This window comes from Cygnus atratus, chromosome 21, assembly GCF_013377495.2.
Source record: "Cygnus atratus isolate AKBS03 ecotype Queensland, Australia chromosome 21, CAtr_DNAZoo_HiC_assembly, whole genome shotgun sequence".
Classification (NCBI taxonomy): domain Eukaryota; kingdom Metazoa; phylum Chordata; class Aves; order Anseriformes; family Anatidae; genus Cygnus; species Cygnus atratus.
In genome coordinates, this window is record NC_066382.1 from 3,599,866 (window position 1) to 3,843,658 (window position 243,793).

General features: G+C 54.7%; 5 protein-coding genes and 1 long non-coding RNA gene across 15 annotated transcripts; 3 read left to right on the forward strand and 3 right to left on the reverse strand.

Annotated features, from left to right (window-relative positions):
- Nucleotides 1–14,952: 14,952 nt before the first annotated feature.
- On the forward strand, nt 14,953–19,831 carry PERM1 (PPARGC1 and ESRR induced regulator, muscle 1). Its single transcript, XM_035557380.2, has 3 exons — nt 14,953–16,846; nt 17,640–17,756; nt 19,752–19,831. The coding sequence occupies exons 1-3, from the start codon at nt 14,953–14,955 to the stop codon at nt 19,829–19,831; spliced, it is 2,091 nt and encodes a 696-aa protein (XP_035413273.1).
- A 6,338-nt stretch (nt 19,832–26,169) lies between these two features.
- Nucleotides 26,170–45,107, reverse strand: PLEKHN1 (pleckstrin homology domain containing N1). Its single transcript, XM_035557611.2, has 15 exons — nt 45,028–45,107; nt 43,654–43,753; nt 39,165–39,311; nt 38,924–39,004; nt 37,997–38,084; nt 35,094–35,218; nt 34,181–34,330; nt 32,978–33,058; nt 30,085–30,154; nt 29,620–29,774; nt 28,689–28,883; nt 28,077–28,313; nt 26,910–27,020; nt 26,747–26,795; nt 26,170–26,558 (listed from the first exon to the last, which is right to left on the reverse strand). The coding sequence occupies exons 1-15, from the start codon at nt 45,105–45,107 to the stop codon at nt 26,368–26,370; spliced, it is 1,860 nt and encodes a 619-aa protein (XP_035413504.1). The 3' UTR covers nt 26,170–26,367.
- A 5,925-nt stretch (nt 45,108–51,032) lies between these two features.
- On the reverse strand, nt 51,033–65,077 carry KLHL17 (kelch like family member 17). The gene is made up of 12 exons (XM_035557422.2): nt 64,831–65,077; nt 58,571–58,823; nt 58,081–58,202; nt 57,403–57,624; nt 56,477–56,593; nt 55,704–55,917; nt 55,447–55,591; nt 55,077–55,244; nt 54,645–54,733; nt 53,522–53,595; nt 51,843–52,024; nt 51,033–51,274 (listed from the first exon to the last, which is right to left on the reverse strand). The coding sequence occupies exons 2-12, from the start codon at nt 58,779–58,781 to the stop codon at nt 51,046–51,048; spliced, it is 1,773 nt and encodes a 590-aa protein (XP_035413315.1). The 5' UTR covers nt 58,782–58,823; nt 64,831–65,077; the 3' UTR covers nt 51,033–51,045.
- A 2,928-nt stretch (nt 65,078–68,005) lies between these two features.
- On the forward strand, nt 68,006–111,592 carry NOC2L (NOC2 like nucleolar associated transcriptional repressor). The gene is made up of 19 exons (XM_035557411.2): nt 68,006–68,059; nt 68,154–68,291; nt 68,840–69,011; nt 69,582–69,710; nt 70,325–70,445; nt 71,276–71,366; nt 72,647–72,725; nt 74,237–74,347; nt 74,864–74,977; nt 75,636–75,824; nt 78,031–78,170; nt 82,993–83,104; nt 89,095–89,208; nt 89,388–89,489; nt 93,953–94,096; nt 100,105–100,218; nt 104,341–104,476; nt 109,154–109,297; nt 111,228–111,592. The coding sequence occupies exons 1-19, from the start codon at nt 68,040–68,042 to the stop codon at nt 111,356–111,358; spliced, it is 2,301 nt and encodes a 766-aa protein (XP_035413304.1). The 5' UTR covers nt 68,006–68,039; the 3' UTR covers nt 111,359–111,592.
- Nucleotides 111,593–113,587: 1,995 nt separating this feature from the next.
- SAMD11 (sterile alpha motif domain containing 11) lies at nt 113,588–229,099 on the reverse strand. Of its 10 annotated transcripts, XM_050714851.1 has the most exons (15): nt 229,058–229,099; nt 226,943–227,751; nt 225,193–225,284; nt 189,128–189,306; nt 179,602–179,652; nt 160,214–160,338; nt 146,058–146,150; nt 140,466–140,630; nt 135,736–135,883; nt 128,295–128,410; nt 127,900–127,978; nt 126,960–127,666; nt 121,804–121,928; nt 117,890–118,000; nt 113,588–115,233 (listed from the first exon to the last, which is right to left on the reverse strand). In XM_050714851.1, the coding sequence occupies exons 2-15, from the start codon at nt 227,733–227,735 to the stop codon at nt 114,985–114,987; spliced, it is 3,033 nt and encodes a 1,010-aa protein (XP_050570808.1). In that variant the 5' UTR covers nt 227,736–227,751; nt 229,058–229,099; the 3' UTR covers nt 113,588–114,984. The 10 variants fall into 10 exon arrangements, with proteins under 10 accessions (XP_050570808.1, XP_035413314.1, XP_035413306.1 ...); XM_035557421.2 differs by lacking the exon at nt 229,058–229,099 and having other exon boundaries at nt 226,943–227,888; XM_035557413.2 differs by lacking the exons at nt 226,943–227,751; nt 229,058–229,099 and adding an exon at nt 226,111–226,165.
- A 3,045-nt stretch (nt 229,100–232,144) lies between these two features.
- Nucleotides 232,145–234,861, forward strand: LOC118253257 (uncharacterized). Its single transcript, XR_004780369.1, has 2 exons — nt 232,145–232,405; nt 234,497–234,861. It is a non-coding gene; the product is annotated as an uncharacterized LOC118253257 (long non-coding RNA).
- Nucleotides 234,862–243,793: the final 8,932 nt, after the last annotated feature.

Sequence of the window (243,793 nt, forward strand, 5' to 3'; positions counted from 1 at the left end):
ATTGTAATTGGCGTGCCACGAGGCAGGTCGGCAGGGGATTAGTGGGAGGAAGGCAAGCGGAGCAGCCAGGGCGCGGGGCAGGCAGCGAGGCGGCCGTGGGGAGCTGCAGCTCCGGGCTGCTCCCTGCTTTGTTTTGCTTCACTTTGTGTTGCGTTGCATTGCATTGCATTGCTGCATTTGTTCCTTTCCTTTCCTTTCCTTTCCTTTCCTTTCCTTTCCTTTCCTTTCCTTTCCTTTCCTTTCCTTTCCTTTCCTTTCCTTTCCTTTCCTTTCCTTTCCTTTCCTTTCCTTTTTCTTTTCGCTTTGCTGCTGTGATGTCAAGCTGTGGCCAGGGATGCTCAAGAGGGGATGCAAAATATCGGCGTCTTTCCTTCATTCTTTTATAAAAGTGGAACCTGAGCATGTAGCCCAGCCCTCAGCTCTTTTCTTGAAGTCCAGATTAACGCTGTGACCACGCAGGCTGATGTCTCACCCACCCAGGAACACACTGGTTAATCCCAACTGCCCCGCAGCCTCCCTCCTTAGGCTTCAGAGCCAACAACCCCGGTGCACTCGTGCAGCCCGGAGCAGCTCGGTGCCTCACCGCCCCGTGATCCGCAGGGGATGGGGAAGTGGGCAGGGAAGAGGAGAGCTGCAGGACAGGGTTTCCGTGTCGGGGAGTTCATGTCCGGAGCAGAGGGAAGCCGGGGTGCACATTCCTGCCGCACGCAGGCTCTGCCCTATTTCCTCGTGTGCGTGCCTGTGCGCCTGTGCGCTGCTGCCTCTGGCACCCGGGGCCGGTGTTTACACTTCGCATGCAGAATAACACAACTCGATCTGGACCCCTTTTTGAAAAAAAAAAAAAAAAGGCAAAAAAAAAAAAAAAGGAAGAAAGGAAGAAAGAGCAAACCCCGAACCCTGCAGCTGGAAAAACACCGTCAGCCCCCGCGGCAGCCAAGATCAACAGCGAGGACAGGCTGCTGCTCTCCGAGGGGGACACGGCTGGGTTTTGCTAACCCACTTCTAATTTGTGATGAAAATAATCAGAGAGGCAGGGCGGACCGGTGCCTGCCCACCGGGGTGGCTCGCCGGGAGGGTGTCCAGCAGCTGGGCTCCTGCAGGGAAAACTGGGAAGCTTGGAAGCGCTGGCTTAAATAGGGGTTAAAATAAGGGGTGAAATAGCAGCTGGTTTCTGTTCCCCGGAGCATCCCCATGGGGCTGTCCCCTGCCTGTCCCCACCGCTGGCAGGCAGCTGGGCCCCAAACCCAAGCTGCCGATGCCCGACCCTGCTGGCACGAGGGTCTTTTACAGCCCGTGTGGTTTTCTGCAGGATTTCTCAGGGCACTGGTGTTTGAAGACGGGGAAGAGTGGTTTTTTTTTTCTTTTTTTTCTTTTTTTTTTTTCTGGCTGTCAGCTTTCCTTAAGCCCTAAAGTGGTGTTGGCTGGATGGAGTGAGGGATCGCCCCTACCTTCGCCCCTGCCCTGTCTCTGTCAATTCTCTCCAGGACTTGCCACTCTCGCCCACCTTTCCAGTTCAGCTCTTTTTCAATCTCAATAGCCTTATTGGCATGACACGGTTTGCAAGTATTGCCAAAGTTAATTCATCAAACGTCCGTCCCTAGGAGCAGGCATTTCTCAGCACAATTACTCCCCAAAGACTCATCCAATGCACAGAGCAGGGCCGAACACCACGGTTTAATGTCCTCATTAAATAACAATGAATAACACCCCCCCCATCAATGTCATCCTATTTCGGAGTGCCGCAGCCTCTTGGAAACTCAGGGCCACAGGGACAGAGCTTTGGGAGCTCGTCCCAACATTTATTTGGATGACAGGCACCCACCCAACACCGTCGTGCCTGGCTCTGCTCGTCCCCGTCCCGAGGAGCTCGGACAATGCAGACACACAAATGATCATTTTTTTTTCATTTTACTGTGAGGTGCTGAGGAACTTGCCCGGGGGCGTGCAGTGAGTCAGCATCAGGGCTGGGAATTAAACCCAGGCCTCTGGGGGGCTGCATACAAAACCAGCTCTGCCCCCAGGATGGGGTTTGCACCAGGGACCACCGCGGGCGCTCCGGCAGCTCCGTCTCCAGCCAGCTCCTGCTCTGATCCCAAACTGATGAAATTGGTGCATCCCAGCCCCAAAGCCTGCATTTCTACGAGGGCTGGAGCGATGCCCACGTGCTTCCCTCTGCGTAGCCTGGGATCCTGGAAGAAGAAAGCCTTGTGCATGTCATCAGCACCTCAATTTTGGAGTCCTGCTCAGCAGAGCCCCGTACCCGGCGTGTGCGTGCTCCTCCTCGGCACCCAAGGCAGGCTGATGGGGCTGAGCTCGGGGCAGGCAGCTGGCAAGGCTCGGCTGTGTTAACACGGAGAATCAGGAGCTTGCTGGAGCCTTGCAGCCCTTCAGGCCGGCTCGCTGTGCCAGGCCAGAGCTGATGGATAGCCCTGGAGTTGTTCAGGAGGCTCGGGAAGAAACCTCTCCCCGCAGCAGCTGCTGGCAGAGGTTTGCCTGCACCCTTCTTGCAGCCTGATCCTGCTCGTGGTGGCTGGGTCCTGCGCCAGCTGAGCCACGGGGCTGTTATACCCAGGAGAAAAGCAGCCACGCCAGGAGTGACCGAGTTTCGTGCGTGTCATGACAATTCCCTGACCTCTCTCCCTCCTCCGCTCCGATGGAAGCAATTACCAGCTACCAGACGTTTGCTCTGTTAATTTTGGCTGGGAGATGGACGCGCCAGGCTCATCTGTGCGCAGCTCTGCACACGCAGGTCACATCCAAATCAAATTTCTCCTGCCAGACACCTCGCTGTGTCCCAGGCGGGGTTAGCGGTGGCGGACCCCTGGCCTTGCACCCTCCCTGCTCTGCTTTTTGCTCCCTCCCAGACCTGGGGATGCTCAACGTGCTGGAAGACCCCGCCCACCACCACCACCAAACAAAGCAGCAGCCCCATAAAGAAAAAAAGCTCCTATAGAGGCATTCCAGCAAAGATTTCCCCATACCCAGGCGGGGAGACAATGGTGGGAAGGAAGTCGCAGCCATTACCGTCATTGTCTCAAGGTTTAATCGGGCGCTTGGGGATTAGCACCTCAGCACCGAGGGCACAGCTGGATGGAAAAAGGGCTCGGCCCATCCCGTGGAGAAAGGATGGGTCCTATAAGAGGACTTTCTGGGTGCTGTGTGGGTGAGGGATGGAGATTGCAGCCGAGGAGGGCTGGGGATCACCGGGGGGCTGCGCACCGCAGCCGGTGCCCCTCCAGCTCCTGCTCCTTGCCCAGGGCAGGGGGAACGGGCAGGAGCCTGCATTTCCCTCGAACCTGTTTTCCAGATCCCCTGGCATCCTTCCACGGCTGGCGGTGCGTGCGTCATCGCTTTACGAGGCTGCCTCATTCCCCGGGAGCCCCCTTCCCCTCCCCTTTCCCCCCGCGCGCGCACACATTTTATTTATTTGTTTATAACACTTCGCCTATCCCCAGGACGCCTTTCATCTGCGGGGGCTTAACCGTTTCGGGGACGGGCAGAGGGCAGGATCTTGTTGGGGGGGGGGGGCAGGCAGAGAAATCGCCCCCCGTTCATGGCACGGGTGGACCAGGATGGTGGTGGTGGTCCCCGAGGATGCTCCGCTCGCCCGACCCCGCTGCCTCTCACCTCCGTGCTGCTCCTTGCCCACCACCAGCCCCCAGGGACCACGGCCTCAAGGCACCTCCGTGCCCAGCAGACGAGGAGGGCACGCATCCCTCGGGGCCGCTCCGATGTCCCCTCCCGGGACCGCAGCAGGGGACAATGTCTGGGAAGGAGACAATGAGCACGGCCACCCTCACGCTGCGGTTGCTGCCTCCAGACACCCTTGGCGGCTCTTTAAAGGGCTGGGGAAGGCTTTTTTGTCTGGGGACTGTGGGGTACTCCATGCTGCCAGAGGAGGAGGAATCTCCCCGGGGAAGGCTCAGCTTGGGAGATGTTTGGGCAGGGAAAAGCCCGGCCGAAGCTCCACGTGCTGTGCAGAGAAAAAGGTCCAGGAGGTGCAAGGGGGTCCAGGAGGGCAGGCTCTGCCCTGAGCTCAGCAGGGAGCACTCAGCACCCAACACCTGCGTGTTCGGGTGTAAATACCCCAGCTGGGAGGGTGTCAACAGCAATTAGGGTTTCACACCCTGCCTGAGAGGGCCCAGCAGCGCGGGGCTGGGAGTGCCAGACAGGGAGGAGAGGAGGGCGCAGGATAACGCCGCGTGCCACCACCACTGTGTGTACAAGTGATGCTGGCAGCCTGGTGGGAACGATGCTCTTCGATCCTTGCATTTTTCCTGCCTCCACCTCATCGCTTTGAGGTTACTGACGTCCACAGACCACAGAGGACCTGCTCCTGCTCGCGTGCTGGGAAGAAGCGTGGTGCTCAGCCCCTTCCCTCCACAGCAGCAGCGCACAAAGGCGCTTTGTGGAGACGAGCCCGGGGCAGACGCTCTCCTCCCCCGGAGGCACATGGATCCCATTAGCCTAGCGTGAAACAGGACCAAGCACAGCCCTGGCACTGTCAAGAGGCCAAAAATGCCTTCATAAATGAGGCCAGAGCGCTCTGTGCCTGCCTGCAGAGCCCGTAGCAGGAGGGCACGGGGATGGGGGCACGTGGAAAATGTTGTATGGGGTGGGGAAGTCCACCCGGGGCTGCTCGCTGCTGTCAAATGCTGGATTTTTGCTGCCTGGGCTGAAGGTCCCTGTGCTCGGGGCACCACGCCAGCCCCCGGGGTCATTGGCAGCGCTCCCGTGGTTGTGCTAATACCCAAAGGAGCACCGGGCAAGGCACCGGGTGCTGCTTCGCCCCACCACACCCCTCCTCGCGCACGTCCAGGTGAGCACAAAAGCCTCCGAGCTCCCACAGCTGAGCTGCGAGGAGCAGGATTGCAAAATCCGGGCGGTTGCACCAGCGAGAGCGGGCATGGAGGGGTCAGCAGCACCCAGGGGTGCCTCCTGGGATCAGCACCCACCGTGCCATGGGGACAGGGAACAGTGCCACCGCCCTGGGGTGGCTGAGCCCTGCCACCGAACCTTAGCGCCTTGCTGCTGCGGTCTCAGGGTGATTAACTCGAGTGTCAGGCAATTAACTTCTTCACACTCGCAGCCTCTAAACTCCCCCCATAACTCAGCAGCGACAGCCTGGCTGTTTATTTTCTGCTTCGGGAGAAATCGGGCCGAGGCTCCAAAGGAAGACACCTGATTTATGGCCGGGACAAAGGAGCCAGGAGGCTTTAAAAGCCGGAGGCCGGCTCCTGGCATGCACGAAGTGACATCAGAGAAGCAGCTCCTTGTGCTTGAGATATTTTCTTTGCCCTGGATGGGGCAGGAGCTGGGGGTGAAGAGCAGCAGTGCCAGTTGCAAGGTGGCGGTCGCAAGGCATGGTTAAAACCAGCCCGATGGAGCTGGGCAATGTTCCCTGAGGACAGCAGAAAGCCCCGTGGTAGCCAAAAGAGGGGGCTGAGGATGGATTTGCATGCAGGTGGTGCTCATCTTCACAGCTATCTATGTGCTTTTTTTTATAGCTGGGAAATATTTTGCGTGCCGCAAAGGGCTGGTTTTTTGCATAAAAGTGGTGCGTGGTGGCAGCCTCTATTTGCATTAAGGCCGAGGAGGGATGCGTGAGGCCAGAAGACTTGAACCAAAAATGGGGCCGCGGGTCACTGGTCGGGATCCCGATGCTAACGGATGGTTAAAGGAATTTGCTCAGAACATCTTTATTTTGGTTGGAACCAAGAGCGTCTTCCCAGCCGGCTGCAACACCCTCGGTTGCTACCCGGCGGTTGTTTTTTTTATAGCTCCATCTCCAAGGTCTCAGGCTCATTATCCTCATTTTAGAAATGAAGAAGTAAGCAAAGGGAGGTGCTGTGTTTTGAATAAGGTCTCCGGGGAGGCCAGCAGCACATCTCAGCCTTCCCGAAGCTCCCAGCCCCGTGGCCTTCTCACCAGAGCCCTCAGGATCCATCCCGGGAGCGAGCCGGGGCTCCTGACGACTTCACAGCTCCCCTGCAGCTCCCTGACCCACGAGCTGCCAGCAAAACCCGTCTGCTGCTGAGGTTAAAAACGTTGCCCACAGGGAGAGCAAAGTCTGCCATCGCCTGCAGCATGCCTCTTGCTCGGAGTTATTGCCTGTGGATTAGCAAAGGTCAGGGATTACTGCTCCAGCCCTTCCCAGCCTCTTCCTCTGCTGCAGGTTAGGGCCACGCTAGAAAAAAATTGTGTTGATTTAGCCCGATCTGCGAGCGCATGGAAAAATCCCACCCAGCCTGGGGGAGCCATGGGAGCAGAATTCCTGGAGCAGATGTAATCGTGCTGGCGAACGGAAAATACCCCACCCCTTGGCCACCGCAGCGAGCTGGGGGAATTAATGGGATCCCTATGGGCGAGGAAGCTCCTTATCAGCGAGCGCCGTGTTTTCTCGGCCCTGGCACCCTCTCTGCAGCAAGCGTTGGTCCCAGCCTACCCCCTGCTCCTCCTTTCTCTGCCGTTAGTCTTTTCATCTCTTTTCTCTCGCCCGCCCATTTCCATTTTGCCCTGACAACTTTTTTTTTTTTTTTTTTCTCCTCCTTGCAGAATGTGGGAGGGATGAAAGCTGCAGATAATTAATAACCCCAGCACTTTTCAGCTCTGCCTTCCTGGGAGAACTCAGAGATCCCTGCTCCCTCCACCTCTGCCTCCCCCTGCAAACGCTCCCTCACTTCCAGTCATGTGCTGTCTCTTCCCATCGCCTGATAAATTGCAGCTGGCAGCTCCCACTCCAGCAGACTTGGCTTGTTTCGTGCGTGTGTGCATGTGGGTAAGGATCCGGCTGGAGCTGGGGACAGGGGATGGATGTCAGCCCCTCTGGAGGTGGCTGTTGTCACGGTTTCTCAGCAGCAAGCCCTCGTTTCGAGCTCCTCGGTGTGGGTCGGGCTGCGATCTGCCCTGCAGGGCACGGTGAAACAGCAGACATCCGACGGTGCCAGCCCTAAGGGTGGCCGGAGCCTCTCCTCCTCCCTCTCCTCTCCCCTTCCAGGTGGTGCCCAGCAGCTCTGCAGCTCCTTCATGCTTAGGGCAAGATCAACCCTTTTTCTGACAGCTAGCTCTTGGCCTTTCCTGCTGGAAATTGGAAATAAGTGCGTTGAAAGAGAGATTGGGAAGGCAAAAGGCAGGGCCTAAAGGAAGAGGCTCGGGACATGCTTCAGGCAGGGCACAAATCAGTGCTGCTGCAGCGGCTGCTTCAGCAAATAAACAGCGGGAGACACAACAGGGAGAGGCCAAGGAGAAGCTGCTGATAACCCCAGCTCGCCTCTCGGGGGCTGCGCGGTGGCTCCAGCTCTGTCCTCTTGTGCTGGCGAGGCAGCGGGTGTCCAGGCGTGCTGCCACCCAGCAGGAGCAGGATTAGTCCCAGGCATCGCCCCCGCAGCAGCCTGGCCACCCGCACACGGGAAGGGGCAAAGCACCGCGAGCAGCAGCAGCCCCCAGGGATGCTGCAGGGCTGGCTCCGCACCCATCCTGCTCGGCTGGGACCTACCAAGCCCTGCTCGGGGCACAGCACTGCAGGGGCACGACCCTGAGGTCTCCCCGCTTCCCCTGCTCCATCAGTTTTGAAGCGTTGGGTGGAAAACGACCAGCTTCAGATGTGAGCATTGCTTTATTTTTGGTGCTTCTTCGCTCCCTCTCTCTCCTTCCCTCCTCCAAATCAGGGAACTCAGGACCCCGTGGCTTTTATTTTATTTTTTTATTTATTTATTTTTATTGTTATTTTTATTTTTTATCATTTTGGGGCTTACTTTAATCCCTGTTACAGCATTTTGTCCCCTTACCTCCTGCCCGGTGCCTGAGCCCTAAGACCAAGAGGTGTTTACACTGTGGGCCTGCCCAGGCGTTGGGACTGCAGACAAACAGCAGAGGGTGGATGGAAATTAACATTTTAACATTAATTTCTGCCTGTCCCCAAACCCACACTGACCCAGGACCCCTCCACCAGTCAGGGTTTTACCCTGGGACCTGGGGGTTGTCCCCAGGACGGGACCACGTCCCCCCGCCCCAGGGAGCTCCATCTCCCCTGGCACGTTGGGAGGCAGATTTTTCGCTTCAAATTACGCTCAATTAAGGAGCGCTAATGGGGCTGGATTTGGTCTGAGCGAGGCAGGGAGCAGGGTCAGGGCCGAACAATATCCTGTTGACATCACTCCCGAGGAGCAATTCACGGCGCAGGGGAGAATGGGCCTCGCCGGGACTTCTCCTGGGCACAAAAACCTCAAAGAGGGGCTTGGCCTCTCCTCCTTTCTCCCCTGGCTCCTTTATGGGCAGGGGCGCCGGGAGGCACCTTATTAAGGGGGAGGCGGAGGGGTACGGGGTTGGGGGGTGGGGGGGGATGAGTGGCCGTGTTCGCCCCGCTGGTGCCGGCACATCCTCTGGGGAGGGGGCGCTGGGGTTTGGTTAACCTGCCTCATTAGTGGCCGTATGACATCATTATCTCACATTAGCGACACTCTTCCAGAGGTAATTGGGAAGCCTCTGGAATGGCCCCGTGACCTTTAATTAATGCAGCGGGGCCTTTTCCTTGTGCCATTCCTCGCTCTGCCTCCAGCAGCTGCTTCTTGTTAAGATGCCGGAGCGAAGGGAGCCCTGCTCCCATGCCGAGCCCCCCCGGGGGGGAGAAATCAGAAGGTGCACGAGCAGTCGGCTGCTGCTGGCTCATCCCAGCCCCTGGGGTCAGCAGCCCCTCGCCCATCCCATCCTCTTGGTGCTGCTCATCGCAGGGGGAAGACGATCCCACAGTCGTCTCGGCAGCCCAGAGGAGCCCTGCGCGCTGCGGTAAGGGAGGAGGGGGAGACCGCGCTCCTCCCCAGCCTTTCATCTCCTTCCAGCTGCGGTTCTGCTGTCTGCTCCTGCCTTTGCCGCTGCTGTTGTCTCTCCGGCTTGGTCTCAGCTGCTTAAATCAATGGGCAGAGATTAGTCACCGCCAGGTAGCGCGGAGGTTTCCGTCAGCATCTGGGCTGTCGTCGTTATTATTAGCAGCGTTATTGCAGCAGCGCCTGGAGGCTCCAGCACGGGGTGGCACGGGGCTGTGCTTGGCACAGGAGGGGAGCAGGAGCTGATGTGCTGAGCTCTTGCATCCTGATGTACGGCCAGGGCACTGAAACATGAGGAGAGCCCCAAACACGGTGACACCACGAGGCTGGGGTGACCTAAAACACATCCAAGACCCTATCAGTGTGCAACCCCGCAGCCTTCTCTGTGCCCTTGCCAGGAAAAAGCCCGACTGGAGCTGAAAAACCGAGCCGTCCTTACCAACCCCGGGCCAGGATTTGCTGCCTCGAGTTCTTTTCAAAAGGAGCACAAGAATTTTTTTGCAGCATGCAAAGGAACGCAATCACTCAGAAATAACCCAAATAGCTGGTATGCAAATACAAATGCAAGCCACACATCCACCCCCCTCCTCACGAGGAAAAGGGGGAAGAAATACTTTACTTTCGTTAAGGAAGGGAGGAAAAAATGTGCGCTTCAAATAGGATTCCCAGATGTGGCGCAGGGAGACAGGAAGATGGGAAGAAATCACTGCGGTGGAAGGGCTTTGCTGAAGAGTTATTCCAAAGACAGGAACAATACCATTTCCTCAAAAGACTTCTTTTTTTTTTGTTTGTTTGTAGGAGAGGTGGGTTTGTTGGGTCCTGCTGGGAGCACTGTGTGTGCGCCGAGGGACCCTGATTTCTGATTTCTCCACCAAAACCAGGGCACGAGTGGTGCTGGAACATCGCATCCCAGCCCCATCCTTTTGCATCTCCTCTTTGCCTGCCCTCTCCCCCAGAGATGCTGGCAGGCAGGCTCACTGGGTGGTACTGGGTGGCACTGGGAGGTACTGGGATGGCAGCGCCGCCCCGTGCTTTGTCCCAGCTCAGCTCTGCTCTTGCTGCCCTCCCTCCGAGCACGCACAGCGCCCGAGGCACTCGAATCAATAATCGAGGGCTGTTGTTGGCCCAGCTCTAATCCCGATTTTCTCTCGGAAACCTCTCTAATAATCTTCAAGCCGAGGAGATGAGGACTGCCGGCTGTCATTCTCCCGGCCATGATTCTCCGTGGGGCTTTTGTATTCAAAACGGGGAAACAAATGAACTCCCTGCAAGGAGCTGGTCAGAGGAGGGGGGTTTAATTCGCTGGGGACCGGAGGCAGCGTATTTAAAACACAGGTGGAGGATGTGCTCAGGTCCTTGGGAGCCTTCAGCTCGTGGAGAGCTTTACCTATTTTGATATTTAGACTCTCAGGTTTTGGGGATCAGCTTGTGCAGAGCAATGCGTGTCCACCACCACCCACCAGCCGGCCCCAGTGCCATGTCAGGGAGCACCAGAGGCTTTGCAGGCACCCCGAGCACAGCTCCCCGTAGCAAAGGAGGCTTTGGGGATTCCCATCCTGCAGCCGTCAGGGGGTTAATGCCACCAGGCTGATTTAATTCAAGCCAGACTGCACCGAGGCAGCCTCCCCTGCTCTGCCCTGGTGGAGCAGCTCCGTGCAAGGAGCTACCGGTGTCTGCAGCCGACCTCTCCTTCGCCCTTTGGAGCTGCTGCCAGTGGGTGGGCTGGGGTCAGTGGTGCTGCCGATCTGCTGGGAATTGGGGTAACTGGAATCTGCTGGGAATTGGGGTAACTGGAATCTGCTGGGAGCTGGAGTAACTGGAATCTGCTGGGAGTTGGGATAACTCGGCTCCCCTGCCCTGGCCGGAGCTCCTGGCCAGGGGGTGGCCAGCGCGGGGCTGGAGGCAGCGGGGCCTCGAGGGAGCCCTGTGGATGTGGAGCAGCTTGCATTTGGGGCTGGGGTGGGAGGGGAGGCCCTTTCAACCCCAAACATAATTAATCAGCGGCTTGGACAGAAAGGGAGCTGCAGCTGCAGTTCCAGCTACTGTTGCCCTTTCCCTCACACCACGATGGAAGAAAAACCACACAGGTCCAAGGACCACCTAACCCCAGCTGGGATTCCCCAAAATATCTTTTATTTTTTTTTGCTGAACGCAGACAATATAACTGGTTAATCTTTTAGGGGCCCGCTGGAAGCAGCTGACACAGTGACATCTTGCAGGGAGCCTGATCCCAAAAGGAGATGTTGGCTTCCCCCACACACCTCCCCTTCCTTACCCGCCTGCCCTAACACCATCCCGACCCCAATGTCCTGGGCATCTAAGCCCCCATTTTGGGATTAGCATAAACCTGTGCATCAGGAGCTTAAAAACCTAGGGAAACCCTTAACTTTCTGGCTGTAAGTGACATCTAGTGGAAACGGCAGGGAAAAAAAAAAAAAAAAAAGGGTTCCCCAGGTGAAATACAGCTCCTGGGGGTTCAGCAATGAAACTCGGATTCCCGAGGGCTGCAGCTCCAGCCCCGCAGCTTCTCGTGCAACAGGACACAGGGGCTCTGTCTGTCTGGGTGTGACAGGGAGCGTGGTTCAGCTCAGCACAACCCCGTGAGTTACGGGGTGGCCGTGCCGTGCCGGTGGCCACCTGGCTTGTGGCTGCTGATCCCGAGCCAAAAACCCTACGAGCACCACAAGCCACGCATGGGTCTGGCTTTACCACGCCGTAATTCAGATTTAAGTGCTGCGATGGGCTCGGTAAGCTTTGTGGCCGTCCAGGTCTCGCTGTCCTCCGACTGCTGCTGCGGTTTCGTGCTCGTCCCCTCCTGGTTTTGGCGTGGGGACCCGTCCTCCTGCTGCCCCCCTGCCCCGGCCAGCCGGGAGCTGTGTCCTGAGGCTGCTCCGGTGGCGAGCAGAGCCAAGGCTTGCAAGGAAACCTGAAACCCAGCGAGACTTGGATTAGCAACCCGAAACTCAGGCCAGGATACAAGCCTTTCGGAAGAGCTTGGCAGGGTTTCAGGCAAGCGCGGGCTGAGTTTCAAGGCAGCGGAGGCTGACCTTTGAGTGAGCCCGCTGCTGGCTTCCCGGGAAGCATGGGCTTGAATTTTAAGAGAGCCTGGGGACAGAGTTTCAGGCAAAAAAAAAAAATAAAATAAAAAAATAAAATAAAAATAACACCGTTAAAGGGCTTAGGCAAAAACAATGCAGACCTCCTATGGTTCGGGGGTGATAATTCCTAGCGTTCACCTGTCCCCAAACCAGCAAAACCAGCCTGGTGGTTGCAGCTCCGCTGCGCTCCAAGTTTCAGTGCAGGCTTAACCCCTTCCTCGGCGCGAGTGGCTGCAACCTCCGGGCTTTCTGGGGGGGCTGAATTCAGGGTTTGCCCGCTCCCCATCCCGAGGGAAGGCTCACGGCGCTCCCCACTCCCTGCCACCATCTGCACGGCCCACAGGGAGCTCCTGGAAGGGGAGAAACGCATCGAGGGGCGGGCATCACAAGCTGGAAAGCCTGCTGCTGCCAGGGCAGAAGACCGGGGCGCAGGGATCAGCTGGAGATGGGCAGAGAAAGCCATGAGCAGTGGCCGAGGCTGAAGGATGCTGATCCAGCTAAAGCAGAAGGCATAACCAAGTGGGCACAAGTCTGCCCCAGGCAGTGGGAGGCAGCACGGGACGACGTAGCCTTGCCCCCGAAGCTGTAAATGTATTTCTCTTTCCACTGTGCTTTTTTTATTCCCCAGCCCTCTTCCTGCAAACTCATCGCTCTCTTCCTCCCCGTGCAGACACCATGTGATGGGTCTCGATCTGGGCAGGGAGGGCTTGTTTGTAATCAAACCCACATTTCTCAGCTGCATTGTCTCTGAAACGCATGCTGCCAAAAACCTGATACTCGTGACTTGTTAGTGCTGATTTTAAGAGCCCTGTGAAGGTAGAATTTTCCCAAATGGAGTTTGCTGGATAGGAAATTGCTTATCTTTGACTATTATTCTGTACAGCTCCGATATCTCCTTTCCCCCTGCCAGTTTTCCCTTTATGCTGGGAATAACGAACGTGGGGGCCATGAAGGGGGGCTTTATATGCTCCCACTTTCTTTGCCCAGCTCCCTTTTCCATGCCCTTGATCCTGGCTCCTTCTCCTACGCTATGTCCTGTGCCGCCAGGCAGAGAGGGGCCTCATCTGCTGCTTTATTTCAGTCCCGTCTCTAATTACAGGTTGACATTAGTTATTTATATAACGTCCTCAGTGCCCAAGCAGGCTGGGAGCGCCGGGGCAGCCGTGCCCGCGGCTCGGCAGGTGGCATCCGCCACGCGCCTTGCTCCGGAGGTGCAAGCATCCCCTGCAGCATCCCCGCATCTCATGGAGACCCGGAGCCAGGCGTCCCCGAGCGGCACGGGGCCGGGCACGCGGCGCCAGGAGGAAATTGGAGACGGTCCCGCTGGACGTCCTTTGTGCACGGCCCCTGCCTTGCCCTTGAGGTCCCCGCTGCGCCTTTAGGGTCGCCCCAGAGGAAGCCGGGGAAGTGCTAGCAGATGTGCAATTCCCCTAAGGAGGGTGTGTGGGCTTCGCCCGGCCAGCTAAATAAATACTTGGATGCCTCTCGCGCTGAGGCTTGTTTGTGTCTCCCAGGCCGGGGCGGAACATGTGGCGGGGTGTGTGCTGTTCCTGTTGGGTTTGGTGTGCGGCCGCCCCGGCGCTGGGTTTCAATGTGACACCGATAACGCGGGCCGCCAGCCCGCTGCTGGCTTCCAGTTCCGTCTCGCTGCGTCTGCCGCTTTCATGTTCGCTGCTGCGGTTTGCGAGGCAGAGTTTAAAGGTTTCTCTGACTAACCCCCGGCTGCTGGGCTCAAAGGGAAGGAAGCGGCTGCAGCCAAGAAAAGGAAGCCAGTTGGTTTCCCTCCTGCGTCTGCGAGCGCGTGTGAGGGGGAGCGGGAGAAGGGTGTAGCCAGATCCGAAACGAGATAGGACGGGAAGACAGCAGAGCTCTTCCCTTCCATATTTTCTCGGCTTGACAAGCTCCCCGCGTGCGTCAGCCCGCAGGATAAGGAAAGGAAGCGTGGCCCGGTCGAGGCTCCCCCGGCGCGCTCCAGCTGGGAACGCCGCAGGGCTGCGCGCCGCCGGCACGCCGCGGGGCCGTGCAGTGCGTGACGGCAGCCACGAAGGGGAGCTTCCTCCCCGTGGGACGGGCAGCTGGGGCAGGGCAGATATTTCTGGCCCCCCGGGACCAGGGGCTGGCAGGAGCTGGGGGCTATTTCTGGCTCCGGGAGCTATTTCTGGCTCTGGTTGCTGACCCACGGGTGGCTTTTCCCCCGTGCCGTGCTCGCCCCCAGGATCCCACCGAGGCTCCCGTGCCCCTGCTGGGATGCCCAGCCCACGGAACACCCCCAGGAAGATGTGGTGCGGGTATCAGGAGTGGTCCTGGGGACCTCAGGGGGTGCAGGGTGGAAATGAGCCGGCTGCCACCCTCGCCTCTGCCCCATCAGCTTCTAAATATGGGTCTGCCCTCCCCAAACCCATCACACTCGGGGCTCAGGTGACACTCGGGGCTATTTTTAGCGGGTGAATGGAGCTGTGCTGAAGCCCAGCTCTCTGCCCCCGTCAAGGGTACAGCATCATGTTGTGCCAGGAGGAGGCTCCGCCACCGGCTGAGGTTGTGGCACAGGTAGGATGCGGCTTTGGGGGCTTTCTGCTTCTCCTCCTGCTGCCGGGTTCCCCCCTGCTGGCTTTGGGCTCTGCTGCAGCTCCCTCCCCAAAACCCAGGGGTAAGGAAGGGCTTGCTGAAATCTTGCGTGGGCTTCGCTGCCTGCCACCTTCATGCATGACACCGGGTCAGCAGGAAGGAGAATAAATCCTCCACTTTTCACCTGGGTTACAGGAAAAGGGTGTGCGAGATGCAACGCTGCTGTGGTGCTGAGCAGAGGCAATCCCCAAAACAGCTCTGAGTGGGGTGGTCATGGCAATACCCAGCCCAGCAATACCTGTCCCACTGGGTCTGCCATGAGCCACCCTCATCTTCTACTGATTTCACCCAAAAAAACATGGATGGCAGGGGCAAGGGGCAGGGGGCATGCACCACCACGGATGCTGGTGCCCCCTCCTCACGCCCCGCTCTCTCCGGCCCCCTCCCCTTGCTTTGCCGCTGCAGGCATGGATAACTTCGAGTACAGCATCCAGCTGAACGACAGGGACTGGGCTGAATTCTTGCAGGCGGCCGAGGAATGCGACCTAGCGCCGGCCTCCCTGGCCACGGCGGAGGAGCAGTGTCTCAGTGACATTGAGCAAGGGGACGGCGTGCCCGCTCCGCGCAGCGCCAGCGTGGACGGGGAGCTGGCAGCGAGGCCGGGCAGCGGGCCAGGGGCTGGCAGGGCGAGCTGCTCCCCACGTGGGCTGCCCGGGGCGGACGAGGACGAAGCGGACCCGTGCTCGGCCAGCAGCTTTCTGCGTGGGAGCGACCAGCCCGGCTGTCTGCTGCCCGCTCCCATGCCCAGCGCGCAGGGGACGCAGCCGCCTAGTCCCCCCGTGGCCGAGAGCATCCCAGGGCAGGACGCGGCATGCGAGGTGGCAGCGCCGCAGATGGCATCGGGGGAAGGAGCCACGACCACCAGCAGCAGCAGCAGTGGGGCCATGGAGCCTGCTGGCCACCCCGCTGCACCCCGTGCCCCTGCGCACGGAGGGGATGCCGGGGGGGAGCAGCCCCGTGGAAGCCCGGTGGCGGCACAAGCGGGTGCCCCAGATGTTTCGGCAAGAAAAAGTCTTAGCGCAGCTGCCTGCATGGAGCCTGGGGTGCAGGGACCCCCTCCCAACCTCCCCCCCAGCCCTGCCCCGGAGGCTGCTCCCAGCTGCCCGGCACGGCCCCCAGACCCTGGGCAGAAAGCGGGGCCGGAGCCCAGCTCCCCGGAGGTGGTGAGACCCAAGGTGCCAGCGCAGATGAGGAAGAGCCGTAAGCAGCGCGGAGCCGGTGCTGCCGAGGTGACCCCGGTGGACAGGGAGCCAGCGGGGACCCCGGCACAGGGCAGCGGGGCACCCACCAGGGCACCATCGTCCTCCCCGCTGGCCTCGAGGAAGAGCAAAGGGAAGGAGAAGGCGGCCAAGCCGGCACCCATGCGGCTGGGGAGCGAGGAGGCAGCGGAGAGCAAACGGCCGGCAGCCAGCCCTGGAACAGATGAGGGAGATGTGCCCACAAGCATCCCCCCAAAGCAGAAGGCGAAGGAGCCGGGGGCACAGTCCCCGGGGAAGACGAGGGCCCCCAAGCTCCCCAAAGCAGGACAGGCAGGGGGATCGGGCGTGCGCGACGACGTGCCGGTGATTCTTACCACCGCAGCCCCAGACCCTCCAGGAGAGGCGTGCCGGGAGGGGAAGGCTCTCCGTCCCCAAAGCGTGGCTGTCCCTGCAGGGAATGCTGCCAGGGGGAGCCCTGGGGAGCCTGCAGCTGAGCCCCCCGTGGAGGTGAGCCCCCCAGGCTCTGCAGCCGGGGGCTGCGCAAGGGCAAACTCGCTGGATGTGACTTGGCCCGAGATGTACGACTATTTGTTCTGTGACTCCCAAGGGGAAGAAGAAGCAATGGGGAACTCGGTGGAGGGCGAGAAAACACCCTTGGAAAGGGAAATATCCTTGCCTGAACTGTATGAATATTTTTTCAATGAACCTGAAGGAAACAGGAAAAAAGTCAAGGGTAAAGAGAGGAAGCGAAAGAAGTTGAGCAGCTTGGACCGCGATCAGCAGAAAGAGGAACCCGACCTGGCGCTGGTCAAAGAGCCCCAGGCTGCCACGGTCCCGGAGCTGTACGAACACTTCTTTCCTGACAGGCCTTGGAACAGGGGGGGCTGGCGGGGGCTTTTCTTCACCACGCCAGCCTCTGAGGTGAAGAAAGCCGTGGGGGCTTTGAGGTCCTTCCTGCAGAGGCCGATGCACCTTGGCAGAGGCCAAGTGCCGGTGCCGCCGGCTCTGGCGCGGAGAGGATCCGGAGAGCCGCTCGCCCTCGTGCCGCTGGGAAGAGGCCAGGCACAGCCCCAAGCTTTGGACATGGCCCTTGCCCTGAGAGGTAAAGCACCGCGACCCCGTGCCCAGCACCCCTGGCTCTGCTCGCGATGCTCATGGTGCTGCTGGCCCTGCGGGAAGGACGGGGACCCGGGGGAGGTCTGGGCATGGCCGGCTTTGCTCTGAGTGTGCTTGCAATGGGGTGACGGGCTGGCCACAAGTCCCTGTCCTACCCGGTGTGGCTGTCCCTGCAGTCGTGCCATCCCACCGAACCATGTACTTGTGTTTCTGGTGAGGGGATGGGAGAGTAAAGAGCAAAATCAAAGCACTCAGGCCCCTGAGATAAGGCAGCGGCTGCCGAGCTGCAGGCTGATGAGGTTGGGTTGCTGATTGATCTTGAATTGGTGGGGGAAAAAAGTGTGCATGGGGGGGGAACACATCCAGCTGAAGGAGAGGGGGGGGCTTAAAAACACGTGCTGAGATTTGCAAAGCGCCATCCAGAGACCCCAAAGGCTTCCTGAGCACGGGGGCAGGTCAGAGGGATGGGGGGAAAGGCAAAGCGGGTCTGACTGCCAGGACAGCCGGCGTATTTGTCTTAGAGCTTACGCGGGGCTTAGAGCCGCAGTGCCTCCCGTTAATATTAAAACCAAACACCGAGTGACTCATCCCAAGGGGCGCCTCAAAACAGAGCTCCCAGTCTGTTTGCACAGAGAAAAAAAAAAAACAAAAAAAAAAACTTTGCCACGGTGGAAGCTAATTAATAAGCCGGCTTTAATTAAACGCCTGGTCAAATAAACACGGGAGCAAAAATAACCTACTTCTGCGAGGCGTCCTGAAGCTTGCTCTCGTCCCCACAGGGATACCCGAGGCCCCGTTGCCGCTGACCCACAAGGACATGTGTCTCGTCTTCTGCGCCTTCGCCTCCTGGGCGGTGAAAACCTCCGACCTGCAGGCTCCGGATGCCTGGAAAACCAGTGCGTGCGGCGCAGGGCTGGGGGAGAGGGGCGGGCAGGGGCTGGGGGAGGACCCGGCGGGGAGGGAGGCAGGGATGCTAACGGACCCCATGGTGCCGGCAGGGAAATGCAGACATTTTCCTGTTTTTGTAGAGTCCTGCTGCTTTTTAACATGTCCCGTAGGAGTGTCAGTCCTGAGTCCTGCTTGCTTAGGGTCTTTCTCTTTGCACAGTGTCTGCTGCCTTCAGCTGAGCCTGGCTTTATCCCCGCTCCATCCAGCCTCAGTTAGGGACCAGTATGGGGTTTGGGGGATAGGAGAGGCTTTTTTAAGGTCCCTGCTTTCAAGGAGCATCGCCACGACTTCAAGTGTGCACATTTATCCTCCCTCAGCTCAGATGGAACAAGTACATGCATTTTTATAATGTGCCATAAAGGGATAATCTTTTTCCTAAATACCACCCCGGTGGTGCATTGACCCTGCCAGCTCCTCCTTCATCCCCACGCGTGCCCCAAAACACGCGTGCCCCAAAACACAGCCTGCACAAAGCACAACCCTCGGTCCCCCTCCCCAGCCACAGCCAAGCTGGTGGCAAGGCAAGAAGTGGCAGCACACAGGAGGTGGCACCGAGGAGCAGGGCACAGGGCCAGCGCCGCCCATGGGCTCTCCGGGGAGGAATGTTCCCCACGAAGGTCACGCAGGAAGCTGACACCCCGGGGCTGAGAATAGCCCGTTAGCTAAGGTTGCTCCGCGCAGCAATCACAAGGAGCTCTTGGCCTGCTCTTCGTTGCCTTCTTAGTACGAGGCAGAGGCGGCGGAGGGGGTGCGGGAAGCAGGACGCGGCCTCGTGCCATGGGGTTGCGTAAGGCAGCGTGCAAGGGGCTTTGCCTGGGCAGAGAGCTGGGCAGGCTGACCTCTCCTATGAACCAAGCTGAAAACCTGCACCAGAGGCTCAGAGAAGGGCCTCATTCTGTGTACATTCTCCCTGAGGTCTTGTTTGTAGCTCTGCATTTTCTGATTCAAAGCTTGGGGTATTTTCTGCTTTGGGCTGGGATCAGAATATCAGCAGACAGCCCACAAGAAAAAAAGATTTCTTGGCATCTTCCTGGTCTGAGCAGTAGAAAAGGAAGGGAATGTCCTGAAAATCTGGTCAGGTTCCCTACTGTGACCTTCTCATCAGAGATCAGACATCTCCACGCTAGCCTGTAGACCACCACCCAGCCAGGCAAGCGTAGATGTTTCATCACCATTTCCACTGGTCTTTCCCAAAATATCCTTCCTTTCCAAAAGGTCCTTCCTTCCCAAAACATCCTTCACTTCCCAAAACGTCCTCCCTTCCCAAAAGGTCCTTCCCTTCCAAAAGGTCCTTCCCTTCCCAAAATGTCCTCCCTTCCCAAAGGGTCCTTCCCTCCAGCGACCCGGCAGCTGGCCTCTCTCGGGGCACACAAAGCTGCTCGGGAGGGATGGGAGTCCTGCGTGAGCAACAACTCCCACAGCAGGACCAGCACCGTGCAGACACCAAGGTAAGGCTGCCACCTTGAACACCTCGGCAGAGCTGGCCCCAGGAGATGGGATTTTCTTCCAAAAGTGCTTTTTTATTGATAATCCCATCCATAAATGGCCACAAGCCACTCCAGGCGCGACCACCAGCACTGGATCCATGCCTTGTGTGATTCCCTAGCGCTCACTCCCCCCACGTCTCAGCCAGCCCATGAAGTCTGTGTGCACCTCTGCCAAGGTGCATCGGCCTCTGCAGGAAGGACCTCAAAGCCCCCACCTCCAAACCAGCCATTTTTGGGGAAAACGGTGTGCCCAAACTGCAGGAATAAATGTGGTCTGCCGAGCTGTGGGCAGTGTGGGGCTGAATGTGCTGGGAACAACTCGGCGTAGTGGGGACAAGGAGTGAGGGCAGGAGGGTCTTGGTGCATGGTCAGTGGCTTGTGACCCTCACGTTGAGAGAAGGATGTTTTGGGTTGGGAAGAAAGCTCACCATGGGACCACGATGGTTTTTTTTGCAGTGTTCCTGGCGAGCTTTGGCACGCTGTCCGCCATCCGCTACTTCCGACGGCAGGCCAGAGAAGGACGCCCGCGGACCTAGCCCCGGCGCACGCAGGAGGTGCTCCCCCGAGACGGGCGAGGACGGAGGAGGCAGGGGCCAGGCACCTCGTCCTTGGGCAGCGTGGGAAGCCTGGATCCCAGCACCGAGACTTCTCTGGACCCATCCCCAAAAGGGACGGGGTGTCACAGGAAGCAGGATCCTTCCCGTGGCGGTCGTTGGCAATACGGTAGGCGGTTTGTACCTGTACTGGACACAAGAGGAGCCCGGCGTGGGCTGGCTCGGTTCTTTCTTTGCACACTTCTTGCATCCTCGTGCCATCTGCTAGGAGTAGTCACGGTGTCTGACCCAGGGCGCTGCTCGCCCGTCCTCCCTGCTGAGCTCAGCTGGGGGCAAAGGAAGGCGCTGGAGGGAGCAGCAGAGGGAGGAGGGAGCCAAAGAAGCCAGGAAAAGGGCTTCGTGTCCTACTAAAGTGTTGGGGGGAAGAGAGGAGAGAGCTGGGGAAGAGCTGTCTCTGCCCCAGCACGGCACTTTGCTAAGAAGATGCCACAGCAAGGAGACGGAGGAGAGCAGGGAGAGGGGCTGAGTGCAGGGAAGAGCCCTGGCAAGGACAGGAGCTTGTTGGAGAGGACACGGGATGCAGGCATTTGGCCAGCCAAGGGTCTAGGTGTACCACTTGGGGCCTCTGCTGCCTCCCGTCCTAGGAACATGAAATGGGAGGGGATGGAGGGTGAGTGTGGGGCTTTGTGGGGCAGGGGGTGAGACCCGGCACAGAAGGGGGTGGAAAACACCAAGGAGGTGGTTCGGTTTCTTCCCTGTCTCGAGTGCCGTCCTGGGACCCAAGGGCATTATTCATGACGGTTTTCTGCACTCCCAAGTCTGGCGACAGCACAAACGTGAGATTTGTTAAGCACTTAGGGACCAGATTCACAAAGGTACCGGGGGGAAATGTGCCCCAAATGCCTGTGTGGGTCTGCCTATGAGCTTTGTAGGAGCAGTAAGGGTTTGTCTTCTGGAACAGAAGGAGAGGTTCGGCTCTTTCCTTGAAATGCAGAGTGCCATGTAATTTTAATGTGTGTGGGGTTGCACTTAAGACCGTGTATTATTGCAGATAAGAGAGCACACTGGTTGCACAGTGAGACACGTAGCAGTAGGTGGTAAGAGGGATGTGCAGGCTCTATATGGACTATAGTAGCTGTATGTTCAGTAGGAAGAGTTTTTGTGGAGGAAGAGAACATATTTAATATGCTGAAAGCTTCTAATAAAGATCTATCCCATTTAACACTTCTGCGTGCCTTCCTCTGTCTGCATCGTCCACGCGTGGAACTGTTGAACGAGTGTTGGGTTTTAAAGGATGAGAAATCAATTTATACTGGGTCTGTCGGTATAAAAGAGTAGAAGAGGATGGGGAGCCCTGGAGGACGGAGCACCCAGGGTGCTGGGCTGCTTCTCCTCCCCTTTGGCTGCATCCCCAGGGCCTGTCCCTGAGCATGCACCGTGCCCACGAGCACAGCGGTGAGCACGGGGGGGCGTGGAGCAGCAGCCCCCAGGTCTGCTCCATCCTTCCCTGCACAGCCTGGCACTGCAGCCCTGGAAGTCCTGCCGAGCAGACCGTGCTCGCAGGAGCACGGCAGGCAGAGGGGAGGTGGAAAGGCTCACATATGCTCAGTTTTACTGTTTATCCAGCCATAATCCATTAAGCGCTCCCCGCGAGCTCAGCGGCAGGTGGAAATGCAGCAGCCTTGGCGTGGCGGGTGGGTAATGGGGGAACAGCTGGAGGAAGCGGGCGATTTCATTCTGCAGGGCTTTCCTGGGAGACCAAGTGACACGGAGCTGAGCAAAGCAGAAAAAGGGCAGAGGAGGGCAGCAGACAGGCTTGCTGAAAGGAAGGGGGCCCTGGGACCGCCAGCCCTCCTCTCATCCTGCACAGCTCCTCCTGCAGACTGAAGATCCCAGCGGAAGCTGAACCACAAACAAGCATTGCTGGCTTCTTCCTCGCTTTGAATTTTTCAGATTTTTGTGTTTTCTAGCCTTGCCACACAAGCCTGGAAGAAATAACCTTTTCCCTTCGCTTTGCAGGTGCAGGAACAGTTAGTTTCCCTCCCAGCTTGTGCAGCGCTCCCAGGTGCAGTGCTGGCAGCTAATAAAGGCTCGTGCCAGAAATCACCAAATTTAATCCTGGGCAAAATGGCTGGGAAAGCTGCCCTGGTTTGTCTCAGTGGTGCAAAGTTGGCCTGGCGATCTCAGTGGATCTGGGAACCTTCCTGGCCAGAAGCCATGGTGTTGAGGACACCTTTGAGGACATCAGCTCCTCCAGGAGTTCTGGGATGGGGGCACGCACCTGATCCTTTCTAACACCCTTGGTTTGTGTCTTCCTGAACTCCCACCCCAGCTCCTGCCAACCCTAACCACTCTGATTCCAGGAGTCCATCTCGCTGCCTCAGTGTCTCCATCCCAGAGTGTGAAACCTGCGCCAGCTTTCTTCCCAGAAGAGCTCAGGACCACGTTACACCACGGGCAGCGTGAGGTGCCCATCACCTCTGCGGTGAGAGCACTTTGCCTGTCTGGGACCGTCGGGATCTGGTCCTTCAGAGCTTGGGCTTGGAGAAACAAATGTGTTTCGGCACCTCCCCCTGCACAAGTCACCAAAGACGCCAGGTTATCCACCAGGTCACAGGTACATTTCACACTCTTTTGTTCTCCGCTGGCAGAAGCGGATGAAATAAATATTTCAGAAGATGGATGTTTTCAGTCCACTGCAGATGCAACGGGAAATACTGCAAGAAGCTCGTTGGTAGCAGCTCTGGGAGCATCTGCTGTGCTCGTTCAAGCAGCAGCGTCTCCGGTGTCCTTCAAGGAAACCAGCACGGGCTTGCCTGCAGTTTTAATGCTTGGTTTGTTCTCTGACCTTTTAAGCTCTCGCCTCTCTCCACGGCCAGGTCAGCCTGCTTGTATCTGTCCGCGGAGGGAGCAGCCAGAAGCTCACCATCTTTTGCAACAGCACCGGCCACCACAATAGAAACGACCTTTTCGGAGCATCCTCGCGGCAGCGGCGAGGCCGTTTGCACTTCGCTGAAGAAAACGTCAGGGCCGGCAGCGGGAGCCGTGCCATCCCGCCCCACTTCCTCGCCTCGCACGTAGCTCCCACATCTGACACCTCGTCGTGCCAAGCAGATGAAAAAGTCAGGCAGGTGCACGCTCCTGAGCCGCCGGGGCATGCCATGCGCTGCCCTGCCATGCGCACCGGAGCCGGGGCGGGCACAGCTCTGTGCCTCTCCCCCTCTCCTGCAGCAATCCGCTTCGCCAGAGCAGCTCCTGTTATTTATTTATTTATTTTTTGCTTCGCCTTCTCAGTAATGAAATCAGAGCAAAGCTTCCTGCGGGCATTTCTGCTGGGTCATTTCTGCGTCATTGCCGTCTTCTCGCGGGACATCAGAGGGATGTCTGAGGGCTGCTGGTGCCAGCCCTGGATGGCTGCAGCGGGGCTGGCGTTGCCTTTTGCCCCCTCCTTGCTCACAGGGACAGCAAGGCCAGGACGAGGCACTGGGGTGGGCTCCCAGCGAGGATCCCCGGGGGAGCTGCGCATCGCCGAGCCGCTGCATCCTGTGCATCGCCAGGTCCCTGCTTGGGGGCAGCGCGCTCTTCCCAGGGGTTCCCACACCTCGAGGGGGCACAACACCCAATTCACGGCTTTTAGCACTAGCGAAGGAGTCGAGATTATCTGTCACAGGGGGAACTGTTGGCAGTGAATGTCACCTTGTGTCGTGCACCTGCTCTGCGAATAGAGGCGGGTGTCCTGTGACCGCGCGGAGCCGCGGGATGCGCCCCCCAGCCTCACTCAGGCTGTGCTGCTGCTGCTGGGGTGGATGAAGGCATTTTCCAGGAAAAGTGAGGTATTTTGTGCGTTCACAGGTACTACAGTTTCCATTTTCAGTTTCCATTTTCTACCTGTACCAAGACACCTGGTGCCACATTAAGCAAACCATCTATTTCTAAACCCTTTGTCTGCTGAGAAGTGTCAGAGAAAAAGCATGAGAAAGTTTTCCCGGCCACCAGGCAGGTGTATGCGGACACAGCTCCCGGGTCAGCATCCCGATGGGAAACCTTCAGGAAAACCCAAGGCCACCAAACCCAATGACTCGGCAGGGAAGGTGGGCTGTGGAGCTCAGGTGGGAGTCCTGACCTGTCTGATGCTCGTGGGGGCTGGTTTGGAAACACTTTAGGGCTTGTATATGCACATAAATTGTTGTGTATTAATGGTGCCAGCCTGGGAAAGCCGTACAACCTTCCGAGCAGGGATAAATAGAGGGGGACCAGGGAGAAGAGCTGCTTATAGGGGACCCAACCCCAGCTGGGAAGGGGAATAAGCCAAACTCCTTTAGCTGCTTGTAGGCAGGGGCTGTACAAGCATTTCAGTGGCAGTTTGGCACCATAATCCTTAGTTGCTATGGGGTAGCGGGGAAGAAAGAGCAGGGAGCAGGTCTTCCTGAGCAGCTGGGCAAAGGTGGGACACTTGGGTCGTGCCCACACCCCCAGCCCAGCTCTCCATCGGTGCAAACCCCGATGGTGCCCGTGTGCTAAGGGCAGGCTCGCCTGTCACCCCAAAACGCTGCCCAGCAGCACGGCGGGGACAGGGCCAGGCCATACCTCAGGTGCCGAGGCATGAACACCGTCCAGGACCCGAAATAGGAGCCGCGCACACCCCGGCAGCCGTGCACGGAGGCGGCGCTGGAGGCGTGAGAAATGAGCAGCCTGCACGTCCAAAGGGCAGCGCTTGGAAGGGACAAATTTAGCCCCGATGTAGCTGGGGCGAGCTCTGCGAGCTCTGGCAGGCGCTTTGGGTGCTGTGCAGCAGGATCCTGCTGTCGGGGGCCCCTTGCATCTGTGTCCTCCCATGGCTGATCGATAGGGGTGCAGGAGGCAGCTTGGAGAGCTCCTTTCCAAGACCCCCAGGACTCCGGGGGAAAGCAAAGGCCGGTGAGCTTTGGCATTAATCCGCCATGCGGTGGAGACTTTGCTCTGGGATTACGTGCTTGCACGTGCCTGCCCTGATCCAGGGAGTCAACAGTCCGGGGATCCTCCCCGACCCGGGGACACAAGGTCCTCAGGGGAGGAAGGGCTCCGTTGCAGCAGCAAGGGGCGAAAATTCACCGCCACCAAGCCAGGTGCTGGAAAAAGAGAGAACAAAAGTCTTCCAGAAGAAGGTTTGTTGTATTTGCACGGGCTCACAGTGATCCACCGGGGAACTTTTACAGTAACAGGGAGGGCTTTTCCCCCTTTGGTACAATGCAGACATTGCTGTTAAAACACAATTAAAAGGATCGTGGTGACAGCTTTAATGCCAACGTGCATTAAAAGCTCACGAGCACGGCCCCCGTCCTGAATAAATAGGTCCTTGGGGGTTAAGTTATTAGGGACAAATCTTCCTAACATGAAAGTGAACCTGAAACAGAACAATAACAGCTAGAAGACCCAAACCAACACATACACACACGGAGGAGCACAGAGCTGCCCGTTCTACAGTACTGAAGGTCATCCACGGCTACAAAATTAAATAGGCCTACAACTCAGCTACAAAATTAAATAGATCTACAACTCAGACACATTTACACATTAAATACATAAAATACAATCAAACCTTACATGTAAACTTGGCTGGTTACCTTCCGAAAAACAAACCATCACAAAACACTACGATACAAGGCATAGATATTCAAGTACAAAGAGCTCCTGGATTGTTTTGTTTGCACCAGTGAAAGAATGAAAATGCAGATTTTTGCTACTATGCTCGGCTTGCAGCCTCCTTAGGGAACAAAGGTTAAGAATTCGGAGCCTCAGGTAAAAAAACATTCGGGTTTGCTGCTGCCCTGTATGTGCTAAAGGATCTGGCTGAAGAGGCTGCAAAGAGATAGCACCGAGACTCTGTCCCCTGTTGTTTGTGTCCTGAATCCTGCTGCTGCTGTGGTGGGGGGCAGAGCGAGCTGCAGGTCTCTGCAGAGGATTTTTTTCCTTCCCTCCCTGCCCAAGTATCCCCAGGCAGCTTCTGGTGTGGGCCCAGCAATGGGCGGAGAGGTGGGAGGAGAGGACGCGGTCCCGTAGGGGGAACCTAGGGCATCCTTTCTGGGAAGTCCTGGGTAAACACGAGCCTTATTTTGTGGCTTATTTTGTGGCAGCACCTTGCTTTATTCCACCTCCGAGGTGTCAGGCTCTCAGTATTGCAGGTCGTGCTATGGTTTGGAGCCAGCACCGTCAGGAAAGGATTTTTTTTTTTGCATAAAATGGAAAGAACTTCCCCAAAGACCCTGGCTTTCTTTCTCCATCTCTGCCAGACAGCTCCAATCTTGCAGGAGGGCAATCCTACGAGAACAGCTATTGCTACCGATCTCACGCGCTGTGCCGGGCACGTCCCCTACATCTTCCCAGACCTCAGAGTTCAAGGGGGAAGGTTTGGCTTAACAGCAATTCTTAGGATTCATCACAGATCCCCTCCCTTTGCTCCCTGCACCCCGCCGGGATGGGAAGCCCAGGGGGGGAAAAGAGCCCGGGGGCTGTTGTGTGCCTGGCCGTGGGACCCCTCCTCAGGCCTGGTAGAACTGCGGGCTGGGCGTTGGGGAGCCCCGCGGGGTGCTGGGCGCCCTCCCCTCGGCCTCCCACAGGTTGTCGTAGCTGAAGTCGCTCTGGAAGCTCTGCAGCTCGGCGTAGTCGTGGTAGGCTGCGGAGCCGCGGCGCGAGCAGCCCTCCGGCAGGTCGTAAGCGCCGCTGCTGTCACCTGCAGGAAAGCAAAGAGGAGCTCGGAGAGCTGCTGAGCGCCCCGTGGCTGCCTGCTCCATCACCGGCAGGGTTAGAAAAGAGGGAGGCCGTGCACGAGTCCCCCCGTGTGCCCTCCCAGCCCTGCTCCGAGTGACGCTGGGGGAGCAGAGGGGGCTGCGGCACCCCAGCAGCTCCCGAGGGTCTCACCTGGTGGCTGCAGCAAGGGGCCCAGATGTTCCTCTGGCAGGGATGAGCCCTGGAAAGGAAAAAATGTGCTGATGGGGACAGCGTAGCCTTGCAGTCCCGGAGCGCTTCACACCACCCCTGCACCCCAGCACCAGGCTGAGCCAGGGCTGCTCTCACAACTCACACTGGAAAGGTAAGAAGCATCAGCAGGAGGCTGGGGAGGTCTCTGCGCCCCGGGCATCTCCCTCCAGTGTCTGCTGGGCAGGGGCTGGGAGGTCTTCGGGCACTGCAGGACCTTAAAGAGAACAAATTGCAGAGCTGATGCCTGCCGTGGAGACTGGCTGCTCCCCCACACTGTGAACCAGCCCTGCTGTGAGCAGATTGTTGCTGCAGACTTAGGCAAAACAAGGTTTTTCTCTCCGCCTTGCAAGTTCTGCTACATTCCGGTGCCAAAAGCCCTCGCTGTGAAAGAAAGAACGGGTGCAGGTCGCGCACAGCACCCCGCTAGGGGTGATGGAGGGTGGCCAGCTGTGAAGGGCGGAGGGCGAAACCCACGGGCAGCTCAGGGTCAGGGTCAGGAGGGGCCCTCCAGCGGGAGAGGGGGCTCAGCGATATGGGGGGCACCAGCCAAGGCTGCTAAGGGATGCACAGAACTAGAAATATCGCCTCCAACAGGCCCCCGGTTATTCGGGGGGTGTGGATCAGGCGCTCTCTGCCTCTGACTCATCTCCAGTTTCTGGAGGCTGGGCGACATCTCAGTCTGGGCCTTTGTTTCGTGGTTTCTGGCTTTTCCCGGGGCTGTTGTGATACTGGCATCGAGCGATAAGGCAAGGGGAAACCTGTTCCCTCTGCCTCTGTCCCGGCTGGAGGAGAACTGAACTGTGCCATGCCCTGCCCCAGCCCGCCGCGCCGGTCCTGCAGTGCCACATCTGCTCGGGCTCAGGCAGGCAGCAGGAAAAGAAATGGCCGGGGGCACAATTTCGGGAGCCCAAAAGCTGTGAGCCGAGGCAGGGAGGCGACCAGCAGCAGCACGGGGTGCCTCTCGCAGGCAGCCGGATCTGGCCACGCTGCGTGTGCCGGGGGAGCCGGGTGTGCAGGGGGGGGGCAGCACCCACCAGGCTCCATCCAGGTGGGGAAACTGAGGCAGGAACAGGGCACGAGCAGGGGGTGATGACCCCAAATGTTTCTCAGACAAAGGGGACGGGGGCCGGCCCCTGTGGAAATGATTTCCCCGCTGCCTTACAGCACCGGTGAGGAAAGCACAAGGCACCGGAGAGAAACGGGCACCAGTTCCCTGCAGTTGCACCCACCCCAGGCAAGAGGGCAGCCCCCATACCCCACAGCCCCTTACATTGCTCAGCTCCGGGTGCGACGGGGGGGCCGTGGGGCGATGCCATGAGTTAATTGCTGAGTAGGGCTCGCTGTACGCCGCGGGCACGAGCTCGCCGCCGGGGTGCTCGGGGATGAGGCCGCGCGCCGTCCTCTCCGCGTCCTGGCCGCTTCTGCCTTTGGATTTCCTGGCGCTGCCACCCCTCCGCAGCTCCTGCGTGGGCAGCCCCGTGCTCGGCCAGTTGGCGTGGGGCAGGCACTGCGAGGAGAAGGTGAAACGGGCTCTTTCCAACAGCCTGGGCATGCATGCACGCAGCCGATGCACCATCACTGCCCTGCTCAGGGTGCCACGGGCATCACGCCGTGCTTGGACACCCCCATGGTCGTGCGGCCGCCTCCAGCCTTTTGCAACCCGTACCTACAACCCTTATGCAAAAAAAAATTAAGAACTGGGGGTGTTTATCAGCCTTTCCCTTACCAGCAGTGACAGAGCTGAGCCAGGACAAACACAGGCTCCGAGCACGGATTTGCAACGCCGCGCCGTGAATATAGACCGCGCGAGCTCAGCCCACCCGGGCACCTGGATGGATCGCTCTGACCCCACAAATGTCCCGGGTTTTGGGGGTTCACTTACGTGGAGAGGCTGGGAGTAGCCGGAGCTGAACGAGTCCTCCAGCACCCTGCCCTCCGACAGCAGCACGAAGGACTGTGCGTCGTGGAAGGAGCCGCTGTTCTGGGAGAGGTGCGTCAAGGTGGCCCCTTTCCCTCCGGATGCCCAGGAGTTTGTGCGGCCATCGGAGGCCAGCGAGCCTCTCCCGCTGCCACCAAGCTGTTGGGGGAGAGAAGAGGTGTGTGTCAAAGCACCCCGAGCATCCCCACACCCTGCCCTCTGTGCTGCTCCCTGGGGCTGAGCCTGGGCAGGATGGAGCCGTGGCTCCGTGGTCCAGCCCACCCAGGGGTGCTTGCAGCAGGGAGGTGGGTGCCCGGGCACCCCGACCCCATCCCCCTGCAATGCCACCGGGGGGGGATTTTCCTTGTAGGACCCTGGTGGTGTCCTGCTGGGAGCTCCTCACTGCGTGGCACTGCTGTGAGCTGCAGCCAGGGATCTGCTTTTGTGGGAATTCGGTGTAATATCAGCCTATATGGTACAATGTAGGGCTTCAAAGGTAATTTGCAGGGATCAACAACTTCATGACAGTCTTAGAAGCATAGAATCATGGAGCCATTGAGGCTGGAGAAGACCTTCAAGACCACCAAGTCCAGCCATCAGCCTGACCGACGGTGTCCCATCACCGAGCCACGTCCCTTAGTGCCGCGTCCCCACCTCTCTGAAATGCCTCCAGGGCTGGGAGCTCCAACACCAGCCTGTCCCAGTGCCCAACTGCCCTCTCCAGAAAGAAATCCTTCACAAAACCTCCCCTGGCACACCTCGAGCCTTCAAGTGGGGCACTTGAAGCAAAGCCTGCTGTGTCACAAGAGTATTCTGTTCACACATGGCCAAAGGCAGGACAGGCAGAGCCCCCAGACATCCATCGGGAGCCATGCGAACCCGCAGCGCCTGTTACCTGGCCGAGGTGTGGCTGCTTTGATCCCGAAAAGCTCTCTGATCCGGACAGGGAGGAGTCGGCGTTTCGAAACTGGGCTGTTTTCAGGCAGTCGAGCCACTCCCGGTAATCGTCATAGCTGTGGCAGATCACCCGGATCGAATTGATCAGCCGGCCTGTAAAACAGCACCGTGCCCCGCTGGCACTGGAGGCGAGCGCAGCCCGCGGCGATTCCTCCAAAAACCCGTGGGCACCCCCCTGCCCCATCCCTCCCCATGCCCTGCGGGCATCCAGAGCAGCACGGGACCTGCAGGAGGATGCTCTGCCTTCGTGGGACAGGGACAAAGGCAGCCCAGATCCAAAGGATGGCACCCACGTGGCTCGGTTCACCAGGTCTGGGTGCCAGGATGCTCGCAGCAGCCCGGCGAAACCAGCCCGAGCTCCGCAGCCGCTGCCGGCACAGCCCTCGGCACGGCGGACACGCACCTTCTATCAAAAAGGAGGTTTTCTCGTTCTCTTCAAAAAACACCTGGATGGCGTTGAGCGGCAGCTCGCCCTGGCGGAGAGAGAAGCAGGCTGAGCACACGCGGGCTGCGCCGGGGGCTGTGCGCCCGCCCGAGCAGGCACCGCTGGCTCCGCTCCCTTGCACCAGATTTTTGCCCCCCAGGGAAGCCAAGAGGCTTCAGGAGCTGATAGCGAGGTTCTGCCAGCACAGCTGGGAGCAGGAGAAGAGCCGTGAAGCAGTGCTGGCAGCGAGGACTGGGCTGAGCTGGAGGGAGCTGGGGGATCTTCACGGGGTATGGGGAGAAGCCTGGGAAGGCAGCGTGGCTGCACGAGCTGTGGGTGTCCTTACAAAGCCCTCCCTGAGAAGTGAGCTCAGAAAAATGCCTTTTCCTGCTTTCATTTCCCACGCTTTAACAGCTAGACTTCTCCAGAAAATTGTGCAAACGTGGTCCTGAAGAAGGTTGGACGTGCCGGGCTGGGATTTCCAGCCTCGCAGCCAGGAATCCCCAGCACCCGTACCCTGCGAAGCCTCACAAAGGCAGGGCTGAGCCCTGTAAATGCCAGCGGGGGAAACGTGAGCTCCGGGGCTATGGGGCTCAGATGTGGATGCCACGCCGGTGGCCTGTGAGGGTTTCACTGCACCAAGTGCCACCGGTGACAGTTTGGTTCCCTGTGCAGCCTGGCAGAAGGGCCCAGGGTTTGGCAACGCTGAATTAGCATCGGGATCTCTTTTTTTGGGGCTCCCCAGATGAGCAAGAAGCACCCTGGGCGAGCAGCTGAAGCAGATTTTGCACTGGACACCACTCGCCGATGAGCTCCCTGCTTTATTTTTAATTTCTCTCCCTTTCTGTGAGCTGAGTGGGACATCGTCCCTTGGTCCCTGCAGCCCCTGCTCCCCTACCCTGGTCACCGTACCCCTGCTGCCGGCAGTGGCCCCGGGACAATTTTGGCCGGGATGGCACACGTGGGACCTGCACAGTGCCCAAAACCTGAGTGCCCACCTCACCATGCCCCCCACCAAGCACCGAAAGCACGAGCAAAGCCCTGTCACCGATCCTAAGGTGCAGTCGCTTGGGATCCATTTCCCTGAGCTCTCCAGCTGCAAAAATCAGGTTTCAGGCAAAAAAAACCCACAACTCATCACGCCCTCACTGTCCCCGCCGCACAGGCTGCAGGTGTCAGGGACCTGTGCGGGCGGCTGCCTCGCCGCAGTCCCCCAGGGGCACACACAGCTCCCTTTAAAAAAAAAAACAACATTTTTTTCTAAAAAAACAGTGCTTCTCCTGCACAGCCAAGCAATTTGCTGGCCGAGCAGCGCCAGGAGGATGAAGGTGGGAGGGAAAGCTCCGCGCCGTGACTCAGTTTCCCCTGCTGCTGTCAGAGGTGGACTTTGATGCTTCGGCTCACACAGGTGCCGTGCATGGGTGGGGGCAGGGCAGGAGCAGAGCATCCCTTGCAAACAGCATGCACGCTGCCCGTGCAGCCCCTCCAGCCTTTTGGGGGCACGGCCCCCCTCCTAGAAGCCCCCCTGCGCCCCTCGACACCTTGCCCGGGGCATTTTCCCACCAGCAGTTCACCAGAACCGGCTGCTTCGGGTCAGCCCCGTGCGCACCAGCTCCTGCCCAAAACCGGAGAACAAAAGGGCCAGGCTCTTCCCTCGCACAACAGAGGCAGGGCTCGGCGTCTGCTGGCGGGGAAGGAAGGGAAGCCGGCTCGCAGAAGCCCTGGGAGAAGGCTGCTGTGCCCCGGCACGCCCGTGGAAAAGCCGGTCGGTGCTGCAGGGAGCCGGCCGTGAGTCAGCCGCGCAGCCCTGCCCTCGGCACCGCTAGCGAGGCGCCCGCGGACCCACGCTCCGGCACCGTGGGAAGGCAGCGTTGCGTGGCCGGGGAAGACAAATCCGGTTTAAGGTTTCAAAAGGGATGAGTTAATCCGGGAACCCAGCCCAGGGCCCCCTTGCGCGATGCCCCGTTCCCAGGAGCTGCAAACTACGCGTTCCCGAAAGCAGGCGCAGTCGGAGGCGTGTCGCAGGAGCCACCAGCTGCTGGAAAACACCCAGGTGGCTGAGAGAGGAGAGCTTTTAATGGTGTGCATCCCTCCTCGTGCCCCTTCCCACTGCGGGCACAGCCTCCTGCAGCCAGTGAGATGCTCCGTGCAGGTCTTCCCGCTTGAATTACAAGCAGCCTGCAGCACTCAGGGCGGTGACATGGGCATGGGGAAATAGCACAAAGGACCCCGGCGGGTTCATGCTGAAATTCACAAGCCCTCCACCTCCACAGGGCTTCCCCATCCCTGGTCCCTGGCTCCTGTCGCAGCAGCTGACAAGGACACCGCTCAGCTCAGCACCACCACGTCCCGGTGCCGCTGCACCTGCCGGCTGGGCAGTGCGCAGCTTGTCTCGGCACACTCGTTGTAGCACGAGAAAACAGGGTCGGGGAGCACCGGGCTGGTTAACAGCCATCACAGCCGTGTCTAGGACGGATGCTGGCAAGGGGGCTCAAGGGCTCACACTGCAGGCCATGCAGATGCAGCTCCCGTGCTCCTTGCTCGCAAGCAGTGCCGCAGAAAGGGGCTCGGGAAGCCGCCGGCACGGCCGCCCGGGAGCACGCCAACCTCCTCCTCCCAGAGCCTTGGCAGCCACCTCCTTCCCCCCGGGGCTTTAGTAGGAGGGCAAGGTGTTTCTCATGGGAAGATGGCTCGCAACATCCCTCTGCCTGCTCGCCTGCCAGCTGGCAAGGGAGCAGCGTGGAGGGAGAGCCCTTGCCAAGATGGGGAGCGCAGGGAAAGCTGGGTGGAGGGGAACAAAGAGCTGGGGCCGCGCTGAAATCGCCGCGGTGGGTTGGGGAGGGAGGGAGAAGAGGCTTGCGAATGAACTTACCTTGAAGTAGAAAGTGTTGTGCTCTTCAGACACTATCACCAGGGTGGAAGGGTAAAGCACCAGCAGCCGGTCGTGCTGCTCCTTGGAAAAGCAAAGAGGAGGAAGGCTCAGCCCCGGGGACAGAGCCCAGCTGCTGCCAGAGCACAGCCTCCCGGCGAGGCTCCTGCAGCTCCAGCTGCCAGCCCCGACCTCCGAAAGCTCATTGCGCACACGTGCCACCCCCTGGCACCGCAGCTGGGCTGGAGGAACGGTGACAAACCTTGTCCCATTTACAGGGACGTGGGTTAAAGGAGCCCTCGGGGACCCCCTGGCTGGTTGGCAGCGGTTGGGCAGGGCTCTGCACCATCAGCCTTGCTGATGATCTGGATAGGCTGGAGCGATGGGCTGAGGCCAACTGTATGAAGTTCAACAAGGCCAAGTGCCGGGTCCTGCACCTGGGGCGCAACAACCCCAAGCAGAGCTATAGGCTGGGAGATGAGTGGTTGGAAAGCTGCCTGGCCGAGAAGGACCTGGGAGTATTGGTTGATAGTCGGCTGAATATGAGCCAGCAGTGTGCTCAGGTGGCCAAGAAGGCCAACAGCATCCTGGCCTGTATAAGAAGCAGTGTGGCCAGCAGGTCTAGGGAAGTGATTGTCCCCCTGTACTCGGCTCTGGTGAGGCCGCACCTCGAGTACTGTGTTCAGTTTTGGGCCCCTCGCTACAGGAAGGACATGGACGTGCTCGAGCGAGTCCAGAGAAGGGCGACCAAGCTGGTGAGGGGTCTGGAGAACAAGTCTTACGAGGAGCGGCTGAGGGAGCTGGGCTTGTTCAGCCTGGAGAAGAGGAGGCTCAGGGGCGACCTTATCGCTCTCTACAGTTACCTTAAAGGAGGCTGTAGAGAGGTGGGGGTTGGTCTGTTCTCCCACGTGCCTGGTGACAGGACGAGGGGGAATGGGCGAAAGTTGCGCCAGGGGAGTTTTAGGTTGGATGTTAGGAAGAACTTCTTTACCGAAAGGGTTATTAAGCATTGGAACGGGCTGCCCAGGGAGGTGGTGGAGTCACCATCCCTGGAGGTCTTTAAAAGACGTTTAGATGTAGAGCTTAGCGATATGGTTTAGTGGAGTACTTAGTGTTAGGTTGGAGGTTGGACTCGATGATCTTGAGGTCTCTTCCAACCTAGAAATCTGTGTCTGTGTGTCTGTGTGACCCGAGGCTGTCCCCTACCTGGAAAGGCAAGTGCTGAAGCTTCACTTTGGAAGCACAGAGGACGTTGCCGAGGGATTCCCGCTGGGTCCCTCTCCACTCCTGGACGGGCATGTTCTGCACGGACCACCGCAGCTCCTCCTTCCCCATGGAGCTCTGCTGCCAGTCATCCTGGGGACAGGAGCAGGGCTGAGGAGCAGGGAAGCTGTGTCCTCCCCTAAGCGTTAAGCCAGCACAGGGCCCACGGCAGGACGCTTCTCAAGCGGGGCAGAGGCAGGAAAGAGCAAATAAACCTGTGCAGGAGCCAGCTTTCCAGCCTAGCATCATCTGCACGTTTTGGGAATTCAGAGGGGAATATCCACGTTTCATACGTGGGCAGACAGAGGCAGGAGGGGAGGAGAACACCCCCTAAAGCTTGGAAGAGAAGGCAGATCTCTTGAATCTGGTCCTGTTTGCTAGACCCCGCTCCCAGCCTCCTCCTCCAAAATGTTTTGCAAGCTCGGGACATTTGCACCAGCAGCCAGCTGGGTGAGAATTTCTCCGAAGCAGCCCCAAACCTCGTGGTGCGGCACCCCTGGGTGGCAGGGCTCCCTTTTGGCACCCACACCCTGCCAGACCCCTGCACGCCAACCAGAGGGGCAGCTCCTGGCTGCTGCAGGGAAGCAGCCAGCCTGGAGAAGAGGGGATCGGGCCAGGATTAAACCCCACGTCTCCGCCCAGCATTTGGAAATAGCAGCGAGCACAGCAGGGAGCACTTGGAAGTGGACCCAGAGCTCCGCTGCCTTTCCACCCCCTGCCCTCTGCTCACGCTCTGCAGGCTGGAGGAGCCCCGAGCCCCAAAGGAGGATGGCAAAAGGTGCTGGAAAATGCTGAGAGCAGCTGGCTGGAGGGGTTGCCCCCCTCTAACACAGCTTCACCGGCCCAAGACGCTCACCTGAGAGAGGAAGGGCAAGCCCAGGCTCCCTCCGTTCAGGTGGATCTGTTTCTCCAGGTGGTAAAGCCACTGCTTCAGCTCTGACTCAGTCGGGCAGAACACGATAAGGGGATTCAGCAAAGGACCTGGGAGAAACGAGATGAGACGAGCAGATAAGGGCACGAGCATCACAGGGCAATCAGCTGGCCGGGGCTGTCGTGGCTCAGCACATCGCACCCTGGGCTGCCTGGGACATTGCTCTCTGGCCACCGAGCTCCAGCCCACGCCGCCGCCACCTCCGTCACGTTTCCTGGCATGGGACGGGCTGCTGGGAAGCTCTCGGGAGGCAACCTCACTGGCACCTTCAGCTCCTGCAGTCACCTCTAGCTCTGACCGCCCTTTTTCAGTCCAAAACCAAGTCAGGAGCAAAAGTCCAAGAGTCCAAAAGTCACGCCTGAGAACGGCAGGCAGCTTTTGACCCCGCAAGCCCCCGTCGGCTTGCAGAAAGCATCCATGACGCCACGCCAAACCATCGTGGTGCTCTTGGTTTCACTTTGGCTGCAAACACATGGAGCAACAGCAACTTCCCAATACTGCTTATTTATTGCCTCGCCAGATAGGGCCTGTGCCGGACGAGCTGAAGCTGCTCTCAGACGTGGCCCGGGAGGGAGGAACAGCCCTACATCTTGTTGGGTTTAACGTCTCCGGCTTTCGTTCCCTTCGTAGCACAAGCCCCAGTCTCACACAGCCCCTGCTACTCACTGCAGAGACAACCTAATGACGTTAATGATATTTCTGGCACGCTGCAGAATGGACGTTGTGATTAATAATTTACCCGTGATCTCACATTAAAGCCATATTTGGTGCATGCTTCATAAGACCTGGATTCATGGGACTTGGAGGTACTCAGATAACGAGCGCACGGCATAAACACGGTACTTTGCCCTCCTGTGGAGCGCCTGTCATCTCGTAATTCCCGCATTATCTGTGACTATCACTTAATTAAGACTTTGAGACACCTCCGTCTGTCCAGAAATGCACTAACACAAACACAGAGGTGGGGAAACCGAGGCAGCTGAATGGCAGCCCGTGAGTCACGGCGCTCAGACCCGTCGCAGCACTTCGGTGGCACGCAGCCCTGGGTTCCCGTGTGCCCATCGACCCGCGTGGCTCTGAGCTCTCTCCTCTTCCCCTGCCTTGATTTCCCTGCCCTTGCAGCGGAGATAAAGAGGTTCCCTGCCCTGTGCAGGGCAGCCGGGAGGGTGTATACGTGACAACGTTATCCAGATGTTCGGGAAGCTCCGAGCCCTTTCGGAGCACCCAGACCATCGCAGAGGCAGCAGGAATCTTTCCCAGCACGGCTCTGCGTGCCCTGCCACCCCTCACCGCCACATCCAACGGGGTGCTAAGGGGGGGAAAAAGGAGAAGAGGAACTCCAGCAGCACAGCCTGCGGCAGCGCCGTGACGCAGCGGGGCTGAGCAACCTGTGCCGGCCCTCGTGCGCCCTTCGTCTGCCCCGCGCTTCCCCTTTCCGTGGGAAGGCTCCCAGGGGAAGGTCGGGGCCAACGAAGGCACTTCCCTGCACGGCTGCAGCCCATTCCCACCCAGAGCTCTGCCTGGAGCCAGCAAAGAGCTGCGGCAGCATCCGCAGCTGGGGCAGGGGCACCAGGATGCTCCGGAGGCTGGGGCAGCCAAGGTGCCAGCATCAGCAGCGACGGTGCTGGCATCTTCCAAGGCACCGAGCTGCCCAGAAAGCACAGTTCCTGGGGAAAATCCGCAGGATTTCACAAGAGGATGGGCTCGTGTCTTCTGTCTCCAAGTCATGAGACAAAAGACTCCCACCCTGAGGCCACACACCAGGCTCTGCTCCTGCTGCGCCTTGGTTTCTCCCTCTCCAGCGGAGAAATAAAACTGCTGTGCTGATCTCACGGGATTCCTAAACACCGCTGCCTCCCCGGCCTCTCCTTGTCACTATTTCCTAACCACCTCCCTCTGCCAGAAGAGCCTCGGTTTGTTCTTCCCCTGAGCAGGACCCAAACCCAGCACAGCTCGGGGCGATTTTCCACCCAGCCGCGCTCGCCCGCGTTTCAGCGCGATCAGAGCGCGTCTGCCCAGCCCTGCGCGGAGATTTCCTTCGTCTTTTTGGCTGCCAAAAAGGGTTTGAGAGCCCTGCCCCACGCAGCTCAATGGTGCAACAACCTGGCAGTCCTTAAAATTAGTGGGTCATTTTTCCCAGCTCCTTTTTATATGTTATTTTTTTTTGTTTGAGTGGCCATCGTACGGCTTTCTAGCAGTGGGCACAGGACCCGAATGAGCTTCCTTGGCTCTGTCTTTACAGGGTTAACCACTTATTTCTGTGCACTTCAAGCTGTAACTGCCCCTCCTGGGGGCTTGGGGCTGCTGCAGCTCTGTAATGACTTTGCCCAAAGAAGCCTCCGGCCATGCTGCAGCGGGTTATGATCCCGGGAAACGTTTTATAAAGGAAGATCTCACCGAGAAAAGTCTAAAAGGCTCATGGAGGCAGGAGTGCTGCTGGGGGAGAGTCAAAGAAGTGATGCTGTGCTATGACGGCACCCAGCTGGTGTTACTGGTGGGGCCGTTCACCTCTCAGCACTGCTGCAATTTGCGTTCAAATCTACATCGGCATGCACAGCTCCTGCAGGAACCACCACCAGGTGCCCCATCGGCCCATCCTCTGCGCTCCCCCCCAAGCCCCTTCCCTGCCTGCAGCCCTGGGCATCCGTGGCCAGGAATTTCGGAGCCTCGGAGCGAAGGATGCAAACGGTGGGAGGATGAGCATCACCTCCCTGTCTCCTCTCTCAGTGTGTTTTCCTCTGGGACTAGGTCAGAGGGGGACAAAGAGCAGGCAGCTGTGACTAACGCACCCTTTGCTCCCCTCCCGAAGCGAGCGCAGAGGCACCGACCTATGATGCGGAAGGCGTGATCCTCCTGCCCCGGGCTCTTCCCAGTCTCGATTTCACACACGTTCAGCTCTTTCAAAGGCAGCAGTCCCTGCGCGAGAAGGATGCACCATTACCTCGGGGGACAGGCGACGAGCACCCCTTTATCGTGGGGGACTGGGAGCCCAGCCCCGGCCCCAGCAGGTTGGACTGCAGAAATCTGGAAATATTCGGGATGTCCACTGCCCTGCTGGCCAGAACGCTTTCTGTACGCTTCAAATCTTTTGGTTTTAAGAGAAAGCTCAACAAAACAATGCTGATTTAGCAAAGAAAACCAGATGGAAATGCCCATAAAGCAAAACTGGGCTGCCGGGTTCCTGCAACGAGGCACGGGGACAGATGACAAGTTTGTGCTCCCTGTCGTGGGCTCTCTGAACAAGGGCTGTAAAGGATGCAAATTGCCGTAATGTCTAGGGGCCACTGCTGGCACATTAATTTCTTTTTAATTCCTTTAGAATTAATAATCCGAGGGGCTGTTTATAAGGCAGACAGGGGATTTTGTGATATTGTTTATATTCTGACGTGTCTTTTCGGCTGAAGGCTGGCTTGCCGGCTGACTTAAGAGACTGCATTGTCACATTGCATTAACCTCAAGTGACCTAGAAGACAATAAATCATTTCTAAAAGGGACAAATTTTCCGAACATCCCCAAAATAGCAATGCTCAGCTGCAGATACTCACTCCCGTGGAGGAAGAGTGCATTCAGGCTTTGCTCGGCTGTGATTTTTTGGCAAAACAGCCTTTGCCTGTAATTAACCAGCATCACCAGGTTAAAAGATTGCTCAGCGGCGGCCAGCACAGCCCCAGGAGCAGGGTTTGCCTGTCCTGTCCTGTCCCGTTCTGTCCTCCCAGTGCCCCCAGTTTGTCCGTGCTGCCCAGGAGATGCCCTACCTGGTAGGCGAGCCCGTTGAAGCCCATGGACTGGAAGTACAGGTAAGACTGGAACAGCTCCAGGTAGCAGTCATTCACCTCCTGCAGAAAATAAAAAAAAATAAAATACATTTTTGGGGGGCTCTGACGGACACCAGCCATAGCTGGAGGAGGTCCCCATGGGTCCCGTTGCCCAAAAGTGCTCATCACTTCCCAGCCCTGCAGGGCCACTCCGAGCCCGCAGGCACGTGCCGTGACTTACCTGGCAGTGCTGAAGCTTTAGCTTGACCTTGGAGTAATAGATGATTTTCCCCAGGTTCCTGACAACTGTTTTCCTCCTTCCCTTCTTGAATAGGCTGGGGAACCTCTGGTCCAGGTTTTCTTTCTGGTTTTCTTGGTTCTGAATGTGCTGCAGAAAGGATTCAGGAGAAACAAATCAGTGGTGGGAGGGCTGGATGGCGGAGATGTTCCCAGCGTGACCCGTCCTCCAAAAGGTGCCCTGGGAGGGTGCCCAGCCCCTGCTGTTTGTTGCTGGGTCTCCATGCCAGCGTGCTGTCTTCGGGTGCTGCTGGCAGGCCTGGGGAGATACGGAGCTAAAAGGAGGCTTTATGGGGTGGGAAAGAGGGGGCGCAGAAGCACATCCTACATTTAGGGTCGCCCAGCTCCACAGCTGACCCCCGGCCGTCCTAATTAAATTCACTGGAGCAAGGATCAACCCAGGCTCAGCACAGTCTGCCTTCCAGGCAGGGAGTCTCTTATTTCCTGAGCCCTGGTTATATGGAAATCCCTCCCTTGTGCAATGACACCAACCCACACCCCAATTGCACTGCGCTGCCGAAAGCCCGTGGGGTATTGCACCAAGCCTGGGGGTGAAAAGTTCTCCCTGCAGTTTCTCTGGGAAGAATGTTCTTTTCGGTTTTGATTTTTCCTGGAGGCTGGTTGACTGTTTGGGGTGAAGGAGGGGCTGTATCCCGGCAAGACCACAGAATCCCCCCAGGCCCACACCCTGCGTGCACATCCGAGACCTAAATATCAGTCTCAGGCATGCCACGGACTCCGGGGCATTAATTCCAGAGAAAAAGAGAAAGGCAGGTGGGAGATGCAAGCTTTCCCTGGCTGCGAAGCCACCCTGGGGGGACCCCGCTCTGCCCGTTGCAGGCTGGGTTTTGTCCCGTGCCAGAGGGCTTGGCGGTGGCATGTGGCTCCCCGCTTGTCGCAGCAGCATTTCCAGGAACTAGCAGGGAGCCAGGGCGCACGGGGATGGGGTGACAGCTCTCGCCCTGCGCAGCCCTCGCTCCCCCGCCGCCGCCGGCCAGCGAGACAGCTGCCTGAGCCCCGTGATGGATGGCGAGCCAGCAGCGCGCACCAGATCCGTGCTGGGGCCCCCGTGACTCAGCCCTGCGGAATGGCATTAACCCCTCTCCTCACCCATCACCCTGCCCACCTCCGGCGCTCATCCCCTCCCAGGAGCCCTTCCACCCGCGAGGACTGGAGCTCCCGCCGCACCCTCGTGGATTTAGGCGGCTTTTTGGGATGCGGGCTGCGCCTTTCTCTGCTCCACGTCTCCCTCCAGCCGGTTCCACGCGGTACCCGTGCACATGCACCCAGATCCTCCCCTGGAGGTAGGAACCTGCCGGCTGCCAATTAACGCTCTCACCGAGAGGCAATTAAGCTCAGGAAACGATTGCGTTGGTGCTACAAGCTGCTGCCAGAACACAGAGCGGCCGATCGGCTGGCGGCGGGGGCACCGATAACAGAACCTGGCAGCGGGGTGAGGCGGGGTGCAGGAATGAGAGCAGGGATGCAGAGAGGAGCAGCGAGGCTGCCCCAGCTGCCCCAGCAACGCTGCTGGCCGGATCTTGGCCTGAAATTGCCCTCTAATAAGTGAGGCCCTGGGATGCAAAAGCAGCTTGGACGCTGGGAAGCCAGCAGTGATTTTGGCAAAGAGCCCCGCAGGGGGTGAGGCGCCCCCGACGCCCCGTCCCTTCCTTCAAGCTCAGGGCAGGGCAGCAGCATCTCCAGATCCCATCTTTAGGGGGGATGCGATGCCCCGATGGGGACAAGACCACCACACTAGGGCACAGACAGTGAAACATTAACAAGAACAGTCTGCTGAGGAGTTTGGGGCCAGCTTCAGCTCTCCAGCTCTCAGCTTCGGAGCTGCGGCGAGGCACACGGCGCAGGTTGGGCACAGCCCAGCTGCTCACCCGGCCAGGGTCAAAGGGGGGGGAGCAGGATTTTTCTCTCTTGAGAAAGATGTAATTGAGAAGCCTTTCAAGCGCCAGCCGTCTTATCATTCCTCATCAGGCATTGCAGGAAGAAGTGGGACTGCTCTGGTCAATTTTTTACCAGGCAGGGCTCTCCTGGACTTTTCTAAGCCGTTTGTTTTTCACTGTTAAACCCAAACCGAACACAGCCTTTGAGTAGGCACCGGGGGAGCTGCCCCCAGCTTTCCACAGGTCCCTGCCCGCATCTCAGGAGGGCGGTGCTGGGAGCTGGACACCTCCAAACCCAGCAGCTGGACCAGGTCCTCAGCCAAGATCCCTGGAGAACAGGTCCCCACCAGGCGCAGCGGTGACCCGCAGCGCTTTGGGTGCGTTGGCCATGCGAACAAGACATCCCAAGCATGGGCTCTGCTGCTCCTGCCAGGGCCCCGTGGCCTGGCCAGCACCTGGGCTGGGCTCAGCCCCTGTTCCATGCCCTTTCCCACAAGCTCCCGATGCTCTGCCTGGGTACAAAGGCAGTTTCCAGGCTGCGTGAACCCAAGCCCTGCAGAAGGCAGGCACCTCGGATGTCCCTGGGGCAGCCCACTGGGGGTCAGGTTTACAGCCCACACCCAGCCGTCCCCCAAAAAGCAGCACTGGCAACCCCACAATGACCTTGCGCAGCCAAAAATAAAGGAAAATAACAATTGGAAGCCCTCCCCTGGCCGGGTTGTGGTGGGGGCAAACCCTCTCCCTGCCCAATGAGCGCATTTTGGGGCATCTCAGCTGTCCCCTTGCGCTGCGGGCAGCACAGATCCCTGGAAATCTTATTTTTCTCGGGGTTTGGCGACGCAGCAGGTCAGCAGCAGCGTGACCACCCCGACACATCCTCGCTCCCCGCCTCCGTCCCCGCTGCCTCATCCCGCAGGTAGAGCCAGTTGCTGATTAACCCGCCCCAGCCCCTGCAGCCCCCGGTGACTCCCCGCTGAATCACCAGCCCAGGAAGGGCTCAGCCTCGCAGGGTTGCTGCTGCTGCCCCGGGGCGCCGAAAGCTGCTGCCGGATGATAAAACATCCGATAAAACAAGAGCGCTGCTCTTCTGCCCCATCCTCCCCCCCCCCCCAAGTTTTAAGTGTGGGAAAGTGGGAATAAAGGCGCTGGGTGGGAGCAGGGGGGGCTGGCTTGGCGTGCCAGGGACACTGTCCACGGTGGGGTCACGGGGACAGGTTTTCAGGGATGTTTCTTGCCCTCATCCCAAGCTGTCTGCCATGGGCACAGCGTGGATGACCCCATCACCTCTGAGATGAGGATGTCTGGGTTCCTCCAAAGCCCCGCAGCACCCGGTCACCTCCTGCTGTTTTTTTTTCCTTGAAAAACGAGGGTGGGGAAAGGACTAAGTCGTGGCTTTCTCCTGGCCGCACAAGATGCTCGCGGCTGGGCAGGGAGCGTGGATCCCAGCTGCCCCCGGCGGGGGTAACATCCACCCCACTGCTCCACCCTCCTTCCTGCCCCGAGGGGATCCCACACTTCTGCTCCCCTGTGCATCATCCTCGGCCACCTTTCTCCCGGCAGCCCGCGGGGTTCCTTTTGCAGGACCTGCTGTCACCACAGCTCTCCTGGGGGGACGTAGGCAGCATCTGGTCCCCCGAGGCGCTGCGCAGCCCTTCTGGGGGGCAGGCAGGGAGCCGTGCCCACCCCACTGCCCTCAGCCAGAAGTCACGGGCAGCCAAACAGCTTCCCCCTGCACCGACCAGGGTGCCCCCAAATAGAGGGGACAGCACCCACCCCTCCGAGCTGGAGGACTGCCTAGAGCCTGGACACCGAGCCCTCGACAAGCATCTCAGCACCAGCTGAGGAACCCAAGGGACAAGGTCCCGCCACCATCCTGCGGCCCCTGCCTCAGTTTCCCCTTCCCCAAACCCACACGGGGGGGGGGCACATGCCCAGGACTGCTCCATCCGTGGCCCTGGGCAACCCCAAAAGCCAGGCAGACGCATCGGGGCTCGTCGGTGCGCCCCAGCGTGCCCCGAGCGGGGCTGGGAAGCGGGCCATATGGCCACAGGGCTGCTACGTGCCCGGGGCAGACCTGCCCTTCCTGATTATCTTCCCAAGGCTCCCCGCGAGCGCGCTGCCTGCTCCGTCTCATTCCAGCGTGGGAATGAATCACCTTGGAGCGCTCGCTCTCATTTTCCCTTCCTCCACGGGGCGACCCAGAAACAAAGAACCACGAGCAGAGGAACGGGGCTGGGGGCGGGGGGGGGGGGGGGGGGGGGTTGGGATCCCACCGTGCTGCCTGCCTTGCCCTCAGCACCCCACAACCATCAGACAAATTTTGGGACACGGCAGGTCCCCTCAACCCCTCTTTAGGGACCTCGAGCTGTCGGTGATGCTGCCAGGAGAGGCAGGGGGCTCAGCCCCTGGGTGGTGGGTGGGAGACAAACCTGCTGCCACCCCATTCGGGGCCCTTTTTGCACACATCTGGCCTTGGGATGGGTGGGAATAAACCCTGGGAAGGCTGGGGAGGGGGCAGGATGCGTTGGTACTTGCCTTTCCTGGGATGTACTGCAGGATTTTGTCTGTGGTTGTATCTCTCTCCCCACCTCCGTCTATACCGAAAAAGCTGGGCAGTTTTTTCTTGCCATTTTGCCTACAGAGGGGAGGGAAAAAAAAAAAAAGAAAAGAAAAGAAAAACTGAAACAAAACGCATGTAAACACAGAGCTAGGCTGATGCGTAGCGAATTCTTATTTCTTTCCAGAAATAAGGAAGTCGGAACGCTAAGTAAGCAATTTGTCATGGGCTTTCTAATCATCCCAGCCCTTTAATGGGCTGATAAACAGCCTGGGACGGTTGTAATGGGTTTTGTGCTGCACCTGTCGGTGTTTGGGTTTTGTTTCGGTTTGTTGTTTTGTTTTTGTCATTTCTTCCCATAGCCAGACGATCAGCTGGGCTCAGCCGAGTAGGGAAGGATGTTCTGCTCAGAAGGCAGAGGCCCCATCCAGCCCCGACGGCTGCTGTCAGCCCCCCGGCGCGGAGATGTGTGCACTTACACACACACACAGCCAGGTTTTACTGGGAGCTCTGTGGTTTTCCTCTCCCTTTCCTTCCGCTCCCAGCAGAGCCCCCAGCTCCTCCTGATGCGCACACCAGTAAGGAGCAGGCACCGGTTTGGAAGCACTGGGACTGCTTTGCTGGGATTTCCCAGCACCTTTCCTCGCCTCTCATCTCCCCGGGGAGCCGGGACCGGTGTCAGCCCTCGGGGTCCCAATTCCCCAACCCTTCTCCCATGGACTCCCACAGCCTTGCTCCTGGTTTAGGGCAGCCCCGAGACCCGGGACCGGTGGCAGCGTCTCCTCCCGCGCTCTATTTTGGGACCGTGGTACCCGAGTGCTGTCCCAGGCACCCGACACCAAAGCCCCGAGAGGATTTCACAGGTATTTTCTTCCTCCGGGGGTACAAGCAGGGATCGGCCTGAAGGGGCAGGGTGCTGGGATTTGGGGCCACCTGAAATTAAAGGGATGTGGAGGTTGCTTTGCCACCCCACGGCACCACAGCTCTGGGCGTCACGTATAAAAGGCTGTGGGTGAAGAGGAGGAACGTCAGGCATTTCGCCCTGCGCCCCATCTGCTCCACGGGGGGGGGGAGTTTCCATTTTTCAACCCAAAATGACCTAAATCAGGTTTTTCCTCAGGGCAGCCTCGCTGGGATACCCCAGCACAGCCCCGCAATAACTTCCCAGGTGCTGGCAGCCAGTCGATCACGTTTGGCACTGCCAGCACCACTCAAAACCCCCCAGGAGCCCTCCTTCACCGAGCCTGCCAACAACTCCTGGGCTCCCCGAGCGGGGCTCAGCCCCGTCCCGCGTGGAGACAGTCAGCAGGGCAGCTTGAAAAACTGTCCCGAACAAAAACGAGCGTACTCACTCTTTCTTCAGCGAAGGTTTCCTTCTGAACGAGTGCCTGAACCTCCCAGGTGCCTGGGGGACGCAAGTTATGTTCCCCATGCCGGCGGCAGCGGGAGCAGCTGGGAGCAGCGAGCGGGCGCGCGGAGCCGGGGCGGTCGGTGTGTCACGCAGCCATTCCCCGCTTCCGTCTGCAGTGACTCTTGTGGGTGTGAGCAGCGAGCAAACAGACTTTTGGCCAAGGTTTCTCAGCTGCTCCGCTTCTCCTCCCTCCCCGCGTGGGGCCGGGACGCGCTGCGTGCCGCGGGGAGGGGCTGGGTGCCGGCTCCAGCGCCAGGGCCCCGTGCGCACCGCAGCACCCGCAGGGATGGATGCCCTGGCACGCACGGGCACTGCTCCCGGGAGGCATGGGGCGACCAAAGCTCGGCGGACAGGACGAGGCTGGAGCCCCGAAGGAGCTCCTCGGGAGCGTTTTTCCTAGAGGAAATAAATCACCGCTCGGTTCGGCTGGAAAAAAAAAAGGAAAAAAGGAGCAGGAAGAAAATATCGATGGTTATTGCTTAGGGTGTTCAGAAGGCTGCGGCTCGGGACGGTTGTATGAGCTGGAAAGGAGCAGCCTGGATTAGATTTGACGTGAAACACATGGTAGAAAAATACAATAATAGATTCGAAGTATAACTAACAGCAGAAAAATAAATAAACGTGGGAAAGCTAATATATATATTGAAGTTACACACACGTTAAAATCTAGGAATTACGGAAAATTGGCAAAGGAAGCGAATCCCAAACGGAGACGTGTATGATAAGCAAAACTACAGGGTTACTTATAGAAGAAACACTTCAAAAGGATCCAGACAGAGCTTCCTGACTGTGGTGTGAGCCCCTTGCTGCGTGGAAGTGGTCATGCTAATAGCGAGCCGTCAATGGGAATGCAGAAAGTAGCTGCAGAATAAATATTTCTGTTTTAGGGATTGAAGAAAGCCAGGCAGCGTAGTCAGAGCAAGCGACGAAACTCTTTTCCTCCCCTGGTGCTGCAGGTGGGTGTGAAAAGGCAAGCACAAAACACGCAGGGAATTCACATGTGAGTTTTGCAAGCCCTGAGCAGGAAAGGTTTGGGATCGCCGCTGTCTGCTTGCAGGGAGTCTCGCAGGACCGCGGCATCGGCCAGGAGTGGAAGAAGCCGATGGGGACAGCAACGTCTCAGGGGGTAAAGGTGCCCGATCCCGTAATTAGGGGACAAAGTCGGGGGCAGATTTGTCACCCCGCTGCTCCGAGGGACAGCCCAGCAGCTCCGTCTTGTTGTGGGGAGCAGCCCCGCAGCAAGCAGCTGGCAAGGAGGCGAAAAGAAACGATGCTGGGACAGAGGAGCTGGACAAGGTTAACCCAAAGCGTGCGAATTTTAAACAGGAAAGGTCGTTTCTCGCTGGAGCAGCTCCCAGACTGGGAGACCCTTGGACAAGAGGTTTTAAAAACTGGCCGAGGATGTTTTCCTAGACCTGCCTGAGTCCTGTGGGGTTTGCTAGGTGAAACCCTGCAGACACACCGGGCTTGTTGGGCTCTGCATCTGCCCCGTCTGGGAGCCGGAGGAGCCCCGCGGGGACAAACGCAGCGCAGCCCCACGGAGCCGGTCGTACAGCCAGGCGACGGCAGCCCGCGGAGGCTGCTGATAACAGACATGCCATAAAACCTGTCAAAGGCCTCCACACGGCTGACTTTCAAAACAGCCTCTTCCTTGCAGAGTTCATTAACCCTTCACGGCTGGGCAGAGCAGCCGGGCATCCTTGCGGGGACACCTGCCGGAAAACCCCAATGTTTTATGCGGGGGCACTTCTGCAGGTTCCCTTCCCTCTCCAACAGCAAAGCCATGTCCCAGTGACTGCTGGCAGCCCCCCAGAATCACAGCCAACAGCAACAACTGGTGTTTTTTTCAGGAAAAACTAGGATTCCTCGTAAGAGCCGTGCCTAACGCGATTGGCGCTGTGACCAGCAACGTGCTGTTCCCCCCGGCGTGTTTGCTCTAAATAAAACCTTACAGCTCAAAACCTTACAGCTCAAAACCTTACAGCTCTAAACCTTACAGCTCTAAACCCTACAGCTCTAAACCCTACAGCTCTAAACCCTACAGCTGCCCCCCTCCTGCTGCCACCAGTCCTGCTGGGCGCACGGGGCCGGCGGCTCCCCAAACCCCCGGGGCTCTGCTCCCAGGAGGGGCAGAAGCAGCCGGGCTCCAGCCTTTTGCAGCACCGCAGTCATTTATAGAAGCCCAGGACTGAGCCTAGGGAGCGGTGAGGAGGAGGGCAGGGCAGCAGCCAGGCGTGCTGCGGCTGCTGTGCACCATCGGGGCTTTGCTGCAGGGGTAGGCTCACGCACGCATGGGAAAATTCCCCTCCGGGCCCCCACGGGATGTGGTTACCCCTTGCCACGCAGCTTCTCCTTGCCCTTTTCACCCCCCCCCCCACCACCACCCTCTCCTCAGACTGCCATGAAATGGGTTTGGCATTTGCCCCCCTAGCCAGCAGTGAGTGGCAGCAGCTCGTGGAGGCAGATCTGAGCCTTCCCTGCCGCCGCATGGGGCCAGGCAGCAGCTCCTGCCCCCGGGCAGGAGGCGTGTGACAGCTGGAGGTAAGGGAGGATGGCTCTCGGGCTGGTTTTCATTTCCACTGCAGGGGAAAGCTGTCAGCAGCGCTGGAGATCGGGACTCCCGGGGAGCCCCAAGTGGAATTTGAAGGCAGAGAGGGGTGTAAATCAGTCTGTCTTAAAGCCCCCGTGCCTCGGGCTGGGCTTTTCCCAGCGGGCTCCAGCACCACCGGCATCTTTGCCTTGGTTTTGCTGTGGGGAGGACAGCCCCAGCCCAGCACCCTCTGCACGGGGCAGTGCTACCTGTCTCCGTGCTCGTGGGGCCAGGGAAGGGAGAAGAAAGGATGCAGAAGACGGGATCCTGTATTCAAGAAAACATCTTTATTGTACATGTTGGCTCGTATTGCTTGTGTCCCCTCCCCAGTCCCACGTAGTGCAAAAAATTCAGAGAAACAGAGTTCCACATAAATAAGTCAGAGAACTTACAGAGAAATCAAAGTGACGACGGGTTGACATGGCTAGACGGGGTCTGCCCACCGGGATGGCCAAGCAAACCCCTGCCCCGTGTGGGGTCGGGGCTCCGACCACCCCGGCCGTCCCCCTGCAACCCCCAGGGGGGTCGGTGGGCGAAGCACATCAACACAGCCAGCCCGGAGCCGCCCCTCAGCCGGGGGAAATTCACGTGGGAAACGGCACGAGGGACGTTTGGGGCGAGACACCACTGAACCAAAACCGGCAGAGGGTCGGGACGGTTCTCCTCCCCGCTCGGACAGGGTACTACGCACAGACGGACACACACACAGACGCACATCCCCGCCGAGGCAAGGGGTGTGCAGCACCAATTCCAGCCCCGGGATCGCCCTGGGGCAGATGCTGACACCTCGTGTCCACACAGTGTGGGTTGGGGTGCTCTGGACCCCCGCAAGCTGCTGGGGAACGATTTCGCCCTTTCTTTCCTCCGTTTCCCGTTAGGGGAAAGCCGTGAGCACCTGCATAGTTAGGACGTCAGACACAAAAGGCTCCCTCCTCCCCAGGGTTCTGCACAGCAGGCTCCGTGGCGGTATTGCTCAGGACCCAACCGGAGGGTGACGGGAGTCACGCTGCCCCTTTCCCTGACCCTCAGGAGGCAGGGCAGCATTGCACACCTTTTCTAGCGTAAATTGCAAGGGATTGCAGCTCTCCTTACCCCATTCCTTACGCTGGCCTCAGCGTCCCAGCACCAGCCCCTTTCTGAGACTACCGTGAGGCTTTCGGGCTGATCCTCCTGTATAGGGGACCCTAAAGCCCAGGGCACCTTGAACGTGCTGGCTGAAACGAGCCCAGCAGAAGACTAAAATCCTGATGTTGCTTACAGGAACGGGAAGAAAAGGATCGAGACCTCTCTCACGCACACTCGCACGCACACCAATGCAGATTTCACTAATTCATCAGTACTGCACACAAAGCAGATTAATGCCACCACTTCTGGCAGCCCTACAGCCGTGCTGCCCAAGAGGCAACCTGCGAGAGCCTCCTGGCCACTTACGTAAATCTCCAGGAAGGGGAGAGCTGCTGAGCTGGGGCTGGCTCCAGCAGAGTCTTGGGAAGTGGCAGGGGAACAAAAGGCGGATTTCAAGTCTGTTCTGAGAAACAAAACGTCCTCCTCAGCCCGAGAAGCCCAGACTGTCTTGTGGGAGAGGCCAGGGGGAGAAGCAGTCTAGATTTTCAGGAGCAGCTGGTAATTTCAGGTGTCCAACTTTAGGCACTGTAAATGGGCTTGTAAAACATGCAGGCACCTGTCCAGGAGAAATCAGATCGCGGGACAAATCGCCTTAAGTTGGGGAGTCTCAAGCTCTCTTTCCACCCCAAGGAGAAGAGAAAGCAGGAAATCCCACGCCACTTGAAAACTTAGGCCAGATACCATCACAAGTGAGATGTGAACTCTGTAAACGGGGAACAAGAAGGAGCGGGGGGCACACGGCTGAAGGCATTAAGTCTAAAACAAACAAACAGTCAGAGCATGTTCCAATGCCCCATGCGAACACCGCTGAGGTACCAGGGGTTGAGTCTCTCCCCTGTAACGCGCACACCCTGCAGCACACGCATCGAAATCGCATCCTAAGCAACCGCCCAGGAGGTCCCACAGCACAGGCGGGTCTGGAAGGACAGGCTTGTGATTTACAGTGCTAATTTATTCAACCTTTAGTTAAAGTGGCTGCTTAATTGCCAGGGAGTTGCTAATTGCACACGGTCCCTTCCATGCTGCTTTCGCTGTACATATGGTATCTCACACATGCACACACACCCACACATCTTTAGAGAACGTCTTCCAGGACACAGTCATCATCTCATCAACAATTAAGAAAAGTAATTGCATCCCTTCTGCTGCCTTAAAAGCAGATGGGATGGGGAATACCGGGAGAGGCGTAAAAATAAAAGGATATGAAGTAATTAAAATTAAAATACTGGCACTCAAATTAAAAAAGGTGAAAAATTAACACCCAAAAAAAGTAACACCAGGCAACCCTCCTCGTTCAGAAGGCCGGACCGTTCTCCTTCAAGAACCGAGACCCTCCCCATGAACCCAGAACCTGCTTTGCAGAGAGGGGAGCAGCAGCCAGGCCGATCTGTTCCCACCAGACCGTGCACCAGGAGCACGCGCGGGGAGCAGGCAGCCACACGGCCACTTGAACCTGGGACATCGACCTGGGCACGATGCAAACAAGTCCAATCCACCCGTCTGGGGCCGCCCCAAAGGGACGGGCAGTTGGGATCCTTGGGAATGAGGTTGGGCCAGCTGAGCCTGGAAACCCCGAGGGATCTGGATGCTGCATCCAGCTTTGTCTCCAAACTTCGCCTCCTCCAGGCCCTGTCCCTTCGCTGGGCTTCAGTCGTTTGTTTATTTTAAGGCATCAATTAGACACCATTGAGAACCATGCGGTGGCCTCAGAGTCTTTAACAGTGCACGATAGGCTTGGTAAAGAGTTTGGCTACAGTGACATTCAGAGGAGCGCTTGCACACTCGGCCGTGTCCCTGGGAGGAGCGCCGCCCACCTCTGCCACCCAACGGGACTCCGGGGAGCCTCCACGGCTGGCTGTGCTCGCCCGTGCGGCACCGGCCGGATCGTCTGAATCCGAGAAGCAGCAATGATTTCGAGATTCCCCTCCCCAAAGGAAAATACGCACCCCTCGGGAGGGCGGTGAGATGAGTCTGTGGATGGGGCGGAGAGCACTGCCTCTCCTCGCCCCCTGGAAGGAGGGTGCTCCCCCGGGAAGCACATTTCCGACCGCCGTGAGGGTCCCCTGCGTGCACCGAGAGCGGGGACGGCTCTGGGGTCCCTGGGGGTGCCGGGGCTGGAGGTGGCACCCGGTGCCTTCGCTCTCCTCCTATAACGACCGGCTGCCCCGCGGGGCGGGCCACGGCGGCCGGGTGCTCCGCCAGGCGCCCCTGTCCCCTTGAGGTAGGGCAGGTCCTGATCCTTTGTCAAAGGCTCGTCGAAGACACCGAGAGGGTGGGCGAGGAAGGGGGTGGGAAGTTGAGCAGTTCCAGCACCGCCACCCCCACGCTGCTCCGGCGGGTGAACATGCAGGAGGCTGCCACCCACTTGTTGGTGCGCGGGTTGTACTTCTCGATGGAGTTCAGGCTGGAGCTCCCGTCGTTGCCACCCACGGCGTACAGCCAGCCGTCCATGGCCACCAGGTCGTGGGTGCTCCTGGAAGGACCGTGCAGAGACCACAGGGGTGTGAGGCTCCAGCGCAGCACACGCGGGGTGCGGGGGAGCTCTGCCACCCCACAAAAGGGGGTGCCCAGCCTCACAAATGCCCCATGAAAAGAAACTGTGCGTTCATGGCAGAGGGAAGTGCAGAGCTTTGAGTCTTTCCCCTCACTCCGATATCCAATTCCCACCGCAGAAGTGCCATTCCTAAGTAACAGGAGCCTAAAATTCTTGGACCTGCAAGCCTAAAATCCTCCCGCAGCCAAGCGACATCTACGTGGCCTCAGCCAGCTGCACCACCTGAATCTGTACAGCCATGCAGAGAGCCGGGAATAAATCCCTCAGCAGACAATGCCTGCTGCAGAATGTCCCTCCTGGCACACACGCACACCCCTAAATCCCCCGCAGAGCAGCAGGACGTGTGGGTTGCCTTTGTGCAGCAAGCACGGAGCCAGCCAGCTGCAGGGCCGGCCAGCCCCTGGGGCACGCTCTGCGGCGCGCCGCTCGCCGTGCCAAGTGCGGCAACGCTCTCGGAGGGACGAGCTCCTGGCCCCGAGCTCCTTACCTGCGGATGTTCATGGGCGCCACGCTCTCCCACGTGTTGGTTTTGGGGTTGTAGCGCTCCACGGAGTTCAGGCAGCTGGTCCCGTCGTTGCCGCCGGCCACGTAGAGCATCCCCTCCAGCACGGCCACCCCTGCGCTGCTCCGGCGGCTCAGCATGTTGGCAATGGGCGTCCAGGTGTTGATCTGGGAGGGGGAAATGTTTGCTCGTGAGCCACCAGTACAAGTCATCTTCCCCTCACCCCTGCTCTAGCCACGCTGAGTTAACAGCCCTCCCCCCAGAAAACGCTTTTGGCAGGACCCCAGCTCTTCCCCCTTCATCCAAAGAGCTCAGGGCAACGGGCGAGCGAGGAGCAGCCCTCCCACTATCGCTATTTGGAGCAGAGGCCACGAGCTGCTTGCAGAGCCCCGGCAGCAGCGAGCTGGATTGCAGCACTGCTGGCTGCCATCTCAGCCCCAGCCCCACGGGGCCAAGCCGGCTCTCCAGCTCGGCTGCAGGCAGACAACAGCACGCTGCCCGCACCAGCTGCAAGCTAACTGTGAGCCTCCCCTCGTCCCTTGCAAAAACCATTCTGGGGGCATCGCAGAGATGCCGTGGGACGATGGAGGGTGGAGATCTCCGCTGCACGGGTTTGGTTCGCTCCTGCTGAAGGAGAGAGGCAAATTATCGCTATCCACAGCTCCCACGGGGAAGGTTTTTCTCCCCCCTCTCCCAGCTAAGCACCTGGGAGGACTGTGAACGCAGGGTTCTGGGACATTCCTGCGGCTCCAGAGGAGCTATCAAACAAACCCAAAGTTTGCAAATGAAACAAATCTCCAGCTGGAAGAAGTGCGAGGCCCCAGGAGAGACCTCTGCCGACAGGCTCGGGAAAGCACAGCCCCAGCTGGCAGGAGCCCTGCCACCCCCTGAGCAGAGCTCTGTGCCAGGCCACCAGGCATGTCACAGCCGAACCAGGCATGGGGACGGAGCTGTGGCTATTTCAAACCTCTACGAGGCACGGCTGTGGCTTTACGGCTCACAGAAAACCTCCAGGACCTCCTCTTTGATCTTTTTGCAGCTCTGCAGCCTGCTGTAACGGAGCTGTGAGCCCCCAGCCCCAACACGTGTCCCCAGCCCCAACACGTGTCCCCAGCCGACTGCTATCCCTGCTAAGTGCCCTGGGTGAGCACGCAGCAAAAACCTCGGGCTGGAAGCTGGGAGACGTGAATGAGAACCGTTCTTCCTAGAGAAGCTGAGCTGGCCTAGGGGCACTGAGGATATGGAGGGATCTGGTGGTTAAAAACCTCAAAGAGAGATCTCGGAGGTGGGTGCAGGCTCATTTGCTCTGGGCTGCCCCCACGGATGCTCTGCCCCTGCAGAGGAGCTGGACAAGGGGTTGCTATTGCCCCATTTCACGGCTGTGCACGGGGACGTGCCACCAAGGAGGCGGGCAGGTCTGTGCTGCCCACGTTCAGCTGGGCACCCCTTCTGCTCCCCTCTCACTGCAATACTTCGCTAGGACGTGGTCACATCTTAAACTACAGCAACTCTCTGCTCCAAAACCACGCACAGCAGATCTCTCGCCTTCTACTACACCCTTCAGCAGCTCGTGTGGCCCTTCTCTTTCTGCGGGGCCCCGTCAGACACCCGCCAGGAGGGGAGAAAGAAAACAGGTTACCAGGCACGCTTTCTCTCGGATTTACCTGGGGCTCATACTTTTCTACCGTGGCTAAGTGGGACGAGCTGTCATATCCCCCAACAGCATAGAGGTTGCCTTCTGCAAAGACAGTCAGACACACGCAGGAATCAGCTGAAGCCCCCCAGTCCCCGCATAATCCCCCATAAACGTCACATGGGGTGGCCCCATGGGTGCCCCCCGCTCCCCAGGGGGCTCGCACGGCTCCCCCCTGCCTTGCAGCACGGAGCCCTGTGAAATATTCATCGGGCAACCTCTCAGCCCCGCCGCAAGCTTCCCAAAGAGCTCGTCCGCCTGCTGCTTCCCGAGCTCCTCGTTACGGGAGCTGCAAGTGCTCCCCGCCAGAGCCACGGGATATTTTTAGCAGCGGAGGCTGGAGCAGGGGAAAGCCAATAAAGGCCGTGGCCGGCGGCGTGCGAGCTGGTGATGGAGGGGAGGGAGCCTCTTGAGTCAGCACCGAGAGCTGGAAGCAGAGAACGAGGCAGGGGAGAGGTGCCGGAGGACGTCTTGCAGCAGATGCCCGGATAAAGGGGAGCAGAGTGCTGCCCTGGCATCCCCACGGGGGTCCAGCTCAGGGGGGGAGTGGTATTTGCATTAACCCCAGAGCTGCACTAAGTAATGAGGGGGCCGCTTCTCCCACTACATCCTCCTTAAGGACAGAAGTCACTCGGCGGAGCCGTGAGACATCGTGGCACGGCACCCCCAGCAGAGACAGGTTTGACCCCACGCTACTGCTTGGATCGTCAGTAAGGGAACTGCCCCCTTGTCAAAAGGGAAAACTCATAAGGTGTCCTCTTCCCCTCTAGGGATGGGTGATCGTCCGCAGCCAGCCCTCGTGCTCCAAGCTAGAAGTGAGCACAAAGGAGCTGAGGAACAAGTCGTGGGGGCACTGGGTCCCCTGGGGAGCTGCCAGAATGTGCTGGAACCCAGCTACGAGGGAGACTGAGGAGGAAGGCAAAGGCAGGGAGCACGTCAGGACATAGCAGAGGGACGGCTGGGTTACCCGCACCCGCAGCCAGGGAACCTGCGGAAGGCGAGGCAGCGACTAGAACAGAAGAACATCAAAAGGAACCACCCAGAAACGCAAGAGACGGTCTGCACAGAAGCCAGGTCCTCGTGCCATCACCCACCTAGCGTTGCCACCCGGACGTAGCGTCTCCTGGTGCTCATGGCAGCGATGGATGTCCAGGTGCCTGTCAGAGGGTCGTACCGCTCTGCGCTGCAGCAGGCAGGGACACAGGAACACAAGGTGTGACGCTGGCAAAGCCCAGGTCAAAGCCCCTTGACGCAGCCTCGTGGGCAGCTCCCCAGAAAGCTTGGGAAAAAGGGAGGGGAAAAACGGAGGGGAGAACTAACAAAGGTCACGGGCTGTGGTGGCAGAGGGCTACGGGGTGCTTTTCCCCTGGGCCGAAGACACTGGAAGGCAGAGCTGGATTGCAAGAAATCTACGCCAGGGCCAGGCTTTCTGTCAGGAGCAGACAGTGGGGGCTCCCCAGGCACCCAGCGCCACGGACAGTGCATGCAAGAGCAACGGAGGAGCCCGCAGCAGGGCGATCCCCTACCTGTTCAGGCACGAGGCCCCATCGTACCCCCCAGCAGCATAGAGAAGCCCGTGAAGCGCCGCTACGCCCAGGCAGCTCCTCCTGGTGCCCATGGACACCTCGGGCTGCCAGGAATTGGTGACGGGGTCGTAGGACTCCACCGTGGCCAGATCAGAGGTCCCGTCGTAACTGTAGGGGGAAAAAAAAAAAAACAGAGGACGTGTGAGAGGCTGGGAAGCCTGGGTGTGCGCTGGAGAAACCCAGGGCCTGGATCCCCGGCACCACCCCAGCTTCCTCCAAAGCTGAGAGCACCAAAGCACCTGCTGAGAGCACAGACGGCTCTGCGCAGAGGTGGTGACAGCCCCCTCCTTGATCCCCCCGCCCTCCTTACCCGCCCACGGCGTACAGCTTGTTCCCGATGGCAGCCACGCCGACCCTGGCCCTGCGCGTCGACATGGAGGCCACCATGTGCCACCGGTCCGTCCGCGTGTCGTAGGCCTCGCAGTCCCCGTGGATGGCGAACAGGCTCCCCCCACCTGCGCACGGGACGGCAAAGCAGAGCACACAACAGTCCCAAGGCCCTGGGAAGTGGGTTTGCACGGCTATCCGCGCGCGGAAGGGGCAATCCCCTCCCTGGTGGTGCCTTACCCACAGCGAACAGCACGGTGCTGGCCCCCTCGCAGCGCCGTGGCCTCGTCCTGCTGTTGCTGAGGACCCCTCGCTGCTCCGGCATGAGGTGGTACTTGAGGGCTTCGATCAGCAGGTCCTTGCACTCCGAGTGGTGCCGCACCAGCAGCTCCGTGTCCACGTTGCTCATCAGGAAGTCCCGGCTCAGCAAGGGCAGCCGCACGCACTTCATGAGCTGAAGGGAGAGGGGTCGTATCCCATCAGTGGGGTGGGAAGGATTTGGCTACTGTAGCCCCCATGCCACCCCCACAAACCCTGGCACACCGACAAGGCTGTTCCTGCGTGGAGGTGGCATCCTGCTCGCTTGGCAGCTGGTGGCAAAGGGCAGCACAGCCAGCAATTCTGCCTTAATGCCCCTGCAGGGCTAGGAGCCCTCAGCCCCGTGGGACACGTCCCTCATCCTCTTCCAGCACTCATCCTATGAGCAGTGACGCTCGCCATGGGGCTGCAGAGCCCTCCCGCACCCAGCGTGCCCATGGCAGGAGGCTCCAAGGTGCGGAGACACAGGCACGAGTTGAAAGAAGTCTCTGATTACGTTTGCCTGAGATTCTTGTTTGAGAACGCAGGGGAAAGCTCACAAAGTCTGCAGGCGGGGCTGATCCCCCTCTGCTGCCCACACCCTGCCCGGTGCCGGGGCCACCCTGCCCCCTGGCCACCCCGCAGCTTCCTCCAGCCCCGTTCCCACCCCGAACGACGCTGGGAGCTGGCGGGTTGAACCCAGCCGACTCCCTCACCCTGGGGACATGCTGCCTTCTGCTGTCCACATCGTGCTTGACCCAGCTGAGCACAGCCCGGTACACCTCCTCCTCCGACGGCACGTTGAGGCTGTCACTGGAAATGAGGTCCAGCACCTGCAGAGAGGGATGGAAAAGGCGGGTGTCAGCTGGCACAGCGCAGGAGCAAGGGGTTCATTCCCACAGGCAGGTGAGTGGCCAGCGGAACAGCGCTGGCAGAGGCAGAGAGCAGCCTCCTGCAGATGCTGGTGGCCGAGGGGTGCACAGCCACTGGATGACGGATCCGCAGGGCAGCTGGGTCCCCGCTGGCAGGCAGGTGCAGCTCCCCCTCCTTGCAGCACGGGTGCGGAGCCAGCTCTGCCCTCGGCCACCCTCCTTGGCTCGTTCCCCCCCTTCCGTGTCTGAAGCTGCTGCAGTGCCTGACACTTCCAATAAGCATCAATGAGCTCAGGCAGACGGCTCTGCCCGCACGCGTCCCTTCAATATTTCATGGGAGGGAGCCAGGTGCCCTGGCTGTTCCCAGCAGGCTCGCTTCGCCTGCCAAAGGATGACAGAGCTGGAGCAGGTGGAGAAATGCTCCCTCCCCTCTGCCCCGAGGACGGACAGAGGGAGATGTGTCCCTTGTGCTCCCGGGCAGAGGGCAGCGCACCCAGAGCTCACGTGGCGAGCACCAGCACCAGCAATTATCCCCCCTGCTAGCCTCCCGTCCCTATTTCACAGGGGATTAAGCTCGCTCTCTGACAGCACTCCTCCACGTATCGTTTCCCCGTCAAACAGAAAGGACCAAAGCACGGATTCTGGCTACATTTCCCTGCCAAACCCTGTCCCCTCTCTGTGGGCCCCTTGGGCTCCTGGCTGTGCCTTCCAGGACAGAGCAAGAAAAGCCTCGCCAGGCCCACACCTTCACGTCTCCAGCAGGACCTCACCTGTTTGAGGGGCAGCAACATGAACTCCTCTGTCTTGGACACCTCCACGAAGTGCTGGAGGACGTACTTGTGGGCAGACTTGAGGAGGTCGCTGCAGGAGTGCGTGTCGGCAAAGCCCCGGATCCCCAGGCAGTTGGATGGGTCGAGCTGGCTCAGGAGGAACTTGCAGCACGCATCCCGCACGCCGTTGAGCTGAAGCAGGCTGGCAGCGGGAAGAAGTGTCTGGCAGTGGAAAAGAATGGGGAAAAAGGGAGTTTCCAGGGCAAGGAAACACCATTTTCACCCTTGTCCCACTGCAGGTCAATGGCAGAACAGGTTTACTGAGCGGCTTCATGCACAAAAGCACACAGCGGACAGAGTATTCTCTGTTTCCAACAGGACTGAGTTTAAGAAGAGCCAAGAAGGACACCCACGATACCCCAGAGGGCTAGGAAATGGCAGGAGAATGGCAGATGCTCGGGGCTAGAGCTGCCCATTGCCATATTGCTTTAAGGAAGCAGCTGCAGAAACCACATCTCCGGGCTCAGGAGGGCAGAGGAACTCCCTGACCACTGCTAAACGCGGGTGGCATCACAGAACAACAGCTGAAAGTCCCGAGCAGAGGGCGAGAAGATCCCCAGGAGGTAAGCCTCATACAGAATGGCTTTGTGGAGAGGGTGGATTTGGGGAGGCTCCTACCTGCACGTTGCCCTCGCCCACCACGATCTCAGCCGTGTAAGCGTACTGCACCAGCTGCTCCAGGGCCTGCGGGTCGATGTCGTGCAGCGTGACGTGGGTCTGGCGGCTCTCACTCATCTCATCTGGGGCAACACACGAACAAAGTCCCTCAGCGGGAGGGAGCAGACTTGGCTGTATATGGAACAAGCCACATCCACAGCCCGGCATCACGGCCACGGAAGGTCTCCTGCCCACTTCTCCGCGGGGAGAAGCAGCAGGGAATGGGGTCCACGTCTGCAGGACGGGCATCAAGACACCTGGGAAGGGGATTACGGGCAAACTGCCGCACGGAAGGGAGCCAAATGAGGAATGCACTTGCTCACCGAGATGATACACAGGCATCATCCTTCCACAAGGCAGGAGCAGGGCAGAAAGGGAAGGGGATTGTGGAAAACAGATGGTTTGAAGAGCTGGGATACCATGCCACGGAGAAGAGAGGAAGACTACTTGCTTGTGAACATGGCGTGGAAGTACGGGCTGCAGGACGCCAGCACCACCTTGTGGGCCTTGATCTCCTTGGTGCCCACGTGCAGCACGATGTCGCAGAGCAGCCCGCGCTGCCGCATGCGGTTCATGCACACGAAGGCGTCGTGGTAGTGCCGCTTGGAGTTGTGCGAGATGCTGTGGCCGTCGCGGTTGAGGAGCTGCACGCCGCCTTCCATGGCTGCGGGTGGTGGAGGGTGGGATCTCCCTTCTCGGCGTCACTGATGGGGGGAGAAACAAAGCATTACCCAGAACAGCTCTAGACCCTGACGATTCCCATGGCTCCCTCCTCACAGACCCCAAGCAAGACCAGCCCCTGCCAGGGAAACAGCACCCTGCTCCTAAGCAATGGGGAGGGGACGGTCCCTGGAGGGACACGAGTCGTGCAAGGTGATGCTGAGGCTCTTCGCTGCTCTGTGGCAGCGCTGACACCCACTGCTTCCCTGCCGTGCTCATCTCTGGATCCATATCCTCCTCCCCGCCTTCAGAAGGGCACTGCTCTGTGTATGTGATCCCGCTGGGTTTCCGCGAAGTTACACCGCCTCCAAATCAGCCTGACCGTGTGCATCTCCGTCCCATCATCAGCACTGATCTCAGAAGTCCCACCAGGGCTTGCCGGCCTTGCATTGGTCAAGCACATTTTTAAATAAACCACTCGAGACAGCGAACACGACAACCTGGATCAGACCGAACAAGTAACAACCAGGGAATGCCGTGTTCCCAGATGCAAGGGGGGGCGTTAAGGACCACAGCCCTCTGAGCGGTGCTTGATCTCTTCCTGCTTCCAGAAGATGCCAGGAGGTTTGCAATGCACCTGCCTTCAGAAGGTAAGCCCAAAGAGCTGCCCAAAAACAATTCGGGAGGACGAGGCAGAGGGCAAAGGCAATCGTAGCACAGAGCTGCACAGCCCCAGCACAGAACCCTGCAGATTTGGGGATCGGTTCTCTCTTTTTTTTTATATATTTCAAGCCTCTTTTTGGACAAAGACTGAGCTTTCCTTTACGGGAACAGGGGACACACGCTTTAACGTGCTGGTCTCACTCCCCCCACGTGTCCTCTAACCAGGCACATCCAACCCCAAGGCTGCCCCGGACCATCCTGCCGCAGCTCCGGTCCCAATGGGCAGCGGGGGCAAAGCAGAGCCCCGAGCCCCCCTGCGCCATCCCCGGCTGATGTTGTCCTTCCAGCAGTTGGCCCTGGGCTTCAGGCAGTGCTCGTTTGACGAGGAGGATGGGACGGACAGACAGCAAAGGACAGAGACACCGACCGAGTGGCCAGGACCCGATGCAGAGCTCAGCCTGTGCGCACGCCTCTGGGCACGCGGGGAGCAGCAGCGCGAGCTTGCTGAGCTCTCAGAAAACAAAAAAAATGCCTAAACAAGGGCATTTATTTGTGCAAAGATTTTTTTTTTTTTTTTCTCCTTTCCGTGCCGTGAGCATCTAGGCTCCTGCCTGCGTTTCGAAAGGCATTTGGCTGCCTCCCTGCCAGCGGCACCCAAAGGCAAGCTGGGGGAGTGGGGAGGGAAGAAGAGAGCAGCAGGAGGGAGCCGGGGGAGGCAGCAGGAGAAAAAAGGCAGCTGGGAGGAAGAAAGCCAGCGTGCTGCGCTCGTCGCCTGCCCCCGCATCCCTGCGGCGAGAGAATCCCCTCCGCCTCCCTGCTCCTCGCGACACCTCCACGTCGCCAGCCGCGCTCAGCCTAAATATAGAAGCCCACCACGCTGTGCCTGCTCAGCCACGAAAGCAGCCATCTATTCATTTTTAAATAGCAGTTGTATCACGTACTAGAGTCTGGGGGAGGGAAAAAGATGAATAAACAGCTTTTCTGAGCAGGAGGGAGGCCTGCGATGCCCTCTTCTCCTCGCATCACCAGTGCGATATGAGATTCCCCATCGCAGTGACAGTGAGGAGGATTCATGGGCACACAGCGAATGCTTCCCAGCAGTGAGAGCAGGATGCTGCTGTGCCCTTGAAAGGGAAGAAGATCCCAAGCGTTAACCGGCCTTCCCCTCCCGAGCCCCTCAGCTGAGCTTTCAGAAAGCTGCGACGTCCCCGGGGCACCCCATTTGCGCCAGGTAACACGCGCGGGCACCGCGCCGAGAGGTGCCTGCACGAAGGCCCCTCGGCATCTCTCCGGGCCCGGCAGCTCCCTTCCCAGACCTGGTTTAGTGGCAGAGAACAGACACTGCTTCTCCTTTATTCGCCTTCCCAGCCGCAAGCCTGATCCTCTGTGCGACACCCCACCGAGCACACTGCTCCCCATCGCTACGGCAGCGGTGCCGCAGCTGTAACCGAGAGCCCCCCCGAGCACTGCTAGGGCACAGGGCAGGAGGGGAGAGGCGAGCGGGGAGCTGGGATTGCTGCTCGGCGTGCTGGCAGGCTCGTGAGGACGCTGTGCCTCCCCAGGCAGGCTGGAGGGCAGCGCACGAGGCGGCTCCAGCAGCGGGGAGAGAGGGCGCGGCGGGCTGAAGGTTACCGCGATGCCGCTGCATCTCCAGCTCCGGCCATCAGACGCATTTCCAAGGAGGGTCGGGAGTCCTGGGCTCTCTTCCCAGCCCTGCCACTGAGTCATTGCGTGACTTTGGGCAAGTACAAACGCAGGCAGCGACAAGGGGGACGTTATCTCTCCCTGCAGTGAGCCTCCGAAGAGCTCAGTGAAGCCCCACCGGTGCCCCCCTCGCCCCTGCTGCCCCGTGCAGCGCCAGCTACGAAGCGGCCGAGCAGGGAGCAGCGCCCGAGGGAGATCCCATCCCAGCCACCCCAGTGCCACCGGGATCCCAAGAGCATCCCCAGCCCACGGGACGGTCCCTCCCTTAGGGTCTGCACAGGGAAACAGCTCCTGCAGAGCCTCCCCGCCTCCTGGCTGCGTGCATCAGCGCACGCAGAGGTGAATCACGACAAACCCTAGGAGGCTGATTTGCTGTGCCAGGGGGCCCTCGAGCAAGGTGCCTTGCCTAGGAGCACCGCAGAGGCTCACACTCGCATTTAAAATGCCAGAAAATCACCAGCCAGGACCACCTTAAATGATAAAAACGCCGAGCTCTGCAGGGTTACCGAAGCAGGCAGGCTGGCAGCTGATGCCCTGCTCCACGGGTTGTGCCCCGCAGGCACCGTGGGGAAGGGTCCGCATCCCAAAACGTGGACACCACCGGCATGGGTCTGGCTTAAGGCTTGCAGTGGGTACAGAGCCCCTGTCCTCCTCCTGCTCTGAAATGACTCGCTCCCGTCAGAGCTCTTCCGCTTCAACCAGCCAGGATAAAATCAGTGGGGGGAAAAAGGGAGAGGACGCCCCACCGCTGCTCCCGCTGCTCGCCGAGCTCCCAGCCTCGCCGGCAGCACTAACGATTCCTCATTTCCTTGTGAAACCTCGTTCCCAGGAAATGAAGGGCTGCGAGCCCGGCGAAGATATAATTAACGGGGAACGGCGCCTGGGCCACGAGAGACAGTGAGGCAGTGTCCAGGGCTCCGGCGGGGGGGAAGGAAACACAAGCCCACTTTTGTGGAGCACGCGGCAGCCTGGGCGCACGTGTTCCGCAGCGGCTGTAACGGATGCGGTGGCCGACTTGTAATAACTCCTAGGTTATGGCAGAATTAAAAAAAATAAAAAATAAAATAAAATAAAATAAAAAAGAAGGCGTTTGTTTGGCTCCTATGCGACAGAGCGCGGCCGTGCATAACGGCTCCGCTAATTAATGCAAATGATCCCTGCCCAAAGGGAGGCCTGTTCTCCCCGCACAAAAAAAAAAAAAAAAAAAAAAAATAACGTGTTTTGCCGCGAGTGAAAAGAGGCGTGCTGAGCAATAAACAGGGAACTGAGCATCCCCCCGGGAGAAGCTCGGAGGCTGCCCTTTCCCCAGGAAGGCCCTGCAGAAAGGCTTCTTGTTGGCGGCCCTGGATGGAGATTTTATGCCCGCCGGGCCAGCGAGGAGACATCCTGTGCAGCTGGCCGGGTGCTGGGGACAAGGTGCCGTACCCTCCTCTTAAGGCATGATATTCCCTAAGGCCTGACGCACTTTATGCCCAAATCCATCCCTCCTCCGTGTGCCCTGTCCCTCATATCCCCGTGCCCCTTCTCTGGGAAACCAGCCCCACAGCCCTGGGGAGGAAGGAGCTGGCGGCGGGGTCAAAAGGAAAGAATTGCTGCTTCCGAGTGCATGCTCCTCTCCCCTACACCATCCCTCGGAATTTTTATTTGTAGCCCCTCCGAGAGGGCTCCCAGGCTGTTCCCAGCAGCAGCCTCCTGCATGCAGCACTCAGCAAGGAGCCCGGACACCCAGCACGTGGTAAAACTCAGGGAAAGGGATCAGGGACCCCCCAAAAGGGGGCACGGGGAACCCCTGGGTGTGCACAGCATCGCGAGCAGCTTCTTCTTCCCCCTCCTGGAGCAGGGAGAGGATGTGCTCCTGTGCTCCCGGGGACTGCTCCTTCCCTTCAGCAGTCATAAGACACGACCAGCTGAGCCGGCAGTAACAATAGCTGCCGTTGTGCTGCCGCAAAGTGAGAGCACCACGGGGGCACGGACCAGCACCCAGACACCCAGCTGGGAACGCTGCCGGCCCGCCCGCAAATTTTCCCCTTCCTCGGGGCTTTGTGGAGGTCCCGTCAGGCGCAGGGCTCCTCCGTGCTGAGCCAGCCCTTTTGGAGAATCCCCTCCGTGGCTCTGAAGCCTCTGAAGAGAAGCTTTAGGATGACTAGCGGTATTTTTGCATCAGTAATCCTCTTGCAGCAGGCACCTCTGAGACGCCGGGGCTGTTTTCACAAGCTACAGCACACGGACTCCCCCTGCCCTTCCTGCCCCAACTCGGGTATCCCAAATTTCCTGCTCCTTTCCGAGGTCCTGGCGCCGCTGATTACAGAATATAACCGCATGCCCGCCTCCCCCGCTCCCTTCTCTGCAACAAACACAACCGAAGCGGGTTGGAAATCCTCCAGTCGTTAAATACCCGGGGCTGAGACGCAAAGCAGGCACTAAACCTGGGCGCTTGTCCCCAAAAAGGGCCGTCCCATCACAGACAGAAACCCCCGTGCCCTCGGTTAGAAATTCACTCCGTCCTCCCTCCGCCTGCGTCCCGGGAGCCTGAGCAGACACCGAGAGCACGCAGCAGCTCGTGTTCAGTCCTTTTACCCAAGGTTAATCGGGTGCTCAGCCCAGCAGAGCCCACGTTACGATGGTGAGGAAGCAGAGGGCCCTGACGGCTCAGCACCAGCTGCTCCGAGCTGCGGATCCAGCCACCACGATTGATTTACGGCAGTAAATACCTATAAAATAAACCCATGCAGAGGTCAGGACTGCAACTACCGACGGAAATACAACCTAACGGGGCAAGGAGCTGGCATCCTGGCACCAGCTCTGCCTCGGGAAGGACCAGCGATGGGGAAGCTGGAGGGTTCAGGCAGCCAGACCGAGGGCTCGGATACCTCGTGCCCCTCTCCCAGCTCCCGATGAGCGCCGTGGAGGGCAGGAGCGCGGCCAGAACACAGGGCTGTGATAAACTGCAAGGACAGACAGCTGCTATGAGCATGCATATCAATCCCAATCCCTTCACCCTCCCCTCCCCTCCCTCCGGGGCTGGCTGTGGCACCCGCTGTCGGCACACACACACACGTCCACCTCCTGTCCCCGAAACCCTCACGCCGTGGATCCTGCGACCGGTGGAATAAATCTGCCGAGAGCCAGCCTGCAGGGGCACCACAGGCAGCGCTGAGTCTGCAGGGCTGAGAATCCCCGGCTCTCAGTAGGGTGGTTTTTTTCTTTTTTTCTTTTTTTACTGAATTAGGCATAACTGACACGCACTGAATCCTCCTGTCTAGACATCTGCAGAGAAGTGACAAGCTGCCAGAGAGGATGTGGAGCCTTGGCAAGGGGGTGGGGAGGGCAGGGGAGAATCGCACACGATTGCCAGCTCTCCAGCACAGGCAGAGCGCTGGCTTCAGGCAAAGAAGGGCATTCAGCACATTGACCTAGTCAGTGCCTTTCAGCAGCTCAGCGGGCTGTAATCAATAGGTTCTGGTGCACACGGAAGGCTGGAGGTCTCCTCTAATTGAAGCTTCTCTTCCCATTTCTCCCGGGGTGTTTTGTCTGGGAACCCAGCACAAAGTTGCTCCCAGTTACCCCAGTCCATCATCAGAAGCAAATTTGCTCAGAGAAGGGGGTGCAAGGCAGAACCTCAGCGCCAGGATATTCCCATAACTGAAAGAGAAAGGTTTTTAGCCCAGCTCGCCTGGTGCCTACCTGGGCAAACACCCTTCTCATGCACCCTCTTCAACTCTTCCTGCAGACAGCTCCCACTGCAGCCTTCGCCTTCAGCGCCTTGCAGAGAGGGGATGGCAGCAGCTCCAAGCAGGACCGCGCGGTTGAGGGACGTAGGGGCGTCTGTGCTAACATTTGGGTCACACCAAGCGATTGGGTGTGAGGGCCAGGACCTGAAGAGTTTTGGCTTCCCATACTGGGAAGAAACAAGAAATGGAAAGTCAATTGTAAAGATGCCTCGAGATGCTCAGCAAAATGTGCAGGTCTCCAGCTGCAGCGAGGCCAGGCAGCAGTTCCTACAGCCCAGCACAAAGTACCCCAAAATCCAAACAAAATCTAAGCCCTCTGCTTCCACCAAGGGCTGGAAACGTCCTAATTGCCCCTTCCTAGCATCCCTCCGCAGAAAAGGGAGAGAAGCTGGTGTCAGACCAGGTGCTAGTTCATGGCCCAAGCAGTGTCACACCTCCACACGTGGGCATGGAGCAAGTCTCCAGGCAGCAAAGAGCGCTAATTAACAGCTGCTTAAGCACTGCCCATCAGTGTGGTACTGCTGACCTCCTCTGTGAGGCACATCTCCGTCCCCACCTCGTTTTTCAGGCAGGTGAGCAGAGACGAGACCAGAGCTCGGGGCACCCGGAGGCAGCCCTCCGGAGCCCTCGTGTCCTTGCCACTTGTGGGAGAGGGATGCAAAATGGTTCCTCCTGGGCAGGTGTTTGTGGGACAGAGCATGTTCGGCCTAAAGCAGGGCCGGGGAGAGATGGAAGCAAGGTGGGGATGCAGGAGAGGCCAGGAGACCGGCCATCATGGGCGAGGAGCCATCTCTGACTGAACCAGGTCAGGTCTGAGGTAGAGACCAGGGAAAACTCCCCAAAACCACTCGCTGGGGAAGCTTTGAAGGACCAGCCATCACGCAGGGTCCCAGAAGCTGGGAACTGGAGCCGAAGAAGCTCAAATTCCTGCCCGTGACGGGTTGCATCCTGCACGGCAGGCAGTGGGGCCTGCGGGCCGGACACTCAGGGGGAGGCCTCCCCTGCCTCTGGGGCTGGAGACAAAGCGACGGGACCTGAGGAAATACAGGAGCCAGAGCTCAGACTTGAGCCAGGCTGTGTGATTTTTGGGCTGCTGGGCCTGCAATGGACCGAAGCAAGCCCAGAAGAGGCCCCCCAGCAGACCTGCGGCCTTCAGGGCACGCCTCCTCGAGCCCCAGGCTGGTGCTGAGGACAGCAAGGATGGAGGGCACGAGGTGGGCTGGGAAGAGAGGTTTCTTCGCCCACCAAGCTGCCCTTGGCCGACAGAAGGGACGACCAGGGACCTTCCTTGTAACCCCAGGCACGAAGGAGCGACTCCATTCGGATCCTGGACTACCAAGCCAAGAGGCTGGGCTACTGCCACCCCTGCTGGCTCCCGCTTTGCTCTGATTTGGATGCTGCTTGCTTGGTGAGCTCTCAGGAAGGAAATTCACATCTTTACACCCAAGACACCCACGATACTGCCTCGTTGAAGACATCTCCACCAGACGCTCCCGGATCAGGAGGGAAACTTCCACGGAGGTGATCGCTTGGCTGTAGCGCCCCTAACCACGAGGCCTTCGTGCCACAGCAGCACACCGGGGCCGGGGTGCCTGCAGCACCTCCATGTCCCCGTCCTTGTCCAGCAGCACAAGTTCTCCTCCGAACATCCTTCCTGTCTGCCAGCAGAAGCGATGCCCGGGATTACTTTTAAGAAAACCCTACCTGAGCTCAAAAAAATTAAGATAGCAGATAACCTTCCCACGTGGGGTCCGTGCAGCATGGAGGAACCAGAGTCCGAAGGCACATGAGCTTGCCTACAACATCTCGCCTTCCTTACAGCCATCGTTCCTAAAACCAGCGCTGCGATACCCGCTGGGGCCCGAGCCCCTTCTAATTGGGATCGTAACGGACCCGAACGCTGCCACAAACCTGTCGGGGGGTCCCCATCCTTCCTCCCCCCCCCCCCCCCCCGAGGCTCCCTCCAGCCGACGGTTCTGCTCACCTCCACCAGCCGCCGGCACCCTCCCGGTGCTCCCGGGATGCCCGCGGTGCTGAATCACCCCGGGAGCACCCTGCCTCCTCTCGGGGACTCCCCCGGGATACCGAGACCCCCCAAAAGCCGGGCCACCGTTTGTGCCCCTTCCTGACCCCGCACGGCACCGTGGCCATGCGGGGAGCGGGGCAGCCCCCGGACGCTACCGGGGGGCTGCCGAACCCCCCCCATCCCCGGTACCGAGCGGCGGTTGCCCCAGGCCCGGGGATGCCGTAGCAGGGAGGACGGCTCCCGCCGCTCACCGCAGAGGCCAAGAGGGAAAAAAAATAAATAAATCCCCAAACCCGACGCCTCCCCCCCGTTCCCCCGAGGTACCGGGCTTCTCCCGGTGCCCTTCACCCCCCACCCCCCCTACCCCCGGTGATGAGAGGCCGGTGGGTTACCGGGAGCACAGCCGGGATGGCTGCACACGGCGGGGGCACACCGGATTGCCCCCAGCTCCCAGCCCCGCCGCCACCGCCGGTTCCCCGGGGCCGCTGCGGGCTGGGCACGGAGCCGCCGCCGCCGCCGCCAGGCCCCGGGGGGGGGGCTCCCCCCACACCCCTCCCGGTCCCGGTGCGGGGGAGCAGGGCCGGTCCCGGTGCTCCCCGCGGCCCCCGGTGCTACTCACGGCTCCCGGTCCGGCCCCGCCGCGCTCCCGGTGCCGGCGCCCGGTGCTGCGGGCTCCGCTCTGCCCGCGCCGGCCCCGCGCCGGGGCGGGGCTGGGGGCGGGGCTGGGGGCGGGGCTCGGCGCCGGGCTGCGGAGGGACCGGGAGGGGGCTCCGCCCGCGGGGGGGCGTGGCTCCGTGTCGGTGGGCGTGGCCAAGACGCCAGCGGGCGTGGCCTATGCGTTAGTGGGCGTGGTTAAGGCATTAGCGGGCGTGGCCCCGCGCTTAGTTCGGCACGTCCGCGCGTAGTGGGCGTGGCTAAGTTTATGGCGGACGTGGCTCCGCCCGTAGTGGGCGTGGCTCCGCCTGCGGCGGGCGTGGCTCCGCGCGCAGCGGGGCGGCTCCGCTCTTAGTGGGCGTGGCTCCTCCGCCAGTGGGCGTGGCTCCGTTCTCAGTGGGCGTGGCTCCGCCTTCTTCAGGGTGGCTCCGCCCCTCCCCGCCCCGCGGCATTCTGGGAGCGGAAGCGGCGCGGGCGGCAGCATGGCGGGCACCGGGCGGAGGTGAGCGGCGGCGGCGGGGGGGGGGAACCGGGACGGGCCGGGCCCGGTCCGGGGCCTCCCCCCCCCCTTTAACCCCTTCCCTCCCGGCCCGCAGGAGCCTGGCGGAGCTGAGCGTGGACGAGTTCCTCACGGCCGGCTTCGAGTCGGAGCCCGACGGCGACGAGGAGGAGCAGGAGGAGGCGAGGCCGAAGCCGAAGCAGCGGGAGCGGCCCCGGCCTCAGGCGGCCGCCAGGTGAGGGCCGGGCTGCGGGGCCCAGCTCGGGCCTTGTTGGCCGAGAAGCTGAAATAAGTGGAAAATGAGTGATTTTGCGTCAGGTGGGGCTGTACTGAGCGTCTGTCATCAGGTTTCTCACGTGGGATAGGTTTCTGCGTTCTTCAGTATTAAATGTTAACGTTTCAATGCTTTTTACTTAAAAAGCTTGCAAAAATAACCTTGAGAAACTGAAAAAAAAAAAACCTGACTTTTTCCTTCGTAGGCTGCTCTTCAGGACCTCTGGCCAGTACCTCCATCTGCCCAGCACAACCTCACGGTCTGCCATGGGGTTCAGCTGTTCTTAGTCCTCCATTAAACTTCAACTTTCTCTAATCCCCCATTAAAACACTCTCTGGCAAGCCCTCCAGAAATGGTGTTAAAAGGGTTCCAGGAGGGGAGCCCAGCCCTGGTAAACCCCTCACTGTTCCCATTAGTCCCAGGTGCACCTCGTTGCCCCCAGGCCGCCTGCTTTCCTTCCAGCCCCAGCTGGAGCGGTGAATTAACGCCTGTTAATTCCCTCCGAACAGGAAGAAGGGGAAGGCGTCTGAGCACAAAGACCAGCTCTCCCGGCTGAAGGAAAAGGATCCTGACTTTTACAAGTTTTTGGAAGAAAACGACCGCACTCTGCTGAACTTTGATGCTTCAGACAGCTCTGATGAGGAGGACGAGAGGTTGCACGTACCCCCTCATACACTGGAGGTACCAGGTGTTAATTTGGATGGCTGGAATCAGTTATTTCAGCTGAAATCAATCCAAGTACATGTTAAGTGTTTGAGTTTCAGTGCAGGGGCAAAGTATAGTGGGGCCTGTGGTGGCACAGGTGGCCAGGGAGGAGGTTCCCCAAAGATCAGCTGCAGCTGTACAGGTTTGTAATCAGAAGTCAGCTGTGGGTTTGAACCGAGCACGAGGAGTTTGTGAAAGCAGAGCCTTAAAGCGTATCTTCCCTGTGGCTTTGGATTTGTGTTTGCTTTCCAACTGGGAGTTTGTTTTACTGCAAGCAGCCTGCTTTCTCCTTGATGACTTTAATTACTGCACGTTGTACTTTTGTAGCAAAGCTGTAAAACTTAAGTAGTTTTTTTTTGGATTAAGTAGCATTTTTGGAATTTGTAGTAACCTTAATTTTGTTACTGTGTTACACAAAGTGCTGATAACAGCATTAATAACAATTGCTGCTGCCTGCTTTCCTCTTCAGCAGATGCTAAGCGAAAGAGGCAGGGCCAGAAAATAAGTTTGTAAGCATTTACTCGCTCTTCATAAAAACTTTTCCAGGAAGCAAGTGATGAAGATGAAGAAGATGAAGACGAAGATGAAGAAGAACGTAAAACAGCCAAATGTAAGAAAGCCGATACCATTCCTGTGAGCTTGAAGATGGTTGAAGAATGGAAGAAAGCTGCAGAGGTGAGCAGGGAGTTACAATGCAAGGCACTGGAGTGTTCTCCTTTAATATTCTTCCACATGTCACCACCTCTAAAAGACCACCTTTTGTTTGTTTTTCACAAGTACGGAGAAGATGGTGACAGTCCTACTCATAGATTTCTTATTTCAATATGATTTGTCTTCGCAATTTTTGCGTGGGCTGCAAGATTACTCTGACCCCTTCATGGGGGGGAAGCTAGAGAAACTGGAATGGTTCAGAAGTAGGTAGAGTGATTAATTCTTGTTCGTTGCCTTGCTAACCATTGTGTCTGTGACAGTTCCAAGAACTTTTTTTGAAGTCCCATTTTGAGCAGTGATAAAATAGCTTGCTGCCTCCAAGAGGGGGAGGGAAAGGTCAGACTGGATAATTGCTTGCAGCTAAGTCTCTGTTCCTCAACCCCCAACCAATTAAATGTCCTAGAAACCTATTTTAGAGCAAGCGAAGGCCACTAGCATTTGTTAACTGTCTTCACGCTTTTCTTCATGTGAAAGGATGGAGCTATTTTTGCAACCAAACTTCCAGTAAATTCCAATACTTCTGTCCTGGTAGAGTGCTTCAGAGTTTGATTACTGCTTGTCTTTTGTCCTTTCCCCAGAGACGGCTAACACCAAGACTTTTCCATGAAATCACTCAAGCATTCAAAGCAGCTGTAGCAACTACCAAAGGAGATAATGGTGGGGCTGACCCTAGCAAGTATCAAGTCGTTGATGCTGCAGGTGAGTTGATTGCCATGCTCCTGTGCCAAGCATACCCGTACCTCATTCTGGGAGGGAAAGTTTAGCTATTAGAAAAGAATAAGTACTGGCAGGAGTAAAGGAAGCCTGTGGAAGGGTAAGTTTCACTTAAATAGCTTATCTTCATATTAGTGAGTGTGGAGTGGTATCACTTCTGGTGTTCCGGTCAGCATGAAACACCAGGGTTGCAGACTGCTGAGGAAACTACTTGTATATTTTCGCGTAGTAACATTGGACAGAATTGTTTGGCTGCCAGACTTCTCAGTGTTACTGCTGTATTCCAAACCAAGCAGGGGCACTGAGCCGCCTATCATTCGTCAGACTTCGTAGAAATTCGAGCAAAGTACTGTTTAAATCCTCGCGTTGAAGTTCTCTGGACAACTTTTGCTGCTGCTTCTTGCTGTTGCCTCTTAGAACTAATTCTGCTGAGCTGTTTTTGTCTTTTTACCCCATAGCATTCTGTAACCTATGCGACCCTTTAAAAAGTACCTTTGAATCCCTGTTATGTTTTGGGGCAGAGTGGTGGTAGCATAGACCACTAGTGGTGGGTCAGGCTGCTTTTGTGCTTGGTGCTCTGCACGTGGAGGGCAGAGAAGGCTCCTGTGCTGTAAGGCTGTCAGTTCCAGCCTTGCTATTTGAGTAGGAATTCTAGGACGAGGCAAACTGATGTTTTCTAGAGGCTTGTGGAAACTCCGTAGTTCTGCTGTTCTGTTGGCTTCAGCTCCTTAGAGAGCTCTTTTCAGGTTTGCCGAGAATCCAGGAATACGTGGAAAGTCACTTACAAATGCTGTTTTGACTTTTTTTCTAAACAGTGTTCAATGCCCTTGTGTCCTTCTGTGTCCGGGACCTCTTCAACTGCCTGCAAGAGCTGCTGCTTATAAAAGCCCCGAAGAACAAACAAAAGTAAGTCTGAGGAGATCTGAGAACTGCAGGTGAGAGAGAGCTGGCAGGGCTTTTTCCGAACTGCATCCTGGCTTTGAGGCTGGAAAAAGATGGTAATTCTTTCCAAACAATTTTAAAGTTGCCTGAGTGTATTCAGAGACTTCTTAGCCAGGTTCTTCCTTTCTTCACCAGGAAGTGTCCTCTCTAACGTTAGATTCCAGCTGTTTACAGAGAACGCGGTTTAACAGAAAGGTATCTGGAATTGCATGTGCTTGTATTCAAGAAGGCCTTTTGATGAGAAAGGGGCCAACCCTTCTACATTCAGTGTAGGCAGAGTATTGCAGGTATGTGACTTAATCCAGTGCTTGCAGTTGTATTAACCCTAGTCAGGTGGCTTGAGAGTTGGATTGTTCACTGTTAGGACATGGAATGGAAAAGAGCACGCAGTGGGGCGAAGAGTTGTACAATTCATCCGTTTTCCCAGAATGGCAACGTGTGTTCCATGCCTCTGTCATACTTGATATAAGTACGTGTCCCAGATAAGTCCCAGTATGGAACTTCAAGCTGGAGCAGCCTTACTTAGCTGTGACTCCCAGCTGCGGTTTCATCTGGACGCTGTTTTATTACTGGTTTCATAACCTGAGCCCTTCTGTTTTCCCAGCGTTGAGCAGAGTGAGATTTGAATCTGTCAGAAATGTTTCGGCTCCAGGGTAATTTCTGTGGCAGTCGCTTTCCCTTCTGTATTGTGGATGATGGGAAGGGTGAGCTAAAAATCTGTATTTCCTCCTGTCAGCAGTGCCCAGTCTGAGAATTAAGCTCCAGTTCTTTCCACTGCACAGGCCTGACTGGTGTAGGCTGTGTTTGAATTTTGGGGTGGCTTAAGGCTGCTACTTCATAAGTGCAATGCCAAAAGCTTGGAAGAGACTGATCCCAGAAATAACCTTTCTTGCTACAAGACAGCCTGCTCCGTGTTTCAGGCAGTGGCTGCAGAATGATCAGAAGATGATGTCGTGAGGGATTCAGGGAGACTCCACCAGATTTCCTGGTTATCATTAGTTTCCCTGAGTCAGTTTGAGACCTGGGTACCAGGCTGGGAAGCTGAACCCTGCCTTGAATCAAATTTTGTAATGGCGTGAGAAGTACTTCTCTGCGTCTGTGACGAAATCGTTGCTTTTTATTTTTGCTTTACAGGCAGTTGCTTTTACTCATTGGCAATACTAAGAAAGTGAACTCACTATTCTGCTACTGAAGCATTAATTTGTGTTTTTTTAAAGCTAAACTCAACTCTTGTTCGCTTCCAGAATGGTCCTCCCTTCCAGCAGCCCAATCTGGAGCAAGCTGCGACTGGACGTAAGAATGTACCTGACCTGTACAATCCAAGTGAGAAATTCCGGCATGTTCGTCTTCTCAGGGTTAATCTGTGCATCAGTGGGCTTATTACTTACTAATTTATTTGCTGAGATTATTTCTGCCCACTGCAGTCTCAGTGGGTCTTGGAGCTTTGGGCACTTGTGACCTGTGAGTCTGCACGTCTCTTTTTTGGAAGCTTTTGGTCTAACAAATAGCATGGAGCTCCATAGAATAACTGGTTGAAAATAGGTAGCCTGTAAAGAAGGGCTAGTTAAACATTCTGGCAGTTCTTTGCTTTAATTTGTCTGCCAAAATAATTAACGTCTGTGTAGTTTGCGGCGCTGTTCTGAATTTCTAATGCATTTTTTTTGGTATTATGATGTTGCCATTTCTTGTAGTAAATACGAAGGTGAAAAGCTCTGCTCGGCACATACGACATCCCCAAGTATGGAATGTAAAAATACAAAACTAACAGTGTCACTGAAATATTTTTCAGAAGCTGAGGGAAGGGAACATAAGGTGCTGATGCCTTTTTGCTGTGAGGTGATGATGGCAGGATGACTTAGCAGAAACAGCATTTTGATGGGTAGAGCTTTTTCCTGAAGCTGTGGTGCTTCTCACCAGCAGCAGAACTGAAGACTGCAGGAGAAAAGGAAAAGCTGGCAGTCCAGTCATGGAAGTAATTCCTGGTCCTGTGCTTGCTTCTGGGCGTCCTCATGCTTCATGACAGGGTTTTTTCAGCATAATAGGTTCTGAGAAGTGCTTTCTTTTTGTTGAGTGAGGGACTTTGCAGGAGACTTGTTCGCTGCAGAGTCCTTGCAGTGCGAGGAGGAGAAAGAAAATGAAGTTAGAAAAATGTCTCTGCTTACAGCAATTGGGATTTCAGGCAAGAGTGGATATTGCATCGTGCAGAACTTCTTTGAAATTGAAATGACTTCGAGCTTAACAAATTAGAAAGTACAAAATTCTGTACTTGGGTTTGGCTGCAGGTGAACTGAGCTGAACAACCCAGAAACACCAGGATGATGCTCTAACCTATTTCTTGAGCTCGAGTTAACCTCTAAATACCCGGTAGCATTCCTGCTTCCCATTTTAAAAAAAAAAAAATCTGGTGAAGCAGCATCAGGCAGCTCAGATGGTCTGTTTCCAAGCAAGCTGTGTGTAGACTGGGAGCGTCTTCATCACGCCTCGGCCATCTGTGGTGAGGTGACAATGGCATCGGTGTCGTGCTGTCTGTAGGAAGCTGTAAGCTTTATGTAGATGGAGTTGTTGCAATATATCCAAGCGAGGCTTTAAGTGATGAAGGCAGGTGCCGGTAGCCTGAGCTCCTGTTTGCTGAGATGTTCTTTCAGGGGAATTATTTAATCTGCCGTGGACATGCTCCATTCCTAATACAGCTTGGGTTTTTTGGGCTTCCTGCTAGGCTGTTCTTCCAGTCCTTTGGAACGCAGAATTACTTGGGAGCAGCAAAATACAAATGCTAAATGGTAAAGGAAGAGGTGATGAGGACTGTGTACTAACTAGGACTTTTTTTTCTGTAGCTCCTGTCTTGTTTAACAGAAGCCTCTGTTGGAGCAGCAGTCCTTCAGCATGTCAGTGCCATAGTGCCTTATTATCTGAGCTTCCCAAAGCAGTGCCGCATGCTTCTCAAGGTAAGGCTATGTGCTGTGGTGCTTCATTTAGCTCTCAAGTACTTTCTTTACCCCTCCAAATGAGCCTCTCATGGTATTTGGACCGGATCCCATGATAGTCCAGTCTCTTGGACTCTTCCTTGCTTTTCTTCTGGTCCCGGAGGGGACTCGTGCTTCTCCCCCAGGCTTTGTGAGTGCCGTGAAGCTCTTTCAGGGAGAGATGGGTGAGCACAATGCTGTGTGTGCACTGAGTGCGAGTCCCTACGCAAAGCGATGTGGGGGTGTTCTGGGGAAGCTGTTTCCGTGCCGCAGATGGAGTGCTTGCTGCCTGTGTGCCGAGTCTGTGTGTGTCTGCGATAGCGTTTCACTCGAGAGCTGTGGGTGGAATATTTTTGCAGAAACTTAGTCACAACTGCTGAGTGCTTAAGAACAACAATGGAGGCGGAAAAGAGCGAAAGAGGGCAATAGGGTGATGTTTAAATGAAAAGCTGTAGCAGGGCGAGGCTGGGATGCTTATCTGTGTGTTTTCCTTCCCAGCGAGCAGTTCATTTGTGGAGCACGGGCGAGGAAACCGTGAGAGTACTGGCCTTCCTCGTGCTGAACAAGATCTGCCGCCAGAAGAAAGACGTGTACCTGCATACCTTGCTGAAGGTAAGCCTGGTGGTTCCTCTACTTTGCAGCTTTTCCGAAGTCAAATGCAAAGAACGTAGGGCATACGCTGCAGCCTCTGAGGCAGGGCAAGGTGCTGGCTCCCCATCAACATTAAATGGGAGGAATTCTGCAGGTCGAGGAGTGGCGTCCTGCTCACTGCTGCTGCTGTTCCTGCTAGAGGCACGTGGGCCTGGTCTTAGCAGAGAATGCCTCTGGTACTTGTCTGTCTGCTGGATGAATACCCATCCTCCAGCCTCTCAAGGGCTTTCTTCAAGTGCTGACACACTACTCGGTGCTGCTCTCAGCTAATAGCTGAGGCTCCCAAGTGCAGTTTGCTTCGCTACCAGAGAGCTGCATTAACCACTGTGACCAGCCTTAAGCTTGTATGGCTCAAAGCCATCCCGCAGCTCCTTCCTCCTCCTGTGGAGGAGCGGTGGCAGGGACGTTTCTAAGCTCTGTGCTGAACACTGTATGGGTGAGAAAAGGTTTTTGACTCTTCCCTTGGAGGAGTAGGCTGAATTACCTTTTCAAATATTTTTTTGAAGTGGCTGTTCTTAAAGGAACACTTCACAGGTGGTTGGCAACACCTGGGTGGGGAAGGTTAGTAAAACACTGGTTTTGTTCTGACAACCGGTATGTTGTCCTCTTTCCCCAACAGCAAATGTACATCTCCTTCGTGAAGAACTCAAGATTTACTTCTCCCAACGTGCTGCCCATGATCAACTTCATGCAGCGGACGCTGACGGAGATGTATGCCCTGGACACCCAGATCTCCTACCAGCATGCCTTCATCTATATCCGGCAGCTCGCCATTCACTTGCGCAGTGCTATGACCATAAAGAAGAAGGTAGGTGCCCATCGGCGTGGGAGGAGAACCCTCCTGTGGGGAGGGAAAGGTACTGTAGCCACTTCAGGCTTTTGGTGATGTCTCTGAAATGTCAGTAGTTGTCTGATCCGTTTCATAACGTGCCAAGGAATTATTTGCTGGGGCTGGGAGCTTGAAGATCTTCAAAGCTGTCTGTGAGTTGCTCTTTTCTGTGTTAGTTTTCAGCAGCGAAGGAGAGAAGAGGCCACTGCAGAGTGGGAGTCACTTTTCTCTCCTCACCTTGCAAAAATTTGCACTCTCCTTCTGCATTTATAGTTTGCAGCCTCTGTTGCAGAAGCCCAGGGTAAAGAAGAGCAGGAGTGACCCTGGTGTGTGCCCAATTTATCAGCAGCTGGTGCTGCCCGTCCAATATAGGCTTTATGGAACAAAGCAGCTCAGACCTTTAGGGAGCAGCCCTGATTTGGGCCACCTCCAGTCTGACCTAGCAAATCTGAGTCAGCTTGTTAATCCTGGCTTTGTTCACGTTTAGCAAAACGGATCCCTGCGGATTAATGCTTGAGCTGCTCCCAAACATTGCAGGACTGGTGACCGGTTAAATCTCCTGGCTGTTCAGACATGGGGATAAACGAAGTCTGGGATGTATATGCACGCCCTAATTGGATTGTGTTGGCTTCTTACATGCTCAGTGTAAGACTGAGTCTGGCCCAGACAAGACCTAAATCCACTTGTTTTCCCAGCTGGGGAGGGTTGCGGGAACTTTAAATGACATCAGCACAACCAAAAGGTATAAATCCTAGCAGTAAGCCAATTAACTTAAATTGAGCAGTGGGTGGCTGCGGAAGGTGGTTACAGGAGCAGGTCGCTGTTTACAAGAGAAGCTGAGAACAGACCTTGGTACATCTCTGACCTGGTGAGAGCTCTGCCGTTTCCAGCTAAGTTCCTGTCACAAGGTTTGGGCCAGTGGTTGCAGTTCAGGGCTTCTGTCCTTTTTCTGGGACTTGCACATCTTGCTTTCACCGTACAAAAGAGGCGACCTGAGCCTCGAAAGTCTGTGTGAAGCAGGTCGGAGCTGAGGAACATTTTAAATGTTATCTCCGAAGGTCTTGGCGCAATGCTGTGCGTTCTGGGGAGTACGTGGGCCTGCAGAACTCATTGGAAAGAGTGTCCTTAAGGGACTTCGGCGCTCTTTCTGGGCTTCTGTTTACTCTGGCATTAGGGGCTGCTCCAGCACATGGCAGGAAAGAGTAGGGGCTTGCCCAAATGTTCTTGGAAAACCACGTGTCTTGGATTTGTGCAAGACTTGGTCTGAGCCAGCCTGAAACCACCGGTTCGGTGTCACGGCCTGTCAGACACACTGGCCTCTTGCGTTGTTTTTGCTGGTAACCATAAAGGCTGGCTTAGAGCTGAAAGTTGGTTCCCAGCTCTGTCGTTTTCACTCTGCAGTCAAAAACTTCAACTGGCCTGGACTGTGTCTTCTCCAAAAGCAGGGAGGAGGGCTGAGTTCTGCAAGTGGTGCTGGGTTGGTGACTTGGTGCTCGCTCTGACAGTGAACGCTCACAGAAATGTCTTTAAAATCATCACTGGCATTATGCTTCAGAGATGGTGGGGTGGTGGGTAGGGGGGTTTAGTTAAGCCAGCTGAGGGGAGGGAGGCCTTGAGTGCGAAGGATAAGCTGCTACATCACAGCCAGGGGAGTCTGAGTACAAAGAGGGGAAATCCAGAGGAATTTCCTACTACAGTAGTTTACATGCTTTTTTTTTCCTCTTTCTGGTCTGCAGAGGCCAGAAGGCAACTCACAAGGCTGTCAGAGCAGTACTGCTTTCCAGCCTCCCTACCTGCGGGTTCCTGGGGACTGTCCCCGGGACTGTGAGTGAAGGGAACGGTTAAAGGCTTCCTAATGCTTGGCCGCATCCCGCCATCTGCTGTGAGCTGAGTCATTAAATCATCCCTCTCAAATGAGCCGTACTTGTGAAGAAAAGCGGGCTGTGCTGCGCATTATTTCCTCCGAGGCACTAACCAGCACTAAATTATGGTGTGAGGCATCTGAATCTGCTGGGTGGTGGATGGGCCACCGGCGTCAAAGCCACAGCTAGAATGCGAGTTATCCTCTGGACAGTGCACGGTGTCCTGGAGGAGAAAGAAATAAAATGAATTGTGGAGAGAAATTAGAGCGAGCCCCTCTCAGATGCCCCGTTTTCATGTCTTTGTGTTCATCCCTCTTCTGCAGGAGAACTTCCAGTCTGTCTACAACTGGCAGTACGTCCACTGCCTCTATTTCTGGTGTCGGGTTCTCAGCACGATCTACCCCAGCGAGGTGATGGAGCCCTTGATCTATCCTCTGACCCAGGTCATCATTGGCTGTATAAAGTAAGTAGTTTTTGTCTCTTCTGGCAATACTTCTCTTGTTCGATGTGGTAAAACAATTACTAAGGGGTGTTAGTGTTACGTGATTTGGATTTAACCTGAGAGCTGCTTTTGGTTGAGGTATTACAGCCACAGGCGTGTTGCGAGCACGTTGTGTGAAGGAATTAAAGGATTGCTCAGGAGGAAGTCAGCACCTCTGCTTCACCAGCTGAGATCATGGGCTCAGTGGGTGTGAAATCAGACACTGTGCATGAAGGATTGGGCTCGAGTTTGGCACCCGTGTGTTCAGCTGATGAGAGCCTAGGGGAGAATCACCTGCACCACAACCAGCTTCAGTGTGTAAGGGCTCAGAGTTCTTCTGTCTGACTTGGGAGCTCATGAAAGGACCTGAGCTGGACACCATCTTTAAAGAAGGCCCCAGAGTTGGTGATTAACTGTCAAAATGCAGCCGCTTCTTCACTAAACTCAAAAGTAGCTGTGTGGTGCACAGCAGTGAGGACAGAAAATAGCATGAGCTTCCTTGTCGCCGTGCTCCAGAATATTTGTGGAGTTTGTGCAGTCTGGGCACGTTTCTGAACGACTTGAACCCCTTTTTGCTATCATCTGGTGAGGAGCTGGGGAGACCCAGAGCAATGCAATTAGTTTTGGTGCCTAGTCCAATTCTGCTTTGCTAAAAAGTGTGATACCTTAACTGCTGGAGCATTATATCCCTGAGAATTCCTTAAGAAAGAGGACGCTATCTAGAAGGTAAGCGTAAAATAACCGAGTAGTCGCAAGCATTCCTGTGGAGTACTGACCCAGATGGGACAGTTTTGCCTCTTTAATATCTGTTGGAATGTTGTCACGAGCAGAGCAGTGGCAGCACCAGGCAGAATTCCGTTCTTGAGAGCTCTTTCCAAGAAGTTATATCTGTCTGGGTATTTCTGTGGAGCTGTCCAAGTGCAAGCACGCCGTGCTCGGCAGTTTCTGATAGTCTCGGAGCTGAGCTACTTGGGGGGGTGGAAAGAATGGAGGAGATGAGGACTTGGCTTTGAAATCACAAGTGTGCTTAAGCCTCTTATTTTTTTTTAGTTGTGCACCCCAATACAAAAGCCTGCTTGCTTATTTTGAGCAATATGAAAGCTTTTCTTGTGTTTTTTTGTTTTTTTTTTTTACTTCCAGGGTATACCCAGGTCAAGTGGTCAGAGCTGAAGGTTCTTCTAGCTCCGTTAGCGAAGTTGAACTGTGTTGGAGTTTCTGCCAGGGGTTATCGTGGGGTGCCAGTGTTGCGTGTGATGGGGAAATCGAGGGAGATGGGCTTCCGAACAGTCAGCGCTCGTACGGTGTGCGGCAGTAAGGCTCTTCTTTGAGGTGGTGTGCAGGGTAGATGGTGGCTCTGCTCCACAGGAGTTGCAATGTGAATAACCTGGGCAGATGATCCTTCCAGTTGCACAAAGTGGCAAGGGAAAGAATGTACTGACTGGCATCAGGGCCTAACAGGAGACGGTGCCAAAGCACGGAGTCAAGTGCTCATCTCCTGCTCTGTAAATACAGTTAGGAGATGGTTTTTGTGTATTTGTTACAATTGGAAGGACTAAGGGCACCTTCACTGCTCCTCATATGTCTCTGCTAAGAATTTTTTTTCCCTATCAGTTTGTGTTTGAATTTTTCCTGCTTTGAGGCTGTTGTTAATGGGCGTTGAGGGAATTTCTGAATCTCTGGTGATCTCTGAAATCCTGTTAGCTCTGTAACCAGATTCTCAGCTTTAAAACCCCACCCGCCTAGTCTTGAAAAACTCCCAAGTGGTGATGAAGATAAGCAGATTTAAACGCTCGTTAGTGTGCATACATCCTTCTCCCCATCCCCCGTGTGCACAGGCTGCTTCCCGCTGCTGTTGCGGAGCTCCAGGTGTCCTGCAGACAAGTCGAGGCAGTTTTCTACCTGTCCAGGCAGATAAATCAGCGAGCTGGGGCCAAGGGAAGGTGAACTGGGTGAGTCTCAGCAAGAGCAGCAAATAAAACTTGTTCGCATCTGCGATGCTGCGCAGAGGTACTTGGCACAGGGTACAGCCACCATCTGACAAGGTGTCAAAGGCTCGGGAGCCTGAGAGATGAATTTTAGCACGGGGAAAATAGAAATAGATCCCAGGTGCGTGTGATGGGGTGGTAGGGAAGGATGCCGTGCAGCCTTTTCATCTGCAGAGCCTTTCGCTTGCCCTCCTGGGAGCATCCGGAGGGGGATAAACAGCCCTTGGAGGAGATTCTCCTTCCCCAAGTGCCTTCAGCACCAGGAGGTGGCGCCTGGCTCCAGCGAAAGGGCAGCGAGCGGGGTGTCTGTCTGTCTGCAGGACCAGCTCCTTGTGCCACGCTGGTGGCTTGCGGGAGGGGATTGCGGAGAAACCACCGCTCCTCGGTTTGTTTTCGCTCTAGGCAGGGGCCGAGGCAGAATTGGAAACGTGATTAAATAGGGTAACTAGGAGCGGAGGGTTGCTGCCAAAATTAAAATCGGCTCCCTCATTTTCTTGCTCCCTCTCCCTGCTCTCCAGCACATAAAACACACTGAAACTACTTTTAATAATACATGGGGTCCGTTCCTGAAACGTGTCCAAGCTGCACATGCTCAGATGTGATCTGGGGAAGGCAGACTGCTGAATGGAAAAAATGTTGGAATCGATCGCTTCTGACTTCAGTGCTGCTGGAAAAAGCCTCGTTGCTGAGTTTGCTAATGGCATTGCTTTGTAAAAATCAGCGGTGTTGATCTTGCAAACAGCTGAAAGGTTGCAGTTGCTTTGACCGCTGGGGTATTGCTGTAGGTATTCCAGAGACAGAACACGGAGGAGATGTTATCTGCTTTTCTTTCTCTGCTTCTGCGCTCCATAAAGTTCTCAGTCTGGTCCGCTCGCTTGCGTTTCTTTCGTGCCTTTTTATTTTTTTGTGGCAGAGTTGTTGCAGGAGCTCCTGTTGTCCCTTTTTCCAGGATGAAGGGAAGTGTTTTTCTGACCTTGCCTGCTTGGCTTCCTACCTTGCTCTTACTCCAGGCTGTAAATATGAGGTTCTTCCCTGGCTTGTAGTTAAATGAGGATTTGTGATGCCCCTTAAGGGTTGGTCTCCAGCCTCCCAGCACGTATAGGGAGAAGGCGGGTACAGATGCAAGCACAGCTTTGGTGTCCTTGCACTCCTTCCCATGGCTGCCCCCTCTTGGTGGGGCAGAGGCTGGTGCTGTAAGAAGCTTTCTTTGTTCTCCCCAGTCAGACAAAAGACTGCGACCAGACAGGAGTAGAACAGAAGGAACTGTATCTAGTAAAAATAAGCCTCGAAGTGCCTTGGGGCTGTTCCCTGCACCACAGCCTGCCGCACGGGAGGAGCAGGGCAGGTGTTGCAGGAGATGGTGACGGTAAGACAACAGAGAGCACTCTCCTCTGAGCTGAAATGCCTGAGCTGTAAACCCAGGCAAGTGGATTTGAACTTGCTGGTGTGACCTCTGGTCAGATCTTCAGCAGAGCCAAGGCCCAGCTGTGTTTTGTATTCCCTGTGCATCCAGCCATCGGGAAGTTAAACGGATTGTTGTATTGCAGAGCCCTCTAAAATTAATGGTCTTGGTTTACAGTAAATCTATACATTTAACAGGTTTATCCCTCGATCAATTAATTCCTGAGAATGGCTTTCGTCATCTCCAGTGGTGCCAGATCAGGAGTGTGAAGTAGATTTATTTCTATAATGGATCCAGTGATAATTATTTCACTATTTAGTGTGTGGGGAAGGTGGAGGTGATTTACGGTGCCAGGTCAGGTGTGTTCTCCCCCGGATCGCTCAGCAAGCTCTCTTTGGGTGGGGAGGGAGGTAATTATTGGACGTGGGGCTGTTGTCCGAGAATTCCATGGAAAAACACCTTGTTAATGCTGGAGGCATCTGTCTTCAAGTATAGTCGTGCGTAGCAAGAGGTCTGTGGAGTGGTAAGGTAATGAGCTTTGGTGTCTTTTAGGGGTAGCCATGGGATTGATGATGGGCTCTGTGTTCTCTGCTGCTGGCTTAGGTGGCACGGGGGGAGCTGACCCTGCTGTGCCCCACCTTACAAAGGCAGCCGACTGTACTCACTTAATATCCAAGGGCATAATAGCTTCAAGCATGGTCAAAGGTGGCCTCTTTCCCTCCCTGCTCATCCGTAGCAGTTCAATTGTGTTTCCTCTCTGAAAGAGGAGCACCTGAGCGATTCCTCCCTCTGTTGGAGAGGGCTGAGCAGATCTGTTGAGGCCCGTCTCGTTCCTGCTCTGTCCTTTCTGACACGCTGGTCGCTGCTAGCCCAGCTCCTTCTGCCTTGGTGACATTCCACGTGACAAGCGTTGCTATTGAGGTGACAGCATGAGCTCTGGGGGCACACAGGGGGTATGTAGCCTGAAATTGGTTAACACCTGCTCCTTGTAGTCCCTCTTGTATGCTGGGGGAGCCCGTTTCTGTCAAATTTCCTGCTCCAGCTGAGCATTTCACTGCTGGTTCCTGCCACTTCTCCTCGTATACCTACCTGCGTTGGCGGCACGAGCGCTGAAAGTGTTGAACGTGATGAAAGAGCATCAGTGATGAGCTTCGTCTGCAAAGCTTGTAGCGCTTTCCCTCCCCTGTCCCAGAAGAACCTGGTGCTCGGGTTGCAGGAACCTGGTTGTTGGTGTTACAGCTTTAGCACACGTGAAGTTTTCCCCACTATGGGACAGCTTCAGCAGCCCAGTTTGCTGTGCGATACTAAAGCTCCCTTCCTTTTGTAGAGTAGGAAGGGCTCTGAAACGTTGCTGGAAGCTGCGAGTGCAGCTCCTGTATTAACCTGGCCTAATATACTTTCTTTTTTTCCGCCGTAGGCTGGTACCCACTGCTCGGTTCTACCCGCTGCGCATGCACTGCATCCGTGCCCTTACGCTGCTGTCCGAGAACACCAGGACCTTCATCCCGGTGCTGCCATTTATCCTGGAGGTTAGTTGGGTCCTGCTGATTTAGCAACAGCTGTCTGCTACCAAACGAACACGTTCATATTTACCATAACCCACCAACAGCTCCCCCGGGATCTGCTATCGCCCTAAACTCCCTGGCAAATGCCATCAGACTGTATTGCGCGGTTAGCAAATAGGATTAAATTTATATTCTCCGGTGTCTGAGATCAGCTGGGTGCAAAAAGACATTCCTAGGTGGTTTGGCTGATGCAATTGGAATAGGCGAAGGATTTCCAAAGAGGAGCTTTGACTCAACTGGCTGCAGTAAGTCCCCACGCTGTTACTTGATCCCGTTGATGTTTGTGTCTTAGCAAGTGGAGGAGTTTGTCATAACCGCAGGCAAAGGGGAGATGGAAGGAAAAAGGCGCTTCAAGAATTAAGAATTAATTTGGTCAAAAGATCCCCATGAAGGCAGCCTGGCGAAGCACGGGGTGTTTGGTGAGGTACTGGTGCCTTGCGTTTTCCTTAGGATAAGGCTCAGAGACTATCCAGCTTTCCATATACCAGATTCCTCTCCACGTAGGGCTTCGCAGCCTTGCTGCTGTAAGAGGGTAGTACAGAAGTGGTACAGCCCTGTTTCTTTGAAGAAGCGCTGTTGTGGGAGAATGGGGCAAGGTGAGGAATGCAAAGCCCCCGAAGGTCAGCGTGAGGCTGGATGTTGGAGAAGAATGAGGGAGGCTTCTGTAACAAATGACCTGAGTCAGCTGGGCTCGTTCCTAATCAAGTTCTGTTGCAGCAAAGGCTTTTGTGGTTTTGTGTTGTTGTAAACGTCCTCTGCAAACCACATCCTCTGAGCCTGTGGAAGCCAGCGATGTTTATAAATCTCCTCCTGCTCTCCCGCCCCCCTCTGCTGTGCCCTGGCCCTGGCCTGTGCGGCTTTGCCATTTGCCTGCTTCCTTCCTCTTGTTCACACACGCTTGAAATTCTGCCAGCCAGATTTAGCGGTAGAGGCATCTCCGCTCCGCAGTAGTGGAGCCTGGGGGGAGGACGGTTCCTCTGCTTTTTATTTTTAATAACTCTGAGAGAGAACCTTCCCTCCCCGCGGGGCTGCCTCCCCCTCGTCGCGTTCTGGCCCCGACACCTCGGCTGCAATTCGTGTGTCGGGCCCCAGCCAGACGTTACCGCACCGCACGCTGAGCTTCCTCCCGGCTTCCGCGCGCCCCCAACCACATCCGAGCCCACTGCGTGCGAGGCGCTGCTCGGCCTGCCTTGTCCAGGTGCTGGTGACAAAGGAGAGGTGGGGGCAGGGTAAATGCCTGCGTGCGTGTTGCTCACATGCTTCCGCATTCCTTTAATTTCCAATTTTAACCCAAGGTGGCAGGGATAAACTCAAATCTCCAAGCAGCTGCCAGCATTTCGCTTCGTCCTTCCCACCTCCTGCAAGGGATCCCTCTGGAGTTCCCAGGAGCTGTTCCCTCTGCCCGTCCATCTCTCCCGAACTCCCTCCTGCTCTCTTAGAAGTCTCCGAGTGCTCCCACAGCTCGGTGCAGCACCACGAGCTGTCTTCAGGCCAGGATACGTGCGGCAGGTGAGATGGCAGGAAGCCCCAGCGCGCAGAGGACAGGCCACCCGCCCGTAGTCCCAAGGTGTCTGGTGCCGCTGGGAGGAGGAGATGCGTTTAACAACGAGCCGGTCCTACCAGCTCACAAATCAGGCGGTGACTCTGCCGGTAGACAGCAGGCCTGCGTCACGAAACAATACATTTTAAACCCGGTATCCAAACCGTCGTGGGGTAGAAGGGTCTGAGCAGTGTGCTGGGACTAAGCGCTAGGTTTAAGGGGCACGGCTGGGGTCAGGGAGCAGATCGAAACCTTCCCATGCTCCATTTGCCATGAAGGATGACAGGCTGCCCCTGTCAGTCACTGATGCAGCTGAGGTAAGGCTCTGGAATTAGTGACACCAGGTGTGCACAAAGCTCAGCCACTTTTTTTTTGAGGGCTTTGTATTGCCTCGGTGTAGATTTTTGAAAACCTTCTGGAAGAAGGGACCACGATTGTTTCCCTTCCCCCTCACCATCAAGACGACCAGCCCTGGCTACCTCTTGTCTCAGCCCTGTCGCTGCCGTGCTTTCAGGAGACAGCAGATCGAATGTTTGGGCAATTCCCACAGGCACGGGAATTCCCCAAGCCCCTGCCAGTCGAAGTGAGAGCTGGCTGCCTGATGCAGCCTGACAGGGGCTGATGCTCCCCAGCACAGGCACCCAGGGCTGTCTCCACTTTTGACCCTGCTTTTTCAGGGTGGAGCGAAAGAAGCTTGCTGAAATTACCTCTCAGATGAGAGGAGATGGCTTGAGAGAAAGCGTAAAGCAGGCAGGCTTTTAGTTTTGTATTGTTGCCACCCTTGGAGGGCCTGTGAGATCCCAGGCTATTTTTTTTTTCCAGCACTTCAATGATTTTGTGACAGGCACTAGTTTCTGCAGCAGGCGAATCGGTGGCTCATCTGCTGGAAGGCAGGTGTGGATAAACACGGTGGAAATCTCCCCCCAGGCAGGCTTGGCACGCCAATTTAAAACTAGCTTCCCTGGGAGGAATGGGGAAAGAGGTTAACCCTGACGTGCTTAGGGAGGCATGAGTTTTTCGCTTTGGCACTTAAACGGTTTGAGTTTTGTTTTGGATGTGCAGCTTGCTTTGGAGAAGGTCCCCAGGGGGTCTGAAGCCCAGCAATGTACGTGGGTGGTGGCTTGTTTGAGGAAATCACCTGCTGCAAAGGTTGGGGACTGATAATGCTGGACCTTGTCATACATTTAAGCATGGGTCTGGAGTTAGTTTTCTACAAGCTGTGGGTTCTTTGCATTATTACGCAGAGGAAGAAGTACAACTTTAGACTCGCTAAGCTGAACCTCTGCACCAACTGAAGACGTGTCCCTTACCCTGGTCATTCCCCTCCCTCCAAATACTACGCTGCAGCTTTTAAGTTGCACAACGCTGCATGTGCCAGGGTTTGTCTGAGTGAAATGACGCTTGACCCATCTAATAGACTCCTACGAAGAGATGACTGGCTCAGTGGATGAGGGGAGAGCCAAGCATGTTTATCTTCCCTTTATCAAGGCTTTGGATGCCATCTCCCACACCTTCCTCCCAGGCAAGCTGATGAATTGGGGGCTAGAGAAGCAGGCTGTGGGGTGCGGTGCTGGGCTCGTGCTCGTCGGGGGTGTGAGATGTTATCATTAAGGGTTTGAACGGAGGGACAAGGACATCAAGAAGCGTGCAGAAGATGCAAAGTTGGGAGGAATTATTATACCAGCAGGGTCCTGCTGTTCAGAGGGACCTTGGCAGGTTGAAGAAACCTCACGTAGTTCAACCAAGGGAGGTGCACTGTCCTGTATGGGGGGAGGAATAACCCCATAATAAGAACACCCTGGGGGCTGGGAAAGCAGCTTTGCAGAAAAGGACCTGGAGAACAACTTGGCCCCAAGTGAGCAGTACCTCCTTGCAGTGGCTCTTGGTGGCCCTGGGTGAGTTGGGGGGTTGGACCAGGTGCCCTCCTGGGGGACCCTTCCAACCTCGAGAATCAAAAAATTAAACTTCTCCCAGCGGTGCCTAGTGACAGGGTGAGAGCCGGTCTGTGCGAGATGCAAACCAGGAACGTAATCTATTAAAAAAGAACTTGAGCGGCTTTTCTCAAGTTGCCGGTAGCTGGGCTCTGAGCAGCCTAGCCGGGGGCCCTGGGGGAGGTGGAGGGTGCTGGAGCAGCCGCGGGGAAGCTGCGGGCAGGTCCTGCAGAGCTCTGCCTCCTTGCTGGGGGCTGGCCTGGGGCAGCCAGCCTCGGGCTGATCAAAGCAGCTGCCAGGAGGCTTTGTTGGAGCCTGAGAGAAAAGTGGGGATGGGGTGGGGGTAATAAAGTAAGGGTGCTGGGGCTGTGGACTTGTTTTTTTGCTGGTGTAAGCTGTACACCGGAGCACCCTTCACCCTACCAGTGTAGGAACGGTGAGCTAGAGCTTGCTGGAAATCCCTTTCTTTCCTGTCCTTTTTTCTGTCTGCTGGTGGTTATCACTTGAGCCAAGTCATTGGCTTCGGCCATTTCCTGGCCCTCTAGTCCCTCATTATCACCTTTCTGCCTTGCCACAGGATTCCTAGACGTAGTCATCCTCTCTCTCAGCCTGGCTGCTGTCTGAGCTGTCCTGCACAATCTAGGGCTGGGAACCACATTTTTCCCCTTGCCGCGTGTCCCGACAGCTTCCCCAGCACATCTGGGAGGGTTTCAAGACCTCTGCTTGTATTTTCCCATTTGCCTAGTGGCGTGTTAGGATCCCACAGAGCCTGATGCCTTTTTCTTTAATGCGTCTGACCTCGGGGATCAATACTGCTGTTTTGGCCAAAGAAATAACCGTGCATAACGAGGTTTATAGCATCGATTCCCTAGGCTAGGGCTCTTTGTTTTCACAAGCCACCAAGCTTGTCCCTCCCTTCCAAATAACCTGGATTGACAAATAAAATGTAAAAAAAATCAATAGTCGTCTCCATGCTTTTCTGGCCCCGGGGGCACCAATGTGACCCGAGCGCCCTCCCTTTCCCCCACGTCACCCTCTAGCAATCAGCGTGCTGCATCGCCGGGCCGCTTGGGGTCTGATGATGAATGCGTCGCTGCATAGAGGGAATAGAAATTATTTCCTGCTCGAAAGTAATATTTAGAAGTGTTGCGGGCTCTAGGGTCTGAGCGCCTTGGAGGCAGGGACCTCAGGCTGCTTGTAGATGCTCAGGGGCAGGCAGGATGTCAGACCCCTCAAAGGTTGTCATCTGATGTGCAAACGGTTACCAGTTGGTAATTTGGGGCTGGCTTTTAGGAATGAAGCTCCGTTACTAGTGAACGCCTCCCTTGGTCGCCCCTTGTTACCCCCCGATGGGAGTCTCTGGGAACGCGCCCTGGTTCGGGTGGTCTGTGCGGCTCTTTTCAGCTTTCTCCTGAGCTCTGCCTCTGCCAGGCTGGGAAAGGGCAGGTTTGTGCTGCTGATCGTTCCAGAAACCTTGTCCTCCTCCGTGTGTCACAGCTTCAGAGGACGAAGCAGCACGGTGCACAGGCCTTTTTGGATAGCCTACCCTCTTGCCTGATACCTACCCAGGGTAGGGACCGAGGCAGATCCTGGCTGCAGCCGATTTCAGCTGAAGGTGGCTTTTGTGGGAAAGAAATATTCTTTTCCCTCAGTGTTATCGTTAAGCGCTATCGTTTTCCATCTCTGGAAGAGTGTAACAGCAAAGGTGCAGGTCTGCCGTTTGACATACGCCGTTGTGTTTGGCATCCAGCTTCACCCTGGGTGTTGTATGTGCCTGTTGTGGTTCTTTTTGAGGAGCTACGTGTGTAGTCTCTGCTCAGACTCTGGAAGGGGGCCAGTTTTTTCCCCATGTCCCTTGCTATAAAGCGAAATGTGTCCGTGGAGGATAATATGCGCTTATTCGAAGTCTGTTCACTTATAATTGGTACAAGGGACACTGGTGGGAAAGGCATTAGACCAGAAACCTTGCCTGGCAAGGGGTGTTTGTGAAAAGGACTTACTGGTCCATCTGCTTCCTAGGACACTTCAGGCGGTTACTTCAATGACAATAAAAGGGTAATAGTTTGGTGTAAGCAGCATTTAGTCTTGCCGTTGAAAAGCATCTCGTCTTCAGGGACAGCTCCAAAGTACACTCGAGCTTTGCAGTACCGCCCTTCTGACTGTCAGAAGCGCAGGTCCAAGGAGCAAACCTCTAGTTCCTTGTGCTGCTGCTTGTGTTGGTTCCCTTTTACATCGCGCTTCTGTGGTATCTTTCATGCTCAGGTCCCTAAAGCCTCGAGTGTGCTTGGTGTTTGCTCCCAAGCTGTCCTTCGCTAGGGCATTTAAAAAAGCTGTTGGACAGTGATCAGAACAAGCAGGCAGGAGCAAGGATTTTTGGATTGGCTTCTCAGCTCTGTCATCAACTGCATGGTCTTGGTTGAGTCATTTGGTGTCTGTCTGTTTCGTGGTGTGATTATCTTTGCAGTCAATTTCTTCTCTTGCAGATTTTCCAGCAAGTGGATTTCAACAAGAGGCCAGGACGCATGAGTGCTAAGCCTATAAACTTCGCGGTGATCCTGAAGCTTTCCAATGCCAACCTGCAGGAGAAAGCCTTCCGAGTAAGTGGAACCCAGCTGCCAATGGTGCACATCTGTGGAAACAGCTTCTCTATAAACAGGACTTGCCCTAGCAGTGCGTTTTGTGACCCCGTCCTGTAGGTTAGAGGCTCATTTCCCAATCTGGGAGCTGAGGAGCTTATTTCCTATCTGATATCCCTGTTTCTGCTTCCTCTGCCCAGGATGGACTCATTGAACAGCTCTATGACCTGATTCTTGAGTATCTCCACTGCCAAGCCCACAGCATTGGGTTCCCAGAGTTGGTTCTCCCCACTGTCATCCAGGTAAGGTATAGGACGCCCCATGGAATGCCCCCAGAGTGGGATAAGGTCCTTTAACCTAGCAGGGAACTTTAGATGGTCCTGATAGTGTGAGGGGAGAGCTGTTCACCTTTTCCTAGTCACAGTTTGTGTTTGCACTTTGAGGGGTTCTGAGGGAGGAACGGAGGCATCACGTCTAACGGGAGGCTGAAGGTAGCTGAGAGTGGCTTTGGTGTGAGCCACTCTTTTGGGAGACAAAGTGGAATAAAGGGCTGTGGAGATGGATTTTTGACCAGTGAATGCAGTTCTTGGCGATTTAGAGTTGTCCAGATTTGCTGTGCTACCTCACCACAGTACCTGTGCTCTCAGAGCTCGTGTTTCTCCTTGCCTTAGGGCCTTTCTCACGTGCTCTCCACAAGACGGCAATCCTCCCTCCCAGCCTGTGTCCCCCCCAGCTGGGGCACTTTCTCCCCAAGTCCAATTCCTCTCTCTGTCCATCTGCCACAACGCACCTCACAGCGTTGCTGCAAAGTGCTCTCCTTTCCCTCTGCCCTGGCATTCCGTGGCAGGCAGTTCTTCCTCGCCACTTCGTGCTTTCTCTGCAATAAGGCAGCCTAGTGGGGCTGTGTCTGGAGCGTAATCCTCCCCTAATACTGGGAGCTGAAGCTGGTGGCTTGTTTCGAATGAGCAGCGACCTCTCTGCTTTGCACAGGAGGATTGCTCAGTGCAAACAAGCTGGAGCTTGTTCCTTCGCATCCTGCCGTTCCTCTCTAACTTTTAACTCACAAGCGGCAGGTGCCGTGCGAGTTTGGCAGAGGGTTGCTCTTGAATCCTCCGTGGGGGGACACACTTCTGCTCTGATGCCACGAGCCGGCGTGCCTGCCCACGTTGCCGCTGCCGTGCCTCTGGTCGATGTGGCAGCAGCGTCTCGCCGGGTCCCCCAGGCTGCTCGGGAGGCAAATCTTCCTCCTCCTGCTGTCCGTGGCGGGCTGGCAGCTGCCGGGCACGTGCCTCTTGGCTGCGCCCCTGCAGCCTGGCAGAGGCATTGCCCAGCTGCCAGCCGGCTGCCCTGGTTAATGCGAGCTGACCCGCAGCCTCCACGCTCGCAGAGCAGCTCCCGTGCCTGCTCTCCTTTTGCTTCTCGCTTATCGGCGGCGGCGGACAAAAGCCCTTTGGTCTCAGCCAGCGGCTGTTGGGAGCAGCGGAGCTGTCGGAGCCGATGTCGTCGCTGGAAGGAGGAGCGGCTGACGGCCCTCTGGCACCGAGAGCCCCGTGGCTTCCAAACACGCCCCGGGACCAGCCCGGCTTTCTGCAGAGAATTCATGCTATCGGATTCCTGTTCGGCTGCCGCTAACCGCAGCCTCGTGGCGTCTGCTGGGCCCGGGATGCTGAATTTAGCTTCCCAAAATCTCGGAGCCTTCGGGAAAGCGCGTGGGGGGAAGGCTTTTCCCCCGGCACCGTTCCAGTTAACTGTAAAAACCCATCTGCCCCGATCCTTCCTCTCTCCCCCGATGAGCTCACGCTTCGCTCGGTGCCGTGCCGCCGGGGGCTGGGTTCCAGCTGGCGAGGCCTGCGCCGCGCTCGGCTTCTGGTCAGCGGCCTTGGGAGAAGCTGGGCTGAACCTGAACGGCCTTCAGGCCGAACGGGGGAAGCCTCCTTGCCTGGAAGGCAGGAAGCAGCCGGGCGGATCAAAGGAAAGCAGAGCCAGCAGGGGAGGGAGGCGGTTCAAAGGCTTCCCTGCTGCCCAGCCACTGGGACGACCCCTGGGTCTGGTCTGTTGCCGCTTCCACAGGCTGGTGAGGAGCTCAGGGCGTGCGTCTGGGCGCCTGGAAGAGAATCCCTCTTCCGTAGGGTCCTTCCGGGCAGCGCGGAGCGGAGGTGGGGGGTTAAAGGGGAAAACTGGAGGGGTTTGGATAGGGGGTGGTGCTGCTGGGAGGGGGCAGGAGGTGGCACGGTCTGGGCAGGGACAGGGCGGGGGGGGGTGCCGGCATCCCTGCCAGCAGCCCTTCCTCCTGCTCGCTCTGCTCCCGGCTGGATATTGCCTCCGCTGGCTGAGAGCGGGGGATCGGGGTTGCTTTGGGTTCCCCTGGAACACGCGAGCCCAGCTGCAGCAGATCGTTTATAGTCGCCTGTGTCGTTTACTGTAAGAGGAGCTGGGCTTTTGCTGTGGTCTCCGCTGGCATAAACCCTTGGTGTTTGAGGCTGGCGGTTGGACAGGATCAACCCCGCTAATCACAGGGCTGCTTAGCTGGGAACCGGCGCGAGATGGTAACGACGCACACGCACACAAACATAGTTTCTGCTCGCTTTTATTCTGGAAAGCTGTGGTTGTTGTGCTTGGCAGAGGGGAAAAAGGCACGCAGAGAGTTCCTTTCTCTCTCTCTCCCCTCTATCTTTCGCTGTCGTGGTTGTTCCCTGCCTCCTAACGCAGGGCTGAGATCTCATTACCTTTCGTTAATATCCGTGGCAGATAGCAGTGGGGCCGTGAGGGATTGCCTGGGTCGGGGAGAGGAGGGGCGAAGGAGAAACGAAGCGTACGGCCCTGAGCGTCAGCACACGCCGCCAAACCGCACAGATAGAGCCCGAGATCTTGCAGGATTTCAGGTGACACCTCTGCAGCGGAAGAAAAATGATAATGTATGTGGCAGCGGATGAAATGGATCTGGGGCTGCAGCCGGGGGGATCAAGGGAGATAAATGGGATGACAAATGCATCTCTCAGCGGAGATAAATATGCAGCACCCATAAAAAATAAATATTTTAGAAAGGAAGGGTGAGAATAGGACGGGCCTGACCAGCGGCAGCAGCGCTTGGTGATGGTTTCTTTGGACGTGTTGGACGGGCTGTTTGCTCTGCGGAAAGGGGGCAAGGCGTTGCTTTTAACTCCCGTTTTTTGAGTTGGCCGAGTGCTGACAGGCGGATAAAGGGACGAGAGCAGCCCCTGCCGCTAGCTAATGGGGGACGTTCCCCCTGCGTGGGGCAGGCAGCGGGTCCTGCGGCAACACACCCACCAGGAGAGCGGCGTGCCGACGGAGAGGGGCTGGGTGGGACTGTCGTCCCTCGGTTAACATTTAATTCCTCCCCGCTCGGCGTGTAAGCTCAAGCCAACCTGCAGGCTTGACAGGCAGGAGACGTCCTCCTCCTTTTCCTTTACCCGTCTCTCTCTTTTGAGGCAGAACTTTTGGAGCTGGAAGGGGAGGAGGCGCTACTGCGTTTGCTGACTTGAAGCCCGTTATCTCCATCGTGATAGCGTCTGCAGGGCCCAGCTGAGATGAAGGCTCCCTCGTGGTTAACCATTTTCTTTTGCCCCGTTGGGTCTCTTTCCCTAAATCAAAGTGTCCGGCTGGTGTGTGCACGGCTCTAGCAAGAAGGTTGAATTTGGAGAGCTGTCTTGGGGCTGGTCTAAACTTCGCAGGCAGTGTGCTGAAATGGAAATTGAAGCCCTGGGTCAATCCGGACGCTCCCACCTCTCCTCCTGTCAAGAGCATCCTCTGCTGCCTCACCGCTGTGTCAGAGCCGCGCGTGGTGGTTTGGACTGGTAGGGGAAATCTTTGCTGGGGAGAAGAGGGGTTTGCTTGAGGACACCGCTGCTGAGATGGAAAAAAAAAAAAAAAAAAAAAAAAGAAAACCCCACAAAAACGTGGCGTTTGCAGTGAGACAGTCTCATTGTCTGGGGGTACTGAAGTGCGTTCCCCGCGCAGAGGGAGGGCAGGGGCCAGTTCCCTGCGAGTAGGATGGACCGTGCCCTTTTGGGCAGCAGCAGGGTTTGTGGTTTCCTGGCAGACTGGCTCTCGTCCCAGCCGTTCCACCTAAGCCCTTGGGTCTTAAAAGGCCGAATTATCTAGGCACATGCGCGTGGGGGTTGTCCGCAGCGAGGGTTGCTCTGCGCATTTTTGTGTGGTGCCTGCGTGGGTTTGTGCCCTTGAAAAATAGGAGGTTCCGGTTGGAGCTGGGCTGGTAGTCAGACGGTAAGCAAACTTCACCCCGTATGACTCTGCACATGGCCAGCTGGCCTGACCCGCGGCCCTGCAGCCCCGACAGCCCCGAGTTTTCCCACTGAGCCACGCAAAGACCTTCAGTCCCGATCCACAGACCCTTTCAGCCCCACGTGCAGTCTTTTCTCAATCTCTGCCTTCAGTCCCAGCCTCCAGTCTCAATCCACAGCCTCGCCGATCTGGGATTCCCATCCCAACATCCGTCGCTGTGCTGCTCGAACCCCAGCGACACATCCTTTCAGAAAGAGCTCGAGTTAAAGGGTGCAGAGAGCTGTTCCTGAGCGAGCCCCGCAGCCGGATTGCGTGCAGATATCTGTATCTCTTTGCATCCTCCCAGCCCGGGGCGGCAGGACGTTGGTCCGGGGTATGAATCGAAGGGAGCAGGCGCCCCGTGCTGTCCCTCACCGAGGGTGGGGAGATGGTTTTTTGCTGATGGGGTCTGTTTATGGAAACTCTTACGTGGCTTTCATTCTTCTTCTTTCCCTCCTCGCAGCTAAAATCGTTCCTGAAGGAATGCAAGATTGCCAACTACTGCAAGCCTATCCGGCAGCTCCTGGAGAAACTGCAGGAAAATTCTGCCTACATCGCCAGCAGGCGTCAGAAAGCTACCTTCGGTGTGGCCAGCAGGGAGTCTGTGGTGAGTCTGCTGCTTCGATTTGGGCTTCCTGGAAAGACAGTCAGGCTCCGGCTGCCGGGGCCGAGCGGGTGGCAGGGGGAGGAGGGAGGACGAGCTCATGGAAACGGGGCTGTGGGGTGCGGCAGACGCTCACAAACAACCGGACTCAGCAGGGCTCTGATGCTGTAGCTGGCAGGGCTCTGCAGCCAAGAGCCTCATGGAAAACACAGGCCATAAATTACACCCTTCTCTTATTTGTAACACGCACATGTATGGAAGCGCCTCGCTTTGCTGAGGCATATCCCCTGCTGGGAAATTTCTTGCTTTTCATCATCCCGCTGCTGATACACCGGTGCCAGTTCATGCCTAAGGTGAAGGGGGGGATTCTGCCTCCCCTATAACCACGTTGTTTCCTCCTGGTCTGCGGAGACAGCTCTCCAGCAGTGTAGAATCAAGCCACCAGCTGACTGCTACGTGACAGTTCAGAATCCTGAGCCAAACCTTTCCCCGTTTTCCTGCTCTCCTGTGTAGACAGAACTGTAGAACAACTAAAGTTACGAGCCCGAAGAACTGTGATCAGGTATCCTGGGCACTGTAGCTGCTCCTCAGGAGAGATGCTGGTGTGTTCTTCGGTCTGCAGCCGAAGTAAACATCCATTCTGCTGAGGAAATGCTGAGCGCATTCAATGCCTAGAAAATTTGCAGTGGCCCTTGGTGGCTCGTAGGGCCCGTAGTGGTGTTGAGCTGAATCTCAGGGCAGTTCTGCCTCACTGATGAGGTGGAGAGCAGCTAGGGTAAAGACCCTTTCCTCTTATATTAGGAACTGAACTGTAGCACAGGTAGAAAACGGTATATTTAAAGGGTGCATCTGACTAACAGACTGAGATGCTGTCTTCCTGGAAAAACCCTGTCATGGCTAGGGGTGTTCCCCTGGCTGGGAAGGGTCCGGAGGTAAGGCACCGTGAAAGGAGCAGGCGGAGACGAGCTGCCTGTCGAGGCGTGCCAAGAGGTGCTGGTCTCCAGGGCCTCTCCGTAAGGAAGCTGCCGCAGCCAGCTGGATTCAGACGGAGGCACTGGAAGCTGCTGGTTTCAGCTCGAAGCTGTTAAAAACGCCCCAGAAGCAACTGTCTGGTCTTAATTCTGTTGTGCTGTTCTCTGCAGGCCTGAGGTAGGAGGGTAACCTGCTCGTGCTCATTTCTTTGCCTCCAAGGGGACAGTGCTCCTGTACTGTTACCTTCCTGTCTTACAAGACACACCATTGATTCCTCACCCTTGTTCTGAGCTTGCTCTGAGCTACGCCCTCCCGGGGATGATGGAGAGCCCGTTCACCATCCCTGCTTGAAGCTTTGTTTTTCCTTTTGCTTTGCTTCCTCCTTATTTGGGACCTGCTGACCTGCTCAGCTCCGAGGTATTTGAAACGCAGGCCCTATGTAAACGAAGCCAAAGGGAAGCCTTGTTAATGAAGCTTTGTTTGCTTTGTCCTTTGGGACGGGGAGCTTTGCGTTTATCCGGCGCAGAAACCTCTGCAGGTGGACTGTGTGTGCACGCCTCTGCGTGAGAGTCAGCGGTGAGTCCGGTAATTCCTTGCCTGGCAGGAGAGAGGAGAAAATACCTGTGTCTGGGAGGTAACTGATGGGATCAAAGTGATGGCTCTGTGGCCACATGGTACCGTTGGGAGGGCTGGAGGTCTGCACCACCGAAAGCTCCACCTGTTAGCATGGAGCTGGGCATGGAGCAGGGGTTGCAGCGCAGACTAATTCATCTTCAGATACCGAGGGGCAGGAACCGCAGGAAAATTACCCTTCGAAATCCTGGCATATCAGTGCCTGGACACGGCACTGCTGTTCCGGGATTAAGGGGTTGAGGGAGCTGGTTTTGAAGAGACTGAGTAGTCCTGGGTTCTGTAAACGCCGTTCTGGCTCGGACTGCTTTGCCAGAGGAATTACGCTTCCCGTCTGGAGCGCAGTGGTTAGGGTTTTGTTGTTCTGTAGCTTTTGCGGACAGACAGCGCTGTGACCACCCACCCACTCCGCAGAGGTAGAGATTTCAGCCCCTAGGGCTCCGCGGAATGATGGGCTGGGGAAGATCGTTGGCTGAAAAGAAGAAAGGGGTTTCCAACAACTCTGCCACTGTCTGCTTTTCCCAGCAACTCTGGCAGCAGCCCCTTTTTTTAAGAACTAAGTAATTTTTTTTTTTTTAACATCTTGCTGCCTGCACAGCTCCTAGCTGATGCCGGTGCACCTGCTTTCTCAGGAGCATTGCACCCGGGTGGCTGCATAGCGTGGGGCGGACGGGGCTGGCTCCCAAGGGGCAGCCTGCTGCAGGTAATGTTGGGGCTGGTCTGGGGAAACAAGCTCTGTTTCGCCCAGCCTGTTTGGGGACAGGTTCTCCTCCTGCCCTTTAAGGGGATCCGGCAACAGCGTGGCGTGCTGCTCGGAGAGGACGCCTAGATTGCCAGTGCCATCTGTATTTTTGCACTTTGTTGCCCTGTGAGAGAAGGGAGCCCTTCTCTTCCAAGGGTTAATGGGCTCCCAGTGCTCCTGGGAGCGAGGGAAGCAGCCAGCTCGGGAAGCAGCCAGCTCGGTGCTTCTGTGGCGTGGAAGATCCTGGCTTATCTTCTGTGCCTGGGGACGAGTTTGGTGGCTGGTGACCCTGCGCTTTCCCCCTGCTCCTGTGCAAACAGATGGTGTAGATTTCCAAAAAGGGCCAAAGCTCCCACAGAGACCGGGCTTCCCAGAACGGCTTGGAGTGTCCCTCGAAGTCTGGGTTGAGTTTGCCAGGCTGTCTCCAACATACACGGGGCATTGGCACTTGTGCAAAAGCAAATGCTGCCAGAAAAGGGAAGGGAGGGAAAGAAGAGAGGCCAAAAGTATTTGCGTGTCCCCCTTGCCAGCAGGAGCAATTGAAAGCAAATGCTCTCTGGTATTCGCATCCATGCATTTGTGCCTGCCCCACTCCAAGGAGCGGAGCCCAGGTTCGGAGCCAGTTCTTGCGCGCAGCATGCTGAAATGCAGCGTTCATCGCGGGGAGTTGCAGAGCAATAGGTTTAAGGGAGGGGAATAAAGGTTAGGAGTGCCATCGGTTCTGCACCCCTGAGTAGTGGGAGGACTTCAGAAAGCTCGCTGTTTTACCTAAGGGTCTATGTTATTTTTTTTTTCTACATCGTTTGACTTAAGGTGGAGGGGCTGTACGGGGGGCCCCCTGGCATCCCAGGCACTGCGGAGCAGAGGGCTGGCCACACCAGCTGCGTTCAGCCTGATGCTTCCACAGCATTTTCAGGCTGAGAACTTGAATTTCCTTTTGTTTGTTGGGTCCAGATGTGCGATGGGCACCTCTGACCTGAGGTTCTTCAGCACCCGCCCGGGCCCTGGCCTGGCAGGGGACAATGCAGGGGAGGAGAAGAGCTCGCCAGGACCTGCAGCACGCGCCGTGGCACAGCTCGGGGGCTCCACGCGGGGCTCTGGGGGTCCTGCATTTGAGACCAGCCCAGTCCAGGGAGGGAATGAGGTGACGGAAGGCATTGCCTCGTTTCCGTGGGATTTCCAGATCTGCCTCCATCCCCATCTCGGTGATCTTTGTTGGGTTCGTACAGCCCTAGCACCAGGGGCTGAGCCGTGCTGGGTGTCCCCTGGCGGCGCAGTGATGCAGAGGCAGTAATAAAAAGGAGAATTGCAAATGGTTGAGGTGGGTACGGTAGCATCCACTCTGCAAAATTCCCATCGAGGTGTGTTGACTAGAAAGATGGGATTGTTTTATTTTTATTTTTTAACCTCTGGATCCAGCACGCTTTAAAACCAAAAGAGCCGCATCAGAACAAACAGACGTTTGCCTTCCCTAAGAAGAGCCTTTCTCAGAAGCTGTCCGCACCGAGCAGCATCAACAAATTGCCTGCCTGCAGCTGGCAGCCTGATGGGAGCCTGATCCATAAAGGGGGTGACTCTGTGCTCCTCAGGAATTACTCCTCGTGCCGCAGCGGTGGGCCAGACCGCCAGGAGAGCCGCGCTGTCTGCCGGCTGGCGTCTCCTCCAGCCAGCGCTGCCGGAGCCAGAGGTCCATCAGCCCTGCTGCCAGCCCGCCGGGAGGAGGCTGGGGAGCAGCCACGGGCTCCGGTGCAGAGCTGGAGCCGTGTTACAGACGGTCCCACGGGAGCTGTGAGCCTGGGACCCGGGATTACCGGCAAGGGGCCGTTCGGCTGGCTGCGGTATCGATACGCGCCTGGTGCGGGGTGCGCGGGCGGGCTGCGCCATTAGAGGGCGGGTGACGGAGGCTGCTCGCCCCCTAATTGCCCAGGGTCAGCGCCTGGTGCCGGCTGCGGAGGCCACAGATCATCTGCACTTCCCTCCCGGTGACGGGCCAGATCAAGAGCTGGTGTAGACCGATGCATTTCACCGTCTGCACTGCTTGTTTGCCCTGCTCTGCCCGTCACAGGTCCGCTCTCTCCATCTTGTTCCTCTTTACACTCCTCCCCGCGCCTCGGCTCACGGGCTGCAGTGAACACACCATAACCCCTGAGTTTTGAGGCTCAGCTCCCCAGAAGCAGAGCCGATTTGGGCTCAGGGTAAGAGAGTTAGAGCTGCTGCTGTGCTTTGTGCTACGGAGATGGTCTGGCTGCTTGTTCCCCCCCCCCAGCAGCAGCACCATGTACCCTCAGGTACCGACGCAGAGCTCTGGCTTTGTTCTCAGCCCTGGCTTTGGGATACTCTTTTTGGACCTGTGCTAGCCTACGAGTGTATCTAAACTAACCCCTCCTGCTGCTTGTTCCCTTGCTCCTTTGCCTGTTAAATTCCTACTTGTGCGTCATGGCCGTGCTTATATAAAATTGACTTTTCCCTGTGGGATAGCGCAACGCCTCTGGGCGCTGTGGCAATCCAGCTAACAGGTACAATTCTCTGCGGGTTTAAATGTAAGGGACCCTGGCAGGTTAAAAACAACGTGCTTTAATACGACATGCTGCCCCCCACCCCTTTCAGCGCTAACGTGCCCCAAAAAACCCTTGCAACCATCCCGTTCGCTTCCCAGTGTTTACACCTCCGTACTCCCCCTGCTTGGACAGCGGAAGCAGGCGCGGCGTTTCTTCGTGCTCTGCTCTCCCAAGGCTGGGATGAGGCCAAGCCCCCGCGGGGGAATGTTTGTTGCAAAAATAAACACTTGGCCACAGAACAGGGGGAAGAGGCAGTCAAACTCCTTTTGTATTTAGGTCTTGTAAATACTCGCATGAGGTTTTCCTGAATTAAAAAAAGAACTTAGCAGGCGATCAAATGTCTCCGTTGCAAGAGCAGGGGGCAGATTTTGCCCTGACAGATCCTCTGATGTATCCCTGTGATTCCTGCCTTCAGCTTTGAGCTGAAGTAATTTCTTTACCTTCACAGCAGGCTGCGTTTTCTGCCCTGACTGCTGTACCGGTGTCTTCTCACTACAGCTAGAGAGAAGTGAGCATCCGAGGCCAGGATAGTACCAGTGGATCCCAGAAGGCATGGAGCTGACCTAGAAGAGCTGTTGTGAGTTCTCAGCACTTCTGAGAACCAGGCCTCTGCCCCAAGGGAAGAGCAGGGATCTGGGAACCCACATTTCAGGCCAACATGCCTGGAAACCTTGGTGGTCCTCCAGGAGCTAAAGCATCTCACGCGCCACCTCCCTTCGGAGGACTTCACACCCTGCTGTCTGTCAGCTGCGTCTCCGTCGTGGTTAGAAACCTGTGCCGTGGGTGTCCTGGGCTATTGAGTGAGCTGTTGCGTTGGCTAGCCTTCTGATTTCATCCTTCGGTTTCTTTAATCTCCCTGCAGTGCCCAGGCACTGCTCAACCTCACGAGAGTCGTCACTCACACCGCTCCTTACTGAGTGGTTGCTTGGGTGACTGTGCCTACGTTCACATCCACCCTGCTCGCGTTCCTAGTCGTGTTTGCCAGCTTCCTACCCAGAAGCTGCAGAAAGGTGGTTTAACTCTGCTCCTAACTCTCCGCGTTTGCCGGGGTACTGTTGCAGAACTGCTTTGCAAACCTCCCTTAAATTTTCACCCCTCTCTCTCCACAGGAGCAGTGGGAGAAGCAGGTCAAAGAGGAGGGGACGCCTCTGACGAAGTACTACGCTCAGTGGAAGAAGCTGAGAGAGAAGGAGATTCAGCTGGAAATCACTGGCAAAGAAAGAGTAAGAAACGCCTGACTCAGTGCACAGCACCTGTGCCGTGGCAGGAAGGGACAGCCCTGTCCTGGCCGCGGGGGGGTGGCTGATGAAAGCCAGCTCAAGCTGAAAGGGGCTCGAACTTTCTGGCTGTGTGGACCGGGCATTCGGGGGAAGAGCATGGCTGTGGCTGGACAGCAGTGTCTTCAGCCCCCTGGGGATTTGTCTCGCTGGGTTCTCTAGGAGTCTGCGTCCCCTGCCTGTACCCTACTTGCCCGATAGAGCCGTAGGTGAGATGGGTGAAGTAGTGCCAGGGTAGATTTCTCTCTGTCCCTGTTCAGGCTCACGCTGTTCGGGATGGATTGGTCCGGTAGCCTTTGTAATTTGAGGATGGGGAGCTGAAGACAGTAACAATAGAGCAATCGTCTGCAGAAATAGCGTACCGCAGAGGTGGGTTGGGTAACAGATCCCATTGTGCTGGAGCACTCGGGGCACACACACGCACGATGCCCCTTCTGTGTGTTCATCCCCACTTCTCACGTTGCTCTGGGCAGCCCGCATCGTTTCAGAGTGCTCTCCTAACAGGAAAATAAAGGCTTGTGCTCTTTGTCCAGCCCTGCAGAGCGTGGCTGGATCGCTGGAGCCCAGCCTTGCAAGAAATCAGGGAGGGGACGACGACTCTCGTCTTCGCGAGGGGAATATCAGAGATGAGTTCTGGTTTGCATTTTATTTCTCCCACGTGGGTGGCTGGCTGCGAGGTGGGACTTGCTGTCTGGACAGAAGTGCTCAGCCTGCCATTTCCCACGTCTCCTGCCCAAGGGAAGGCTCCCCGGCCGCTCCTCAGGGCACCGCGCTCCGGGATGCAGAAGGGGGAGGGAGCTGTGCTTACGTTAGGAGCCTAAAGGAAAGCTGTCTCGATGCTAATGCAATGAAAGTGGCTGAGCTAGGCTGCTTGGCCAGGGAGCAGGAAATAGATATAATTGGTGTCTCCAGCGTATGGTGGGGAACAATTAAAATAATCGATGGGACGGGAGCCTGACTGGCTCTGAGCCAAGCCCCGGAGCGTGCTACGAGACCTGCGAGACCCTAGAAACGCTCGGCACCGTGCACCAGCCCCGAGATAAGGACAGGGGGAATAAGAAATTCCCCCGGGGCAGCCGTGCAGAGGGAACAAAAAGAACCTCTCGTTTTCTGCGCAGGCCCAGCAGGAGAAGGTGGCCTTTGCAGAAATGAAACTGCGTGCGTGGGGCTGAGAGACAGCAGGAAGTGATTGCTGGGAGCGGGGCTAACCTGGCCCCAACCCGGCCCTGCTGGTGCGAGCCACGACTTCCCTGGTACCGAAGCAGCTGTCGCAAGGGGACAGGAGATAAGCTCTGGGAAGGCAAGCCCCCACCTCGTGTGAAAGGCTGGAGGTGAGCTGGAGCAGTGTGGGGTGGCCAGGGCCAGCTGAAAGGGAGAGGAGCTCCCTTTGAAGGGGGGCTGCTTTGGCAGAGCGAGGCTCAGGAGGATGGCTTCGGAAACCAGGGGAAGTTTGAGGGCAGGGCCGGAGACTTGTTCTCTCCTGGAGGAAGCGGGCTGAACAGATAAACGGTGGAGAGAGATTTCGGAGTTAGCTTTCAGAAGGCTCTGAGGCTGCCTGACATCTCTGCTTGGTGAATGGGGCTCTTGTCTCTCTCGGTGGGGACTGCTAGCTTAATGATGCAGCATTGTGAGCCCCAGCAGGAGAGTGAACACCATGAGGCCCATTAGGGCTGGGAAAATCCATGTCCCATTAGCAGCCATTGGGGGGAAAAATAATAACAGAGGAAAAAATCAGCCTGGCTCTCAGCTGCTCCGAGCTGCAGCTCGCCTTATATAACAACGCTGACCCCATCTGCCCGTTCCCTTTGCTTTTCCCAAAGGTTTTTAATGGGACGCAGACTAATCGGCTTCGTGAGACTCGGTCTGTAGCGACCTTCCAGCTGGGGATTAAAAGACTGGCCCCCAAATTACCTAATTACTGCCCCTGTGCGATGAACACAGGCTGTATCTGCGAGGGGTGGCTCCGTGCAGGTCCTCGCTCCCTTGCTTTGTGGTCGCTGTGCAGCTTGTAGGGAGTTCGGGTGCCTTCGTTTTGAGGTGTCGGAGCTGAAGGCACTCCCGTGGAGCTTCGGACAGTCAGAGGCGGCACAACTTGGCGTGATCCAGCACCAGGTCCTTTATAATACGCTCAGATGGAGTTCAGCCGGTATGCATGCCACCCAAAACCAGTCTGCCTTTGGAAATGGGGGCCCTTGGTTGTGTTTTCGTGCTGCCTGGGAAGTCCCACCTGAGAGTCTCTGCTGCTTGCTGTGCGCGCCCTGCACGGGGTGCTGGAGAAGTTGTTCTCAGTGGGGGCAGAAATCTCTGCCCTTTGCTGCCTTGAACTGGAGCTCGGAGAACCGGAGAAGACTTCCCCATCACGTGCACGAAACATTTGGCTTATTACACAGCTCCAGCCCCACTTCGAAACCTGAGTGACGTGCTGCGGGGAAACGCTCAGGAGGCATTGCAGAGGGCGAATGAGACCCTGAAAGGTTTTTGCATTTCATTTACTGCTGGGGGAGTAGCAGTGACCAGGCTCGCGGAGAACAGGGCTGAGGAACAGGGACCTGGGCAGTCGATGCAAGCAGTTCGTTGTAGGGTTTCTCCTCCTGTTTGTTTGATGTTTAGCGGGATCGTGACACTTTCAACCTCAACTACCTGCTGGTTGGCTCCTGCTGTTAAAAATAGGAGCTGCTAAGGAGAGGGTGCTGCCGGACAAGGACTGCAGCGAGCGTGGCTCGTGGCAGAGGGAGCCCGAAGGTGCTGCCTGTGGCTGCCAGCATCAGGGCAGCGTGGTGGCTGTGTGCCACGGGGTGCAGCCCCCAGCACCCTCGGGCTGTGTTCTTCCTTCACGTGTCCTCCCAGCACCGAGGTCTCTGCAGGGCCAGTGGAAGGAGAAGTCTCCGGTAGCGGAAAAGAGCGGGTGGGAAGATGATTGAAAATTAGGAGCCTGCTTTGCTCCCCTCTCCCCTTCTCCGGGCAGCCTCTGACTCTCCATCCCGGTGCTGCAGGTTACTGCTTGTAAGCGCTCGGCTCCCGGCATCAATATTGCCCAGCTGGGGACCGTAACCATGAAACGGGTTGGGAGAAATTGCTGGGATTGTCTGCAGGAACAAACGCCTGCCTCCTTCGCCCTCCCGAGAGCTGCCTTTCTGCGCGGAGCTCGCTCGCTGCCTCTCCCACCGGGGGAAGCTCCTGGGAGGGGTGGAGAAGCGGCTGTGGTCGGGGAGGAGAGCGTCGAGGGGTGGAGGGACGGGTGGGAGAGAGCAAATGAGTTATTACTCGCAGGGCGAATGTTTCCAAGCAAGCTAATGTGTGCTAATGCATGAGTGCTTCCCAGGAGGTGTGCAGCCAGGCACAGGCAGCGGGCAGCTGATGTTCAGAGAGCACTTGGGATTGAATTTGCATTCTGATTATCTTCGCCCTGCTGGCCTGAGCCCTGGCAAGTAAATCCTCCCCCTAATCCCCCTCTGGAGAGGTGTAAAGAGCAGCGAGGTGGTGTCAATTGCAAGTACTTAATGGCATTGATATTGGCCGTGGCTGCAGCAGCAAGGCTGGGCCCGTTGATCTGCAGAAGGGCTAGCAACAGGGCAAGCCGTGGCGGAGACAGACCTTAAGCACCTTCAGCACCTTGCTACTTAGCCGGGCTGAAGTCTAGGGCCAAGAAGACAGCTTGCCAGAGCTGCCACGGCTTTCGGCACCGGTGGAAAACTGCTTCTTCGGAGGTATCCCTTCCTGTATCCCTCCAGGCTTCCCGTGCAGAGCCCCAGGACGGGCGGCTTGTCAGGGGTGCCGTGCATTCTGAGCCATGCCGAGGTACCAGCAGCCCATTAGCACGCGTGGTTTATTGGGGAAAGATCAAGGGAGCAGCGGTGCTTTGCGCTCACCTTTGTAAGGGACTCTCAGATCTGTCTCCTGGCTGGCAGCAGGCAGACCCAACTGCTCTGGGCAGCGTGGCTTCCACAGACAGGGCAAAGCCAAGTTCCTGCCTTTACGCTCAGCGTTTTGTGTTTAAAAGTACAAATTAAGGTCGTTCTCACTGTTGGTTTTGTGTTTTCTTTTTTTTTTTGTTGTTTTGTTTTCCAGCTCGAAGACTTGAACTTCCCAGAAATCAAACGTAAGAAGCAAGAGGAAAGGAAGGAGGAAGATAAGAAGGAATTCAAGGAGCTGTTTGAGCTGGACACTGACTCCGATGAGGAGAACACTGGGATTGCTGTAAAAGGTACGGCTCCAGGGCTGGGCATGCCTCTCCTGTCCGGGTTTCTCTGTGACGTGGGGCAGTACGGCTCTGCCCTAGGGGAGATGTGTGCTAACCATGTTCAGTTCGAAAGGCAGACTGACGTGGAGAGGGAGCGCAGCACGATGGTGCCTTTTCAGAGTGACAGAAGGTAGCTGGGAGGCTTTTCTCTTCCTCTCCCTCTCCCGCTTTGTCGCTCCAGCTCATTTTAAACCCATGGGTTCTGCATTAGTCCTTTTGTTTCCATACCTGACCCAAAACCTCGGAGAACATCAGAGCGTTTGCTGCCTTTTTTGCACGGTGGGTGGAGATGCAGAAATCCGTCTGTTGTTCCCCACGTGTAAAAGAGGAGTAAGAACATTGTCCTACCTGGCAGCGTGCTTCATTTTCGCTGTATACATCACTGCAAACAGCGGCTGTCCCAGGGGGTGGTTACCAGAACGAGAACCTTCGATGGAAGAGCGGTTGTCCTCTCTTTGCATGTGCTTTGGGTGAGTTTATTTTCTAGCGGGGGACATTGCAAGTATTCTTGGTGAGCCAAGAAAGTCTGGAGCCTCTGGAGAAAATGGAGTGGTGCCACTCACTGGCTCTGACCACGAGGGGGCCATAGTAAATTGTGGAACCTGCCTAAAAAGCTGCCCACATGGCTTGAGGAAAACTTGGACGTTCCGTTTGTGATTTGGGAAGTTTGGGATAGCGCAGGTTTTCGAAATGCATTGCCATTGGGATAGCAGGGAGGCTCGCAGGAACGCAGGGCTTTCTTGTTTGGAGACGGGATCTGCAGACAAAGTCCTAGTCCGTGGCACGTGTTGTGGGGTGTGAGCACAAGTCTTGAGCCTTAGCGCAGAACCAGTGACCACCTCGCAGCTTTCTGTGATACGGGAGGAAGAAACGGTCGGAAAACTCGCGTTGAGGTTGAAGTCGGTGGATTTTTGTAGGTGCCCCAGCAAAGAACGGGCAAGTCTAAGGGATCAGATGACATCAGGGCGGTTTGCTCAGGTACGTCCTTGAGATCTGGCATTGTCCTGCCTGCCAAACAAATGGGTGCCTCCGAAGAATCTGGAGAAGCCTCAGTGGCTTCTAAAAAGGCAGTGCACCGCTGTGACACCTCGGGTGGCAGCGCGGCAGTGCCAGCAGTGCCCAGCGTTCCTGGCCCAGCCGCCTCCCCGCAGCCTTTGCTCGTAGCGGGGAGTTTTCTGCAGGGAGGGAACGGGCCCCGGGGGCATCTTCCGTCTCAAGGAGCCACCGTGCCGGGTCCCCACCACGAGTCCGGAGGCGCTGGGTGGAGAAAGAGCGGAGCAGCGGGGCTGTGCTGCGGCGCAAGGCGACGTCCCCGTCCCCTCCGGGCAGCGGCGTGCCTCCGCGCCGGGAAGGGGGCAGAGGACGGAGAGGTTGGGAAAAGCGCCCGCATCTGGGGAGAAGCGCACAATGAGCTCTTGTTCCTGCTCCGCGTGGGGTGCGGAACAGCCTCCAAGCCTCAAACGAGGCGAAGGGAAAGTCATGGAGAGGGACTTTGGGTTGCCTTGAGTCGGCTTCCAGCTGTACCCAAGAGAGACACGTCGAGCAGCAGGAAGAGAAGGCTGCCCTGGATGGGTCTTCAGGGAGAGGACAAAAGGAATGCAGCTGGGGCTGCCGGCGATGCTGGCCTTGAGAAGTGAGAGGGAGAGATGCTGGGGCTGTGAAACCGCGACACTGGTGTGCTGGGGGCGTCTGGAAAGCTGTGGGAGCAGACCAGCCCTCCTGAGGCAGCACCGCTTCCAGCCGGGGGCAGGAAGAGACGGGGCTGGTGAGCTGCAGCCTCCCTGCCCCGGGGATGGGGAGCAAGGGCACGCTTCGGGGGTCCCAGGGCTGATGGGGAGAAGAACAGGGGGCTCCCTTGACAGGTCAAACATCCCCAGCCGTGTCCACACTCATTATTAGCAAGGCTTGGCAGCAGCACGCGAGGCGCTGGTCAGAGTCCTTGCTGGAAGGAGCCAGTTCCAGAGTCTCGGGGATCTGTAGGTCCCCGCTAAGAAGCGTATGGAGGATTTTTATTGGTTTTCGTCGTGGTTTGAGCTCCTGCTCCATCAGTACCAGCACTCCTACTTATTTCGGGGGCTTCCAAAAGCACGGCGAGGGCGATGGGCAGGCAGAATTCGGCCTGACGTCAGCACGTCCGCGCACCCGCTGCCCTCCGAAGCCGGGCCGAGGGGCGCTGCCTTGCTGCTGCACCTTGGCGTTGTGCTGGGAGCCCTCAGCCGCGACCACGTGCGGGTGCTGAAGGGGTGCTGAGCACCAGGACGGGGAGCGACGCCCGCCGCAGGGGGCTTCGAGCCAGGAATCGGAGTTTGCAGGGTCCCGGGCGATGCCGCCCGCCGGCTCTCCGATTGTGGCTGCTTGCTTTCGCTCCGCGCCGGGCCGGGCAGCGGGTGGCAGTAACTGGCCGGCAGCGAACTGACGCGTGCGGCAGCCGCACGGCGGGGAAGGAAGGAGAGCGATGAATTTGCAATCGTGTTTTAATCTGGCGGGGCTGAGGGGAGATTCCCCCCGCTCTTGCCTCGTGCTCTGTGCAGGCGGAGCTGAAGGACACCCCCAGCACCCCCCCCGAGGGGGCAGGATGGTGGCGAACACAAAACCAAGACAAGCTGCCCTTCGGAAGGGAGAAAGCGTTTGGCAGGCAGGAGAAAAAAACCTTGCTTGGGTCTCTGCAAGGCCCGAGGATGGGGGAGAAAACGGGGTCGCGCGTTTTAGGACCCTCCGAGCGTGCAAGGGTGGGACGAGCCAGGCGACGGGGAGGAAGGAGCGTGGGTTTGCTCCATCTGCGTGGCGTGCCGGGGGGCGGGGAGGTTCCTGCATTGCTCTCATTTACCGGCTGACAGCTCTCCGGGAGGAAAGGCTCGTGGAAATTATTAACGGCTCGGGCAGAGGCGCTGGGCGGCCTCGGCACGAGGCAATTAAAGGCGAGGAGGCGGCGTGGCTGCGGCGTCTCCCCGGGATCTGCCCGCGTTAGGCGTCGGCGTGCCTCTAACGAACTTGGGCAGGTTTCTTCGTTTATTCCGCACGTAATCACGTTGCTTGCATCAATTTCATGCCGGGCTGCTGGGGGCCGGGGCTGTGGAGGGAGAGGTCAGGCGTTCCCACTTGCCGGCAGGAGAACCACTCGGTGGCAAAATTCCTGCTTCGTGCCGTCAGCTGGAGGATCTGGAGGAAGAGGGGAGCTCTGCAGCACCCTAAACATCGCGTCAGAGCGTCTCCTTGATGTGCTCCCGCCTCCAACAACCACACTCTTGACTTCTACCCTGGGACCTGCGCACCTTGGTGGAAAGGGCAGCAGGATCCCAGCTCGCTGGAGGGGCGCAGGAGGCCGCAGCTCAGGAAATCCCCTCGTAGTGACCTCTGCCTGTGTCCTAGCCTTCAGGAACGGCCCGACACCGATTCCCGCCCACCCCTGGTTTCTCTCCGTGCTCCCAGCCGAGCCGGCGGTGCCGTCGCAGGCTCCGGGTGATGGATGAGCGCGCGCTCCCCTCGCCGGAGCTGCTCAGGTGCCCATCAATAAGCCGCGGCGCTGCCGTCCAGCTCCCGGGGGGGCTCCCTCCACGAGCCGCGCCTTCGGCTGCCCCGGGGGGGGGGGGGGGGGGCCGGGGGGCTGCCGGCAGGGCTGACGGATCGGTGGCAGCGCGGCGATGGCAGGGAGCTTATTGATGGCTGCGTACCCGGCTCAGCGAGCAGCACGGGGCAGCTGCTGGAGGAGGGAGGATGGGGCAAAAAAAAAAAACAAACCAGACGCCGAGCAGCGCGGCGGGAGGAGGATGCGCGCCGCTTGCCTGGCAGAGGGGCTGAAACGCGAGCAAGCAGCTGCCCGGGCAGGTTGGTACGCAGGCAGGCAAGCAGGGCTTAGCTCGGGGCTGGCTGGGGGTTCTGCTCCCTGGGGACACGTTTCGGTGTCTGCTGGCGCTGAAACGCGTGGTGAAATCCCCGTGCAGAGGAGGGAGAGAGGGGGAGGAAAGCAGCCCGGTTCCCGAGGCCCCGAGACGCTGCTCCAGGCACCCCGAGGCTCTGCGTGCTCCCTCCCAGCCACCTGCAGAGGGGATTTGCGGGGGTGTCCGGTCCTGCACCTTTTCCTTGTGACCATCAGGGGGAAGAAGGCTAAAAGGGGTGTAAAAGGGTGCCCTGAATCAGGGTCTGCCCATTTGCAGTGGCACATAACCACTGAGGGGTGCAGGTGAAGGAACCAGACCTCCTTCGTGGCTTATTCTTTCTTCTTTTTCAAGTCTCTTCAGTAGGCCCACTTCTCTCTTCATGTTTGTCTGTCCGTCTTCCTCTCCTACCTTTCCCCCCCCCCCCCAGCAGGGCAGAAAGGTGTTTTCATGACCAGCAGTGGGTGCTGCGCCCGCGGTGCTCAATAAATACCAGGCAGCCGCAGAGCCTGGGGCTTCCAAGGTGATTTCTCTGCCTTTTTGTGTCCTGGCCATCCCGACCTCTAGCAGGGGCCTCTGAAGTGCTGTGCATCCTTCCCTGGGCTCCGGTGTAAGCCAAAAAGGCCTTTGGGGAGATATGGCAGGAGAAATCGAGCGGTGAACTTCCCCTTAACACGTGTCGGGGGGGGGGGTGGTGCTTTGCCCTGCCTGCACACACCCCTGTGCTGCCCGTGATTTCCCGTTTACACTGTAAAAATACCTGCAGGGAAATCCAAAGCCAAAGCGGCATCGGATGACAGCTCCGAAGCAAGCAGCAAGGAGGACTTCGGTGAGGACGATGATGATGAAGAGGGAGAGTACGAAGTCGAGGAGGACGAGGAAGATTTGGAAGACGACGGCGACTCCGATGGTGAGTAGGGCTCCTAGGAAAAGGGGAAGGGCGTTACCGACAGCGCTGGCAGCCGCAGGCTCCTTTGCGTCCCCGGGGGCTCTCCTACAAAGGAGCTGCCTCCCCTGTCCTCGCTGCGCCGCCCTTGCGAGCTGCGGGGCGGCAGGAGGGATTTCGGCACGCACACGGGGAGACCTGCCAGCTCCGAGCGCGCACCGAGGGGAGAGCGAAGGGGTTAAGGGCTGCGCGGCCCGTGCCCTCACAAGCCACCAGTCCCTTCCATCTCCTCGCAGGGGCCTCCTGCAGAGAGGCTCAAACAGACTCGGCAAGTACAGCCCAGCCCCACAGGGCGCAGAAACCTTGCTTCAAGGCTCTCCGCAGGCGCCGGGGTGTGGAGGGTGCGCTCCTCCTCGGGGCTGCGCGGGGCTAACGCGGTCCTCCCGGGACAGGACGGGTAGGGGATCCTGTCCCAAATCCTGCGTTCACCTGGGGTTTTTGCGCTGAAGGTGAGCGGTATTCCCAGCATACACATTCTGCTCGATCCACACTGGCTTTGCTCCTTGCCTGGCCGCTTCTACCCAGAGGATCAGCAGGGGTGGGTGTCAGCGTGAGGCCGCCAGCCCAGCACGGTATTTTTAAAGGCTACCGAGCAGCAGCTGTGTCACCAGGGAGGCTGGAGGCTTTGTTGCAGCTGTGTCAGCCCCCCCTGTCCCTCGCACAGAGCCGCAGCCGGCTCGTGAGCCCGCCTGCACCCCGGCAGGGCGCAGGGCCCGCGCTGGGCTCGCTCCTGCCTGCCTCTGCCAAGTCGCTGCCACGCGAGCAGACGGGAACTGGGCCTGCCAGGGCTCCTCTGCCTGCTCTGCTGTTCCTGTGCTGTTTTTTTTTTTCCTTTTTTTTTTTTCCTTTTTTTTTTTTTTTTGCCATTGCCTAGGCCTGGGATGTAGAGGACCAAGCCTCTGCGCCCCTGCCTGCCTTTGGGTGTGATGCGCGGTTGCGGGGAACAGCCACAAAAAGCTCCCGTGTGCAGCCTGGGTTTTTTTTTTTTTTTTTTTTTTTTTTTTAAACCAGTTTGGGGAGCGACGAGAGCAGGAAGGGGGAAAGAGGCCAAGTGAGAGCAAAACCTGCCTGATTTAGCGTGGCAGATGGCTGTGGCTTGGCACGCACAGCCCAGCCGCGTCGCCCGGAATAGATGGGGGCTCGGTGCGTGTTCTGACAGCGCTGGCAAGGAGAACGAGGGAGCGTTCCTCCTCCCTGCCCACCGCTGTACGCAGGAAAAGCACCCTCCCTTGGGGGCTGGGAGACCTGGCGCTTTGGTGCCGCCGGTGGGGTTTTCAACGTGAGCTGTCCTGAGCACCCAGCCCGGTCCGGGTAGCCAGAGGTGGCTTTTTGTCCTTTTTGGAGAGCAAGAGGCTCCGAGGGACCGGCGCTGAGCCAGCACGGTGCTGGCAGGGGCTCAGCAGGATGGTCCGCAGGGCGAGGGGAGCTCCAGCCCCACTTCTGGGAGGCTGCCCCGGGAAGGGGAACGTGTAGAGTCCTGCACAGCCCCCAGAAACCAGCTCTGTTGTGTTTATTAAAAACACCACTCCAAAAGGAGGGAGCTCGGGGCTAGGTTCTCGTCTGGGAGCCTTGCAGGTACCTGTGACAGCTCCTTTCTGTCAGCTCCTCACCCCCCAGAGGGATCTCCGGAGGGGGAAGGCTGCTCAGAGGGCTGGGGGCACTGCCTGCCTCGTCCCCTCCCTTCTCCCTCGTGCCTGGGGCACGGCGCTGTTACCTCCCCGAGCTCCCCGGAGCCGGTGCTGCGCCCTGCAGCGCTCACCTACCGCTATCGGGGAGCTGCAGCGCTGCCAATAAATTAACGAGTGTCTGGGCTTAATTAGCGATGAGTTGCCTCCACCTGCCCCCAGTAAAGCAGGATTTACACCTCTCTCTCTCTCTCTCTTCCCACCCGCAGAGGACGACAGCACGGAGGGCAAGCAGAAGCAGAGGCCCGGCCCCCGGGGGCTGTCACGGGCTGACCTCCAGCAGCTGGCCCAAGGCGACGAGGACGTTGTGGAGGACCTGGCGTTCTCCGATGAGGACTGAGCACCTCTTGGCCCTTACAGCCCCGCTGGACCCCCCCCCCCAGCTGGTCTCCAGGAGGTGGTAAGGGGGGGACCCAGCCCCAGGTGCCACCAAGGACTGTTACGGTGACCCGACAAAGCAGCTGCTTGGACTTTTCAAGCTTTTTCTACTGACTATATATTTTTGGTAACGTTTTTGGGCACTTCAAAGCCGGTAAAACTTCTCAGCGTAGGTAATAAAAAGCCCTCATTAAAATCTCCTGCTTTAAATAACGTAGGGTCCCATTTCAGCTTCTGCTGGCCAGGGGAAGGAGCAGCCCCTATGTCTGAGGGGGCCTCCTGCCTGTTCGGCCCCCCCGTTTTGCTCCGGGCTCTCTCCCCAAACCCTCTCTTTAGCCAAGGGTCCTCAAGGAGTGCGCAGGGCGTTTAGAGCTTTGTGTCCTCGCTGCAAGCAGAAAGCCTTTACCGGCAACGTCAGAGGCAGCTCAGTCAGATCAGGCAGACGCGCAGGCTGTAAGGATGCCGAGTGTGTGGTGACCTGAAATAATAAGCCTTGGGATGTGGGCGGAGAAGGGAGGGTGTGCGAGCAGGGTGGAGTAAGAAGAGGCAAAGCTAATAACGTAGGAAGTAGGCTTTTCACATCAGAAAAAATGTAGGATATGCCCAGGATTTGTTGGATATAGCCAGGATCCACGTGCTTGGTGAGCCAAGGGGCATCCGGGCTGCTCCTGTGCTTTGTGACAGTCCCGCTGTCACCCGTGGTGGCACCGTGGCACAGGGAGGACGCCCGGCTGCTGGCTGTGAGCCCTGCAAACAGCAGTCGGACTGCAGCACGCCTCGGGCAGCCTGCCTCGCTCCCTCCCTCCAAACCAGCCGCCCACGGCGGCGGGGAGCAGCTCAGTCTGGGTCTTCCTGCGGGAGGGGTGCTCGTGGGAGGGCACCGCGCAGCTCCAGCTCGTGTTCTGCTGGGAAAACGGAAACAGCTTCTCTCTCGAGCCCAGAGTTTGCAGGGCCGGCAGCTCAGAAACATTTCTTTGGCAGGTAAACTGGAAATAGGGGCATTTGCTGGGAGAGGTAGGAGAAGTTTAAGTATTCTCAGAGTGTATCTGACAAAAAATCACTCCTGAAAATTAACCGTGCCTTTTAAGAGCATTTTTTCCTTAATGCAGATTTTTTTTTTTTGAAAGGAAGATGGGAGGCAGGACTAAATGCTATCTTCATTCCTCTGTGTCCCCGTTCAGTGAGGCCACTAGCTAGCTGTCAGCGCTGGGGTGGCCAAGCTGCCTGCACGGGCTTGTTCATCGCTGCCTGCTGCACTGCCTACGTGTTCCCCTCCAGGCACACCACAAGAAGACAAGATGTTTTTTTTTTTTTTAAACATTTAAAAAAATATATATATTTTTTTTAAAGTTCTATTTTCATGGCACAGGACAAACCACAGCTCAGAAACGTTCCCTTATTGCAGATAAAAAGGGCCAGTCAAGCCACACGTCTTGTAGCCTGGCTGGTGTTCTCCCTTTCACCCCATCCGTAAGTGGTAACAACTCGGTGTTTGTGAAGCCGTAATTACGCTCTTCCTGCCCTACACCCAGTGCTTCTGCTTTCAAACATCACTGCTATGCAGGTAAACAGGTAAATCACTGCTGTAGTAGCGTTGTGGGGGAACTGGTTCTGTTTCCTTCAGAGTTCATTACGGTTTTTTGGAGCTTAGGGGTAGAAAGGGCGGTGTGGTTTCTTTCTTCCCCCAGCTGTAGTTACAATAATTATTAGTCCTGTCCTCCCTAAACATGCACCCAGATACCCTTTGTCCCATAAGGAGGAGGCAGTATCTTCAGAAATTAATAATTTATTATAATTTATTTATTATTTAGAGCGCCCTGAGGGGGCTGAGCACCTGCTGCTTTAGCAGGGGCCAGGATTGCTCCAGGCTGAGGTTCCCTACCTGGTAACGCAGCCGGCGTCCCCGGGCACTGACAGCTGGGAGCCTGCGATGTGGCTGCAGGGATGAGGCTTGTAGGGCCCGAACTACAAGAAAAAGGTTTAACTTACCTCCTCTTCCAAAAGAAAGAGGTTGTTTCTTCCTCATTTCCCTTAACTTAGCTGGGCAAGGAGTTTTTTTGCCATTTAACGCCGAGTTCCCACCCCCAGCAGTGATGCATACAGCTCAGGTAAGCGTGCACACAACAAAAGAGACTTCTTGGGTAAAGCCGCCAGCCACGAGGGGCTCAGGAAGCCAGGTACCATTTGTAAATTAAGTGTTTTTCTTTTTTATTTAAACTGATTGCTGGAAAGCATTTTTATCGTGATGTGATGGATAATGACAATTTTTTTTTTTTTTTTACAATATAAAGAAGCTAATGTACCACCAAGCTATCTGGTAAGAAAAAAACGGCAGCACGTGCAACGTTTAAACAAAAAAAGAGGAGAGAGAGAGAGAAAAGTACCACATGTGATTGTTGCTCACAACTGTACAAGTCACAGGGGGTCACCCCCAGGAGTTACCATCTCATTCACAGTAGTAAAAACTCTGCCCCTTGGTTTTTAGCCTGACCCCCACCCCCCCCAACATCCCAACATCCCTCCCCCTCCTCTGGGAGCGCACAGGTATCCGTCTCATGGTCCACAGCAGGCCAGAATGTGCAACTACATCCACCTCTGTAACAAGGCTTTAAAAGGAACAAAACCAACCCTACAAACAAACAAAAAAAATAAACCAAATGTAGAAATGAGTCCGTAAGTACACGCGACAGAGGGAGAGGGCCACGCTGGAGTGAGGCCTGTGACCCTTCGTCCCACCTAAGCACACACACACACTCTTTTTTTTTTTTCTTCTTTAAAACAAAACGAAGGAAAAAAAAAGCAGCTCTGCGGGGCTGGAGCGCGGGCAGAGTCCTCCTGGGTGTGTGCTGCAAGGAAAAGGCGCCGGGGAGAGGGCAGCCCCCAGCCGAGGGACGGCAGCGAGCCGCCTGTGCCGTACCATCCACACTGAAGTAAACATGGACCGGAACTTGCCTTTTAGGTTTTTTTTCTATTTTTTTTTTCTTTTTTTGTCTGTCTTTGGTATTGTTTTAAAAGTCGCTAGAGATGCATAGACACCTGAATGAGGAACTGAGTACAGTTTCCAGGGAGGAGGAGCTGCTCGGGAAGGCGGGTGCTTGCCGTTTCCGTGGGTTTCTTTTCGCTCAGGGGGGCCGAGTACCATTGGGAGGAGCAGTGCCCGGTCCCTGGCCCTGCTCGGAGTCACTGCCAGAAGTTCCTGAAAGCCGTGTGGCTCTGAAGGCAAAGAGGAGCGTTCCTCCCCGGCCCCAGCTCTCCGTCAGCCTGGTGAGCGCGAAGGGGTGTGGAAGGGAAGGGGACCGCTGCTGGCCTCCAGCATCGTCTTCCTCTTCACTCGTGTTGTCTCGCTACATCTTTGGATAGTTTTCTTTCCTTCCCTTTTTACAGTTTTTAAAACGTCCGTGGTTTTGTTTTTTTTTTTTTTAAACAAAAAGCAAATGCATCCAAAAAAAAAAAAAAAAAAAAGTAAAACCCTCCCTTCCTCGCTCCCGTGTCTCGCACTGAGGGAGGCTCTCCTGCTCTCGCACCGCGTTCCCTTCGGTCTCCCCAGCTGAAGCTCAGTTCCAGCAGCAGCCCCGAGCTGGCCTGCAGTTAGGAGGGAGGTTTCGTGGTGTCGTTGAGCCCGGCGAGGATGGCGGGGTTGCCGTTCTCCTGCTTTGGTGAGATGCGGCTGGCGGAGGGCAGCCCGCTGCTGAAGGGCGAGGCCACGCTGCCCGTGGAGGACGGCCGCAGGTCGGCGGGGGGCAGGTCCCGCTCCGGAGGCCGCAAACCAGGGGGTTGCAGAGGGAAAGCCATGGGGAAGCCGGCCATGTACAGCACTCTGCCCACTCTCTTGGCGACCTAGCGAAAAACGGAAAGTAAAGGCAGGGGTTAAAGGGCTGAGCGTGTGCAACCCGGCTTCAGGAAGCCGCAGGGGCTGCGCTGCCCTGCGGCGTCCCAGGGTCTGTAATCCAAAGGGACCCAAAGGTAGAAAGGCTAGGTTACACCATTTGAATGAAGAGCTGCTATTCCTGATGCACCAAAAGCCCCCTCGGTGAGTTACTGGAGAAGACCAGGGAAGATTTCTCCCCCCCGCCCTTTTTCTAAAGTCCTCCGTTGTGCCGGCGTGCTCCGTGTTGTGCTGGGCGCTTTGGTGCATGGCTCATAAAGAGCGCCGAAGTGCAGCTGGAGCCCTGCTCACCTCTCACAGGCTAAAGACGTGCTGGGATGGGCAGTGCAGGACCTTCTCCTGCGCTGTGTTTTGCATGTGTCCAACGCTGCAGGCCTTGCTGAGTTCCAGGCTGCAAGCAAGCCTGAACCACCACTGCTGACCCAAATCCAGCCCCTGAAATGCTCAGGTCTCAGAAAGGGGCTGTGGAAAACCTGGAGCGCTTGGAGCCTGTACCTGGCTAGGTAAGGCTGCACGGCCAAGTGATGGTGCTCTGCATGCCCCCCCCCCCCCCCCCCCCCCCCCCCCCCCCCCCCCAGGTGAAACGCAGCGGTGGGAAGCATCCGTCCCCGTGTGCCCTCCTGCGCCAGGCTTTGGGGGCACCCCGTGGGCAGCTGCCTCAAGTAGGGGGTGAAGCCCGCTGGCGCTACCTGCCTCGTCTTTGATCCCATTAGCAGGCACCACTGATTGAACAGAACGCTTCTGCTAGCCCCACACTACTAGTGAGCGGTCCGCAGGCCAACGCATGATGCCCGCTTCTGAAGAGCAGGAATTGCTCTAATGGGAAGAGGGGGAGAGGAAAAAAAAAAAATAAAAAAAAAAAATCTGGCTACAGTGTGGCTTCTGTTAGCAGCGCAGGAAGCTGTAAGCCTGCAGCCTCTCCCTTCTGCAGCTCCGGGGAAAACTCTCCTGCAGCAGTTCTTGCCTCCCAGCAAGGGCCAAAGGCCTCACAACTTTCCAGCACCTACACAGCTGGTTTACATTTAGGCTTAAACAAAAACACAGGCTTGTGTTCAAACCAGACAACCGGGGCATTATTCAGTTAGCAACATCAGGACTCTGCTCCCCCACTTACTCCCCCCCCCCCCAGCCCCTGCCTTATTAGAGACCTTTAAACGCTATTGATTAAATCGAAGCAGGGTTTTTCGAGCTTCAGCCCATATTTCATATTCCCCCCCACCAAAGCCAATCTAAGTATGTCTGTGAGCTATTTGGCATTCTCTGTTTTTTAAGAAACATAAGAGTTTTATTTCCTACTGAATTGACCCACGGGGAACAATTGCCCACAGAACCTTTTTATTAGCCCCCTCATAAACAGTGAGGGCTGTAGGGAAAGTAGTAAAGGTTCTCTTATTGTTTTAACATAATCTAACAAATGCACAGCTCGTGGATCAGGGCAGCTACGCCAGGGCAGTGACGCTCGTGTGCAGCCCAGGGACGTGCACGTGCGTGGTGCTGGCACAACCAGCCGCACGCTGGCATCCCACAGCCCAGCCTGGTCCTGACGTGTGTCAGGAGCTGTTTTCTGGTTGTTGGATGGATGGGGACAAACAAAAAGCAGCTGTAGTAGAGCTGCTCGGCCAGCTTTGTGTCCAAAAGACACTCCAGTTGGAGACAACTGTACTGGGTCGCTGTGACCCGACTTAAGGAAAGCAAACCGCCAGGGTCAGCTGGGAGCCGAGGCAGGGAAAAAAAAAAAAAAAAAAAAAAGGTGTTTTGGGGTGGATTGGCATTTCTTTAAAGTCATAGTGCTACAGGAGCAAAATGCTCTGTTGGGAGGGAAATACAGTTCCCCTAGAAGACAGCGCTTGGCTAAAGCAACAGAGGCAAACTCAGCTTCTACTGCCCATGTGTCACAGTGCAAGTGAACACCACAAGCACGGGCCCTGGCCAGCAGTGAGCCCCGTGAGCTCTGCCTAGCCCGGGACAGAAACGTTCAGCAGGCTCCCGCTAGCACAGCCGAGGAGGGGCAGAGCTGGCTGTTCATTACTCACTGGGGAGGGAAAGCGCTCAACAGCTGATGCTGAGCCTGCTAAATGCCTTGGTGCCTCCAGCTCCCAAAAAGGGAGCTGCCCAGAGCCATTTGGACACAAGGGAAACGAGCCGCAAAAGGCCCTGCAGTCAGTCTAGAACAAAAACACGTTTCCTGAAATGGCTTCACCCGGTTAAGTCCCTGCAGACTATTTTCAGGTGGAGCTGATTTGGCATCCTCTGCCTCCCCTGTCTGGCTGCAGCTGCTCTCCCTCCGAGCCGCGGCTGTGGGGCCAGCCACAAGCACCTCGCCTCGCCGCAGCGGGGCCGATTTAGGCTCCCTCTGCATCCCCGGCCCGAGCTATTTGCAGCACGCTGCCCGTGTTGTCTGCCTCGGAAGAGCTGCGTGACTGATGAGCACAGGCACCATTTCTGGAGGCCAGCACAAGCGCTCCCGAAACCCACATAAAATAACTAAACAATTATTGCTTGGAAAAATGACAGTCACTAAACCAGGGCTCCCGACGGTGCTGCTCCAGCTGGGGACAACCTTAAATTGTGCCATTTGGTACCGCCCGGCAGTGGGACTGGTCCTACCTGTGAGCGGATCTTCAGCGCGGGGCCGAGCTTCAGCCCCATGTTGTTCAGCAAGTGCTCTTCCGTCAGGAGGGGCAGGGTCTCGCCGTCGATCGCTTGCTCGCGGAATACCTGCGGGAAACCAGGGGCCAGGCTCAGCAGCGGCAGGGAGCTGGCTGAGGGGCTCCTCGCCTGCTGCACCACGGCTGGGACAGAAGATCCCTCACCACACCCGTATGAAACATCCTGAATCCACAGCCAGGAGCCAACGCATAAATGGAGACGTGGCAAGGTGCATGAAGGTTGGGTGGGCTAGTTTTAATAAACCAATAACTTATTTTTTTTTTTAAATATTGGGCTGGGAGGTGACGTTTTTTCCCCTTTTCGCTCAGGAGCATTCCCCCAGGTCAGCACCCAGCCATGTCTAAGAGCACTTCCATGAGTAAGCCCAGCTGACCGCGTATGATCCTGGGTGAGAAACAGATGAGACACGTCCCAGGCCCTATCCCAACTCCAAAAGAAGGACAGACGACACCATACGAATCTAAATTTTTGACACATCCTACATCACACACCTTTTTTTCGTGGCTATTTGGAAAAAGCTGACCCAGCAGCCCAACAGTATTGCAGTGAGGTCTATGCAGGTGAGGAGGAGAAACTTCTTGGTCACGCATTTCCTGCTCAAAGCGGCTCATTCCCAAAAAAAAAATCACCAGACAAAACACCACCAGCGCTGTGGGGCACATGCTGATGGATACCCCCCTGCAGTTGGGGTTAGACCCTCCCCTGCAGCGCCGCGGCAGCTGAGCGAAGCAGAGCGGGTGCAGTGCAGCCACATAGCTCACAGCCGCGGCAGCCAGGCTAGGCTAGTCCATAAAAAGGGCAATTTCATACCAAGGCATCCCAATGCACCCGGCCACGCAAAACTGCACCATTTGAACGCAGTCTTACAGCCGGGGGGAGGGAAAAAAGTCCTATTTTGCCTCCATCTGTCTCAAGTGACAGGGTCGTGCTGGAGTTTTCCACCTAGTACGTGCTGTAAAGGTTAAGGGCTGGCTACGTGAGCTTACTGCCCCGGTCCTTGTAGGCAGAGCAGGGCTGTGCTTGCACCCGGCTCCCCCGGGGGCTTGTTCCGGATGCCCGGGCTCCATAGTGCGAGCAGAAGCTGCCAGCATTCGGGGGATGTCAGCTCAGGGCCTGTTTTGTTGTGCTTTTAGGTTTTTTTTAACCCAACCCCACCTCCGCTCCGCAGCATTTCTCACAGCCCGGATCGCTCTGGAGGCTTGCCCAAACGAGCCGCCTGCGGGGCCCGATCCTGCCGCCTCGCCGCGCGGCGGTTTTGCACAGCAGTGCCCTCACTGAGCACAGTGGTGAGGGGAATTTTCATCTTCCTCTAACGGCTTCTTTCTCAGCAGCCCCTAGCCCAGAGCCACCCCTTCAGAGCGGCAGCTGAGCTGCTGCGAACCCTTTTTTTTTTAATTTTTTTTTTATTGCTGGACTCCACCAGCAAAGCCGCTCCTGACTGCAGCGCGTTTGTGCTCCTTGACCTCACGAAACTTAATATACCCATTTCTTCTCCTTCCTGTGAAGCCAGCGTGGCTGGAAGCCAACAGCCTCCCTCCGCTCGGCGCTGAAACCCGGCACGAAAAGCCTCGGTTTGAGAACGGCGTCGCCCTCGGGTGCCCCGCAGGTCCCGACCCGCGGCGGGGACAAAGCCGAAGATCGTCGGGGGCCGGGAGCAGAAACGGCGACTTTTGTTTTTTTCTGCTCAAGTTTTCTTGTTTGCCTGCGCCGCGGCTCTACGCGCACTGCATACCACCACGCTCTCGCTGGCTTTTCCTGGCAGGAGCAGCCTGCGGGCCGGTGCCAGACCTCCCCGGCAGCTGTGGCTTTGGAGACGGGGACAAGCGGCTCTGCAACGCGCAGCCCCGGACCTGGGTCCCCCCCAAACGCCGGCGTTTTCACAGTGAAAAAAAAACCTGCTAAGCGTATAACCGCGGCGCACAAAAACCCACCCCTTTAAACCACGCACCCCCAGCAAAATGCAACGTAGCAAGGGCACGACACGAGGCTGTTTAGAGCCGCCCCCCGTTATCGTGAAACATTTTTGCGACGCGCCGAGCTTGCCGAACCTTTGTCTCGGCGAGCGATTGATTTCTCCCCGCTGGTGCACCAGGGGCTGGCACGCAAGGAGGACGATTGATTTCTCCCCGCTGGTGCACCAGGGGCTGGCACGCAAGGAGGAACTGGATGGATGAGCCTCCTGCGAGGTGGCTGCGTGAAGGATTCCTGCACGCTTCCCACCGGCTCCCAGGCGACTTCACTTCCCATCCCCTATTCCCATCCCCGTGCCGTTGTGGGAACGCGGGCAGGGCACAGTGCCGCCGTGCCGAGGGCGCTCTGTTGGCGCGGGCAGCTGCGTGCCTGGGTTGGGAGCCTTCCTCTGGGCTCGCGTCCCTGCCCAGCAAATAATCAGCACACGGGTACGTGCTGACCCCATCCCTCGCCCTCCTCACCAGCAGCAGCCCCCGAGCTCCCCTCCACGCACAGACCCACTGCCTCTCCCCCTGCAAGCCCGCAGCCAGCCAAAACCTTGAGCCAGACACCTTGAGCCACGGGGAGCCTCTCATTCCTCCTAGGGAACGTTGTGTGTACTGCACCTCCACGAGAAGCGTTCCCTTTCCTAAATCCTGCCTCTGGATGCACGCACAGGTGTTTGCTCCAAAGCAGCCCTGGTTTACTGATGGTGGTAACAAAGCACGTAGTGATGGGATTAACGTCAGGGTTTAGGGGGCGAGGAAAGAGATTTGGGAGTGAAAGCACATTATCCCATCACCTGGGAGTTAAAGGGAGCTGTGGGGCAACTCCAGGTTTCCATACAGAAAATAAAAGGCTGTGTCCCAGCTTCCCCATCCCCTCGGGGCGAGGTGCATGCACCTCTCCACAGGGCACACACCAACATCAGCAGGACCTAAAGGGAATCTCTTGTGTAGAGCCCCATACGCACGCCGCAGCCCTAGCAGGAGCTGCACGCTGGGCCTTACCCTTCTCAAAAGGGCTCGTGGGAGGCACAACTTCTGCCTAACGCACTAAAGAGGCAAGGGTTTTTTTTGGAGGACGGGGTTTTTTGGCAACCAACTTCCAACCAGCCAGGATGCCCAAGGAGAGCTTTGCCCTCCCTTGCTGCCAGTCGGGGAAGCTCCTCTTGGAGCAGCGTGTCCGGAAAGCCCAATCCTGCTCCTTCCTCCCTTCTCAGATCCGTTCTCAGCCTCGGATGCGTCTCTGCTGAAAGGCAGGATTGTCCTCGGCGCTGGCCCTTTGCCTCTCTATCTGCTGCTTTCTCTCCCCCCGCTCCAAGCACACTGGACCCCCTTTACGAGGCTGTCCCAGACAGCTCAGGAATCTGCGCCCTCGCCGTCGGTGCGCTCTCAATGGGGCATTGATAATGGGCTCCAGCAGATGCGGAAGCCAAAAACACGGGGTTGGTTTTTGTACTGCACCTCGCGACCTCACACCGAGCGGGCTTCACGAAGCCCCCCCCAGTGCTGATGGAATAGCAATAGCAATTCTAGGATGAGCTTAAAAATCACCATCAGCATCACTCCGAAGCGTGAGCACGGAGGTTACAGGGATGCTTGTGACACCAGGGTCTGTCCCTGCTCTGCCCCACGGCGCTGTGGGCGCAGGAGGAGAGCTCAAAGCTCCCAGCTTTACCCTGCTCCCACCCTCTCCCTCCTCAGTGTCCCCCTGCTGTCCACCCTCAACGCCCACCGCTGCTTCTGGGGTCGGCACCGGCAGCAAGGAGGTATTTAGCGATCCACCAGAAACACGAGCTACAGGGAGCGCAGGGCTCCGGGATGCACACCCATGGGGACGGACAGTGCGAGGAAAAAGAGGCACGGCCGGGAAGCTGCTGGGGCTGGAGGACGCTTTACCTGAGTGTACTCGGTGCAGCCGGACAAGTTGGACACGAAGCTGCACACGTCCTCCACTGTCCATTTGCTGATGTCTTCCAGCGCGGGGCTCTCCTCGCCATCCAGAAACAGACCTCCCATGGTGCCTGGAGCGTTCGGAGTCGGGGGGTGGGGGGGGGGAAGGAGGGGAGGAGAAAGAAGGAGGAGAAAGAAACATAAATCATTAAAATCCCACACGGACAACAACTAGCCTGCAATCTGAATATTTTTCTCTAGCCGCACATTCATCTTTAATGACCTGTCAATTAAAGCACTGGGCAGGGTCAATTCATAGGCCTCTTCCTCCTGGAGGTCCCCAGCTTGGAAAGGGGGGGGGGGTGCGGGCAGGGGGAAGGAAAAATCCCAGCTAATGTATTTCATGTGCTTAATGCTCTTCAGCTGCAGGGAAGAGATGGGGGGGAGGGCGGCAAAAAGAAGGAAGGAAAAAAAAAAAAAAAAAAACAAACCCCGAGGAGCGTTTCTGCACACGCCGCAAAGCGGAACACTGCCTGCCCCGGGGGCTTCTCTCCCCCAGCCCCGCTCCTGCCTACGTGCTCCGAATGCCAACCAGCCCCGGCCCCACGGCACGGAGACGTCCCCAGCCCCACACGCTGCCGGTGTGTCCGTCTGTCTGTCCGTCCGTCCCACCGGCCCTGGCCGCGGCTGGCCGAGATGGCAGCTCTGCGAACTGTGCTTGGGTCCCAGCCGTGCCAGCGGCACGGGGGCGATGGGAGAAGCGCTGCGGGTGCCCCCGGCTCCTGACACCCCCGGGGGGGGCATCACAACAGAGCCGAGAGAGAGAGGCACAGGAATAAGGAGGGAGGGAGGGAAGAGCCAGCCAGGTTCCTCCCATCTCCCACAGCACACAGAAGGAAGGCCACGCACACAAGCACCGAAGAAACCCATTTCCAGAAAATGCCACTTTTTGGGGGGAAAAAATAGAGCGTTATTAACGTGAGGAACTCGCTGCTGCACGGCGTCATCTGGGTCATTGACAAGGACCTGAGCATCTGTGGCTGTGCTGGGCAGGGTGAAAGTTTACGAGGGACATAAATGCTACACGTCAGGGCACGAAGCAACAAATTACCCCAAAAAGTACTTCTCCCGGGGGTTTACCCTGACAAAATGATCCTTTTTGCAGGTTTGTGTTTGTCCCCCAGGCTTTGGAGCAGCACCAGGAACACGGCCCCTCGCTGTGGCTCCTCGGCTCCCGTCGGCACCACCGGCAGCAGCCCGAGGGGACAGCGGCACCCAGAAAGTCCTGGTGGGGAGCGCAAACGGCAGAGCCACAAACCGGGGAGCCACAAACCGGGGCTCCAGCAGCTGCCTGGCAAAGCCACCGAGGTCCAAGGTGGCGGGGAAGGGGGAGGACTCGCAGAGCGCGCTCCCGTGCCAGGACGATGCTTCCCACCCAGCAGCAGCCCGCACAAGGCGCCGGCAGACGCCACGTCACCACTTCCACCGCCTTTCCGCCCCGAGCTTCCCGCTGCCGGCATCGCCTCCGGCGCACGGGGGGCACCAGCACCCCTCGGCCCCTCTCCTGTCCCCCCACCCAGAGCGTGGAAGGCGCTTGATCCCGCTGTGCCCACAGCTCGGCCGGGACCCCGCCGGTGTCCAGGCAGCTCCGGGTGCTCCTCAAACTGGGAGACGAGCGTTGTTCAAATTCACAAAACACCCAAAGGGCTGCGGGCTTTCCCCCTGCCACTTATTTTGCCGTTACGGGCTGCTCTTTCCCGGGGCAGGGCAATCCTCTTTCTGCTTTTTGGAAGGGCGGCCGCAGCTGGGTGAAGGGAGGGACTGGAACCGCACGCACAGCATCACAGACGCACTCGGTTGTTCCAGGCACAGGCAGCGCTGGGGCGAGACACCTCCAGCCGCAGCCAGAGCGAGCGTCTCCGAGGGGACCTGCCCGTAACAGCCAGCTCCTCCAAAATGCGGCACTTGCGCGCTCCAAAAGCCAGCCAGGGATCGCAGTGCAGCCGCCCGGTGCTCGGGAACGAGCCCTGCAGGCGGCCGGGGAGGGGGCCGGGCAGTGCCCCCGGCCGGGAGCCCCCCCAGGGATGCAGCCACGCACCCGCGGTGCTGGGCACGCACCGGGGCAGGGTGCTTTGCAGGGCCACCGCCGTCACCCGCAGGGCTGGGTTGGCAAGTGCAGCCCCCGCATGAGCCCTCTCCCCTCTGGATTTCCTTCCTTTGCCCCCATTTGCCCTGAGATGAAAGCGAGGGAGAGGTCGAGATGCACACAGATGTACGCACGGTGACAGAGTGAGGGCAAGACAGCCAGGCTGGGTGGGAATAAGATTTTCCACGTACCCACGCAGAGAAATACGATTTATCTCAGCTTGTTTTCCCTTCCCGTTTATACCAGGAAAACACAGGCACCGACCGATGGAAATATTGGTGGGAGGGGAAGGCAAAGAGCCACGCTTCGGGCTCTGCCCTGCGAGCAATTCCTGCACCGTGGAACCTAAAAGCCGGACGGAGGGCGCCTCTTCCCAGTGAAACCAGTGGGAAACCAGCCCCGCTCCCTGCAGCAAAGCCCAGAGGCTCCCCGTGGCTGCAGCAGGCTCCACCGCACCCCAGATACTCAGCACCCCAAGCTGGGGCTCTGGAGCTTGCTGCTCGGGGGTCCCATCCTGCCCCCACCGAGGGCTGCCCCCCGCTCCGGCAGCTCGGAGAACGAGAACAAATCGGTGCCCAGCGGCTCGAGGGGACGCGCCTTCTGGTGCCATCATGACATGTCACCGCGGCCTGCCGGACCGCCAGCACGCAGAAAGGGCAGCAGCTAGTCCCTGCCAGGCCCCCCCCCCCGCCTCGCCCCGTGATAAATGACGGTCTGGGAGGCTGCTAATGGATTGCAGAGCAGCTCTCCAGATGGGGCCCGGCGTGGAGGCACCGGGAAGGATTCATCGGCCCAGGCTCGTGGGCAGGTGTCCACGTCCAAGCCCTCACCGCCTCGGCCGCAATCCATTTGTAATTTTTCTCCCTCCTCCTGACGTCCAGCTGCTTTGGAAGAGAAGCCGAAGGCAGAATGGGTGAGGGAGAGCTGCGGGGATAAGTTTTTTGCCCCTGGCACTGCAGGAGATGATTCAGGTGCAAGCGGGGGACCAGTGCGCAAAGCTGACCCGCTGGGGGGGGCAGCCCCCTTTGGGGGGGGGGGTTATGCTGTTCTATCTGCACTGCTCCCCCTCCAAACTCACCCCTGCACCCCCTTCCTGCACCCCCTGGGTGCGGGTCATGGAGCAGCACCGGCAGCCTCCCGTTAATTGCTCTCCAGCCTCCAGATCGATGCGAGGATTTTAGCCTCCTCCACACTCCATCCTTCACCTCGTCGGAGGACAGGGGCGGCGGGAGGAGGAGGAGGAGGAGGAGGAGGAGGAGGAGGGGAGCAGGGCTGCTGAAACCTCGGCGAGATGAGGTCAGGCGGCAGCCGCCAGGTCCCCAGAAGGCGGCTGCGGGAATCGACCCGGCTCTGCCTGCCGTCAATATTCCTCCCGGCGGGGACGCCGAGCGGCTCCCTGCCTCCGCAGCAGGAGCTCCCTTGCTGCAGGCCCGGAGGAGCCGCCGTGGCTCGGCCGTCATTTCCAGCCAGCTGCTGCTCTCCCCGCTCTGCCTCCCAGCCCACCGCCGCGTTACCTGTCTCGCGCCACAAAGCCGACGCTCTCCGATACCAGCCGGCGCCGTGCGGCGCAACGCCAGGACCAGCCAGGCCACAGGAGCAGAGCAGCCCTCCAAAGTAATCGGGGATTTATTTGGCACAAGGGGGGAGGTTGGTGCAGCTCTGCCTGCCTGCCTGTCTCCGAGAGCCGCTCCTCAAGGGCCAAAACCCTTTCTTTTTTTGTTTTTTTTTTGTTGTTGCTGCCCATTACCCTGGCACAGCCCAGGGCCCCTGCAGTGCTTGGATCAATGCAGCCCTCGGTATTTCAGCGGCTGAGCTCTCCTCCCGGCTCCCCCATCCGCAGGGGATGCGCCCTCATCCCAAACCAGGAGCTTTTCCTGGCATCACACGGCACCTGGCACACGGGAGCCTGAGCCCGGTGCTGCTCTCCTGCAAGCAGGCAAGGTTTTAGCAGCCACGGCCGCGAGCGAAGCTCGCCAAAAGCAAAACCACCCTCAGGAAGAGACCTGGAGCGGGCTCCACAAATCAGGAGCAAAATCAGAAACGCTCATCTCTGCCAAGGCCTCCAGACACGCTCGTGACATAAATTCGAAGTGATAATAATAAATGGGCTATTACAGGAACCCGTGCCTTGCTGGGGGAGGGAGCGAGCTCGTGCACAGCCCGGCCTCCCCGCGCAGCCTCGCGCGGGCGACGCGCACCAGAGCTGTGCTTCTTCCCTTAATGGCCGGGAGAGAAGGGCTCCTGCGAGGACGCCTCGGCAGCCCCCGGCAGCAGGAATATTTATCACGCTGGCCACCTGCCTGTCATCGAAAAATCGCTTCCTCCTTCCTGGCTGGAAGGCAGCTCTAATGAGCGCCGGGCAGCCGCGCTCCCCACCGCCGCGGCTCTCTGCATGGAGAGGAGGCAGGCCCGGCGCCCCGCGTGCCGTGCCCCCCGGTCTCCCTCCTCCGCGTGTTCCTGCCTCCTGCTAATTGCTCTGCTAATTATTATTAGCCGAAGCGGGCTTTGGCTTTTGGCTGGGGATGATGGAGAGCTGGTCGTGGTTTCCCTGCCTGCCTGTCCCATCCGATGGGCAAGTCGCTGCAGGGGAAGGAACGATTTTGGCTAAACACCAGACGAGCGCAGCCCAACGGCCTTTCCTGATTTTCCGGCCTCCCTTCCAAGCACAAAACCTCTGACCCGCCCCTTTGTAGGGCAGCACCTTGCCGCCAGTCATCTGTGTCACCTCTCCCTGAAGCTGCCTTTACATCTGTCCTAACCATGGCTCCTGGAGAAGGTCCACGCAATTGCAAGGTCCCTTAACCCATCACATCGCCCTCGCCTTTTTCACGTGCTTGGGCCTCGCTTCACCCCTGCTGGTGCTCGTTGTCACCCTTGACTTGCTCTGGTGCAAAGAGGGGGGGGGGGGCCTTTCCTCTAATTAAAAGGTGCAGAAGAGCCACCACGAGCACGCTGCAGGACGGCAAGGGGACGAGCCCCGCGTTCAGCGAGCCCCGCGGCCGCTCGGCACACCCACCTGCGTGGAAGTACGGGCTCATCGTGTAGGGGAACCCGAAGGGCAGCGGCTGGGGCGGCGGGATGGAGGCTGGCGGCAGGTACTTCACCTCGCTTTTGTTGATGCCCGGCCCAAGCAAGTGGCTGGGGGACTCGGCGCTCGACGAGCTGCAGGGCGCGGTTGGGCCGGCGGCCCCTTCCCCCAGCTCCTTGGCCCCTTCGCAGCCCTTGCCCGTCTCCTTGCACTCCTTCAGCTCCGCGGCCGAGCCGCTGCTCTCCGCCTTCAGGCTCTCCGGCTTCTCGTCGCTCACGTCCGCGTCGCTCTCCGAGTCCTTCATCTCCTCGTCGTTACAGTCCGGCGCCCCGTCCCGCGCCCCGCGGGGCTCCGCCGGCTCCTTGGCCTCGCTCGGCCCCTGCGGCTCGGCTCGGTGCTGAGCCGCCTTCCTGCTGCCCCGCCGCGGCTGCTCCTTGGGCGGCGTGGCGCTGCTGGGGACGCCGGGGTTGAGGGACAGCAGGGGCGCGTTGTTGTGCCGCAGCACCAGCATGGCGTTGCGCCGGGACAGCTCCTCCCGCAGCGGGTGGCCCTCGGGGATGTCGTGCACGTTGCGCAGGGCCGGGTGGTCCGGGGGCAAGCCCGGGTGGAGGCTCAGAGGGTCGCCGGCCAGCAGCCGCTGCCTGTGGAGGTTCTCCAGCTCCTTCTGGCGGATGATCTCGGCCGACATCTCCAACCTGCACGGGGAGAGGCAGAGGGGGACGGTCGCTGGGGAGGAACTTGCTAACCCGCAGCCCGGCTGAAGCAGAGCCTGGGGGCTCTCCAAGAGTGGTCCCCACACCCTCAGATCCATTGGGATCGTCTGGATGTCGCTCTGCTGCTTGTGCACAGCTCCCCCAGCCCAGCACCCTGCACCCCTCTGCCTGCTAGCAGGGAAAGAAGGGCAGGGCTCGCCCTCCGCGCTCTTTACCTTGCCAGGTTTTGCTTTCGTAGCATCTCTTGCTGCCGTGCAAACATCTCTGCTTGTGCCGGCTGTAGGAACCCGTAACCTGGGGACAGGGAGGGCAGCGATATGGGGTTATTCAGCCCAGCGTTGACTCCCTGCTCACTCGGGGTGAGCTCTCCAAAGGGCTGAGCAGGAGAGCTTCCAAAACCCAACTCATTCCCAACCCTGTGCTGAAACACGGGGCCAGGGAGGGTGGGGGGCAGTAAAAGAGGAAGGCAACCTGCTCCCATCACTGCACGGCAGCCAGAATAGAACAGGGAAACACAGAAAACGTGCCTGTGCTAAGGGACAGCTTGCCACAGCCAGCACCACCACTCTGCCCACCTCCCTGGCTGACCGCAGGCCTTTCCTGCACTCACCTGGTGTCTGGCACAGGGCCGAAGGCACCCCGAGGAAAGGAGGTCTCAAGTGGGGCCCCAGGGCGATATGGGGCGCGTTCTGGGGCGACAGCAGCGGCGGCGGGTGGGATATCTCCCTGGGGGGATCAGAAAAGAAATCCACGTTGAAAAGCTGGAGGCTCCATCCGCAGCGACAGGAGGACCCTGGCTCAGGAAGAGCATCCCTTTTCTGCACCAGGGGCTGGGCTGAGAGAAGAAAGGTGCCCATTTCCCACACGTAAAACTTGAAAAGAGGGAGAAAATACTAAATAAAGAAAAGCAGAACCAGACGGGGAAGAAATCAGCCAAAACTCCGTAGGTCCTACCTGCCTCCCACCCTCCTGCTCCAGTACATTTACTCTCAGCTGGGTGCTTAAAGCCTCCCTGGCTGCCCAGAGCTGGCAAATGCAACGCTGAGGATGCTGTGTTTGCCTTTCATCAAGCCTCTCATCAAGCTTGGGTTTCTGTCTCAGCTCCCTTACAACCAAAAAGTCCTTCTAGAACTGAGGAGCTGGGGCTGTGAAGATCTGAAGGCATCAGGGGGATGCCTCGCAGATATCACTGTCCTGGCTGGGATGAGGGATGATCCCCAGTTCTGGAGAGAAAAGCGGGATGTGAGGCGGAGAGAGGGGAGCTGGGGAGAGGGACGTGAGGTCAAAGTGCCATGGGGTCTGCGGGAAGAAGCATTTTGGGAGCTGGGGAAGGTGGAAAGTGACCAGCAAGCTGGAAGAGGCAGGTTTGAGGGTGGGGAAGAGGACAATGCCCAGAAGCAAGGCAGGTAGAGCCTGCTTGCTTGTTGCAGAAAAAAATAGGAGGGGAAAAAAAAAAATACGCAGGAAGGGAATAGGAGCCAAGGTCTCTTCCATTAGTCAAATCTGTCCTGGGAGCCTGCAAGCAAATCTCTGCTTTCCGGCTGCATGTCTCTTAATTCCTTTTGATGGCCACTTACAACATTATTACCTTCACCAGGGCATCTAGAGGCAAAGCCAAGTGCTGCGCCGTTTATTTTCATTTTACAACGTCTCCCTATAAAGTCTGCTTTGGGAGAGACCGGAGGGCGAGAGAAAGGGAGTGGGGTGGCGTGGGCGACTTCATGGCAAGGAGCGCCCCCCCTTTCAGTGGGGCTGAGGGGTGCTAAGGTGAGCATCCCAGCTGGGGATGGATTGCCCCCAGGGCTCGTGAAAAGCCAGCCGAGAAGAATTTGGGGGTGAGACAGGCAGACGGCTCCCTGCAGCACCAGCTTTCCAACGAGCACCGCAAGGAAACGCTGCCTGCCCTTTCCCTAGGTCTTCCCGTTGTTGTTTCTTCCTCGTTCCGTGCAGCAATCCCTGAAAATCACCACGAAATGCTGCAAGAGGCTGATGGGCAGCACCGGGCGGGCTGCGAGCCCCCTCTGAAATTCCTCCTCCTCCTCCCTGCCTCCCCCCCCTTCTCCTCCGGCTGTCTCCCCGTCTCTCCTTTCCTCCTCCTTCCTCCCCTAGCTCTCCTCTAAACTAATTGCACAGCTCGCTGTGTCTGGAGGAGAGCCACGGATCGATCCGTCGCTGCTGAAATGTTAATGCTAATCGTATAACCGCTCCGCCAGCACCTCGCACTCCGGTGGCAGCTCCAATTAATCTCAGGTAACGCAGCGCGTGACCTTCGGCTCCGAGCCGGGGCAGCAGCCAAGCGATGCTTATGTAATTACACCATGAAGTGTGTAATCACCTGCCCTAATCCCCGAGGCCTCACAATTAGCCGAGGCCTCGGTCGCTGGGCTGCCAAGTGCTTTGCCACCCCGGACAGCCTGCAGATGAATAACGGACAATTAAAGCGGCATGACGGGGGCTAGGAGGTGTCCGCTCGATCGTAATTAGCTGTAATCATGGGGAGACGAGGCTGGCAGACGTGCTGGTCGTTTTATAAGAAGCAATTTAGGAAATCAAGTCGCTTTTAACTGTTCCGCGGCCAGGCAAGCGGTGGATGCGTCCTCCCTGCCTCTGCAAATGCAGGGAAGGGGATTTGGTGCTGGGAGCGGTGCGCAGCGGCCCCAGGCACAGGATCTATAGGGAGATGCTAAAAAATGAGGAGAGGCTCTGGGTTTTAGCTGCGAGGAGACCCAGGAAGCACGCTGTGTGATGGGGATCGGGGCTGGGCACGGGAAAAAAGGCCATTTTCCCCTTTGGTGGCAGCACAGCGTTAATCAGAGGTTGTTCTTACACCTTAATGCTGCGCTCACCACGATCCCGAAGGAATTCACGGCTGCTCACGGCCAGTCCCTCCGGCTCCCAGCAGAGCCCCGCAGCTCCCCAGCACAGCAGGGATCAGCTCGCGGCACGGACTGGAGAGGGAGCGATGCTCCAGCTGGGGAGGGAGGGAGATGGGGGCCTGATCCTGCTGCCACGCACACGGCCAGCACCGGCAGCCCACGCTGGTTCTGGTGGGGCTGCGGGGAATGTATCAGTCCTTACGTTGCACACACACTGCCCGTGCTGGGGATGAGCCCAAAGGTTTGGAAAATTCAGGGGGATGCATCTGCACCTGCCCGACGTGGGTCACCGCAAGCCCCCCGGGCTGTCTGCTCGGCAGGACTGGGGCTCCCCCCAAACGCACGTGGGACAAGCAGGCGACCTCAGAAATCCCCGGGGGACGAGGGACCTGCTCCCTGCTGGCAGATTGATGCTCCCCAGCCACGGTACCACAAGGACAAGGACTGCCTGCCTCCCACCCAGCCTGGGGCCATGCAGATGGGGAAGATGCTGCTGCCCCCCAAACCTGGCCCTTGGCACGGGGACGGGGGCAGGAGGAGGGAGCAGGGCCCTGGTGCGGAGCTGGGGAGCCCGATTCCTTCCTGCACGGGTCCGGCCGACTGCTTCCCAGCAAGCCTGGAAACAGCCAACCCCTGAGAAAAAGGCCCCCGAGACCTGAGCCACGGCTGCCGTGTGCTTTCAGGCAGACCGAAATGCAAATCCTCGCATCGTTTCCCACGCAGGTACCAGCCCCGTTCGTTTCCTTCCTCCTCTTCCTCCTCCTCCCAGAGCAAGGGCTGAGTTACAGCCCCGGACCCCGAGGACGTGAATTTAGCCCTTGGCAATTCCACCTGATGAGCCTGGTCCCTGCCTTGCGGAGAGCAGTTCCTTGGTGCTGCCCAGTCCTCCCCCCAGCCCTTTTTTTCCCCTAATATGCCAGCTGGAGGCTTGGGAGCAGGGTATTAGGGGATTTGCGCTGCATGCTGCTAAATTTGATATGTCCTTTAACAGGAGACAAATGGTTCACGAGGCTTAAAAAGTATTGACTTTTCTTTAACAATAAGCACTAATGGCCTTCAAATAATCAATATTTAAAGTCATTACGGGGTTACACATTATACTGGTAAAGCCAAGCCTCTCGCCTTAACCCCCTCGCAGCCTCCCGAGCTCTCCTGCTCCTCCCGGCAGGCTCTGAGCAGAGGCTGCGGCTGGAGACGTGAGGGGGTCAGGAAATGCAGATTGAAACCGGCAAGGCATGGAAATAAATTTAGAACGGATGGAAGAAGGAGGGGAAAAAAAAAAAAAAGAATGCATGAGAGCCCTGCTTGCTTCTGCTTTGCATTTGATAGGGAGAGACACTTTAAACCTGAGGTAATAGGCAGGCAGCGCACAGCTCCTGGCTCGTTCGCCATCCACAGGCGCTGCCAGTGCCAGGAAGGGAAACCGAATGAAACGAAAAGGCTTCTAAAAAAAAAATGGTGCTTGGGTTTTCCAGGCAGAAAGGGACACGTACCTCTGCTGTCCTAGGCGTGGAGGGGCTGGCTGGGGGGAATCATGCTCTCAAAATGCAAAGCGGTGCTAAAGCCAAATTCCCTAAGCCAGGTCGAGCTCCGTGGCCTTTCGGTGCTGCCCCTCACGCAGGCGAGGAGGTGCAGAAGTGGGAGGAAGGCACATGCAGCGTTCGGAGTGGAGAGGGGGATGCAGGGCAGGCCAAGGTGAGAGCAGGAGGGCAGCAGGGAGCACGGGGGGGAAAAGGGAAACCCCCCAGTGCAGGGGGAAGGACGCAGGTGGTGAAAGAATCAACGGCAGCAGGAAAGAACCCAACCCAGAAATCCTCGCTGTGTATTTCGGGCACAGGGGAAGGCCTCTGAAGGATGCAGAGTGTTTGTAAGGGAAGGGCACGGGGCAGATCCCCCAGCCCTGGGGCTCCTGCACCCACCAAGCTCCAGCCAAAGGGCTCAGCACCCAGCCCCGGCAGATCAGGATGCTGATGGCATCTCATGCAGGCAGCATTTCTCACTCCTTGGCACTCCTCCTGCCCGAATTGTGTCCCTAACACTTCACACGGATGGGACCAGAGGCAGCTGGACACTTACCAAATATCTGCCCTAACACCTGCCCCCCATTCCTGCCTGCCCTCGCCTGTCCTGAGCAGGGCTGGCTCCCCCGGACACCTACCATGGGCACACGAACAGGCTCCTGGCATCTCCAAATGCCCTCCTGCCACGTCGTGTTGAGCCAAGTCCCACCACAGCGACCACAGCTGGCCCAGCCCAGCCTGAGCACCTGCAGGGTCCAGGAGTTTTCCCCTCGAGGAGGTGAGTGCTGGTGCTCAGCACCCTGCCCTGGTGAGAAGCGGGGTCTGCCCAGCTCCAGGTCCGGAGCACAGCCCAGGAGCAGGTCCTGCACCACGTACCCGGAGCCGAGCACCCTGGCTAAGAAGCTGCCAGGCCAAACAAGGCAGCAAAGCCAGCGCGTTGCCAAAAAGTTCAGGAGGTAGCAGGATCCCAGCAGCCCAGTCTCTGCGGGGCGCAGCCACCTGCCGGTTCTGCAGGAGCCGGAGCAGCTTGGAGATGGGAAGTTCTCCAGGCTGGAGCAGTTACAGTGACACCTTTGAGCTGTACCCTTTCCTCTTCCAAGTCTTTTTATAACTCCGAACTAACTCAACAGCCCTTTCAAACAAACCACCGGGTCTTGGCGCTCCGTAAGCCGCGGCTGAACCGATCTCGAGAGGGATTTAGGAAACCGAAACCAAATGGGTTCTCAAGCAGCAGTCCAACTCCAGGTGTGGCCACGGACACTGTGAGAGGCACAGCTTTTACGAACTGCCCCCGATAGCTGGGAGAGCTGGAGAGGTGAAGGGACCACTGCTCTGCTAAAAGGACCTCAGATCTGGTCCCGAAAAATGCCCATTTAGTGTTTTTAGGAGCACACACGGGCGTACCATCCTCTGCAGAGCCAGCACCCATCTTCCCACCTTGTGCTTCGTTACACCTACCCAAAAAGACGGACACACACCTCCCTTCACAGATGTTCCCTGGCTCAGACTCCTCACCTCCCACCCTCCTCACACCTGGGAAGCGGAGCACTGAGTAGGTAGCTCCTGCTAGCAAAGGTCCCCGCATCGCTGCCTCTGCGAGAGCCGCAGCACTGCCCTGCTAAGCAGAACTGGGTCACCTGCGTGGGTTTTCCCCCCTCGCTTCGCCAGACGTAATGCCTGGAGTGGCTAATTATTCCTGCCCACGCTGCTGCCACGCTCGAGAGCTGACCTGATCCCCGCAGACCTCCCGATAGGAAGCTGAAATGGAATTTTAACGCCACGCCAAACTGCTCGCATCCCCCCCCGCATCATGCATTATTACTTCTGCTCCTGGGAAAGGAGATGCCATAAATCTACCTACGGTTTGCCTACGCACATGAGCCCGCTTCCTCCATCACCGCCTCCTTTGTCAGTGCCTACCTGAACCCTTTACAACGTCTACACCTGCACAATAAGGTGCAGAAAGGCTGCCGTGATTTACCTGGTTGACAGAGACCACGGCAGCCAAGAGCAAAACCCAAAGCTAAGATCAACAGGGAGAACAGAAGGCAGGATTTAACCCACGTGGTGCTTTTCTGCTTTGCAATGCATGACCGTGGCTTCTCCTGGCATCCCTAAAACCCCAGGAAAATCCCTAAAACCAGGGCCCCATCACAGCGCATGAAGGGAAACTGAGGCACGGGGCGACCCCCGCAAACTGAACCCCAGGGCCTGCAGGTACTTCTCTCAATATCCACGCCAGGTTGGGGCCCTGGGTGCTCTTCTCCCCTCCTCACCTTGCCGGGATCTCCGTCTCACGTGTGCCAACTTGTAGGGCTACCTGGAGAACGGGATCACGAACAGAAGCAGTGCGGGGAGGAACACAGCTCCTAGCTCCAGCCCCTGCTGAGGCTGCTGGCTGCCTCCCTGCCCTCTTCCCAACCGATTTAACGCTTCCTGGCCCTGCCCAGCTCCATCACAACACCTGCCTGGCAGCAGAGCACCTCTGGGTGCGATACCGATCTCCCTCCTTTGCAGTTTGCCCCTCCTGCGTGCAGCGCCTCCCCGCACGCCGCCTCCACCCTTCCGCGGGGGCTCTTCCAGCCAGCCCTCCGGCTGGCCTGGCGCTTCTCCAGGCCACACATAGCTGGAGAAAATTTCCCCCATGCCTGGCTGCACTGAAGCTCCTCTATCCCTGCATTCCTCGCAGGTCTGCCTACGATCCACGTGGCCTGGACTGGGGTTTCGTGGGGCGGGTTAGCCAAAGTGCACCCTGCAGGAGGAAGGTCTGCGCCCAGCCTCCTTGCTCAGAGAGAGGGAAAAACAGACGGGATCCCCGAGGCTCTAACGAAGGGGGGGACTCTAAACCCAGTGGGTTAATATGCACACTATATAATCCGTATATCCAGCTGCCCCCACCCCGAGATGAAAGCCAGACGAGGCTAGATGCTGGAGCTTTCCACTGCTTGTCCCGTGATACCCAAAGTCTTTGCGTCCCCACCTCTGCGATCCTTGTCAGGAGCTCACGCAGCTTTAATTTAATTTCCCTCTGAAGTTCCTGATTGCGGAGGGAATGGCTTGTGGCACAGAGCAAGATAAATGAGCTAGAATTTCTTGGGAGGGAGGGAAATCAGCTTTCCAGCACTCCTGTCAGTGGAAAAAGGAAGCCTCGCCTCCTTCTTCCTCTAAAAAAAAGGGAAATTTCTTCTCTTTTTATTCCACCCTAGCGCATTCCTTCTCTCTCATTATCTGGGGGAGCTCTAAAACCCCACCTTCAACACCCGAACTTGCTCTGTGCCGAAGGACAGGCTGGGGTAAGGGATCCCAGGCAGGGCTGGGACGGCTCCCAGCAGGCAGGCAGTGCACCAGCCCCCAACGCCCCCCGTCCCCCCCCCAAACCCCAAACCCCCCACACCCGCAGGAGGTGACACAGGGGCAGCCCACCCTCCGTGCCCTCTCATCCAGGGGTGCGCCGCCCCTTGGGGCGGGGAGGAGGGGGAATCCCCCCAGGGCTGCTTGGAGCCCCCCCAAGCCCTTCCCCAAAAAGCGCAGCCCCTTTCCCAAGCCGTGCCCGGAGCTAACCCCGCCCCGGGGCGGGGGGGGGGGGGGGGGGGGTGTGGAACCGCGGCCAGCCCTCCCCAGCGGCCTGGCAGAGCCGTCCCCCCCCCGCGGGTACCTCTCGGGGAAGTGGGTGTCCCTGTGCTGGGGCAGCCCCTGCTTCCTCCGCTGGCTGGACGAGTTGCTGCCCGAGGGGATGTGCGCTTCCATCGCGCCGGGGTTGCGCGCCGCCGCCGCCGCCACCTCTTGCCGAGCCCGGAGCAGATCTGGGGGAGAGAGGGGAAGGGATCAGCCGCGACCCCCCCCCCACCTCCCCCGACCCCCCGCCAAAAAAAAAAAAAAAAAAAACACAACACCACGCCACCCTCCTTTTGCCCGGAGGCCCCCCCCCCTCCCCAACCCGGCTGCTGCCGGCTCCCCAGCTGGGGACAGCGGGTCTCCCCCCCCCCCCACCCCGCTCCCTCCATCCCTCCCTCCCGCAGCCCCCAGCCCCGCGGCCGCCCCCCCCCCCCCCGGGTGCTCACCCTGCAGAGCGGGGGCTCGGAGCCGGAGCCGCCTCCGCCGCCGAGGGAGTTGGGCAGCGGAGGAAATTGTGCAACTCCGGGAGGGGAGGGAGGGAGGGGGGCGGATTGCTGCTTAATTGCCTTCCTGGCGGAGGGAGGGGAGGAGGCAGGCGGGGAGGGGGCACAAGGGAGCGGGAGCTGTTCAGACCCGGTCCGGGGAGGGGGGCTGCTCCCCCAAAATACCCCCCCCCCCCCCCCCCCCAAAAAAAAAATAAAAGCTCCGGGAGCAGCCCCAGCAGCACCCGGAGCCCCCAAAGCCCCGGGGTGCTGCGGGGCCCCTCGCGCAGGTTGGGGCGCGCCCGGCGTGGTTTTGCTGCAGGGAGAGGGGCTGGGGCAAGGCGAGGGGCTCCCCCACCCCCCCCCCCTACCCCTTCCGGGCCCGAGAGCCATCATCAGCCCGAGAGAAATGCAAAATGCGCCCCTCATTCAAGCTCACCCCCACCCCAGGAGCCTCTCCCCATCGCCCAGGCGGTGGCACGTCACACGCTGTCACCCCAGCGCGGGTGGCCCAGCTGCACACCAAGTGCCACGCGATGGGTGACACGGCCACGGCTAGCGGGGACCACGGGCTGCTGGGGAGCACCAGGAGATGCCCAGGCAACAGCTTTCCGCTCTGCTTTCCTCCTCGGGGACCGCCACAGGTGGACAAACCTCCGAGAAGGGCAAGGGACGCGGGCACGGGTACCAGCTGCACCGACCGAGGCTTTTTCTGCAGCTACTCTCACAGCTCAGCACCAGGAGTGCCTCGTTCCTACACACGGCTCGCTTCTAACCCACAACAAAACCTCTGCTGCCATTCACATGACACGCAGGAAACGCACGCACACGGATGCACGCTTACAGGAAACCTCCTTCGCACACTCAGGCGTGCCACTCTGCGAAAGGAAGCCAAAACACAGCTGGGGAGAGGAGGAGAGGAGCATTTATCTTAATGAACACACCCTGCTCGGGAGCAGCCTGCGATTTCCAAGCCCTCCCCACAAAGCAGCGTGCACCAGCCCTCTTCCCACAGCCGATTAATAAAGCAAAGTTAACGCGAGCGTGCTGCACGACCTTGGCCACGCTACCCCTTCCCTCTCCTTGCTCTCCTCCACCAGCACGTTGGTTTTGTTTTGGTCCTGGGGGTTGCAGCATCCACGCATCCTGTGCCCGAGCCCCACCGAGCATTTTTGCCATGGTCAGGGCTCAAAGCCTGTGCAAGCTGGGGCTGGGAACAAGCAGCACGTGGGTACCTGGCCGGTTCTAGCCACGTTCATGCACTCACAGCCCTCCCCAAACGAGGGGACAGACACTCAAACGCCCTACAAACTTCCAGCTGCAGAAACACCTAAGGGAAGAGCGGAGCACCAAAACCCCATCGGATGGCGTTAAAAAAAAAAAAAAAAAAAAAAGCCGAGAGAATTCTCCGAGCCGGGGACAGCGCACCTCCAATGTTTATAAATTAATTATCTGCAAAGCCCAGGTCGCTCCTGATTGCCACAGCGCCTGTAATTTAGAAGGCTGGCGCGTGGCCAGCTCCAGGAGCCGCATTGATCCCGAATGACCGCAACAACCCCCCGCACGCCCGCCCTCCCCTCTCCTCTTGCTCTCCCTCCTCTCCTTCTCCACCCCCCCCATGCCCCTGCCCCTCTCCCGGCCCCCCCGAGGATCTGTTATTTACAATCCTGCACTCTGACAGTTGGGAAATCAGAGTGATTGACAGGGGGACGCCGGCGGATGGAGGAGCCAGGCACGGAGACAGCCTGAATTCAGAATGCCGGATGAATGCCGCTGGGAGAACGGGGGCGGAGGGCGGGGGGAGAAAAGCAATTAAAAAAAAAAAAAGATTTCTAAATTATTAACATTTTTTAAATTATTAATGTTATTGGTGCCTCCGTGCGAGCCCGCAGATAAACTGCGCTTTGTAGTGGCACGAATAATTTATGGCCCGACCAGAGCCCCATGGCGCGGAGCCGATCCAAAATTCACCAAGTTTTGTCTCGGCAGCGGTACCGGAGAGCCCCGCGGTGCCGGCTCCTCTTCTCCCCTGCCCACCCCAAAACCTCAGGGTGATCCCTCGTCCCGCAAAGGCTGAGGAGACGATTTAATCGTAATCATAAAAAAAGTAATAAATAAAGCGTCAGGCTTTTAACGGAATGAGCTACTTTCCTCGTGACATAGGGGGAGAAAGGGGTGGCACCAGCTGCGTGTGGTCTGCGAGTCCAGCACCAGCAGGTGCCCAGGGCAAGGGGGCTCTCCTGTTACATACAGGTGTGCACGCACCCCGTTTGGTGCCAAATATTAGAGCATGTATTCAGCACGGTCAAGGCAGACCTGAGTGTCTGGACGTGCTGTCCCTTTGTGCACAAGCTCTGGTGCTTTTCCACGCTTGTGTTCACAGGGCGACCACTCCAGCCCCACAGCGCGTGGTTCTGCCCCAAAACTATTGTGCTTGCAGGAGCCCTGCACCTCTTGTAAACCCAGGGGACAGCCAAACACCGAGGCACGTGCCGTGTTCACCACCGTTCGTCTAAGCACAGCCTTGTGCCCTGCCTTTGCTGATGAGCAAATTCTTGCTCCGCAGCAAAAGGAATCGCCTTCCTGCCCCCAGAGAAGCCAATCAAATCAAACAGAGTGGAAAAGAAGACAGCCTCTTCATTAACCTAACAAGGAGCCCTGGGGATTTGCACTCCAGACTGGAGATTCTCCTGCTGGATGCTTCACGGACGCTGCTTGCGCTCCCCCAGACCCCCCGGCAGCGCGTGCCAGCCCCCGCGCCCTGGGTCCTCGCACAGCACCAGCACTCAGCTCTGCTCCCCACGCTGGAGCAGAGGCATCTCTTCCATCTCCCTCGTCCTGAGGGATGCAGAGAGCTGGGTCACCCCGCCGGGACACCGCACAGCCTCCGCCTGGGCCAAGGAGGCGGCCGAAGCGCCCCGCGGGCCCAGCACCCTGCAGCGGTGCGGGGATGTCGCGCTCCTGTGCTCTGCCGAGCGCTTCCCAGGGTGGAACCTGCAACTGCCTGGTGCCCCCTTTAGGCACAGCCCGGCATCCCGCAGCCCAGCTGCAGTCAGGCAGCTTCTTCCCCAGCTGAAGGCAAGAGTCTCCAGAGACCCTTCCCTTCCCGCAGCCCCCGTTAGGTGCTGGCACCTGCCCAGGGCAGGGCGGCAGCACACGGCGGTACCTGTTGGTGTGTTTGGAGCCAGGCTTTGGATTTCCCCTCCCGTACCTACAAGCAGCAGCTTGTTTTGAAGAGCAGAGCGGCAGCATCTTCTCTTCAACACAAACGTTGGTGCAGAAATACTCCTGTACTGCTCCAGCCTCGAGCCAGCAGCCAGGCGGGCACCGTACGGCAGCACAACAAGCAGCACACACGGCAGGCAGCAAATAACGAGGGGCTGGGGGGCCCCTCAGCTGTTCCCAGCTCAACCTCAGGGGACCTGGGAAGGTCTGGGGACAATTCCTTCGTGCTGGAAGCTGCAGCCTACGCGGTCCTTACAGCCATGCCCTGATGAAGCCCTCACCAGGTGGGGTATAGAGGAGGTTCTGTCCCTTCAGCACCCCCTCACTTCACATCAGATCTGGTTTCGGCTAGTGAAGGACCAGAATAATCCTTGGTGATGCAAACACGATTGCTTTCAAAAGATGACACCGTGGCTGAACCTGTCCCCCTGACTTCAGCATTTGCCTGCTGAGCTGCCTTCACTGCGACGTAGCTTCATCTGCATATTTTAATTGTCCGTAAAATCATAGGATATCTAATTCTCATTAAGGCAAAAGGTCATTAACACCAATTTATGCTATGTCTGTGGGCAGCAACTACTGCACAAACTTTCTAAGCCTGGCGTTATCAACGCTTAGCTAAATCCTGCAACATCATCTTGCTGCTTCAGACCCCATCATGAAATGCCAGGAGCATCTGGAGCTGCCACAGCCCCCTGCCTCACCCCAGCACTCGTTCCCCTTGCTCTGCACCATGACCACGTGAGACTTGCACCACAAATTCTGAATATACAGCTTGACGCCAACTCTTGAAACAAAGGAACAGAAGGAAATCCCGCACCGCCCTGCAAAATACGCGGCAGCGATGTGGTGGCTCATCTACTCCAGATACAGGTCGCTCCAGAAGGTGTTAGCACTTAGAGATGGCTGAGAGTAGCCACCTCCAGAGAGACGGGGGAAAAAGGGCCCAAAGGATCCTCTTTAGCACCGCCCGTATTCATTGCATGATAGACACGTACCGTAACGTCTTACAAGCCATAACCGTTGGCAAACCCAAGCCCTGGTGTCCCCGCCGTGCCCGTACCTCCGTGGCTGGGCACTGCCATGCTGTTGGCCAGCTGGTAGAGACGCTGCTGCTGCTGCTCCTCGAACGTGCCGTGCTCGTTCAGCGCTGACATCATGCGCCTGTAGTGCTCCTCCGGGGTCATCTGAGTCACCGCGTCCTCCAGCAGAGGCGTGTGGGAGTTTTCTGAAGAGCAGAGAGATTTGGGCTTTTTTTTTTTCTTTTTTTCCATACTAAAACACGGTGGAAAAAATCACATTGAGTACAGGGATGGGGCAAAGGAAAGAGCAAGGTGGGTGAGGGGGTGTTAGGACAATTTCCACGACTCCAGCACACACCAAACTCAACCTAGCAAGCTGTCCTCGTGCCCCGAGACGTAGCACCACGTGCAGTCACTACGGCTTGCTCAGCCTCACACTCAGAAAAGCCTATAAATGGCCCAGCACGCCTACCTCTCCTGCTTCCCGAAACACCTGCGAGCTTTGAGGAGGGCCCTGCCTGCTCCCTGGGCAGCAGGGATCCCAGCCTGACAGCCAGGGAGCTGAAACCACAGAGGCTTTGTGTTTACTGTAAGCACAACTCCAAGTAATTACCGTTCTCTGCCTTGGCGGTGCCTGCTCTCAGGCTGTTTTATCTTGGATCTTCCCCGGGGGCAAAACCTTTTCATTACTCACCGAGGAACTCCCAGCAGCGAGGGGAAGAGGCAGGAGGGACGGGGGCGCGGGCAGGACCCCCACTGCGCTGGGTGAATGATGAGACCACCCTACTGCCTGCCCCAGCTCCTGCCTCCTGCGTCCCACACCGGGTCCCCCAGGGCCCGTGGCAGGCGGCCGTGCTTCCAGATCACCTTCAGGGTGGTGGCTCTGAGAGCAGGATGCTTATTTTACGCCGGTGGTGGTGCCGTAACAGCCACGCAGGCACTGGGCACCTTGCTGGGAAAAGAGCTGTGGATGTCCATCAGGTGAGAGAAAGGCTCCTAAGGCTGCTCTCTGATAAGAAAGCCTGGGGCAAACCGGTGCAGCCCGAGAGAAGAGATGCTTCCAAAAAGGGACCCTGCCGCGGCAGCGGGGGGACTGGTTCACTTGTGCCTGGGGCGCTCAGCACCACAAACCAGGCGGTACGTGCTGCCTGCCACCAAACCACTGCACGGCCGAGCGTGCAGGGGCTCGCACCTGGGGGTGCAGCTTTCAGGTAGCAATGCAACCACCTCCTCCCTCACCACGGCACAGAAGGGGAAATATATACATAAAAATAAACAAATAATAAATAAAAAAAATCAATCTGCGCACAATTTCAATTAAAACGGGTTGTTGCATCCCCAGCTCCCAAAGCACTCTTCGAAAAGGGAAATCTCCAGCCCGCTCCAGCTCGGGTCAGCGCCCCGCTCAGCACGGGTTCTCACCCAGCATTGCAACTTGGGGCCAAATCTGCAACCACCTATCTCCCCCCCAGCAGAGGTACCTGCACCTTGGGGACCACAGGATTCCTGCGCAAAGCATGGGTCTGGGACCCTCTTCGAGCTGGCAGGTACCAGGAGTTCATCCCCACCCTGCACCGCACGCAAAACCCTGCCCCAAAAGAAGAGACATCCACACCTGCAGGGCACCAGTGGAAGGAGCATGGGGTTGGGGACAGGGACCCAATTCCCATCCCCATCTCCCCTGACACCTCCCTGGGGACACACAAGTGCACCAAACTCTTCCTGCTCCCTTCTGATGCTCTTAAGCAAAGGTCTAAGGAGCAAAGCCACGTGCCGCAGACCTGCTTTAGGGAAATCACTGATTTTTTTTTTTTTTTTTACACAGCTGCGTCATTAGAGAAAAAAAAAGGAGGGAGAAGGGGAGTTAATGGCACTTAATTACCATAAACTCCATCCGATCAGCCCCAGAGCAGATTTCAGGTGCAAGGGGGGGGCGGCAAGGAGGAAGGAGGAGCCCAGGGAAAGGCTGGCTTTCCACGCTGAAAACTCCAAGATTTCACATGACTCAGCCAGCGATAATTCCAGCCCTGCTGAAGCTTTGCTGTCTGCTTTTGTCATTACCGGGGGGTAATGTGGGAGAGACTGATCTCGCCAAATCTCCTCCAGCTGCCAAGTGTGAAACGGACTCTGGCACTGCCAACAGGCAGGCAGAGCCAGGCAGGGCCTCCCGAGCATCCCCCCGGCACCCCAGCCATGGGGACCCCCTCTCCCCACCGCCAGCCCCCCCCAAAAACCAGCTCCTGGACGATGTGGGCTAGTGTGGTGGATGTGGAGGTGCTGCACCACCTCGTCACAGCCCCAGGAGTGGGCAGGAGCACCCAGCCTGCCCCTCCTGTGCTACGACAACCGGGCAAGGCCGGAGGCAGATCAGACGACGTGTGGATTTCCCCCCATCCCGCAGAAAAAAAATAAAAAATAAAGGAACAAATTGTCAGAGCTGGATCTGAACTGCGCAGCTGTGATCCAGCTCCCGTCTACTTCCTTAACCAAGGATGCAGTAAGGTTTTGTTCTGAATCACCTCCAAGAGCAAAGGAAAGAGAGTGGCAGAAAGAGCAGCGCGTGAGGCCACCAGCCCGCCCCGGGGGGTGAGCATTAACATTCCTCCTGCTGGATTTTCCAGCACTTGGTCCAGCCTGGTTTGAAACCCTCCCAAATGACGAGACTCACACCAGATTTATTTCACAGCAGTCCGAAGGGGAACCGAAACGTTCCTCCCCATTTCCCCCCTTCCTGCCATCGCCCCGTTTCACCGCACGTCTCGAGGTGTGGGGGAAGCACATCTCCAGCCACGCCGTTGCCTCGGGAGCCAGGGCTTCGCTTGGGGAATTGTCTCCCGGGGAGAAAGCTTCCTCCGTGACCTGCCAGCGCAGCCCTCGCGCCGAGCCTCTGATCCGCTCGCATTTCCATACGAGACGCGAGAACGTTCTGCTCTGTTTGACAGCCGCGCCGCCGCGGCCCCGTTTCCACCGAGATAGGGCTCGCTTTTGATCTCTGGCGTGCGCGTGGCGGCGAGCATCGCCGAGGGGGAAGGGAAGGCTGCTGCTGCCCTGCTGGAAGGGCTTCCAGCCCCACAGGTGGTTTTTCGCTCGGGGAGGGAGAGGCGGTGATATCCCCGCCTGCCCCTGTTCTCCTGGCCTCGTCCCCAAGATGTGTGGCAGGCACGGGGTCACTTCTTCCCAAAAAGCTGGCTGGGAGATGGGGCAGCAGTGCCAGGGCTGCATCAGGGCCGTAAGGCAAGGGGCACCAAGCACTGTGCACCCCCAGGATTGCAGCACCCGCATGGGGCACAAGGGGAAAGGATGGGCGCAGACCGGAGCGCGGTGCAGACCTGGCGAGGATGCTGCAAAATCCCGCCGGTCATCCCCATCTCCCACCCCTAAATCTCAGGCTGAATTCACTTCTTGTCCCCACCAAGCACAGCTGGGATCCACTCTGCAGCAGTGGGTCCCAAATCCCAAATAACCAGCCCCTGGGGCCCACGCACAGCACGCATCCTTCTGACTGCCAGTGGCATGGCAAGTCTGCAAGCTCCCAGCTGCAAGCTGCTCTCACTGTCCGGGGCACTGGAAACAGAAACACCAGCTCTACCCCTCCTTTATCCCCTCTGCCTTGCAGGGAGTGGGCAAATAAAGGCCCTAAAAGCACCAAAGACTCTATTCCTATTCCCCCCAGCTATTCTAACAGTGTGCTAGCATCAGCACAGCTTAGGCTTAAAATGCCTGCGCGGTGCTGGAGAGAGCAGGGGAGTCCCCTGTGATCGGATGCAATAAAAAACAGGTAATGTGGGGGATTAGCAAAAGGCCCAGCTCAGAGTTTCCACTCTGCCTTGCACCTCTGTAAAGGGCAGGGAAGGCTTTCTGAGAAAAAAGTGGGAGTGGAAACTCAAAATTGGCTGGTGTGCGGGGCTTCCTGGGCACCCTGCTCTGAGCGAGCGGGGGGAATCCCAGACTGAGTCACCCGGAGTTAGGGAGCGGGATTTAGCTTAGTGCGCGCTCAGCCCATGCAGGTGAAGAGAAATGGTGGGAAGGCAGAGGAAGGGAACAGCATGGGATGGCCTGACCAGGCTGCTCCAAAGGCCAAAACCTCCATCTCTGCAGGTTCGGGCGCTTTTCTAGGGTGAATCCAAATGGAGCAGCTCGGTTTCAGATGGCTTGATTGAAGTCTAGCCCGTTCTCAGCCCGGCCACAGAGGCTGCTGTTACCTGGGCTCATTTTCTAAGCATCATGGTCCTGGAATTGGGAAGGACACAGCCTCAGCAGACGAGCAAAGCAGAGAGCAGGTCTGTCGGCTGTGGCACAGGAGCCCACGCTCCCATGTAACAAACGCATTTCGGAATCCACAGCAGCATCCTGCTGGAACTTACCTGCACAGCGGCCAGAAACTCCTAGGATAACAGGAGCAGGGCAGACGAACCAATCAGGGAAAACAAGCAAAGAGCAGCAGTGTATCTTTCTGTCTTTCAGAAAAGCCCAGGAAAAAGCTAAGGTGCCTTTAATTGGAATGAGGACTTAGCAGACAGGAGATGCTTATGTGAAAGAAGAGATTTAGGATGTTCTTAGGTAATGCTAGCTTTATTATACGAAGCGACGCTAGCGTTCAGCATCCTCTCAAAATATGCTGCCTCTCGGATCATAATTTGGGGACAAGGAATCAGGAAGAGACAATATATGGGAACGTTATGCAAGATTAGGATGTGGTACAACTCGCTGCGACATATCTTTACATCTCATCATATACAGTACTCGGTTTCAGAAGGCTTCAGGACAAACTGCTGCATACGAGTCCCCTTTGAGATTCCCTGGACTCGTTACTCAGGATGGACACCTTGAGGAGGCTCAGCTGCTGGCCTCCAAACCCACAAAACAGGACCTAGCTTCAGCCAGCCAGCCTGCCTTTTTCTTTTTTAAATAGCCAGAAGAGTGCAGGTTAGGCATAGTGATGGAGGTGGGCATTACTGACAGCTAATTAGTTTGAACTTAACAACAAAGCCTTCAAGTGAACGGCCTGCAAGCCCTCATTTACGCAACCTGGAGACAAACTCATTAACTGCAGGCTCCATTACCCACCCCGCTTCGCCGGTTTAAAGAAAGTTTGAAAATCATGTTTAGAGAAAGGAGCCCTGAAACAAATCGGGAGATTAAAAAAAAATCCCTAAAAAGACAAACCTTCCGCAGATTCCATCTCTATAGGAACAGTGCCATAAATGCATACGAAACAAGCAGGCAGCCCTCTCCTCCCTGCTAGCTCCTCTTTTTTCCCTTTAAAGGAGCAGATGCCAGCACGATAAGCCTCTCCGTATCTTTTATATTAAACGCATAATCAAGGCACGCCGCCTGAAAAGTAGGAACACCCCTAAAATCCGCTGCAGAAGCTGCAGCTTGCTTTTTAAGCCCTAAAATAATTATTCTAATTAAGAGGCAATTCCCTTCTCGCGCCGCAAGCTTCCCTGCGATTAGATAAAGAAAGCAGAGAGCGCTGCTAGCCTTCCCCGGGCACCCTCGGCGCTGGCGACTTCCAGCACCCCGCCGCAGCCTCTCCAGCCCTCCCTCCCTCCCTAATTTCAATTAAGTTCCACACTTAAGCAAGGAGAAGAAAGGGGAAGGGGATGGGGGGAGGGAGAAGCAGCACTTACCCTTTGGGGACTCACTTCGGGCTTTCTTGCTTTCTAAAGGACACTCACTGCTGCTGTTGGGAGAACATACTCTTCTCTTGCCTAAAATCTCATCTAGGAGAGAGAGGAGAGACCTGAGCATCAGATAAGGCTGTACTTTCCTCTTTGCAGAATCAGCCAGCGAGACTTTGGTATTTTCCTCCTCTCGCACACACAAACACACACACACGCATTACAGGCAGAGGAAAAAAAATGAAAGTAAGAAAAATCATCATCTTGAGAGCCTTGATCTGCTTTCCTAATCACGCAGTCCGAAAGCACATAATGACTATTCGCACTCTGATCAATGCAACGTTTTCGAGCTATAAATTCTGAATCCAGTTGATTTCCTTACTGAGTTTCATCATTTGTTCTGTTGCCTTTTGTCCCCCTGGTGTTTCCACTCCTTTCATGCCCTGATGCAAAGCAACTGGGGGAGAGAAAGGGGAGGAAAAAAACAACAACAAAAAAAAAGCACAACAGATCTCTGAATCTTCCTACCACAGTATCTCTCTCTCTCTCTCTCTCTCCCCCCCTCCCTCCCTCCCTCTCTCCTCTTCAAAACCTCAAGGTCCTTAGCAATCTTCCCCCTCTAGATTGTACGGAAACGCTCAAGCCTTTTGCATTAGTGCAGCCCTACAAACCAACACAAAATATCTAATATACAATTACAGCGTCCCCGAACAGATTTAAAATCAATATCCTCCCATAATAATGCTGGGGAAAACTGAAAGCATGATGTTGCATACGGGCAGGAAGGAAGAGACTGTTTGTCACTGCACGCATCAAATTCTCATCTATCAAGGGCTTGTTAAAGATGCAGCATCTTAAAAAATAATAATAAATAAACCTCACAAACAAGCACCACATTTGAGTGAGCACACGCTGCACCTGCCCGTGAGTCAACACGCGTGCAGAGCTTCTGCAATTTGCCCGACGCGTCTGAGTTAAGAAAGGTTACAAAACCCCTCGGTGCTATTTATAAGAGCAGCGAAATGATTTCGGTTGCAGGTGACATTTTGAGCCGAGCGACCGCCCTTCGTACTCAGAATCACTGCACACCACTTCGGGTCCGGCTCTGCAAGCCCGGGGTCCTGCCTCGGCGCTGCATTTACCAGGAGAGCCCGAGCACAGATCTGCACCCTTTATCCCGGGAGCACTCCTGGCACTCGGCACAGCCACAAGTGGCACTGCAAGGCTTTACGCAGCACGGGCTGCCTCCGATCTGATCTCGCCCGACCCTGTCTCCCAGCCTGGTAACAAAGCTGGCACTCAGAGACAATTGCGGAGGCTCGCAGCCAGCCGGAACCGAAGCCCCAAGTAAATGCAACAAAACAGCAGCGACTGGAAAACAGATGGGCAGGGATGGAGGCAGCCAGTGGCAGCGCTCAAGTTTCCCAGGCGCTTCCCTTTCCAGGTGTTGAGTCAGCCTGTCGGCACGATGTGCGTTTCAGCCCTCCTCCTGCCTCAGTTTCCCCTTCCAATAACTTCCCCAAAGCTGCAGCAGCTTGCCAAGGCAGCGTCAGAGCTAGGAAGCGCCTGGCCACAGGGCACAGAGGTGGCCACAAGGATTTCTTCCTTCTTCGTGGTGATTTTCCTGGAGATGCCACCCTGACGCTGCAGCCGCTCAGTGCCGGAGATTTTGCAGCATGTCCTCCCCAGGAGCGCGCTCATCTGGGACCTGTGGCTCTGAAACAACCGAGTCCCAGTGCTCTGCTCACAATTCGCCGTTCCCAGCCTGGCCAGGGGGCAGCAACACCCAGCAGGGCTTGTTCTGGCACACCTCGGGCAGAGGAGGCTCCATGGAAGAGGAGACAGACGCACCAGTTACGTGGCGGAGCAGTTATAACAAGAGCAGCGAAGATGCTTTGAATTCACAACTACCAAGGATCTGAGCCCGATTTTGAGGCATCCCCATGTTCATGTATTACCTTCTTAGATGATCCGCGCCTCAGGTTCACGTTGCACCAAAGCACCCAGGCTGCATTTGGGTTCCTCCCCAGCACTTTTGATGGCAGTCACATCACAGAATGAAAGTTTTCCTTTTTTTTTTTCCATTTAAGGCAAAGTCCCGGGATGTGCCAGAGATGCCTCTGCCCCGAGACGTGGTGGAACTAACCCAACAAGACACATGCTAAGCAAAGAAGAGGGGATCATTTGCAGCCAATATTGAAGCACAAAGATCCAACAACCCGCCCCAGATCTCCCGCATCAGTAGGAGACCACAAGATTAGCCTTTTGCATCCCAGCCCAGCGTTACACAGGTCAGACCCTCCTCATCCTCCTTATCTGCAGAGCAGGGACGAGGCAGGTGCCCACTTAGGTTACCAATTCTGGGGTACAACCTCAATGGCAATGTATCGTAGCACAGCACCAATCCTATCCCTCTCCACGACTCCACGGCCCAGGCCGTGCCCCTGCAAAAGGGAACACCACCCTTGGGTGAAGATGGGGGGGGAGACAAAAGTCGTGTGGGCTTTTATTTTCTGTTGTTTTTCCCAATCCCTGCTTTTGCCTCCGCTCCCCTGCCTTCCGCAAAGCATTTCAACAGCGAGGCGGCCAAATCAGGGCAGTTTTTTAATATTCCAGCTGAAAATGAAAGACATTATCAGCAGAACGGCGTTGTTATGAAGCTCGGCCAGGCGATATGACAAGCGGGGAGTGCCGGAGGAAGCCCCAGGCATACTGATCGCCCGCACAGCCCCGACCACGAACACCCGACAGCACCCCAAGGGCCCCACACCCTGCACCGCCTTCGGAGCTGCTCCTGGCCCAACAAGGCAGCACAGAGGACGATCCAGGGAGCTTTTGGAAACCAAGTCTGGTATTTTCCCTGAAGATCTAGAAATCAAAATGGATTATTACTTGTTTCCCATTGTGGGAAGGGAATTAGAGGCCGCCGATTAGAGGCCATGGGTGGGAACGTCACCTGGCAGGGTCCTGCTAATCCCTGGGCTCCCGGCCCTCCGTGGAGCTGGGTGACTTAACGGCCACGCTCACCAACACATCTGAGGATCCCCAGCCTCATTATCAGCTTTGAGGAGAGGACTCGGGAGCCTAAGTCAGCTGGGCAGATTAGAAAACTTATCTCTAGGTTTCCCCAAAGAGGGGGGAGACGTTACCTCCACCCTTTACAAGTGGGTCTGCAGCACAGAGGACGCACCGAGGGCACACTGCATCAAAGCAAGGTGAGGACCCAACCTGTCCCCATAGCTGACCACAGGTTTCACCTGGAGAAGGCCAAACAAACAATTTCGAGGTGGTCCCAAAATTTTTGCCCTCCCAACACTGTGAAATGGGTGGACTACGGAGGAAGATGCGCTGCACCAAGTGCTGCTGCACCGTGTTGTGCTACAGACACCGCGGGAGGAGATCAAGCCCTATCTCACGCTCCCTATCCATATCACTGGGTTTGCTGTGAAAGCTTTTTGGCCCCAGAAGCCCTGAGTAAACAGAGAAGCGAGCCAAGCTACATGGGAATCCACCCAGGCTCTGATAGCCAACATCCAACAAGGGAAGGGAGCCCTTTTCATCCACCCCCTTCCACACTGTTTTTAGAGGAGGAAAACATCTTCCCTGGCTTTTAAGCCCCCCATCGACCTTAAACCCCAGGGATGACAATTCCCACTGCCCGGCCTGAAATGCCTTGGCAGCATCCCACTCCACTCAGCTCTCCCCTCTCCTTTGGCACTGGCGGAGCTGCTTCGCTCAGGCAGCTCTGGTGCTCCAGTCCTGCTGCTCAGCCTGTTCCCGTGCCCGACGTGACAGGTTTGCAGGGACCCCGGAGACTTTTTTCCCCCCTCGATGGGCTTGTGCCCTGCCGGCGAGAAGCAGCACCAGCTCGCCGAGTCGCAGGGCTGCTGACAACAAAGGCTGGAGGACGAGGGGCCAGGCGGGAGGCTGCGCGGAGCAGCGTGGAGCCTGGCGGCACATCGGCCCCGTCCCTTGCCAGCAGGAATCAATGGAACAAAGGCAGAGCGAAGCACAAGGTCATGGGAATAACGGGCCATAATTTAACTGAGGGCAACGAGAACGGGGAGGGGGGAAATATTGGGGGAGCTGGGGGAAGGGAGGCGGTGGGTTTCTGCAAGTTGGGATGCTCGGACGATGCGGCTGCGTGCCAGCTCACGGGGCAGCGGTGGGTCTGTCAAGGAAGGGGGAAGATGTCACTGCAAAGGGGATGTCAGAGCAGCAGCAAAATAAAGGCAGCAGCCTCCGCCCAGCAGGTCAGCTCGGTGGCTTTAGGGACACGGCAGGCAGCAGGCTTCAAGCCTCAGCTATTGCGTCAGGTTCTCTCCTTACTCCTTCATCTCTCCACATCTGTACCTATTTGTTGGTTGTCATTTAGGTTTAGATCACAAGCCCTCCTGGGCAGAGAGCATCCTTTTGCTAGCTGCTGTACCAGTCTCGACAGCACAAAGGTTTGAAAGAGCAGGGCAAGTAGCACGCTCCTGGCTCAGGACCATCCCGAACCCAGACCAAGGTATCTGCAAACTTCCCCTGAGCATCACACATCAAGATCCCTGGGGCAAAAGCTCTTGGAAACAGGAAGAAAAAAGCAACCAAATGGAGGGAGGAATGGGGCACGCTAACGGTCCCTTACTACAGAGCAAGGAAGATGCAATAGCAAGTAACCAAAGGGTGTTTTTTTCCTCTCCTGCTCACTTTGAGAGAACTTAACTTTGGCAGAGAGGTGTCCGGTCACTCCTGGGAGCAGAGCAGGGCTCCAACAGCCAAGGGTCAGCGGCTGTCACTCACGGATCTCGGCGAAATACAGAGAGCAGCCCCCCCAGAGGCAGACCTGGTGTCACCCACTCCTCCCTGAATGCCAGCTAACAGGCTGCAGGAGCACACAAGAAGAGTGTCGTAGAAGGATTCCCGACATACAACACATCAACCAGCCTTTCCTAGGCTTGAGAAGGAGCCCGCATCCCCCTTCTCAGCTCCAACCGCTGGGCCATCTGCCTTTCCTCCTACCAGGCAAACAGTATCCTGCTTCTTCCCACCTCCTCGTGCTCGCTAGCTGGAGCCAAGCTCCTAAAAGGCCAGCCCAATATTTCAGTTCCCCAGGAACGAGGTGCAGGTCGCGCTGGAGCCGTCCTCCTGCCCGGCTGTAACGAGGCTGTTTATTAGGGAAGGTGCACCAACATCCCCTCGTCGCCCAGCTTCCTACAAAATTCATTTTTACAGCATGCACCGAGCCATAAAGAGGTGGTAAATATTCATAGTATGAAAAACACTCATGGAGAGGATATACTGCACTTAAGAGAGAGATCTGCATTCATTTTATATGCTGCAGAGAGGCTTTTTAGCGATTGCAAACTTGTGAATCCCCACTCTGTTTCAGAAAAGATTGAAGGAGGGAGGCTGGGCTGGAAGTCCAGGATCCTGCCAGCTCTAGGAAGGAGCTGCTCTCGTGGGTAGGACGGGAGGAGGGGGAAGCTTGTTAAATCAAAAGGCTTAAGCCCAGCTCCAATAAGGATCACGCCGCGTCTCCTTGAGGGACCACAAACCTCCCAGGCAGCGGTCGTTTGGCCTCCATTTATCTACCCGTGATAAAAAGCTATGAAACCTGGCACCGGTGCTCTGCCACAGATACCTCTCTGGGTCCTGGGGAATACGACACAACCCCAAAAGGCAGACGGGGCGGTGTGGCACGGCCAGGGCTGGCGTTTCCCCAGGGGCTCCTGGATCTGCTGTGCATGGTCCCCGCCAGCTCCCTGGTGCTGCCTCCACCTCCAGCAGCTCTTTATGAAAGCGAACGCCCAAGATCACAGTTTCCAACAGAGCTGCTGGTGGTGCTGTGCCCTTCGCACCATTTAAATGTCCGATTGCACTCATTCAGCCCCTGGAAAAAAACAGCGCTCCTCCAGCCCGTGACAGCTTTGACAGCCAGACTCCTTAATTCCTTTTTCTTATTCCCTTAATCTGTCATCTTTATCAGGCTGGGGAAGTGCCAGGCAGCGTGCAGGAGCCCCGGCCCCGATCAATCTCCACATTACAGCTGACAGAATGGTGCTAATAACTTATTGATCTAATGTTTGCCAAGCCCCACTGGGGCTGAAAGGCTGCCATTGATTGGCTTGAGGGAAGGAGCCTCTCAGCTGAGAGCAGAGGAAAGCCTTCGAATTGTCTTCTTCCCCAGGAGCTCGGCGATGGAGGGAGGGTGGGGAAGGGCCAACGGGGAGGAGGACCCGGGAACCGAAGGGAGGAAGAGGAATGGGAGGGAGGAAGGGCGCACGCGTGGGATGAGGATTAAGGATGGAGGCAAAAGGAGGGAAAAAAGGGTCTGAGAACCAAGGGAAGGCAAGGAGGAGGGAAAAGAGCAGGAAATGGGAGAGGAGCAAAGAGAAGAAAAGGAATTGGAACAAAAGGCTTGTGCAGAGCTGAAAAATTAATGAGATAGGCAGGCGACCCTCCTCTTGCTCATGGCAAAGGGTTAATAAAATCTTTCCAACCCCCAGGCCTCCACCCTGGGACAGCTGCTCCCAGCTCCATTCGTGTCTGACCTAAAGCACGTGGCACCGCTGGCTGCTCTGACCAGGTCTGATGCCACAAGCTTGCACCTGGGGAGAGGGCATCATCTCATTTCATTTAGGAGCTGGTTCCTCGCACTCACATCCTTGAGAACCCCCTCCCATCTCCTGCTCTTGATTTGCACCGAGGAGGCTCACCTCCATCAGAAGCCCTCGGGCATGCTTTGCCAAAGGGTACGTGTGCTGGAGCAGCGCTGGAAGGCAGGACCTGACCTGGCAGGGCTTCGGCTTCAAGGAAACAAGGAGCGGGGCAGCAGCTCCATGCCTGCTACCCGAGCACCAAATCCCAGGGCAAGCTTTCCAGACAAGCAGGCTGGGGGGAACAGGGTCGCACCTGCCATGCAGCAAGAGCAGGAGGCTCAGGTTTGCAGGACCAAACCCGCAGCATCCAAACCTGATGACAAATTCGTGTGCCGGAGCAGGAGCACTGCCAAAGCCCTGCCTCTGAAGCATCACCCGGACTCGTGGCAGGGGCTCACAGAAGGGGACATGTCAGGTACCGACCACGATCCGTACTGGATTTCTGTATTTAACATCAGGGAAGTGTCACCGTGCCGACGATTCGTTTTCAGCGCTTTGCGAGCAGCCTGTGAGACACCTGGGAAAGGAGGCGGGAGCAGGGAGGAGGTTATTTTTGGAAGCAGGATAATCCTGCTCTTCCTAGAGCTGCAAGGAAAGGAAGAAAGTCGCCGCTGATTTCCGTTTCAAAGCCACCACGCGTGCCAACCTACGTCTGGAGGCTGAGCCAGCGGACAGAGCCACGGATGCTGTGTCCTTGCTGTGTTGGGCTGCACGGAGCACACCGGCCACAGGGGAGGCCCAGCTGCTTGCTCCAAGCACAGGGCACTAAACTACCTTATTTCCTTCTCCTCCTGCAGTGACAAAGCCAGAACCATCACGATGACACCAGCAAAAGGCGCTGCACTGACCTATGCAGGACACAGCAAAAGGGAATGCTGAGCGCTTCCATGTCTGGCTTTCCCATTATTCCGTCACCTCCCAAGACCTCCATCTGGATTACAGAAGGATGCTGCTGGCTGCCTCCAACCAGGCTTCAGAAAAAAATAAAAATTAACTTAAACAGAGCACAAAGAAAGGACAATTCTCCAGATCCGAGCCAAGTGGACAAATGGCACCGACAGAGCCTAGACCCTCACGTTGCCTAGGCGAACAACTGTCCTTCGTGGAAAAACATGCGAACAAGGGTGGCTGGGCTTACAGCTCCCAGATGCCCTCTTGGTGCTGATTTTCTGCTCAATTTAAGGCAGCAATTCAATAAAGGCTGCTGCTTTTTTTTTGTTATTGTTTTGCTTTGTTAAATGAAAACATGCCTGCATCCTACCTCATTATCACACGCTCAGAAAACAGCCGTTCGCTGTGCCTCTGTCTCTAATCATTAGCTACGACATCCCTGATCCCAGTTCCTTCTCAGCCCCCACATTAACTCCTCCCTAGCAGAGGAAAGTCCCGAGACTGATTTTGGACATGGGAAGCTGTCTGCAGTTCACTCCTGAAATTTCTCCTTCTCCTTCTCTTAGTCAACAGAGCATCAAGTGGAAAGATGAGACAGGAGCCTTAATACAGAAGAACAAATAACCTTGGAGAGGGAGAGAGATCTCTTTCAGGATGTTTTTGAGACACAAGAAAAAAAGCACCAGGACTTGCTGTGCCCATGAAGTGCCCTCTCAGACCATGTTCAGACATCAAGCTGACCCCACTAGGGGCAGGAGGAGGAGAGGGAAGATCCAGCTGCCTCCTCCAGCACCAGCGAGCCTGCTGCCTCCACTTCTACCCATGCAAAAGTCCTCCTGCAAATGGAAAGCCATGAAATCTGCAGAACGGAGGGGGTTTGGTGAGAAAGAGGAGAAATTAGGAGAGGAGGAGAAAGAGGAGTTCTGCAGGAGGGAAATGAGGTAGGGCCATGGGACCAGGACTGCAAAACGCGTGTGCACCTCCTCGAGCAGCGTGTGCCCACGCAAGGGAGAGCCACGGGTGCCTGCCCCAGGAGCTCCACGAGGGCTCCTCCACCCTCCCCTGGCAGACTGCATTAGCCAAACGGGATAGAGGGGATTGGACTTGTTTACAGGCACACCGCTAGCTGCTTAAAGGGGCTCTAAATCCGTGTTTGATGTGCAAACCGCCAGCTTTGCCGCCGCGCCTTTGTCAAGCAGCCCCGGCTCTGCTCCTCCTCGTGTGTGCCTCTCTCTCTCAATTAAGATTAAAAGTGCCTTGTGCCATCATCCGCTCTCAAGGTAAGCCCCTCTGTAGTGCCATCGCTGTACCCTGTCTGCTGCCTCGCCTTTATCTGATCCATTTGGAAACGACTTTTATATTCTCATTAGGCTCGCCGCCTGCCCTCCCCTCCCACGCGCGCTCCCCTGGAGGCATTTCAGCACACTTGCTCTACCTTTGCAGATGTTGCTAAGCCTCTTACTGAATCTCACCAATGCAGGCTGTCTCCGTGTGTTCCCAAGGAAGTACAGCCCCCATTATAGGCACTTTTCCTTTCTTCCTCCATTTGGCATATTATATCCCCATCGTGACTGCAATTTAATTAGCACCAAGGAAAGCATCCTCTGGCATTTCCCGCTGCAGAGCACCACCACGAGAGAAGGACCGAACAGAAAATCAGGTCTGCAGGGCCAAGGGAGGAGCGAGCACCGACCTCTCGCAGGTAAACAGCCCCGGGAGCTCTGGGCATGGCCAAAGCCCATTTTTCCAGGCAGGTTCCCTGCGTGTTCCCCTGCCCTCCCGCAGACTGCCAGCCCCAGGAGAGCAGCTCGCCTCTCCTCTCCGCACAGGGGGCACCTCGCTGCCCTCCCCTCTCAGCAGCTGCATCAGCCAGCTCCAATTTTAAATAATAATACTGATCTTTATGAAGTCAGGTTCAGCTCAGAGGAGGAGGAGATTAAACCCAGCAGCTGGGTGGAAGCCCAGCGTAGATATAACCTAGGCTTCAGAAGAAGAGCTGGATATCACTGCGATCAATGGGGAGCACTGGAGCTGGCAGAGGGGCCAACACCCTTCCCTTGCATCACATTCCCCAATCCTCCATGAACATTTACAGTCTGTGCTGGAAGCAATGAATATTTGCACGCTTGAAACTTGCACAGCCGTTTGGTGAGCAGACGTTACCCAGAGACCGTACGAACCAGTGCTCTCAATCTGCAAGCACGAGCTCTTCCACTCCCAGCCACAAAGAGAGGAAGAGAAAGCAGAAGCAGCAGAAAATTTACTGTTCTTAAAAGTGTGAGAACCTCACACTGCCAACAGTCAACCCAGATGAGACGGAAGGAAGGATGGCATGAAAAGCAAAGGATACGACGGTGCAGATGTGTGAATTCCTAACCTAGGACTGAGATGGTTTTCCTTAGCCAGTTAAAAATTCAGAGTTATGAGCAGGGCAGCTCTTCCCCGAAACCTGGCACCCCCTGGGACCTAAGGAAATCCAAGTGCATCAGTGATAATAATTGTAATAAATCTGCAGTGCCGCAGAGCAGGCCCAACACGCGCAGGTTTGCTCCGTGATTAAGAGATCGCTGCAACACCCCTGGGTCCCCAGTGGGCCCCGGGCGGTGAGATACGGCTCCCATGCATCAAACACGTAAGAATATCTCAATCATTCCCGCAGCCGAGCGCGGCTCCGGAGCCGATCGATAGGGCAATTAGATTTTATCAGGACACGCCTCTCGGCCACCTACTTCTGCTGTCCTTGCAAAAGCCTCGCTTACCCCTGCCGGTGCCAGCTCTCTGGGTGCCATAGCGAGAAGCACTGGCTGGAGCAGATTCAGGTGGTTTGGGTTTTTTTTGTTTGTTTCTGTCGGTTTTTGCTCTTGGCGTTCTTTATTTCCTTTGAAGGCCCGGTATCAGGGGATGCTTTGAACATGAGTGAGGCTGCCAGCTATTCCTATCCAGAGCTCTTCCTCCAGCCCACATCCTAGCAAGGGGGAACACCCCCCGCACCCAAAATCTCTCACATGGGGAATCTCTAGGAGCACGCTTTAATCCAAATTGTCCTGTTGTTGCAGTGGAATAACGATAGAAAGGTCTAGCAAAGAAGCCAGGGAGGACAAGCCAGGAAACAGAGCTCTGCTGTTGGCTTTATCACCTTGGGCAGATTTGCCTCTCCATGCCTTGGTTGACCCGTGCATCCCTACAACGTACTCTGAGACTGGTGGAAGGCGTTATGCATCTTGTCCAAAAAAAATTCACTCTCTGGTAACACAACTACCCTCCTTTGCCATTATCTCTGTAGACTAGCAGTAACGGTCTTCTCATTTTTGATGGTCAATGTATTTTCAAAGCACTGGAGCTCTCAGATTTGGTAGCCCAGATTTCTGTAGGTGCTAAACTTGCCAGCATGTGACAGTCACTACACTTGTTTCAGTCGCATGTAAGCGGTGCAATGGGGAGCACAGCCACTTGTCTGTGCTGACTCCACAGTCGTTGTAGCTCTTTGGGCCTCTCATGACCCAAAATTCAGTGACTTCTTTTGTCCCAGCTGCCCCTAGCCTAAGACTGCGCCTCCTCCAGGCTCCTTGCTCCAACCAGTCGGCACCCACCACGAGGGGTTATCAGCCCCCCTTCTGGCCAGGGCCAAACCCTATCCGAGTCTTTCAGGACACAATTATTTTGGAAGTTCTTCTGCTTTCGCAAACTGAGCTGTTCAGTCTCTGTTCCCAAATTTAACCATCACCATTGATATACAGTGACCTGGTTTCACTTAAAAATTATTCACAGACCTTCCAAGGACGTTAATATCAGTGCTGCTCTTCCAACCACGGGCCTTTTATGTTCCAGCAATGTTCTCCTCAGTCCCTTTCGACCTGACCATCAGCCCAGCTCTGGTTTGAACCCGACTCCAGACTCACCTACCCCCCAGAACTCATCCGAGCCCTACATGCCATCCGTTTCCAGTAGTTCCAGCCCCTTCCATCATTTCAAAGACCACTCAAGATCCAGTAATTATTCCAATTTTCCAGTCCACATTCAAAACTATCGCACTGCCTCTAATCTTAGCCTTAACTATAAATCAAGCGACTCTCGCCGAGTTAATCATAAACCAACCAACCCTGCCAACTTCAGCCCTCTTAGCCCCGGGGGCCCTGCAATAAACAAATCTCTTCCAGTCGTGCTATCGCCGTTTCTCACTCCCCTGCTTATAGCCATAGCCACCAAAAAAGCCACAGACACTCACGCCTCGTCCTGAGCATGCACAACCCTCGGTCCGAGCTGCAGCTCAGCCTCCAGAGCGCTCGGCCCCTGCTGGCTGGGACCGTGTGCTCGCTGCACACCATAAATGCTAACCCAGCAGCAGCAAACACTCGAGCATTGGATTCCGACTTACTTTTAGAGCAGCGCAGCTTACGGCCATGAGTGACGCGGGAGTTTTTCAGAGGTCTGCATTAGCATCGTTTATTCAGCGCCGTCCATCTCCAAACGCCGCTCTGTGATATTCTCATAACCCAAACACGCAGTGCTTGTTCTCAGAGGCATACAGTGCAAACGGCAGGCAGCTGCGGGCACATTTCTTTTCCCCTTACTAAGAGGTTTAAACAACAGCCAGTCTTTGAGACTAACTCAACATTAAATCTCTTAAAATTATATACGCAGCAATTAGTTCTAGCGTTCTCCCCTCCCACTCATGCCAGTAAAAACAAACAGAAACCAGGCATAAATTCAGTAATCAGCGGCAGCTACAAACCCCAGCACGTTTTGTTTCTGTTCCCTTGGCTTCCAGTGGTGGTGGTGCAGGTACCAGACCAGCACACCTAGACCCAGACCTGGCAGGTTCTGGGGAGATTTTGGCAAACGAGCCTTCCTTGCATCAAATAGGCATGGAGAGCGAGCTATTGCCTGGCAGCAAGGACAAAGCAAGAGCTGAACCATCCCCGTGGAGATGTGACAAAGCCCCTCTCCCTTCGGATAGCCAACATCCCCACCATGCCCCCAGCTGCTCTTTCGCTCGTCGGCTCTCTTTAGACACACCAGATCTATCATGTCCTGAAAGGCTCTGTCACTCGCTTGGTGGCCTCTCATGTGAACGAGCCCTCTTCTTTTTCTTTGCTCAGCCTTTCCTTGGGATCAGAGCCAAGCACTGCCGTCCCCACTGCTACAACCCCTGTGTGGTGCCTGTGTTTTATATTTCTCGCCGTTTCTTATGGTTAAGAAGCTAACCGGAGAACCTCGAGCACGAATTCTAGCAAGTACAAACGAGGACCTCACCATCTAATCTTTGCTCCTGTTTAACACTGACGGGAATGAAAAGTGCACTTTGCATTTCTGGAATGTTAAGGATCTCGGAGAATTTCAGCAGCACTGATAAAGCCCAGCAGCCTCCCTGTGAAGCAAACATTATTAAAACCCATTGTAACACGCGAGGTCAGCTGAGACATCCAGACACGAGTAACGTCGTACAGAACAACTTATCTCTCTGGCCAGTTTGTCTCTTGGAGCTGTGTAACGAAGAGAAAAAGGAGATTCAGCTGTGCAAGCGAGGAGGGGGGGCTGCTCGTGGCTGCCCTACAGACAGCCCAAATCCCCCAGTTCAGCCCTACACACACGTGGGACCCAACGCTCCTTGCAGAAGCGGTTGCACCAGCTCAGGTGCCACTGCAGGCAGGAGGAAAGGGGTCAAGCCTCAGCAAAAGGCGAACCAGGTGCCTCCAAAGGCATTCCCAAAGAACATTAGATGTGGTGTTCCTCCCTTTGGATCCCAGGTTAAGTTACGTGGTCAACAGAATGACTTACAGGCAAGTATGAACAAAACCACACACACACAGATTTTCAGGGAAGGCCTACATTAACATGCACAGAGAGATCCGGGTCTGATTTGGAAGACCAAAGATTGCTGTTTTCCCTACAGAGAATAGAAAAAACAGCATTACTCCCACTTTTTCCTCAAGTTTTAATTATTCTCAAAAGCAAACCGTAGGCTCTGCAAGCAGCAAGCAGAGCTCTGGTTTATTACCAGTGCCTCACTTGTTGGCTGATGCACATCCACCACCAAAGCATCCTTGCCCAGAGCTCCCTTTCTGACATCCAGACAGGCACAGCACTTCTGCTTTCACCACGTCAAGGAAGTTCAACTTCCAAAAAAAAAAAAAAAAAAAAGAAAAGAAAAAAGAGAAAGAAAAAAAGCCAGGTAGCAGTCCAAAACCAAACAAACACACGCTCACAAAGGAGTTGGCAGGCACAGAGGCAGCATGGGGAACCTCTGATTAATGAAATTACAAATCAAACCGTGCTCTCTGCAAGGCCTTTCTGCTTCACTTGACACTAACCCTGGGGACATTTCACTTCTTTGCTGGCGCAAGCTCCTTTGCCAGTAGTTTAACACAGACCACTAGATTTGAGAATAAAGCAGGGCTGAGATCTCAAAAGACCGCACCACTTTAACACCAAGAAATCCTTCCCATGTTAATCTCCGGCCAGAATATTAAGAGACTTCACGTAGCTCACTCTGAAGTGTAACACGAAGAGCCACAGGAAAAAAAGAAAAAAAAGAAAGGAGCTGCTGAAAAAATGCACAAACGGAGGGGTGAAAGAGAGAGGAGGGAAGCCACTGAGCCCCAGCCAGCAGGACCTGCTCCAGCCCCTTACCTGCTGCTCCTAAGCCAACGTCGATGCTGTTCCTCTTGAATTCACAGCGGCTCTGGGTCTCTGGCATAACGAGCTGACGGCTCTGATGCAGGTTGGAGATGATAGTGGAGAGGTCGTTATCACGGCTGCAACAGAGCAGAAAAGCACCAAGTTAAGGAAATCCTATTTGCCACCACGTAATTGATTTCTGTGTGTATGTGCGTACGCGTGCGCAAGCTGCTTTTGTTTGCCCCTGACATCGCCGCCTTGCAGGAAAGGTTCTCCCCCCCCAACCGCCAGGCTCCAAGGTAACCTCCTCTACTTTTGGGGAGCGGAGAGCGAGCACGAAGCACTTCCCAAGCAGCCCTCTCATTTCCCATAAAGTACTCGGCAGCTGCCAGAGCTCCTGATTTCAGTGCTGCCAGATATAACTTGCGTGGGCCAGAACTTACATCTCAGATGGAAAAACTGAAAGCGCATGAATTGGCAGATCTGTTCCCGAATTAATAGGAAACTTGAATTGAAATAACTGATAGTCTTCTATCAGCTGCCACCCTTCTATTCTCAAAAAAAGTAAGTTTTTCCATTCCATCACTGCTGGAACACAAGCCTACTTTATTTACTTGAATAATTGTTTTTCTTCTTGGAGAGAAACCCACCGTGAACCTGGACATCTGCATCACTCCGAGCCCACAGCTCAGACTTATTTACAAAACTAATTTTCAACTCTTCACTCCTGAAATAACGCTCCCTTCCTTCTGGGACGAGAGCACACATTAGAGTGGTTCAGCATTACTGTGCCTGCTATCCTCGCATCAGGCTGCTGTCAAGTAGGCTACTTCAGTCTTTTTTCTTTTCTCCTTCTATGGAGAGGGAGAGCACAAACACGAAAAGACAGTCGCTGTAGCAGATACTGCAGTTCAGCTGGCAAATGCTTTGGCTTGCAAAGCTCTTGCAAAATATTTCTCAATAAACGATACACAAACACTGAAGAGGAAGAATAAGCAGAAAAAAAAACACAACCCTATACGTGATACTAAATGGAAACGCTGGATCGTCTCCCTTCTCTTTTGGGTTGCATCTACGTTAAACCACCCGACCTTCCAGCACGAGGTGCTTGCTCCGAGCTAGACGTGGCTCTTTTCCTTCCTCTCTCCTTCCTAAAAGGAAGACGACGGGCAGAGGAAGCAGAGACACTTACAAAACCCCGCACACCAGGAGTGGAACCTTGCACCCATTGCCCTCCCGGCCCCCACTCACACAAGGAGCGCGCCCGCCTGGTGCCGCTGCCACAGGCAGCACATGGCCGCAGAAAGCATCCTCACCTGGGACCCGCGGGACAGCACGGAGGGTGCATTATCTGCAGAGCCACCTCGCGATCGTCTTCCCTTAAATATCCCCCTCCTCTCCCCCCCCACCTCCTCCCCACCTGCTGCCCCCCCAGCCAGCGGCTCTGGGCACCAGCCCTGGATCTGCTCAGATGCTCCGGGGAGCCCAGCCCCGGTACAGAAGCAGGGGCTAATCTGTCGTCTAGCTCCCCGCTAATCAGATAAGTTTATGACAGAAAGTCTTTAGACAGAGGTACTTTCAGCGGGCGTCTGGCTCCAGATTTTCACGAGATGCAGCAGACACGACCGGGCTCCCGTTCCAGCAGCCGCTGCCCCGCTCCCTGCTGCTCCCCCCGCGGCCCCAGCGCCGGGGCTGGATGCTCAAATCCCAAAGCCTTTGAGCACCCACTGCATCTTCCTCCGCTAAACCAGTTCAGATTCCTCCTTATGCAAGCAGAAGGCTAATTACTTAAGCAAGCCCACAGGTGAGTGGGAAGCCCGTTTCTCCTGCGCCAAGCAGTTTTGGGTCTTATCCTCTTTTAGCTGCCACCTTTAAGATGCATTATGCAAATATTTGGGTGTCTTAAGTCATTTATGGGATTAATGTGAAGTGATTATCAGTTCTTTTTAATCATGCCAATCAATAACTGGATGTCACGGACAGAGGACAAATGCAGATAAACGCTGCCATCAGCACAACGCTTGGGAAAGGGCGGAGGAGATGAGCCAGAAGTGCAGAGGGAGAAGGCAGGGAGTAGTAAGAGAAAAATGGGATAATTACATCTTTGCATTTGCAGAGTGTCTTGCATCCCAAACGAGCCCAAAGCCCCTCTCATACGTAAACACGTTAAGAGAGCTATGAAAAGGAATTGGGTTTTTATCCACCACTAAAACGCAGCTGCCTCTCTTTCTGGAAAAGGGCACAGCAACTCCTGAACATGGCTCGACCCTCCAAGATGCGATGCAGCCGCTGGAAACCAGAACCAGCAGACAGACACCAGAACGGGTATTTTTCTTCCAAAAAGAAACAGACGTTTTTACATTTTCCATGACCTTAAATTTAAAATCGTCACAATATCAAAAGGTGCATTTGCAAGTCCTAACTCCACGCAGGACCAGGAACCCAAGCGGGCTTTGAACCCGGCTCAGCCCACCCACACAACTACACAGGATCCCAGAAGTCACAACTTTGCTGGAACACCTTTGCAGAAGGCAAAGTGAACACCAAGGTGACATTGAGAGGAAAGGGGAGAAGGACTGCAGCTCGGGCAGCTTTTAACACATCAGCCTGTCCCCAGGAGCTGTTCTGCTGCCTCGGTTCGTGGGAGGCTTGAAGCAGAGGCTGCCTTTTTGTTCTGGGCTTCTTCCACAGCCGGAACAACGGGAGGCAGCTTGGAGCTGGGGCTCAGTCTTAGCAGGAGAAAAGAAACACTGAGGGGTGGCTAGATCAGCTCATGAAAAATTGAAATATCTTGCTACTGAGATCAAGATTTTAAGCATTTTTTTTAATACTGTAGGCCCAGCTGGCTCCTGCAAATACAGCTCCACGCAGCTGCAGTCAGACACCAGTGACCGCGTGGGCTCTCCAACAAGGGACGTACTTGTGGAAGGCTCTGCTTGGACCCCATGGGGCTCTACCACCATGCTGGGGACACAGAATCAAGCCAGCTTTAGCTCTGCAGACAGCTCTGCCACCCTCCACCTCACCCGTGTCTGCTCAAGACAGCAAACCAGCCTCGTTTTTACCAGAGACCCTCCTGAGCCTCCAATGAGTGAAACCCAACTGACTGCTTTTCATCCCAATACCATTAAAAAAAAAAACCAACAACTAGTCAAAGTTTAATTTTTTAACAGAATCTCAGGTCTCCCCCTTAGCCAGGAGGCAGGGCTCTGCCCAGCCACCAGCCAGTTTCAGAAGTCACCCTGCTTTTGCACGCTCACCACCTTGGACTCCAAAATTGCAACTGCCTTTGCACCTTCCCTGAGACCACACTGCCTCACCCCCTGCCTTGTCCGTCTGCCATACAACTCCTAGAAACAGCCTAGCGTGTTTCTCAACAGAAAACAGTTTCTGGAAAAATTCAAGCCAGCACCTACCTTTCCTGAAGGCAAAGCGTGCACTGTGCAGCGTGCTGCAAAACGAGGGGCACCTGGGCAGTCGTTGGCTCCCAGGTGGCCGATGATGGCCCTGCACCAATTCCCTTTGACCACCTGGATCCCAATTCCTCACCCCCACTCCTGCTGGATTTTTGTGCCCACATTCCATGCAAAAAAGCCCCCCTGTCTGAGCCCATCTCATGGACGTGCCCAGGTTTTGGGGCTGCCTCAACAGCTGGCACGGCACAGAACTGATGCTCCCTCCCTCACCCAGGATGCAGGGTGCTCTCTGGTGTTCAGCTGGCTCTCAAGGCACAAGAACGGTGTTTTCAAAAGTCCCTTGGGGAAAAGGCTGGTTGTTCCTCTGTCTTTATGCACCCCCTATATTGCTCACATTAATCCCAGCATACACAGAATGGGAAACAAACTCTTGGGCTCAGGGCTCCAGCAGGCAGAGCCAGCACAGGACTGAAGAGCGCTCCCCCGGAGGGAACGCAACAGGAAAAAGAGTGTCTGGCTTGCGGGATATTAAGATGCAGAATTAAGATGCTTCAGGAATACCAAAACACACATAGAAACCTGGGTGCTTGCACCACAAATTAATGCAGCTGAAGACAAGGATGGAAGCTTCCTGGAAGGAAAAACCAACAGGGGTGCGAGAGCATCGCCTCCGCAGTCCTCAGCAGCAAGAGCACAACTCTTGCCTGACCCCAGAGGGAAGGAGCCTGCACCAGGGGACTGGAGAGAGCAGGTCCTGCCCATGCGGAGGATTTCCCCCTCTGTGTGCTGAAGGCAGTAATTCCTCCCAGGTGCTCACTTGCAGCCCCAGCAGGGCACAGGCACGCTCTGCTTTTCCTTTGTCTCGTCTCCCCGTTGCTGCCGGGTGCCTGTTAATGCAGGCACCCCCCCCCACACGCACAAACACACACGCACACACAATCAGATTAAAGGTCTGATCCCTTCCAGTAGCATAATATTATATTTTAAAAACCGGATTAGAGAAGGGGGCTTGAGCAAGATACAGATCTCCTGAAAGGTCAAGGAGGAGACAAATAGCCTTCTGTAGGGCTGCAGGTTGCCATGGCAATGCTCAGTTTGCATGGGGTTTGGTAATTAATGGTTGGGGGGCCCCCAGTAATTCAGGTGTGTTTCACATGCTCTGAGGGATGGCTGCTTGGGCAGTTCCACCTCCCAGAAGCAAGTTGTGCTCTTGCAGTAAAACAAAGGGTGGCAAACCAAGCACTTAGTGCCAGGGATTCCAGCAGGCTCCAGGTTTGTTTCTGACCGGGAAGCAGCTCAGTGTTACGGACATAACCATCCTTAAGATCTTTCTTCTGGTATCTGGCCCAGGATGACCGGAGCTCTGGTCAGAAGACGTGCTTCTCAGGTATTTCTGCTATTTTGGTGGGCCAAGTTTTACAAAGAACTTGCAGCACAAGCAGACTTGAGTGGCAATTTCGAATCCCGTGCACCTCGATCCAGAACACCAAACCTCGGCCAGACCTGTGTCTGAACAGGGCATCTAAACGTGCCTGGTAAAGCTGAACCCCTTTTGTCGCTCTCAATTACAGCTGACGTGCTGCTGCTCGTTCTCTGAATCCACCAGCCTGGTTTTGTAACATCAAACTTGGCAGCAGCGGAGAGCAGTAAACGTTCAGAAAGGATGAGGATTTTGTGTGGCAAACCAGAGGTGGGTGCTGATGAAGGAGTGAGAGCCTACCTTCACAAAGATGTCCCTCCTGACAAATAAAGGAAAGGTAGCAGCTACCTAACAGCACTGTGGACTTGCCTCAAGGGTAACTCTGAAGCTCTGAGAAGAGCTGCAACTGGCACAGACCCTGTGATGAACCTGGCCTCACAGGCGCAAAGCTGGCAGTGGCAACGTGTGAGTGCTTCTTTATTGCCGTGCTCCAAGAAGCCTCAGAGAGGTAACCATCCCACCACCGTGCCATATGTCTGTCCTGCCTCTGCCTTGCCCAGCCCTCCCCTGAAAAGAACATCTGAGGCTTCTGCAGGCTGCTTGCCGTCCAACAGCATCCCCGCTCTGCCTCGCTGCCAAAAGCAACAGTTGGAGAAGTGGCTGGATATTATTATGGCTTGGGCAATTTTCAAGCCCTAATGACGCCAAGGCACAGGAGCAACAGATCCACTTACCGGGAACACGGGAAAGCTGTGAGAAAGGTTGTGCCTAAGCCACAAGCAGCTGAGCAGCTCACCAGCGCACTGCAACCCAAGTTGTGCGTGGTGCAAGCAGCAGCCACGCAGCTTAAAAGGCCGAGAGCAAATGGCTCCTGGATTTTACCTGGATATGGCATGATATGAAAGCTGCTCTCTAAGAAAGTGGCCACCTGACCTCTAAAGGTGTTTCTAAAAACATTACACCTATGACCTGTTGCACAAAACGAGAGAAGGGCACGGGAGCACACGTGCAGCAAGGGCTGTATGCTGCAGGTTTCATGCTAGGCACGGGAAACAGCAACAAAAATCTTCCTCTCCCCAGGCCTCTCACCAAATCCAGCGAGCAGTGTCGCAGTAAAGTCAGGACAACAAGGATAACTGTACCACCCAGATACACATCAGGGCTGACAATCTAAAATTCCTGTCACTCCCCGGTGCTCTGACACAAGAAGCCCCCCCTGCAAAGCAGCAGAGAGACGTACTAATAACTAATGGCTGCAAAAATTACCACTGGAGGAAAAAAAGCCACGTTGCTAATGGTCTCTCCGAACGCTCTGACTGCTGCACTGTCTGTGTTTAATGGCACCGGCTGCTCCTCTGTCTCCCCAGCGCTGGTTGCTCTGATGAGCCTTTCTGTACCAGCAGCGTAATGGTCCACCAAAGCCATGCGATCGCTGCGCTGCTTGCAGGAAAAAGGCACCCTAGAGGACAGAGAGCCACATCAGCTGGGGGAAATGTCATCCCGACAGGAGCTGTCTGTTTGGGAGAGGATGCCACCGAAACCCGCGGACTCATCTGCATTTTTGGCAGCATCACCCCATCTGGGTAATGAGCCCTAGTGCCTGCCTGAGGAGGAGTCCATCACCAGGACTGCCACCGAACTGGCGAATTTGCTGAGTGTGGCTGTCCCTTGGGACACCCAGATGAATTAGGAGGAGGCTGTGGTGGCCAAACATGCAGCCACCCCGTGTGGCTGACTTCTGGGAACTAGTGGGCTTCTTATGAGCAGCATCTACAGCAGAAGCCCCTGACCAGCAGCATCTGCAGCTCTTGCTCCAAGACCCCTTCTGGTCCTGCCTTTTCCCCTGGTCCCCATTCAGAGCAGCGTTTGGACCCTGCCTTGCACCCTCACCCCAGCCACCTCTCCCCGCTGCATGATGACCCCTTGCATCTTCTGGAGCCAGCCCTGGCAGCACATTCAGTGGGGAGTGAGTCAAGGAGGGAAGCAGACAAGGATGGAGCAGGCACCTCGATCTCTTGTCCTCTCGAGTCAGGCTAAGCAGAGAGCTGCTGACGAACGCCCGGGCTGCCCAGCCCCAGGGGACAGCCGAACGGAGACACCACCACCCCAAGATGCTCACGAGGGTGGTGGCAGCTTCCGCTGATCATTAACCCAAGCCGGATTCAGGCTGGGAGCAATGCCTTTTAAATGTGTTTCATTTACAGACATTAGCAGCGACTGCATCTTTAACAAGGAGAAGGATGAGGAGACTAATGGATGGAGACAATTAACCAAAATATAAATCAGTGTCAGAGTCTCTGCAGCTAGCAGAGGCAGCCAGGCGCCCGCAGGGTCTGGTGATTCTCGCAACACGCTGCTCCAAGTGACTGCAAAGAGTGACTGCACAGAGAGGGAGGGCGAGGGGAAGAGGAAAATCTGGTCGAAATTCAGACCATTTTCAGTAACGGCTGCCTCCTGGTTTGCTGCAGCCCTCTCCAAAATAAGGAGGCAGCAGGAACCTCACTACGAATGCCGTGCCCCGTTCTCCTCGCAGGGTGGGCCAGGATAAGCCCCGTGAGCCTTTTGGAGATCGCCCACCAGCAGCCTGATGTATGTCGGGCTCCGATCACTGACAGCAGCCTTTCTGGGCTGGGTGGCAGGCAAGAGAAAAGCACCGGTGACTGCAGAGAGGGAATTTCTTTCACCTGAGGTTCAGCACCGCGCAGCCCTGCCCCAAAAAGGCTGCTCCAGCGGTTAGGGTATTTAGCACACATTTGAAGCTCAAGCTGTCGTTTCTCTTCTGCTCCAATTTGCTGCTGGGCACGTCGCTTCGCCGCCTCGCGCTGCTGCTGCTCCCCATCTGCACAGGGACGCACGTGGGCACGGAGAGAGTGGGAGGCATCAGACACCAAGAGGCAACCTGGCACTACAGCAACAGGAGCTGCAGATAGAGCTGAGATAAAAAGAGGGAGTGATGCTCTCGGCAGACACAAAATTTCCTAGATCCAAAAGTGGCAAGGCGCTTTGCTGAGGAAATGGCAAACGAACCTAGCCCGGGATCAGCCTGGATCAGTCTTTTGCTAATATTTAATCAACCCAAAGGCAAGCTGTGAAAACCTGGTCAGAAATGTATGGGTGGGTTTGAAGGGATGCAAAGTAGGCGATTGATGCCAGGTTTGGAAGAGAAGAGAGGCTCAGAAAAGTAGCATGGGAGGAAATAAAACTGAAAAATATTTCTTTTTAAATATGTTTCACTGGCTCTCCATCCCCTTAACGATCACTCAGTAACTGCAGGGATTATATTAAATTTTACTGATCAATACCGTTGCCATAAAACTGTCCCGACCCTCTGCCCCTCCCTCCAGTAAAGAAAAAAAAAAATCCAATATGCAAAAGGAGGGATGTCAGGGCCTGCAGAGGGAGAGACACGAGGACATTGATTGAGGCAGGGGGAGCCGGGGTGGAGGAGCCGAGCACCTCCGCGCAGCCCTCCCGGCTCAGCGGGGGCACGCACGGTGTTCCTTCCCCATCCTCGTCTGGATTTGTGTCCGGTTCAGGGACCTATTTCAGAGGTCCCCCTGGCTCGGGTACTGGAGCCACACGCTGCTTGCTCTGCACTGACACCCTCCCTATATCACAGAAACCCACTCGAGCCAGGCCAAGTCCCTCGCCAGCGCGACGCGAGTTTGCAGCTCCGAGGAAAAAACAACATTGCCAGAACATGCAGCAACCAAAGTGATTTTTCTCCTTCTCCACCAACCTCCCCTACTCTCCGTCCCCCCAGAAGACAAGATCCTGGTTCGGGGACGGGACAGGACCGCTGCCAGAGGCGGTCAGCAACCAGCCAAGCCGCCGGGGTGGCCCGAAGCACAGCCCACGCCCAGGGACGGGACGAGCATGTAAATGAGCCTGTGCCTGCGCGAGGGGAATAATGAGCTTTTTATGGAAGCCATTAAAAGGAAAACCCAGATTGGTCTATAAATACTGTTGCATCATTACAGCAGCGAGAAACAACCTTATGTAACAGCACGGCTCTGCAATGTCAGGGCTGGTGGGAAATTACCACGCAGAGGTTCCTGCTTTTTTTGGTTAGTATTTTTTTTTTAAACCCAAAACAAAACTGATTTCCGATTTCCAAAGCAACAAATACACTCCAAAAAAAGAATAAAAAAAAATCACCTTCTACCTCCCTACTGTGTGCAGGTGGACCTGGGGCTCGCTGGAAGCACAGAGGTGACCTGGGACTGCCCGCACCGCACTGCTGCTGGAGAAATACCTGACTGCAGCTCCCCCGTAAAATGCCACCAGCATCACTCCCTTCCCCTTAACATCCAGCCTCTGAGGGCCGTTTCAGCACAGATTCATTGAGTTTAAGCCCCAGAAGGGACCGTTATATCTGGCACATCCAACCTCCTGCACAGAACCTGCCAGGAAGGCCCACCCCATAAGAGGGTAATAAAAAATCAGGTGCCTAGGTAAGAGGTAGTAAAAAATCTCTGCCCCTCAGGAAGCAAAGAGAGCCTCCACCTCCAAACCCCAGGCAGACTCTGGATTCACAAGATAAAATGAATCCTTGCAGCTTCTTCCTCACCAGCACGTCCACTTTCCTAGCGAGAGGGGGGGAAAAAAATAAAGGGCGTTTCGCAGGATGACTGCTGTGACTCCCTGCTACCCGCACAGCACCAGGGCAGTGCAGGCATCACCGTCCTCCCACCCGGCAGAGCTGGGAGTCGCCTCGGGCTGTGAAATTCAGCACGCTGACTTTCTCCTCGGCATCCCTCGCCGTGCCCCGGCATGGCCTTTGAGTGCCAGCGGGCCGCGCGCGGCCAGGCAAGGTCAGTGCCTCCGACAGCGCCGGGCGCTAAGCCCAGGGTGCCTGAGTCAGCAGGAGCAGGGGAGGGCTGGGGATCGGGGAAAGCTGGCGGCTCAGACCCACCGGGGGCTCTTCCCCCCCCCCCCCTCCCCGCTTATCACCTTGTGCACAGCACAAAACACCCGGCAGCAGCCCCCTAATCGCGCGGCGCGCAGCCAATACCTTCCCTCGCGGGTCGACGGCGGACACGACAGCCAGAGCAGGATAAGACCTAAAAGCTGGGCACAGGAGGATTTGGGTCAAGGATTTGAAGGCTGCGATCAGGCGACTAATAAAGAAGTGGCTGGGGCGGGGAGGGGGGGGGAGCAGCGGAGTTTGTTTCTCGGTTGAACAATAGGCAGCGTGACCCGCTGGCAGCCCGTGTCACTTTTCCATCAGAGATAGGCAGATAAGCCCCAGGTGGGGAAGCTGGAGGCAAGCGAGCGTTGTACGGGCAGCCCCGAGGAGCAGAGGGGCTGCCTGCCTCCTGCACACCCCTCCGTGCCACCCCTGCCCCTGTGCAAGGTGCCAAGCGGCTGGGAGGCGAGCTTGTGATGTGCTTTCTGCTTCCCTCTCCTTAATTCTCGAGTTCATCTCCACCTTCTCCATTTGCTGCCAAAGCCTAGACCTGGCGACACGTCGGTAGCCAGCAATGTGTCCAAGGACACCTGCACGTGCAGAACCCAACTGGGCTGTCCACGAACCCAGCCTGGTGCCTGCTGAAGCTAACAGAAAGTCTCCCCCTGCCTCCACGGCCCCGAGAGCACGGCATACCTGGGGAGAATTCTGCACCCTAGGCTGAAGACAGAGGCACGATTTCCAACAAGCAAAGCTCAGGGCACGGTTGCCTTTCTTTCCATGGGCTCCTGGGTTATATCTTTATTGCTCACTCTTCTGGTTGCCTTCTAACACTTCACCATTTGTAAAAAAAAAAACAACTCTCAGTCACTCTCTGTCCTTCTTAGACATCAGTCTTCGTGGACCTTCACACATTTACCAGCAGCCAGCTTCTCGCACACCTCCTTCTGGTGAGATGCCACCCATCGGGCATGGGCACGAAGGGAAGGAAAGGGGAAGAGGCAAGAAGAAAGTGAGCAAGTTTTACAAACTAAAGGGAGCTGAGACACCTGAAAGCCCCAACCCCAAGCGACACAGGCCTAACTCTCCCTGCAGACTTATCTCGGAAAAAAAAAAAAAATCATCTTGCAATGTCCTGAGCAAAATGCTCATAAAATTTCATTAATGTTCATGACAGTTCATAAAAATGATCAGTAGAGCTGGCAACTCCAAAATGAGGTGGAAATAAGTTTAAAGATGTTTTTATTGTAATCCTGCTTCGTCATTCAGCTCTCCGCAAGCCCATAAATAAAAGGAAGATGGAACTACACGCTGATGCTGGACTGGAGATGGTGAAGAGATAAAGCACTGAGATGAGACACAAAGGCAGTCATTAATGGCACCTGACTCTGACAGACGGTTTGACTTGTGCCCGTCTGTGAAGGTGCCACAAAAGCATTTGGCAAGGGGGATTCCCACCCAACATTTTAGCCTTGGATTTCCCTTCCTGCCTGCAGTAACGCAGATAGGGCTCCTGAGTTTGAGAAACTATCCAACAGACCTAAGGCGTCTTGAGTCCTGTATTTCCACCAGAGTTGCAACCTTGGAGCCAAAAAGCTTACTGTGCAGCAGGACAAAGGGGCACGGTGACTTCTGGGAAAGGGAGAGGGCCACAAAGCCTACCAGAAACGAGATCTCTGGGCACTCAAACACACGACTTGTCCCTTGAAAACATCTTTGACCTCTGCCTGCAGTGCACACAGCCGCTGGGCAGCACAGCACCCGTCACAGCCTCCCCAGAGCCCAGGACTTTCCGTAACATCCATCTTCATCGGCCCTGCCACGAGCGTGCGGGTGTCTGTACGTCTTTCCTCTGAGCATCCATCAAGGCCGTGCTATTGATCCCTCCTGACCACAGCCTGCAGCTCACCTTGGCCACTAATAAAAGAAGTTCCACTAGGAGAAGAAGGAAGGCAACCACAGCAATCAGAAAACCAGTTCTGGGGGGCCGGGTCACACACTTCCCAAGTATTCTGAGCCAACTGCATTTCACACATGCTAAAATCTGTCTCCGTGTTGCTCTTCCCTGCCTCTCCACTACACAGACCTTGCGAGACAACCTCCATCACTCCCTGCCTCGCATGGGATCCCTCCCTCCTCCCAGAGCCACACCATCTCTTCATTTCCCAGGGGCTTGCTGTGGTTTATTTATTTAATTTATAAATCCTTCAGTCAGTCCCACAGTTCGTCATTAGCACCAACCTGATCATCCCAAAATTTGCCCTAAAATTTCCTGAGATCCTAAACCTCCCATGCAGGATCTCCAAACGTGTCCCATAAGCAGCACTTCTGAAATCCCAGTTCCTTGTCAGATCCCAGTCCCACCCAGCCTCACCCTCTGAGCCACGCAGCTGCTCCTGCTGCCTGCGTGCAAGTGCAGCGAAGGGCTAAAAGATTCCTTTGCCTGCAGCACCAGATAGCCTGGAGGTCCTGATTTTTCTCCTGACAGGTTTTTTGGCCGGTCTGATTTGCACCGAAATCAATGGGCTCATCCCGCTGACGTGCAGAGCATTCCCTAAAGCCTTGGACTTGTCTGGATGCTGCGTTCCAAAGTTACTGAGTAATGGACAAACAGAAATGTTGTGCTCAGCCAATAAAAAGAACGTGTCACTGACATGCAGCTGGTGTGCCTAATGGATATAAGGTCCCTTAAATATCCCAAATTCTACTCATTCTCTCAATTCATTAAGCCGCTTGCTTCGAACTGATGAAATATTAAAATACTCAGATGAGTGATTTTAAATGGGTGATAAGGTACAGGTTTAGGCAATGAGCAGTGGGAGCTGATGATCCACAGGAATCACTCACATATCCAATGTATTAAGGGCAAGGCAGCCTTAAATAGGAATCCTTTCAATTTCCCAGTAGGGTGTGAGGAGGGCAGTCAGAAAACCTCCTATTCCAGAAACACGCCCTTGGAGTTTTGATCCAACAGGCAATGCAAAAGCAGGAGGACACTGCTGTACGCTGCTGAAATGCATCAAGAACGCTCCCCAAAAGCTGCAGCCAAGGGTACAACACCTCAACACTATCCCGAGGCCTCAGGATGTCTTCATGGGTTTGGTTTATCCAGGATTCTTTCCCTTGCCTTGCAGGTATCTAAGAGCTTTTCTCACCTACCTTATGTGAAATATAATCGTATTCTTCTAGCTTTAAAATGAAGGCTAAAACTGGTTTATCAGAGACCTCTCCACCTTTACCATTTCTCTGAATCTCTGCCAGTACCTAAATGGTCTCCTTTCCCCAACACCAAATGAAGCATTCTGTGGATGAATATAAGGGTAAAGAGTAGCACTAATGAAATAATTATTTCAAATGAAATAATGCTTTTCAGCAAGCCAATATACTAATTTTCTCCTCCCAGCTCATCCATTCTTCCCTACAAGTATGTTCATCCCAGAACCTGCACGAAGGCGGCCACGGATAATTCCAGACCTACAGGAAAGGGAGAAACAAAAGCCACCCGGGGAATTCTGCTCTGCACAGCTCCTTGGAAATCCCAGACCTAACTCACCGCGCACGTGGGCCCTGGGGAGCATCCTGCCAGCAGCCTCCGCGGAGTGCAGGGCACACCACCACAAGCCAATTCCAGAGCTAATTTTCACCAGTGCCTTCCAGCGAGGTGGTGTCCAGGAATGGCTTTGTTCCCTGCCAGCCTTTTGCAGGTTTTAGGTTCGCAAAAAAGGGAAAGCAAATATTTTATAGTGCACAGCCTGAAGTCTGCAACGTTGCCGTCTGAAGCCCTCACAAAGCAGCCGATGGAAGATCAGGCTCCGAATAAAAACTTGGCAGCTCCTCCCATTTCATCTCAGTATCTCAGTGCTCACACGGACGCTTTGTGGGGGCTCAGGCAAGCAAAGCAAAAGTTGCTCGTACCTTCCTACAGACCTGGAGGCTTAGCTCCTTGGCCGAACCTTCCCACGTGCTCTTCATTCTGACACAGCATGTTCTGCTAATGTCCGTCAATTACACGGATCTGGTAGGGATTTATTTGATTTCTTGTCTTCTAGTTAAACAAAAGAGCACGTCCATTTACTTGGGCAGCTATTGTCTAAAACCAAACAGGTATGTCCCTGTTTGATGAACAAACCGCGCTCACCCACCTGGAAAGCCTTTTCCTTCCAACATATTGTGTCCGCACAGCCAGGCCTTGCCTGCCAGCAGCAGCATTAGTCAGGAGCTTCCTTGTATTTATTGGCTCTGCCTTCAGGAAGCACGTCCTGGTGCAGAGCTTTAACTTAAACAGCCACAAAGGTGAGAGCTCTTTGTATATTCCGCCAGGATGAGGATTAAAACATTTCCGTAGGCAGTCTACGTCCCACAGATGCAGCAGAACTAAGCTGCAAGGGCCAAATTCAGCATCATGATGCATAAACGTCCTCCCCACACCGACCCAGAAGCCACAGTTAATGCATTCAGTGGTCTTTCTTTGGGATCTTTTTAAGCTTTCTGCAGCATGCAGTCAAGAGTCAGCTTCAAAGCTGTCCTCCAAAGTCAGCACGAGTTGTGGAAGCAGCTCCGTACGTGCTGTGGAAGATACCAGGGACCACCAAGGAAGGTGCAGGCAGGTCCCCATTTGAAGGCACTCCTGTTCCTCTGAAGCTGCTTGTTTTTTCTGCTGTAACTTCATTTACGAATAAACATTTCTGACCAGTATCAGCTCTTTTGGCAGCAGATGCTACAGACTGCAGGGCACTAAAGGCTCACATCTACCTCCCAGCTGCTAAAAGGTTCTTGTGACCTTTCAGTCCCTACTTCAGGTCTTCTAGATTAGAAGGCAAAAGCTTATGAGGAAACGTAAAAAAGCAAATAAATAAATAAACAGGCAGCCCAGAAGCCAGCTTGTATCAATCCTTAGAGGGCAGTGCAGCAGGATGCTCAGGCACCCCGATACCATTTACCTGCATCGCTCAGCAATGCCTTCTGCTGAGTCAGGACCAGCCTTGACGTAGGCAAAACCATCTGCATTTCTGTTCTCCCCTGCTCTCCTTTTCTCTCCCGGAGTATCTTCCAAAGGAATGAGCTAAATCAGTGGATCTCCTTTTCTCCTGACCCATTTCCCAGATATTTTTCATCTGCTCCTTCCACCTGGCCTGACTTGTTTGCTGCTCTCTTCCTTCTTGACTAACGTCTTTCATTCCTCCTTAAATACCCTTTTCTAAACGGGACACAGCTGCACCCCGTAGACCAAACACGTACCTGGGGCAATCCAGTTACAGCACTGCTGTTTCAACTCAGCCCTGGCTGTAAGGGTTTATGGCAGGGTGAAATTCACATGGCAAGGCCCACTAAGTACGTTCCAGGCAGATTTAAACATACACACATGAGATGCACAGGCTCTTGGCCAAACATCTGCCTGCCTAAAACATATTCTAATCTGGTCCGTGCCCATCCAGAAAGGCTGGCTGCATACCACTGTAATCTTTATTTAAACTGTGCTTGTTACATGCAGTTTATTTGCTCTGGGCACATGATGCCTTTGTTTTCCTTCCATGTCCTTATGCAGCCCTCATGTAGCGTATACCTGGAAGAAATTATCCCCTGGGAGGCCCAGAAAGCCTGGAGTGTCCCCTCCAGTGGCTTTGTCTTCATGCAGCAGTCAAGAGACTCTTCTTGCTTCCTCCTGCCTCTTTGTCACTGCTTTATACCTGTCCAACAAGTTCTTTGTTTCTAAAGACTTAAATGCTGCCTTGGGTTTTCTTTCAGAGCTTGCTCACCTTGCAGCCAGAGGAGAGAGCACGTGGCTGAACGTCCCGCTGCCTAGCTCCATGCCCAGCTATGCTCCGTGCCTTTTCGTGCAGCTTTCACCAAATTAATTAGCATCTTCTTTCCTACCATTCTTTAACATGGTCAACACTAAACACCTCTCAACGTCCTTGCAAGCTGGGCTGGCTTAATTGCACTGACAGCAGCTTGACATTCTCGGACAGGCACCAAGTTTCTCCATCCTGAGCTGCACCACAGCGTGCTGTTAACACCCACGGCCTCTTATCTATTTCTCACTCACCTCCCTGCAGTTCCCTCAAGATATCGAGTGGCAACAAATGGAAGGAAAATCCTTTTCCTCCCTGGAACTCCTTTTCATTCTACAATTTATTTCCGTGCTATGCCCCAACCTCAGCAAGGTAATCCTGCCCGTGGTGCTGAGCAACTGGGACTCACTGAAATCCATTGGAGAGCAAAGAGCGGGCTTTAACCTCGTGCTCACTGTTTTAGAACTTGACAGGCTTGTCTTGAACAACTTTAATGCATTTCAGCAAATTATTCAATGAACAGTATGTCCATGCAAGGGAATTCTACCTCGAACGGGCAATTTTAAAGGAAGGGTATCTGTAAACAAAGCCTCAAACCCAGTGTTATCTTCAAAGCTTGAAAGGGAAGGGAGCAAAGCGGCTGGCAAGACAAGGAGAGATCTTAATCTCCCCTTTGAGGACAATGCTCCTATCTCGAGCTTTTGGTTCTGTATGCCTTGTACCCAATTACACCCAATTACGTGTCTTCATCCAGGGCAACACAGACAGCAATTCCACGGTGGCTGAACCCAATAACCCGGGTACCCTCTGACAGCTTGGACAGGAAGATCAAAGGCACGACAAAGAGACAGGTAAATTAAGATGGCAGTTCTTGGACCTTCTTCATTTAACATAGTGTGGCCAAGGGGGGGGGGTTCATACAGGTGCGGTGCATCATTATGATTCCCTGGCATGGGTTTGGGGTGACCTGTGCAGCTGCCAGGCACTGAACTATGCAGGTCACCGAGAAGGAAGGTCAGCCAAACCTTTTTGCCACCCCACGATGTATTTCAGACATGCCAGATGTTTTACAGAGGTGTGATGGCAACTTAGGTCACTTAAACATATACAACTTTTTTTTCTGGACTGACACACAGAACCCACAAATTATTTCCTTTGCTTCATAGCATAACATGGGTTGTTTTCTTCTGAAATAGCTAGATGGGCACAGCTTCTGATAGCTGGACTAATCATACATAGTGGCAAAACTTGTGTTCCCAGGGGGAACCACCAATGTTCCCACCAGGCTAGAGCTAAGCTGAAGGGAGCAAACAGGCTAGGGGAGCCCAAGAAGTGTATTTGCTTTCATAAAAGACAGATCGTTATTTTATTCTGTGCATCACAGGTTCAGAAATATTTTCTTTTAAGATGGGGATTCTAATTTCCAAAGGCGTTTGCACCCTTAGCTGCAGCTGTATTAACCTGCAGGATCGTTGTTCATATGGCTATTAATTAAGGCTTGTGGCAGCACTTCCATTACAAACCTCTGCCTTTTAGGAGTTTATAACTCAGCCATAAAACTTTGCTCCAGGCTGAAATCTATCATGAAAGGGTCTGCCTGGAAGGAATCCATTCTTTTGTATTTTTTAGTCCCAAAAGCTTACAGCAACAAAACAGGGATTTTATTCTAAAGGCTGCAACACAAAAAAAAAAAACAACCTTTCAGCTGTTTTTTATAGGGGTGCTGGGTGAGATGTGCCTTCTAGACTGGCTCCTTGATGCTTACTGATCAGGGTGGGGTTTTTATATGCTGAACATTGAGAATTTAGGAATTATGGTTTCTTGTGCTTACGGGCCAAAGTCTGTGCTTACTTAAATACCAGCGAATCCACCCCTCTGCCCTTGCCCATTCCCCACTGGCACATGAATCAGTTCACGTTTCCCATCCTTCACTCCCTGCTACCCCCACTGAGCCTCAGGGGAGTGCCAGGACGTAATTCACGCCCAGCACTCAGATACGGATGGACTTGTCTCTCCAGGTGCACAGGTTATCACCTTCACACACGAGTGCTGTCAACAGAACAGTCCAAACTGTCCTCACTTTGGGGTGTGGGCACCTGCTGATGGGTTAAAATGACAGAGAACATCTGTCCTTCACTTCTTTGCTGCCCACTTTCACCCTGGTACTGCAGTTTTTGTTGGGAGCGCACAGAACGGAGGTAGAACCTGTTAGCACTGCGTTTGAAGGGCAGGTGATGGAGCTGGAAGTCATCTCTGATACTCTCCTCCTGCCTCTGATACTTACATTTGCAAAACGTTCTGAGGCTTGCAGGTAAAACAGAGAAATGCCCACATCAGCCACAACACCGAGGGGGATGGATGTCGTTCGGAAGCTCTTAAACAACGTTCCCTTGAGCAAACACTGCATTTACTGCACCAAGTCCTACATGTGTCAGATACCTAGCACGCAGTGAGTGCTTCCACAAGTAGTACCAGCAGCAGTAGTAGTAACAGTAATATTTTCCTACTGCTTTTTAATCTGTAACTGAACAGGAAGTTTACACGAAGCATCAGAAACTACTAGCACAACAGAAAAGTCATCAGCGAACTGCTGTTTGCAGGCAGACCCAACGGACCAGCATTCTGATTTCTAGCGCATCCAGAACCAGAGTCTGGGCTGCTCTGGGCCCTACCTACCTCCTGCTGTGTCCCCAGAAGCTTCACAGCTGCACAGATCATTTTTTGTTGTTTTAGAAAACAAGCAGCACCTGCCAGGCTCAGCCTTTTCACCCAAATGGCGCAACCGAGTTTAGAAAGGGAATTTCAAAATTCCAGTTTTCTTTTTCGAATGAAGAGACAAGTATCTTAAGCTAGATTTTTAAAGCATTAGAAAAGTTGATGACTACTAGCAACACAGAGAAAATGCACTATTGAACACTACGCCCAGAGCATCAACTGACCACATCAGAGGTGACAAAGGAATATTCATGTTCGTAACTGGATATCTTTGATTCAGGAACTTCTACCTTGTTGGGGCATCTGCTACTGCAGGAATCAGACTTTAAAACCAACAGACCAGATTGGTTTGGCGATCCTTCTGTTCTTACAATTCAGAATTCAGTATCATCTCTATTATTTATGCTTTGTAAAATACTGGTCATTTTTTTGAATGTCCACTTTCTGCCAAGCTAACACGCAAATATTCTTGCGCTGCATTTTGCAGCTGCAGCTCACCCAGCTCAGACTTCACCCTGCAAAAAGCAGAGCCCCGATGGCTCCAGAAGCTCCTACTGGAGTATGACCTCTATGCATGGCAGCTGGATGCCTACATATATAAGATTTTCAGGATCAGGGTGTCTCAGCGTTATCATATTGTTACCCAAGCACTGCCATCCAGTGATTTTGCTCCTTGCAGTCACAGGCCCACCTTTTAAGGCTACAATGCTTTAAGCTAAGTTTCCGATTGACTCGGGAGCATCTCTGGCCTTCAATGAGCCTTTTGTGCAAAGGATCACTTTTGCAAATGAGATGCAGCCTCTCACGTCAGTTAGAAAATACACGCATCTGGGCCACCCCAATCCCACATTCTTCCAAAAAGGGACTAGAGTAAGCATATATCAAAAACAGTAATGGGCTTTCTTTACAAGGCTAATCAATTCTCCCTTCCAACACAAAAATGAGTGTTTTCCCCCAAAGACAACTTTCCCCCAAATAAAAGAACAAAAGGAAGGATATTTGGGAAGGGGAAAAAAAGGAAGAAAGAAGAGAAAACCCCCCAGCACTGACAATCAGAAATGTTCATTTACATCTAACAGCATCCACACGCCAGTAACATAGCAGAAACTCTTAGCCTACCATACAAAGAGGGTGCCCCCAAATGGTACCTGCAAGAGGTCTCTCGGAAGGAGATGTTTAAATCCCAGTGGGTGTGTATCCTGTTGACAAACAAACAGAGAGGTCAATGGCACAGGCTGAATGCTGCATCGCTCGCCATTTACAAGAGCAGCTCCGTCACGACAACCCACCCGCGCTCCTCTCGGGCTCCCAACCCCTCCGCCACAGCCTCTGCGGGGTGCTGCGAGGGGCTGAGCACCCCCAGGGGGTCTCACAGTGCTGTAAATGAGACCCACAGGTGAGCTCTCTACCAGGCACAGGGGCAAGACGCTGTCTCAACTAATAGGGCACGTTCACAGGGAGCAGAAAGGGCTAAGCAATGACATTTTATGAAGAAAACCCAAATACGGCTGCGCTGCATTCCCTCCTCCACGCCCGCCTGGGCTGTAAATAAATTATTAGCAATTTCCCACCTCGGAAATTAATTTCACATACTCTGTCACTCTGCCTGCTGACAAGCAGGAAAAGCAGATCCGAGATGAACAACATCCTAAATTAAGACAGGGCGGCCAAGGGGGCTGGGTTTTGTTGTTTGGTTTTGTTCTTTTTTTGATTTTTTTTTCCCCTCTTTGCTACCCTTTTCAACAGGGACAGCATCTGCACCAACCCGGAGGGCTAAGGCAGACGTTGACCTTCTGTGGTCCGGCGTCTCCACTTGATAGCAGGGGCAGCGATCTCCCCCGGCACCCAGAGGAGGGCTGTGACCACCCATGGTTCTCCGCGTCAGCGTGATTGATGAGGAGCCCAGCCAGCTGAGACCAAACCGGCACGCGAGCCCAGCTCCTCGCACGACGCCGCTCTCATCGCGGCATCTGCCTGCGAGCACGCCTGGCTGTGTGCACAAACCGGCTCCTGCAGCCCGAGGTTCCCAAAAGCACTGAACAGAAGTGTCTGCAAACATCACACGCGGCGAGGCCAAATGCGTTTTTGCGCATTTTGAGCGTCCCCACGGCGCTCCTGCCTCTGTCCCCAGCTAGAGAACGTAGCTGAAGAGTCCAGAAAAAGCCTAATCCAAAGGCTGCTGAAGCAAAAGGGACCTGTTCTGGTTTGAATGTGCCCTGAATTGGGCCAGAAAGCACTTAATCATGAGCGGGGAAGTCAATGGGACATAACCCAGGTCTGAGTGGCTGCTCAAGTGCTTTCCTGAACGGGTGCCCCTGCTCCAGCCTGGTTCAGAAATCAGCTGCAAGCAATGCTCAGCACGGAAATAATTCCACATCCGAGACACGAGGCTTCTGCAGGTTTTACTAATGCGATACCTATCTTCTGTGCTCTCCCTGCAGGACTGGCTCAGTAAGGGAGGCTGGCTGCTCTCTGAGTGGTTCTTTCAGGGGTGAGTTACTTCTTTTAGGGGGTTGTTAGATTTTATTAGATATTAAGTTCCACCAATAAAGCTGTGCTCAGAACTGTACTTATTAGTTCCACATGTACCTCGTTTTTCCTATTCTACCTTCTCCTCATATGCAAGGTTTAGAAAACCTACCCCAGCTTTCCACCTTCCTAGCTTTTTGTTTGCAAACAGAAGGGGCAAAAGGCTCAGTAGCTGGGATTCACCTACAGCAGGTAACAGTTGCTCTTCAAAGTTAAAATTTGGCCAACATTTGAGAACTTCTGGGAAAGCACAGGCCAAACTGGGGCATTGAGTAACATCTCCATGAGCAGAGGCTTGGTCAAACTGGGACACATTTGAGCTTTCCAGGTAAGCTGATGTGAATCCAAAGTAAACTGAAGCCAGCCCGAGCCCTCCTGGTCCTTCTGGCCCAGAAGAGAGTGCAGTTGGTGGGGATGGAAAGCCTGATTTTGCACTGCTCCATAAAATCCCTGACTTCTTGCACACGCAGACCTCCAGGAGATCCCTTTAATTCCAGCTCAGCACCTTGCACAGTGCCACTCAGACCCTGGAAGCTGCACAGTGGAAGTGGGGAGAGCTCCAAACGCCACCCAGCCACAAACTGCTGGAAATCGAACCGCGAGCCTGAAAAGGGACCTCATGCTTCTCCCGTTTCTGTCTATAAAACATTCCTCGGTGCCCTCAAAAAAAAGAAAAAAAAAGGCAAGAGAAAAGGAACAATCATCCCGCCGGAGGGTTTGGCCCTGAGCTATAGGTAGATTAAACACCGTGTTTGTCTAGCTAAAACTCCACGGTCCCTTTCCTGATGAAAAAATGACGACACGGAAAGGCAGCTTTACGGTGAGCTGCCCCACGGGGCTCTGAAGGCAGCAGCGCTCCTGCAAGCCCCACTCAGGGTCCAGCAGTGGGCCACGGAGTGCTTGGGGGTGCTGGTCCACCAGCGAGCTGCTCAGGCCCACCAGGAGCTCACCCGGGCTCGGGGCTCTCGTCCTGGGGCCAGCCCTGCAGTGATGCTCGCAGCTCTCCACAAAACGCAGCTCCTCGTGGTCTGCGGCAGGCTGGATGGAGCCCAGAGGTGCTGAGCACCGAGGAAAGGCAGGGCTCCTAATGAGGCTTAGCCCAGCTCAGCTTCAAAGTGTAAGGACACCGCTTCAGAGAGCTGTGAGTAGCAGGGAGGGACGGGCTGCTAGGAAAGGCACAGCTCAGATCCACGCAGAGGCAGAGACAGCTATCTGCCGAGATGGATAATTAAACACCCATATTTAGACAAATGAATAGGTGAGAATGAAATTAAATCCTAATTATCTTTTTTGGGGGGGCGGGGGGAGGGATGGGGAGCAGAACCAAGCACTCCTTCCACGTCTCTACGCCGTTATCACCAATTAGATTTCTGAGGCTAATGTACATTTTGCTTTAACGGGTTATTCATCCAATTGAAATCAAATTACTAATAATTTGCAAGCTATCAGCTACACAAGCCCGTCCTTGGGTCGTATAGAGAATGGTGAGCGGGAGATGGTTCCTTACAAATTAATAACAGAAAAGGGGGGGGGGGCGGGAATTAAAAACAGGCAGGCAGGATGGCCACTTCCATCTCTCCCACCTCCTCACCCAGCCACGGTTTCAGGTGTAGTGTGGTCAGGTAGAAGAGCCCAGTACAAAAATGCCCCGATGGGTCCCGTGGCAGCAGGCAGGGGCAGGATCCCAACAAAGGCAGGGCCAAGGCACTCGGAGGATGTAAGCAGGCGGTTCACAAACCTCTGGGTCAGGCACCTCAGCAAGGAGGCACCCGAGTGTCAGGGCTCGGTCTGTACCAAGAGTGAAATCACTCAAAAACGTACGTGAAACCGAAAAAAGGGATTTAACAGGAAGGGCTGAGGCTGCTCGAGTCATCTCTGGAGCCTGCACTGGAATGAGAAGCCAGCCCAGAAAAGAAAGCGACAGAGCTGGCAAAATAAGGGAGAGCAGCTGGGATAGTTTTTAATTTTTAAGTTGTTTTTTTCCTTCCCTGTCATTTCTTTTTACTCTAGAGGCCCCTGCGGGCTTCCAACACCGGAGTGGCAACCACGGAAGAGGCCAAGGGAGGGAGCCAGGCGTCCCCGGCCACACCACGGGCAGCAGCAGCAGCCCCATCCTGCAGCTGAGCCCCTGCACCGCGGCCAGCTCGCCTTGTGCTGCTCCTTTTGGCTCTCCGCATGGCACGGAAGCGTGGAAAACACCGGGCAGCGTCCAGCTACAGCGACGGGTCCCAACTGCCAGGGAGAGAAAAATACTGACAAGGCTTCCCCACGTCCTCTGGCGCAGGAGGGACAGTGCTGGAGAAAGGGGGAACTAAGGACGTCTGTCCAGCTGGCACAGCCCAACACCACCGCGGGCAGAGGGAATTCAGCGTGCCTGGGGCAGGCTCTAGGTGCCAGCATCGTGCATGGGAACGCAGAGCGTAGGCACGATGCACGTTGCAGTGAGCAGTTTGGGAGGATCTATACTTGCAGGTGGCATTGCCCAGGCTGCTTGGCTGGGTGGTCAGAGCGAGCTCCTTCCTCCTACCTGCTCTTTTCTCCTTCCTCCTACCTGCTCTTTGTCCTCTTAACAGGGTCTCAGCTTCCACAGCCTGCCTGCACCCCCATCACGCTACCTGCAGCCAACGCTACAAAGCTCGTGCAGGCAATGAACAGGGCAGTTCTCCCAGGGAAGCCCACACACGATGGCTGGAAGAATGGCCTAAAGATTACAGCAAGACTGAGACCTGGACTTGGGGCGTCTTGGTCATTCCCTGCCATGGAAGCGATGCTGTAAGGGTCAGCTACACGGAGCCGCAGGCAGCCAAGAGCACTCACTGGATTTCATTCTCATGCTTCACCTTTCTTTCCAGCCTCCTATCTCTTTCTTGGGCAAGAAGGGATTTCTTGCTGTATCTTGTATTTTATCCTGCAACATCCCTGACAAGCAACCATTGTCCTTCTCTCCCCCCCATCTCAAATATATGTCCTCATTAGGTCAGTGACATGCTTCCTGGCACTCTGGACCAAGTCCAGCCTTTGCTTCCCAGATGGATCTTTAATATATTTATTGAATACGGGGGCTGTTATTAAGTGGTGCATGGTTCAGAGAAAAAGAGAGAAAGGGGGAGGAAAGAGGAAGAAGAGAAAATAAAGGGCTGCAGAGGAAGGAAGAAGGGATTGACTTTGACCTGCCAATTAACAGAAAATAGCCAGTGGAGGCTGTGAAAGAAAAGTGTCCTGAAGCATTAAAATCTCTCTCCAGCTCTAAAAGGGGCCCTGGCTCCCTCCTTTTGAGTCATGGTAATTAGGAGGAGGGCTATCGAGTCTAATCTAAGAGCCTGATTCAGGGCTGGAGCCCAGAGAGCATCCTGCTCTGCCCCGTGTCCGCTCTCCCTTCAGTCCTACGCTGCCTGGACGAGCCTTGTCCACCCAGCCCAGACCCCAGGGATTTTGGCAGCAGGTAAATCATCAGCGTTGTGAGCATCACGCCATCCACCGAGCTCCTCCGGGAGGGGGGCGTCTCAAGGGTCTCCCCCCCAGGACAGCACCAAGGGGGAGTGTCTGGGAGCGTTTTGGGAAGGACGAGGATGGCAGAGGCGGTGCCGTGTACCCTGCACATCAATGGGGAAGGCGCTGGGACCTTGTGGCCCTGAATTACAAGCAGGTGCGTGTGACAAATACAAGGGGGGGTGCTTGGATTTGATCTTCAATCAATTAGGGAGTCAAAGAGCAGCAGCCTTATGGGATATTAGAAATAGCTTTCCACTTAGGAAGGCAGGCAGTGGAAAGGCTGACAGCCGCTAGCCATTAGGGCTGAGCGGAGGTCAGTAATTTTGCCATCAGAAAATGGATGCGGAGCGAGAACGCTGAGAGGTGGGGGATGCTGGGGGCAGGGGAAGGCACCCTGCCCCTCTGGGCTCTGTATGTGATGCACGGCAGCATCCCACCAGTCCTTGAATAAGCACCTTCGCTTCAAGTGCTGGTTTGAAAAAGCACCGCAAGTCCCACGGCAGGTGCTGGGCATTGGGGTCACGCCGCTGCCCCAGCCGGAGAACACACGGGGACTTAAGGAAAGACTTAAGGGCAGTATGAGGTTCTCCAGAAACCTCCCCAGTGCACACACAAGCATTCTGTTGCAGGACAACTTCTGTTATCCTCTTATTTCTCCTCAAAATTGTTTTTATTTCAGAGCAATATTTGGCACGGAACCCAGCCCCTTGTGTGCTCTCATCGTACAATCTGCTCCTACTTTTTCTCCCAATCCTCTTTTTTTTAATAAAAGAACTTTAAAGGCATTTTCACCATACAGGTCCTTTTGTACTTATCCTGCCCATTACTTAGTCCAATGTACGTATTTACTTAATATCCCATAAGGGTTCCTTCGATGCCTTCATGGTTGGTCAGATCAAAAACTTTCACCATTTCTAACAGGTGCTTAAGCATTACTGCCTCTTACTGCTAGCCACGCCGTCGCATTTTGCTGGGGAGTTAGCCAAAGCTGTTTCATGAGCAGTTCCCAACCCATCATGGCAAATTTCAGATGCCACCATTACATCCCTCCTCCCTCTTTTCCTCCTCTCCCATACTAATGAAAAAGGCCAGTCTTTACAACAAAAATTATATTCTTGCACCTACAAGACAACGCTGGGCTTAAATCCAACAGCATGTCAGCATCTTGCTGTTAAAGCTGAGCCTTATTCTTCAGCTACTCTGAGCTTCCTCTGTTTGGAGATTTCCTGGGACAATGTAATGGAACTCCTTTAAGGCAGCTTCAACCTCAACATGAAAAGCTCCCAGGCTTTTGCAGAGGTAATGTGTTTCCCAGTAATACCAGTCAGAGTTTCCCAATGAGTCTAAGGACGTTAATATGGAATTTGTAGTCTCAAATCTCTCTACATTGCTTCATTTTGTGTCTCGGATAAAGCAGAGAGGGGAGAACTAAGCCACAGACTGGGATAACTTTTAGTTAGTAACTACACCAGTGACCTAGGTGCATCAATCAGTACAGAAATGCCCCATTGTTATCATTCCTTTCACCATAAAGGAAAAACTGTCTTCATAGCCAGCCAAGCGTCCTCACCAGGTGCCAGCACAGCTGAACCTACCCGCAGTGATTAAGGCAATGCAAGTGTTGCACTAAGGAAGGTTGTAGAAGAGCAAGATTTCTGGAACCCGAGTTCTGATCAAAAGGAAAAGGCTATTACTCTTCTGCAGCACCGTCCCAATAATCTCCAGAGCTTGTTCCCTAAGTGCTTACAGTCTGGGTATCAAGCTACGGTATCAAGCTCAGCAGACGCCTCTGGTTATATGAGACAAGATTTTAAGCCCCCTGTTTTCCAGACAGGAGGCATAACACAAAGGCTACTTAACACACCCTGCAAAGCAGGCTAAAGAGGACTCAAGGGGTCTCACTACGAGCTGAGAAACATTCACCTCTAAGCCTGGGTCACCTGGATTTCAAAGCAGATGAGCCAAGCTCTTTAGAGTGCAAAACTCGTTACGCACGTGCAGGACAGCAAAGTGACACGGTTTTGCAAGGACTTGGTAGTGAAATAAGTTGGCACGCAATGAAAAGCACCGACTTCAACGCTGCAAGAACACCACGAGGCAGGCTAAAAGCCCTCAGACCTCCTCTGAAGGCCATCACCACAGGCAGATGCCTAAGATCAGTGTCAAAGGCTAGAATGAGAGACTAACCAAGAAACTAAGCTTCTGGCTCCTATTCTAATCCTTTGGGTCTCTTCTTTACCGATGCCTAGACCTCAAAGCAGCAGGAAGCATCCCCTTGTGCCAACGATGGAAGGAAACAGTCAATATTAAGGAAACTGAGAATGGGGAAAAGAAAGAAAAGGCAACAACGTCCACACCAATAATGCCACTGTTTATAATTGTAAAATAAATGTGCGTGAGGGCCATCCAGGGGTACGAGAGGAAACCACAGGTTTGCTCAGGCCCTGACCTTGTTTTCCTGCTATCGCAGTTTAACCTATTTCCTCCTCTCAGTGGGAGGCAATAAAACCTCGGCCCAATCCAGCACCAGGCGGGGAGGATACAACAGGTGAATTAAAAGCAGAAGGCAGATGGGGCGCTGTCTCTGGCGGGCCCCAGCTGTCATGTCTGCGAGCTGTCTGGCCTTCACGCTGCTGCCTCCAGAGCCAGCCCCACCACACCTTCATCCCCCCCAGGGGAGTGGGGTCAGGCTGCTTCCCATTCCTCACCCTTAAACGGGTGGGAACGGCCAGTCCTCCCCCATCCGCGACAAGAGGATGATGATTTTGTGGGACCGTCTATTTGCAGGGGTCAGAGTGCTTGGAAATGCCGAGGGATGGGAGCGGTAGATGTCCCCTGCCAGGGCAGCAAGCGCTGAAGCCACGCGCTCTTTTTTTCTGCTATTACTGCACCCAGCAGAGTGGTGCCTGGTCCCTGTTGGCCCCGGCTGCTCTAGCTTTTCCCCCCATGCTTTATCTGAGCTCCCAGGAAAATGAAAAGGAGAACAACCGTGCAAAACCAACGAGACTCTAACCTCCCTGGCCAGACTCACGCACTCCTCTAAGGAATCGAGACAACGCTCAAGCAAGAGACCTTCAGAGAAGCGGACTCAAAGCAGTGCAGAACACAGACACGATAAGCTGGGGGACCACTGGCTAATAACTACCGAGTATTTTTTTTTTTCACTTCCTAATAAACAAGGCAAAGCAATTACAGTAATTAAAGATTTAGGATAAGAGCACTTTATATTTTGGGGGCCCAGCGTATCAATTAAACATTCGTTACGTTCTCCCTTCTAATGAGAACAATCTAGCGCTGTAATTTTGCAGAATTAAGAGCATAATTAAAGGGGGGTGGAGAAGAAGGGCACTTTCCCCAAACTGATGAGGAGGGTTCCCTCCCCTCCGCGGCTCCTGCCTGCACAGACAGGGCAGATGCTTTCCCCAACCACCTTTTCATTTCCGAGCGATAACCCTCAGCCACAGCCATCGGACAGCTGCAATGATAAACCCGGACTTTAATTACAGGTGGGTTTTATGAGAAGAGCTGGCTACTGTTCTGTCTCCCGACTTTCGAGCTCTCTGTTGCTGAATGTACCAGCGTCCGCTGGAAGGCAAGAGGGGAAATAGCTCATCTACTCAGGAGCGAGAAACACATAAAACATAAGAAAAGCAATTACATGCCTTCGGTTTCCACTCCTCTGTTTTTATAGGGCTTGTCTTAGGATCTGAGTGATTTTATGCATCAGAGAGAGATGACAATCAAGATGAGTTGCAATGATATGCATGGGAGGCTGAGACACATCACCTTTAGGTATTTATTTTCCTGTAGTTACAGGTCTTCTAAACACCATATTTCTTGTGAAGGATAAGAGAACCCAAAATTTTGTAGCTGAATATTATTGGCACTAAGGCCTTACATGAGAGCCCAGCGGACAGTTACTTGAACGTAACTCAAAGCAATCCCTCCTCCTCCTCCTTTAACCCTGCGTGAGCTCCTGTGTGAACATCTATGGTACTGAGCAAGACGTAACCAAAATATTAAGTGCTGAGGTAACCCTGAGTGACTCTGCCTCCTGCAACTCCATTACGTCTCCTTTTGTACTACAGAGGACCAGGGAGACGTGGCTATGCTCTTTGACATGCAATCAAGAACACGTAACTACCACCATCATTGCTATCTCCACCCCAAACTTTGCTCACCAACATTAAATTATCCAGTTTCTATTACATCAGAACTTCTGGGCAAATGAGAGCAAAAGATAGGCCTTCTGACCCATACATTTCTGTGGATTCTCAGATGGCTGTGTAAAAGGCCCATAGTTTCTTGGTCATGCAATTCATTGGCTCCCCAGGCACAAAGACACAGAATGCTGGGCAGAGGATGGAACAAAAATCACCGTCTGCAAACGCAGATGCCTTTAGTGCAAACACAAGACCCGTGACACAAGGCCTCTTAGAGCCATGCTCGCCCCAAACAGGAGTGAGTAAGCACAGGAGAGTATCCAACTGCTCTTCCTGAACTATAATGGGACATTTGCACTTGAATTTCAGGCCCTGGAGGTGACTCCATTGGGCAGCCCGGGCAGTATTGACCCAGAAAGGGTGGTCACCTGCTGCCCAGTTTTCTCTGTCTTTGCTCTTGCAATGCCAGCACTCCCTGGCAGGAAAGTACCTTCTTTTCATGATACTGATATGGAGATCCTCCTCCTGCTTTACTTCGGGGTGTTGACCATTGCCCTTGTCACTCTCTTCACTGTCGTCACTATGCGAGAAAATTGAGGTCAGCTCTTTCTTCGGGATCCTGGTTGGAGGCAGGGGGATCGTCCTCTTCTCTGCCAGGCGACCCCGGTTCTGGCACAGGGTGGAATCAGTTGCAACAGGAAAGGGCAGAAGGGGAAAAGAAGAAAACAAGAATTTGGTTAGGCAATCCAGAACCAAGAAGCTCCTCTCAAATGGTTGCTCTGGACAGCAATGCTGCCCAGGTCTCAAAAACACAGGTTCACACAGGTATGGTGGGTGGGCAAAGGCCATGCTCACTTTGCAAAGGACTTTTCAGTAGAGGCACGTCTCTATCGAGCTCTTCCAGTTCTAACACTCAAGCCATGCACTTCCAGCCTCTCCCCATCTCTCCGCTCCTACTTTGGCTCTCGTTCACGCCAACAGGAAAGGAAGATGGAGCACAGTTAGGCTCCAGACTCTCTCTCCTGAATATTTCCCACCAAATGTCAACATATTAACACAGCAGAATAGGTGAAATGCAACCTTTGGCAGTAACACAGCAAAGACGTGACCCAGATAATCCAGAACACTTCTCCCTTTGCCAGCCAGCAGGTTTGTCTCCCATACCAGTGAACAGTCCACATCCATCTAAACCTGAATTATTGAGGCTACTTTTCACTGTGCATTTGCATGTCCAGAGGAATCTGGCGGGTCTTGCCTTGTCCTGACTTCCCCTGGGAGGTCCTGGCAGTGTTTGGCCCCCAACAATTCACTTCTGACAAGACGCAAATAAACCAGAGGAAAACACCCAGGGGGCAAAAGCTGCTTTTTCACTGCCTCTGTGTTTGTGCTACATTAGAAACACAGGAAAAGAGCCTGCAATGTCACTGCCCCACAGAACTTAAAATATCACAAACAAAAGCATGAAACTGGGCAGAGAACCAGTGAGGGAAGGTAAAACAGTTTTGCATACTCTTTGTATATACTTTCTTCAATAAGATGAGTGATACAGAAGAAATATGGTTTTAGCGAGGACTGGAACAAAACGAAGAAAGGTGTGTGAAACAGGTCAAGTAAGTGCAGGGCAATGCTTAACTAACAACATTTTCTCTGCAACAGCAACTCCAACTTTCCAAATAAACCTGGCAAAATGGAAATGTTGTGGGAGAGCCAGTCAGGCTCTCTGCAGGGGAGAGCGGAGCAAGGCTAAGTGACAGAAGAGCCCATGTTTTTTTAATTAAACAAATTAAGAACTTTCCATCAAGACAAAACGAAAACTTCTTGTTTACCTCTGTCAATAAATTTCCAGTTGTGGTCATTAAGGGGAGCCCTAATCGTTGTGATAATTAGCTAAATCCATCTGGAAGGCATCGCCCCAAGGAGGCACATTAGCTTTTCCATTCCGATGCACTTCCAAGCCAAGAACTCAGCTGCCTGTGAACTGCAGACAGCCAGCGAGAGAGGAGCAGTGGGCCAAGCTGGCTTCAAAATGGGAAAAGTCATGTATACAAGGAAAAAGACACCCTCTGAGCCGGATTTGTTGTTCATGAGGTTTTGTGCACTTTGCTCTTGCAGTGTGAAGAAGAAAAGAGCATCCTTGGGAAAAGAGCAAGAGGGAAAATGCCCAGACTTGGACATGGGGAAATCATTCTTGTGACTTCTGCTGGTGGCTCTCCAAGACCCAGCTGCAGCAGGTGAATCCTGATGGTGCCAAGGACCAATGCACCTACGTGACAACCTGCAACGCTCTCCTTCTCCTGCAGGCTCCCTCGGACAGCAGTAGAGCCCCACTCACCTGGCCCTTCGCAGAGATTTCTCGCTGCCTGCAGCCTGCGGGACATGATATAAATTGTGTCTCATGCCCCTAAACACTTTTTGCACACGTGGGCATCTCTGCCCCTGCCCCAGTGCAAATGGAGAACGTGCACAGAGCTCATCCTCTGCCTAAAGCAGCTTCTGGGCTGCACGGTGGCTAAAGGACAGTGGGGAGAAAAGTAGAGAAAGGGAAAACGGGAGGGGAGGAAGGGAAATGCAAAGAGAGGGCAGGATTTGCACCACAGTTCTGTCACGCCGAAAAGCCAGGACTTGATATCAGCATGAGCTTTATCACGCCAGAGCTTTATATATTTTCCTGAAGTTGCAATTTATCATAACAATTAAAGGGGGAGGGGAGGGAGGGTGTGCAAATTTCCGCTTCAAAATAATTGCAATTCGCGCTCTGCTGTGACTTTGCAGGCTAAAGAGAATAGCGCTGATCAGATACTAAAAATCATTTTATGGCCATTATGGTACCTTCAAGCAGTTACCGGGTCTCAGTGACTACCCAGGGACTCATCAGCCCTAACAAGAGCGAGAGTGCAGCAAAAAGGGAGGCACTAAACCTACAGAAACAGCCCACCGGACCTGGAGCACCAGTTCCCGCTTTCCCCTGCTCCTTAAAATGCTTGTCCTTTGCCTTCCTAAAAATCATATCCTTACACCTAAAGTTGAAATATACAAATATACATACATACCTATATATACACATATATATTTGTATGTATAATGTACAAATTTGTACGTATAGTATACAAATATATATACATATCTGTGCGGGTATCACCCAGCTTGTTCCCCTAAAAACAAATGAATGAACACGAATGGACAGCACTGGAAATAGGGCCACTGCAGTTCCAGCGCCCTTGCAAACACCTGCAGTCCAGCCCTGGGAATGTATTCTTTTTAAACTGTGTTTATTTTGTACTTTGTATTTATGCCACTAGGTTTGGGGCATTTTTTTGTTAACATTTCTGCATTCCCAGAAAATTAAAATAGACCGAGACAATCAATTTTGCCTTTTATGTTCATCTATAGTCAGTTTTGAATCAATTGCACTTTCTTAATCTGTTTAGAGGCATTCACCAGTAGATACACATTACTTTTAAATTAAGCACAAAGGTAGCCAGAAGCCTGGTCCAGAACCTGCTACAATCAATTGTCTTTCCATTGACTTGGGAAGGCAGAGGTCCAAGCTGTAAATAAAAAACACTTGTTTGTGAGCAGCAATCCACCAAGGAGCCGTTCCTACGACTCTGGCTTTTGCTGAAGTCCTCTGCCACGTGCAGACAGACGACAGGACAGGAACCCACCTGCAGAGGTGAAGATATTGAGATACCTGCGGTCATACTGCTTCAGTTATCAAATCTCACCTTGCTCGTGGTGGCAGGTAGCAAAATGCACATTGAGCAGTGTGACGTGCAAGAATCCAGGCAGGGACTGCAGTGGGGTCACTGTATATGGGGAGGTACGTCAGGATTTATAGTATTGGATGTAAGCCCCATCATCTGGCATTAAAAAAGCTCATGTTTGTGTGAGTGTCATTACAGAGGGCTCTTGTACGTTACAGGAATGCTGGTGTTGAGCCATGACCCTTTAATAAAGTTTGAGTATTTTAAAGAGAAAACCGCCTCCCAATTTGTTGGTATTCACATGGATGTCGGACACTTGAGAGAAAATCCTGTCCGTGTCCTCTGAAAGGCTGGATTGTTTTTAATTCACAGCCCCAACAAAGATGAAGCTAGCAGCCTGGCTTAATTGAGAAAGCACCTGATTGCCCTGAAAGGCACCCGCAAGCACAGCTGAACCTGAACTATTTCACACTTGCATCTTCCCATTGGAATAATTTTGTCTACCTTTTAATCTCAAAAGCAAAAGAACTTAAAATCAGTTAAAATTCGTGGAAGTATTATCTTTTTAACCCATGTCACTCAGCAGAAGATAAAACCTGTACTGTAAGCACTGCGTGGTTTGGCCTGTGCTGGATCTTACCAACCTAACCCTATTTAATGATCCCTAATAAACTATCAGTTATGAACATAAATTTAAGAGCTCACTGGGGGCCTCCCAAAGTTGAAAAGCAAGGCATTACATTTGCCAGAATTTCTCTCTTTCCAGCCTTCCTGCTACACACTGACCCTGCACCACGTGAAAAGCTCCCAGCCCCTTGGGAGCGTGCACATGAGGACAAGGAAAAAACTTTCAGCAGTTACAAAAAAAAAACACCTCCGTGAGCCCAATAATCAAGGCAGGATTTAACTAAAAAACCACGGAACAATGCAGAGTTCCTTGGAGCCCCCTTTAGCAGGGGCAGGTGACTATTAAATTAGACTCCCAGTTGGCACTCGAAGCTCCCCCGTTAAATAACTCCATTTTCACCCACACGAGGGAAAGGTAAAGCTGTGCTTTGCCCCTTCAGGGCTGACACCCTCCCTTCGTAACCCAGGGATTTCCCCTGCCCCTTGGACGCAGTGGGGGCACAGAACAGAACGAACATCATTTATCCTCGCCTTAATTAGCCTAGCCAGAGAGTAAAACACTCCTGCAATTCTCCAAAGCTATTGCAAGGGTGAGTGCTGGGGGCAGAGCAGAGCTGTCTCCCACGTTAGGATTCCCTCCCCTTCACAGAATTAATTCTGTGCGTTATGATACCAGCTAACGCAACACAGCTGGAGCTGGAGCCCATAACCCTCTCTCCCCCGCACCCCCCCAGCCGGTCCTGCATCAGCCCAGCCCTCTGTCACTCACCACTTCACCCTCCTGGGGTCTTCTGACACCAGTGACTGCTCTCACTGCCTCTCTTACAGTACTGTCCGGGCGGGAGGTTGGCTTGGTTTTGAAAAATCACAGGCAAGAATATTTCCTTTCCCCAGGAAAAATCAGAGGGGTACCAACACACAATTTAAAATTACAGATCAGTCAAATGTAGAGATGCAGCTACAATTAAAAAAACCAAAACAATGATGCTGGAATGGTGGAAGGTTACCTGAGTGGAGAAGCCCAGAAGCCCACTCGTTCTGCCATGAAAGCAAGGGACCATCAGAAAGATGGGGGGAAAAATAAAAAAAAAAAAAAAAAGGTAGTGGAATTTCTTCCCTTTCAGAGAGCAGGGGAAAATTCTGCTCTGTGTGGCTAGGAGAGGTCAGGAGTTACAAAATACAATCTTTCTCCCCCCACCCAGCCATCCAACCCCCTCGCAGCTCTCCCCTGGAGCCACGCGCTCCCAGCCAAGAATACCACGAGCGAGCTGTTGCACAAGAGCCCTGGGAGAGCTCACAGATGGAGCGGCGGGCGGAAAGCACAGGGCTTGGGGGAGAGGAGGGAAGGGAGGATTTAGGAAAGGTTTTCTGCCCTGGGAGCTACTGCAACAAGGTCAAAACAGCTGAACGCCCTGGTGTGACATTCAAAGGCAGCCAGAAAAGGAAAGATTCCTCGCAGCGAGAGTCCCTGGTGAGCATTTAATTGATCCCAGCAATGGAAAGGCCTCGGCGAGGAGAGCTGCAAGGCAAAAAAGCGCCATGGAAAAAAATGCGCATGAAATCAAAGCTTTCGCCAGTCCACAGGAACCGCCCGCCAAACGCCGGATGTCTGATCCCGTTGGGAACTGACCCGAGCCGACGAGCAGGTGCAGTCCCTACGGACACCGCTCCTTTAGCGTCCACATCAGCACCAGAAAAACGCGCAGAAACGCAAACGCCCGAAGAGTTTGCGCACCGATAAAAACATCAGAGCTGTCTGCGAGACGATTCACGTGCCTGCGATTCAACCCTCTGCAAATATGATTTCTATTGGATAGAAGAAAATAAAATGAAAACCAACAACTGCAGAAACAACAGCATATGCATTCCTTCTGTACACGTAGGTCTGGGAAACACGGGGAGCAGGCAGGGGATGCTGGGGGGAGGCAAGAGGGGAGCTTGGTGTGTTGCCAACGCTGGGAGCTGAGGAATGCTAAATCTGTTCCATATGCGAAGGAAATCCTCGAGTCCAGACAGCATTTTCTCTCCCTTTTTATTGATAATAAAGATATGGAAAAGGAAAGGGGGAGGTTCTGAGAGCCTGGAATCTTTTTTTTCTTTTTCAAATAATAAACCCAGTCAAATGGCTTTCATTAGGGAAATTACACACCCGTGGAGCCCACACACCCCCTTGCTGGCTAAATGACAGGCTTGGCGTTTACCTTCGGCCGTGATTAAACACCCAGGAAAGGGCCAGGTGCCTGCCCAGCTAATCCCCCGCCTTCCCCTGGGCCTTCATTAGGCGCCCGAGGCCAGCATCGTACCGGGCTGACGGAATCGGGGGCGCCTGCACCTCTGCCAAAAGGGGGGATCACGGACCCAACGAGCCGGCCGGCCCCTCGTCTCCTGTTTGGTAATGAACAAATGAATAAACCAACAGCCAGCAGCCTTCCTCTGCAGCTGTTTTTCTGCCTCCCCACCAGCTGCGGTGCAGCTCCTCACCTGATGGCTGACAGGTTTGGTGTTCGGCATCCCTTTCCAGCAGCGCCGGTGGGACGCTGGTCCAGCACGGAAAGGAGGGATGGCTCGAGGTACAGACAGCAAGGGACACGCAGAAATGAACGCAGTGCAGACCACAAAGGCTCTTCCAGGACTGGGGACCGTGTCACTTTCTTCAGTAGGGTCTCACGAACGCAGTTTACAAGTCCCGGCAGTGAGCAGAGGCCCGTTGAAGAGGCAGCTTGGCATGGCCGGGTCTAAGAGCTGGAGCCAAGGGGACAAGAGATTCTGGGGATCCACCTGAGCACCCCAACAAGCCCTCTGTGTCTACACCTGCTGTCTCCTCACCAGCAGTCCTGAGTTGTCATCAATTCTTCCTTTACTGAAAACAAGTTGGGTGCCTCTACTTTCTGTCTTATGACACAGCCATCAGCAGTGTGTCCCTTTGCTGTTCCCCATTTCACAGTCCCCAAACACAAGGAAGACCAAGGTGCAGCCCGCCCTTGGTTTTTGAATCTCCTCAAGAAGATGACATCTGAAAACCTTTCTTCTGCCCCAGCTTTGCCCACAGATTACTGCACGATCACAGGTAGTCACATCTCGGCACGCCGCTGCTACCCTTCCTGCAGGAGTGTCACTTCCTCACTTTGATAAAGAACACTGACATTTACAGGTAGAACGCATTAAAATAAGGACAAATGCATCCCACCGAGCTTATTCTTCCTCTCATCTTCATTCATCCTAGGCCACCATTTTCAGTGCAATATTTACAGTTAAGCAGCCGAACTCACAAGTAATTGCCAAGCCATCATTCCCAAACAGCCAATCCTGCCCAGCAACTCTGCAAAAAAGGGATATTTTGTTCAAACAGACACGTCTCAATTTGGGCAAAATATCTCTTTTTTCACCATTGTTTATAATAGGTCAAAGTAAACTCCCCTTTTCTTCCTGGAATATTTTCTTCCATCATGTGAGCAAGCTGGCCTGCTCAGACAAGTTTGCTTCATATGAGGCTCTGAAGAGCATTGACGCAGGAGCTTCTCAGTTCTGTCCCTGCCCCCCTAAGGTTGTATACAAATACAGCAATAAAGGCAATGAAGCAGTTGGGAAAGAGAAATGACATATTCTGGCAAGGCCTGATCCAGCACCAACCGCTCACTGACGTGTTCTGCAAAACCTGATTCAGCAAAAAATCCTAAAGGCCATTCATTGGAGAGTGTTACGAAGGAAGAGAGCAAGAGTCCCAGCTGGCACTGATAAATCCTGCTGCAAGGGCAGACCTCCTTCCCAGGGTCCTTCCATGCACTGGACTTTTTCCAGGTCCTTGATCTGGTTTCTCTGGAAAAGGTGCAGGATGGGTGTCCAAACAACACTCGCTGCCCCAATAACTGAACACTTCCTCCTGCAGACAGGGGTGGCTCAGCACAAAGACGCCACCACCACACCGGCATTCCTGCAGTGGGATCCCAAACTGGGATCCATTTTCTGGGGTTGTGATGCCTGGAGTAGCTGGATCTGTAGAAATAAAACTGGCTTCCCTACGGTTACTGAGGCCTAGGTCAATGGGAGAAAAAAAAAAACACCTTGATGGCACAGCGTGCATCCTCCCAGAAGATAAGCCCTGGGTGTTTTACCAGTCTAATACGTGATTTAGATGTGGATGTAAGTGGGTTTTACCGTCATCTTCCTCCTACCTGCCCACAACAACAAACTGCGCTGATGCCAGCCTGTGTGTACCCATTGTTACTTTATGCAGGTCGCAGCAGCCTTTCTGTTGATTTCTAGCAGGATACCTGACAGATCGTTGATATTTGGGAGGTAGCAAAATGCTTTGAAATCACTGCCGGCAGCCCTCACTGCACACCAGTTGATGCTGCAAGGTGTCAATCTGTTCAACCAGCTTTCTTTGTCAATGAACCTCTCTGTTCTGGTTCCTTGTCCAGGAAGACTCGCATCCAATGTTCTTCTCAAACAAGCCAGGATCTCTTAAACCCCAATCGGAGAAGAGGTCAGAATAATCAGTTTCCATGCAGCAATTTAAGTACTTGCAGGGATTGCTCTCAAATTGTCCTCTCTAGCCTAAGAGGAGAGCTCGTCACAGTCTGAGTTAAAGAACTCCCATTACCTCGTTACCTTATAGGATCCCATTATCCATGGGGCACTCAGAGCCAGGCTGTGACTACAGCAGGTCTAAGAAGCTGTTACAAAGTCCTGCAGCAGGGCTTTCCCTCGCTGTGTGTGGGAAGAATTTTGAGATTGCCAAGTGTGAGGAATCTTCCTCCTGAGAGGGAGAAGGTACTCCCAAGATTCATATCAAAAAGCTTTCCTGGAGACTGACAATGAACCCAGGATGGCTAAACACCTGGAGGGCTCTGGTAAGGGTGTGCTTTGGGATAAAGGGCTCCTTTAACAAAAAGAGTTATCTGAATAATGAAAACCCTGAAATCTCAAAGTTTTCCGCAGGGCACCAAAAATCTCAGGGTGCAAACCTCCAAGTCAGACGGCACAGTCCTAGGTGGGCAACTGGGCTTTGCTGCAGCAAAACTGACGAAGCAAATGCTTAGATGCCAAATTGCAATTATTCTTCTGAGAGCAAATGGGAGAGGGAAACAACCAGTGTTACTCCATCTTCTGAGCTGGGGATATACTTCATGCATTGGCTCCTTCTGTTTAAATAGCACTTTAGAAGAAAGGTCAAGCGTTAGTCAATATCCATGTGTTTTCTTGAGGTCCATTAACAGGACTGCTTGGTCCTCAGAGAGATGCAGGTTGCTTCTTCTAACATCAGGGGTTTTTGATGCTCCAGGCTGCACTTCCACGTTCTGGAGCTGGAGGAGTGACACTGAAACTTAGCTGAAAGTGAGGGAAGATTTCTGCACTCCCAGGTGCAAAGGTACCAGCTGTTCTGCAGGGTACCCCAGTACAAATATCTCACTATCTTCCACAGCTTGAGGTACTACCAAGAGTGATTCCCCCACGTCTCCTCTCAGCTGCTGTGTAGTAGAAGTAGTTCCAGACATGTGGCAGGAAAAAAAATGATGTTAATCTTCCTCACATTAGACCTGCAGCCTATCCCAGCTGTATTACATGAGAGACACACAAATGATCAGGCACGCTGTGAGTCTTTTTGCTTAAACCCTTTCACCATCCAGGGCTGCTTGCACCAACTTCTTTATACTAAGCTATCAATTCCAGTACAGACAGTCCAGGCCCTTTTTTAGGGGATCTCATTCTTTTCTTGAAAGAGAGAGAGTAAAGAAGTCAAAGAAGAAGACTGCTCTTAACCACAACTTCCTTGTGTGATCTCAGGCAACTCACTTGACCCCATTGTGCTCGGTCTCCCTGCTATAAAAAGCCAGTAGTAACACTTTCCCTCGTACTTGTTTCTCTACTTGGTTTATACTGTAAGCATTTTGGAGCAGAGAAGGATGCGCTGATGAAGAGTACCAACATGACTGTAGGTACTATTATAATTGGAGAAATTATATATGTTGTAAACCAAAAAAAAAAAAAAAGTTACACAGGAGGGAAGCTCTTCCCATCAATGTTAACAACATTATTTTCTGGAGCCCTAAAGAAACAGATGAACAAGACCTGTGAACAGAAGGAAACGCTTCCCATTTATTACCTCTGAGTGAATTATAAAGCCTAAAGGATAATTTGTTAATAGAGTCAGAGCTATGCTCTTCTAGAAAAGCCAAGTGGAATTTCCAGTCTTTGAAGGGAAATACCCCAGGATAGAAAATCTATCAGTCTTTTGGAGCTACCTGCTTTCAAAAACTCTTTGGAAGAAGGCCGAGGAGTGCTGTGGTCTTTGTTTTCTGTGTCTGTCCCACATCAAAAAACTTTGTCCATTTCAGTCTGAGGTTGAAAAGAAGGAAGCAGAGATTTGAAGCCAGGTCCTCAGGCAATGTAAGTCAGCATTAATGGAGTAAAAGTCAACTTACACCAACTGAGGATGTGGTACACTGATGCTATCTCCTAAATAAAAGCAAAACTCACGCATTTTTCTCTTTTTTCTTTCCTTTCCTGCTCTTCCACTCTGGTGAAGAGACAACGAGCAAAAGGGCACGGATGCTTTCAGACATTTCCTCTTCTCCTCACGCACCTCACTGCTCTACCTTTCAGGTAGGAGAAAGACAAGAGAACAAAATAACTGTCCATCATTCCCCCAAGGAATTAACGCTTCACTCCAAAGTTTCATCTCATCAGGTCCAAGAGAACACAGCCTTTCCCTGCGAAGTTGAAATAATTCAGCAAGGGAAATTCAGCTGGGGTTTATGCTTATATTCTCCTCTGGAGACATGTGCTTAAAGCATTTCTTTGAGATCCTTGAGATTTCCAGGCATGGCTTACAGCCTGCTCTGCTGTCCACATGGAAGAAGATTCTGCTGCTGCTGCACCATTGAGAGCTGTTCCCTGTTGAGAGCTACAGCTGGTTCCTTTGGAAAATCAGGTCTAAAAACATCTTAAAAGCTGGCCTTCCAAAACACAGAAGAGCCTCGTAATCACTGGTGACCGAAAACGTAATGTACCAGGGCCATGAGAAGAAGAACAAAAGCGAGAGCTCCTGCACTGCAGGTCCCTGACCCGAGGCATCCTCCCCTCACGCACCCTGGTGTCAGACCGACCCGAAAAGCCTCCTGACTTTTCCACCACTCACGTCCTGGCCAGAACCAAATGGAAAAGAACAAGAGGGCATTTTTTTCACAGCTTAAAAAAAAAAAAAAAAAAAGAAAAAGATTTCTAAGCAGTTTCCCTCAGAACTGAAGCAGCCCAGCTGAGAGCAGAGAAGCAGCAGCAGCTTCGCCCAGCACAACCAGAGCTCTGCGTTGCAGCTGAGTGCACGCAGCACCTGCCCAGAGATGCTCCAGGCCGGCAAAGGCACTGAAAGCCATCCAAACCGTAGCGTTTTGAGTCTGCCCCCAGCACTGAGGAGGGAGCAGAGAAATCTGAGGAGATGGCGGCCACTTAGTGAGCGAGCAGCAGCCAGGTCTGCCCACAAAGCTTCCTCAGATCGACTCGACCCTCCCGATGGCCAAGCAAACTTGGGAAATCCAAAGCAAACACGAAAACTCCAAATATTCATTAGGGTGTTGCTTTCACGTTTGGAAAAAAAAAAAAAAAAAGTCTGGTGTTTATGCAAACATCTCACTCTCACACTATCAATACCAAAACAAAGCAGAGAAAGGTGCAGGCGTGGTGGGACTGGCAGAGTTTGTCGAAGCAGGATAAGCTCTGCAGTGCCACTCGGGGCTTGGGAAAGAGCTTGTTGTTACAGACCTGCACAGGCACGAAGCCATGGCCTCCCCTGAGCCCCTTCCCCATCACGGAGAGCCAAAAGCAAGTGAAATCTGAGCAAATAAACTGCCTGTTACTTGCTGTGGTGACGCTGCCGTTAGGCGATGCCATTTGGAAAGCACAACGAAGCTTTTGGTGGTTAAGGGGCAGGCGAGGAGCTGTGGGTGCGTTTCACAGCGGTGCAGAGCGTGATGCAGGCACGCAAGGCAACGAACCAAGAGCGCTCTGCTGCTCTTCCAAAGCCAGGACAACACGTTCCCATCCAGTGCTGACCAGAAGCTCTGGGGGAGCCTTTTCAGCTGTCACAGGAGCTGGACTGCACCGCCTTAGCAATGCCTCCTAGTGCTGTGGTCAAAAAAGCATCCCCTAAAGCCAAACACGGATGAAGATGTCCTTTTCCCTCCCAATCTCATCGCCTTCACACGCGCACGCCCACACAGCCTCCCAGTTCAGGAAGCACAAAGGATCTGGTTGGGATAATTGGAGGAGCCCGACTGACAAATCGATCCTCACCGTTTCACACCTGACCGGTGTCAACGCGCCCCTGGGACAAATCGCTGTCCAGCCGCAGGGTGCCCACCACCAGTACCGTCGTTCAGAAATGCTCAGCTCGGCACTGAAGGCTGCAAACGGCATTTATCCCTGCCACGAGACTCCCAGGACCACCATAAAGCCCTTGCAGGGTGATTAGCTGATTTTACTCCACGCACACAGGCTGCAACTGACTTGCCCAGGATGGGCTGGGCACGAAACGAGGGAGAAGCGAGGGAGGTCGTGTCCCTGTCACTCCCTGCACACCACGGCCGTGCCACCTCTCACAGGCCCTTCCGTGCTGCCACACTCGTGGTGACACTGCTACCTTTTTTCCAACACCCTCTGTGATATTAAAAAAAACAACAAACAAACCCAAAATCAAAAACAAAAAACAACAGTTTCCGCTTCTCCTCCTTTTGTTAGGACCTTCCCTTCAGCTGGCTGCACAGCAGAAGGGCAGAAAGCGGTCTTTTCTGTTGTCTTTTCTTAATTTTCCCTGTTTTACCTCCCTTCCCCTGATCCCTCCCACCCCCAAACCACCAGACAACCTCTAAAGCCACCGCTGCCATTTCCACTCCGTGATTTGCCTGCCACACCTAGGGAATTTCCCAGCAAATTGTATTACTTTATTTGGTCAATTGGCCTACAAATTGATTTTCCTGTACAAATAATGAACATTTATGGTTATTTTCCCCATAGACTGCTTTATTTTCCATGTAACAAAGACTGATTTCCTGCAGGTTTTGAGACCCGAGCACACGATCTGCAGTTGCTGTGACCCCTGGTTGATGGATGGCAAGGACCCGAAGCACAACAGGAGGGTTTGGGCTTTTTCTCCCCTTACTGTCTAAGAGCACTACAGACCTGCCCATGGCACGCCCGAGATGAAGGCTAGAAGGAAACACTGCCACCAGACCGTGTTCACTATGGAAATAAATCGTATTGTTTTAAAAGAGTCCCTCAAGTGATCAAAGCTATCTTGATACACCCTGCATATTCCCTACATTTGCTGTGTCCATCATGAGGACACTGCTCAGCAAGGAGAGGTCTCCTCCAGTCTCCTTACTCGAGGGTAAGGCCAGGGGCTGATTCTGCTTTGGCTCCCTCTGTATTTTGGATGCTTTTGGGGCAGGATCTGGCTGTATTCATGTTCGGTGTAAAACACCGACTGTCAGCCACAAAACACCTGAACCAGGAGTCCAAGCCAAGGTCTCCGAGCATGACTTATATCAACGCCAATGCCAGGCACAATGGTTGTGTTGCACAAGGTCTCACCAGTGGCTCCGGCACTCAGTCCTGGTCGAAAGCCCCAGGTGCAGCCATCAGGAGGACAGAGGGAGCGAGCAGAGACATTCCTCCGAGCAGGGGTGGCAGGGAGCACCAAACAACTGCCAGCACCACAGACACCGCTCTCCGGCACATCCATCCAGGCACCTGAAACAGCAGCCCCCGCGCACCCGAACCTTTGTGGCAGTGCCGCAAGGACCCCTCATTAATCTTAATTACATTATTACGGAGAGAAAAGAAGGAGCAGGCAGGGAAGCAGGGCGCCTGGAAAGCTGACAGGGATTGACAGGGCCTGGCATGATCCGAGGGCAGGGACTGGAAGCCTTGCTCGGCGCTCGGCTCTCCGGAGATGCAGCAGCAGCCCCACAGTACATTTCATTCCCACTAATGAGAAAACGACTTTGGAGACAGAGCCTCCAGCAAGTTTTGAAGGTCACTCCCGCAGGTGTGGAAATGAATTGGACGAGAGCAGGGTCCAAACATAAGTTATTCTGCTTAGCCCACGACAGATTATTTGTGTGCACGGGGGGTTAATAGCCTCAGGGCTGCGGTGTGTGTGTATGCTTAATTTAATGCATCTTGATGGCGGAGGCTGCCAGGGACAAAGGCCTCTCAGCCCTAGCACTTTGGAGAAGCAAAGGCACGGAGGTTTCTTGTGCAAATCTGAGAGAGGGTGGACACCATCGAGAAAGTCAATTACCCAGAGAAAGCCCAGGCTGCCTCCTGTTCCCCACCCTCAGCCCTCCGGGGTGGATTTGGCCCATGAAGTCCGACTGCAAATCCAATAAAAAATTAACTGATTTTGAACAACTACTAGACATGCCTCCTTAGAGTCTGAATACGTGCTCTTCAGCTGCGGCACAGAGTGGAATTAATGAAAGAGTCAGAGAGCAGCAGGCATGAGGCAAAAAGCGTGCCAAATTCCTGCGTGGCTGCTGCCACTCCAGGGACTCCCTCCCTCCTCCTCGGCCTTGCTAAGGACTGACATGCCCTAAGTCCATCAAAATGCAGCGTGGTCGGGAGCAGCAGGAGGAGGCTTGTCACTACTGAGGACGACACACAGATTAACACAAGCTAGCCCAGGCAAAGAGGCATCTCCTACAACCCACCTTGGCACTGCTGCTTCGTATGAAAAATGGGGTGCCAGACAGCACCGCTGTGGGTCTGCCGATGGCGACAGAAAGGAGCCGAGCAGCAGCTCCACCACGAGCAGTTCCTGGAAGGACGACGTGGATCCTGTCCTTCTCACTCAACAGCCAAGATGTGCAAGCATTGAAGTCCAGCCCTATGGTGTCAGTAACAGCACTCGAACTCGCCATGGCCTTTCATTTCTAGGCCAGCAGCTTTTGCAACAAAGGCACGCAGTTCTCGCTTTATGTCCCTGAAAGTACTTTTACACCACTTTATAAACAAGTGAGACCAAAGGAAAAGCACGGTGTGGCAACTCGCTCGCTGTCGCACTGCAGACTGGTGGAAGATGCAAGACTGGGACAGAAAGGTCCTGTCCCCACAGCTGGTGCTCCCACCACTCAGACCCCAGTGTGCCCCCGAGAAAGAAACCTAGCTGGGAATTACCTGCACTCTGCCTGATTCCCTCCTAAGTGAGCTCTGCAAGCACTGGGGCAACGCTCAGCATCCACTGGGGTCACTCAGCACCAGCCCTACAGCTTCTGCTCAGACAGCATGCACCAACAAAAGCCAAGGATAAACCAAAACTACTCACAGAAATACGCTACCAGGTGGCTCAGCACATCTGGAACGCCATGAGGCAATACCGCATGATTTACAGCACACCTGTATATATAAATGTAACACTGGGAGACAAATGACCAACAAATACAGTGGCTTTGCGATGTGTGCTGAATGGAAGTGGGGAGTGTGAGGAGGTGGTATGTTATTAGGGAGTGTTGGGAGTTGTATGTTTTGAAGATAAACACAAAGAGAATATAAAAAACCCCAAACCCAAGAGAGGTAAATAATTCATCAAAAGAATAAAACCAAGAAGCTCAAAGGGAAAAAAAAAATACCAAAGGGAAGAGTTTTCTGAGCAGGGGAAAAAACCTTCATTTCCCATGGGAGCAAAAACCAGAACCCAAATTAAAGGAACGAAATCTGGGGGGAGGAGGGTGTTTTTGTTTTTAAAGGTGAAACATTTTGTCTGGGTACCCTTTATCTCCCTTCTTAGGCATTTAAGCGTTTCCCTGAGGTGGGAACTGAAGTCTGCTGCTAGGCTGCCTTGTGTGGCTCCCAGTGACCCCTCGGCCATGGGCAGAGGCTCCACGACGGCCACGTGGAGAACCAAACCCTGCCCATGCAGCCAGCGCTTACCGGACCCACATTCCCTCGTGTCTTTCACCAGCTCCTCAAAGAGCCCGATGCACGTCAAGCAGCACTAACGTAACTCGCCCAGAACTGTTTGGAAGCCTTGTGGGTTTTCTTCATGTTAAACACAGACCCTGCTCCACGAAATGGTCTCTGCTTGGAAGATTGCTGATGGCAACTTCTAACAACTGACATCTGCTTCTATAGCACATGGCACAGCTGCAGTAATGTAAAATACCCGGCTTTTAATGGGCACGCTTTGCTTCCCCTTGCAGGAGTACAGCACCGCAGGCTGAGGCTCCTTCCCACCACATGAGTGGTGTGGAGCCGTGCCTGGAAAGTACCTGGATGGGATGCTCACACTCAGCCTTCTCGAGGAGGGGATATGTGGGACTCAATAGGTGGCACTCTTCCTTCTTGAATAAGTGTACTCGGGTATACTTTGCCGTCAGAGGTGCTGGAGAGCAAATTTAAGGTCCCAACTTCTTATTTGCTTGGCGCTTTTCTGGGCCTGTTAAAATCAAAATCCCAGCCAAATACAAGCTTTACCAATTACACTCTGCCAATCCTAATTCCCCCCCCGCCGCTCCAAGAAGACACAGACTTCTCTGCGGTCGCATGATCCTCTTGTGTGCTGTTAAGCAGCTCGGTTTTACTCGGCGAGCGTCTGCGTTTGAGAAAAGGAAGTCCATGAAAGCGAAAGTGAAATCCCACCCTAAGCACGTTTCCATCACGTCTTCCTCCTGCAGAAAGCACCGGCCCCAACTAGCAGCTTTGGGCTTTCCTGCAGACACCCAGGGCTGGTTTCAGGGTGTTGCAAGAAGCGGTGTGCACGCCTCCTCGGAAGGGCGCCAGGACGGCTGCCACGGAGAAAAAACCTGTCTGAGGACTCCCTGTCTGCAGTTCGAGTCTATCTATGGGAGTTTCTCCTCTCATTAGCCAAATTCAGGAAAATAAATAAAAAAAAAAAAGACGTGATGTTTTGTGCCCCAGAGCGACGGAGGCCTCATTTTCTAACCCTCTTTAGGGGCCCTCCATAGGGAATTAGTCATGGAAGTGAGTAATACCTACGGCTTGACAAAGCCGAGGAGAATGAGGAGTCACTTGACAGGTTAACAGGAGCGAGGAGCAGCTGCTATATTTGGGTGCCATTAGCACGCACATGTCTTCACACATTTCTGCAGGCACACCTGCGCGCCCGCATGTCCAGAAGGCACGGGAGGGGGAGCAGCTCAAAGCCAGTAATTCCCCACGTTTCCCAGGGAGAAGGTAGGAAACGAGGGGCGTCCCCCTTACAGCACTCATCCTGCTCATCCCACCCCAGCTCAGAGCCCCTTAAATCCTGACAGCAGACCTGGCTTTTGCCCTCCACGATCACCACCTCCAGAGGCAGGCAGGCCAATGCCATCCCCGGCTGGAGACCACCACAGGCAGAGATTCAGCCCGAATCTTGCTCCCGGTCCTCTGCTCGGGTGGACCTTGCCCCAGAGTCACCTACGTGACGCAAAAAACCTGGGAGGTTCAGCCACTGCTTTTCAATCGCTTCTGATTTGCTGAATCTTAAAGATTTTCGGTGAAAGACTGGACCCTTGCAGACTGACCTGAAGCCTGCTGGTAACAGGCTTGCTTTCCCTTTTTACTTCCCACAGGCTCTTGGAGCCCGTGCAGCAGCCGTCTCCCCTATGCCCTGCGAGGTCCCTGGGCTTAAAAAAAAAAAAGAGAAGCAAAGCAAGCGGCAGCCGCCACCCCCAGCTGCCTGGCTGCCTTGCCCGGGGGCCTTTCATTTCCCCACCGGCAGCCCCAGGCCGCAGCCAGCCCCAGCTGAGTCACCTCGCCTGTCTGGGTCTCTCCCAGGGTAGTGCGTGGGGGTGGAAGGGTTGGGGCTCACTGCAGGAATTTCCACCACCCCCCCTTTCCTCACCCCACCCTGCGAGAAGCAGCCAGTGGAGGAGACGCTGCACACTCACCAAGGGAAGGGAGAGAAAAAAGGGGGCAGAGATGGAGGGAAGAGAAGGCAAACGGGGATGCAGGGCTACTGGCACGGGGATCCCTGCTGCAAACCTCAGCCACCGAGCCTGGCCGGGGAGCCCCACGTGCAGGAGGGGAATGCTGTCTCTTTCACGTGGGTATAAACAGTTCCTCTGGATTTCCTTCGCTCCAGCTCAAAACAAAAGCAGAATACAAATACCGAGGTCCAGAACAGCATCACTTCCAACTCTAGGATGCAGTCTTTGCACAGGGGAAAAAAAAAAAAAAACAACACACAAAACACCAACACAAACCCAAACGCTGACGGATACAAGGAGAAACCCAAGATAAGGGCTAATCAAGTGAGCAAAACCTTACACCCGTTGGTTCTGGAGACACAAAATCAGGTCTGACAGGCAGCTCTCGAGGTCTGAATGCTCTATTAAAATAAATAGGGATCAGATGGACAAATCCCTCCAGACATTTCCAAAGGCTCAGTCGAATCTCCCTCCATCTCCCTCTGCGCTGTAATCAGGCAGGTGAGCCATCCCTAAACAACAGCAACAAGAGAAGAGGAAAGCAATACCTAATACCAGGCACTCCAACAGGCAGAAGGCTGGGTCTGTTTAGCCACTGGGTGCCAGCTGGAGGTCCAGAAAAATCCCCTCTGGAATCACATTTAAAGTGGGAGGGTAAAAGACAGACAAGGCATGGCATATATATACACATATCGGGGGGAAAAAAAACCACAAACCACCACTTAAATGAATAATAACTGTGGATTCTTTAGCCAAGACTGCAAAGTTTGCTATTTAGGTGGAAGGAATTTCTGGCTCCCTGGGAGGCCGCTCATTGTTCACCGGTTCCTGCAGCTCCTGAAATGTTATTTACTGAGCCCAGGAGGTCAGCTGGAAGAGGGATAAGGGGAAGGAGATTAGAGGAGCTCCACCTCCCCTGGAGGGGGGATACCACACAAGGGCGCCTTATTTTCCAGCAGACCTGTTGTGCTGGCACCACTCTTGCTGCCTTCCTGACCTTGGAGCAACCAGGCAAGCAGTGAATATGCTTTTTAAATCAGGAGCATGTAGCGTGAGCTCCTGAGCAATTGCCTCTCACTTGCTATTTCCTCCTCAGAGCCACCCTCTACTTACTTTTAATTCCTGTCTTTCCCCACCTGCTGATCCATGCTTGGAGCACACCTCATTTTTTTCCTGAAAATAAAGTTATCTGCTATCTTATCTGCAAGGAAGCAAAGCACAAGTCCAAAGAGTTGCTCTGTCTGGTCCCGTGGGCTGCTGGCCTTTCGCTGGCAGGGAAATTGTGCACACAAGGCAGGGGAACAGCAAGGAGACAGCAGGTAGCTCTCCTCTTTGTTACACACCCTTGGAGTCTCCAGGACCTAAGCTCTAAGTCTTCTGGCCCTTCTCCAGCTGAACTTGTCAAGCCAAACGCAGAATGCCCCCATCTAATCCTGGCCAAAACTCAAACACCTCATTAGCGCTCAGACGATGTCTCCCAGTCCTCTACAAAGCGTACTCCATCTCTCTTGCCCATTAGCTCATCTCCTGGTTTCTGTCTTCGGTGTTGCCAGACGTGGGATTTTTTCAGCCCCTTTTACACGGGTCCACGCGATCGTTATCACTGCAGGTACCCACATCCCAGCACGAGAGCACCGAGGCATCCCAACCGCTGTATCCCCAAATATTGCGCTGCGGCAGCAGCTACGAGTCCCCAGGCACAACTCCACCATGCTCGGGGCTGGAGAAACAGAACAAAGAAACAATCCTGACCCCCAAGATCGCTGCTGTTTAAAGACAACACTTGGAAAAACATGTGACAGCCTCTTAGCCTTGTATTCACCAGGTATTTTCCCTTCTTGCTAATTTTATTACAAAGGCACGGCAGATATTTCATAGAGTCAAACAATTTTTATCTGATGCATATGGGCAACTGCTTTGTTATTTCCTTCTGGATTTTAGTCAGCATTTCTGGTACCACAAAGATACATATGCATTTTTTTAAACTAATTACTCAGAACAGCCGTGCCACCTCCTGCAACAGCAAGGGGCTACACTTGACCTTTAGGCTACAGGAAGGGAGCTCACGCTGCACTGCTGCAGCTCTCTGCAGCCTATTAAGAGGTAATTCAGCAGTACCAAGGGAAAGAGAATCCTCTCAAACACGTTTCAGGCTGCTCTGGTCAAGAGTGCTTCATCTAAGCTGGGGAAAGGCTCTCCCTGTGCTTTCTGACTCCCACCTACGAGAACTTGCCTTTCATTAACTTCTTCCTTCCTTAGAAATTTTGCATATGCAAAACGTTGAGAAGGGCTGCAAATTCCTATGGGGTATGTGGGCAAGATGAGCCCGAAATAATCATCAATATAATGTTGTTTGTATAATTCTGATGAAAACTGTGGTCTGGGGGCTAGGCAGGGGCAGGAGAAATGAGGAGCCAGCACAGACTCTGCAGCCAGCCAGCCCTGTCGTGAAAGTCCCCAGCAGCCCCTCAGCCCGTTTCTTGACAGTTTTTTGTTAAAGTAAGGCTGAAACTGGGGAAAATTGAGACACTGAAGGCAAAACCACTTCCAAACCTTGCGGGCATCCCAGTGGGAGCTGAGGCAGCAGGAACTGCTCCCCCCGCCTGGTGTGGCTCTGTCGGGCTCCCTGCAAGAGGTGCTGAAACAGCAGCTTCCAAAGAGGTCCGACTGTAAGCAAAGCTCTGGGCCACGCGGGTTTCTGAACATCCCCCCCATTCCCTCTGGGTCGAGATGTTTTGCTGTGGCTGTGTGAGCCCCCCCTGTTTCCTTTCCTCCTTCTGCCCAGACAAACTTCAGTGCAATCCCTGCCCTTGTTAACCCACGCAGGCTTCCCTCGGAGGCATCCTATATGGCTTCAGCTGAGGCTCCTGAGGTTTTTTCCTAGCCCATTTTCCACCTGGAGTGACTGGTAGGTTTAATTAATTGCATGGCACTTGCAAGCCAATGACAGGTGTTGTATAAATCTAAAATAATTAAATAAAGCAAGCATAAGCTGAATGACGTTTTCATGTGTGCCATCCATGTTTAAATATTCAAATCATGAGTGTGATATTAATAAGATATATCAAAGTTCACGTTGATATAAACCAGATTTATCGTGCTATCTCTGGTCTAGCTAGGCCTTACAGCATCACAGAGGTGGCAAAAGCAATAAAAACCTAATCTGTTTGTAGGCAAGCGGCCATATTCCTGTTTGATGGGCTCACACAGACAGCCACGCAAAAAAATGAAAAGCTATCTTTATTTCCTCATTTTCGGAGCTCTGTAATGAGCAGCTACTGCTGTGACAGCTCCTTCCCTCCGCATCAGCCCCGGCGGCGTGTGACACCCTGCCTTTCGGTGCTTTGCATGCCGATGACTAAACTCTTCCGGGGCAGACTTGGCCCTGGCACAGCACACTCCAACCAATTTCCCACACGCTCACTTATAAACCTTTTAAGCATTTACCCAGCCCCCAGCTGCTCTGCTTTATGCCACCAAAAACCTGCTCGCAGCTACCACCAAAGAGCTGCGTAAAAGAAAGCGCCGTCCTTTGCCACCACGCAACACGTTTTTTGCCTTCCACTGAGCTCTGCTCCGAGTTGAATCCCACGGACGCGATTTCGCCCCAAAAAGGTTGTCCCAAATACACAAAGTTTCAACCCAAGGAGAGATGAAGACACCAGTGAAGGAAGAGAAAGGGAAGCCACTTCCACCTACCTCGGCATCCCCAGCCGTGGGCGGCACTGCCAGGTAGCTGCCTGCTTGTTACCATGGCTTGGTTGTGATCCTTTGGACCAGGCTGTCAAACCACACCAAAACGCTGCAGGGCCTCTCTTTTTGGTCAGTCTTAGCCGACAGGCAAAGATGGAGCAAGCCATGGAAAGCGAGCATCCCCAGGAACAATGCCTTCTGGTCAGGGAAGCAGAGGAGCCAGTCTGGGGGCTGACACAAGCGACGTCTGAGGCTGAACAGAGTGTCCACAGAAAGGGAATGGGAGCTGAGGGATTGAACTCCATTTCCAGCTCTGCTCGTGGGTGATCAGAAGGGGTCATTTCCTCTCCTCGCGCCCCACTTCTCCCTCATCTTTTCCATTTTTAAAACAGGCTTTTTTGTATTTTCATATCAAGGAAAAATAGTGGAGCATCCCGTATTGGTACTTCCTGAAAATAACAATGCATAGCCTGGCTAACGTTATGTTACAAGAATGGCCCAAAAAACCCCAAGAAGCACGCACACAGATGCCAGAGTGCTACGGGGCTCTCTGGAGCAGGCTGCGTGATGCCACACATCCTTTCTAGCTCTAATTACCAGGATTCTCTGATCAAGGTAGAATTATTTGCTGATCAAGGGCGTTATTGATTCTAAGCCCTTGGCCTACTGGGATCAGCCTGAATGACACCGCAGCCCCCGGCAGATGAAATACTGTCAGAACATTCCCAGGAAGCTTTAAGGAGAGATCCTCCTCCTATTGCTGCCTCGGCATATGTCGAGTTTCACAGCTCGCAGGGCATCAAGATGCTTTGCGCCAGCCCGGGCTAACAGCACAGCATCTCCGCGAGCCAGCGCTGGGAGAACACGGGCCTGGAGCAGAGGGAGGTGCACGGCGAGGTGTCTCCCACTGGGTGCTCCCAGGAGCAGAGGAGTTTTGTGCTGTGGCTTCATCACATCCCCACCTCTTCTCTTGCACATACAGCCCTGTGCCGAGACCTTTCCAAGAGCATTTAAAGCAAACACCGAGGGAAGGCAGATCTGCTTGTTTAAAGAGGAGTGAGCTCTGACAAAACACACGGTGAGGGCTTCTTCGGATAATTCAAACACCGCCTTGCTTCGTAAGCTGGCGACCAAGCTGGAAGGCTTGATTGGAAGATCGGGAGAAAACAGAAGCAGCCAGAAAAGGAGCGTGAGCTAGAGCAGCATCCAGGTGGGGGAGAACGGCTTGGCTTTCATCAGAAAGCCACAGAGGTCGGGTTTTTGAAGCCCGGCACATCTATTCATTACCCGAACCCGCAGGCTGTAAACACTCAGCCTGGCAAGCGGCGCTGAGCCGAGGAAGGGAAAGCATCCTGCCCTCCGCAGAAGCCTAAGGCTCCACCAGCTGAGCCACGCGCCAGGCTTCCGATTAAACCAGCACCGAACAACAGGAAGCAACGAAGGCAGAACTCCCACCGGAGACATAAACCAAAAACTAAGGAGTAACAGACGTTAAGACAGTTGGACATCTCATCAGCGTAACGCGCAGTAAAGGGCCCTTTGTAATGGGGAAGGCCTCTGCTTCCTCGCCCATTATAAAGATCCTAATCTTGAATAATTGCACTTGTAATTTTAATAATTCCTTCTTTCGTTGGAGAATTCCAAACTGGTTTGTAAACACTGGTTTATTAAGCAGAGGAGGTAATAATGGTTTCAGCCTGTAACTGGATGGGAATGGTAGAACTGTCAGAAACGCTGAAAAAATCAGAATGTTCAATAAATATTTCATTTCTGCACTGGGAAAAAAAGCTAGCTCTAACTTGGTACGAAAATGAAATACTTTTCATTCCAGCAATACATTAGGAGGCTTCCAAACTGAAACTTCTAAAGTTATATAGTTTTAAATCAGCGGACTTGGATCACTTGCACTCGGAGAGTTTCAGGACTTAGCCAGGGAAGTTCTTTATATACTTGACTTTGATCTTTAATGAGTCTCAGAACAATGAGGAAATCCAAGGTAAACGGGAAAACATAGCACTGGGCCTGTGTTTTAAAAAGCATAAACAGGATAATCCAAGTAATTTTATAACCCCCAGGAGAAATAATGAAATAGAGGAAACTGGACAAGCAATAATAAATTAAAGGAGGGCAATATAATTTATGCAAAATAAAGTTTGTTCATGGAAAAGATGCTAAACTAATATGATATCCTTCTTTGCTGAGACAATTGTGCTCGTGTAATGTGCTTAGATTTCTGCAAGTTATTTGATCTTATGCCATACAACTTTTTGAATGAGAAATGAGAGCACTACCAGCCAACACAGCGCAAGTTAACTGGATTAAAAGGTGATAAAAAGATCCCAGAATATAAGCACGTAACCAATTCTCTCTAATATTTTTATCGATAAGCAGGAAGAAAAGAGAGTCATCCCTGGTGTTTGGTGGTTATCACGGAATGTGTGAGTTAATGGCGAGTATCGAAATCCCAGGGTCACAGACACACAACAGAGGGAGAAGCTGGCATTTAAACATCTGGGAACATTACCCCAGGAAAAAGGGACTCTGAACAAGGTGCAAAGTCAGGGTGGAACTCAGGTGAAGAGGTTTACCATGGGCTATGCCCTAACAGTATCAATGACATGAACATATAAATGCCAGAGCAGGAAGCTAACAGTGTGCACAGACACGTGTGCATGTATACGTGTGTGTATGTGGATATATACACTCAGACACATGCATACACACACACGTATGCTTGACACCACTTGAATTCAGTGCCAGCAGTTCAAGACGGAGGCTGATACAGTGCAAGGTTTCACAGAGCAGTAATGCAGACAAAAGGTCTGGTGTCGCCTCCTTACACGGACAGCCTGAAGAACCTCGCTCTATCTAACTCACCAAGGAGAAGGTTGAGAGGTGGCTTCATGATGGGTACTAAAAGGAGTTCTGAAGAAGGACATACAAAGCTGTAAGGGGACCAGGTGGCAGGAATGTGACACGGAACAAACCCAAACTAGCAATATCATCGATGTTTCCTAAATAGCGCGAGTAGCTACCCACTGAAACTATTTATTAGGATAAATACACAAACGGACCTTTAATCACAACTGCATGCTTTCCTTAAAAAGAAAACTGCAAAGACAAGCCACCATAAAGAGGAACCGGTTTGGGGAAGTCCTATTTCTTATTACAGTACCAGACCTTAAACTTGATGGTAACAGTGGTCTCTTGTCCTTTTAACCCATAATTCTAAATATTTGATTTCCATAAGCAGTACCATCGGTGCTCTCCCCAGCCTGCACATGGGGAAGCTGAATCATGGAAAGTGCCCACATTTCCGAAGGCCATGCAAAGGTACCAAACACTGCACAGCCCTGTGATGTGAAAGGGAATAAAAGGTATTTAGGCCCTGAGAAAAGCATGTTTCTTGGTAAGCCAAGTCCAACAACCCACATAAAAAGCTGCTTTTGGAAACAGAGGCTTGAGAAAGCACGGTGGGTTATCCCCAGCAGCCACCTGACTGCCAGCCCACAGCGCCCACCGCTCCCCTCCGCCAGAGCCAGCACTCGTAGGACGCCCGTCCCGCGGTGCAGGCTGCGGGTTTCATTCTGCCTTTACAGATCAGGTTTTCTTCATCACATACCGAGTCTGAGTAGCTTTGTTTTGGCTTTCCATGCCTGTCTGTCCATGGGAACACGCAGCAGGATCGCTGCCAACTGACATCTCAAAATCTGATGTCTATTATTTTGGGATTCAGTGGTAATAAATAGCAACCAGCCAAAGCAAAGTCTTTCTCTCCAAATGCCCCGTGCTTTGCATGGTTACCAGGCGTCTCCCCAACGCCAACCCACAGAAGAGCCTCGAACACCCAAGTTTCTTATGTTCTTTGGTGTCAGCTAGCTCCCTCCAGACAGAGAAGAAGCCTTCACATAACGCAGCATTTAAGAAAAAGTATCATGCACTGAGATGGCATTGAAAAATAAGAGGAAAAGTACAGTTCCAACAAATTAAGGGCAGCTTCTCCAGGGTACAATTTAAAACATGCAAGCAACTTCAAGCTGGAGTGCAATCCTCACCACAAGGAATTCTGCACCATGTGTGTTTCCAATTGATTTTCCTTTGTCAGCTCAGAGAGACCTCCCCAGGTGGAGGCTGGTCTCCAAACATGGGAAATCACTGAAGCAACCGATACCTAGACTTTATTATGTATTGAACACATGTGTGGTCTTCATACTGCGCTGCTATTATACTTACAAAGCCAGATTCTTCCCAGGAAGAATCCTGGTTCCCCCAAAGTTGGTTGGGGGTCCTGTGGGCAAACCTCTAGGCAACAGGGCACGATTATCCCAGGTGAAGCTGCCACCTGAAGAAAACATGAACAGCTGGCTCGTTTCCTTTCATACTGCTTCCTACTCTTCCAGTAGGACGTACCAGTAGTTCCAGCAGTACTCTGCCCTGGATGGATGCAGCAGCAGCTCCTCCGCCTCGCACACTGGGGCTTCGTTTCCCAAAGCAGCCAGAGCCAACAGCTGGCAGGACAGGTGGGAAACCTGATCACCAGCAGGAATCATCTTCTGTCACGGGGTAAAGACCCAAATCCCAGATTTTTCTGTATTTTGGAGGAGCCCTGGCTTTGCTTCCTAGTGGGACGTGACAGCTCATCACTCAGCCCTCTTCAGTGCATTTGAATCCTGAATAAAGGCAGGGGTGACAATTCAGACTGCCTGTATCCTTATGTATCCTTAGTTCTAGACCTTGATGTGACAGACAGTCCAGGGTATTAGGAGTCCCACCAAAACAATGAGATTTTTCTCAGTAAGTTAGCTTTTCAGCACTGCTAGAGGAAAAGCACAGTATCTTGTAGAGTATATAATTTCAAATATCCTTTTAAGATACTTTTTAAAAATTCTATAATGTTTTAAAGACAATAGCAGAGACTTCAATGAAACTAAATCCTCCCAAAGAAAGGAAGATTTCTGCCCTCTGCACCCATAAGGGGACAGCAATGCTTATCAGCCTCACTGATTTACTTTTATTGAACTTATTTCTGAGAAATACATCAGAGCAACGTAAGGTGAGACTTCAGAAAACCAGATCCACGGTGCTGATGCAAACAAGTGCAGATAGACTTACACAGATTTACAGCCCTGATTTACCAGCTCAAGAATTTCTAGCCAAAAATGTTTTAAGGAATCACATTGTTATTTAAAAAAAAAAAAGAAAAAAAAACAGGCCTAGTTTATTATATATTTTTGTTCAGAATGAAAAGCATCCTTATAGAGAGTAGGCAGGCTGCCCTTCTCATTGTGGATATGCTCCTTCTTGATGGCTTTGAGACCACGTTCTGTCCCCTGTGCCTGCAGAGGTGTTCAGAGCTGCACCCGAGAGACAGCACCCCCTCTGCAAAAATAAATAAATCATTCCTACGCTCAGAAAGAGCCAATTTAGCTTGATAAGAAACACAACTGCTTGAGGGACAGAAGGCACCAAATTTTCCATGCTCTGCTGGGTATCCTCTGATGCAGGCTAAGTTTTGATGCAAGCCATGCCAGTCTGAAGATGAAAAAGAAGTCAACAGAGTCAAACTGATGTAAATCTAGACTGATTGTGATCAAAGTCCAATCCTGCATTCACACGGCCATGCTCACTTTACCCAGATCTACTTTCGATCAAAATACAGTGTTATCAACTCTACTGCAGCTGAGCGAGGCACATGCCAAGCACAGATGAGGTCCCAGCAGTTTTAGGCACTGAACACACAAGGAACAAAAAATTACACTGCCGTTCAAAACACACAGCTTTTTTTTTTTTTTTAAAAAAAAGGACCCTAACACACAGTTATAGTTAAGAGTACCAGTGTACAATTTTTAAGTAACTCCTGTAAGCTGTAGTTCATTGAACCATCACTGAAGAATCTTGTAGTGCTTTCCTTTCTAAGTGTACTTTATGGTTAAGTGGGTGAATCACAAGGGGGAAATAAACGAGGAATTGATATCATAGTTCCCTCTGGGAGAGAGAAAAAAAAAGGTTTGTTTGTGTGGTTCAACCCATATCACAGAAAAAGAGATCTTCAGAATCACAGCTGTGACAAATGGTGGGAAAAGTTATTGATCTACGAGAATTCGTTTTTCCTATAAGGGCTGGTACTTTTACTTATTTAATAAAGGTCTGGCGTCAAATCACTGTGAATTTCAGGATTATCTAATTCCATCTAATCTCATTCAATCACTGATGCTCCAGCCGGTGGCAGAAAGGAATGCTTGCCCTTTCCTGTCTTCGGGGGCTATCTCCGGTTGCCCTAGCAACACGGCAAAAGCAGCTCCAGCCGAGCTGAGTACCACCTATCGCATTCATCGCCTGATAAAAAGAAAGGATGGGGTTACAAGGGAGTTTTTGCAATTTGATGGGCAGAGATAGGCAGAGCAGTAGCTACCGTTGGAGAGGAATCTACTCATAACGCTGAATTTGCAAGGCCCCAGGGACGCGGCGATAAACACGAGCTCCTAGGGGTGAGACACTCGGGCTGGGGCGGAATGGTCTGCTTTCTTTCAAGAGAAAAGTTTTATACGAAGAAGCTGCGGTGATTAAGAGGCCCAAGTTCACTGAAGCTGTTTAAAATCCCCGAGCTGCTTCTTACACGATCCGAAGCAATCGCACCTCCCGACACTACACCGAGAATCAGCTACGAGCCAACACACGACTTTGTTGCAGTGCCATCATCAGAAATAGTTTAGAAGCAGATGTATTTTCTGGACCAAAGGGCTGACAAGTCTCTCTTCTATCATCAAAAGCTCTGAAGTTTTCCTGCTTCTTAATTACCTGGAAACTACTCAAGAAAGGTTCTACCTCCCCAGCTGACCAGCACAATGCAAAAATCATGGGTACTGCCCATCAACTTAGATCTAAAGACAGAAAATGCTGTTACTTTTCAAAGTACTAATGAAACCTTATTCCAAAGTCATTTTTCTCCCATTTTTCAAGACGATAAAACACAAGGCAGCACCAAGACGCTCACAGACAACCGAGCCGTGGCGAGGCCTCTTGCTCCACGTAATGCCCCGGCACCACTTTGGCACAGCTGAGCAGTGGACGTGTGCTGGTATAAATACACCAACTTTGGGCAAATATATGGGAGATCTCCACTAGCAAGAGCTGCTGAGGCAGCACAAATGCGGATGAACAATTAGTGTGCAAAATAATGGGAGCTTTCAGCTCTTCAGTCCCTCAAGGAGCGGCAGGACACTTAGCCTCCATCCCTGCCTGCTGCTCGCCCATTTATCTCACCGTTCCCTTTCCCAGCTGCAACTTGGGGTCAAATCCTGTTCACCTTTCTCTGGCAAGAGCCCCACTGGAAAAAGCCCGGCGGCTTGGACGAGCCCCTGCTCTGATGCTGCAGCAGAGCAGCCCTGGGGACGGCAGTCAGCGCTCGCTGCCGTCGGCACGCGTTGCACCAAGGGAGGCTGCCTCCAGCGAGCGGCGTGCTGGAGGATGCAGGCGCAGGTGTCTGCCTCGCTGGAGATACAGGAGACTGAAAAAGTCTACTTTGCACGCTGATTGAAGCGATCTCGACACTTTAAAACAGAGGGATTTGGCGTGCAGGAAGATTTTCATACAGAAAGTCAAAAGCGCAAATTTTGGCTTGAAGGTATTCCTGGGTTTTGCAGTTCTGTGTGCTTGTGCAAAATAAAGCGAAACCAGGAAAAGTGACAAGCTCCACACTGACTAGAGCTACAATAAATGAACAAGAACCTTCCTAGCCTGGGAATTCCCTTCATCCATCCCTCCTCCTCCTCCGACTTGTTACAACAAAATCCCACATCAGATTATATTTATGACCCAGGGGAACGTGTAATTTCCTCTCTGTTCTGTTTTTTGTTTGTTTGTTTTAAATAACAGGCTCAAATAAAAGAAAGGAAATGCACTGTTACTCCAGCCGTGGAGGTGGTACACACAGAAGATTTACCTTCAGACAAGAGTAGAATAAGAGCAAAGCAGGGAAGGTAAAGAGGATGCTCTCCGTTTTACTTACAACCCTGCAACAATAAATAACTCTTCAGATGTCTTTTCATCACCCTTAACACAAATTTGGGACACAGAGACTGATAATGAGTTTTTCACTACCAGAAGTGAGGAAGCTGAATAGCTCCAAACAGAAAGGAGCCCCGAAATGCTGAGAAAGGTGTTTCTCCAGCTGCTGACTTGGTGAAGATGGTGAACTTCAATCTGGAGGAGGAAGAAGGGAGAGAAAAGGGCAGAGGTGCTAAGCAAGAGTCAGCAGCGGTGTCTGCTGTGTGGCAAGAAGTTTTCCAGAGAAAGGAAACAGACTGTGCATAAGAAACAGAACAAGACAATCCAGAAAGGAGGGAAGGAGAGAGAGGGAGAGGAAGGGGGGGAGGAAGAAGAATTGTAGACAAAACAAAGTAATTCTGCAAGTGCAAAATTCTGACCAAGCATTACTTCATTAGGAACAGCGTGGGTCTCTTTGCCAACGTCTGGGGCCAATACGAGACTGCTTCTCTGTTCTCCTTTCCCCAGAGCTGAACCAGAACAAGCAATCTGAAAAGTTCATCAGCTCTGCAAACTTAACTACGTTATAGTTTTACAACCCCAGGAAAAGAAAAATGAACAGAGTTTATGAGGGAGTTAATTCTGGTCCTTTAGTCACCTCTGCCATTTAGATCCCGTGTTCACGAAAGGCATTTGCCACCAGGCTCCAAATTAGCACTGATCCCTTTGAATAAGGCCAGCAGGTTTAGACATAGACCACTGCAAATTAAAACCAGGTGTCTGTGCCCTGAAGCAGCAGAGACAGCCCTAAGCAGTTTAATGACATCTCTAAATAATTTTGACAGCAAAATTACTTATCCTATCTCACCTTTACACTGCCCTTGACACACCGCTAACAAGATGCTGCTGCTTTCACTGCTTTATATATTTATTTATCCTTCTTTCTTCCCAGGTGCAACTTTCTTGCAGTAGATTCTCCAGGCCTGGTGGAACACAAACCCAACAGCTCACCTGGCAAGCAGTGCTGGCTGCAAAGCCCATCCTGCCTCCGTTGCCTTCGTGCGTAAAACCCTGAGCCCACCGCGGGGCACAACAGGCGGTGGCAGAGGTGATGCTCTGCCTTGGCTCTCCCAAGGAACCAACACCACTCCAAAAGTCGGTGGGTCGGCCTGACCCATTGCTCACACACTTCAGAGACACTAACCTGAGCTCACAGATGGAGCTTCCTCGCTCCTTCCATCACACGAGGCCTCTCGCACCCAGTTTCTCCTCGTTGCTCACCAAAGAGCAGAAATCTTCACCGCTGTTTTTGCACTACGGCAGACCTCCCCCACTTGGACCTCTTTAAAATCCACAGGAAGATAAAATTATTTTCCTAAGCCATAGCTGCTTATACATCTCTGCTGTTCACTCACAAGACTGCAATCCAATTAATATTTTCCTTTCCAGAGGGTATTTAATAATCCACAAAATTAAATCCTCCAGTATTGTGCTGGCACTCTTAGTCCCATTGATCTGGGTTTGTTCTGCCCCTGCGTAAAATAATAACTAGCTGTTCTCAACAACCCCCCCTCCAAACCTCTGACGCCGGACAGCACCAGGCAGTGGCAGCGTGCCCTGTCCCCGAGCTGAGCTTGAGGACCAGCAGGAATAACTTCCAGCGCAGAATGCCTTCAGGAGCACCTCTCACCCACACCCATCCCCGGTTCCAGCTGCCAGTTTTCCCTTGCTCAGTGCTGAATGACCCAAGAATGGCTGGTTTGGGGGACCCTCCTGTGAGAGCAGCACACAAACGTGCTCCTGCTGCCTTTGGATTTGGAAACCTTGCAAGCTGAGGCTGTGCGCTCAGCCTCTCACCTCTCCCAGCAAGGACGGGAGCTGCGGTCTCTCCACTGAGAAGCACAGCGTGCCGTATCCCCAGTCTCTCTGTGAAGGTGGTGCCTGATGGATTTTGGATAAACTTTTGAGCTCGGATTTAAGTTAGAAGTTTCCAGTACAACACACATGCCCTAAAAATCACCTGAGTGAAGTCTGTTTAAAAAAAGAAAAAAAAAAGCCTCCAACAAATGCTAACCTAAACTAAAATGTGCTGGATTAAAAGCAACAATCCAAATCAGCATGAAACCACAAATAAAAATCAACAGACTGTGCCAAAGACCTTGGGGGGATAAAAAGGTTTATAAGTCTGCTTTACAGAGGGGCTTTTTGCACATTCATAAGGCAGCCCCCAGAGACGCGAAGGCAAAGTTATGAACAGCCCCCTTCACATAAACCCCAAGATTCTCCAGCTCCAATCCTTGAGGCCACGGCAGCTCGGAAAGGAACCTAAATCTAATCTATTCAGTTAAAAGTAAATTTTCAGACTTAATCCTGCCTCTACAGGCAGCCAACTAAATTTTCCAGCAGCGGGCCAAGTCCTCTTTTTGCAGCAAAGTCCTCTCGCAAGACTCATGCCCAGCGTGGCACAGTCCCCGTTTGGGGGCAGCCTCTGAATTCGGGTCCCAGCGCGCAGGGGTCTCGGTGGCACTGCTGTCCCTACCCCACGTAGATCTGCTCCTGGCTCTCTGGCAAGCTGCAGAGCAGCGGTGGCAGGAGGGCATCCCCCGGGGCACGGCAGCGCCTGCAGCTGCAGCCAGACCCCAGGAGAAGTCAGGCACGGCCACGCTGGAGGGAGGCGCAGAGCCCCTCCGAACGGGCAGGCAGCAGGGCGCTCGGCGGTCTTAGGGCTAAATAACAGGGCCTTTGCTGATTGCTGTCATCTCGGTTTTAAATAAGCAGATATTTACTCTTCCTGTCCTTGACAAAGTCTCGGACTAACGCTTTATCTTCGGGGGCATCGAAAGAAAACAACAACAAGAAAGCAAAGAAGCAGCAAATAAAAAGAAGCACGTATAAATCAAATCAAGAGCAAAACACCACCCCAGTAACCAAACAAATTACCATCGTCATCGGCCAAGTTATGCACAATTACCATGTGTCTTGACATGCAACGAAGGAAACAGAGTGAAAAAAAAAAAAACAACAAACACACATTCTATCGTGCTTTCTGTTTGGCTTGAATGCAGCTATGGCACATTTAAAAATAAATAAATAAGACTTTTTAGAAGCCTGCCTGCCTTCTGTACCTATGACCTGAACCTCAAAGCCTACCGTGGGCAGCCTTTCAGCCTCTCTTTCCACGGGAAAAGAGGATGAGGAGTCCTTGACATCCAGCCCTAGCACACCTTCAGAGGCAACACGGCTCGCACCAAGCACGCAGTAAGGGTCGCACTGACAAGGAAAACAACCCAAGTAAAAGTCTCGTAAGAAACGCCCACCCCCCGTTACACTGGCCACGCGATGCCAGACTTTGCAAACCCAAGACGCTTTGTTTTAGCAGTAAAGATTGTAGTGCTGCTCTCGACAAAAATCGTTCGGCTCCCCCCTCCGCCCGGCCGCACAGACCACCGCCAGCGAGCACAGGTCACGTTCAAGAGGGAGCGTCCAGCCCGGCCCCTGCCGGGGGTCTGAAAGCGGAGACGTTGTGCTGGGGAGCGCTGCGAGGCGCGGAGGGGACGGGGGGGAACCCTGCAGGGAACGGGTTTCACCAGAATGGGCTGGAAGGCATCCAGGGCTCCAAGCGAGACGAGCTGTGTCTGCCCAGAACTGACGTGTGCGAGCGTGGGGGCAGGCCCCTCCTCAAAACCTCTTGTATGGACGCTTGGCATCCCGCGCCTCCAAAAACACTGCAGGGGCCGAGACCTGCGTGGCGTCTCCCCTCCAGATCTGGGAAAGCTCCGGTGCAAAGGCTGGGTACGGGGAAAGGAGGACGGGAAGACGGGGGCCACAGCCACCCTCCAGGAGGGCACAGCGGGGGGACATGCAGCACCCCACTCCCCTTCTCGGCAGAGCTGTGGGGAAGAACACGCCGCGCTGTCCCCGCAGAGCATCCCTGCCCTCCCCCCGGCACCCTCCTTTCTCCCCCCATCCCGGGGGTCCCCCCTGTGCCCCCCCCCACCTCTTCCACCCGAGGGCCCCCCAAGCCCCTCCGCGCAGCCTTCCCGGGCGGCAGCGGCTCCCCCTGGCCCCCGCTGATGGATGCGTGGGTGGATGGATGGACGGACGGACGGATGGACGGATGGATGCCGGCACGGGGGCAGCTGCTGCCTGGGGGGAGAAGGCGCCAGTGCAGCCGGCGCGACGCGGCTGCTCCCCCTCCGCCTCGCAGGAAACCAGCGGTCGGTGGCGGAGCTGGCCCCGGCGCCGGCCGCTGTCTGCAGCTGCAGCAAACGAGCTGCGACGGGGCGGCGGGGGGCGACGGAGCCGGGCGCGACGGGGGCCGGGCGCCACTTTTTTCCCCAGCCACGGCGGGGGAGCCCCCGGCAGGGCTGGCCCCAAAGGCAGGGGGGGAGCAGCGTGGCGCCAGACAGGGCTGGGGGCTCCGACCCGAGCTCGGGGGGCTTTGACCCGAGCCCTGCAGCGCTGCCTCTTCTTGCTGGCGTCGGCAGCGAGAAGGGCAGGATGCGGAGAGCTGCCAACTGCCGGCTCGCCCCACGCCAAGGCAATGTGGGGGCCGGGGATCCTGCTCTCCTGGGACCGACCTCGCTCTGGGAGGAAGAGGATGGAGCTGGCTCCCCATCGCTGTGCCCCCGTCTGAACGCAAGCACCCAGGGTACCCTGAACGTCCTTACTCATCCACGCTACAAAACACAAGGCGGTTCCACGCTTGGGGAGAAGCAGCCCTTGGTGGCAGTGGTACCTACATCTGGGATGGCTACGTGGAGAGGGGTGGGCACCCCCTTTCTTGTGTCACTGTTCTGAATGTGTAGCACACGCAGCTGCTACCAGGCACTACCGAAAGCTTTCAGGTTCCAAACGTGAAATTGTCGCTCGGTCAGGACTACCGTCTAATTACAGCCCAGAAAATGCAGTACGCACTGAGAAACACAGCTTGGATGAAAGCTCTCGCTGGGGTTTGGCCCTGCTGTGTGCATTCTGACATCAAACCCCCTCCAAGCAGCTCACACAAGTGGGGAAGCAGAAGGAGCCGAGTCCAGGGGGATTCATTTCTCCTCTCCCAAAACTACACGAACCCTTCTTTTCCCGTCTGAACTTCTCAAATTCAGTTCTATTTTAAAAGCCACTTTAATATAGCCTTTGTTCCATGCCCAGCTGCCTCCCTTTGTAAATGCACAGCATCCCCCCGCATCTATTAAAAAATGCTGCTGCTAGGGAAGTACAAGGTGGCCTTTTGGCCACCACTCCACGCAACTCGCTACGCAGAAAATGACAAGCAGCCAGCATCACCTGGCCAGACACTTCTCAGCCCCAGCAGCAAGTGCTGCAAATCACTTTGGTCTTCAGATCACTGCTCGTTGGCCTCCAGTCCGTACAGATTAGTAGCTACGGCATACACAGAACTCAACACGGCAGCAAGCTTATCACACAGCATCCCACTTTGCCCCCAAACTCAGAGGAATGACAGCAGTCCCTCGGAAACGCCAGGTTTTGGTCTATCTGCCCCGTTGGGTTTAGGATACCACGTAAGGCAGCGTAGCCGTACCTGGGAGCCCGGTGGGGCCGGACGGCTGCTCCACCAACCTGACCCCACAGACTCAGATCCCACAGCTGTGACCGTGTCTGTCTGTAGACACACACCGCATGCACATACATACGCCACGCAGAAAGCATTTCAGTTCTCAAGTCCATCGTGCCGCATCACCAAGATGCTGCGTGTGGAATGAGAACCTCCCTCGGATCTCACAGAAACAATAAAAGAAAAAAAACTGGTTAATTTTAGTGGATTAAAGGAAGCAAATCGCAAGTGGCAGCTGCTCCCACAGTGCTACTGACAACAATGTTCTAAGTCACGGTTGGCTTTTCAGAACAAGACCTGGTTCAGTTCCACGAACCAACAGTTTTGCCATCACCTTTTGATATTTCTGTATTTTATGGTTACTCCTGCACACGAAGAACTGGTTTTAATGCCTCAGTTGAGCATGATTTCAGTAGTTGTTTTTTTTATTTACAGCACCAGCATCTTTTGGATGAAAATGCTGATGTCATATAGAGATTTTGAAAGTTCTCAAGATAAAGGCAGAGAGGAACCCAAAAGTTGTGCTGTAAAGATCTACAAAAGCAGCGATCTACACGATGAATGTTGTAAAAGTTGTGAATGTTTAAGATGAGCTCATTCCTCCTCCAGCTTAGCTTAAAAAAAAAATCATTAATGGTTTGTAAACCGTGGCTGTTCTGCCTCTAGCACGCGGGTGCATTCGCAATTCCCTTCTGCTTTATTTATCCATTTTACACCTCTGCAAAACACACAAAAATCAAAGAGTGAGGATAAGGACGAAGCTGCTGAACGGCTGGCCGTTTGCACGGAGCCGGCTCCCCCCCGAAAGCCACGCAATCGCGCCGCAGCCTTTAGGTTAAACACCTCCCTTCCCACCTGCTCCGTCTGCAAGCAGCGCGGGCAGCCCCCGGGACTGGCAGCTCCTACCCCTGCTGAGCACAGAAGCAAAGGGCTGGTGGGTTTTTTTGGTTTCCTCTTTTTTTTTTTTTTTTTTTTTTAAGGGGAGGAGGCGGAGGAGAGGGGAGATGTCTTAACTAAAGCACATATTTAACAGTAATCTTACCACTGGAGACGAAATTCGACACCCAGGGCAATCACAGATTGGAGGATGTACCTGTAAGATTCCTTTGGACATAAGAGTCTTCAAACTTTTCCCTGGATGCAGAGGAGAAGGAAACAAGGAGGAGAAGCAGAAAAAAAAAAGAAAGATCAGCACCTTCGCAGGAGGAAAGGATTCAGGGAGACAGGCGCTACCCTCCCCTGCCTACCAGCACCCACCCACCTCGGCTGCTGCCTGCTCCTTCCCCGAGCTGCCCGGAGCCTTCCCCCCCCCCCAGCTCCTCCAGTTCAACCTCGGGCCTCTCCTGACTCACCCCGGAGGAACTGAGGTTTCCTGCAGGCAGCCAGTGAGAAAATAAAAATAAAAAATTTTTAAAAATAAGGATTCAAAAAATAATAATAAAAATTAAGATTTTTTTAAAATAAGATTTTTTTAATTAAGGTTTAAAAAAATAAGTTTTTTTTTTTAAATTAAGATTTTTAAATAAGGAGTTTTAAATAAAGATTTTTTAATTAAGATTTTTAAATGCGGATTTTTAATAAAGACTTTTTAATTAAGATTTTTTAATTAAGAATTTTTTAAAAATAAAATTTAAAAAAAAAAAAAGAAGATTTTTTCAACATTCTGTTGGTTTTTTGCTCGGAAAGGCGTGCAGCGCTGACAAACGGAGCAGCCCCCGAAGTTGCTCCCCCCTCTTCCCCCCCGGCGATCAATAACCGGGGCGAGGTGTCAGCCACCTCCCCAGCCCCCCCCCCCCCCCCCTTCCCCCCGGCTCTCGCTAATTGCGTGGCTGCGCTCCTCGCCCCCTCACCCCCCCCATACCCCTTCCCCTCCCCATCCCCACCAACCCCCCCCCCCCCCGTGCCCCCCCCCCCCCGGCCGGCTGCGGCTCCCCGCTCTGCCTCCACCTGCCGCCCGCACCAGCAGCTCCGCCGCGCCGGCCCCGGCGCCGGGACTGCGGCGGGGAGGGAGAGAAGGAGGGAGGGAAGGAAGGAGGGAGGGAGGGATGGAGGGAAGGGGGGGGGGGGGAGGACCGGCTCCCCCCCCCGGCAGCACGGCGGAGGTCCCGCACCACCCAGCAGCCGGGGGAACACCCCCCCGGCGCCCCGCCCGCCGCCCCGGAGCTGCCTTGTCCTCACCCCGGCGCGACGGAGCCGCCGCTCCCCGTGGCGCCGAGGCTCTGCCCCCGGCTCCCTGCCCCCCCCCCGCGTCCTGTGCCCCCCCCCAGGTTTGTCTGTCCCCCCCCCCACCTCCAAGCCGCCGCCGCCGCCCCCGGGGTGCCCCCCGCCGTGTGCCCGCACGGAGCGAAACTTCTCCCCCCCCCCCCCCCAACGACGAGACGCCTCCCCCCCCCCCAACGCAACTCGTGTCCCCCCCCCTCCACCTCCTCTCTTCCTCCTCCTCTTCTTCCTCCCCCCGGCGGCGCTGCCAAATCGCTGGGAAAACTTCCAGCCGCGCTGCGCGCTCCCGGGGTGCCCGGGGGGGGGGGCGGCGGGGAGAGCCCCGGGGAGGGGGGGGACGGGGAAGCAAAACGAGGTCCCGAGCTCCCCCCGGTAACGGGGAGCCCCCCCGCTTCCCCCAACACACACCCACACAGCCCCCCCCCCCCCACCCCCCCCCCCCCCGAATCCGGCCGCCGAAGCGTGGAGGGGGGGGGGGGGGCGAGGGGGAGGATGCTGAGGAAGAGCGGAGAATTTTGGGGGACCCCCAAAAATTGCTGGGGGGCGGGGGGGGGGGGGGGCAGCGCCCCTACCTTTGTGCCTGATGCTGCGCTTCCAGTCCTTGGCCGTCTCCCTGCCGCTGACAAACTGGAACTCGTTCGGGGTGAGCCACTCGCCCCGGTACCGGATAGAGGGTCCCTTGCTCCCCTGGCACAACTTATTGATGTAGAGCAGCGCCTTGTTCTCCCCGCACTCCACCTCGATGCAAGGCTCGCCGTTGTCAAAGAAGGGCTGGAAATCCGGGATGGAGGAAAACCTCTCCAGCATCAGGTCCTCGGGGAGGTGGTGGTGGGGGTGGGAGGGGTGGGGGCTCTCGTGGAAGCCCAGGTACGCGCGGTGGGCAAAGATCTGCTCGTACGCCGGCGGGTGGGGGGCTACCACCGGCATGGCAGCGGCGGCCAGAGGGGCGAGATAGTCAGGTAGGGTTTCCATGGGCTGGTTAAAGGCTGCCAGGGCCAGCTCTTCCCTGTCAAGTCGCTCCTTCTTGATAGCAGGCATGGTGCTACTGCGCTCCCCGGGCGCCCTCGCCTCTCCAAAGCGCAGCGGCTCTGATGTCTCCGGCTCAACTTGCCCCCGCTCTGGCTGGAGTTTGGATGAAATGCGCCAGCAGCAGCAGCAGCAGCAGCAGCAGGAACACAAGCACCTTTGGCGCTCGGGTGCCGGAGGTGGCTGGTATCCCCCGGAGCAGCCCGCGAACAAATCTCCTGGGCTGGCTCCCCAGCGGAGCTCCCTGGGATCCCTCTCCCACGGAGAGCCTAATGTACCGTAGCCCCGGGAGCTGCCGTGTGGCTCGCAGATCTGCCCCTCCGGACTAATACCTGACATCTCGGAGAGGTCTCCGCTGCCGTAGACATTATTTTGGTTTAAAAAAAAAAAAAAAAAAAAAAAAAACGCTTATTGATTCCCCCAGATCGACCCACCTTCTCACCAGGCTGGAGGGTTCCCCGCCGCCCACCCGGCCCCCTTTCGCCCTCCTCCTCCCCCCCCCCCCCACTTCTTCCTCCCCTCCTTCCTTTAAACTGACACCTGGTTTATTTATTTCTAGGCGATAATTAAAATGAAACGCTGCGCCCCCGCCGCCGCCACCCCGCCACCCGCCTCCCTCCCCTCCGCCGCCGCCGCCGCCGGCGCCCGCCGGGCGCGGGCAGGATCCGGCCCCCGGGGGCCGCCCGGTGCCGGCCGCCCCTGCCCTGTCCCGCAGCGCCCGGGGGCTGCAGCCGGCCGGCCGGCCGGGCGGAGAAGTTTCCCGGGGGCCTCCCCCCCCTCCACCTGCACCCCTGCGCCCTCGCCCCGCTCCCACCGGCGGGTTCGGAGCCCCGCCAGTTGGAATTTAATTCCCACTCCTGCGCGGAATTTAAGAGAGGGAAAAAAAAAAAAAAAACAACACGGTATTATGTTACAGAGATATGTGTGTGCATATATATATTTATCTACATATTTATATATATATACACACGCATGCACAGCCCCGCCAGCTCGTGCTTTCCTGCACGCCGTGCGCTCCCCACGCAGGCGCCCCCAGCCCCTAAACGCCGCTCTCTGTCGGGCTGCCGGCTCGCCCCCCCGGCCCTCCCCCCAGCCGGGACAGACATATATTGATCTGCGCTCCGAAGTCGCAGCGCACTTCCCAGACTCCGACCAAACAAGCTTTCCCTCCGCCGCCGCCGCTTCTCTTAACTTGGCCCATTTAAAGAGCGGAGGCGCTTGCAAGCGCCGCGCCGGCGGCGGCGGCGGCGGCGGGGAGACAGGGGGTGAGCGACGGCCGGCGGGGCCAGCTCCGGGGCCAGCTCCGGATCCGGCTCCGGAGCCAACTCCGGAGCCGCAGGGGAGCCGCCAGCCCGGCTCCGGCGGCTGGCGCGGCTGGGCTTGCCCCCTGCCAGCCGGGCTCGCCTCCCTCCGCACGCCTGGCTGCATGCGCTGCTCTGCCTGGCAGGCTCCCGGTGGGAAAAGCCTGGAGAAGGAGGGCTCGATCCTTCTCTTTTACCCCCCTAGGGATGGAGGAAGAAGTAGGGGGTGTGCTGTAATTTGGTTTTGTGTTAGGAGCCGCAGTGGACGGCCACGCGGAGCAGACCCAGGAGGACAGCGCGGCCCGAGATTAAGTTGTGTGGTTGTTACGGAGATTTGTGATGGTGATGAGAGGTCCCTACCTTTAATGCTGCTTGGGATCGGCTGAGTGGGAAGAATCCTACCTGGAAGGGAAATAAAAAGAAATTATCCCCTGAAACACAGTACAAGAAATATGCTCCACAGGTCTGACAAGGTGGCATTGGTATCCCGTCCCAAACAACAACAATTCTTGATTTTGTTCCAAGGTGCACATTTTAGTACATATTTTCTTACAGGGGAGGTGGTGGCAAGTTAAACTTGCCTTCTGGACAGTGAGAAATGGATTCGCTTGCATCTCTCCCGTCTGCTCTGGTAGCCACTGACAGAGGCAGCAGGGCAGTTTCCAACCAGCCCCTGCCCCTTCAGCGCCCTCTCTCTGATGCTCTCGGGGCAGAGGTGAGAAAGCCCACCACCTCCCAGCCCACCACCTCCCAGCCCCTTTACGAGGAAGCTAAAAAGCTTCATTTTAGTGGTAAAGAGGCTGAGATCCAGAACGTGAACGCCGTACGCATGCTGGGTTTATGCAGTTACTGATGCAGCTACTCAGTCCCACTATGAGTAACCACAGGCTAATAGGGGCGATGAGCTCACATTCGGGCACCAAGTGATTTGCCTGAGATCTCACGGGTGCTCCCTGCCCCCCGCAGCCCCCAGCTGGTGGGAACCCCTCTCTCCACCAAGTCCTCTGATGGGTCCCTTGTGGGACAAGCTGTTGCTTCACACCAGCAAAGGGGGAGGAAAACGGCTCTCCGGGGTTCTGCAGGTCGGGGAATGGAACCTGAAGCCCCAAACCTCGTCTCCTGGCCCTGTTTGACCATGATTCTTCCTCGCCTATTTATTCGCAAGGAATGCAGGCTCTGGGAGCAATCCTCTCACTTCTTGCTCTAATGAAGGAGGCAGATATACATACCCATCAAGCCCTCTCATTTAGGCTTTCAGGCTTAGGCTCTTATTCTTAATGCCTCTGATTGCTCAAGATGACAGGGGAAAAATTACTTTCTATTATCACCTAATGAACCAAGAACAATGCTTGGAAGAGGCTCTGGGAGACACAGGCATTCTCTGCGAAAGCGTGCGATGATTCTGGATGGAGCTCAGGTGAGGAGGCCGTAGGGTGAGCAGAACTGCTCTTGTCCTCCCAGAAAACCTCCTCGCCTGGCACACCTACAACTGCCCTGAGCTCTCTGCCGGGCTCGCAGAGCTGCTTCAGACTTCATTTGACTCCATTTTCTTTGTGACTTGGCTTCACGGGGCTGATTGCTTTTCATTTTTTAGAGGGGAATGAGTATTTTCTCTCAAAGCTTGCTTTCTTTTACATAGTGATTGCTGTTCTTCTGCCACCTCCATCCGCAATGGCAACTTCACCTCCAAGTGCAGACAGCTTGGCCATCTTCCAAGGTGGGTCTCAAGGCTTCCTCCAGGAGGGCTCAAAGGAGCAGGAATTACTTTCACCCTGTAGGAACACGTCCTCCTGTGGCACTTCCAGGCCCCTCGGATCCCGTGGGTTGGCTGCTCACTCAGATCCCCTAACAGCACCTAGCGTCCGCTCTGCCCGTATCAGCCACCTGTGATGAAACCTTTCCTAACCCAGAGGACTTGTATTTACCTTCTCTTTTCAGAGGAAAAGCTGACTTGCCGTGGGGTTTTCCCACTGCATGTCAGCTCAGTTGCTTTCAATCTCTAAAGAAACTGGACTCAAATCTGAACCTACTCATAAGCGAATATGCTTAGACTTCATTCTAGAAGGGCAGCATCTACTTGGCTGCGCTTCAGCCCCCCCAAAAATGGGTGTTTGATGCCAGTCAAGGTATAGGTGCATTGGCCAAGCACTGGCAGAGGGAGGCTTCCTGATGGTGGCTCAACACGAGGTGCAGGGCTTGGGCCAGGCTGCGTTTCCTGCACACGCACAAGGCTTTCCAGAAGACCTCAGCAAAGTTTGGAGGGATTCAAGAGGCACAGATTCGAGGCCATCAGTCTCTTATAAGTACTAAAATTTACTACCAAGTCCTCCCTACCCCTCCTCACTGTAATAAAGCAGAAGAGCTCTGTCTGGAAGTCTGAGTCCAACAGCAGGAGCCTCAAGTTGTTCAGCTCCAGTCTCATAAGAGTGGAGCTCTCAGGATTAGTGTAAACAGATTCACCATTGGCGAGCAGATCAGAGAGATCTAAGCAAATCCACGCACCCGTGGTTGAAGAGAGAACCAGGTATGCTTTGCAAATGCCAGACTAAGGAATTGGAATGTGCTAAAGTCTGGGGGTGCAAATCACCGTCTTTTTTTAGCGTGTTTCCAGCGCACCTAGCAAAGTGAAAGCATGATTCTTAATCTGCTCAGAGAGGCACTACCGCAGTAAGCGTAATAAATAGTGATCATTTTCTAACGTTTAGTTCCTCACTTCTGGAATATATCATGTTGGATTGAAGCAAAACCAGGACCTTTTGTTTCTCTCTGATCAAATGTGTCAACAGCAGCCAAGAGCTAGCTGTCCTGTAAAGCATATTACAAGAAGAGATGGTGCTTCAAGCACAGGTCCGAAAGTTAACTGATAAGGATTTTCCTCCTTATTCTGTCATCAGTTTCATGGACAAATTACTTATCCTGGAGAGGCCTCCATTATTCTACCCGTAAAAGGAGAGGGAACATCCTATATGTAATTTGTTATTTACGTGTGACAGTAAACCTGAGTTTCTAACTGAGATCAAAGGTCCCTGGTGCTGAGTGTTTTAAAAACTCGTTGTAGGTGCAGGCTCTGCCCCTTGACAGGAAAGGCAGGTTGAGGCTGGGAGGAAAGAGGCACCCAGGCACAAGTGAAATGGCCAGACCGAGTCCACAGAGTGCTCCTAGAGCACAGCCCTGGCTGGCCGTGCCATACCAGGGGTTCCTCACAGCCCCAAAGTAACGATGCCAGCAAAGTTGTGTCCTGCACACCAGGAAAGCTCAGCTAATTAAGCAGGTCCTTCAACGAAAGGGGCAGTACTCCCTGGGCCCTGTCATTTCCCCGAATGAAGGTGGGGTGCTTAGCCCTTTATGACTGCGAGTTAACAGCTGCTCTCCCCACTCCTCTCCTCGATCTTTCCCCCAGAATTGGCCTGACATGATCACACCCGTGATGGAAAGCGACAGCTCTGACCCTACCAAGTCACCCTAAGCTGACCAAAAGACAAGACAGGAGACCAAGCAGCCACACCACCACTTCCCGAGCCAGCCAAATTCATGCTTTCTCCAGTCCCTTTTAGAGCCTCGGAGGACATCAAGGCTGTCTAACAGACAGGATTCACGGCTTTTTGTCTTTTATTCCTTGCCAGGTGTGGCCCGGCTCTGTGCTCGCTGCAGCACGTGAGCAGCCCAGCCACGCTGCCAGAGTCACACTCAGCAGGATCAGTACTGGAGGTAATACTAGCCTCAGGCCAGACTGCTTCATTACGAGAGACATTTTGACAGCCCAGCAGCAAGAGCAGCAGCAGAGAGGGAACACAAGGGTCTTCAGGGGCGGAGGGTTGGCAAGGAGGACACTGGAAAGGGGTTTGCTTCTCAAAAAGGGCTTCCTCGGGAACTGCTGGGCTGTACGCTTTTTAATCCCATTGATACAGAAGACTGCCACTTACACTGAATTATTGGGGTGAAAAAGGAGCCCCCTAGAACTCACTAAGAGGTATTTTGTTTCTTTGTTGGAAGTAGCGTTAGGGTAGTATGAGGTTACACAACAAACTAGAGCTGTCAATTGCGTACATCCCTACCTCCTGCAGGCATTTTGTCTGCTTCCAAGAGAACGGCCCGGGACAGTCAGTGTGGGTTAAAAAACTCTTCTCATCCAAGTATTTTCAGGAAATACCTCTTCCAAAATCACCTTCCAAAATCACCTTCCCTACAAGTACCCCATATAGCAGAGCACCAGTGAGACCAATCTACGTAGTTCAATACAGAGGATACGGCACCGGAAAACCTAACAGGATAAAAGTACTGATTCATCTCCCTTCCTCAGTGGTTGGAGTTCAGGTATGCTGTGGAAATTCGGGTCAGAATCAGCTTTGAGATCTCTGCAACAAGAAGTTTCAGTTAAAAGGGCAGATTCCTATTTCCATTAAAACCAATGGAAATTTTTTTTACTGACTTCACACTTCATTGTTCAAGGCCCACAGGAGATTGCCCTTCCCTACAAAGGTTTTGGAAAACAACAAATTTAGCTACACTCAACTGGTGCCTGTGTGATGTAAAAACAGCGCTTACAGAAATCACCAGTGGAATATGGCTTTAAGTATCAAAGCTGCTGTTATATTAACAATTCTCTCTGACCCTTTACTTTTAAGGCAAGTGCCTTCTTATTTGCAGTTCCAGCCGTTGGACAGCCTCCCCGTGTTTCTCTCTGTATTAACTATACTTTTTTTTTTTGCCCATATTGCAATTAAAAACGCATCTTTCTCTCTCGCCTATTCCTCTCTCCTGGGGTGTTATTTACTGCTAATTTGTAGCTATTGTGAAAGACTTGAGATATCAAAGCTGTAATGCAGAAGAAAGCCATCACCAGATTCTCTTTTTCCTTAAAGTTTGTTTTTAGTTTTTTTTTTTTTTCCTACTCTAATCTGCTCCATTGCTAAGAAAAACTCACTGTATCAAAAGATGGTGAAATGATGGTCATGATGTATTAATCTAAAGCTTGGCTGTGTCCCAGCACTTGTAGATCACTCTGCGCTACTCCACTCTCCAACTTCCTGCCTTCCTTCCCGCCTACAATCATAGTAACAAAAAGAAACACTGAAAAACTGGCTATCCAAGAAGCCGGGCACGGCTGGAATCTATTGCTGGGTTAAAACAATAAAAAATCAGCGGCCACCAAGAAGAAGATAACATTTGGCGTGCCACCCCAGCATCAAACAGTGCTATAAAAGAAGCAGCCATGGGCCTGTCCCCTCATTCACAAGTGTATACAAACACGTGTGCACAAAGCACAGTTGTTTAGACTAGGCGGATGAACTTTGTTAGCTAATCCTTTGGAAGTGAAGTGTCACAAGAGTCTAGTGTAATCAAGGTGTAACTACTTTTAATGCATGCTAGAGAGGTCAAATTAAAGGCTAGGTAGAACCTGCCTTAACCAATTTAGGAGGTGCTGAAGTACACACTACCTGAGCTGGCTTACAGCTTTCACATTAATTAGGGCTAACATGTTCGAAAGCCTTTAAATCACTGGGCATCTCTGCAGACAGGTTTTGTATTGTTCTAATTCTCCTCCTTTCTAGAAATCGGTGCTGTGTAGTCAATGCCCTAGTAATTATGGGATTAGCATACATCACCTCTCCGCTAACACAGCCGCACCCCACCAGACAGCTGTGCAACTTCCACCGGGAACATTTCTGAACAATTATTGTTACAGCACTGTAAAACTTTACGTACGCATAGGCCCTAGTCTGGGTGATGTCTATATTGCAGTTCCAGATATGATTGCAACCATCCATCTGCTGTAGCTAAATGTTAATGAATTAACAGGGGTATTCCAAGCAGACATCCCAGAGGAGGTGCACCAACGTGGACTGATGCTTCTCCGGGAAATTCTCACCAAAGTCTGTGCCGCTGTGCTTTCTCCGAAATTATAACCAGAACAATCCAGCTCAGTACAGGAAGGCAGTCAGGACTTCGTCGTCACTGCGACCAAAGCTCTTATGTGGTCATGCACGAGCACGCTGTATTTGAATAAAAGATATGCAAAGGCATTCGTATGAACAGTCGCAGACGTAAGCAGAGTCTCCAGCAAACTCACGGAGTCAAATGCACATAAACAACTCCGCGCTCGCTCCTCACTCACTACTCCCTTCGCCTCCATCATTATGAATAAAGGCTGGGTCAGGACCACGTGAAGGCCTGTCTTGTTTGGGTTTGTTTTTCTTTTCTTTTATATCTTACATTCCTAGAAAAAGAGACTCATTCAAGTAAACTTGTTGCCATGACTACACTGCAACAGAGTGCTTTAATCAAACAAAAACTTAGATAAGATATAAAAAAAAAATTACAAAAACAAAACAAAGGGAATTTCAAAAAATATGTAAACAAGCATTTGTACATTTGAATCTCTTTATGGTGATTTGGAAGAAGGGCAACTCTTCTGCTCTTCTTGCCTTGCTTCATAGCAAATGCAGCATGCTTATGGACAAGAGAAGCTGCCTGCTGCAACTAGTTAGCACCGAGTTTTATTTGTTTGTCAGACTTCCAAACTTGAACTTTTCTACATGTGGAGTCAGGCATTCCAACTTCTATTTCTGCCTATTTTGCCTCACTTTGTGACTGCAGCAATTCACCTAGCAACTCCAAGCTCAGGTTCTCTGCTCATAAAACAGAGAAAACATCTCCATAAAGCAGAGCTGGGAAGCACAACTCACTGGGTGTTTGCACCCCTCATTCATCCCTATCCCATACTATATATTTCTATATCTCTGTTTTTTCTCAAGGTCAATAACTCAGTCACTGAGCAAAAACAAGTAATTACGAACCACAACACAACACAAGTGACGCATGCAGAAAGCAAACAGTTTGCAAGTAATTTTGATGCCTGATGCTTAAAATTGCTCATCCAAACTGTTTGGCAAATACTTACAAATAACTATTTTGTTCACAGCAGGAGAAAAGGATTTTGTTTGTCATACATCTTCCTTGCCTTAGCCAAAACTAATCTGTATCCACACATGGCACAAACCATTCTCACTCACTCTTCGCATTCAGAAGACACACATGCAAATAGATAACACTGTCAGCACGCACTTGAAAAACTACTCGGTACGTTGGCACAACGTTTCAAGTTTTGCTTTGGTAGGAAAGTATAAAAAGGCATTCTGAACGCTGTATCATTCACAAAGGCTATTGCTCTCCTCGGCTGTCTGCAGGACGGAGTTAGCAACGGCTGCAGACAGGATGGGAGCAGGTACAGTCCTGCAGCAACCAGCCCAAGGGAGCTGGGACAGCCTGGCACCAAGGGGCACCAGCTGTGAGACACCAGCACACAACGATGCACAGGCGTGTGCACGCAGAGAATAGACTCTGGGTAAGCAGGAGGGTTAATTTTGCTTTGCTTTGTGCTCCGAGAAAGACAAGAAGGGCTAAAATATCAAACCTGAGGTTCTCTGCATACCGACCGGGAAGAGACAAGTTGCTGAAATATTAGCTTGGCTTTATGGGGGCAGTCACCAGAATTTCAGTCACTAACATTTCAGCCATATGGTAACTTGCATCTCATCCTCAGCAGAATAACAGATGTGCCAACAGCTGAAGGGGCAAAAAGCTGGGTTCCATCACACATTTCATTCTTCACTACCCAGGAAAGACTTAGGAGGAAGCTGGGATCAATGACTGAGGGTGAGCAGTGGAGGGAAGAGATCTTTCTAAGTTCCCCTTTCCCCTTTCAAGCACATCAAGCACGCAGGCATTTCTCACATGTGCTTTGCACCCAGAAGCGATGCTGGCATTAGCCATAAACCACTGCATTCAGGTTAAGGCTGCACTGACCCTAAGATAAAAAGCCTAATCCATTGTAAATATCCAGAAGACGCTCAAGTCTATTACCGTCCAACCGCTTGCTACTTCCTTCCAGTTTTTAAAGGAGCCTGTCTCGGTGGTATGGCCTCCCGTCACAATTACAGCAAAATGCTGATTAGGATGCACAACATCACAGGAAACAAAAATAAAATTATCTTGACAAAGTAACTGAATGCATTTATAGGTAAGGTATTGCTTTTAATTAGCCTTAATTTCTAAAGAATTATTACTTGCTCAAAAAAAATCTTTAAGGATCCATATATTATTGAGTGCAAGATTCTCCCCCCTCCCCCTGCTAATACCTGAGAGAATAGAGCTAGTATAACTCACCAGGGACTGCTGTGTTTGACTGCAAGAATGGCCATTGTTCCAACATATGCAGTATTTTCATTAGAACTACATAATTATAATGTTCTCACTGAATGAATACGGAAATCAAATCCTAATCCGGATTAACCTTCAGACTACAACATGTTGTGCTTCCTAGAAGTAACCTGTGTGTTTGTACACATGCGCACATTAAGATGCACACGCATCGGCCATATACACCTAGACAATGCTATACCTCACTCTGATCAGACTTGTAGTTTGCTTCCTGAAAGACAGCAATGCAATCTAAGCCATTCATTTCTCTCTTTATAAAACAAATACAAGCCTCTTAGTGTCAGCCTTGAGAAGTCTGGGACACGGTGCAAACCTCGATAAATGGACGTGCTTAGGGATGCTGTACCCACATTACTCTGGGCTGCACCACCCATTCTTCCTCCCCATTTCTCCATCTCCTGTTTCCCATTCCCCAGGGCTGCTGCTCACAGTTTGCATATGCCCCTACCATTTACTTCCATCCTCACAGAAAAAATACTCCACTCTCAGGACGTAGTGTACAAGTGGTGTGGTACAACAGGAGGAGGCTCCAGATACCTCCTGTATCCCTGAACCAGAAGGTTCCAGGCCACCTCTGGAACAGCAACTTGGAGTCCTTCTGGGAGGGCTGACATCTTTCATTTGGACAGCCAGACCTCGATCAAACTTTTCTCATCACACAAACGACGAGGAAGCTGTGCAGTACCTTCCTCTTTTGGTGGTGGAAACACACACACTTCCCATAACCCTCCCATAAGCCAGCCTTTAGGCTCCATCGAGGATGGGGATTGCGTGTCCCACGCCCCTCTCTATCAGCAGTCCTGGCAGGGGACACAGCTCCATGCAGGGCTCATGGTCAACAGCAAAGCACGACTGACAACTGTGTGTGCTGGGTGAATGCAGCTTTTTATCCAATCTGGAGCTGTAAGCGCTCACAGCATGCATGTGGCTGGGTGTTTTAAGTCATAAGGAGGTCCTCGAGAGGTTGTTCCTACTTCCCATCCATGTATGCCACTGTGGTCTCTAGGCGCTATTGCCTAATTTCAGATTATATAGTTGGCTATGGAAAACATTTCTTTAGAAAACCACTGGCCCTTTAGTAGCACTGATGCCCTCCTTTGCGATGTTTCCTGGGACTGTTACAGGAGCCAGGGTTTGCCTGCACTCAGCAGTTTACCAATACAATTACAGAGCCGTTGCTTACTGCATAATTCCCGCTTTGGAAGCTGTTCTGAGAGGTAGTTTTCTGACCCTATTTGTATTACTCAACGAGAGAAGGCATTATTTGGAATAATAACAGAGATCGCACTGTTATATCCACGGTACTTTAACTATACCAGTGCTTCTGCAACTTCTTTTATAGCTGGCCGACCTTCTTTCTCGGTTCCTATCAGCCTCCAGTCTGCCACAGGAGAAATTCTTCTGCAAACAGCGCAGGAACCCGCAGTGCAGTGAGAGTCTGTAATCAGAGCTCCTGGGAGACCAGGCCTTTTGGGAACGGACTTGTCTCCTCGTGGAGCAGACAGGAAGTGTGACTCTTCCTCTCCTGCTGATTTCTGCTAATATCTTGAGCCGTAGCCCATTCATGAGCAACTTAGTGCAAAAATTACATCTTTACATCTCCAGTTGTTTTGCTCAGGTTGGATGCACTGCTCATGAAATGGTCTAACTGCCAGAATTAGGCTTTCAACATTTGTCATTTGCAATGACAAATTCAAAATTCCCTTTCCACTGATGTTCTTGGAGTCCTCTCCAGCCTTGCTGCTGCAGTAGCTACCACTAAATGCCACTAAATCAGTAAATCTATTTATTGGACTAGTCAGAGAGAACTGCAGCAATGAGGTACAAACTTAATGCAATTCAAACCTCTTCGAAGCAGTAGGAAGTAAGCACTCAGCTCTCTTCTCCATGAAACTGGAGTGAAAAAGGGTGGAACCTTAAGGGTAACTATGGTAAAGAAAAGAGCATTCAAGAGCTGATACAAAAGAGCCCTATCAGTAACTCCGTAAGGACAAGAAGGTGAAAGATGTTCGAAGTTCTCCTTTAGCAAAACACTGAGAACACCTTGGTGACCGTCCGAGGCCCTTGATTCAACTGTCTCTTCCCACCAGCTCCCTAAAACCCTCGGCGGTAACATCTGGAACCCCCATCCAATTATAAAATGAACTACAGGCGGATCAAAGAGCGAGTTTCCCAGCTCCCATGAGAACAAGCCGGAGCGTGGGATAATTAGCAGCTTCTGACTGCTGCTAACCACCTCGCACTCGTTAGCATTTTTCATTGGCCTTCTCACCTGCATGGGCAGTCCCCTTTGCCTCCAGAGTAAAAAGTTCCCTCCACGTGCATGTCTTTTTTGACCTGCCCGTATCAACAGCTGTCCTGGCACGTCCCAGAAGTTTCTAACAGTCTCTTTTCTCCTCTCCCCATTAACTGGAGACAAAGGTTTTTGGGGTACATTTCCCCTGCCCAGGAGTGAACGTGAGGGCAGCAGACGGGGAAATAAAAATAAAGATAAAAATAAAAGAAGTGTTCAGGAGCCCTGGGGACCCTGGTGCACCTGCAGACAAGCAGGTAACACCAGGAGAGAAATGCAGCTGAACTATAACAAAATGATACTTACTTGGGTTCTTGTATTCCCCTGTGCCCAAGGACTTGTATCAGGATGAGAGAGATGGAGCTCACCGAGAGAGAGAAATATTTGCTCGCTAGTTCCCACACGTTTTGAGCGGGCCGATACATTGCAAGCAGGGACAGAAGTTTCAGGTCTGAAAGGCACCTTAACAAGTCAAGCTGTCGGGAGCAAGAGTGAATTGTGAGCTGCTTGCCCTAGCAAGGGAAATGCAAGCTGCGCAGCTGCCCCATGCGGGGACCCTAGAGTTGCCTGCCCTTTCCAGAAGAGTTTCCAGCACGTCTCCTCTACCCGAGCGACAACTGCTGCAGAAGGTACGGATGGTAAAGCTCAGACTGGAATCCCCATCACAAACTTAGAAGCAAGACCATTTTCCCTGTAAGCCATGGCAATCCTCCCCAAGGCAGGGGCATTTCCTTCCAGCAAGCCAACCAAAGTCGGGCCTCTCCCCGATGCTGTGGTGTTCCCATCGCATCGCTCAGAGCAGGCTCACGTCACAACCCTGAAGATGAAAGCCGTGGAGGGACCCTACGCACGCAGCCTGCCGGCAAGGGAAACAAACCGATCCGGCGCACAAGAAATCTGCATGCAAAGAAATAAACAAGCTGAAATAAGGGCGAAATGTTAATGAAGATCTGGATAGCACTAGGAGATCGTTAGATTACAGGTACCACGGAACATAGCCCAGCCAGTAAGAGCAGATAAGGTCAGCCTAGGGACTGCGTTCATTTTTACCTTAAGACTCCAACTTTACATGGAGTGACTCAACAGAAATATCAATGGAAATCACCTAACAGTGTCGTCATGTGGAATTTGAGTAATTCTGTTTCAGAAGCAGCATGGTGCGTGGTTGCACGCATATATGCCCGACTGACACAGCTCCAACCCCGTCCTCCAGGCCGGGCTGCCCACTACTTGAGCTTATCTACCCAAGCACACCGCCTGCAGCTCTCCAAAGGCTATCACGGGCACATTTACACCTTCTCTCCCATCCTTTGACCTTCAGGTTCGAGTGCTGAGGTGAGCTACAGCCCTGTCCTTGTGCAGTCCCCCTTCCAGCTCAGCTGTGCCCAGCCCCAGAGCCCACGGGGTCACAGCACTCGGTGGCTGCACATCCTCCCCGACCTCCTGGTGAAGGCTGCAAGCACCGAGAAGCCTGAAAGACAAAATTTTCCCCGCTGGGACTTCCTAGTGCTGGAGGGAGGAGAGGACGAGCCCGTTGGGGTGCCTGGAGTTTCAGCCAAAGGACCACGCTGGAGGTTGGGATGCTGTGCCCTAACCCTGCTCTCAGCTCCACCAAATCAAACCCCGATTAGAAATAGATTAGATTCCTTTCCCTCCAACTCAGCTCCAGCCTGCTTTTAATCAACCAACCCCCACAAAAGCCTCACCCCCCCCCCCCCACCCCCCGACCACCAAACGCCCCCGGCGGCACCAGCCCCCGGGGGACCGCGAGCCTCCAGCTCCGGGAGCGGGGGCAGCGGGACGGGGACAGGGGTTGGGGACAAGCACACACAAACGGCCCCGTCGCTTCTCGGGAACCCCCCGACGGGTTCCCCGCCGCCGCCGCGGGTTGCTGGCAGCAGCCCCGGAGCCGCAGCGCTGCCGCCGGGGAGCGAGGCAATAAATAACCCGGGGAGCGAGGCGCGGAGCCCGGCGGGCGGCGCAGCCTCTGACCCGACAAATACCCGCTGGAAAAGCAGCACCTCCCGCCCCCGGGAGCCTGGAGCCAGCCCCAGCCGGGGGAGGCTGTGCAAACAGCCCCGGCCAGCAGCGCCGAGACGGGGATGGGGATGGAGGGGGGGAGCGGTGGGGCCGGGGTTTGTGCCCGCGGCCCGTCCCGGAGCCTGCGCTCACCTGGCCCCACACCCGCAGGGAAGCCTCCTGGCATGCTCCCCGCACTCTGTCGTGATGATGGAGAACGGGAGCGGGGAGCCCGGCTTGCCTTGCAGTCGGTGGAGGGCCTGTTGTTAACCATCAGGGAACTATTTATTCTCCAGCCTCACTGATGCTCCTTGGTCAATAATGATAAAGGGGAAGGAGAATAAAAAAAAAAAAAAAAGTTGAGGCCATTATAAAGAGGCAATCACATTACGGAGAAGCAGCAGCAGCAGCCCCCTCAGAATCTATGATTCCCTTAGGTCATGTCTGGTGTGCTCAGACCACTGGCCACTGTCAGTATTTACCCCGCATCATTAACCCACCGAACAGTTTTTTTCTTGCCAGAAATGACTGATTTCTCCAGCCTGATGGCAATCATCGGCCGGCAGACAGAGCAGCGCGCCCCTGCTGCTGAACTATCTCCAGTGATACTTAATAAATAAATAAAATAGCTGGATGGATGACCGGCTCCTCAGGAAAAGGGAAGAAAATGTGTCTCTGTTTATTGTGGTTAAATATTTGCGAGTCCCTGCCTCTGGCACTTACCCGTACACATGCATGCATACGACATACATATATGCTTGCCCTAAGCCCTGCTCACCTCACAAAACATTGTTATTTGCTGTTTGCATTGCCATTATGTCTCAGAGCCTCCTGTCGCCAGGACCGTGTCGTGCTAGGTGCCGTACAGACAAAGGGCAAATGACAGTCCCTGTCCCCAGCCGCTGATGCGCTCCCAAACCCGGCTCTTTCTTGCATTGCTGAATTCCACATGAGTTTTGCCAATGTTTCAAATAGGATCAGAGTCACGCCAGGCCAGCTTTAGAAACTTCAGGCATCCAAACTGGATGCCAGATCAAAAAACCCAAACACTGTGCAGAAACCTAAGCTCGGAGCTCGTTTCCTCGGCTCTGCCACAGGGGAGCTGGTTGCATTTGAAGGTTTTGGTTAACTCCTCCTTTACCCCGCACAGGCATCCCACCGCCAAGGGGGCTCCACAAGGCACGCCGGGCTGCACACAGCTCTGGCCACCCTCAAAGGTTATTTATGTCAGGTTACAATGCACGACCTGTGCCAAAAGCGAGCATCCATGTCATCAAACAGCACTTCACTGCTGTATTCCCATCCCCAAAGCGGCTCTCCGAAGTTTTCCCTCTTTCTGCCTTTGACCCATTTCCCCGGCTGCGATTATCCCTCTCGTCAGGGCCATTTAAATCACGGCCATTAACGAAGCACGAGGGTGGGGCATTTTTGTTTTTATCGTTGTCATGGGTTTCCCGTAACACACAAAAAAAATCTGACCTTCTTTGCCATGAAAAACATCATCTCCGGGAAATCCAGATTTTCTGACAGCTCTGCCACTTCCTGTGTGCATTCAGAGGAAAGTCACAGGAGCACGGTAATGAGGGAGGGATGAGAGCAGGACAGGGGGAATGCAGCCACGGCTGGGGATGGGCTTTATGGGTGGCAGAGCCTGCACACCGATCATGGAATGGACACAATAAGATGCTGAAGGCAAACATAGGGGCACACAGGAGGATTCAGTCACTTCAAAAGGAACAGCAATATTCTCTTAAGGAAAGGTCTGGGGTTCTCTTATTCCTATGATCTCTCATCTTCCCTCTTTTTTCTCCCTGTTACCTGCTGCTGTCTTGACTGGCCTTTCCAAAGGAGCTCAAGGTCTGGCCCAACTTTAATTTTAATGTGTATGAAGCACTAAGGCCTTGGCCATAAAAAAACGGAGTACCTGTATTGCAAAAATACACATTTTTTTTCCCAGTGAAAAAGTCTGAGGGCGTGGAGAGCACAAGTCCTTGTGCTCCCGAAACACTTAGTTCTGAAAGTCTCCTTCGGAGACAGCTCTGGTCTCCTTTACATTGCTTTGAAGATTCTGGCGTTAGCCTGCAGAGCAGGTTCCTTCCTTCAGTGTTCTGGTTTGGGGAGCTAAGTCATCCTCTTACCGAAGAGAGGAGCAAATTTCCAGGTTCTGGAGACGTGGCAATTCACTCCTTCAGGTCCTTCAACAAAGCAGCACAACTGACAAAAGAGGGCACCTTTTTGCTCACAAACAGCTGACAGGTTAAGGTTCCTTCATGTGAACACCGAAATGCTACTGGCACGCAGAAAGCATCATCTGCTGGGCCGTTGTTACTTACACGTATGTACCCAGGAGGTAATGCTGCCTCCTGGGATGGTTTGATCTGTGGAAACGTCCCTAAATTGTGAATCATTTTAAGAGCAGCACAGAGTGAAGCTGTTATAGAGCAGTCCAGGGAATTTTCTCCCCACCCAAAACAAGGATCAGCCTGCTGTAAGGGCAGTCGTTAGATGAATCTCTCTAATAGGCAAGATGAAAATCAAGATCTAGAAGAAGCCGCAGGAGAAGG

Excerpts from the sequence above, each read along its gene's own strand:
- PERM1 (XM_035557380.2), top strand. The coding sequence starts at position 14,953 with ATGGATAACTTCGAGTACAGCATCCAGCTGAACGACAGGGACTGGGCT. Across the intron at positions 16,847-17,639 it reads CATGGCCCTTGCCCTGAGAG|GGATACCCGAGGCCCCGTTG; the intron begins GTAAAGCACCGC and ends TCGTCCCCACAG. Across the intron at positions 17,757-19,751 it reads TCCGGATGCCTGGAAAACCA|TGTTCCTGGCGAGCTTTGGC; the intron begins GTGCGTGCGGCG and ends TTTTTTTTGCAG.
- PLEKHN1 (XM_035557611.2), bottom strand. The coding sequence starts at position 45,107 with ATGGGGAACATAACTTGCGTCCCCCAGGCACCTGGGAGGTTCAGGCAC. Across the intron at positions 39,005-39,164 it reads TAAAGCTTCAGCACTGCCAG|GAGGTGAATGACTGCTACCT; the intron begins GTAAGTCACGGC and ends TATTTTCTGCAG. Across the intron at positions 30,155-32,977 it reads ACAACACTTTCTACTTCAAG|GGCGAGCTGCCGCTCAACGC; the intron begins GTAAGTTCATTC and ends TCTCTCCGCCAG.
- KLHL17 (XM_035557422.2), bottom strand. The coding sequence starts at position 58,781 with ATGGAAGGCGGCGTGCAGCTCCTCAACCGCGACGGCCACAGCATCTCG. Across the intron at positions 55,918-56,476 it reads GAAGGCAGCATGTCCCCAGG|CTCATGAAGTGCGTGCGGCT; the intron begins GTGAGGGAGTCG and ends CTCTCCCTTCAG. Across the intron at positions 53,596-54,644 it reads CGTCCGGGTGGCAACGCTAG|AAGGCAACCTCTATGCTGTT; the intron begins GTGGGTGATGGC and ends CTGTCTTTGCAG.
- NOC2L (XM_035557411.2), top strand. The coding sequence starts at position 68,040 with ATGGCGGGCACCGGGCGGAG. Across the intron at positions 75,825-78,030 it reads CTATGACCATAAAGAAGAAG|GAGAACTTCCAGTCTGTCTA; the intron begins GTAGGTGCCCAT and ends CCTCTTCTGCAG. Across the intron at positions 94,097-100,104 it reads TGGCCAGCAGGGAGTCTGTG|GAGCAGTGGGAGAAGCAGGT; the intron begins GTGAGTCTGCTG and ends CTCTCTCCACAG.
- SAMD11 (XM_050714851.1), bottom strand. The coding sequence starts at position 227,735 with ATGTCAGGTATTAGTCCGGAGGGGCAGATCTGCGAGCCACACGGCAGC. Across the intron at positions 189,307-225,192 it reads GTCGAATTTCGTCTCCAGTG|AACCGGGGTCGCCTGGCAGA; the intron begins GTAAGATTACTG and ends ACCCTGTGCCAG. Across the intron at positions 135,884-140,465 it reads GGCAGTGCCCAGCCACGGAG|ATCTGCTCCGGGCTCGGCAA; the intron begins GTACGGGCACGG and ends TCTCTCCCCCAG.